The sequence below is a fragment of the Gopherus evgoodei genome, chromosome 3, assembly GCF_007399415.2.
Source record: "Gopherus evgoodei ecotype Sinaloan lineage chromosome 3, rGopEvg1_v1.p, whole genome shotgun sequence".
Classification (NCBI taxonomy): Eukaryota; Metazoa; Chordata; order Testudines; family Testudinidae; genus Gopherus; species Gopherus evgoodei.
Window position 1 is genome coordinate 150115891 of NC_044324.1, and position 288358 is coordinate 150404248.

Genomic DNA, 288358 nt, shown 5'->3' on the forward strand with positions numbered 1-288358 from the left:
TGGCCATACTAGATCTAGAAGGCAGTATTCCACTGATCCTCTTTCTGACTTGCATGAGGTTGTTCCCCTGCCCCTTCCCCCAAATAGGTCCAATGTGGTGAATATACAGGCAGCCCCATTGCGGTCCAGCAGCTCAGGAATCAGGAGTAGTGGGTAATGATTCCTGATAGTTTTCTAATTCAATGTGTGGTAATGCATTCAGAGTTGGAGACTGCCATCCTTCTTTTTGACAAACAGGACTGGTGTGCCCGCTGCTGAGGTTGACTTGCGGATAAATCCTCAGACCAGATTCTCCTGGAGGTGTTCTCTGAGTGCTGCCATATAAGGTTCTGACATGATATAAATTCGTCCAAATGGTATTTTGGATCTTAGCTGCAGCTCTGTTGGGCAGTCATAGTTCTGGTGCAGAAGTAAGGTTTCCACAGTCTTCTTTTAAAAAACACGGGCATAACGTTGATACTTCAAAGGGAGCTCAGATGTAGCTGCAATGGAAGGGTCTACTTAGATGGTCACCTCCATCTGAATCCCTTGAGGTTTGGATGCAAGCACAGGATCTGCTGATCTCCTGCAGTGCTGCCACCAAAACTCTGGTGGAAAACAAATTTCCTACGCTTATCATCAAATTGGTGGGTTGTGGAGGGCTAGCTGGGAGATACTGAAGACCAGGGGCAAGTGTGAATGGATCAGACCAAATTGTAACACTTCTTGGTGCCACTGAATCACAGCCTCAAGGGGAATTGTTTCCTCTGCATCTGGACCAGACAATAAAAAGGAAATGTCAATAGTCTCTACAAGGTCAGGGTGGCCTTGCATTGAAGGGGGATCTGCAGGAGCTGGGCCGCCCCTGTGTTTATCAAGAAGTCAGCTGCACCTGAGTCAAGGAGGGCCAGTAGGATAGAATTTTGTACGGGTGCCCCAGGTCTGTGAAACTGGACCAGCACCTTCAAGTGGGGAGCTTTTGGGAGGGGCTCTGGACACGTTCCAGTCAAGACCAGAGTGCGTGGGAGCTCTTTTCCAGGCTTTCTTGGAGTTCATATGGGGCAGGCAAAGATGCAGTGACCTGACTCACTGCAGTAGATGCAGAGATAGTGCTGACGACATAGTTCCTTTTCTAAATGGGTGAGCTGTCAATGGCCCACATCCACCAGAATTGGCTTGGTGAAAGGGTCATAGTACCTGGACTGGAGAATTGCCAGACTTCTGCTTTGCCCTTTCAGTTCCTGTAACCAGTTTTCTATATAGATGGTAAGGTCCATGAGAGTATCCAGGTTTGTGGGAGTGTCTACCCAATCTAGTTTATCTTTGCTTTGATCTTCGAGGCCACACTGAAACTGGTATATCTGTGCCGTTTCCTGTGATGGAGTGGGAATTATTTATAATGTTTGTTGGGCTGTTGTTTGCCTGTTTCGTCTATGTGGTGCATGATTAACTAGGTGGTGGGGAAAGAGTGTTTACTCTTTGGAGATGCCCAAAGATACAGGTATGACTGATGCCTAGCTGCCTGGAGCCTGGGGGCCCCTGCCCTTGGAGAGTCCCAGAAGACAATGGCCACTCCAGTTGGCAGGACACTTGGCACCTAGCAACAAATGACCATGGATAGCCCACCCTCTTTGGCGGCCAGTGTGGTGTGACCAGCTGGAGGACAAAGGATTGGGGAGGGGCCAGGTGGGGTTGTTAAATATGAGCTTCTGGAAGCAGAACAAGCCTCTGGGCTGGGACTAAAGAAGGTGAGGGGGCCCTGGGCTCTGGACTGACCCAGATGGACTATGGTGCTCCACACTGTGGCCTCCCTCATGTGTTATCACTAGGAGTCCCAGTATCCAAAGTTCATCTTTCAAAGTAAAATGCTGCTCTGATCAAGATGCCCCACTGCATACATGGACCTGCAGTCTATGCACGCTGTACCTTCTGTATTAAAGAAGTGTCTGCTGTAATCTGCTCCACTTTACATAAATTAGGTGCTGTCATTGGGCTCCTAACACAGCATGGGCACCTCTTTGCTATCTGGCTTCAGACTATCCATTTGCAGACAAAACAGCGTGAAGGCAATTTTCAAAACCAAGAGGGACAACACTGCAAGAACGTAACTTCTGCAAAATGTAGCAAAGTCCGCAGAAAACTAAAATCATCATCTCTATTCAGCCTTCTTATAAAAATCAGCTGCTCCTGTAGTAAAATACCATCATGAATGACTCTGGAAAAGCTATAATTTCCCGGGTGTTTGTCTGGATTCAAATGGTGCCATCACAGGATGAAACCTTGTCATGACAAAGTGAGTCTTCCTATCATAACTGATGTGTCCCTAAATGCCTCCCAGTCAAAGAGCAAGAGAACTTGACTTATTGTTCTATCCAAGTGAATGGACATGACTTCAAGGAAATGTGTATTCAGTGTACTGCTGACAGTCCTGTTAATCATGAATATTACCACAGCACTGAGGAGCCCTGGTGTTTGTACAGCATCCCCATTGTACAAACTCAGAACAAAAAGAGCCTCTTCCCCAGGTAGCTTACAGTCCAAGTTCATTATAGCTCTCTGTGTGAGCACCAAAATATGTGCCATTTGGGATTTTCTGTTTATCAAGGGTATTGTTCTTTTCTAAAGAAGTCGTGGTTGGTTGAAAGACTGAGAAATAGATAAATGCTAGAGGCCTTTACTAAGACAATTCATGCCTCATACTTTAAATCTGAAAGATCGTCAGGGAAAATGATAGACACACAAACAACTACAAAGTGACCGTTACCATCCTATCCCAGATTTTTCCATACTTTGGGCATATTTTTGTGTGTTTGAAGCATTTATGTGCCCCTCTGTAGCGGGTTATGGACAAGTTAATAGAAAAAGGTGGCTGAAAGGTAAGACTTCTGTAGACTGTTTGGAATAGTTTGTTTTGTAATTGTTTATCCCTGGAAAATTTCTGTCTGCTTCACACAGGAACATATCCATTTCTAATCACTGATTGACCATTTCACTTTGGAAAATTAAACCATCTTTCCTCCACAGTTCATTTTAAAAAGTGAGCTCATATAACTCAGATACCCTGATTTTGATGTGTAAAATGTAGTTAGACAAAATGTCAGTTTAAAGGATTATTATTCTAGCACAAGTTACTGCAACTATTTCAATACTGTTATTGTAGCAAATGTTCCTCACTTGTGGGTACATTTTTATTGCTAGCTTTGGAATGATCGGTAAATGTCAATAAACATCAATTTCATCGTACATACACAAACCAACAACATATTTTCATCAATAATATTTGAAATGTATAGATAGGCAAAGTAAGAAAAATGTTGCTTGGGAACTTATTAGAGTTTGATTTAAGATTATTTACTTTTGTGACAAAGTTCCTCCTCTACCTTGGTGGGTCCTGTGCTTATTGGCAGATTTGCTCACATCAGTGATCTTCCCCACAGTCTGGATCAACTCCTCCTGTGTCTGATCAGGAGTTGGGAGGTTTAGAGGGAACTCAGGCCTGCTCTCTACTCCGGGTTCCAGCCCAGGGCCCTGTGGATTGCAGCTGCCTCTTATAACAGCTGCATGACAGTTACAACTCCCTGGGCTACTTCCCCATGGCCTCCTCCAAACACCTTCTTTAGCCTCACCACAGGACCTTCCTCCTGGTGCCTGATAACACTTGTACTCCGTAGTCCTCCAGCAGCACAGCCTCTCACTCTCAGCTCCTTGTACCTCTTGCTGCCAGCTCCTCACACACACTACCTCTCCTCTAGCTCCTCTCTCTCTGACTGGAGGGAGCTCCTTTTTAAACCTAGGTGCTCTGATTAGCCTGCCTTGATTGGCTGCAGGTGTTCTAATTAGCCTGTCTGCCTTAATTGGTCCTATTGGCATCCAGCGGGGGTGGGCGGGCGAAGCCCGCCCACTTCTAAAGGGCCTCCCCCCAGCCTAAGGGGAGGACCCACAGGTCTGGGACACCAAATAATTACGGGGGACAACTAATGAAAAAAACAGGATCGGGAGTGAGGTCATAGGGCTAAACGAAGGGAACCCGATGGGGACACCGAGCAGAGAACCCCGGACAACGCCCACTGCTCCTCGAAGGCGTCAAGGGAGCCAGTGGACGCCGCCCAGAGGAACTCTGCCCGGATGCGTGAGCAGACGGAGGAACGGAAATAGGCCCTACAGTCGCAGGAAATCCCGTCGGCCAACCTCCTCTCCCTGGTGTTGTAGATGGTCAGTTTGGCCAGGGCCAAGAGGAGGTTGAGAAGGAGATCCCGCGACTTCGTGGGGCCACGGATGGGGAGCGTGTAGATAAAAAGGTGAGGGGAAAAGTGCAACCAAAAACACAGGAAAATATTCAGGAGGAGCCGGAACAGGGGCTGCAACCTGGCACACTCCAAATAAACGTGTGCCAAGGTCTCCTTCTCACCACAGAAAGGGCAGGTGCTAGGGACAGATGTGAACCGCGCCAAGTACACGCCCGTGCTCACGGCTCCATGAAGGAGCCTCCAACTGATATCCCCGGCGGGCCTCGGGACCAGGGCAGAGTACAAGCTGGCCCACCGGGGCTCCTCACCCTCGAGAGGCGGCAGGAGGTCCCGCCATTTGGTATCGGGGCGGGATGTGAGGGTGAGGTAGTGAAGGGTATGGAGCACGAGCGAGTACAGATGTTTCCGTGGCGCGGTCTGGAACAAAACCGGCTGCAGATCATGCAGCCGGTAACCATGCAGGTTCATTCATCTGCACATCCACCAATGTAATATACACCATCATATGCCAGCAATGCCCCTCTGCTACATTGGCCAAACTGGACAGTCTCTACAGAAGAGGATAAATGGACACAAATCAGATATTAGGAATGGCAGTTGTGACAAAGTTCCTCCTCTACCTTGGTGGGTCCTGCACTTATTTGCAGATTTGCTCACCTCTGTGATCTTCCCCACAGTCTGGGTCAACTCCTTCTGTGTTTGATCAGGAGTTGGGAGGTCTGGGGGCAACCTGGGCCTGCCCTCTACTCTGGTTTCCAGCCCAGGGCCCTGTGGATTGCAGCTGTCTATAGTGCCTCCTGTAACAGCTGCATGACAGTTACAACTCCCTGGGCTACTTCCCCATGGCCTCCTCCAAACACTTTCTTTATCCTCACCACAGGACCTTCCTCCTGGTGTCTGATAACGCTTGTATTCCGTAGTTCTCCAGCAGCACAGCCTCTCACTCTCAGCTCCTTGTGCCTCTTGCTCCCAGCTCCTCACACACACTTCCTCTGCTCTAGCTCCTTCCTCCCTGACTGGAGGGAGCTCCTTTTTAAACCCAGGTGCCCTGATTAGCCTGCCTTGATTGGATGCAGGTGTTCTAATCAGCCTGTCTGCCTTAATTGGTTCTAGCAGGTTCCTGATTACTCCAGTGCAGCCCCTGCTCTAGTCACTCAGGGAACAGAAAACTACTCAGCCAGTGACTAGTATATTTGCCCTCTACCAGACTCCTGTATCACACTGGCCTGGGTCTGTCACACTTTGTATTTTTTGCATGTGATGTTGACAATTTCTGGCTTAATAGTTAGAAAGCTTTAACTTTTAGAATCTCCGCATCTACTGTCATTCAATGTCTGACCCCTCCTATAGCTTCCTGCAACTCTGAAAATTTAAATCAATAAAAATAAAAAAATGCTTAAAGATAAAATCAATATTATCCATGGAAATTATATATAATTATATAATATATATAATTATTATATATAACTTCCATATAATATAGTGACAAAGTTCCTCCTCTACCTTGGTGGGTCCTGACTGGCGGATTTGCTTGCCTCAGAGATCTTTGCTCGCCTCAGAGATCTTCCCCTCTGGTGGAACCCACAGTCCGGGTCAACTCCTCCTGTGTCTGATCAGGAGTTGGGAGGTTTAGGGGGAACTCGGGCCCACCCTCTACTCCAGGCCCACCCTCTACTCTACAGCCCAGGGCCCTGTGGATTGCAGTTGTCTACAGTACCTCTTGTAACAGCTGCATGACAGCTACAACTCCCTGGGCTACTTCCCCTTGGCCTCCTCCAAACACCTTCTTTATCCTAGCCACAAGACCTTCCTCCTCGTGTCTGATAATGCTTGTACTCTTCAGTCCTCCAGCAGCTCTCTCTCTCTCTCTCTCTCTCTCTCTCTCTCTCTCTCTCTCTCAGCTCCTTGCACCTCTTGATCCCAGATCCTCACACGTGCACCACAAACTGAAGTGAGCTCCTTTTTAAACCCAGGTGCCCTGATTAGCTTGCCTTAAATTAATTCTAGCAGCTTATTGATTGGCTGCAGGTGTTCTAATCAGCCTGTCTGCCTTAATTGTTTCCAGAAAGTACCTGATTGTTCTGGAACCTTTCCTGTTACCTTACCCAGGGAAAGGGGACCTACTTAAGCTGGGGCTAATATATCTGCCTTCTATCACTTTCCTGTAGCCCTCTGGCCTGACCCTGTCACTATCTATATCTATATCTATCTATCTATGTATATAAAAATTCTACAAAGCCTACTTATTGCAATCCTCTGGAAGCTACGCATGCTATTAACTTTAATAAAGTTGGTTTACACTTCATGAGTAAAATGCTCATAACTAAAGTTTTATTTAATATATTCATAGCATCTAGTATTCATGAGTTGGAGTATTTTGTTTAGCCAGAAATGCTGTGGAACAATTACTACATTGTAGTGGAACAATTACTATTTACTGAACACTTCTTGTTTTATTTATTTAAATGTCTTGGCTAAATTTTGGTCACTTGACCAAAATTTGATGTGTATTTTCTCCTGTCCACCAAAATAGTTTTTATTTCTGCTCAGGAAGTAATGTATATCAGATATTGCTACTGGTTTCCAAATTTTCAAGGAAAATTTTTGTTTCTGAACTTTTTGGGTTTTTTGACCTTCTTGTCTCCCCCCCGCTCCTCCAGTTTTTGAAAACCTGGAAAATTTAGAAACAAACTTTCAGCATTTTTAGAATGGTCGGGATTAAGGACAGAAGGGATGGCCAGATCACCTAGTCTGACCTGTATATCCTAGGCCACCAACACCACCCAGCCACCTCTACACCAAGCCTAGCAAACAGAATTAGAGCAAATATTACAGCCCTCAGAAGCCTAAGATATTGTTTTGCCACAGGCAGAGAACAGGACAGACCAAGATACACCAATGGCTAAGGACCCTGAATTGGCAGGGAATTGAGTGAGAAATTGTCTGGCTAATTACCCATGTCCAGTACTGCAAAGGAAGGTGAACAAAGAACCCCAAGGTCGCTGCCAGTCTGACCTGGGTGAAAATTCTTTCATTTCTTACCATTTTCCAACCAGCTCTGTCAGTCAATGGTCCCAACAGTGGAAGCCGATACGGGAGCCATTCCCTGCTTCAACAACAGTAGTATGTGCTTCAGTACAGGATATGAAGATGATGCATCAACACCAGTGCTTCAGACATTCAAGATATGGGTACTGCCCTAAAGATTTTACAATCTAAGTATGAGTAAGAGGGCTCAGAAATGAACATCCTGGGTTAAATTACACCCTGTGCAACCCCACTGAGAGCAGTGGAGGATGGACATTCTAATCTATCAGCCTAACATGTCCATAGTGGAGCAACTCCCTGGGCTAGTTGACAGCTGGGTGAAACTTGCAGCATATTTTTGCAGGTAGAGGGAAAAAATACCTTTTCAACTTTGTGGGCACCCCTGTCTGCAGGCCTTAATGTGTCTTGGCAAAGAAGTAACTGCAGATTGCTCCCACTCATGTGAGCACCTTCAGAGTACAACTAGTAGAGCAAACAAAATGAAAGGAGAACTTATCCTCAGACATGACAGAAGGATGCTACAGACAGGGATATCATGCGGAGAAGCCCCTTGGCCATAGATGTTACCCTGTGAGATGGGACTGGTGGAAGAGGTTCCAGTCTTTCCAGTGGGAGGGGAAAGAGGAAGAATCCTATTCAGTCTCTCTCGCACCAGGCTCCTCACTTCCCAGAACCCTAGGCCACTATCTCATGCTGCCTCCTCTACCTCTTCTGTCTGTGTTATTTGGCAGGTAATTCTGTTTGTACCCCTTGCTACAAATGCTATTGGACAAAGCAGAAGGCCAAGAGGATGAGCAGAAATGAAAAATGACTATTTTCCTCCTGGACCCAAATCCATAGGAAGACACAACTTCCCTTTAAGTGTCTCTGATGGCTGTCTAAAGTGGATGGGAATCCACTGCCAGTGGAAAGAGGAGGGTGGCCTCCGTCCTTTATGGCATTATTATACACTAGTATACCTATTAAAATGGATTACGTGTGTTTGGGGCTACATCCCAGCCCCTGGCACCATCCACTTAGCATTGTTTAAAGCAGGCAGGATTTCTGCTGAAGTAGGGCCAGCTCTGTGCAACCCTTCACCCCAATGCCAGACATGGAAGGTGTTCCTGGACTTAGTCAAGGGAGAAGGGGACAGAGATGGATCATACTGAAATCTAGTGAGCCTCGGCTGGCCTGGGAGTACTGTATGTGTGGACTGCTCTAGCTGGAGTCACTTAGACTAGTTCTTAGGCTGCTTCTAATTATGTTATGGGTGATTCTATCCTCAAACAGGTCCAGGATAAGGAGAGCAGAAAGTTGTCTTACAGATACTTTCTCACTACAGGTCCTATGCTATGTCCATATAGTGGTCTCTAAGGCTGTGCAAGGATACAAACATTTGGCATTGTTATAGCAATAGGCCAGATTTTCTCTGAAGTTCAGCTTTATTTTTCTTGGTTTGACAAAATGGTAAAGAGAAAGTCATCCAAATCACATTGAAACCTCCCAGATACAGATAAACTGTTTAGTGGAAACAATTTTCTATTGCAAGTAGGCTTCGCTGTCTGGATAAACCTATTAGCAGAACTAGCCACAAGAGGGAGCCCAAATGCAAAAAGTATACTGAAACTGATAACGTGCCTACAACAGAACAGAAAAATCACTGGATGAGTGTGATATTAAGTGGATCTGCAAATAATAACTTGTATTTTGACGTGTAGAAATAATCTTGATTTCCTCTTCAACTTCATTTCTGTATAGATTTTGTTTTCTTACTAATTCAGTAACTATATTACAGAGGTTAAAGTTGCATTCATTTCTTCTTTAGAGAGCGATAAAACACTTTAAAATTGGATATAGAGAGTTCCCTAATTCTGGTGAAATGTGCATTACTTTTCAGCATATTTTAAATTGATGTGATCTCTATTAGTTAAAAACAAAACACTGAAAATGTACACTCTTCTGAACGTTTATTTTTGACTGCTTCAGTTTCTTAGTCCTCTTTGACATAACATTGAAAATACACATTTGAAAATTCACATAATCTTGTTACTCAGATTTAAGTAGTTAGATGTAAGTACCAAGATTTAAAAATTTACAAAAACTAAAGAATGTAATCACAACATTTTTACCCTGAGGAGCTGAACAAAATTGTCCTAGTTGATCCCCTATATCCATTGTCCAAACACAAAGCAAATGAAAGGAATAACTGATCTATGCAGAATGTTTTCTCCTAATTGCCCTGGGCTAGCGGTTGGCTTATGCCTTAAGCGTTTATATCAGGTCCAAAACTCTTGTTTTGTTTTGTTTTTTTAATCATTATTATTGGCATTCTGGCTGTTCTCATTATCCATATGGATAATCTCTCAAAGTCCAACTATTTCTTGACTCTTGCTAAGCTCTTGGCATCAAAGATGTCTTGTGGCAATGAGCTCCACAAGCAAACTATGCATTGTGTGAAGTAGTTCTTACTGCTTTTAAATTTGCTGCCTTTTTATTTAATTGGGTTTGTCCAACTTTAAGCTGAAGGTGTGATTTTCAGGCCTGGTACATGTACTTGGCTTTGATCAGTTTAGTGTTCTAAAAATAGAAGTTTAACCATGGTGGCATAAGTGACAGGAGAGGTAGCTGCCCAAGTACCACGGTCCCAGGAGGGATTGTACCTGAGTGGCTAACTCATCCTGCCACCTAAACTGCCACAGATTCACTTCTGTGTTTAGTGTGCTAGCACAATCAAAGCTCGTGTGTGTACATCTACCTGAGCTGGAAATTACACCTCCAGTCTGAAGTGTAGACATACCCCCAGACTGCCCCCATCTGCTTGTATTAATAAGTGTCCAAGTGTATTCACTGTGCCTACCTTCTTTATGCCATTCATTATTTTATATAGCTTTATCCTGGTGCCCCATTCATCTCCTCTCTAATGGAAACAGTCGTCTTTTCAGAAATTCTTTTCAGTTTCTTCTACAGAGTATTTTTTATGCTCATAATCCTCTTAAACATTTTCACTGTCTTATTCTGATCCCCTTATATTTCTATTGCATCTTTTTTGAGATAGAGTGGTCAGAACTAAACACAGTATTTGAAGTGAGAGTGCACCATTGATATGTATAATGGTATTATCATTTCAGTGTTCTGTTCCATCTCTGCTGTTTATGCATCCTTAACATTTTGTTTGCTCTTTTGATGGCTGGGACACACTGGACATGGTCTCCAGTGGGCTCTCAACAGTGGTGCCTATTTCTTTTTCCTGTGTTACTGTTAACTTAGAACTGAGAAAGGTGTGCAACTTATTCAAATGATCCCTTCCAGTGTGCATTACCCTGTATTTATTAACTGAGAATTTCACTTCCGTTGTATTGCTGTTCATTGAGCTTAATTAGGTCCCTCTGAAATTCATCACTAAAAGATCCAAAATTTTCTGATGAAACTGATTTTTATGGAAAATGATTTTTTTTTAAAAAAGCATTTTTACAAAAAGTAAAATTAGACTTATTGAAAAACTGAGTATCAAAAATGTTTTTTTTTTTTTGACAAAAAATTGAAATTTTCTGTGGTAGTGGGGGAAAACTAGGGCTGTCAATCACAGTTATCTCATGTGATTAACTCAAAGTAATCATGATTAAAAAAATGATTGTAGTTTTAATTGCATTGTTAAACAGAATACCAATTGAAATGTATTAAATATTTTGGATGTTTTCCTACATTTTCAAATATTTGATTTCAATTTACAGCACAGAATACAAAGTGTATAGTGCTCACTTTATATTATTTTTATTACAGATATTTGCACTGTAAAAATGATAAAATAATATTTTTCAATTTACCTCATACAAGTATTGTAGTGCAATATCTTTATCATGAAAGTGTAACATACAAATGTAGATTTTTTTGTTACATAACTGCACTCAAAAACAAAACAACATAAAACTTCATATCCTACAAGTCCACACAGTCCTACTTCTTGTTCAGCCAATCACTAAGACAAACAAGTTTGTTTATATTTAAGGGGGATAATGCTGCCCACTTCTCATTTACAATGTCACCTGAAAATGAGAACAGGGGTTCGCATGGCACCATGGCATTGCTAGGTATTTATGTGCCAAATATGCTAAACATTCATATGCCCCTTTATGCTTTGGCCACCATTTCAGAGGACATGCTTCCATGCCGATGATGCTCGTTAAACAAATAATGCATTAACTGAATTTGTGACTGAACTCCTTGGGGGAGAATTGTATGTCTCCTGCTCTGTTTTACCTGCATTCTGCCATATATTTCATGTTATGGCAATCTCGGATGACGAACTAGCACATGTTGTTCGTTTTAAAAACACTTTCACTGCAGATTTGACAAAATGCAAAGAAGGTACCAATGTGAGATTTCTAAAAGTAGCTACAGCACTCCACCCAAGGTTTAAGAATCTGAAGTGCCTTCCAAAATCTGAGAGGGATGAGGTGTGGAGCATGTTTTCAGAAATCTTAAAAGAGCAACAGTCCGATGTGGATACTACAGAATCCGAACCACCAAAAAAGAAAATCAACCTTCTGTTGATGGTATCTGACTCAGATGATGAAAATGAACATGCATCGGTTCGCACTGCTTTGAGTCTTTATTGAGCAGAACCTGTCATCAGCATGGAAGCATGTGCTCTGAAATGGTGGTTGAAGCATGAAGGGACATATGAATCTTTAGCACATCTGGCACGTAAATATCTTGTGACGCCGGCTACAATATGTGCCATGCAAACACCTGTTCTCATTTTCAGGTGACATTGTAAACAGGAAGCAGGCAGCATTATCTCCTGCAAATGTAAACAAACTTGTTTGTCTGAGTGATTGGTTGAACAACAAGTAGGATTAAGTGAACTTGTAGGCTCTAAAGTTTTGCATTATTTTATTTCTGAGTTCAGTTCTTTTTGGTACATAACTATATTTGTCAGTTAAATTTTCATGATAAAGAGATTGCACTACAGTACTTGTATCAGGTGAATTGAAAAATAATATTTCTTTTCTTTTTTACAGTGCAAATATTTGTAATAAAAAAAGTACAAAGTGAGCACTGTACACTTTGTATTCTGTGTTCTAATTGAAATCAATATATTTGAAAATGTAGAAAACATCCAAAATATTTAAATGATATTCTATTATTGTTTAACAGAGCAATTAATCACACAGTTAATCGTGATTATTTTTTCAATCATTTGACAGCCCTAGGGAAAACCCCATGTTCTAACCAGCTCTGTTTCTCACAGTCTTCTCCATTCTTGACAAACCTGAATAACTGTCATTTGCAACTTTTGCCACTCTACAGTTCACATCTTCCTTAGACAGTAATAAATATTTTAATCAACAGAGGTCCTCCCAACAAAACCTCGTGGATCCCTGTTTTTAATCCTCTTCTATGATGAAAACTGGCCATTTATGTTTGCTGTCTCTTGGTCAGTTTTCTAGTCTGACAGTACTTTGACTCTTACTCAGTGGCTACTTAATTTCTTTACCAGCCTCTTGTTAAGGGACTTTGTCAATGGCTTTTGAAATAGTCCAGATGAACATTGTCAGCTGGTTCTCCTTTAGCTTCTGTTTCCTTGATGTGTTCAAGGAATTCTAGTAGATTAGTTAGGCACAATTTTCCTTTGCAGAAGACATGACAATTAGACCATACTATAGTTCGCCTGTATTTTTACAATTCTATTTTTATTAATTATTGCTTCAAGCAGTTCTGTCCTCCAGAATAGTCATTCTGTCAATGAGATTTCATCTTTTTATTAGCTGCTCAGGCACTTCATTCTTATCTCCTTCAGAACTCCTGGGTATATACCATCTAGCCATGGACACTTGATTCTCTTTACTTTATCCATTTATTCCTTTTCTGACACATGGTCTCTGACGGTATCCCATCTTTCTTACCTGACAAGAGTGAGTCCAGCGTAGGCATTTCTTCAACGTCTTCTGGGCTGAAAACAGATGCAAAGAAATCACTTACCTTCTCTGCAACACTCTTATCCTAGGTGATTCAGTGAACTGACCAGTTCTCTTGCAGGCTTCCTGTCTCTGATACGTTCATTAATATCTCAAACCTTTGACAATTTGCTCTTCAATAATCCTTCTCATATCTCCTAATTTCCTTCTGCTGCTTTTCAAAAAGCTCCTGAGGGAAGTAGGAGTACAATCTCACTGAAAATCAGAAGTGTGGTCCTGAATGCTTTTGAAAATGTCTCCCAGATGATCTTTTCTGTTGGCTTCACTGGGGTTGGTTTTCCAGTTTGGGAAGGATCTCTGTTTAACCTGAATAACCTCTTGCACTTAACCACTTCGCCATACTGGCCACCTCCTTGCCTCCCTGTTTTCTCTTTTCTTATTAGGGATATCCAGGACTTCCAAGACTGTTACTGTATCTTTAAGTAGACTTCATGCCAAATTGAAGAAGTCTGTCTTTATTTAGATCTTGGGGCCTTTTTGACTAGTTTTCTCTCCTTTTTTTTTAAGTGCCCCTTTCTAAAGTGGACTGTCAGCATGCTAGTTTTTGGTACTGTTCCTTCCTTTAGGATTTGAATCTGATAATACTGTGGCCACTGTTAGTGTGTCAACTACAGTTATACATATGATTAAGTTGAGACTAGAACCTCCTTTAATGTGCTCTAGAACTAGCTATTATTAAAAGTAGTCAGTTAAGGTGTCAAGAAATTCGTTCTCCAATCTTTGTCCTCCTGTAATATTTTAACTGTTTGTTTATATGTGGGTAGTTGAAAGCCTCCATCATTACTATTAGATTTTGTTGCCCCTTTTCTCTCTCTCAATATTGTGCACTCTATATCCTCTTCCTGAGCTGAAGGCTGGCGTAGTATAAGCCATGGATAACTGTACCCTTGTCATAGGGGTGCAAGGACCTTGAGAGTTCATCTAGTCCAGCCTCCTGAAGAGAGTCAGGACCAAGTATACCTCCTAGACCATCCCTGACAGGTATTTGTTTAACTTGCTTGTAAAAAACTCCAGTGATGGGGATTCTACAACTTTCCTTGGAAGCCTATTCCAGAACTTAACTATCCTTATAGTTAAGAAGTTTTTCCTAATATCTAACCTAAATTTCCCTTGCTGCAGATTTAAATTGATTACTTCTTGTCCAACCTTCAGTAGACATGGAGAACAACTGATCACAGCCCTCTTTATCACAGCCCTTAACATGTTTAAAGACTGTTACCAGGCCCCCCTCAGACTCCTTTTATCAAGGCGAAACATACCAACTTGTAAAAATCTTTCCTCATAGGACAAGTTTTCTAAACCTTTTATCATATTTGTTGCTCTCCTTTGGACCCTCTCCAGTTTGTTCACATCTTTCTTACAGTGTAGCACTCAGAATTGGACACAGTACTGTAGCTAAGACCTCATCGGTTCCAAGGAAGCAGAACAATTACCTCATGTGTCTTATATTCTTGTGAAAAGGCTAATACTCTGTGGTGTATTAACAACTGCATTACATTGTTGGCTTACCTTCAATTTGTGATCCACTATAAACCCCAGATCCTTTTCAGCAGTACTACTGCCTAGTCACTTATTCCCCATTTTATGTTTGCGTGTTTGATTTTTTCCTTCCTAACTGAAGTACTTTGTACTTGTCTGGATTGAATTTCATCATGTTGATTTCAGACCAGTTCTCCAATTTATCAAGACTGAATCCTGTCCTCCAAAGTCCTTGCAACCCTCCTCATCTTGGTGTCATCCACATATTTCATAAGCACACTCTCCATTCCATTGTCCAAATAATTAATGAAAATATTGACTAGTACCTGGACAGACCCCCAGAGGGCCCACTATTTCTGCTCCCCTCCCTCAGTTTGACAATGATTAGACTGTTCTTTCTGGATGGTTAAACATAATGCAGTGCTCCAGTAATCTCTTCAGTTAAGGCATACCAGTTGGAAACATAGGACGCTTGTAATGGCTTAGTACTTAATTGACTTATCTTTAGTAACCTTATGAGAGGAGGATTAGGCTCTGCCTTTCCTCATGAATGAAGTCCATTTCTGCATAAAGCCAAAGTAATCCAACTCTTTGTGGGAGGTGAAGTGTGAAACCCACCCCATAACCCAAGGAGTGGGGTGCAGCATAGCTCTCCTGTCCCCACAGGTTCTACCCTATAGGGTGGAGCAGAATAGTTGCCAAATCCCCTCCACACTATTTGCAGCATGTTGGAGCAGCTAGATCCTCAACACTCACCACAACCCTTCACACCTGCCTTTGTAGATCTGATTTGGGGACCACTTCCATGGCATGCTGGAGATGTGGCGGTGCCCCTGAACTGCTATACTATATCTAGTCTCCCCACAAAGCCCCAATGAGGGGGTTGTGTGGTGCAGCAGGCCTTCAGCTGATCCCCTGCACAACAAATTAATTTCACCCTCTGAATCTACTGCAACTGCCGAGCTATTAATAGATTTCTATATGCTAAATTATTACTGGTGTTTCTTTTATATTGCTATAATCCATGAAAAAAACATTTAAAATGAACTGGGCTGACAAGAGGTCATAACAGTGCTCGAGCCACTCTAGTTGAAATGTATGTCTTATTTTTAAAATTTAACATCTTAAATTGGATTATTTCTTTTTAAACACTGAATGGATTGAAAGTTCAGCTCTTCAACAGGCTTTTCTAAATAATTTCTAAATTCTATAACTTTTTTTGCTCCTTCTCCCTTTCCTGCGTTTTCTTATCTTTTTCCTCTTTTACTTTGGTTATTTTAGAAAGTTGAGGGCCTTATTCTTCCAGCTGCTAAATGCCCTTAAATCCCATTCCATTCACTCAGCACTTTGCTAGATCGGGCTCTTAGTCTCCCATAAAATGGATTAATGAGCTATGATCATCCTCAAAGTAGACTGAGGAACCATAGAAATATACGGCTGTGAGGGACTTCAAGAGGTCACCTGTAGTTAAAAATCTCCCTTGCTACAAACTAAACCAATTACTTCAGGGGACATCAGAAATGGAAGATACTAAATATGCTGCTGGTCCTTGCTCAAGATTGCCTGTTAGCATCCTTGAATTCTGTGGCTGGCTGTAATGTCTGCACAGGGCTGCCTTTAGGCCTATTCCACCAATTCCCCTGAATCGGGCCCCGCGCCCAGTGAGAATCCCTTCCCTGGCTAGAGGCACCTTTTTAATTTTTACTCACCTGGTGGTGCTTCGGGTCTTCAGTGGCACTTTGGTGGTGGGTCCTTCAGTGCCACTGAAGACATGGAGTGAGTGAAGGACCCACTGCCGAAGTGCCGCCGAAGACTCGGAACATCGCCCGGTGAGTACAAGCCCTCTGTGGTTTTTTTACGTGTTGTTTTTTTTTTTTAGGTCATCCCTGCCGGCAGGGCCAGTGCAAGGATATTTTGCGCCCTAGGCAAAACTTCCACCTTGCGCCCTCTGTCCCCACCCCTCCCCCCAGAGCATTGCTTATTATAAACTTTCAAAAATGAATACTGCATAATGTGGCATTGTTCATTAGAATTAATACATATTCGGCTTGAAAATTTATTAATTTCATTATTTAGCCTACATATTTAATGAAAATAATTGAATAACCTGACAGGGTATGGGGCTGGCTGGCTCTGGGCAGAGCAGGGCAGGGGATGCGAAGCTGGTTGGAGATGGGGTGTGGTGCTGGCTGGAGACAGGGGGTGCGGGACTGGCTGTGTGCAGGGCAGGGGTGTGGGGCTGGCTGCAGGCAGGGCAGGGGCTGCAGCAGGGGCTGGATGGAGACAGGTGGTGTGGGGCTGGCTATGGACAGGGCAAGGAGTGCAGCAGGGGCTGGCTGCATGCAGGGCAGGGAGTGAGGGGCTGGCTGTGGGCAGGGAAGGGGGTGTGGGGTGGCTGGAGACAGGAAGTGGGCAGGGCAGGAGGTGTGGGGCTGGCTGCAGGCAGGGCAGGGGGTGCAGCAGGGGCTGGCTGCGGGCAGGGCAGGGGCTGCGGGGCTGGTTGAGGCAGGGAAGGGGGTGCGGGGCTGGCTGCAGGCAGAGGGTGAGGGGCTGTCTAGAGACAGGGCAGGGGGTGTGAGACTGGCTGTGGGCAGGGCAGGGGGTGCAGCAGGGGTGGCTGCGGGTAGGGCAGGGGGTGAGGGGCTGGCTGGAGGCAGGGGAAGGGGTGTGGGGCTGACTGGAGGCAGGGCAGGGGATGAGGGGTTGGCTGCAGTCAGGACAGGGGGTTCTGTGAGGAACCGGCTCTGTCCCATGGAGAGGTACCACTGCGGGATCTGCATTTTAAATAGCAGTGGGGACACCCCTGCAGCCCCTTGCCCTCTCAGCCTCCTGGGCACTGGCTCTCTGCGGCTCACTCCCTAGGGGCTCAGCCCTGCTCCTCTTGCCCCCAGTCCCTCATTAGGCCTGGGTGCCTGTAAAGCATGCAGCATATCTTTGTACTGTGTTAATGACTCCTGAACTGGTGGGGGCTATGCCTAATTGCTGTCACTATCTCTTTCTTTGCTGGGCAATTAGATGACAATTAACTTGGAATAGCCCAGAGGGGTCAGAGTAGAGAAGGAGGGAAGAGAGACCTTTAGGTTTCAGTTCTGTGCAAAGCCGGTTAACTTTTCTTTTCAGCTGCCTATAAACAAACCTAGTAGAGAAAAGTGTTTCTTCCCCACAACCCCTCCCCAAAAAAATCAGTTATGATTTTAATGGATCCAGAAGCAAAATAATTCTGTAATCAAAAAGACAAGTTTCCTGCTTTCCCTTCCACAAAGATCTATTTCCAACCCAGGTAACTTATTATTTATTATCAGTAGTAACTATGTTCTCATGTTTGAATGATACACTGTAGTGGTGTCGGAGTTCTTTGGAAATCCCTCAGCTCTTTTGCGATGTTGGGAGTGAATGCTAGACCCTCGGTTAATTACTTTTACCTTACTTCACGTGCCCATCTTTTGGTCATTAATTTTTGAAATTAAATTAGATTTTCAAAACCCAGCTTTAAAATTATGTTCATGCCGACAATTGCAATTTAATTGTCCAAACGGGGAAATCGATGCCTTGAAATTATGGGATCTAATTTTAAAATTGTATTAAAAATGTGGCATTATAAAGGGGAAATATTTTAAAAGGTTTTATCAGCATCCCCATTACTGTTACCCAGGATTCTGCTTCAAGCAGTAACACAGGAGGGAGAGGGCAATGGACAGATTAGTGTTCAGTGGTACTTCAAACAAAAAGACATTTACTCTTAAATTATCTCCTCGATGCCTAACTGACGATCTAATAGCGTGCATCAAGTACATCAAAACTTCGCTGAATAAGCTTGTTAGCATTTGTAAGGAGGACACTGAACATTCCAAACAGTGATAAGTGGTGCCTGCGGGCGGTCCACCGGAGCCGTGCGAGCAGCCGACTGTCCGCAGGCACGACTACGGCAGTTCAGATTCCCTCTCTGTCCCAGCAGCAGCGGCTGCTCAACCATTTAAAAAAAAATTTGAGGGTGCTTTTTGGTGCCCTCAAATCTCGGCACCCTAGGCAACCGCCTAGTCTGCCTAAATGGTTGCACCGGCCATGCCTGCCGGGGCCCCATCGAAACTGTTTGAATTGGGCCTCACACTTCCTAAAGCCGGCCCTGTGTCTGCATCAAACCTGCTTTTATCAAAGAAACAAAAATAATGTTGGAGCTAAATGGTAAGGAAATGGGATAGCAATGTGCTAAACACATAAGAGCAATATACAAATCAATTTCTGGACTAGTATTTCTTTAAAATGTCCTTATGTGTAGAAATAACCAATTTCTAGTAAATTTCACTATCTGTTTTTCATTTACTATTTTATCATACTGTTATATATGGTGGCATTCATAACATATATTGTTTTGGGGTTGCAAATACTGCAGGGGGAAATTTATTTTTAAATCTTAGTAGTTCATTTATTTTTAATTTCATGATAACTCCTTACCCATGTGACCTGAGGGTTAAAATCCATGACAGTATCTCTCTGAAGAAGGTTGATTTTAAGAGAGTTCTTTATAAAACAAATCAGTAGCTTTCTGTGCAATTTCAACAGGGCAAAAGGCAAAATATTTATGTCCAAAAGCTGAAATGCTATTGTTGTCAGTTCCTCAGAAACTCTATATTTGTCCAGTAGGTGGTACTAAGATCAATTTCCTTCTCAAAAGGAGAAAATATTTGACCATAATTTAATGTACTATAAATAAGCTAAATTTAATCTTTCATAAAAGGGTCAAGATACATAAAATGCTAAAATATCAAACATACACATTCTGTGAAAGGATGGTAATTTATATGGATTTCTGGGGCATTTCTTTCTCTTTGGTAAAAACAAATGTGCATAGGTAGTGATCATTGGTGGGGGAAAAAGGGGTCCTGGACATGGAAACTGATAACTTACATTAAGGACATGTATCTGAATTCATGAAACAGCTCAAATCAATGCCTACTTGGGGAGGGAAGTAGATAAGTGTTTCACCTGTGTCCTTTCCCAGATGAACTACTGTTTGTATACTCTTGTGTGTGTTTAAAACATTGCATATAGAGTCAGATTACCAGTGCAGATGCATTAGAGGGGTGTGTGTACAAGGTACTTCATGCCACTGCACCCCTGCATAGTACAAGAAAAAAAATCTGTCTTGTGTCTGGGAGTTCAAAGACAGCTCCAAGCTAGTACCACCTGTCATTACCTTTCTGAAAGCGGAAAGGGAGGGGACTGGGTCAGTCACTTTAATGTGAGTTGAGTTCAGTCTCAGTCCAAGGATCAGGCTCCTGCTGAGAACTTTTGTTTCTGGTCCCTATTGATTTTTCTGAGAGCTTAATTCTTTCAGGCCAGATCAACTCTTGTTAGTGCAGACAGGTGTCCAGCCTGGTCCCTTTGCCCCACTGTCTGCTTTTCCTCCGGTTTCCATCAGAGTGGAGAAGCTGCAAGTTATACTTGGGGCTCCATATTGGCCTATTGGCAGCAAGTGCTGAAGGGGTGGCCTAAAACAACGCCCATCCAGGGAGTCCAGGGACCTGATTCTCTACTCCATTACACATCAGTGACATTTCATTGATTTATGTACAGTTCACTGGTGTAAAACTGATGTAGTGGAGAGGAGACTCACGTCCCATGTGTTGATTCTAGCCCAACAAACAGGAATTACTTGCCTACTGCTGAAATGCATCTACCTCTGGAGTGCAGCACTGCAACTATTTTGTGCCAGCAATAATCCCCATGACTTTTTACAAAAGTAAGTACAGAGCAACTTCTGTAACTGTTCTGCTGAGTGTATTTTAAGAAGGAAAAGTTATTACTCAGATTTGAAATTTAAGAAGCAGTTGGTTGACACCTGCTACTCTCACAAAAATATCACAGCAGATTGAATTTTCAAAAAATAGTCAGGGCCTCTGTTCCATGAAATGATAAATGTGTGTATGAGTTTGGTTTGGTTTTCAATCCCTGCTAATCTATATTTTCCTCTATTTGTTTTTTGTTTGGTTGGGTTTTTTACACTAAAGCAGGATGTAGTGGTGTGTAAAATTTCTGATACTCTCCTTTTTGTCATCTCTTTACCAGTCCCTTTATTCTCTTTCTCTAAAAATATATATTTTTATTTATCTGGAACACCTCTCAAAGTGGTTAAGGGCACCTAATGAGTAGCACCAAAACAAAAACAAAACAACTTTGACTAAACAAATTTGAAAGTCAACTTTTTTTTGTCAAGATCAGGTTTTAGTCAGCAAACCCAAGTCCTACTTCTGAAACTCCCCGTATTTCCCAGGTAAGTCTATGGTGCAAGGAACGCTGATTAATCATGTTTTAAAAAATTCAGAGTCCAGCAACATGCTGGGTACAAATGTAAGATTGCTAGATGGTTACCATGATTAAATTGTTCAGAGTTTCATTCACTGAAGTACTTCTGTATTTTGCAGCTGAAGGACAGTGCTTTCTTCATTACACTATCATCAAAGAAGATGACCAAACAGTTTAATTGGCTAAAGTCCATTCAGGTTCTGACACATGTTGTAGCTTAGTCCCTATAGTGGCTTTACTTGGATCACATTTACTTTCGTGCCAATGTGTTTGCTGCTGTTATCCATTTGCTGGGCGTCATCACCAGTGATGATAAAAATGATTGAGGAAGAGCTAAAAGTCACTTTCTTCTTTGGCCTGATCCCAGCTTTCTGGGACATAACTATTGGTCTTATTGGCTTTTCATTCCCTAAAACCGGTATTTCTTTCACGGTCCTCTGGAATCTTAGCAAGCGAAAGCACAAGAGCTGCAAAAGGCATCGTCGAAACTGCAAAGAGGGAAAATTAGACTCAAATTACACCTTTCAAAGCTCTCACTTTCAAAATGCATCCAGTGATGACAATCGTATCAAGTAGTTCTCAGTGAATTGTTATACCAGTTTCTGTAGTTGCCAACTGATTTTGAATTATCAGGAGTAATGCAATGAACTTACTGGCTCCTTACTGGATATCTTTCCTCCTTATGCACCCCACACACTCAAATGAGCGGGAGGGGACCAACTAGCTGGTTGAGATCACTGTTACTCAGTTAAATATGTTGCCAGTAGAGGGCTCCATAATCCCTAGAGAACAGGAAAAGGAGGTAACAGGGAACTGGGTTTAGGAGAGACTGGGAGCTAATTGGAGAGGTTGCATGCAAGTAAGAGCAGTAGGCCAGGCATAATAACCTAGGAGCTGGCTATGGAGAGCGGGCAAGGCAGCCTGCAATGCTTGCCTTTCAGCTCTGAGTACTCTATGGAGGTGGTGTACCACAGCACTCCCAGAGCCACCCTGTGGTGGGGTTGGTTACTGTGCATATGTTGCTGTAGAATAGTTCTAATAATTTTTTTTTCATTAACTCAATATTGCCAACTTCAAATATTCAAAAATCATGAGGTTGGCTTAATCAAGATGTTGGAGCCTCTACAGTTCATAATGTTAAGTTTTTTACCCTACAACTATTTAAAAAAAAATCTGAGTTTTTTTCCTGTGATTTGCATGGCTCCAGAAACTGGGACTTTATTAAACGCCAAATTTTATGGACTTGCAATAATATCCCAATGGTTGACAACAATGAACTAACTAATTTCCCTTTGAGTAAAAATAGTAGTGGAAAGGAAAACTATTAAATGCTTCCCTATACTAATGGATTTAGATCTGCGATGTGATCTGCATTCGTCTGTCCCATTTTAAACACAATCACTTACAAAACATGTGATCTTACTTTACAGATATGTAGTGCAAGATACTCCATGGCAACTCTCCTGATTAGATAGAATTTTAAGGCTTCCAAGAATAGAACTGTGTTAAATGGGGCAAATATGGTTTTACTTTCACCATAAATATGTGTACAGTACTTCCAAATCTTCACAAACCTGAAAAACTCTAAGTGAACTTGATCCCTGAGATAACTCATCAGTTTAACACAAGACAAATTAATTTGGCAACATCTTGAAGGGAATCTAAAGAAATCCCTGGAATTGTGGTTGGACATTACCACAAAAACCATGCTCTGAAAAAGCCCCAGCACCCCTGCTTCAATTTCAGGACTTGAATGGGAGAGTCCTTGGTGGTCGACCCCTCAGCATTTTTAGGGGCTACTCTCTGCAATCATTTCACCATCTTTGTGTCCCTGGGGAATACTGCCTGGTAGACAGCCTGCTTCCAATGATCACTAGGGCTCTGCTGACAGCTCCTGGAGACCCAGTGCCAGTCAGGGGCTGGGAAGCCAACTGCTGCAGAATGGGGTGAGCGAGCCTAACAGTACCTAGAAATGTGACTCCAGCCAGGTTCTCTGCTATGGAGCTGCTCACACTGGAACCCCAGCAGGTCTCCAATGGAAACATGCCTGTGTTCTGGCAAAAGTTGTCTAATCTGCAATAGTGTCTACCAAACATTTTGGGCTAACGAATTTGGCATTTTCCAATTAAATGTAGTTACGTCTGGTCAGAAAATTTTCCACCAGCTCTGGGTATTATGTCTGGGATGAATTAAGCCCATGTACAGGTGTCAACCCTACAGAATCTCACTCAGTTGATGGGTCCCTGTGAGCTTCAGAGGTTTAAGTGGTTGCTACTGTATTGTACTGCGAATCAGTTTGTGATCTGGGGTTTGAGTCAGAGCTGCTACATCAAAATCACTTAGTTCCAAATGTTCTTTACGTATATGACTGAAAAGCCCAAGTGAGAGATCCTGGAAAACTTCATCTCTAAAAGGTAGCCAAAAGTCAGGGAAGGCCTTTCAGAAAACATTCATATTTCTCTTTTCTTTGTCACATTATGCTACTTTGTGTATATAGAGAACTGTGTATTGAAACTCTGCTTAAAGTAAACTAGGAAGTTTATTAAGAGGGGCTGCAATGTGCAGGCTATTTCCAAATGATGCTTTGCTTCATAGTGGTATTTATCTTTATTATGATGCAAGTACTTTTTCATAGAGATGCCTAGCTTCCTCACAGGTGTCTTTATAAATAGGTTGATCTGTAAATCTCCATTTCCTTTTGTCCTGTAAAAGCTTATTCAGATAAGTTGGCTACTGCCACTATTGAAGTAGCCTAATGCTCAGAAGAAAGACTAGAAAAGAAGCCTATAAAATTAAATCTCCATAAATTTTCTCATACAAAGCAAGTGTTTTCTGTTTTGTTCCCCTGTTTCAATTCCTCCAAAATGCAATTCACTATGACTCACAAATTATTCTGACTGAACATCCTTCCATTGGAAAAATACCAAACTGGCAAAGCAAACATTTCAGAGGAACATGTCACTTTTGACAAAATTTTCATTTTGAAAATAATTGAAACTGGAATATTTTAAACATGTCAAAACATTCTGTTTCAACATTTTCAGAACAGAATGTTTTCATTTTTCATTTTGAAATTACTTTTAATTTAGAAATATTGTATTTTATTTGTAAAAAAATAAAGGTTGAAGTCAAAATGAAATGTGTTTGTTTGTTTTTTTTCAACAAAACCTCTTGATTAGCCTGAATAAACTTCTGGAATAAACTTCATGAACAAAATTCAAAACTTTTGACTCTTTGCCCCAATTTGTGACAAAACAAAATTTTAAAATCTAGAAATTTTGTTAAACCAAAAATGTTTTTTTTTCCCAGTCAGCTCTAGGGAATGTCCTTATCTTAATATTAATAGATAAACCTTTGGTTACAATAATACTTATTTTTTTTCATATAGAAATGTTAATTCAGGAGTGTGTCACATCGGTACTTTGCGTAAAACTTTCCATAGTCAAATATATGTAGTTTGTGGTTTTTGTTTTTGTTTCAAAGCATCCATACCGCTTGGATTTTATTGTAGAAGTCTTATTTAAATTCATAGTAAAACCAAGACACTGTGTTCTAGGGGATAGGACACTGGACTAAGGCTCAGAAAACATGGGTTTTATCCTGGTTCTGCCACTGACTTCCTGGGTGTCCTTGGGCAAATCACATCTCTCTGTGCCACAGTTTCTCCATCTGTAAAGTGGGATAATGATACTGACCTCCTTTGTAAAGTGCTTTGATAACTTCTGATGAAAAGTGCTATACAAGAGTTAAGTATTATTATTTCCCTAATCCAATCCAGATTCTCTCTCACACACCCTAACCTGAGCACTGCAGCAACCTGCTAAACTGTAACAGTAAAGCAGAGGATGCTAAAATCCTAGATTGCTATAGCAGTTCTAAATTAAAGATGAATGTAGAGGCTGCGCTGTAGTTCTGGGATGCTTCTGATTTGGATTGAACTTACCCTGAATCACCAAAGTTCTGGGTGCAATAAGGGTGCTATTTGGATATGTTTCCAGTCTGATCTGCCTTAAAGGACATATTGGGCTAAACACTTTCAAACTTGGACACCTAAAGTTTGGATATTTGTTTCCATATTTGGGATAGAAGCAGCAGCAAATAACAGAGGGGAATGGAAGAGTCTGGTTTTTGCTCTGTTTGCCGCTGTTGCCATGGGGAGGATGTGATGTAATAATTCCATATTTGTGTGCTTGGGTGGGTATATGGACACCTCAGTCCCAATTTCTGACCCTTTTGCTAATGAGAGTGATTAACTGCCCTTAATTTAAGTGTTCAAGTTTGAAAACTGGACTCCACATACAGTATAATCCTCACAGCTGTGTCATATGCTTTCTTTGACTGCTCAGGTAAGTAAGTTTGTGATTAACCTACCTTTCTGCTCATGAAGATGTAGATGACAGGATTATATGCAGTGCTTGATTTGGCAAAGAAAGATGGGATAATAGCCACTGTTGGAGTTACAAGGTTGCTGTAGCCAGAAGCTACTAAAAGGGAGACCACTGCATAAGGCATCCAACAGATAAGGAATGTGGAGATCATTAAAAAGCACATTTTAGCCACTTTCTTTTCATATTTTAGGAGTTTGATCACTTGAATGGTCTGAAAATCTTCAACACAGCGAAGCTGCAGGGGGGGGAAAGGGAAAAGGCTGAAAACAAATGCAACAAATAGCTTTTAATTTTTCTTAGTTTTTGTTAATTCTCAATTGCCTAGCCTATAGTTTTTTAGGAGCAGAGACTATTAATCCCATTTCAAGACTCTTTAGTTCTTTTGCAGCTGAACAGGTGTTTTCTGCTCATTTAGGATGTGTAGTAAATAAGGTGCAGATATAGTTTGAGGAGATACAGGAAAATGAATGTGCTAAAGAATGACATATCAAATGACCTCAGATTACTTTTTTTTCATTCAAATGGAAGTATTTTAGGAAACTAACATGCACCCATCCATTAATATAGAAAGTTTCTAGTCTCTGGCTGATGGTTTTTTTCCTCAAATTTTGTATGAATATGTTGGTGCTGAAAGAACAATCCTGGAGATTTATTTCTTCTATCTATATAGACTATGCATAGCATGAGAATTGCCAGTACAGTAGAACCTCAAAGATACGAACACCAGAGTCATGAACTTATGAGTCAACAGGACACTCTCCCTATGGAACTGGAAGTAAGCAATCAGGCAGCAGCGCAGACAACCCCCCTCTAGCAAATACTGTATTGCCTCCAGGCTTTAGACCTGGGGCTCTGGGCTTCAGACAAGGGGGGTTGGGACTGCACCTGTGGCCGGGGAGGAGGGAATCCCAGGCACTGGGCAGGGGTGACTCTGGATTTCTGACCTTGGGAGCACCATGACTCAGGGCTTTACACCAGGGGGGAGCACTCGGGCTCGGGGCTTCTGCCTCATGGCTCCACTCCTGGCTTCAGCTCCGCTGGGGACTCCAAGGCTCAGCACTTCAATCCTGCAGCTCTGTTGTTGGCTTCAGCCCCACATGGGGCACCAGAGCTCAGTGCTTTAGCTATGAGGGGTGTGCCAGTTTCAGCCCCAGTGCTTGCCCCATAACTAGAGCCCTGGCACCTGCTGAAGCTGTGAATGGAGTGGAGACCCTCAAGCCTCTAAAGCCTTGTGCCCTAGTACTCCCATGGGACAGAAACCCTGAACCCTTGGTTGGGAACCCTGGCACCCCAAGGATCAGAAGCCCTGACTCCCTTTTCCCCCCTCCCCTGCAGTTGCAGCCAGAACATCCCCCTCGCCCATGGCTGAAGTCCATAACTTCTTGTTCAGAATTACGGAACATTTCAGAGTTATGGACAACCTCCATTCCCAAGGTGTCTGTAATGGAGGTTCTCCTGTACAAGATTCTCCATGCTGCCCTGCCAATTGATTTATAACCCTAACATGGTGGCACCACTTCTTGAGGGGAGATGATAGTTCATTCTCTATGCCACTGCAGCTCTCAGCATTAGCTGAGTGACTTTCAGGAGATGAGAAGTATATGTGTAACACTCATACCTCCCTAATTACTATTATAGTTGTTTGATAGAGATGCTGGTCCATTGTAAACTGGACTGAGACTACCAAACTCAAACATAACAATTTCTAATTACGGCAGATTTGGACTGAATTAGAACTGATGACCTAGATGTAGAATACTATCTGGACAAACATCCCTGATAATAACTGCGTTTTACAAAGAAGAGGTGTTTGGGTTATTGCCTCAAAAGACTGCGGGCTCACAAACTAAAAGGGATGCACTGGATATAAAAACAATGCATACCTACCTCAGGTATCTAGCATTACTGGAAATCATCAAAGGGAAATTCCTATTGTTCCAATCAATGCTAGCATTAATATTTTATGTTGTTGCTTTATCAAATTTGGATAGTAGGATTCTTTTTAGAGTCTCATGAGACTTTTTTATTTCAATACTTCTGACGTGGGAGGGGAGTGTATCTTACCTTATCTCTAGGTAATTTTTCTAATAGCATTCAAAGTGAGATTCTGCTTTTCATGAAAGGGAACAGGAAAAAATGAGGCACATTAATGGAAAATAAAGATACTACATGAAATAAGGAGCACTGTACGGTAGGCTGAAATTATCAAAGTTGCCAAAGGGATTTAGATACCAAATTCCCATTAAAATGAATGGAAATTTGGCATGAAAATCCCACCCTTCATGTACATTAACTTTTCTATCAGATATCTTATCAATAAAACCTCGGACTATGTACATCTCCAAAACCAATTACTCATTTACCTTTTCATTGAAATTATTCATTGCATATGAATAATGGTTTCAACTCACCATTCGTATTGTATATAGAATATGGCCATAGCAATAGGCCATGATCCCCACAGGTGCCACTAGACAACCAAGAAAGAAAAAGAGCACAAAGGAGGCATCACGGGGGTTTTTTGACTGCCAGTCCACTGAACAACCTAGTCCATGTATCTCCAGAGTGTATCTGTTCCAGCCTAGAAGGGGTGCTCCTGTCCAAGCTAATGAGTACAACCAGATGTAGGTGATGGCCCTCCAGGACCAAGAGAAATCAATCACTTTTGCATGAACGACTCGAATGTAGCGCTCGTAGGCAAGAACAGTGAGGGTCATGATGGAAACAATTCCTGTAAGGAGAAATAAAGAAAGCTAATTGTGATCATTCAGTAGAGAGTCATGAACAACTACCCCACTAGTAGTCTGTCAGCAGGGGAAGCTTACCATCAGACAGTGCAAAACTACACATTATGGGTCCAATTCTGACATCTTTAAACCTATTGAGGGCACCTCCCTCCACAAATTATTCCACCAATTTCATAGGAACTTTTCAAAGCGAGTAAGGGTCTCAGAATCTGATTGCTGTGCAACTTCTGAACTTCACAGCCTATGCGTGGCACATGGAAGAGGAAGAAGGGTCCAAGTTAATCTGTATAGTCATAAATACAACTTGGTTAAGCAGGAGTTAATGTTGCAGGTACATTTAAGGTTAAAACCACTGTAAAAGAATGCTGTTGTAAACCACACCACCTATTAGAAACCCAGGAAATTCAGAGCGAAGACTAAATTTAAAAGCAATTAAAACATTTGAATGTTCTGAAAGGCACAGTTAAATCTCCCAAACAACATGAATGGGTAGAATTCCAACTTTTGACAGCTGAACTGCCACAGAAGCTACAGTGGAAGTTTCAATACCATATTTTTCTTTTGAACTGTTGGCACATTTCAAGCCCACACTTCTAATGAATGCAGCATGACAGGAGCCTTAGATTAAGGTCAGTACTGAACAGTGCATCCTACCAGCGCTTTTGTTGTGACGTATTCTCTTCAATGGGAGTTTTGCCTGTATTAGGACTGCAGGATTTGACTCTACGTGAGTTGTGGAAATTAATGATCAGTGTCTATTTTATTAACATAGTGCAATCTTCAGTCAACCGAAGCCCTGTGCTACCACTGTTGATTTAACAAGTGTGTCTCTCCTCTTAACAGCAAAGCCTAAGCACAAATGTATTTATTTCATAGCACTCAGTATGGTTGGATGCAAATCTCTCTAATAGAATTTGCATATGTCCTTCCTAATAGGAAGAACGGATATTTTGTCATGCACATAAAATGTTTGATTTCTGCATGGAAATTTGTATTTATCAAAATCATGCTTTTATTTTGCTGTGAGACTGTTGAACATGCAGGTTTTATTATTCCCTGAAATGGGAACATCCATTGTGCCCTAAATAAAATCTTCAAAGTTAATCATAGATGACTAAGGCTTAACCTTTTCCCAAAGTGAAAAAAAGCTTCAAGGATAACAAATATAACATATGTTAACAGTAGTCTCAGTAGGCACCATATTAAAATTAATTTTAGAGGAGCATATAAGCATGTTTGAAGATAGATGTAATTTGTTGTCTCTGCTTTCGTGTATCCTGTGTTAAAGTATCCATCAATAAAATATGTATAATATTAATTGGTTACCTCACAGCAGTACTGGGGGGCTTAATAAATGTTAGTAAGATGTTGTTTTAAGATGTCTGTAAGAAAGGTGCACAATCAATGCAGGTGGTGGTGGTGGTAGTAGTAGAATACATCCCTTAGACGTAACGAGAGGTTCATGAACTTCAACTGATTAAAGCATGGTGGAAGAAGAAAGCACCAGATATTCTGTAGCTCTACTGGATGTGAAACAATGTAGCTCTCTTTTAGTATGAGCACTTCCTTTCTATGCTGGTATCTGCAACCTAATCATTAAGGAAACGAAGATAGTAGATAGGACTAGACACCCATTTTTTTAAATGCTAGACATGGTTATGTGGCCTTGACCCTGAATCTTGCACAATTTGTTTCTTCAGTGGATTCTTTGCAAGAAGAGTAGCTTTTAGCAAAGCAGGGGAGCGAAGTGATAGTGGAAAATACAGGAGGTTCTCTGGACAACTAGGAAGAAAGCGCTTTAATGACAAGTTCTTCAGGGCAGCGTATTTAATTCGAGATCAGGAACAAATTACACTGAAGAGCATGGGCTTCAAAAGAGCTTATCAGGAATTAGAAAAGGATTGTATGCTAATATCATATGGATTTTAGTTGCTGGGTGGAGCTTTGTAACCCTAGTGGATTACCCGGACAGGCCGCGTGAGACTCGCAGGCCGCAGGTAGCCCACCACTGGTTTAAAGCGTTAGTAAGAAGCCATTGATTTGAGAGGCCCCAAAAATGACTCAAATAGAAGTTTTCTTAAAGATCTCACTTTTAATTAATTCCTGAACATATTAACAGATTTACTTGAAGATCTTTAGAAAAGTCAGTCTTAAATCAAAGATCACTTGCAGTAGGTTCTTCATACAAAGCAAAAAGAGTGAAGCCTCGTTTAAGTGTATATGGAAAGCAACCTTAACTGTGACAGCACTATCAGAATCTCCAGAATGTACATCTGCCATCAGAGTTACTTTCTGGATAACCCAGAACCCAGTGTGTATATCTATCAGCTTACCCTTGAAGCCTGGTCTGTTGAATCAAAGTAAGTTTATATATAAATTAATCCTTTCAATTTGCTATTGTCGGTGTAAACTGTGATTAACTGAAATGAAGAACTGGTTTCAAACATGCAGTTAAATATAAAAGCACATGTAACTTTCCCTCCTTTGTATTCAACTTTACAATTACATATTCATTAAATTTAGTGCTTGCTTTTCATTTAGTTTACAGATTACATCTAAATTCTCTCCTGACGTATCATCAATAGAGTTCCTGAAATAAATTGTTTCTATTTCATTGTGAAAAGTTTATGGGCCTAATCCTGTAGTCTTTACTCAGGCAAAACTCATACTGAAGTCAATGGAAGTCTTGTCTGTGTAAGGATGTGACCAGTAACTTTTTGTCTTTTAATTTACCTACAATATTTAGAATGCTTTCACTGTCAAGATTCTCCTTTTTATATTGGGCTTCAGCTCAGTTTAGTTCAACCATCCTTTTTTATCTTCAGTGGATTGTATTTTTCAAATGTTGTCATTAGACAGAGGATAGTTTAATTAATTTACATTTTAAGAATAAAGTCTCTATAGCCAATACATACTCCTGTATCTCTGCCAAATACTAAAGCTAAGTCCTTGCATCATCAGGATTGATGGAGAGAAGGCAGATCACAGGTAAGAGGCTTATATGAACGATTATGTTTTCAGCAACATAAAAATGTTGATTTGCTGGATTCATCTATGCTTCAGAGGAACTTGTACCAGTTGAGTTTCACCTTCCCATTGTTGAAAATTTATCTGAGATAGGATGCTGAACTAGATGGATCATATGACGACAGCAAATGGGACTTAATGGAACATCCACCCCAGGAGTTAAAAGTTCCCTTTTTGTCACGATACTTCTGGAAAAACCATTGAGGGCAACATAGATCCATGATCGCCCTGATGTTTGATCAGAACATAAATCTGCACCAGATTATAGTTTCATTTAGGGTGATATTTGTATCTTCAGGTTAGAGAATAATGAAGAATGTATTGTGTCTGGAAGCTGGAACAAGGCACCTAAAAGCAGCACCACCAGCCTTACCCAACTATGAATAGCTGAACTCTTATCAGCCTCTTATTGGTCAAACACTAGCCACATCTAAGCATTAATAATCTAGAATTCTTTCCTCTTCTTCCACCCACATTTGCACAGACAGGTCTAAGCAAAACAAAGAGGATTTAGTTTTGTTTACCTGACTCTCAAATAATGTTAAACCCTACAAAGTACCTAACTCCGTCATACTAAACAGATTAGAGGGGTTGGCAATTTATTCCTGATCTGGCTGGGTTATCTGCTAACAACCTGAAGTATAAGGATTGATGGCCTTTGTAATTCTGTTTCAGCTAGTGACATTCCAGGTGCTATTCTTATTCATACAAGAATAAACATTCTCATGTTTTGAAATGTATTGGTAGCCTTAGTATACTGTGGATTAGCCTCTGTATACTGTGGGAATGAATTCTTCAGGCTAAATATATTTTTGTGAAAAACTTAGTCCAATGAACTGTTTCTTTCCCACGTTTGTATGCATAGTTGTGTGTGAGTTATTTAGAGGTATGCTGGCTAGTCAGCCTATGAGTAAAAGTGCTCATAACTGTGCCAAACACCACATGCATGCATTTTTCACAGATCCTATTCCCTGTGAGATAATCTAGCCTGAGTTGTCTCTTAGATATAGTACAGAACAATTCCACACTTCAAATGCAGTTAGCATTGTTCCAATATGTACCGTGTCGGCCTCAATGCCACGCTTCCCCTTGGTGCTGAACTAGCACTTAGTACATCATCTCCTTTAAGCAGTGAGAGTTGTTATTAGACTCTCAAAGTACTGATTGGTACTGGAGAGCGAGAAGAGTGAGGAACAAGGGGAAGAATCCTAATCACAGAACTACTAAAACTAAACCAAAAAAATGACATTTTTGTGGAGGAGACAAGATTCCTCAATTTGTTTATGATTCTATTAAATTCTGTATTCAGGGCTCTCCCTGTGGTGTTCCCCTACTTCAGAGTGCTCAACTAGAAAATTGCCAAAATCCCATCACTCGGGGAAGTATGTTTCCTGTGTTTCTTTTCCCTTTCCTACTGTCTAAGAAAATATTCTTTATGATTCACACTTTTACTGAGGGTGAAGAGGTAAGCCTGCACTCTGATCACACAGATATTACAATTGCGTCCCCTGGAGAAAGCTGATGGAGTAATTAAGCAATCAGGTTGGAAAACTGGATGGGATAAGGAACCAATCCAGGCAGGAAGGAAATGGTGAGGTGGATCAGGGCTAGTGTTCCTTTTAGGTCCTGGGGAGAGGGCCAAAAAGTGCTGCTGGTGCTGTAACTAGACTGTGGCATGGGGATTGTTGGGGAAATGGGGGCAGGAACTTAAAATAAAAGGATACGGAATACAGTGACAGCACTACCTGGAGTTCATGCTGTTTCTGCAGGGGAAAATGTGGGAGGAGCCACACCCACTTGCAGACTCCACCCATTTGGAAGGCCAAACAGCCATCAAATGGTAGCAACCTCTGGTCAAAATATGAAACAACAACATGCTAATAAGATGCTTCACGTCCCACTGGCAATCCCTATCTGAGCTGGTTTAATTTAGCAAACAAATGTATGTCAGAACATTACTTGGTGATACCAACAGCGCATCACTGAGGATTTTCAGCAATATTTAGTATTAAGTTCATTTCCTTCAATCAAAGCTAAACAGGTTGAAGAATATTCAAGAAATATTAGACTAAGGCTTCAAATATATTTTGTCTAGTGGCCCATTATCAAACAATTGTAGAATTAATATCCACTGTTCACTCCTGTGAGCAATTAATTTGCTTCAGACAAACCACTAAAGCTAAGAGTATATCAGGCAAGTTCTTTGCTATCTGCAAGAAAGGACACGTCCATGAAACTGTTTGGCAGATAGCATTAGTTTCAATGGGAATACAGCTGTGAAAGCAGCATATGGTGACAGTGTGAGAGAGGTTAGTGGTGGGCAATATGCTCTCAAATTGGGTAAGGAAGGGCTTCTATTTGAATAGTTGGTAAATCTATGTCAAATGGACTTTTTCCGGCCCACGACCAGATCTCGGCTTTCAGATGAATCTCTGGCAGTTTAGATCATCTAACATTTAAAGGAAAATCTCAGCTTGTCTTAAATTTTTTAAAAAAGGAAAAATTCCTTGTGAATTTAGTACAAGACCATTTGAAGCTTTTCAGGGTTTGAATAAAGTGCGTTTCACCCTCAGCAGAGAGCCGTTTATGGCATTGTTCTCCAAGGGTATGTCTACGCTATGAAATTAGATCGATATTATAGAAGTTGATTTTTCAAAATTGATTGTATACAGTTGATTGCGTATGTCCACACTAAGCGCATTAAGTCGGCGGAGTGCATCCTCACTACCGTGAATAGCATCAACTTACGGAACGGTGCACTGTGGGTAGCTATCCCACAGTTTCCACCCATTGGAATTCTAGGTTAAGCTCCCAATGCCTGATGGAGCAAAGACATTGTCGCAGGTGGTTTGGGGTACATATCATCAGTCTCCCCTCCCTCCATAAAAGCAATGGCAGACAATCATCTCACGCCTTTTTTCCCGCACGGATGCCATACCACAGCAAGGATGCAGCCCGCTCAGCTCAGCAAAACCACCACTGTTGTGTCCTGCTGGCAGCAGACGGTGCAGTAGGACTGCTAACCGTTGTTATCCACCGCTTCCGCTGCAACTCTGCTCTCCAGCAGACGCCACACCATGGCAAGCAGGGAACCTGTTCAGCTCACAGTCACCGCTGCTGTTGTGAGCATTGTAAACCCCTCACACATTATCCTTGAGTACATGCAGAACCAGGCTAAGGGATGTCAGCATGAGGAGGATTTTGATGAGGACATGAACACAGATGTTCCTGAAAGCACAGGCTGTGGCAATTGGGACATCATGGTGGCACTGGGGCTGGCTGATTCAGTGGAATGCTGATTCTGGTCCGGGCAAACAAGCACAGACTGGTGGGACATCATAGGGTTGCAGGTATGAGATGATTCACAGTGGCTGTAAAAGTTTTGCATGCATAAAGCCACTTTCCTGGAACTCTGTGAGTTGCTTTCCTGTATCCTGGGGGCTGCTGTGATCCAAGTAGCCCGGGCAATCACTAGCCTTCTGCCAGCAAAGGTAGTGACTCTGGGAAATGTGCAGGTCATAGTGGATGGCTTTGCTGCAATGGGGCAATAGACGGAATGCATATCCCCATCTTGGCACTGGCCCACCTTGCCAACCAGTACATAAACCACAAGGGGTACTTCTCAATGGTGCTACAAGGACTGGTGGATCACAAGGGACATTTCACTGACATCTACATAGGATGGCCAGGAAAGGTGCATGACACTCTCATCTTTAGGAACTCGGGGCTGTTTGAGCAGCTGCAAGAAGAGACTTACTTCCCATACCAGAAAATTACTGTGGGGGGTGTTGAAATGCCAATAGTTATCCTTGGAGACCCAGCCCACCCCTTGCATCCATGGCTCATGACGCCTTACACAGGCAGCCTGGACAGTAGTAAGGAGCAGTTCAACTATAGGCTGAGCAAGTGCAGAATGGTGATAGAATGTACCTTTGGATGTTTAAAAGCTCGCTGGTGCTGTTTGCTGATGAGGTCAGACCTCAGCGCAACCAACATTTCCATTGTTATTGCTGCTTGTGTGCTCCATAATAGCTGTGAGAGTAAGGGGGAGATGTTTATGGCGAGGTTGAGGCAAATTGTCTGGCATCCGATTATGAGCAACAAACACCAGGGCGATTAGAAGAGCACAGCTAGGTGCACGATGCATCAGAGAGATTTTGAAAACCAGTTTAATGACTGGTCAGGCTTCGGTGTGACAGTTGTGTGTGTTTCTCCTTGATGCAAACCTGCCCCCGTTGTTTATTTTAAATGCCCTGTAAGCCAACCACCCTCCCCTCTTTGAAATAAAGTAGCTACTGTTTTGAAACCATGCATTCTTTCTTTAATAATTACAAAAAAAAATTAAGTAACAGATAAGGGAGCCTAGCTGGGGTGGAGAAGGAGGGAAGGACAAGGCCACATTGTTTATTGTAGCCACACTACACATCAAACTGCTTGAATGACAGCCTTCTGTTCTTGGGCCATCCTCTGGAGTGGAGTGGCTGGGTGCCCAGAGTCTCCCCCCCACCCCCACCCCATGTTCTTGGTCGTCTGGGTGAGGAGGCAATGGAATTTGGGGAGGAGGGTTGGCAGTTATACAGTTGATGCTGTGGAGGTCTGTGCTCTTGTTGGCTTTCCTGCAGCTCCAACACATGCTTCATCATGTCCATTTGCTCCCCCAACAGCTGCTTCAGCATGTCCGTTTCCTCCCCATTAGCCTCAGCATTGCATCTTGCCTCTGCTCTTCGCACTCACTCAATTCTTTCCTGGCCTCTGCCACTGAATGCCTCCATGCATTGAGCTGTGCCCTATCAGTGTAGGAGGACTGCATCAGCTCAGAAAACATGTCATTGCGAGTGCATTTTTTTCACCACCTAATCTGTGATAACCACAAAGATGGAGATGATTGGGGGAGTGTAGAAACATTTGCACCTGGGGAGAGATAAAAAGGCAGAGTAAAATTGGGTCGGCTTCTTATGCCTTCATAACATGTGGGAATGTTTTCAAACTGCAGCACTCCCCTTTCCCAGAGCAAGCAATGGACTGGATTTCACATTTAAAAGGAGGGGCTGCAGTATTTGGGTAGATGTGCAGCACACACCTGCCCTCACCCACTGCATGGCTATTCTCTGGGGGTGATCCCTTCCCTCCTCCCCCTGCCACGTGGCTATTCTCCGGGATGATCCCTTTTAGCCAAACGCAAACAGCCCAGCATGAACGGGGTCCTTTTACTGTTCCCTTACAAAAATTCCCCTATTTCAACCAGGTGATCATGAATACTATTGTTTTTAAACCCTGTACTGTAGTTACAAATGTGCACTCACCAGAGGTGCCTTCTGTGGCCTCAGGGTCAGGGATCCCGTCTTGGGAAGGTATTGGCTGTAGGGTGATGAAAAGTTCCTGGCTGCCAGGGAGAATGGATTCACTGCTTGCCTGCTGCTCATTCTCCTCCTCCTCATCCACAAAATCCTTCTCCCTGTTGCATAAGACTCCCCCCTTGCAGGTGTCCATGGACAGTGGTGAGATAGTGGTAGGGTCCCCACCTAGAATGCCATGAGCTGTTCATAGAAGCAGCATGTGTGGGGCTCTGACCCGGAGTGACTGTTTGCCTCCTTTGTCTTTCGGTAAGTTTGCCTGAGCCCCATAACTTTCATCCGGCACTGCTGTGTGTCCCTGGTGTAGCCTCTATCCAACATGCCCTGTGACATTTTGGCAAATATATCTGCATTTATTCTTTTGGATCAGAGTTCTGCTTGCACAGATTCTTCTGCCCATACAGCAATCAGATCCAGTGTCTCCCTTTCGGTCCATGCTGGAGCTCGTTTGCGATTCTGGGACTGCATGGTCACCTGTGCTGCTGAGTGCAGCTAAGCTCACCACGCTGATCAAACAGGAAATTAAATTCAAAAGTTCCCGCGGCTTTTCCTGTGTACCTGACTAGTGCATCAGAGTTGAAAGTGCTGTCCAGAGCAGTTACACTGGAGCACTCTGGGACAGCTCCCTGAGGCCAATACCGTAGATTTGTGTCCGCACAATCCCAAATTTGACCCAGCAAGGTCGATTTTAGAGCTACTCCCCTCACCAGGGAGGAGTACAGAAGTTGATTTTAAGAACCCTTTAGGTCAACGAAACGGGGTTGGTTGTGTGGACGCGGTCATTTTTTAAATCTACTTAACAAGGCTAAATTCGACCTAACCCCATAGTGTAGACCAGGGCCAAGGCATTCCCCAAGAGAGAAGAGGCTATAAAATTGCTGGGAAAACTTTCTAGTTTTTCTCCTCACACTAGTGGAGGAGACCATAAAGCCCTAACTTTTAATATTTACTTGGCAGTTCACCTTTATTAAACTGGTCTAGTTAGAACAGACTTCAGTTTTCAAGGAATGTCATTTGTATCTGCTGCAGCTCAGGAATTCAATTATCTGTGAAGCTAATGAGCCATAATTTAGCTGTTGCATATACTATGAACTCTCCAACGGTGTGGGAAGAATATTTTCAGTCAAATGGCTATTAAGAGCTGGATGTTTAAAATATGTTCCAATATATATCTTTACAAGAAAAATAGCATGCTGTTAGGAAGGACATGGCTTTCCATTCATAATTAGAGTACTGTTCCTACAAACTGATTACATGAAATTCCTAAAATCACTAGTATGAGACAGTGAAATCTGTGCAAGTTAACACCCTTGTCTCAAAAATACCTTTCTTAAGATCACTTCTGTATGCAACCAATTCAGCATTCTTTGAGAGCTTGCTTAAGACAGATTTCAATGCATTTGCAAATGTTTATGGGAATAGTATTTTTGATAGGTGGAATAACCCTTATCAGTGTTAGCTGAAATTGTGTATGTAGCAAGAGAACAATATGCTCCTTGGAGTCAATCAGGCATTTTTCTGAAACCTCAGGAAATATTATCACATGTACAGGACTAATCCTATGCCTGATAATAAAGCATAGCCCTCCTGCATATATTGGGATTCAAAACAGCCTGATATGCAGTTGCGAATCTGTCTGCGGGTGGGAACTACTAGCTATAGATTTTTTAGATTCATGACAAGCTACCAGATGCACATCTTATGGTTTAATTCTCTGATTCTATGGTCCTTAGGCAAAATTCCTGCTTTAGTTAATGGGAACTGAGTCTGTTTTAAAAAGGTTTGTGTTTTAGCCATCAGATATCCTCTCTAGCACGTGGATAGATAAATGCATGCTAGACAAGAAATCTTCCAGATAGATTCAGCAATATAGCTCTTGTGACTAAACATAATTAAGATGCCACCTGCTACCAAATTGGCTCCCATAGGTTGGGAGGAGGGGAAGGAGGTTCATATTCTCATAGGCAGAGGAGCTCACCAGGACAGGTATGAGCTCCTACAAAGCCATCAGAATGGAGACCTCCTTATAGCTTAAAATACACCTATTAATTGAAGTACCTATCTCTTCCCATCATATTCGAACCACTGTGGCTCCACACTTACGATTTAATGGACTAGATGGGGGCTATAGTCTGGGAAAGGTAATGTAAAAGTCACTTAAAAATTCAAGAGTAGTAATTAAATTTACCATATTATTTCCCACCCTAAGTATAAGGAATCCTGCAGATGGTGGCACAATAATGGTGTAAATGCCCGCTCTTTTCCACAGTCCCCATTGTGAATACATATACAGGGAAGTTTCATCTGACTTCAGATTCTGCTCAGAAAAAAATTAATTGGGAATGGATTATTATTCATGAAACAAGAACAAAGTTAGTCCTACATTGTGGATGATTTAAGAGTTTTTGGGGTCTATCACAGAGTACTTCCAGTCTGACCTTGACAATTCCTTTATTTTCCAAACCAATAACCATACTTACTGGTTCCAAAGATAACAGCAGACTGAGAGCCTGGTAGAATGAACAGCAGGCCCCGAGCAACCTATTACTGCCTGGGGAGTAGCCACTGCTACACGGTCTTGTCAGCTAATGAACCAAAATTAATGCAAAAGTAGGGTACTGCAAGAAACACATAAGAAATAGCATGTATATCCCTGGATCAGATTGGACCCTGAGTCAGTCAACTTTCACTGGAGTTGAGTTCCAAGCCCTGTTACTTTTCCCCTGACTGCAAAACCTTAGAATGTGGAGTTTGCTGACAACGTCTACGTTTTGGAGCTAAGACACCTGCAATCTGTCAAAACAGTTCTCAAAAAGAGAGGCTCTTTTAAACAGGAACTCTTAAAAGTGCACTGTTCCAAAATCCCAACAGAAATAAGTATCCTTATATTTGTGAAATAACCTCCCAGAAATTACATGGTAAACTAGAATATGCCATACAACATGCAGATGCTGTCTCAATGTCTTTTTTGTACCATGCCATACCTATCATATAATACTGATATGCTCCAGTTGAACACAGAAGCATTTTGATATCTATTTTCAAAGTATAACCAATAGCAGTCTTGTAAAAACAACTTTGTTTAAAATAAGACTGAAAACTAGTGATTTTGGATGCCCATCCTTAAAAGGATCTGGTTTTCAGAAACTGTCATGAACCCACTTTCAGAAAATCAGCCCCAATTTAAACTATCTTAAAATGGCTTAAATTGGCATCCAAAAGTCACTTGTCACTTTTAAAAATCTTAGCCTATAGCACTACAAAGCTGACTTGTGCAAAAGTGGTGTGTGAAGAAATAAGTACAGAATATAACTCTGATATCTAAGATTGTCTCCATCCTAGAATGTGGGCCTTTCAACTGAAGACTGTTCAAGTTTACAATGGGAAAATCTGTGAGTACAAGAGGTGAAGAATGAGAAAAGAGAATTTACATGTAACTATGTCTTAGTAGAAAGAGTGGGCTGATGTTCTCCAGACTGGTTGGTTAATATAACTCAATCCCAAATGCTTAACTCTAATATCCTATTTGTAGGTCAGCCCTAAGCTTGTGTGGTAGTTTTGTGATGGTAGTAAATTCTACTAGAGGATATAACGAGATCATTATAGTTGAAACCTGCCTTTGTAGGTGATAAGCTAATTCAATAAGCTTCTATTCTGCCAGGGAGGAATGACTAAGTCTATATTTAAGATGTGAGCACAAACAATAGTGATCACAGCTAAACGCCTTTTGGTCATTCAGTGTGAAATGAGTCAAGTTCTCAGACAGGTGTCAAAAACACAAAAACTAATTGGTACTTGCAAGGCCAAGAATTCAATATCTGTGATGACTGAACTACCTGTTCACTCTAGAAATGACCCTGTTAGGTCACTGTGCCATGGCATAATGAGAGAATGGAATGTGCAAGGCTGCACCTGGTCTATTTACAAAAGGACATGAACTTCAGAAAATTCAGAACTGTCAATTTTCAAGTTCTTTTTGAGCACTAAATTCACTTTTAGACAGATGTCATGGTGGAATGACAAAGTCAGAGTTCCACTTTAGAAGTCACTAACATGCAATGTGTAAGTGAAACTCTTCCTATTCAATAATTTTGGTAGTCTGGAATGCACCTGTTTTTAAAGTGACAGGTATTTGTAATATACAGCCTGGCTATTTTGTTCTTTTTCATGTGTGTCTAGATTATACGGTCTTCTTTCTACAGTTATTGGGAACAAAAAAAAGTATATATAGTATGTGCAAAATTCAGATTATCTGTAATACAGAGTACCTTGAGATTAAGATAGTAAGGTTTTATTTATATATACATAATAGTTAAATGATTTTGTTTTTAATGTGGAAGTTGAACAAAATGCATTAAAGTATCAGATTCCCTAAGGCAATGCAATTGGCAATTCAAGGAGGAAGAAAATTCTAGGGGAAAGTAATTATGTGCATCAGTGATTCTGTGGTGTAAACACTGGCCCAGCTTCTAGATGCAGCCTTAAAAGTTTTTCTTAATTTTTGGAACAACTCTGTGTGCGCATGTGGTTGTGTTGTTTGTGTGAATGGGGTGGGGAGGTGTTTTTGTATTTTTAAAGCGCAAACTTAGCAGTCATACTTGTATGGATATATTAAAAAAAGACAAGCCATTAACACTTCCAGAAAGGAACTGAAAATGATTTCAGCTGTATATAATAGTGCATTTACCCTGGCAATATATACGTATGGTTTTAACATGTGATATTTTTTGAAGATGATGATCTGATTATAGCTTTTTCACATCGATCTCTACAGTGTATTTTATATTTTGGATATGTATTTAAGTACAAAAATGTAAAAGGATGAGGTCACATGCAAAACAAACACTGGTAGATGCATAGAGATTTTTTTTTTTAAGTGTCTGAAATACCTGACTGACGCAGATAACATTATGCTAGCAGGGTTCTGTCCTACTATCATGGCAAGCACGAGTGGGTTTACTTTTAAGACCCCGGGAATGCGCTAAGCATCATACAAAACAAGTAAATAGTTCCTGTTCTAGTGAGTTTGCAGTCTAATTGCATCTTGCACCCACAATATCCCTTCATTGCACAAGCATTTCCACTGTTAATAGCTTTAGTGAAACCAGTCATAAGTGATCAGCTAATCCACCACCAAATAGGTTGTTTACTAGAGGTGAACTATAGCTGAAGATACAAAAATTATATTGGGACGTTTGGAAATCTTATAAGGGGTTGCTTATTGGAGGTAGACTAATGCAGGTGCATATATTTTTGTGCACACATATACCTATCTCTCTGTATTTTATAAGTGTGTCAAAGAATTTCTGATAGTCAATAACCATATTTCAAAGTTCTTTTCTAACTACTTCTGTGATTGTTTACAGCAATTGCTATATCTTTTTGCAACATAATTAATCACCAAAGAAAAAATCTTCTTTCCAGCAGCCTGCACTGATAAAACACAGGATGTATTCTATCAGACTTCCAGAAACTGTCTCTAAAAGTTACTTAACATCTTTCATATTTGACTTTGTCTTTTTAAAAATGTAAATAGTGGTTTCAGAAACACTTGTCACTACATAAAATTGTACTTTACAGTATTCAATAGTTTAGGAATGCTACAAACACCAATAATACTTGTTTCTCATGTGAATGAAGTGAACATTCAAGATAAGAGCAGCATCAAAAATTACACTTTTGTTACTAATGCTTTTTTTTTTTTGACAAATCAAGAGTACTGATGTGTCTTCAGAATTGATGCAGAGAGTGGAAAAAACAAAACATGTTCCATGTTTTGGATAACTTCCTAGACAAAGACCTAGCTGACTTCTAAATTTCCTGATAATGTGATGTGGCTCCTATGATACTCAGATTTCTCTGCTGTCTGGCTGGTCAGAGATGCCTCTGGTGTCTTATTAATTATAATTTTCCCTTCTCCATAAGGTTTTGTTTTGCCTTACAAATTTGTAGTGATGACACACACTGTTCAAATAAGTGAAAGATTTTCTTTGAAGATGTTTCTATGTTTTCAAAACAGCTTACTCAGACCCTTTTGCCAGTAGGGAGGGGATGTTGCAGCACACTTTTCTGATTCAGTTATAGCTCTCATGATTAATTTTCAAGAGTTTTCTTTCTGATAATAAAAGTTATCAAAAGGGGGTATAGGCTGTAATAACTACTCTACATAAGTAAATTTCCACGCAGAAGGTCCCAATCTTTGAACTTGCTTGGTAAATGTTATAATCACTACAAGAAACACTTTATACTTTCAAGCAGTAGCATCCTTCATCCTAAAAGCACAGTAAGCAGAGACTGTAGGTTTTCCCCCATTCCCTTTTCATGGAAACAGTCGTTTTGGCCAGGACTTCACACTAAAACTGCCTTCCTGGACATTATTGATATCTAATAAGGGAAAGAGGTGCTGGAGGAAAAAGGAAATAGTATCAATAAGAGGATGAAATTGGTGGCATACAGTAGTGGAGAGAGAAAATGGCACAGGGTCAGTAGTGATGTGGGGAAAATACATTGATGATGGTCTGAGATGGTCCCTGGGTGTGGTATAGAGACAAGGTTATGCAGAGGGGGGAGCTGGAGCTGGTGGGATGGAGATAAGGTAGAGCATGTTGTAGAAGTAGATGGTCAGGGGACCGAAATGGGGTAGGGTGGTGGTGGAAGGGGATAAAGTGGTGTGGGTGGAGTTCTGAGTTAGGAAGTGAAATGAGGGGAAAAGATGATTGCAGGTAGGTGGATGGTAGCAGGCTTGTGGGGTGAGGTGGGTGGGGAACAGGGGATGAGGCAGGTAGAGAAGGGGGGTGGGTGGAGGGCAGGGAGGTGGATGGGGAATGTGGGCTGGAGGGCGGAGGGGTGAGGTGGGAGGCAGTGATGGGGGGGGCTGGGGGCGTGCGGTCCCCCTTACCGAAGAGGCTGTTGCTGAAGCCGTCCCAGAGGCAGCCGGGCGCCTCCCAGACCCAGCGGCTGCGGAGGCAGGACACGAAGGTGAGGGTCCCCCCGCAGAGCGAGACCAGCAGGTCGCTGAGGCTGATGTTGAGCAGGAGGAGGTTGGTGGGGGTGCGCAGCCGCTGGAAGCGGTAGTACAGCACCAGCACCAGCAGGTTGTTGCACAAGCCCAGGATGCCGATGGTGGCGATGAGCAGCGCCAGGAGCTCGTAGGTGCTGGGGCTGAAGAGGGGCAGGTCCTCCCGCTGCTCCTGCTGCCCCGGACCGGGCGCCAGGCTGCTGCTGCTGCTGTTCCCGGAGTACATGGCTCCGGGGCTGGCCGCTCACAGGCGGAGGCTGCTCACGCCCAGCGCGGCCCCGGGTCCAGCAGCAGCTGCTCCCTGCTGGCCCCTCATCCCACCGCCGGCTGCTGCCGGCACCAATGAGAGCGAGAGGAGGAGCTGCCACCTCCCGCCGCCAGGCCGGTTCCTGGTGGCCCCCCAGCGGCGAGCCCGGTTCGCTGCGGGGTCAGACTGGGGAGTGCGGGCTGCGTGCCGGCTGTGTGCTAGGGCCGGGCCGGGCCGGGCAGCGGGGCTCCCTTAGCTGTAGGCACGCACAGGGCGAGGCCCCGCTGGGAGCGCTTGAAAACCCACCGGCGAGCTGCCGCCCAGACCCAGCTCCCCATTAAAACGCGGCAAAATCCGGTCTCCTGCGAAGGGTTTTACAGGTACTCAGCGGGGATGCTAATGCTTCTCGCTCGCCGGTCCTGCAAAGATCTCCCACCTGCCCAGCTTCAGGATTCATTTCACTGGGACTGGCCAGCAGGGCCGGCTTTAGGCCTATTCCACCAATTCCCCCGAATCGGGCCGCGCCTAAGAGGGCCCCGCACCCAGTGAGAATCCCTTCCCTGGCTAGAGGCACCTCTTTAATTTTTACTCACCTGGCGGCACTTCAGGCCTTCGGCGGCACTTCAGCGGCAGGTCCTTCAGTGCGGCTGAAGACCTGGAGCGAGTGAAGGACCCACCGCCGAAGACTCGAGCACCGCCTGGTAAATACAAGCCCCACGTGTTTTTTTACCTTTTTTTTTAAAGTCATCCCTGCCGGGCCCCATCGAAACTGTTCAAATTGGGCCCCGCCAGGACCGGCGTCAGGGTTTCTCGCGCCCTAGGCGCACGGCCATTTCACCGCCCTCCGTGCTGATCCCGTGGCTCCGGTGCAGCTGCCGCAGGCATTCCTGCGGAGGGTCCATTGGTCCGTGGCTCCAGTGGAGCTGCCGCAGGCATGCCTGCGGGAGGTCCACTGGAGCCGCGGGAGCAGCGACCATCCGCAGGCATGACTGCGGCAGCTCCACTGAAGCCGCGGACCAACGGACCCTCCACGGGCATGCTTGCGGCAGGTCAACCGGAGCCGCCTGCCGCCCCCCTCCCACCCCGGAAAAATGCTGCCCCTCAATAATCCTGGCACCCTAGGCGATTGCCTAGGCTGCCTAAATGGTAGCGCCGGCCCTGGGCCCCACACTTCCTGAAGCTGGCCCTGCTGGCCAAGGTGCACGCAGGACCGGGAGCTGTTTTCTAGCTGGGTCAGTGTGTCCAGTTCTCTTTGTGCCTTCCATGTGGAACACATTAACTGCTTGGAGAGAAATTCCCTCTGTCTGCTGGGGGCAGAGAAATGCTTTATGCCAGTGGCCCTGCCCTTGCCTTTGAAAATCTAGGGAGCACCTCATTTTATTTAATTGTCGTTAGAAGTGCAGACAAAAGGAAGCAATTGTTTAAGCAGTATAGATGTCAATGATGTCCTATCATAATGGAGGAAAGAAATGAGACAGAGAAAAGGAACCTCACAAATAATGTAGTGTGTAGGTATAATTCAGGCTTTAGGAGGTAGTGCAGGGTCTCATTGGCATACATCTGGTAACTCTGTTAGGCCCTGATCCTGTAAAGACTGAGGAAGGTGTTTAGGATTTTGCACTGTGAGTAGTTTGGTTGAAGTCAATAGGACTACTCAGTTCATAAAGCCAAAATGTATAAGTCTTTGCCAGTTCTGGGCCTTGTGTAGTACCTCAGTATGTCTATTTGAGTCTTCTGTAGAACTCATACTCATCCATTTAGTCTTCATATTATAGATGTGGTATATCTGTCTGACTGGGTGCTTTGTAATGGCACTGTGTTATCTGAAAGCCGCTTCCTCTCCTCATTCCTATTGATAGTATTTTATAAGAGATTTCTGCTTTTGTAGGATTTGTTTAAAAAAAAATAAAGGTAGTAACTGAAATTTCCTTTGTGAATAATCAGCTTGAGGGAACATCTGTCTAAATAAATGAGATTGGGTAGGTGAATTTCATTTTCATTATATTATCCTGCCTTTCAGTTTTCCAGTTTCACAAGCAAGAATCCAGTTTGGTCACCCCATATGTCACCCAGCTCCCTCCAAAATGTCAGATTTATTGTTTTTCACGTACAAACATTGGGGCTGATTTGTACTCTATCATGCAAAATTTCCATTGGGGGAAGGAATGTGGGATTAAGCATGTTTTCTCTGTTTTACAGTTCACAATTTTTTTCTGTCAATTTTAGAGCAGCAAACAGAGAAAATAGTAGGTGTGTGCTGTATAGAGGTAAATTGGGCTGAGCCAATCTGCCTTTCTCTAGGGTATAATTTCAAACTCATTTCTTTAACGGGGCTCTGATTCATAACTCATTTGTGGAATAGCCCTGGCTGCATGTCCTGGGAAGCAAGCCACACCTGGATTATTTTTCCATTTAAATATATGCAGCGTTATTACTGAGGGGGATAGGCTGAGAACTTGGTTCTTCAATGGACTGGCCATATTTATAAATGACATTATGTTTGTGGTGGTGGTTGCCTTAGAAATACATACAAAATAATAATGAGGATTCTTGGTTTGTCATGGCAAAGTATATGGAGCAGAAAAAACAATCATTTTAATAGTAGACAATGCTAAGAATCACAGGTCACATTATTTTAATTAAAAAAGCATACAGTTTGCAAACAAAAAGTGTTCAAAGCCCATTAAATAACATTTAGCCATTAGCTGAAAACAATTTAAAATATCAATACCAGTCCCTGCTAGCTCTGCTTTCCTGATTCAGCCTTGGCAAAGGCAGCAGCAGCAGCTGCCTTTTTAATATCAGCTATAAACACGTGCCATGATTTTTTCCTAAAAGCAGGATTCATGATCTTTCTGCTCCTCCAGTAATGGACAACTAGCCCTAATTATGAATTGTCTTGTTCTCTTTTAAACTCTGGACATTGTGCAGGGTGTAACTTGTCAGCTTTGAAAATTCTGAGTTTAAGTTACCACAGAGCATGTGTAAAAATACGACAGTATGAACTCATGGGTCTTGTGACGGCCATGTTGAAAATGCAGCCTTAATAATGGTACAAATGTTGGTGTAGCTATTAGAGAACAGATGTAAGTCAGAGAGCAAAACAGTCTATGTAATGCTGGGCACTGTCCAAGTGCTGGATTCTGGGATGCACTTAGGGGTTTCTTATCCCACTGAAGAGGTTTTTATTATCAAACACCTGGGAATGAGCAACAGGAAGCTCCCTGGGGAGGCCTTCTGGATTTCCAGAAAATGAGAGCGAGCAAGAAAACTAATAAGTGGAATGGGCCAAAATCACATCTCAACGCAAATAATTTTGCAATTCTTGCAAAATGAAATAGATCCACAGATATGCAGCTGGTCTAATGTTTGACGTGATAATGCCTAAATTATTAATCTTATCAAACAGGGAATACTTTGTAACTATTCTATAATGCTCCTTCTGTAGGTCTCCATATCATTTACAATGGAATGAAGTTATCGTCATTATCTTCATTTTGCAGATGAGGAAGACTGGGGCACAAGGAAGAGAAGTGACTTCTCCTGGTGTTACAGCATGTCTGAGAACAGAACACACACTCCTAGCTCTCAGTCCAATGCCGTATTTACTAGAGCATATAAAGCCTCTCCAGAAAGCAGATCCAATGCAATTACAATACGGATAATCTCATTAACTCTTTAGCCAATCCCATTCTCAAACTTTCAGGCTGTTGTAAAGCTACAGGAAATATATTTTAGAAGAGATACATCAATCTTCATTACACTGCTCTCTTTTCTATTAATTTATTTGTTGGCCAAACCCTGCTTGTCTTTCTTGTGAGCAAGTAAATGGGAATACAGTGGAAAGACTTCACCCTGAATGTGATAGTTGCAGGAAGGGAGAAACCACAACCCATTATGTGGAGCTCCGGAAATGAATTGGTGTGTAGTGTTATTGCAATGATTATTAATTGAATTCCACTGAAAACAGCTAGGGATTACAACATGCTGAATGTGAACTCAGAGGACAAAGATGTGCACAGTTGAGCTTTTAATCAGATGGAAACAGTTGAAGATGAGATGCAAGCTCTCTGACCCTCAATTATAAACAGGGTCCCTGAAATTCACCAGTGTTTCATGTATCATTTCTGCAGGAGCATTTTTATAGATTTGTTGTCAGTTATGCATCACTCCTATGTGTTGGCAGAATCCACTGACTATAAATTTTCAGAAAACCCAACATCTTATGTGCATGTAAAGAAAGAGTTCCAGCCAACTACCACATAAGCAACATTTAATTATTGTAATGTCAGCAGGTGATTTGAAATTTCATTAAACCCACTCCCCTTTTAATATTCCTGGTGGTTTGAAATATGTTTTGGAATCTCAAAGTGCCAGCATGTTTGATTCGGAAGCTGAGGTTACAACAGTGAAGTCACTGTATGACCTTTGGCATGCTGGGAAATATAAGCCAAGACTCCTGACTCCCAGACCTCTACTTTAGAAACAAAGCAATAATGGTAATCCTCAAAACTGAATGGGATTCTGTGATTCTCAGTTGGAGGCTGAGAGTGGAAGAGAAGCATGTTTTAAAACAGACCTCTCCATGTGTTCATTCTCCTGCACTCTACTTTCTGTCTTCCTCACCCTCTTCCCTTCCATTTCTCCTTCCCCTTCATTTTCTTCCCAACAGTCTTCTAGTTTTGCAGACTCTCACATGTCCTATCTCCCCATTTCAGAAACACTGGATAAACCAGCAGTGAGAAGAGACACAGTTAAGAGATTGCTGTCAGTGTTTCATACATTCCATTTCAGGAATCAGACAAAGCTCGTTTCTGAAGCCTGCTCTGAATTCTGAAAATCCAGGGGACTCTGGTTATAACAAAGTAGTCATAGAATTCTGTGCAGCCGGCCCACAGTACTCTTTAAAAATGATTACCCTGTCTTCAGCTTCTTAACTAGGATTGTTACAGCTGTCTCTTAGCATTTTTTTTCTTCCTTGTTCTTTTAGCCATTCTTTAGCCTGAAAGGCAGATGAAAGCTCAGTGATTATTCACTTTTTCTATATATAGCTACAACATATATCAATAGAGCAAGGGAGAAACTTAAGGACAAGGGAAACTTTTTGTCTATTCACTACCGCTGGGAAGTACAACAATGTTTTTAAGCAGCTATATACATGTTGCTAATGCATACCATTAATGTACATTTTTATAAGTAAAAGGTACAATTTCACGGCTTGCCCCTGCATAACTGTAATCCCTAATCATGTAAACAAGTCCCATTTTAAGGGTTTGCAGAATCAGGTCTTAATTTTTAAATAATAATCTGTGTAAAGTGGGCACATTTAAAGAGCATTCAGAAGTCAGGATATGCAAAACTAGAAATCCAAAATACGGTAGTGACAAGGCTGAGAAAAGAATTTGGAGCCATCCCTATTCACTTAAATGACCACATCCTTGCATAGCTGAAAGGGGCTTCTATACCCCTATGTTCAGGGTGCGTAGGTGAAGATAGGTCCTCCCTCAAATGTTGGTTTGTAAAAAACAATCCAGTGAAGTATGGCCTAGATGTTGTTACCTTGGTATTCTAAATTTCAGTTTCGATAGAAATTATTTATTTTTAAAGGAATAAAATTCCCTATCCATTTTTTCAACCCCACCACTACAGCTTCTTGCTAAAGTGACAACTAGGAAATCAAAATGATTAGAAATGGACTCGTCTATCTTCATTGCCCAAACAGAGTGAAATGCACAGTAGAAGGTAACAGCATAAATAGTGCATAAGAAACAAGTTTTTTTTTAAATTGTCCTTCAATAATTTAAGGCATCATTAGTGGCACAGGGAAGAAAATGCATTTAAAGAACAAGGAGCCCAATATTGCTGCCATAAACATACACATTGAAATCAATGGGCAGGAAAGTGAGCCTATGTGAATTTTAACTTGATAGTGTCCCCTTAAGGTTAGTGTAAAACCCTTAAGTTTGCATTTCCTAACTCTGAGTGTTTTCAAATGGTGTAGAATTTCACAGTAATGATGGAGAATCCCATTGAGAGCACCTGATTTTTGCAAATAATCCAGGCCGTAATCCTGCAATTGCATTCTTTGGGGCAAACCTCTGTACATGTACCAAGAGCCATTGACTTCTGTCCTACCCCCAGAACACACCAGATGTGACTAAATATTGAGTAGCTAAGAAGATGGTTGTCTGGAAGCTTAAAGGCAGAGGTTCCTAAAATAACATTAACTCTGCCATATTCCACATCTTGTGTATTTTATTTATTCGTTTCACAGTACAGAAAAGGGAGACATAAAAAATACTCTGCAATGTGGTCAAGTTAACATTACTGCCTTCTCAGTGTTACAGTGCTCAGACTATCAAGTTGTATGCAAACTTAGGCTATGGAACAACATATTCTTGTTTGTCTCCCCCTTTCCTTCCCTTCTATTACTTGTTCCACTTAATCATTATGTCTTGCCTTGAATTGGACTCTAAACTTCTCAGAGCTTAGGCCCTGTATCTTCCTATGTATTCGTACGGCACCTAGCACAATGGGGTCCCATCTGGGGCTTCTGAGCACTACCATAATGCTATATAGAGCTACTATATCTTACACAATAAATCCCTTCTGTTGCAGAAGGCAAGAGAATAACAAAACTTAACTCTTTTATAGAGAATTTGTCATCCAAGGCTGTTCAATTTCTTTACAAAAATGTGTAACATTTTGCGTATATTACAAATAGGGAAACAAAGGCTCAGCCCAAGGCCACACATGAGTCAGTGGCAGGACTGGAAACATAACTCAGGAGTCATGAAGCAATATACAGGGTGCACAATCCTAAAAACTACTGTAATTCAGGTACAACAGACAAGAATTCCAATGAGAAAGGGAGCGCCCAGTTTTGTCTGGTGTGGTTCCTGCCCAGAGAACTGTGTGCAATAGAATCGGGGGTACACTAACCCAGAATTGTGCCACAGCATCACAGCTGGAGAGCCATTGATGGGAATAGCAGGTATGTTTCCTGGATCACTTCTTACCTCTTGCAGGTGCTAATGTTATCTGTTCTGCCCAGTGCCAAACACTCTCTTTTCTTACATTTAACCCCCACTTCTATTTTCCATTGGCAAAGCCATCTCTAGCAATGATATTGCTCAAGTAGAGATAGCGCAAGTCAATGTCAGTTAGCTTCCGAAGTCCTTTGAGGGCTCAGGTGGGTGCTAAACTGCCAACACTATTCAATACAACTGTCCATCTTAAATATGTGATGCAGTCAACAAGTTCTGTTGATGACAAAGCCAAAAGGGACAGGCTTGTGTAGAACATTCAGAGGAAGTGTACAGGAGGGGGTTACAATAGTCAAATAATTTTTTAAAAAGTGATAGGTGACCCTCCGCGTATTTTGAGATATGTAAACTATGAAGTTGTTAACATCTACCCTTAGTAAAATCACTAGCATTTGTAGCCCATCAGTTTGACTAAGATTATTATGTGGTTTTAAAGTTATGGCAAGAATAGTGTGATAAACTCAGGACAGACAGCTGCAAGGGAGGGGTAGAAATTATTCCCAGAGGGTTAAAAGGCCCTCCTTATCAACTGGGAGCAACTACAGGTCAATCAGGTTCAACTGAGAAAGGGTTACCAAGGTAGCAATTAGAATCAGGTAGCTCCCCCTCAGCTGAGCTTAATTAGTATCAGCTGATTCCAACTTAGGGCTGCCTGAGACCTTTTTAAACCCTTCCCTAGGAGGAAGGAGGGGGCAGAGCAGAGAGAGAAGGAGCCCTGCTGCCAGGAGTGTAGGAGCAACAAGATAGCGAGCCGCACCAGGAGGAGAGGCAGTACTCTCTCCCACAAGGGAGTAAAAAATACTCCAAATAGGACCAGTGGAGATATGGGGAGCAGACTCCCCCTGTGTCCCATGGGGGGACTGCATTACCCAAGCCTGTCTCACCAGAGCTAAAAGCATCAGAGGCTGGGGAGACTGAGAAGGTGCCTTGCCACAATGGGCATTCAGATATGGTTCGATTCTGCAAAGTAATAAGTGCCTTTCAGCTTGCAGAGTATTCAGGTTGCTCAGCACCTCACAGAATCAGACCTATGACTACTAAGATTGAGAGGAATGCAATGTGATCATGGCAAGCCTGGATGCAATGTGACAGTTTACAAAGTCAGGGACAAATCCTGCTCTCCCATGTAGTTCTGATTTCAGTGAAACTGCTCATGTGAGTAAAATGAGCAGGACTGGGTCCCCAACATATTCTTTCCAATTTACCAGTTGGCTCATGCATAAGGGTGTTACCTCCATGAAATTGTGTAGTCACTTGCTTGACATTAAATTGTTTCCTTCATTGTAAGATTCAAAACTGCCACCAGGCTGATTTTTGCAAAGTGTTTTTTTTCCAAGTTAATTTAATGTTCCAGATTTATAACACTGGGGACTGAAATCTGTTATATCCTGCAGCCATAGAACAGGTAGCAACAGAATGAACTTTGCTGCCCTGTTAATCATCGTACCTCAACCCTGACCTGGAAAGACCACTTAGATGGGGCAGTGTCCATGCACATCAATCCCAGTAAAATAAACCAGTTAGCCTGAATAAATAATGGAAAAGATGATACAGGATTAAACTGATAAAGAATCAAAGGAAAGGAATATAGCTAATACCAGTCAGCATGGTTTTATAAAAAATAGGTTTTGTCAAACAAACCTGATCTCATTCTTTGAGATTGCAAGTTTGGTTGATAAAAAGTAATTATGTCAATGATTTAGACTTGTGAATGCTGTTTGATTTAATATTACATAACATTCTGACTAAAAATTAACACTATACAGTATTGGTAGAACACATGTTAAATAGATTAGGAACTGACTACTGACAGATCTGAAAGTAATTGTCATTAGGGAAAAGAAATATCAGTAAATGGGGGTGTTTCTGGTGGGGTTCCATAGGAACTGGTACTACACCCAGTGCAAGTCAGCATTTTCAACAATGATCTGGAATTAAACATAAAATCTGTGGTACTAAAATTTGAAGATGACACAAAGACTGGCATAATGGTAATTAATGATGAGGCCAAGGGCAGTCATACATAGTATCCTGGAGTGCTCTGCAAACCCACATTCAAACAAAATGCATTTTAACACAGCCAAACACAAAGTTATTAATCTAGGAACAAGGAACGTAGGGCATACCTACAAAATGGGGGTGTGTATCCTGGAAAGCACTGACTCTGAAAAGGATCTGGGGCATCATAGTGGCCAAGCAACTCAGCATAAGCTCCCAGTGTGATATTGGGGGGGATGGGGAAGGATTAATGTGATCCTTGAATGTACCAACAGGGAACTAGTGAATGGGAGTAGGGAGATGATTTTTACTTCTGTCTGTGGCATTGGTGAGACTGATAATAGAATACTGCATACAATTCTGGTGTCCACATTTTAAAAAACATGAAAAATTTGGAGAGGGTGAAGAAAAAGCCACAAGTTATTCAAGGACTAGAGAAAATGCCTTACAGTAAGAGCCTTACCTCAATCTGTTTAGATTCAATCTAAAAAAGATTGAGGGGTGACTTGGTTAGTTTCTATGCACCTTCATGGGAAGACAATACTGGGTACTAAAGGGTTCTTTAAAATAGAGGCAAAAAGTTTAACACCAACCAGTGGAAGCTGAATCCAGACAACTTCAAATTAGAAAAAAAAAGGCACATTTTTAGCAGTGAAGGTCACTAATTGTTGGAACTAACTGCCAAAGGAAGTGGTGGATTCTTCATTTCTGTGCCTTCAGATCCAGTATGGATGATCTGTTTAAGCCAAACACAAGTTATTGGGTTCAGTACATAGGCACCAACTCTGTGGGTGCTCTGGGGCTGGAGCACCCATGGAAAAACATAGTAAGTGCTCAGCACCCACTGGCAGCCAGGTCCTTGACCCATGGTGATTAGCTGTTCAGGGGCATGCAGGAGGTGCTAGGGAGGAGGGGGAGGAGCGGGGGCAGGAAGAGGTGGGGAAGGGGTCAGAATGGGGTGGGAAAAGGCAGGGCAGAGCAGGGTGAGGAAGAGGTGGAGCGGAGCTGGGGGGTTTGGGGAAGGAGTGGAGTGAGTCTGGGGCAGAGGAGGATCAAGAACACCCCCTCACCCAGGAACTCTCAAAGTCAGCACCTCTGACTCAGTACAAGTTAATTGGGTGAAATTTAATGGCTTGTGATATAGGAGGACAGACTAGATTATCTAATGAGCCCTCCGCCTAAAATCTATGAATTCATGATGCCTTTGCTATGATGGCTAACAAAGGAGTTAATTAGGACCCAAAGTGATGGTGGTTGATTTGTTTTTTGGTCGGGCTCTTCTAGCTGGGTTTTCTCGTACACAGCTTTATCATCAGATAAGACCATTACATCTGCACTGATAGTGAAATTAAAGGAATCTATGATTATCTGAATTACTAGGAAATAGATCAGTGGCCACCTGAGCTGCTAGTGAGGATATCTGTTCTAGAAGAATCCGTTGCTTTGGGATGAAAGGTGATATAATTCCCCAATCAACAGTGTTGCTAATTTATTCCCCTGCAATATTTTGGAATTTGTTGGTCCTGGGAATGTTGATATAGGATGGGACAAATATCTGCTCTCAGAGGCAATGTGGTACTTTGTCAGTGAAGCTTTCTGTTGATAAGTTAACATGTGCCTCAAAGACCAACTCTGTGTAGCTTTAAAAGTGCACAATATTGTATTACTTAATCTGCAGATACATTTTATTTTTAAACCAGAATAGAAAAAAATTACACTTAAGATATTATGGTAGTTTTGTTAATACTTTTGTGCATGGTTGTGTGTGTGTTTCCCACATAAGGCAAGGTATGTTCTGTCCTCAGCATTTGTAAAGAGTCCGTTTCAATGACGTTACATCTCTTTTGTATTATGTCTTGCTGTTCCTTAAATCTAATTTACCTAATTTATCTAATTTACTGACCGTTTGTTCTCTTGTAAAAAACTTACATATAATAAATATGCAATACAAAATGTATATAAAAAGAGATTGAATGGATTAAAGGTATCTGAAAAGCCCATTTAATGTTTGTAGAGCACCTGGAAAATGAAAAGCGCTGTAAATGCTAAATAGGATTAATACAGCAGAACCTCTGTACTATTGCACTAATGAATGATGAATCAATGCATTCCATAACTGGCAAGTAAGTCAATGAACAAATAATTTTTTAAACAAAGCTAATGCTTCACAATGTACTTTGCTATAATTGAGTTATAGTTCCGTTTTATGTATGATTTGTACTATTATATATTATGTGTATGATGAGTATAATAGTCAAGTAAATGTAAAGCAGCATTTTGTAAAAATAAATCTTAGTAACGCAAGACTTGTCAAAGATTTAGCAGCAGTGTACTGTACAGAAGTAGACAGAGACTGCTGCATTATAAAGTGCAAAGACTACTGCGTAAGGATGAATGAGGTTTTACTGTAACTGTTTCATAGGTGGGATGTTGTTCTGTTTTACAGATAAGTTTAGTAACTTGATACGTTCATACGAGAAGTAAGTGGCAGAGCCAGGAATGGACCCCATTCCCCTGACTAACCACTGGACTGTGCTGTGTCCCTTAGCACCGTTGAGAAAATGATAAGACTTTGCAATGTATAAATATGGTCAAACACTAAGTCCTTTGACTATTTCATATTAATATTGTAGTGGGGGGAAAAACAACACTTACTTTACTCTACCCCAGGGGGCTATAGAAAGGAAGATTTTTTTTTTGTTAAGTCTAGAAGGGGCTCAGAATCTATCATGGTGTGAGACCCTGAATAGAATGCAATACAGTCTAAGGCACCAAACCTGCCATGAAGTGGGGAGCCTCACTGAAGTCAGTGGGGCTCCCTGTGGGAGCAAAGTGGTGACCATATGCAACAGGTTGCAGGAAAGACCTATGGGCCCAGTCAAACTCCACTGAAGAAAATAAGAAAGGTCCCATTGACTTCAGCAGGAGTAGTACAGGATCCCGAAGGCACGAACCAGTACAATAATATAATAATACCTAGCTCTCATGTAGCAATTTGGTTTGAGATCCGCTGATGAAAATCAATTAACAAACAGAATGGCTTATGGGTGTTACCCCTTGACTATGTCCTGGAACAATAGGTGCATGTGATGGAGGTGTATAAACCCCACAATGTCAGTGATAAGGTTAAGTGGAGCTAGGTAGCCCAGTTAGCCCATTGTGAGACCTGGAAGGGAAAGAGGTAATTAAGGATTAGACCCAGGTGGGGAGAATCAGACTTGGTGGTGTCTATAGAGGAAGCACGAATATAAAGGGAAGGACTGAGAGCGGAGAGCTACAGTAAGGTACATATCTTGGGGCTGGCCCTGAGGGTGAAAAGGTTACACGAAAATGACAGCGAGGCTGGAAACTGTCAAGAAGAGGCTTCTCAGCAACAGACTGTCGAGAAGCCGCATAAGGAGTCAGCTTCCCGAGAGAGGCTTGGAAAGCATAATGCTGGGAAAGGGGCCTGTAGACAGACGTAGGAAGGAGCATGTCTTAGTTGGTTAAACACAGATTCCCAGGACTGGAACCCAGAGGAGAGAGTGGCCTGGGCTCCCCTACCATCTCCAAAAAAGGGGGATAGGAACCCTGAGAAGAGGAAGCAAACACTGTAGAGCCCAGGCTGGGGCTGACTGGTGACCTGATACGGGACCATGGGACTCTTTACTACCTTGCAAGGATTAAGATTATGAACAACCTGGCTGGAGCTGGGAGAAGAGACCAACTGTCATACTGCCAAATTGATGTCTGGGGTGGGGGGGAATTGAAGTGGAGTCACTGTAATGTCCTGTCCCGCCATGAGGGGATGCACTGGCCAATAAGTTCACTCCATGACAGTGCTGAATTAAAAATACTTTGCAGAACATGGTGGCTTGGCACACATTTGCTGGGAGTCTGTTCCCAGCATAAAGGGGTGACGCTCCTGTGGTGGGCATTAGGTAAAAGGTGTGCAGCTCAGCTCCAGGCCCATTTAATTGGCAGTTGCAGCAGAGGCCAAGAACAAGTGGGCTAGTTAAAAGGAGTGTCAGTTGCGGTATTTGAGCTCGCTGCTAATTGCACTTAGGCCTCCAAACTGCTGTCCAGTCCTGATGATGTTGGATCACTACTGACCAGATCTGGACCAGTGACCTAGAATCAAATGTATAATTGAGAAGCAGGTTCCCGGTACAGCTGGGTTTACAGATAAGGAAAGATAGTAAATACTATGACTATCGAACCTCAGAAGGAGAAGATTTACCGGGGAAGGAAATAATTAAGCACATGAAGTCTGCAGTGGCTATCACTCAGTACCATCATTTTACTATATCCCATAGAACCAGGACCAGGGGTTCTCCTCAAGTCTACAGGAATATTTAGGACAAATAAAAGGAATACTGCATCTGAACTTAGTCATGGGCAATCAGAGTTTAGTACAGCAGAGGAATTTTAAAAAGTATCTGAATAATGTAACAACAAATATCATGTGTAGGTAGGGGGAAGCTGATTGCTGTGGGTCTGGAGGGTATCTTCCCCTCATCTCCTTCCTTTCCCTGACCAATGATAGCACTGCACAAAGAATTAGGTGGATTATGGTGATGGTTAGTTTATTTTCCACATTCTGCTACATCATCTGATACATCATCTGAAAAACCAGTGGTAGAGACAGGAGAGAGAGCATGATTTCCCATTGGTCTCCTTTGAGACAGAAAATCTTGTTTTCCTGTGTATGTTTGTAACAGGGTGGTTTGCCCTGGTGCTGGCGATCCTAAGGCCAAGCCCACCCTGATTACAGAGCCCCACCTCAGGGGAATCGGGTGATTTCCTATAAAGAGCAGAAGGTGGCTGTGATAAGGGAGGGAATTAGAGGGAGAGAGGCTTCCGCAAGGAAGATCGTGAGAATTGCTCCAACTGGATAGGGCTGGGAGTAGCTTGCTAAGGCAGAAAGGACTGTGACTAGACCAGGGGATTGTGTGCTGTACCCAGCTGGAGGAAAGACTTTTGTGTTGAGTTTTGAATTTTAATAAATCAACCCCTAAGGAGGGCTTTTGTTAGTGGAGTTTAGCTGGAGACCAAGAAGGGAAACTGAAGTGAGCTGCAAGCAGGGCTGCCATGAGGCTGCCAGGGGGCACCATGAGGTAGCCACTCATCTACAATGGTATATAACAAAATAAGTGAAAAGTCATTTCAAAGAAAAATGCCCCAGTCCATTTGAAAAAAAGCCCCTCTCCCCTATGTGCCTTCTGTACTGTAGGGACTGCTGGATGGAAGAGAGCACTAATAGGGAGCTGCTGTGCATCTTTTTCTCCACCCCACCAGTGAACTGTCCTTGAATAAAACAAGGAAAGTTTTACCTCTTCTCTAAAAAATTGCATGACATTTTGGTTTTAAAAACATCCTTCCTCCTGTATTAAAGGCCACCTGCAAGTCACCCTTCCCCTCCTTTTCCCAAGTGGAGAAAGGCTCTTCCTTAGCTCAGTCACTCTGTGCTCCGCACATGAGCTTATGCAGCTGAAGTGTGAAATTAATACCCACCAGAAGGAAGAAGGAAGGGAAGTTCTGCTCACGAGGGGTGGAAGGAAACCCTAGAACCCCAAGAGGGAAAGAGGATGTGGCCAGGTAGCGAGAAGGGCAGAGAGTCCCTAGGTGCACAGGAAATGACCTCTGTCTGACATTGAGTGACTAGCAAATTCTGTCTTTACATGCTCCTTGTGTATATATATGTTTTCTGCAAAGGAGGGAAGTGGGAGAGAAACTGCCATTACCCAACTGGTCATTGACGCTGGCTCATGACTTAGGCTGGCTCAGTGATCAATAGAGACTCTGTGATGTAATGAAGGATTATGACATCAGGAGTTTGCTGATAGACTTGCCAGCAGGGAGTGCTTGTTAAGCCAATCATCACTCACTCATTTAAGTGACACCTGGAATTAGGGTCATGCAGCTGCACCTCACACACCCTTGCATGACAGTTTAAGATTTCAGGACCCAAACAAGGCTTGGGGGGCGGTGCCATGAGGAGGAGGATTCTCCAAGCTGTCCTTCCCGCATGACGCACCTCCATGCCATCAATCGAAGATGTCTGACAGGCGGGATTCAGAAAAAGAAAAACTCAGTGCTCTTTCTGATGTGGCAAAATTCAACTATGCCTTGAAGCAGTTTCAGACACTGATTGGAAAAACAGTCGCCCAGAAAAGGGAGGAAAGATTAGGGATGTACATTAAAGATGAGGGTAAGAGGCATTGTCTTTCTGATTGAAAGACCATGTAATTTTGGAATGAAGTCTGGGTAGCTAGGTGGGATGGCCCAGGATTCTACAGAAGACCCAAACTGGCATACAGGCTAGGGCTCGCCTTCCCCACTTTTAAGGGAAATATGCAGATTGCTCTAAGAAAATATTTCCCTGGTAAGCTAAAACCTACAGCAGTCTTATTATGGCCAGATTATGTTACTGAGCCTTTTACCCACAAAAACGAATTCTTCCTGGCAGAAGAATTCATCCTCTCATAGTGATTCCCTGTAATAGTACTTGATTAATCCTTACATAGTGCTTTGTGTGTTTGAATGAATGAAACACATGAACCAATTAATTGTCCAAGTCAATCCATTTATATTATCATAGGTAACTCAACCTCATGTAGGTTGTTACCAATGCAGGCCAGCAGCTTTAGGTGCACAAAAAAGTCAGCTTTATCACAGAACTCTCTTTGACCTCAGAATACTCCTGGGTGGTAGGTTAGCAGAATGCTCTTTTAACACCCCTCAGAGTAAGCCAGAATTGGGGATGGAAGGTTTCCACGCCATTTTCCTTCTCACCTTGCAGGTTTTCTAGGCTGCACTGTTTGTTTGTAAATTACTTTTAAACCCATGAGATTTTTGGAAATTAAGAAGGTTGAATTTATTTTGGCAGGGATGCTAGAATGAATTCAACAAGAAGATTGAGAACTTGAACGTTAATGATGCTGAAGGCGAAATCAAGCCAGGAACCAAATGTAGTATTGTAGAAATGTAGGGCTGGAATGGCCCTCAAGAGGTCATCCAGTCCAGTATCCTGGTATTGAGGCAGGTCCAAGTAAACCTAGACAATCCCTGACAGGTGTTTATCTAGCTTGTTCTTAAAATCTCCAGTGATGGATATGCCACAACCTTTCTTGGAAGCCTATTCCAGAGCTTAACTACCCTATAGTTAGAAAGTTTTTCATAATATGTAACCTAAATCTCTTTTGCTGCAGATTACACCCATTGCTTCTTGTCCTACTTTCAGTGGACAAGGAGAACAATTCATCACCATCCTCTTTAGAACAGCCCCTAACATATTTAAAGAGTGTTATCATGTTCCCCCCGCCCTCCTTGCCAGTCTTCTTTCCTCAAGATTGAACAAGCCCATTTGTTTTTAAACCTTTCCTCAGATGTCTGGTTTTCTAAACCTTTTATCATTTTTGTTGCTCTCTTCTCAACGCTCTCCAATTTGTCCACATCTTTCCTAATGTGTCGCACCCAAAATTGGACACAGTACTCCAGCTTAAGCCTCACCTGTGCTAAGTAAAGCTGGGAAATTGTCTCCTGCATCTTATTCAAAACATTCTTGTTAATACACCTCAGAATGATATTAGCCTTTTCACAACTGTATTACATTGTTGGCTTATCTTCAATTTGTGATCCACTATAACCCCCAGATCCTTTTCAGCAGTACTACTGTCTAGCCAGTTATTCTCCAATTTGTAGTTGTTCATTTCATTTTTCCTTTCTAAATTTAGCATTTTATGCTTGTCTTTATTGAATTCCATCTTGTTGAATTCACACCAATTTGTCAAGGTAATTTTGAATTCTAATCCTGTCTCCAAAGTGCTTATAATCCCTCCCAGTTTGGTGTCATCTGCAAATTTTATAAGCATACTCTCTACTCCATTATTCCAAATCATTAATGGAAATATTGGCTAGAACTGGACCCAGGACTGACTCCTGCAGGACCCCACTAGGTACACCCTCCCAGTTTGACAGTGAACCTTTGAGTATGATCTTCCAAGGAGTTGTGCACCCATCTTATAGTATTTTCCGCTAGACCACATTTCCCTAGTTTGCTAATGAGAAAGTCATGTGGGACTGTGTTAAAATCTTCCTAAAATCAAGATCTATCTCATCTACTGCTTTCCTCACCCCTCCAACAATCCACTGGGCCAGTAACCTGTCAAAGAAGGAAATATGAGAAGAAACAATTTGCTAGTGTTCAACTCTGATGGATTTTTTTTGTTTTTTTTTTGTTATTTGTGTTCCAATACAGATGAAATAGATTATGATAAATTTTATGAGACAGTACAAACCCTCTTTGGTCCAGAAGTGAAGGATCAAGATGTTAAGACCTTTTTCAGGAAGATTAGCAACAACCCTGATGGAAGGATAGAATGGTGTGAGGTAAGGTTTATGTATAATCTGAAATAGTGGAATGTCAGGTTAATTTATGCAAGTATGTGATCATTGACACCATGGAACGAGAATGGATTCACGGAGAATGCACATAAAGTGACATTTCCATGTCATTTATTACTGGTTCTATAAATCTTTCATCTGCTACATCCTTTAAAAAAAGGATCTGGCTTTGAGGCTAGATGGAAAATTAGCTAAAACTATTGTTCTGGTTGGTTAGAGAATAAGTGAGAGGTAAAATGTGAAGGACTGGCTTAGGCCATCTTGTCTGTAATAATATGAGCCTTTATCCAAGATGTTAACAAAACCCAATAATAAATACAATTTTGACAAGCTGAGAAAGAAAGAGGAAGCATTTATTTTTAGTTTGGTGGCGAACAGTTAAAACACATGTACAGCCAAAAATCTTAGGGACAAATTTTGCGTTTGGATGCACACATGTCTCCAGTGAGAGCATGCACATTGCAGGAGAGGGGAGATAAATTTGTCCCTTGGACTTTTTCCTCTGTACAGTCTGCTCTCACCTGGGGAGTTATTAAACATCTCAGGGTCAAATCTTCCAAAATGCTGAGACCTGCTGCAAGATAATGACCTGCTAACAGGAGGGGTCAGTGGGAGGCATCAGTGCCCTGCAAGATGTGATCCTTTTGGTGCTGTGTGTTAGGGGTACAATAATCATTGTTCAGGATAGAATTTAACCAACAAATACCATGCTCCTAGGTTCAAAAATTAGCATATAAGGCCTGGCTCTGCCCTCAGGAAACTCTTGCATTTAGGCACTTGAATGAGCATGTAGGTGCTCAGATACCTCCTGTAAAGGACTGTCTGCCTTGCGGGTGTGTTGTGAGGATTCGTTAACTCTTATAACAGGGACGAATTTGGCTCTATAATTTGGAAATGGAAAGTGTTATAGAAGTGGTGGCATTTTAACTGAAAGGTGCTTAATCATTGAATTGTCGTGGTTATGACTGAGCCTATAACAAAGAAGTATATGATTCTAAATAAAAATAGTCATGGAAAATAGCTTTACAAGCAGCCATTCTGTGTAGGAGCTGTATGCTGTAGCCAACCTACACAGAATGGCTGCTTGTAAAGCTATTTTCCATGACTATTTTTATTTAGAATCATATACTTCTTTGTTATAGGCTCAGTCATAACCATGACAATTCAATGATTAAGCACCTTTCAGTTAAAATGCCAGCTGTACCCATGACATCCTATTACCATAAGATTTTTATCTTACACTTGGACAACTACCAGAGCTGGGCACTGGGGACCTGATAACACCTACAGTGCAGTGTGGTTCCTTTCCTAGAATTGCACTGTCAGCATTGGCTATATGGGCGCAGACTTATTTGACTGCCCTTGTGGCCCAGAGGAACAGTGTTACTAACTAAACCATGTTATAAATTCAATAGGCAAACTTCCTCGTTACTCTGGAGCATCAAATGATGTTTAGTGATCTCTGAACTACCCAGCTCTTAGCCTTTGATAATCCATGCAGAACATCTTCATATAATTTTCTAGAACCACTGCAGTGGCAATGCATTTGGTCCTGGCAGTCTGGTAAAAGAGCTTCCATCCTACAGTGATTCTATCAAGTCCCCGACTTAAATATTTTCGCTTGTGATTTTGTTCTTTATGACATCACTCTACTAACAAATTATTCTCAGATCAACTGTGTGTGTCAAGACAAAAAAAATGTTTCACATTATCTGTGGGGCTTGGATGAAAGCTGTGATATGGTTGGCTGAAGTAGTTAACTTCCAGTCAATGTACATGAACCTATAGGGCCTTTTTATCAGCTAGGTCTTTAAATCATGACCAACCTTTTTGTTACAGCATTCACCTAGTGAAAGCTCAATGTAAAACTCTTCTCCCTTCATGTCCTCCCCTTACATTTCTTCCCTGTTCCTTCTTGCTTCCTCTCTTAAGATGAGACTTGAAAGGAGAAGCTGTTGCTAACCACCTCTCTCAGCTTTCCTTTGAAACTCTGCTAGCAATAGAAAAGAAGAAAATGGGCATTTTCAGTGTTACAAGGACATGGTGCACAAGAGACGGGTTCTTGAAATAGCCAGTGATGTTAAGAAATATACCAGCTACACTATAGGAGTAGCCAAATTCTAGTCCCTTCGAGAACCTCTGCATCACTTCTTCAATCTTGTAGGACCCCTTTGAATGGAGGGGGGATGCAGGCAGAGTGACTAAACAGAGGGGCTTCTGCACCTCCTGTATACTGCTGAAGCAGGCTCCACACCTATCCTAAACAGAGCAGCATGGAAAGGACCAGATGGCAGCAGACTGGGAAGGATGTACTAAATCCATGGTTTAGAAGACAGTGAGCCTTGCACAGAGAATAGCAGTGGCTATTCAGACCCAGCAGCTGATATAGTGGCTGTGTAACAGGGATTGTATTAGGGAGGAGGGTGAATTCCAGCTTCCTCAATCCTCCCAAACCTTAGCTTGATCACCACTTAGCATATTTTCCTGGGAGGGGTGAATTTTGCCCTGAGAGTTTAATTCAGCCAATAATTGGATTAAGGCTGTTGTAAAAGAGTACAGGGAAAATGAAAATGACAAAATGACAGCCAGCATTACCCATGTACATTAGGGGAAAGATTTAAAATTACTCAGAGCATCTTTATTACTTCTCTTTACAACAGCATTGAGAAAAAATGGTTTGATGTACAATTTTTTGGCACATTGTGCACAAGAGGGGAAATCACTCACCACCGTTATTAAATGTACTCACTATTAAAAGATGGGCGCAGGGGGACTAAAAGAAACAAAAGGACATAGGGATGTTGTAGAAGGCTGCTCTTCATCAGCCAAATCATGCTTCAGGTGGTAAAAAAGACCAGACCTGCTGGATGAGGTTGTGCGTTTATATGGAAGTGTGTCATTATTATTTATGAAGGGTACAGTGGAATAAATCCTCCCCCGCCCCCCAAAAAGGAATATACCATCCAGCTAGTATTTTATGTAGATCTGGTTGAAATCTGTCAAAATATTTTTTTTAAAAAAACAAATGGTTTTTCAACCAAAATGAATGTGATCAAAATTTTCTGGGTTTTGTTGTTTGTTTTGTTTTTGAAAACCAAAATTTGTTTTGGCTGTGATTGGAGGAAAAAATGGAAAAAAATAGAGAAATATTTGGGAAAAAGAGAAACATTTTCACATTTTTCTGCAAAAAATAATAATCATTTTTCAACGCGCTCTAGTTGTAAGTGCTTGGGAAAGAAACCAGGTTGAAGCTGGCTGGAGGACTCTCTTCTCACCACTAAGTATCAAAAGAGTGGAAAGGACTGGTTAGCATCTGTAAATGACCAATAACAAGGGGCAGAAACCTGGTGGCATGACATAGGTTCATAGAGTTTAAGGCCAGAAGGGACCATTATCTCATTTAGTTTGACCTCCTGTATAACTCAGGCTGTTAAATTTCCCCTAACTACCTCTGTATTGAGCTCAGTAACTTGTGGTATTGCCTTCCACAATTATGTCTTTGCTGTACACCATAGCACTTGGAACTTCCTGCTCCAGAAAGCACAGGCTCTGTACCACTCCAACTTGAGGAGAATCTCTGTAGTCTTTTGGCAGCAGAAGGTCTGTAACACAGTTGATCAGTTCTGATTCCATCCCAGTAAAGGGCAGTGTTATACATAATATTTGCCAGTTTATTACAGCATATTGGGGTTACCAAAGCAACATGAGAATGTGACAAACTTGGGAAGATACATCAAAACTGCTTCCAGCTGCAACCTGGGATAGAGGGTAGGGTACATTTTGTTGTGATTGCCTGTCATTTGTGCAGTTTACAACTGTTTACCTGATCAGGGAAACTCTTAAAGGACATCTGGCCCTCCGGCTGCTTTAGAAGCAGTAGTACAAAAACTCTTTCTGGATGAGGATTTTAAACATCTAGGCTACCCAATTAGTGTGCCTCCAGCACAAATGCTGTCTGAAGGTCCCAGGTCCCAGCCCTATAAGCATTCTTCAGGAACATAATAGTAAATGCCAGCATTTGAATTCATTGTGTTAGAGCAGAGATTGATTAAAAACTATCAATTGGGTAGCACATGAGCTGGTGAATTTTATATTTGTACGTAGGATGCTTAAGATGCCTATTAATATGGAGGAAAGTAGAGTATTGTAAAATTGAATTAACAGCTCTCTTCATAGATAGCTCTTGAAAATGGAGGTCACAAATTGTACAGGACACTGTGGGAGGGAAATTTGAGATTTTAAAACCTCTCCACTCTACAAATAAATGTTTATTTTTCCTTGCAAGAAATTATGTAATGACTAATAATACAGAATAGTTAGAAAGTCACCCCAGCAATAATTCTGAAAATGGCAATGCTTAATTATGTGATGACAAGAAATAGAAGGAATTAAAGAAATGAATGTTCTATTGAAGCTATTTCATCTAGGTTTAGCCATAACCAGCATTCTTGAAATATGACACTGCAAAGAAGAGTTGCAGAGGTTTTTTTTAGTGTAAAATCTGCTGATAATGTGAATTAGAAGCAATCTATACACCTTGGATGACCTTATAAATGACAGCACGTACCAAGACATTAATCTAGGAGATGTATCTTGTGGAGACTGGGTAATAAATGGAAATGGAAGCAAGAGCTGGAAACTGAACTACGAAAACCTGCAGAGTCCTGAAATTGTCCAGATTTTACCTATACTAGAACAGGACAACCATTGTTTTCAAGAAGGGGAGAAACAATTACACAAAATGTGGAAAAGTCAGAAGTGCTAAATGGCTTTGTTTCAGCTGTCATCAAAAAGATTAGTAGCAATTGGGATCTAACATAGTTAATGCCAGTGAAAATGAGGTAGGATCAGAGGCTAAAATAGGGAAAGAACAAGTTAAAAATTATTTAGACAAGTCAGATGTCTTCAAGTCACCAGGGCCTGATTAAATATACCTAGAATACTCAAGGAGCTGACTGAGGAGATTTGAGCCCATTAGTGATTATCTTTGAGAAGTCATGGAAGACAAGAGAGATTCCAGAGGACTGGAAAAGGGCAAATATAGTGCCCATCTATAAAAAGGGAAATAAGGACAGCATGGGGAACTATAGACCAATCAGCCTAATTTCAGTACCCAGAAAGATAATGGAGCATATAATTAAGCGATCAGTTTGCAAACACCTAGAAGATAATAAGGTAATAAGTAACAGTCAGTATGGATGTGTTGGATTTCAACAAACTGAGTTAAACCAACCTAATAGCTTTCTATTACAGGGTAACAAGCCTTGTGCATGGGGGGAAGCAGTAGACGTGATATATCTTGACTTTTGTATGTCTTTTGATACTGTCTTGCATGCCCCTCTCATAAACAAACTAGGGAAATACAACCTAGATGGAACTACTATCATGTGGGTGCATACCTGGTTGGAAAACCATTCCCAGAGAGTGGTTATCAGTGGTTCACAGTCAAGCTGGAAGGACATATCGAGTGGGATCCTGCAATGATTAATTCTGGGTCCAGTTCTGTTCAATATCTTCATCAATGATTTTGATAATGGCACAGAGAGTACACTCAAAGTTTGCAGACGATACCAGCTGGGAGGGATTGCAGGTGCTTTGGAGGATAAGATTAAAATTCATAATGATCTGGACAAACTGGAGAAATGGTCTGAAGTAAACAGGATTAAATTCAATAAGGACAAATGCAAAGTAGTCCACTTAGGAAGGAACAATCAGTTGCACACACACAAAATGGGAAATGACTGCCTAGGAAGGAGTACAGCAGAAAGGGATCTGGGGATCATAGTGGACCACAAGCTAAATACGAGTCAACAGTGTAACACTGTTGTGAAAAACTCAAACATCAATCTGGGATGTATTAGCAGGTGTGTTGTAAGCAAGACATGAGAAGTAATTCTTCCGCTCTACTTTTCACTGATTAGGCCTCAACTGGAGTGATGTGTCCAGTTCTGGGCATCACATTTCAGGAAAGGTGTGGACAAATTGGAGAAAGTCCAGAGAAGAGCAACAAAAATGATTAAGGGTCTAGAAAACATGACTTATGAGGAACGATTGAAAAAACTGGATTTGTTTAGTCTGGAAAAAAAAAGACTGAGCAGGGACATGATAACAATTTTCAAGTACGTAAAAGGTTGTTACAAGAAGGGAGAAAAAATGTTGTTCTTAACTTCTGAGGATAGGACAAGAAGCAATGGGTTTAAATTGCTGCAAGGGTGATTTAGGTTGGACATTAGGAAAAACTTCCTACTGTCAAAGTGGTTAAGCACAGAAATAAATTGCCTAGGGAGGTTGTGGAATCTCCACCATTGGAGATTTTGAAGAGAAGGTTAGACAAACACCTGTCAGGGATGACCTAGATAATACTTAATCCTGCCATGAGTGCAGGGGACTGAATTAGATGACCTCTCAAGGTCCCCTCCAGTCTTACAATTCTGTGATTTTAATGGCTTTCAGTTTATTGTCTGAGCCCCACCAACATTATGTCCACTGTCATAGGCGATGCATGGAGTGGTTTGTGGGGGGGGGGGAGCATGCAGGCTCAAGTGCACACCCCCCAGATTTCTGCTTGGCCTGCTGGGTGGGAGGGAGAGAGGATCTGTCCTTCTCCCACTGCGCCTGTCCCCCTCCCTCTGGCATGCTTGGCCCCTGTCCCTGGCAGCTGAGCCCAGGGAAGGAAGCAGAAGAGGCAGGACCAGCCGCTTCTCACACTGACCGCTCAAGGTGGCTGCTTTGTGCAGCACAGCAGCTGCCTGTGAGAGAACCTGGCTGGGGTGGTGGCAGCAGCAGGCTGCCCTTCACCCAGGTCTGGCTGCCAGGGACAGGGGCCGAGTGAGACGGAGTCCCCTCTTCCCCCTGGCACATTTCCGGCTTGCTCAGCTCCTGTCCCTAGCATCTTGGCTTGGACAGGGGGGTGGCCTGCCACTACCTCCAGAGCCAGGCTTTCTCTCAGGCAGCTGCTGTGCTGCACAGAGCAGTGACTGGGAGCGGCCAGCTTCAACTGCATGAGAAGAAGCTCCGTTCTGCTTCCTATCAGGACCTGGCTGCGAGAGAGAGCAGATGAACATGCTGGTGGGGGGAGGCACAGTGGGAAAATGACAGATCCCCCTGCACCTCCCTGCTCAGGTAACTCCATCAGGGCACAGAGAGCGCGGCAGCCCCAGGCTGGGTGTAGGGTGCTGGGGGGATCACTGGGCAAAGGAGACGTGAGGCAGTCATGTGTCCTCTCCTTTAGATTGTGACCCCCAAAGAGGCATGCCTCATCTAGGTCCACTGTAACTCATTCTTAGCTAAATTGAGTCAAACCAGCATTGTACCCAACATGGCCAAAGGGATCCACAGCCATTTTTGATCTCTCATAACCACGCATAAAATGAGAGGACCAAATCATAAACATTTGTAGGTTAAGATAAGCCGTTTAGATATGGCTCTAATAAGGTCAAATGGGTTTGACACCATTCCAAGATATTAAGGCACAGGAGGCGTTGTTTGTTTTGTTTTATTTTGGTTGATAGCAATGGTGTAGTGGTGGCTGCAAGACAGGCAATTTTGGAGACAGGCAGTGTTCTCTAGTGATTAGAGCAGGGGACTGGAAACCAGTACTCTTGGGCTCTCCTCCTAGTTCTACCACTAACTTGCTCTGTGACCTTTCACAAGCCTGGCTCCTGTTCTGTCTCCACTTTGTCCACCTCCCACGCCATTCACAGTCATCCCTCCATCCTTTTAGACTCTCCTCTTCAAGCCTCACATCCATTCCCAGTTTTCTCCTCTTCCTTCTATAGCTGCTTTGTTTTTTTCTCTCAGTGAAATATGGATGGCCCTCTGCTGCCATCCAAGGTCAGAGGGACCACTATTCTTTGCACCTTCTCTCTCAGCAGTGATCTCACACGTTCACACAGTCTCTACTATCAATGACTCTCCCGTCTGTGTCTGCACTTCTGACCTGTCTCGGACATCCCCTCCTGGTTGCATTGCCATCAACTTCAATTTTGCCTGGCCAAAACAGAGCGCCTTCCCTCCCAACTCCTTCCTTTCTCAGTCACTGACAACCTCACCTCCCTCCGTGTCACTAAAGCCCACCGTCGGAGATTCTGTCTTTCATTCCCCCACTCTCTCTCAGGTTGAGAGGCAGAACAGTTGTGAATGTGTACACTAATTGTATGTATGAGGTTTTTTCTCTTCTTGCATTCTTTGTATTTCTCTTGCATGCACTTCGGGGTGAGCACTGGGCCTTTGTCCATGTTTGGACAGCACCTTACCACAAAAGGTACGTCTACACTGCAGTCCTAAGTGTGTCTACAGCATAGGTGGACATACCCGTGCTAGCACAGATAAAAATAGCAGTGAAGGCACAGCGGCATGGGCTTCAGTGAGGGCTAGAAATGTGAATATGTAATCACTGTCCCCCGTGTGTTTGTACAGACTGAGCTGCTGCATCTACGCTAATCTATGTAACCATGCTAGCCTAGGTAAAGCTACGGTGCTGTAATCAGGCCTCGGATTGCAGTATAGACATACCTAAAAGGGGCCCCAGCCTGGATTGGGGCCTCTCGGAGCTACCACCATGTAAATATTAAATAACAATCAACACATTCAATGATAGCTCTTCAGCCGGAAACACATCTTTCAATGTTTCCTGAAAAGGTTGTATGCTAGTACTAGCAATAATCAAGGGATTTAATCAATTTTTAAAAGGGGCAAGAATCAACTATTTGCCATATTTTAGCATCATCACTTTATATAAGAATTATTGGCAATGTTAAGGTTGATTTACTTCAGAGACCAAAGGAAGAGGGTGATGCTGTGATATTGCAAAAGGAATCAGTAGGGTGTGACTGCAAAATGTCACTTAAGAAAACTGTACAGGTAAGAGGAACTCTGGAGAGACAACTGCAGAGCAGCAGTAAGAGGGGTCAGAAGGAAGAATGTAAAGGGCTGTGATTGACAGTTGACTGCAGTATCATTTAGAGTGTGAATGACTGAGGTCACATCAATGCCATGAAAGAAGAGAGCACTTAAGCTGCCCTGCAAGACTATGTTCTGTACATGGCACTAAAGGGCATAAATTGGAACTGTCAGGATGGATAATAGATGTAATAAAAGAGAAAATGACTAGGAGAGACAAATGTGCAAAGATTTGACTTGCATCCTAATACACTATTTTTAAAACTAGTGAGAGAAAAGTAAGTGAAGAGACTTTGATGGAGTATATGACCTATTTGGATCTTGGGAGGCCATGTGGCTGCTAAGGTAGAGTCAAGACTTCCAATCCCATTTTCTCCTGTCAGATTTAGAGAAGGGATTAGATGGCTGAGTAGCAGTGGCAGCTGGGTCTTCTTGACCAGGTCCCAGTGACATGCATAATGAAGAGGGGAGGAAAAAAGTGAAAAATTTTGCAACACAGTGAGATGGGAGTCACTTCATGAGGAAACATCTGCTCTGCTTTTGGACCCAGAGAATGGAGGTCTTTCCAGTTTGGAACCTCATATGCCACTGTTTTCCACATAAAGTTGTATGGGGGAAAACCTCAAAGCTTCAAAACGGTGTATGATACAAATCCAGAAGTTCAACTGTTCAGCTTTTCTCATGAGGCTACTAAGTAATATATTTCTATTGTTTCAGTATTTCTTCCAATCGTATCCTGTACCAGGAAGTGCGGAAGTGTGAAAATGTTAAGAATTTAAGACTTTTGAATGTAAAATATCAACTAGAGTACTGCACTAATAGTTTTTTTTGCATTTTATTAGAATTATTATTTGCATTAGCACCCACTAAGTGCTCTGCGTTTTGCTAACACTTCAGAAGAGCACAGAATCTAAGAACAAACAAGTAGACAGTGGTCAGGGGAAGCGGAATAACAGTAGGTGATATATAAAATTGTATAGATAGGTGATTATTTAAAGAAAAGATGTTAAATAATACTGAGCAGAGTCAGTTGAATGTTTATCTTTATGCATATATTCATGGTTTTTAGAACTTTTTTCTTATGGGTTTTCCTCAGATCTTTGGCTATTTTATAGTAGAAGGCGATGCCCTCGCTGCCCAGCTAGATGAAGAAAACATGGTTTTCCTGGTGTCCCGAAGACAGCAGATTACAAAAGCAGGTGCCATCTTTTAATATTCATTCCAAAATCTACTTTAGTGTACACATTTTTTTAGGATAAAATTGTGAGGTCACATGTCTGTGGATTATGCACACTTCTTGTTCTACCATGTTTATAATATACCCCCTTTTTTAATCTGAGGCCCTATCCTGTTTATACCTGATGATTTCTCACCCAACACATTGAGCACACAGGCCTTGCCTATTCACCCACTTTCTTAAATTCTTTCTCTTTTCTTCTTTTCTTATTTTTAAATGACTAGATCACCTGACCCAAACTACCTCTTAAGAAACTCTTTCTGCTCCCCCCCACCCATCTCCACATTCCTCTGCAGCTTGCTGTATGAGACCACCCCCATCCTCAAGATTTTAATATTTGAAAATTCGGTATGATTATTTAAAGCCAGTATAGAATAGCCTGCATGCTCATCTATTACATCTCTGAACTCAGTCCCTGTACATTTGGGAGTGAGAGAAGTGCTCCTATCACCTTGTTCTTAGTTATGTATTTTGCCTAGTCTCCTTAGCTGTTTATACTTGTGAGATGAAAAAATGTTATTTCACTGGCAGGTGTCAAGAGACGAGATGTGATTAAGTGTATAGCAAAGGTGCCACAATTGGATTTCATGGTAACAGCATCTCAGAAAGGAATGTTAACCATTTTTAACAGTCAGGTAATTCTGATTCATGCTAGATTTTTTTTTAGCCCATTGGTTAGTATATTATGAACTGAAGAAATATGAAACAGAAGTGCACTCTTATATGTAAAAGCTTATATGTAAAAGCTACATGTCTTTTTAACAAGGTTAATTTTGCTACAATGTTAAGTACTAAGGGTAATATTCACTGGATTTATTTTTAGTGAATCTTGCCCTCTTTCAAGCTTGCAACAGTTGTCTGAAAGTGCAGACACTTAAAATTTCAAAAGGTGGTCCCTCAGGAACTGTCCAGCTTTTTCTAAAAACTCATTGTGACTGTTTTGGGGGGTGAGGGGGAATTTATTTTTATTGTAATTTTTTTGAGACTGGATATTGGACTAGCTGGGTCCTCGAGTCCTCCAAAAATTCACTCAAGCACCAGCTGGTTCTATGATACCATATCTGCCACGGACTGGCTTTACTTCTTAGCACTTTCTCTATTATCATCATGAAATTATGCCTCTGTTGTGTACTAAAACAGAAAAAATGTAGCTGTCACAGAATATTTCTGTCACTGAGCAACTTAACTTATACTGATGTCTAAATGCGTTCATGGAAGTAACCTCTTGACTGCATGTTTGAAGAGTCACTTATCAGAGGTGAACTCACATGCTGAAACTCAGATAAATGGGCTTTGTTCAGAACTCCACTGCGACCTGCTCACAGACCACAGGCCTGCGTCACAGCTGCTTCAAAGCCACTTCTCTAGACTGTGGGTTACAAGAACAGCTGCAGCCCCTCCTTACCCCTTTATGCAGGCATTCTGTGTTTGTGCATTGGTATAAGCAGTCCTCTCTTCAGGGCAATGGGGAGCCCACTTCTGCGATGTCTGAGGGCACCTGATGCAGTTGCATCACCTCCTCACCCCCCAGCACAGGTAACACGGGGTCGATTATGAAATTCTCCCAGATGTGCAGTATTTGATCCTTTTAAAGTCTTGGGGCCAAATTCAGCCTTGATGTAAAAAGACACAGCTCCTCTCAAGTTAACGGCATTGTGTCAGGGAGGAATTTCCACCTTTTGAGGAATTTCTGATGTAAAAGGCCTATGAATCTTGAAGGGTTAGAACAGTGTGTTCGCTTAGTACTCTCCAATAACCAGCTTAATAGCAGTTCAGATTCCAAATATTATTAAAGCAACATTTGTTAAGGAGTCTAAGATACTCTATGAATGGTTAAAGAAATATACTCTAGCCGGGCTACAAAATGCAGTGGATGTAAATCACACATCTATGCAGATTGTCACTTCTGTGATCAGAATGCAGCTTGTCTATCACAATATTGTAAAAATGCAGTTAGGTTTTAAAGCAGCAATAGCATAGTCCAGGTATTTCAACTAATTAGGACATAATGCTCATGGAAGGAGTGAACTAGGCAACCAAAGATTCATGTGGGTAATTAAATGCCAAAGCAAAACTGAGGCATTTGGTAACTACTGAAATAATTTATATGAAAACCCAGGCCTCTGTCTTCAGGAACATTATCCCTCTCACACACCAAGGAAAAAGAATTCCACGCAGCACAGCAATAAAAAATAATTTTTTCCCTGTGCTATTTAGAAAGTTCTGTGCTGCTGCCTCCTCCAAGTTTCCATTGACGTCACTTTGACATAAGTGTCTCTATTTCATTTCCAGAGTTTAAATGATTTTACATCTTGCTCTTTGAAGCTATGCATGGAGATTTTGAGTCATGCTGGTATAACTATGCATGCTGTTTGGAAAATGATGAAGGCATTACAAAGTGTGTCACACTCTGATTTCACTTACCATGAATTTAAACAGGTTTAATACCATTGGCTTCATTGGAATAGCTCTGAGTTTACACCAGAACCAGTATAGGTCTACCCTGCTGTCGAAGATGTAATTGCAGCACAGGTACACATACACATGATAGCTTTAATGTAGCTAGTGAGAGAACCAATAGCTGTGAAACCACAACAGCAGGGGCTTCAGCATAGACTGTACAAGCCCACTTGAGACCCTGAGTACTTACTCACATGACTAGGCTGCATTGGAGCTCATGCTGCCGTGGCTTCACCGCATGATATCAGTATGCACACTAGCTAGATCAAAGCTAGCCCCGGTATGTCTGTGTGTGCTGAAATCATACTTCCAATTGCAATGTAGACAGAACCCAAGTGAGAGCAGAATTTGTCTCTTTAGCTGTGAAATCAGTTGGTCTGATTCCAGTTACCAGCAGAAGAGCCTATATCAAAGCCGACAACAGTGTTAGCACCTTTTTCAGCAGCCTTCGTCCAGAGACCAAGATTCAAAAGGAACAGACCCTCCTGTCTCATCTTTAGTGGTATTTCCTCCAGGTCAGCTCTTCAGCATATTGGCAGGGTCATATGATATGAGGAAGCTTGCCTTGCAACTAAACTTATGGGTCTTGCAGTGTGCATATAAAGGCCATTTGTCTCCTGGGTTGTCAGTTCACGAGCACTCCCTTTTATGAATAGACTCAGGTTTTATTTATTTTAAGGTTCTGATTGTACTTGATTAGATATTTAAATGGGTGCTGGGTTTTGGATGTACATATTTCCCACTCCAGTCAGTGGCAGCCATGTCCATGAATCCATGGACAATGCCTGGTCTGATGTGAGTAGTGAATTTCTGGATCTTTATCATGCCACTTTTGGATGCCCATCTAAGCGGAAACATTCTGGTATAATAGACTTAAGGACAAATTCTGCACTCTATACTGGTGTAAATCCAACATGCCTCCATCAGAGTCAATACACTGGTGTGCACAAGCAACATATAGTTTGATTTAGTATTCTCCTGGCACCACTAACCTTACACAAAGTAGCTTTCAGGAGTCAAATTTGACTAAGCAATTGTATGGGACCCTGTAGCCCTTCCAGGTCAATTCCTTCAAAAAGTGTGTTCTCCTCATGTGGAGATTTTGGGACACGGAGGGAGGGAAGGGCTGGAATTGAGAATAATTGGAAGCCGGGGAGGTCAAAATAGCAAGGAAGAAAAATTGTTTTATAAATGAAAATAGAAACAGTAAAAAGGATTCTAGTCATCCCACAGTGTATCTGTTTGCCTCATTCTACACTAATAAAAGAGTGGAAAATAAATGATTTCCAGCAAATTATTGCTTTGACAGCTGCATGTGTTATTTACATTCCACAATTCTCCAAATGATTGATTCAGATTGGATGGGTTAGGACAGCTTTCAACATCAACACTTAACTTATCAAGTGACACACTTCCATCATCCAAGTGTGCTGTGTAAATTGTTCAAATGTAATTATCTTCCAATGTAAATACAGCATAGAGGCTTTTCTAGACTGAGTGCTGTAATGTAAATCCTGCACATGCTCTCACATGTCTGCAGCTATTAAAGCTTAAATTAGAGACAAAGGAAAAATAATTATTATTTTCTAACCCAGTAAATTCCTCTTTGAGGCAAAATTCTACCTTCTTTCTAAAATGTATGTGGCTATCACAGACTGGCAGCGTTTGCCTATAGCACTCTAGATTGACAGCAAATGTTGAGCCCACTGGGAAGGGGTTAAATTTAAGGCCAATATCTCATTACCCATCTCATCAGGTATAAGGAGGGGCTTTCTAGAGAGGGAGGATCTAGGGTGTGGTCTGATGAAGAGCGGTAGGAGCAGCCAGGCCTGGGCAGAATCCTGGAGGTGAAATCTTTTTTTAATGTCTTTGTCAATAAAGCCAAATCTCAGGAAGTCAGTGGATTGTTAACTCTACACAGCATGTAGAGTTTGTTTTAGGGAAGACTTGAAAAGGCAGCTTCCTGCTCAGTCTCCCACTGCAGCCAATGAGTGTTCCCTACTTGCATCTCCAAAGGCAGAATTTGATCCTAGATTTTCTATGTATGATTGAAGCTGCTAGCAGAGGGTTTTGGGCACTTCTGAGAGGAACCAGTGGCAAAAGGATGATGGTGAGATCCTGGTAGGAGGAGGTGGCTGGCTGCCTTTGGGGATGCAGGAAAGAAAAGGTTGGTCCAGGATTCTCACTCTTGCAAGTATAAACAAAGAAACTAACTGATCTTCTTGGGAGTAAGGAGCCTTGCATCAGGACAGGACTTGCGATGAATGTCATTATAAAAATGGACATATTGCACTTCTCCCTTTCCCTCAAGGATCTGAAATTGCAGATAGATGGCAGTTATTGATTCCCATTTTACGGATACTGCAGCTCTCTCTTTGTTGCTCTAAGTCACTGGCAGGACTTTAGTAACTCCGACAGGGGGTATGGGCCTATTATAGGAGTAGGTGGGTGAAGTTCTATGGCCTGACACGTGCAGGATGTCAGACTAGATGATCATGATGGTCTCTTCTGGTCTACGAGACATGGTTGGTTATTCCATTTGGTTCCAGATCCTAGAAAAAGCACAGTGACTAACTCTCTGTCTGTGGTGATTGTTGAACTGACTGTGCTCATATTTTTAATTCCATTGCCAGCTACTGATTATCTTTTTCTGTTTTTGTTTTGTTTTCAGATGAGGGTTCTGACAAGCACAAACATTGCAGTAAGTTTGTTTTTTTCCTCCTTATAATTAGATAGAATAATATTTACTTTCTAATTATTTCACTTCACTAACTGTTGATTTTTAATTGAAAATTCTAACATATTTTTTCTCCTTGAGTCTCTTGCATAATTGTGCATAGTGCTGCACATCAGGACATTCTGGTTCAATTCTTTCCTCTCAATTACAGAGAAGTTTCGGTATTTGTTTCCTAGGGTGGAAGGATGCTTCAGATAAGTACTTCCACCAAATGCCTCTTCCCTCCCACCTCCCCGCACCCAGCCCCAACCCCCTTGTATATCTTTCCAACATCTTTTCTGGAGCTGTAGGGTAAGAGGTGACATTCAGCTGACACTACAATTTTAGTAAGAAAAACTGTCATGCTGAGTAGGGAAATACAGTTCTATAGATTGCTAATTGCATCGAATGATTGATTGACTGACATACATGAATACACTCTGAAGGCTAAATTCTACCCTGAAAATAGCACTGCAGGTCTTAGGAAAGCACATTACCTCGCAGGATTTGAGGACCAAAGTCTGTCATCAATCCAAACAGCTGATGTGACCCCTTGCTACAGTCAATGCAGATACCCTGTCCCTCAAGGCCAGTGCATTTATGCTGATGGATCCACCAAAGCGGTTGTCGCTAAAGAGGAAATAAAGGTATTTTAGGCCAGCCACCCAACTTCTCCAACTACTACACACTGAAAAAAGCAGCTCAATAGCCAGTTTGCGTCTCAAAACTTATAACTGATGTTGCAAGGACTAATTTGACCTTTGTAGTCACTACAGGAATGTATTTTTAAAATAGACACACATGATTCTGAAGAGATAGCAGAAACACCCTACCATGCACAAGTAGGTGTGTATTATTTTGGTCAGGCTATGGACAGGGCCGCCCAGGGGGGGGGAAAGTGGGGCAATTTTCCTCTGGTCCCGGGCCCTGCAGGGGCCCCGCAAGCCTCTCTGGGTTTTTGGCGGCACTTTGGCGCAGGCCCTTCACTCTCTCTGGATCTCCGATGACGGGTTCTTCAGTGCAGCGGAAAACTTGGAGCGAGTGAAGGACCCGCTGCTGAAGTGCTGCCAAAGCCTTGGAGTGCTGCCCAGTGAGTACAAGCAGCAGAAAAAAAAAAAAAAAGCCACAATCGGCTGCACTTACGCTGCTCTACCGCCGTTGCTTCATCCTTCGGCGGCAATTTGGTGGTGGGTCCTTCCCTCCAAGAGGGACTCACTGCTGAATTGCCGCCGAAGATCCGGCCCTGCAGGCTCCCTGAATCTTCTGGGCAGCCCTGGCTATGGAAGCTAGCTATGGCTTGTGTTATCTGCTACTGTTTGAGCATTGGCACCTTCCTAACTTAATAGATCTCTGTGTTAATATCCTTATATCAGATCACCCATAACATTCTGCGTTTTTTATAGATGTTGTCAGGAGTGGTTAAAACAGTCTGTGGTATGCATGTCAATGAAGTGGAAATTGCACCAAATGTCTGGCTGTGCCAACCCACAAGCTAGTATTAAGGCGTCACAACCAAACACAGGGGTTAAATGCCTTGCATAAATCCTATGCTTGTCTGACATGGGCCTCAAAATTTTGTAGTCCAGTGCTTTGCTGAAGGATTCATCCTATGAATGTAAATATGATTTCAAGGAAGGTCCAACAGGAGCCAGGTGTTCTTTGACTCTTTTTAAATGTAACAATTCTGGAAAATATTGTTTAGGAAAGGGGATACTGTTGCATCATAGCACAGCTTTTTTGTTGTTGTTTTCGTTGCTTGTTTGGTTTTTTGCGGGTTTGTTTTTTTTAGTAGTGACCCTGTTGCCTGCTGTTTGGAGAATATACCATTGGGTATTTTGCAGTGATGATGAGTTACCTTGTTGCGTAGATCTGGTGTTAGTGTTAACCCTTTGTTTTGGTTTAAAGTTGTGCTGGCATAGCTATCTCAGGCATGTGAAAAACATCACTTTCCTCATTGATGTAGTCAGGCTGGCAAAAGCCTCCATGTAGACACATTTTATACAGGCAAAATTTTCCTTTTACCAGCACAGGTTATGCCATTTGAGGAGGTGGTTTAACCTGTGTAAGTGGTGTCCCCATTAGTAGCCTTTGTCAGTATAGCTATGCTAGCAAAGTCTTTGTAGTGTAGATTAGCCCTAATCTTGGATCTCTGGGATTAGCTATTGGTCACTGCCTTTTGAATACAAATATTAACAATAACTTTTAACAACTTTTGTTTATTTTGGGTCCAATAAATCAAGAATATTTAAGGGGCTAAAGCTAAGGGGTAAACCCCCTTAAGCTTCCTCCTCCCTCCTCTACTTCCATATGAGCAGCAGGCTGGTAGCTGAGGCTACAACCTGGCTGAGCAATGGCTGTGTAGCCTTCGCCCTCCACTTGAGGAATGCCTCATGCTGCTCCATGTATCAGGTGTGGAGGCACATTTGTGCTTACACCTCTCTTTTGTTGCCCATTCCCACAGCACCCCACTGCAAGCCTACACAGCTCCTCCCTCTGCCATCCCACAGAGGGGAGGGCTGCTTGGTAGCCTGCTCCCTCGTGGTTTGCAGGTGCAGACATGTTTAGTCCCGCTCTGCAAGGACAAGACCAAGGTTAGGTGTTAGGGAATGCACCTGGGGATGTCAGAGAGCGGGGTCTGGGAAATGAAGCCACTGTTGCATTGGACAATAGGTAACTGTTGCCTCCAGGATAGGGCCCTTGGTGTAGTCCCCAACACCTCTGGGTGTCTCCTCCAGAGATGGCATACCAGGGTACTGATCTTGGACTGCCTCCTCTGGGGATAAGGAACCACCCTTCGCCGGGGTGGCAACCAGCCACCAAGACATGCTCTCAGATGTTGGAGCACCTCCTTGACCAGTAAGGAGTCCCTTCCTTCTACCCCTCATCTCCCATCCTAGAGACAATACATTTTTATTTATCTGTGTTTGTACGACAGACAGTGCCCCCCTACTACTCAGCTAGCCCTGCTCTTGCCCTTCTCCTGACTCACCGATGCACTGCAAATTGAAATCAAAATGGCCACTACTGGACTTCCTGTTCTGGGTTAGAAAAGGTCAAAATGATTTAATTTCAGTAATGTTGAAACTAGTGTTTTGATATGTCAGGAATGAACTGTTGCTGAATAGTTCATTTTGCAAAAGACTTCAAGATTTTGACTTTTCGTCCTGAATCAGGATGAAAGAAAATTTCAGAATATTTTTCATGGGACAGAAACTCCATTTTCCAGCCAGCTCGAATATGTGCTGTGATAAATTTAGTCATTCTGGAACTCCTTGGGAACCAAAGATATGTTTTAAAAAATAAAGAGTGCATATTAAAATTGTAGTTTTCCTTTCAGTTGTCTATCTCTGAACTCTTAGTAAAATTTCAGGGACAGCTACTCAGCTGATATAAATCTCTGCATCTCCAATAACTTTAGGAGTGCTGTGTCAAATTACACAAGCTGAGGCCATAGCCCCAGCAGCTAAATTAGTGTTAGAATGAAGATCTGTGTATAATGTGTTGCCATATCTTCTGATTAATTTCTGGATAGCTGGACATCTTTGCCTTGCAGGACTTATATTTCTGTTCCCAGATCTTCAAAAACATGGTAGAATTAACAATTTGTTCTTCTCTGTCTGAAATTAAGACATTTTCATCTGATTTAATACGGTCTGTGATGCCACTTTTAGATCATCTATCAATCTGTATCTTTTATGAAAATGGAGTGAGGCTGGATGCCAAGTTAAGTGAGAAAAACTCTCTGAACTCTCCATCTGCTGACAGATAATTCTCAGAGCAGTGCTCTTGCTATTGTATTGCAGAATAACACCTTATGCTCCTTCCAGTCTAAGTTCTCATAGCATTTTAAAAAACTCAGATTCACGAAATCATGATAGGAAAGGAATGGTCCCATTTTAAAAGACAGGAAATTCAAGGCACAGGGAGGGTGTGAGTCTGAACAATATAACACAGCAACTGTGTGGCAGATCCAGGACTAAAAGCCAAGTCTCCTGGAATACTTGTACAATCTGAACCTTTCCAAATACCAAATAAGAAGAACCTGAGTTGTCAATAGATCCTTTCCTATTTTGCTTTATGGTTTTATGGACAACCAAACATGATTTCATTCTTTGAGGAGATTACAGGCTTGGTTGCTAAAGATAACTACATACATGTAATATATCTTGACTTGTGTATGGCATTTGACTTAGTACATCTCCACCCTGATATAATGCGGTCCTCAGGAGCCAAAAATCCCTACTGCGTTATTGGTGAAACCCCATTATATTGGGCTAGCGGTGGCAGGGCTCCAGTGGTGATTTAAAGAGCCCAAAGTTCCGGCTGTGGGGAGACCTGGGCCCTTTAAATCTCCACCCGAGCCGCACTTCCGGAGCCCCAGGGTAGCGGTGTCAGGGCTCCAGCAGTGATTTAAAGGGCCCGGGGCTCCCCGCAGCTGCCGGAGCCCCAGGCCCTTTAAATCGCCTCCCGAGCCTTGCTGCCGGAGACCTGGGGTTACCGCACTATATGCGAACCTGTGTTATATCGAGTCGCATTATATTGGGGTAGAGGTTTACAGCCCAGCATGCTGGTTTAAACATTAGCACTGTATAACAGCAATAAAATGCATGTTAAATGGCTTAGGGCCTGGCTAACTGACATGTCTCAAAGTAATTGTAAATTGGAATCATCAGTGAATGGGGGTGTTTCTAGTGGGAATCCACAGGGATCTTTACTATGCCTGATGATATTCAACTTTTTCATCAATAATCCTGAAGCAGATACAAATTCACTGGTGATAAAAGCTGTGGATGACACAAAGATTGGTGGAGTGGTAAATAATGATGAGGACAGGGCATTTGTACAGAGGTCTCTGGGTTGCTTGGTAGGCTGGGCCCATTCAAACAAAATGCATTTTAATATAGCCAAATGCAAAGTTATACGTCTAGTCCCAAAGGCTGCAGACCACACCAACAGAAGGGGAGACTGCATCCTGGAAAGCAGTGACTCTGAAAAGGAGTTAGGGGTCATAGTGAACAAGCAACTGAACATGAGCTCCCAGTGTGATGCTGTGGCAAAAAGGGCTAATGTGATCCTGAGATGCGTGAACGGGGGGGCGGTGAGTAGGAGTAGGGAGATGAATTTATTTCTGTGTACAGTGTTGGTAAGCCTAGTACTAGAATACTGCATGCTGGTCTGGTGTTCATATTTTTAAAAAGATGTTGAAAAATTGAAGAGGGCACAGAAAAGAGCCACAAAGTATTTAAGAACTAGAGATAACGCCTTATAGTGAAAGACCAAGAGAAAGAAATATGTTCAGCTTCCTAAAACAAAGATTAAGATGTGACTTGATTGCAGTGAATATGTACCACCCTAGGAGAAAATACTGCTTACTAAAGGCCTCTAATCTAGCAGAGAAAGGCATAAGAAGAAGAATGGTTGGAAGCTGAAGCCAGACAAATTGAAATTAGAAACAAGGCACAGATTTTTAACAGTGAAGTTGATGAAGAGTTGTGAAGATTTGCTCTGTCATGGTATGGCTGGGAGTGAAGACAGTTTGCGGTGGTCTTCTCTTGGTCCTTAAGATATCAACAAACTGGGCCAACAAAACCAAAGCAAAAAACATTCTCTGGGACAGATAAAGTAGTGCCATGCTCTTGTTTGCTGTCTTTACATTTCCAGAGCAGTAAAATAATGCCTTTTTTGCCAGTCGGAGAGGATTGACTCTGTTCTCCCCCTGTAATATTGAACAGGATCTACAGCCACAAAAGAATAGCTGATTCAACACTTTTTAACAATTCTGCAGGAAGTTCTCAGATTTCTGCCACATAGCTATAGATAATCTCTGCTGCCAAGAGGTTTACTTGCATGACACTTGTCAGTATGTAAGGCTAATCTGTTAACATGCTGAAGCCTTCTTCAGGGCTTGGTACTGCTAGTTTTTGAGCATTCACAAATCCTAGGCCTGTATTATGTTTCATGTGTCAGGGGCTTTCATTTTGGGTCTTATCACCTTTCCAAGTGTACCGCACTGGATGTTCCTGTTTACCTTTACTGTCAATGCTGATGCTTTTTTGTTCTTGCATATCCCTCCGTAAGGTTGGCCGTGGCTATTCCATGGAAGGAACCCATCTCTCTCTCTCTCTCTCTCTCTCTCTCTCTCTCTGGCTTTCCACCTAGAGTATAATGGTCCTCTCCTTAATAGTCATGATCCCCGGCAGTAATTTCAGTGGTGTTATGAAAGATGAATTTGGCAAAGACCATTTTAAAATGTGAATCCTCAACTCGTATGTGTTAAAAAAAGAAAAAGTAAAATTGTTCTTTCACTGCTCTTTCCAGTGCCCACTTGCTCCTGTTTATTTCTCCATGCTGAATTTTTTCCTGACTGAAAATTTTTAATAAATGGATGCAGCACACATCTTTGTATCCATTTTTTGCTGTTGCATTATGCAAAAATAAATCTGCATATAAATAACATTTTAAGGCAATAAGGGACATATCTGGAGTTCAGATTATTTTGTTAACACTTGCAATCTGCTGGTATATACACAAATAACAGGTGGTGTGTGTTATGATTGAATTTTTCTGATACTTTTTTTTAGACTTGTCAGTCAATGATGGCTTATCTCTTCAAAACAGGGAAATCTTAAAGAAGAAACTATGTCTTGGCTGGTGTCCTAGGTCAAAATTCCCCTCTGTTGTAGTGGGGACTGTGCACCAGTTTTCTCCCTATCTGCCTTCTTCTTCCCACCTAGAGCTGGTTGCATTGCAGTGGACCATTAAATGATTCTTGGAGATGTGCACAGGCTGTTTTGTGTGAATGTATGTTTAGATATAATGTATGTTTAGTTCTTGTGATGCTCATTGGAGTCTTCAGGAATGACCGGTGCTTCATCAATATAGATCATTATAGTTCATTAGGAATAATCATGATGAGCTTTTAGTATAACAACTTTTTACTAAAGGATAAATGTATACTCCTGTGTGTGTGTGTTTGCTTGCTTGCTCGCTCAAACAAGACTATTAATTCCAATTCCTTTTCCTCTTGTGAAGGATATGGCCTATGTATTACTCTGTGTCACAAACTTTCATATTTCCTCAACCCTTCAAAAAATACCATCATACACACACACACATTTAACCTTCAAACCTAGTGTTTTTAAAAGCCTCTTAAATTTATCAGCTGTGCAAGTGTCTTTCTCCTTATTAACGAAAATGCCATCTAAGTAATGCTCAGTCCTCTGATAAACATCTTGGCTTATATAATAAAATGGCTGGACTGTTGCCCACATTGTACTGTATCCAAGGGAGCCCTGTCTGTATTACTTAGTTTCGATTCCTTGCAGGCCTTCCCCCGTACTGTATAATTACAGCGACTGAAGTCTGGTTGCAAATAGTTTTGTTCTCTGCCTAACTTGAGGAATAGGATCCTGGGGCCTTAGAACTGGGTCCTGTTTCACTGCTAGTCCTTGAGGGGATTAATAGTCATAGCCCTTGTGACGCAAAAGGGTTTCACTGAGGTGCTGCAGAGCATTAAGCTAAGTCTACATAGCAATGCATGGATGCATTTTCCTTATAGCATTTGCGTAGGGACTAATTGCTGCCAAGTTCTATTTTGAGAGTATCTAGTTTGCTGGTGAGTTTAGTGCTGAAACCTACATTCCATGCTATTTGGTGGTTCTGCAGCTTAGATAGGAGGAAAAAATTGAGAGAGTTACACTGAGAGATTGGAATAGTCTAATGAAAATGGAGCTAAACTTTTCCTTCCTTACTCTAGTGGGAAGAATAAAATGTTAAGTGTTGGAAAATTCACACAGTTTAAGTCAATACTCAGGATGCAGTTTGAAAGTCTAACTACTCCTAAATTCAGTGTGAGGTGTTGGTAGTTTAAATGAGTATTTCCAGATTTTCTGACAGTACAAGTTCTAAATTCTGCTTATTTGTGCCAGTGTAGGTCTGAAATAACTCTACAGACCATAGGTCTTCACAAGTTTAAATTGGAGCAGAATTCATCTGTAAGATTTTTAGAACAAGACTTCCAGTTCCTGTTTCTGGAAGATTTTTTTTTTAATGATAGATTTTAATTTTCCTGGCTTTCTAACTTCTTTATATTATAGTAGTAAGATATTTGTTTTAAATGATCTACTTACAAACTTTAAGACGACGTTGCAATAGAATTGGCTTGTAATGGTGTATATGTAGTGCAACTTTTCAGATTTCTGCAACTCCATAGGGTTTTGCACATACACTATTTAGTTGTAAGTATTATGTTTTAAGTAGGAATTAACAAGCTATATAACTTTCATTTATCTTTTCTCTGCTTTAAAACAGAAGAGAAGGAGGGAAGAAAGCTATCTAATCAGATTGGGTTTAAACTGTCCACTGCCTTTGCATAAACCATTTTCCTCTCTCCCCACCATGAACACTACTGAAACCTAGAGAAAAGTGAATCTAATACTGCTCTCTGGTTCTGTAGTATCAACTCTTCTCTGCCTTCTGAGTTAGATGCGAAAGTGGTAGGTGCCTTCTAAAAACGATAGCGAGAGGGGACAACCTCAGAATGTGCTACCTCTATACTTGGGGAAGAAAATCTTCAAGGAAAACATGAAATTCTTTTATTTATGGTCTGGATTTTGAGTGTGCAGGAGCTGACTGTGATAGTTCCTATTTAATCCAAATCTCTCACCCTCCCCCACATGCACCCACACCGTAGCTGCACATATCATTACTTTCCCTTACTGACAGGGACAGCTCCAGGCCCCAGCACGCCAAGCGCGTGCTTGGGGCGGTAAGCCGTGGGGGGTGCTCTGCCGGCGCCAGGGGGGCAGCAGGTAGGGTGCCTTCGGTGGCTTGCCTGCGGGAGGTCCGCTGGTCCCACAGCTTCTAGACCTCCCACAGGCAAGCTGCCAAACTCAGCCTGCCTGCCGTGCTTGGGATGGAGAAATGCCTAGAGTTGCCCATGCTTACTGAATAGCACTGTAGATGATTCTCTTCCCTTGCAATTATTTTAACTGCTTGTCCACCACCTGACTCCACAAAACATAGATTTTTGCCTTGCAAAATTGTAGTGGTCTCCCTTCTGGAAATGACAGGGTTGTTTTGCTTCATTAGAATGGTCCCCTGTTCTTTCCAACAGAGAAGCAAACAACACACTGAGTTTACACCTGACGGTAGGACTGCATTCCAACTTTTCAGCTCTATTAGTCACTTCCCAAATCAAGAGGGTCTGACCCATCAGATAGAAGTAAACAGAAGGCAGTCTGTCACCCAAGGTTCATGCACCTCTTCTAGAGTAACTGTACCACTATCCATTTACTAGAAGCAGAGTACTCTCCATGGGAAATATTGCTTCCTATGTATGGTGTTGCTCATAAAGCATTAGCTGCACCACTCAACATGCCTCTCCATTATACACTCAGCTATTCTGTATTTCTAAGCTTAATCCTTTGATTCTTTCCACCTACATAATCATGCAGAACCTCTAAACGCCCTCTCAGCATGGGTTTCAACCCTAAACCCTAAACAGCAAACCAGACACTCACATGTGGCTGCCCTGCTTTAGAGATACAAGGTGGGTGAGGTAATATCTTTTATTGGACCAACTTCTGTTGGTGAGACAGACAAGAAGAGTTATGTGTAAGTTCAAAAACTCGCCTCTAACCAACAGAAGTTGGTCCAATAACAAATGTTATCTCCTCCATCTTGTCTCTCTAATATAGTGGGACCAATACGGCTACAACAACATTGACCTGCTTTTGTAAGTCTGTACAATTAGGGGTCCCAGCTAATTTATGTAACCCCAAGTTTATGGGCCAGTTGTTTCTTCTGTTCTTGAGCAAAAAGCACTTAATCCCAGCTGTCACATCTGTCAGTTTTGGTCTAGTTATTAACCATGGACCCTGTATCTGCCTATTACACAAATCATGCTTTTGGCCTTAGGTGTAGTATGTTACAGACAATTCTGCAAAATAACCACTGTCTTGGCTGAAACCATGGCTACCTTCTGACATACTCCAGGGACAAAAAGATTTGTTCCCTTGATACGACCTGCACAACTTGCACAATGCTTGAAATATCCAATGAATTGTTGTTTGGCCGTTGTCACAAGAGAGTCCCTTCCTCTAGCATCTTCCCAATTCTCATCCTTCTCAAACTGGCCTCTGTAGAATCAGATCATTAGACTTCCTCCATGGCTTTAGCTTAGCTGAGCTCCCCACATAACTAGCTGCCACTGACTTGCCTCAGTTTAAGGCAGGAGCTGCAGGCAACAACAGCAGCTAAGTCAGCCTTTCTTTTAGACAAAGACAAAGGCCCTGGATAAATTTTTCAAGCAGTCAATGAAATCTGAAACTGATGCTTTGCCTTTTTTGCGTCTGAGAAGCAGACACACAACTTTGCAGCAGTTTACACTTCTCAGATTTGGAATGCATTTGAAACGTCTAATAGCTGCTGGCGTAATTCAGGGTGACAAATCATTTTATAAGGGAAAACTCTTCTTGCCTTCCAAGTGCAGGAGCACCATCCTCTGCTTCTTGTCTGATTGCACTGCCTTTGCAATCAGATTACTTGATCCTTGTTCAGATCGAACACATGCTTTTCAACCTTTTGAAATGGTGAGGCTGGGTACCTCCATATGCAACAAAAAAGAGGGCTGGATATGTGTGATTGAGAGGTCTGGTCAAGAGAGAATATCTGTTTGTCACTGTCATCTCTATCCTTTCTTTTATTTACAATGACATATGGATACAAGCTGCTGCTTGCTGGGCATAACCCTCTCGCTGCCCATATTGCCCTGGAAGCTTAGTGTATGTCTATACTCAATAAAAGACCCATGGCATGACATAGGTGTGACTGGTCCAGGTCAGCTGACTTGAGATTGCAGGCCTTTGGTACTTGGGCTATAAAATTGCAGTTTAGATGTTTGTACTCGGGCTGGAGCCAGGACTCGGAGACTCTGCAAGGGGGGTTGGATCTCAGAGCCTGAGCTCAAGTCCAAGCTCAAATGTCTACACTTCACTTTTATAGCCCCCAGTGCAAGTTTGAGTCGGCTGATCCAGATCCTGAGAATTGGTGCCAGGGTTTTTATTATGGTGTAGATATACCCTTCGTGTCTACACAGACAGACAGCACTTTGTTTTTTAAGGTCTTTTCTAAGTGACACTCAAGCAGTAAGTTTTATCTGCCTCATCAGGCAGCAGGGCAGTGGAGGAGGAATTAGAAGACCTGTGTTCTGTCTCCAGCTCTGCTACTTGCTGTGTGAACCTGGGAAAATCATATAAGCTCTCTGTGCCTATACCATCTGTAAAATGGTGTTATATTAGTGATACTCACCTTTGTAAGGAACTGAGATCTGCAAATAAAAAATGCAAAGCAGTATCATCTTTTTGAAGTTCCCATGTGCAAGTCTGAGTAACATAATTTCCTTTTAAATTGCACAAAATATGTGGGAAGAGAATTATATCTCTTCTGATTTACCAAAGACTTTTTAAATTTGTGAATTCCAACATAAAGTGAGCAGTGATTTAACAAAAGTGAAGGCATTCATAACCTCTGGCTCTTGCTTTTACCAGCAGACAAAGGGTGCATAGATTATATGCTTTGTAAAGAAAACCTCCACATTACATAAAAACACAAAAATCCACAGAAAATTCCCACACAACATCACCTCTCTTTTTTCTTAATAAACGGTCTAATTCTGAATGTTAAAGACAGCCATGATTACATTCAGTCAGAAGTAAAAATGAAAACGTAGATCTAAGAGGATACTAACAATTCCTATTTCAACTCCACTGAATACAAATCACTCATAATTTATTATATTTCTCATTCTTACTCTACATAAGGTGCACGCCCCAGCTGCTTGTGATTGTAAAACAAATACAAAATTGTATTATGAGCTACCTGACATCAGCAAGTGGAAAGGAGTCTGAAATTCATATGAATGCACTATAGAGTGGGAACCAGAGCCAAAAATATTTTTCTCTTGGGTACTGGAGTGAGTAATATCTGATAAAACTCAAACTTCATGCTCTGGAAAATTAACTTCCACACTTTGTGTCAGTCTAAATATCCATTTTTGAGCCAGTGGTATAGAGATTTGTACATGCTTTTTTATCTTTTTGTGTCACCAAAGATGTAATAGTTTTTCCATAAAAAGAGGAGGCAGGGAGAGAGTTTCAATTGTATATAAAAGATTTTAGCTACAGGAGGTGATGACTTCTGACTGCCAAAAAAACTTACCATTCTAATTTAAGTGATTTAGGAGCACACATTCCATTAATTTTGGAGCTTGTGCACCTAAGTCACTTATGCTTTTGAAAATTCCACTGCAGAATTAATTATCCCCAACAAGGATGTGTAACTACATGGAGGAGAAAACATTTGTTTCCACCTCTTTTGTCTCTAGTATTATAAGATTTCTCCTTCCACAGGGCCGTGGAATGCGGTGATTTATGTTCTGAAACACCAGGTTTCTCCTCCCCTGGTTGAATTAGGAAGGTCCATCCCCTGACTGAGTTAGGAAAGTCCAATCACCTAGAGATTGAATGTCCCAAGAGGATGTAAATGTAATTGGTACACAACTCTTTTGTTTGGGGAGGCTTACACAAGCGCTGGAAGCTCTCTAGAAAGGGGGCCCAGCAGTGGCTGGACCATAGCCCAGCCCCCTGAAGTCCCACTCTCACACCTCCACTTCGCCTCTTCCCTCAAGGCCCTGCCCCATCCACTGCCAGGGGTGGCTCCAGGCACCAGCACACCAAGCGCGTGCCTGGGGTGGCAAGCCACAGGGGTGCTCTGTCGGTTGCCGCGAGGGCGGCAGGCAGGCTGCCTTTGGCAGCATGCCTGTGGACGGTCCGCTGCTCCCGTGGCTTTGGCGGACCTCCTGCAGGCTGCCGCACAAATTCACGGGACTGGGAACCTCCCGCAGGCAAGCCTCCAAAAGCAGTCTGCCTGCCGTGCTTTGGGCGGTAAATATCTAGAGCCGCCCCTGTCCACTGCTCGCTCCTTTCTGCCACTGGGGTGAAGAGGCCGAGCAGGAGTGGGACCTCAGGGCAGAGCACAGGCTGAGCGTGTGCAGCGTCACAGGGTCACTGGTGCTGGTGCCCCCCTACATTTCTAAGTAGCTTCTGGTGGCAGTGCTCCAAACGCTGTGGGCTGGCACACCTCCAAAGGGAGATGAGCCAGCATTTTTCCCCTTGCAGGGCCACTGTTTTTGGGGGATGCTAAACCTCCCCAACCCTCTTATACACACTGCCCATGGGTGTAAATGAAAAGAATTTCTCACAGGAGAGAGAGAATTGACTAGAAGTAATCCAGTAATGCCTAGTTGGAGCTATTCAAATCATGAGCATTCTCCTGTCGACCTAGCTACCACCTCTCAGAGAGGTGGATTACCAACACCAACTGGAGAATCCCCTCCTGTATGCACGGGTAGTGTCTTAACTTAAGTGCAACAGCAACACAGGTGCATGTCTGCAGTGTTTTAGGTGTAGACAAGCCTGTAGTTATGAGAATGTTCTTTCTTTTACTTTTCTTAGGCATGCTAAAATGCAACTGTAAGCTAGTCAGCATTTTCACTAGCCAGGGAAGGGAAATAAAGCTTCAGGCATTAGTCTTTCAAGGTCCTTTCTTTGGGACTTTTTTTATTGCCCGCACAACAGTTGCAGTACGAAAAGAAATCAACTGAAAAATACTGGTCAATAATTCCCAGAGACTTTTCTTACTCTAACCAGCCATGAGGGGAATTTTCTTCTTAGTTCTTCTTTGGTTCAGCTTTCCCTTCCTTTTATACTCTGCCTTGAGCAGGCATCTGACAGCCTGTTAACCCTTTACCTTGTCACAGCAGTCCAGGCTCGTACTATAAATATTGAATAACAAACCTAACCATAAAGTAGACCCTTTCCTTACTGATTAACATATTAGCAACCTAGGGCACTGGACGAAGATGCAGAAGATTTGAGTTCTATTCCCAGCTCTGCCACTGGTCTGCTGCATGACCTTAGGCAAGTCACTTCTCTTCCTGCTGCCTCCGTTTCCTCATCTATAAAATGGGGATGATATCTCCTTGGTAAAGTGCTTTGATATCTGCTGATGAAAAGAGCTGTATATGAGTTGTTATTATTTATTACAAATGCCTAAAATGACCCCACATACACATACTATTCTCAGGTAACAAGACCTTCTGTGAAAATTATCAAACAATAATTAAAACCTGTGAAACACCAACATTTCCCAGCTACCTACAATAGAGTACACCATCAGTAATGCTCAGAAATGGGTACACACACACACACACACAGATAGCTGATATTTGGTAGGCAGGTTGAAGGAAAAATATTCCCCATCCCCAAAGTCTTAAGGTTGAATCAGAAGCAGCAGCTCTCACAGCACTCTTGGGCTGATCTTATGCATCTTCCTGGGTAGGGACAGTTTCCTCAACATAAGTCCCAGCAGTACCAGCAGCTGCCTATCAAACACTTCTAATGCAATTAACATTTTCTAGAGGTTGTCCCAAATCCATGTTATAGGTCAGGTTCTCAGCTAGCATAAATCAGCAGAGCTCCCTTTAAAGCCAGGGGGGACTATCCTGAATAACATCAGCCAAGAATCTGACCTGATGTTTTTCAAGTGCTGTTGTTTGCACTGGGACCTATACAATAGTAGTCTTGCCTGGCGTGTTGATGGAGATGGAAAGATATAATGTATATCCATCTAGCTACTGGATTCACATATTAGGAGGCTTCTGTGTATTTATATATATTTCATGCAAGAGGTGAAACATCTTTTATACACTAAAAGCCATGCTAGTACAACAGAAATTTATGGTACTTTGAGCTAACAGTAGCTCTTCTTCTTGGGCCAAACTGACACTTCCTTTGGGAATCTCATTTGCTTAAACAGGTGGGATGGATCTCTCCTAATGCACTAACAGGAATTTAGAAGAACTCAGCAGACTAATATTTCTGCTCTGTAGCAGTGAAAGTTATTCATTTCTGTCACTCATCTGAGGTCTTGCCTGTAGATAGAATGGGATGATTTAACCCTGAAAATATGTCAATTTGGGGCATGTAGAGGTCAAAGTTGCATAGTAGGTTGAAGGATTAGTGACCTATCCTTTTACCTCCAGAAACCTAAGTTCAAATCCTACATGTAGTCTGAGGTGGGCATCTCCCACACAAGCCTGTGGGACAGCTCTGGAAGTGTTCCATTAAAACTGCTTTAGCTCAGTTTTCAAAGTAACCCTTTGCCCTTGTAATGTGGCCCCCTTGTGTGGCCTAACATACCCATAGATCACCCTCACTGGCACCCTCTGTGCTATTATGCAAGGAGTCCCTGCACATCTAGGATCCACAACACTTAAGGGGTGCACATCCCCATCTTTCCTCTCCTACTGCAAAATAGAATTGCACTGCTTCCACCACCAGTGGGACCTCTGCAGCGCCAGAAGGTGAGGCTGGCTTTGCCCCCAGATAAAAACAAACGTGATTGTATTAACCTAGTCCATAGTGGTCACTGGCTCTCATCACCAAACCATGGCAAAATCTACAATTTCTAGCCCAGAACTGTAACAATAGGTCAAACAGAAGTGCATTGGCAAAACTACATTACACAGTGTCTACTGACACTGTCTCTGGTTTCATCAAATTTATAAGTTGTATATTCGTCCTTTCATGAAATCAAATGTACAAGAAACTTAAAATAAAAGATCTATATCCTATGATTATTTGTATTATCCTAGCACCTAGGAGACCTACTCATGAACTAAATCTTTCAACCATCCCTTTTCTTTCATCAGGATAGTTCCTGGGTTACTGGATGTGATTATCTTACTCAGCTCAAACGGGTTGTTGCTGTAACTGAAAGGACTGTTGTCGTCTGGGATTATAAATCACAAGGCAGCTGCCAGGTATTGTTTTGGATCATGCAAATGTTAAAGAAAACCTAACACACTAAAGAATCCTCTGTGTTCATATCATATAGCCCTGTTCCAACTGTCCGGTATGGTGAATTCTATTGAGTGACAATGAGTTCCTACAGAAGAATTAGCAAATAAATGAATAAAATGGCCTTCCCTCTGCAACAAGTGAAATGTTTGAGGCTTCAGGACTAGTGTACATGTCTTCAAAAGAAGTTTAATTCAGCCTTCTTTTGGAGTAGCTTAATTGTGTGATGGATCTATTAAGCAGGGGACTACAACTTCTATCAGTCTCCCCACTACCCATCCTCTTCCTCATGGTCTGTAGTCAGTCTGTATCTGATACAGAATCCTGACCTGCTAGTTGCAGCCCTGAAACCTGCTATGTACAAGAAGTACATGATATGGTTTCAGCAGTGTGATTAGTGCTAGGGGAGAACAAGAAACAGAAGGAAAACAGCAACAAAAGTTGCAAAAAAAAGGAAGGAACAACAAAGATTGCAGACAGAAGGAATAGCAACAAAAGTTGCAAACAGAAAGAAAAAGCAATAAAGGCTGCAGGATCTCATGAACATGCCACTTTTCAATGCCCCCAGAAAACTTCAGCTTTGACAAACCTTCACAATGGACACAAAGAAAGCAGTATTTTGCAAGATTTTGAATTGCTACAAAGTTCCATAGGAAACTGGGAGTTTCAGGTATCTTCTTTAATTTATGCTATGGGGAAGAAGGAGGAGTATTTCTTTAAATCCTTTGACTTTATTGAAGACCATCACAAAGATGATTATGAAAGAGTTCTGGATATGTTTGATGGACACTTTATACCTCAGAGAAATGTGGTTTATGAAAGAGCATGTTTTCACCAGAGAATCCAAGAACCAGGGAGCTGTGTTGAATGTTTTATAAATGTTCAGTATCCATTGGCTGACAACTGTGATCTTGGATTTGCAAAACATGAAAATATCAGAAACAGGCTGGTTATTGGGCAAAAAGATAAAAATCTTTAACAGCAGCTACCATTAAAAACAGACCAAACCCTGTCCACAGTTGTACAGATAGTAAAGCAGTCTGAACTGGTCAAACAGCAGAACAAAAGGCAGGAGCAACTTGAAAAACCAGAAACTCCCAGCCTAAGAGGGTAAAATTCCAGTCAAACTCCAAAGCCTGTCAGTCTGCTTGCACAAGATGTGGAAAAATTCATAACCCAACAAATGTATGTTTCACTGGAGGTGCAAGGTATAATAAATGGACAAAATATGGTCATTTTGCAGTTTGCTTCATCAGAGCAGTCAGGGAGTTGACTCATATAACAGACAAGTAAGAGCCATTGTTTATGGATCTATCACATGTGATGACACAAAGCCTGACTGGAAAGTGAAACTGAATATTCATGGAAAGCTTATAGACTTTAAAATTGACTCAGAAGCAAACATCACAGTCATCTCAGAAGGGACTTAAAGTCATCTTCAACCTCTCCTAGAGCTGAAGTCACCTGACACAGCTCTGACTAGTTCTGGAGGTATTCTGAACTGCATGGGCCAGTTCATCACAGAAACAACCTACAAAGACAACAACTTTGCATTCAGAGTGTATGTTATCAAAGGATCACACACTAATAGCTTTCATTATTGTTTATGAAAACTACAACTCCATTTGTGTCCCTTTCCAGTTTTCCCATGTGTCTTTGGAAAAATCTGTAGCTGTAATGAACAATATTTTGATATATGGGTCTTTGATGGAAGAACACAACAGAGCCCTCAATTCAGTTCTAACCTAATCAATCAGTTCAGACTGAAGCTAAATAAGGAAAAGTGTGTTTTCTGCCTACCCCAAATCAAGTTTTTGGGACAGAGAATAAACAAAGATGGAATGAGTCCTAGCTCTGAGAAAGTAAAAGAAGTTTGAGAATTGAATGCACCAACTAATGTATTAGAACTCAGATACTTAGTTGGTGTTGGTCCTGCTTTGAGCAGGGGATTGGACTAGATGACCTCCTGAGGTCTCCTCCAACCCTAATATTCTATGATTCTATGATGCAAATTACCTTGGTCAATATCTGCAAGACCTTTCTATAGTGACAAAACCATGGAATGAACTATTAAAGTCCTACACATCTTGAGTGTAGGTGTCAAATCAAGAAATTGCCTTCAAAAAGGTAAAAGAAATTATCTCAAAAGTATCAGTTCTTAAATACTATGATGTGAACAAACCCACAATGTCAGTGTGGATGCAAGCAGTTATGTCCTAAGTGTTGTATTGTTTTAACAACATAACTCTGAATGGAAGCCAGCTGCATTTTGCTCTCTCACACTCACAGAAGGTAGGCATGGCAAGTACATTTTCTATTGAATACAAAAGGAAGTGAGGCGATAAAGTCAATGAACAGTAGAATCCAGATGATTCAAAATCCCACTATAGAATCTGCTCCAAGTCTAACAAGCTGCCAGCATATCTCCCACTTCTGTTGGTCCCTGCCACTTGACTTCTAATACTGTACCAGTCCACATTTTTCCTCACAAAGAAACACGTTTTTAAACAAACAAGATCCTAATTCACAATATATTGGCACACCATTTAGCATGATGAATTCTCCTGTTATATTTATTGTTAATATTTCCTAATCCAAACACAACAAAATATCTTTAATACTGAGGGTGAAATCCAAGCTCCAGTGAAGTCCATAGCAAAACTCCCATTGATTTACCAGCTGCATGAGTATCTGGTATCACAAAACAGTTGGAATGGCAAGATTTTGAAAACCCTGAGACAAGAATTAGACGTTGATATAAATGGATGAGCATCATAGAGACTTTGCTCAGTTGCTTTAGGGCTCATGTGCAGTATCAAATAAACTCTTTACTGTATTTCACAGGATAATTGCTTTATCATCAAACCAATGGAACATTGTCTGCTCTGTGTTTGTACGGTGAATTTAGGAGATCAGCTAGCTAAGGATGACATCCTAATGGGAGATGATGGGGGTCATGTCAACCTTTTTACAGTGACCAGCGATGACTTTGGACTAAAGCAATCCAAAGCCAAAAAGAAATCACAATTGCAGATCCTGGACTCCAGGAAATTCAAGAAGTAAGTTGTTTGTAGTAAAATACTATCACTTTAGCAGTTTTCATCAAATAATTAAACTCTGGTTCTCTATGATCTGTGCTTCTAAAAGTGCTTAAAAATGGACCTTGCCTAACATAAGAATGAAAATAGCTTTTAAAAGAGTGAGCCTGATTTTCTAGCTGTTGTGTGACGGCAACCCCTTTGTTTTCAATGGGAGATCTGCACACAGAGCTGCTACAGAGTAAGAACCAATGGGCCCAGTTCACCACTGCTTTAGTCCAGTTTTACTCTGGTGTAACTCTATTGTCCTCTATTAGATGGAATCAGAACTGCTTAGTTGTGTGCCACAGGCCCTACTCTGTCTCTATATTAAAGAAATGCGTCATTATGTCCAGTATTAGATGCCTATGGCTTTGGAGCTGGTGGATCTAAGGCAGTGGTGGGCAACCTGCAGCCCATCAGGGTAATCTGCTGGTGGGCCCTACAGCCCGCGCCGCTTCTCGCAGCTCCCATTGACTGGGAATGGCAAACTGCAGCCACTGGGAACTGCGGGCAGCCATGCCAATGTAAACAATGTCTCATAGCCAGCCAGCAGATTACCCTGACGGGCCATGTGCGCCCATGGGCTACAGGTTGCCCACCACTGATCTAAGGTATCTCACCTCTCTTTCTGTAAATTGCAAGTGTTAATTGTGTGCACTTTTAATGTCAACCTGGAAGTCCTCATTATTATCACACACACACATATATTATACAATAACCACCTAATTTTTCTCCCCAGTATTAAACGAAAACTCCATGATGACTGGGTTGTGAAGGTTAAGTTTATCTCTGCCCTGAATTGTTTTGGATCCTGCTCCTTAGACAGTGTTCATTCGTTCGTTTTGGATGACTTAAAGAGACTAGAGGACAACCTGTAAGTAGAGCCATGAATGTCATAGTGGAACACAAACTCTTCACTGAAAGAGCCATATGGGAGATTAGTACATTTCAGAATTCTATAATTACAGTAGCTATGTCTTTTGTAAAAGATGGCTAATTAAAACTAAGACATAATTGGAATTAGTCATGCAAAGCTCTACAGAATGAGCCCTCATAAAAGTATATTGGTTTTTGCTCATTAACTTTTAAATGCCAAGGACTGTCCATGTTATTTTCTTTCACATAACCTTTAAAAATAAATTTTGTTTTCAAGGTCTGTCTGCTTTGGGTTTTCATCAGGAGGCAAATTTACCAAGCAAACAAAACAACTGGATGATTTTACCTGAAATGCTGTAATAACTTATTTTGAAAAATAATACACATTGCTTTCCTACTTTTCTACATAAATTCAAATATATTGCACATGAATTCATTTGCTCATGATGAAAATGCATATATGAATATATGAAAAATAGATAAGGAATTAAATATTTTTGGTGGTGGTATTTAACGTGTAGTTGAACTTATTAAAGAACGTCACTAATGACGCAATAAAAGCCATGGTTAAATTGGCTCTGCTACGTAGATTTATACCAGACTGTGATTTTGGGGAAAGTGAGTTATGACAAAATTAAGAAATGAAATAATATGGACATACTAAATTTAACATGAGTAGAAACTATAAATAATGCTTTTCATTCAAGGATCTATAAACATTAGATCCACTCACAGCCTCTTTGTCACGTAGAATTTTAAGGGCAGAAGCAACAATTATGATCCTATAGTTTCATCCATTGCATAACACAGGCCATATATTCCCAGTAAGTCCTGCATCAAGCCCATAACTTCTGGTTTTATGGGTATTCGGTGTATTTTTTTAGATGAGAGAAAGTAAAATGGTCAAATTGAGCAAGATCACTCACTGGGTCACTAGCAGAGCCTGGAAATGCTATTTGAATGTGTTCAGAGGTTTAGAAAGTTGAAAACACCCCAAGAAAGATGAGGAGGGGAGAGAGAGAAAGTGTCAAAAATATAGTCAGAGGTGTATGCACCACCACTGTATACTGTATTATATATCATTTAAATGCAAAGGTTCCTTTAGGGTTTTTTTGAATTAAACATTTATTGTATATGTGTCTCCAGTTGTTGGAAGAAGTACATTTCCCGAAGGAGCTTCAGACAGGAGCTGGATGAAATTATATTTAGACATTTGCAGAATACACAAATGTTAAAATGAAATTTGTAACCCTAAAAATAGAAATATATTAAATGACCATTCTGTATAAGTAATTGTGTCTCAAACATTTAATTACATGATGCAAACAAAATGACTATCCCAATTAACTACGGAACCACTGTTTGTTTCGAGAAGAAAGCTTGGTGATCAGTGTACTTTTAGTTATCTTAATCCTTACGGAACTGTGCAGTTTCTAGGTGGCTAATGCCTGGAAAGGGATTGTCTTCTTTCTTTACAAAGAGGCTAAGAAGGGGAATGTGTGGCAGGAATCAGAGCGGGTGCCTGGTTGCAAGGATGTGGGATAGGTCTGGACTCATATCTGGAGTGAATGTCACCCGCCTTCCCGTTGCAGGCCATCCTCATTCCTGTAGGAGAAGGTTAGAATCACTCCTTGAAGAATCAAGTAAGGATTATATAAAAAGAACTCTCCATTTTAAGAATTAAAATAGAAATAGATGGCAAAATCCTAAAATAAACCAGTTGGAGCTCACATAAGGAGTTGTTTGCTATTTTACTTCATAACCATGCATTCAGATTCTTTTAATCCTGTAGTGAGTTCCACACACTCACATGGGATCTGACTGCTCAGAGTTTACTGAAGCATTAGGGATTTAGAGTTTATGTTTGCTCATGTGTTATCAGTGACACTACCTAAACTGTACTGAAAAAAGACTCTCTTGGCTGTTTGGCGTAACCATTTTAATAGGAATTTGCCTCACCCAAAGAATTAAATTCTTCCTTTCTATTACCAAAAATCAAACCAGTCACACAAAATATTTCTCCCAAAACATCTCATGCTGCACACAGAACTTATCTTTTAATACAAAAATTCCCTACATTCTTTACTTTAGACAATCACAAGAGCAGTGTCTAAAACAAAATGGATACCCAGTTACTAAACTATATTTCCCAGAAGGCCCAAGGTCTTCAGTTCAAAACTCACACTTCCCTTCTAGGTATAAAAGCCTCCCTTCTTTCTTTGTCTTCTTGGAGTCCAGGACTCCTTGTTAGGAGGGAGTAAGGTAAGTAGCCATTGTCCAACATCAGGGGATCTTACTGTTGATGTCTAAGGCTATGTCTACACTACAGGATAAATTCAAATTAGCTTAAACCGATTTTATAAAACAGATATTATAAAGTCGATTGTGCGCGTCCACACTAGGCACATTAATTCGGTGGTGTGCGTCCCTGGTCCGAGGCTAGCGTCGATTTCTGGATGGGTGCACTGTGGGTAGCTACTGTAAAATAATGAGGCCAATAACGTCGATTTGCGTCCACACTAACCGTAATCCGATATAGTAATATCGATTTTAGCATTACTCCTCTCGTTTTGTAGGAGTACAGAAATCGATTTAAAGAGCCCTTTAAATCGATATAAAGAGCAGTGTAGTGTGGACAGGTGCAGCATTAAATCGATTTAAAGCTGTTAAAATCGGTTTAACAGCGTAGTGTAGACCAGGCCTAAGCAAACTGATAATTTACAAACAGCTGGTATTAAGGCAGGGGTCGGCAGCCTTTGGCATGTGGCTTACCGAGGTAAGCACCCTGGTAAGACGGGCCGGTTTGTTTACCTGCCGTGTCCACAGGGTTTGACTGATCGTGGCTCCCATTGGCCGCGGTTCACCGTCCCAGGCAAATGGGGGTGGCGGGAGGTGGCGGCCAGCACATCCCTTGGCCTGTGCTGCTTCCCGCATTATACATATTCTGTCTGGGTTGCATAACAAAATTAATTTTATAGTCACCCTCATATCTATTCCTGCCCAGAAAGTACAAACTATTTCTTTTGAATTCAAAAGTTATCTTAAAGGGTCAGAATCTTTAAATATATCTTTTTAAAATTTACCCCTGGTCCAAGTTAATGTTTTCATGGTCCATGGTTATTTTGAGCCACTCCAAAATGAATGGAAAAGTCTGCTAGCCGGAATACAAAGGAAAAATAGACATTCACACACATCGATATGGCCCTACCAAATTCACAGTTCATTTTGGTCAATTTCATGGTCATAGGATTTTAAAAATCATAAATTTCATTATTCAGCTATTTAAATCTCAAACTTCATGGTTTTGTAATTGTAGGAGTCCTGACTCAAAAAGGAGTTGTGGGGCAGAGGGGTCACAAGGTTATCATAGGGGAGTTCGCAGTATTGCTACCCTTATTTCTGTGCTGCTGCTGGCGGCAGAGCTGCCTTCAGAGCTGGGCAGCTGGAAAGCAGTGAATGCTGGCCAGGAGCCCCGCTCTGAAGGCACAGCCACTGCCAGCAGCAGTGCAGAAGTTGTGGTATGATATTGTCTCCCTTCTTCTGTGCTGCTGCCAGCAGAGCTGGCCCACTCTCTGGCTGCCCAGAAGTAAGCAGCCTCACTTCTGTGCTGATGATGGGAGGCGCTGCCGTCAGAGCTGGGTGCCTGGCCAACAGCTGCTGCTCTTCAGCTGCCTACATCTGAAGGCAGTGCAGAATACCACGACTCCCTAAAATAATCTTGTAACTCCTGGCAACTCCCTTTTGAGTCCAATTTGAAAAAAACTGGTCTCCCCCATGAAATCTGGATTGTATAGGGGAAAACCACACAAAAGACCAGATGTCATGGGGGGAGAATGGGGGAAGACTAAATTTCATGGTCCATGATGCGTTTTTCATGGCCATGAATTTGGTAGGGCCCTACACATTGACCTATGTACACGCTGGGCATACTGGCAATAACAAGTATTTCCTGTCATGCATTTCCACACCTTAAATAGGTATTTGTTGGATTCAGGTTTTTAAGAAAACATTCAGACGGTAGCAATCTGCATGGAAATTGGAGGGAGGAGTTTGGAGGAGACACAGTGAAGTCAGTCTGTGTGTACATGGCTGGAATACTAACTAAAGTTGCATTACCTCTAAAAAGTTCTCTTAATAAAGAGCTAGTTTAGTTTTGGAATCTTTGCATGTTATTACCAAGCATGTAATACAAGTAACATAATCCTTGTATCAAAGCAGCACAAGAGAGGCTGTACTTGATTTGTATAAAATTGAGGCTGTCACTGCCATCCTAGTTTCTAATATAGAAAGAGCCACTAATTGTAGAATTCAGTACTCCATCTTGAATTTGACTGGAATATTCCTGGATCAAGATGAAGCATTGTTTCCTGGGACCTATAGTCTCCAATGGTTTTACAAGTATATAAAAAATTAGTTTGACCTTGGCTGCAATTTAGGGTGCTATTGCAGGGGAATGGGGTACCTTTGCTATAGGCTTATATTGCTTCAGCTGTTCAAGATAAGAAACCATGCTATTTAAACTGAAAAGCTAACCTGAAAAGTTTTATTGCTAATGCTAGTTACTGAATTTAAACAACTGTATGAATCAATTTCCTTTTAATAAGGTACTGTCTATGTTATATATAGAAATACTTTAATATTGTGAAAATAACCAGTTAAACATGGTAGAATACTATCTGTCTGTTTTGTCCAAGAGTGTCCAGCACAGACAGTCTCTCCTTCCAGTCCATACTGATTTTTGTGCCATCAGTTCAAATTGTGTGTCTGGATAAAATAGTCCTTGCCAACCCCCACACATTATGAAGTCTTCAGAAAAACAGACTGGAATTGCTATAGATTCTACTTTGACCAAAATTTCCCACCTGATCAAAAGACTTGTTAATCATTACAGACCTGTCAGGGAGTTTTCTGTCCCAAGAGGAGTTAATGCCTTCACATACTGTGGAAAAGCAAATATCATTGTTACTGGGGGTAAGTAAAATGTTTGTATTATATATGAAGACCTAGTAATGTTTGTCAGTGTTTTCTGCCAAATAGATTCATTGGTTGTATTTTTTCACTAAATAAACTCCAATAATCATAATTTAAAACGTTGGTAATTATAATAAGTACTTAAATTGTAAACTCCTGCAGACAAGGGCTTTGTTATATGTGTGTACAGTGCCTAGTGCAATGTGGCCATCGTCCCTGATTGGCAAAGTGGTGAGTGCTCAGTCTGGATTTGATTCACACATTGCTTCCTATGTCTTTAATAAAAGAGGAGAGACCAGGTTTGGGAATACATAAAATGACCCCGCCACCTCTCCTAACTGCAACACTTATTTCCTTACCTTCTCCCACCCACAGTCCCTTATGAGTTATGACCTCAGGATTGCATCTTCACCCTTCCACAGTGACTCCTCTCCTGTTGACCTGAGAAATGCTCCCTGACCTGTTCTGAACCGTTCCCTGTTACCATCCTTTCTGACCCAAGAACCATTGGCATCAATCAGTGGTGTGACTCCACCCATTTCTTACTAGTCTCCATGTTCCTTAAAGAAGGCTGCAGGACTGATGCACTGTCCAGTCCATTTCTTCCCCAGTGCTCAACCATATTTTACAATGCTGTTTCACTGCCTAGAACTACTTCTCCCACCGTGCTCTGTCTGCCATTCCTCCCTCCAGACCCCATCTGTTTCATCCCACTGTGGCTCCCTATCTCTCTCCTATCTGGCTTTCTCAGTTTTAAGGTTAAGCTCCATAGGGTGTGCCTATATGATGAAAAAGGTGTTTTTTTCAATCAGTTTAGCTTAATCAAGTTAGTTAAACACAATTGGAAACACCTCCGCAACACCTGTGTAGACACAGTTTGACACCTTTACAATCATGTTAGCTGGTTGTTTTCTAGCATTAATACTCAAACCTATGTTAGTGTTAAAGGGCATTTGCAATTGTGTTAAGATAACTTCAGTGGAGGAGGGGGGAAACATCCTTCCTTTCATGTGGACAGGGCCTAAGGTCTAGTCTACACTTCAAGAGTTGTACTGGTATAACTATTTTGGTTAGCAGTGTGACTTTTTTTTGTTAATTATCAAAATATTTGTATTGGTGACTTAAACCAGGTACAAAGATGACTTAAACCAGTATAGTTATTTCCCTTCTCATAGGTGAATAGCTCTTTCTACCAATATAACTGGATTCACACTAGAGGGGACTGTATCCGTTTAACTGTATTGGTATTGTTAAAGAAGTACAGTGTTCTAATGTAGACAAGGCCTAGGTGCTTGTAGGATCAGAGCCTACATACTTTTCACATTTACAGATACTATTTGATTAATTATGCTGATAGTTGATCAGAAATTGTATTTAATGATGTGTCTTATTCAATTGTTATGGTTTAGTTGGATTTTTGTTACAATATTGTGAGTTATAACTGATCATTTTAAACTGGTAATTGCTTTATTTATATGAGATGAATAATGGATATCATCTGATGTTACAGATTGCACAATGGTTGGCTTTTGTCCAAGTTCTGAAACTTTGGTATCAATGAGGCTCTTCCTCCTCAAAGGAAGGGACACTTTTTAGGCTCTAATGAAGACTCTGTGTTGAAACATTAGCCACAGTTGACTGATTAAATAGTTACTGTTTCATTCACAAAGAGTGAAGGGGAATGGGAATCTAAGTTGAACAAGTGGAACTTTATTAAACTCTGCAAACTGCTCTGGCCATGTGACATAACTGCTTCAGGCTAACTTCCCTATTCCTATTGGTGTCCTGTCAATAACTGTCCCTCTCAGGAACACTGGTACCCTCCCTCACCTTCCAATGATCATGATACAGTTAAATAATACAAATATTTTATCATTTTGATTTTGCATCTTCATTTCCTAGATAGAAGAGCTTATTTTTGTACAAAAAGGTACAGAAAACATGGAAGGCACAACAAAAGGATTATTCTTTTTATGTGTCCCCCAAACACTCTAGAATCATGGCTTTAGAGAAATATAAAACTTCTGTTTTTCAAATTTAGTTTGGGTAACTTTCCAGTGCTATATGCCCTTGGATCTACACAGACTGGCTTCCAGATGGACATAGTACCATAGCAACTTCCTTCCCCAGCTAGCTCTTTGACGTCCAAATCTTGAACAATGCAGTATTAAAATACTGTACCTAACTTATTACATTGAGTTAAATGTCTGACCCTTCAGCCTTTGAGGGATCCTTCTTCAAATAAGTGTATCAAGATACAGGTATGTGCCTCGTGCTAGTGGGACACACCTACCACTTAAAAAGTTTAACCCTAGAATTCACAGCTCTTTAGGATAGTACAGTGAGCACAATAGGCATAACATGTGCTAGGATTGCCATACAGTATGACTGGCATTGTATCTTATGGCTAGTCTACACTAGAAGCATTACATTGGCACAGCTGTAGCAATGCAATCTCAAAGCATTGTACAGACATTTTAAATCGCTTAAGGCAGACACCTTTTGAGAGAAGAGTAGCAGCAGAAGGATAAACGATGCAATGCAAACTGAACAAGTGTAGGGGAGGGAGACATTTTGGCTTAGGACACTGGGCCAAACTCAGGCTATGTCTACACTACACCACTTTTAGCAGCATGGGCATGTTGCCACTAAAAGTCGCGTCGTGTAGCCGCTGTTTGTCGCTCTCCAGCTGCCAAAAAACTTCCACCCCCAATGAGTGGTGTTTGCGTTGTCGGCAGGAGAGCACTCCTGCCAACAACGCGCTGTTCACACTGGCACTTGTCGCAGCAAAGCTTTTGTTTATTGAGAGGAGCAGTGGTTAACACTTCTGAAAGACAAAAGTTTTGTCGTTCAATTTCCAGTCTAGACATAGTTTAAAAGTATTTGGGGATCTTGAAGATCCCCCTGGAGCAGACAGCTGTTTTTAAGGTCTCATCAATGAAAGCCACACACTCTTTTATTTCATTTATCTTGGAAGTGTGAAGAGTTGAACTGAACCTACTGGGATACAAACCATTGGTTCCATGGAGTCAAGGTATAGCCATGTTAATGTTTGGCTATCTGATCCAGCCCCTCTCAGCTCATGTTTTCTTATGAATGAGCTTAATCCCCGTGCATTTCATGTCAGAGTATTTGATCCTAGAAGCATAATTGGACCTCTGAGAGACCTAATTGTTCTTCCCAGTGTCCTGATGAGCTTCTGTAACTCTGCTGTAGCAGCAGGGTTAGGAACTATCTCTTCAGTGCCAGGGATCAGTAGAGCAGTAGGTCATGAACAACCTAAAAATCAATTTAAAAAAATCAATCTTATTATTTAACACAAGCAATAAAAAAGAACTAAAACTAATTGATCAGCTGAAAATAGCAATAAACAAAACCCCTTGCACTTAAGCAAACACAACAAAATTGAATGGATTTTATTGATAGGCTTTTCTGTGGCACCTGCTCTTCATGGTAATACTGGAGTACATAATAGACATTAATGATTTTAGCCTCATGCAACTCTCTGTGTTAGGGGCCCTGGATACACACAGCACTTTTTTCTCCCTGCCCTTCATCTGCTGCCACTGTCAGAGCACAAAGAGCAGAGGTGTTAGAAAACCCCACTCCTGTTCATCTTCAGAAATGTAATGGGAGGGACACTCTTTCTGCTCAGAGACAGTCTGCTGTCCCCCATCCACTGTTATTTAAAGCATTATTTTTTTCATTATTTAACTCCTAAGGTAGACACAATTGGGGTGCTCTTTGCTCCTTCTGTGACACCTGATCTACTGTCCCGCTCAATGAAGGCTGCTATCAGCTAGAGTCCCTCCCTCCTGAACTCCTCCTGCAATCTGCAGGCTGAGTGCTCTGCTCCTGAACACATTATAAACAAGACCTCTTGTTACTCTATGGCAAGATGGACCGAAAACCTACAACAAAGTCCCTGGTGCTACAGCCAGCTGGGACTTCAGGTGCAGAACTCATTAGACTCAAAAATGGAAATTTTAAGGAACTCAAATACAAGCAGTTGACTCTCTAGGGAAGGCTGGTCTTCTAGGTAGGTACTGGTTCAGTACTTGGGAACAGTGGGTTCAAATCCTATCTCTGCTACTGACTGTCTGTATGACCTGGGGTCTAAAAAGGGATGTATTTTTCAAAAGAACTATTACATTAACTAAAAAGATGTCTTGGATAATTCCTCTGATGAAGCTTGGCAGAAGGGAGCATTCTAAAGGCACAAATGGCAACTATTGGCCTAACTCCCATTGGCCATCAGTGGCCTTCTAACAGCCATTTGTGCTTTTGAAAATCTCCTCAAATGTTGTTAGTTTTTTGCTAATTCCCACTGAGAACAATGAGCGCTTCTGGGCACTACATATCCATAATGGGAGATGAGCTTTCTTTAAAATCTGGCACCAGCTGCAGATGCTGAGCACTTTAATTTGACCTTTAGTCTCTCTCTGCCTCTGTTTTCCATCTGTAAAATGGGCAGCACATTTATTTCTCCAACCCATTGTCTGTCTTGTCTATTTAGATTGTGAGCACTTTGGAGTAGGAACTTATCTGTGCGTGGCCAAAACCTAATATGATGGGACCCTAGTCTAGGTTGGGGCTTCTAGGCACTACCATAATACAAGTAATTTGTGGTATTCTGATATTCAGATCTATTTATTTTATAGTGCTCTCAGATTCCCAATATACTGCAAATGTTGGTATTGCAGTCACATCGCTCCATCAGAGATGTCACCCCAGAAAGGAATCTGGGGTTTTTGGCAGATGTTTGGGAAATAGGTGCAGATGTTCAAAAGCATGAAGAGGGTGACATTAGTACTAGAGAGCAGTGGCATCTCCTCTTTCCCTTCCCATTGGACAGGGTGGGGGGGGGGTGAAGAGACCAGTTTAAATTCAGTGGTGAGGATTGACTTCCTCCTCAGCAAACCTTGAAAACAACTAGCTGCCCCACTGCACCCTGTATCAATGTGTCGCTGCATCAACAATAATGGATAAACCCAATAGTTTGATGTTTCTGATAACACAACTAGTAGTGAAATAGCTAACATGGACTTGTGAATGGTTGTCTTTAGGCTTCAGAGCTATCCCATTGAGATTAATGGGATCAGTTCCTTCTGCTCTGACAGCTTTTGTTTCAGGCTATTTGCACTCTGAGTCAGACATCCCTGCATCGGCTTACTCTTGGTTCACATTTTGTGCCTAAAGACGAGAGACTTCTCAAAAATGAAATCCTAGATTGTGGAGCAGAGTTATGTGGTGACTCAGGCCAGGTCCACACTACAGCGTTAAATCGATTTAAACAGCGTTAAATCGATTTAACGCTGTAACCGTCCACACTACAAGGCACTTAAAATCGATTTTAAAGGGTCTTAAAATCGATTTCTGTACTCCAGCTAAACGAAAGGAGTAACCCTAAAATCAATATTACTAAATCGATTTAGGGTTAGTGTGGACGGATATCGAAGTTATTGGTCCTATTCTTTTACTGAGCTACCCAGAGTGCACCGCTCCGGAAATCGATGGTACCCTGGGACCATGGACGCACACCACCGAAGTAATGTGCCCTAGTGTGGACGCGTAAAATCGATTTTATAAAACCTGTTTTATAAAATCGATTTTACTAATATCGATTTAAAGCTGTAGTGTGGACATAGGCTCACAGGGAAAGGAGCAATTACAGTCATTTGTGTGATCGCATCATTGCATTATATACCAGTGGTTAGTAATACTGACAGCTAAGATCTGACGGTTCCCTGATGAACCAGAAAAATGAACAGACTTATCCCTTCATGTGTCTCCTAACTGGACCTATGAATGTAAAGATAAATACTGCTTTCCACATGCACAGTGCCTTTTATCTGAAAATCAGTTACAAACTTACATTATCTTCTTCATTTTAACAGGTGCCTTTCTTTGGCCTTGTTTTCCTTACCCAAAATTACACACTAACAAGTCAAGAACTGATCCCTGGTCTCCTCTCTACTAGTCCCCGCTCTATCTAAAAGGCAGCGAAAGACTGGAGAAAGGACCAGTATGATGTAACAAACCCACACTGGCCTAATTTAAGCTCTGAAAAGCCACAGTTGAAACACAGCTGATTCATTACCACGTGATGGATTTTTTTTCCCTTTTGATTTCTTATGGGCCAGAATATCTGTCTTCTGTGATTTGCATGTTATTGGGTTCCATCTGCTAGGAGACATATATATTTCCCCCAAAACTTTAAACCATCTTAACTTTAAAACTGTGTTTCTTCTCATCCAGATTGCTTTGTATAATTTAGCAATTTGGTGAATTATTTCAAACAGTGCCAAAATGAATGCACTGGAATACTCCAATAGACCAATTACTGTATTTTTATAGGCTGACAGTGCTTGCCACCTGGTTAAGCTGTGAAAGGTTTACATGCATTCTGTTGACTCACTGAGGCAGATGACTTATTGCCCTGCCTATGTATAAAAGCGGAATGGAGTGGCTCTCTGAGGAGAGAATGAAGTGGTCCTCAGGGAAGAACCCTGAGACAATTTGAGCTGACTTATGTCTTTTTTTTTCTTTGTTAATAGAACTAAATCCAGGCAGAGGGTGAGTTTGGGTCGTTGTTCAGAACAGAATGTTTGTATAGCAGGTTGGGAGAGGCACTAGTTTATACGCTGAATGGCCCAGGTCTAGAGGACAATGCCTCTACGCAGTCTCTTCCTAAAAAGCTTTAAGATTATACTTCTTCTCAAAGTAAATAACAAATAAAGCTGTGTGAACGTTGGCTGACTTGGTTCTGAGGGTTGTGTGAATGTCCTGCAGTTTTGATCCATGTGTTCTTACTCTCTCAGTTCTGCTTCAAGTTTGGAGAGACTCAAAGTAAAACTTAGTGATAACTATCGAGTTGTAACTGGTTTTGTGTCTTACGCTATTCAGGAGGGGCTAAGTTAATTTGTATATGGCGCTAAAGGCTTCTCAGTATTTAACTGTTAATAAAGCCATAAATCTGGCATGATTTTGATGCCACACCATAAATATATTAATGTCTGTTTGAAATTGGGCCCAGGTTCTCTTTAGAGGCTTGTGAAAAATAGCAAACTTCCCAATGTAGTTGGTTTTAAACATTAGGGTTTGTATCGGAGCCAAAATCCAGGTGTGCTGGTGTTGCTCTGGGTTTTGCTGAAAATATTTGAAATAATTAGCAGCAAAAAAACTACTATATAATAAAAGGACCAAATTTCAAAAGTGGCTTCCTAAATTGTGTGCAAACATCACATTTGCACAGATGGGTACAAAAGGCTTGATTTTATTTACACCTTTACACCACTTTGGCAACATTAAAAGGCCTTAAAGAGTGAGTTACGTATGCTTTAAGCAGTGTGAAGGTGTCTAGAGGTAACTGAGCATCAAGACCTTGGTATGAAAAATACAAAGATTTAATCAGGATTTATGTCTGCAGTCCTGGCAGCCATTTTTTTTTAAACTAAGCTGTCTAGAATCTATTTTGCGATAGTTTGCATGTTAGAGACACAGAACGGGTCATGGATATTTTCTGTTCACAGGTGATGATAAAGTTCTCCGCTTATGGCATCCCAATATAAACACCAAACCAGTGGGCAAGTTGTTGGGACACTTATTTAGTGTCATGGAGATTGTCACAAATGAAAAAGATCAGCACATTATTAGCCTTTCCACTGCAAAGGTAAAGTACTGTCCCTTAACTTCATGAGAAGCAGTGTTGTGGTATAGTTACTTGTATAGTTAGTTACACTTTGTTACCTCTGCTGATGGTATTAGGTTTTAATTATCACATTTTTATTAGAGTATTTCACACTGTACACAATATACTAAACTCTATACATTGTTCATAAAGGATTTTCCTGCAATGAAATAAGTACTTGATTTTTTAAAAATATTCAAATTATTTTATACTATTTACAAGGCTGCAGAAGTCCCAATTCCTCCTGTGGGACTCTGGGAAATATTCTCTGAGAATTTAACATGCTTAATTAACTTAAAGAACAGAATTAACAGTTATCAGACACAGATGAACATGATGGGAAGAGTCAACCTGGTTTTTATAAAGGGAAATCATGCCTCATGAATCTATTAGAATTATTTGAGGGGAGTCAACAAAAATGGGGACAAGGGGGATCCAGTGGATATAGTGTACTTTGATTTTTCTGAAAGCCTTTGACAAGGTCCCTCACCAAAGGCTCTTAAGCAAAGGAAGGAGTCATGGGATAAAACGGAAGGTCCTCCCGTGGATCAGTAACTGGTTAAAAGATAGGAAACAAAAGGAATAAATGCATGCAGATCTGGTCACCCCATCTCAAAAGATATATTGGAATTGGAAAAGATACAGATAAGGCAAAAAAAATGATTAGGGGTACGGAACAACTTCCATGTGGGGAGAGGTTTAAAAGGCTGGGACTTTTCAGCTTAGGAAAGAGATGATTAAGGGGGGGAATATGATATAGGTCTATAAAATCAGTACTGGTGTGGAGAAGTAAATAAGGAAGTGCTATTTACACCTTCTCATAATACAAGAACTAGGGGTCACCAAATGAAATGAATAGTCAGCAGTCTTAAAACAAACAAAAGGAAGTAAGCTGAACTTTTTTTTAGTAAAAAAGGGAAGCATCAGAGTAGGGGGTCGGCTTATGAATGGGTATGGAGATGGTGGGGGGGTAGAAACCATGTCCCACCTCTCTCCAACAGAGGGGACAAGGAGAGACAGCACAGACAGCAAAGCCAGAAGGGAAGAGGTGGGGCCAAAGTCTTTCCTCTTCTGGCCACACTGTTCTCCCCTCAGTGTCCGAAGCAGCTGCAGCTCTGGGGCTGGCCTGCTGTGGCATCACTGAGCCCACTGGAGCAGTTCTGGCCAGGCCAGAGACATCCTTCCCTGGCCTGTCCCAGCTAAGGTGGGAAGGGATGGGGAGAGTTTAGGGGGTCCCAGGCTAGGGGTGGGGAAGGAAGGGGTTACATGGGGAGGGGCCATGTGGGGAGGTCCCAGGTTAGGGGTGGGGTCATGTGGGGGGTGGTCACAGGGGTGACTCCTGACCCCCAGTTTCTTCCCCCCCCCGCAAAAAAAATTTCTGCATCAGTTACTGTCCCAGCCCGTCAGGGCAAGCCACTGGCAGGCCGGGACTCTTTGTTTACTTAGGTTTACCTCTATGCCTGCAGATGCTCAAGGTAAACAAACCTTCTTTGGCCTGGAAACCAAAGTTTGCCAACTCCTGAATTATAGGGTCAGCTTATGAATGGGTCATAAAAAATTTGCCATTTTTACTTATCCATCTTGGGGGGGCAGCGGGGGAGGTGGTCGGTTTATAAACTAACCAGCTTATGATTGAGTACACTTCACACAACGCACAGTCAACCTGTGGAACTCTTTGCCAGAGGATGTTGTGAAAGCCAAGACTGTAACAGGGTTCACAAAAGAACTAGATACGTTCATGGAGGATAGATTCATCAATGGCTATTAGACAGGATAGACAGGGATGCAAAACCATGCTCTGAAATGTCCTTGGTCTCTGTTTGCCAGAGGCTGGGCATGGGTGATATGGGATAGATCACTTGATGATTACCTGTTCTGTTCATTCCCCCTGTGAAGCACCTGCCATTGGCACTGTCAGAAGACAGGATACTGGGCTAGATGGACCTTTGGTCTGACCCAGTATGGCTGTTTATGTTCTACTCATGCTCGGTAGTCCCACTGAAGTCAGCAGGACTGCTCGCACCATGAAATTAAGCACATGCTTGAATCTTTGCAAACCCAGGTCACTAGACAACATTATAAACCACACATGTGAGATTTAGAAACAAACCTTTTTTCCATTTTACACTTGGTGAATTGGAGACAGAGGCAATCAGATTTGTCCAAGGCTATAGAGCAGAAGCAGCATTAGAGGTAGAATTAGCACTCAGGAATTTCTAGCTCCCAGTCCTGTCCTCAGACCTTTTGGATTATGCCTTGCTGGGTTGGCAGCCTAAAATATTCATAGTAGAGTTGAGTGAAATTCAGAAATTCCATCCTCTGGGAAATTATGATATTTCAACATTTGCTTTTGAGGTGAAAAGTTGAGACCAAACGTTTTCACACAATAAAATAGTCTGAAAAACTTCAATTTGGAAATGTGAAAAAGTTTTTCTCCATTTTTAATCAACACAAAACATTTTGATCTTCTGAATCAAAATATTTTCATTTTGGTTTGTTGAATTGACCTGGAATGCTTTGTTTTGAGTCAACATTAAACAGGCAGCCCAGATGTGCCTATCTTTAAGATGTAATACAGGCACAATACAGAGTTTGTTTTGTTGGGGGGGGGTGTTCTGCTGCTTGCCTGATTGGTTACTTTTATTTTCTCTTGGTGTCCAGTTGACGGGTCACTCTGTCACTCCGATGCTCATATCTTTGAGGTTCTAATGTACAAGTGACTCCTGGAAGTTCAGGTTGCCTGGGGCCCCCATTATCTCCTATGGGCCAGCCTCCCTGGTTGGACTATGTCTCCTATGATGCGCCTACATCTACATGACTTCCATGATGTACCACACAGCTTGGTCAGAGGAGAGTTCATATTACATCATGGGAGCTGTAGTATTTCCAGGAGCACAGTCCATAGGAGGGAATGGGGGTTCCAACTATGATTCCCATGGGGCAATGTGGCACAATAGGGAAATGCAATTTAATGTTGAACTGACTCAGAATTAAAAGTTTCAGGTCCATTCAACAAACCAAGGTATTCCAGTTTGGGTTGAACTCCCCTGAAATCTTTAGTTTCAGTTTTTCCAATGGAAAATCAACATTTTGGCAAAACTGAAGTTCTCCCATGAAAGGTTTTTGAGTTTGTGGAAACTACATTTTCTTTCAGAAAATAATTCTGATGGAAAATTCCCAACTAGCTCTAATTCCTAGCCTCTATGTATTGATCTGTTAATTAGCAGTGTAATGAGAGGAAAATAAAGAATACATCATGAGTCTCCACTGGGTATGAAGTCCTTCACAAAAAGTGGACCTTGTAATGGCAAGATCTAAAGAAAATTACTTGAAAGGGATTAATGGAGCAAAGTATCGATTTAAGTGAAAAACAGACCTTCTCTTTGATATCAAACATTACATGCTGGTGATACAAGTTGGAACTCTCACAGGAAAAGCTATCAAAATGTTAGGTTTGTTCCTGCTCTCATTGTACTAAATGGGAGTTCACTGATTGACTTTAAAGGGAGCAGGATTGGGCCTTTTCAGGATAATTCTTGGAGATTTAGTAAGATGAACCCTATTGTTTCTGATTTTGATTCAATGTTGTATCTTCATCTGAGCCAAACAAGCATCTCTTCTGTAAACCTTAAGTTGTGCTAACACTAAATCTTAACATCAGACTCAGCCCATTACTTTCCTTCACTGACAGCAAATGATACTGGCTGGAAACAAGACAGTTGCATATATTCTAAAAAGCACAAGTTTGTTCTTTAAAGGGGATTAATTTTCTTTTCTGGGCTTGTTTCCCTGGATGTTTTTCCTTTAAAAATAAATAACACCTTGTCTGCGGACCTCCATTTATGAGATAGCTCAAACAAAAGCGAGCCACAAGAGGCACCTTAGAATCCCTCATAAATTGACTCCCCCATTTTAAAGACTTCTTTCAATATAGAAAGGAGAATCAGTCTCCTTCTGAAGAGATTACAGCTGGGAAGATGAAGTTCATCTGCCTCTTCGCATAGACTAACACTCAATTACAATTTTCCAGATAATATTCAGAAAGTCTAACAAGGGGGAAGCTAGTGAAATCTGTAAGTATTAGGCAACCCTGACTTTACTCCTCGCTAATATAAAGAAAGGTGAGAGAGATCACAATTCACATAGGAGGCACTAGGTCTCTTCTTAAAAAAAATAAATAGTACTATTCAAAAATACAGTACTGTTTATCTTCCCTTTAGGTTATGTTGCTTTCATTTTTTGTGAAACCCCACCCTGAATGGTTAGTGTCTCAGCCTGCCAAAATTGCCTAGACTTTGGTCACACTGAGCAGACTGCACAGCCTCTTGTTTTTGGTGCAACAAGGTATTGTCTTTGAGCACTTCTATAATGACATTAGTGCCTGCCTCCTCCAGTTATAAATCTTTCTCTTCCCCGCACCCCAACTTAATACATTGCCTTTTGATTAATAGCATTTTGTTATTTCTAAATCACCTGGGTGAAATTCTAGCACCACTGAAGTTGATGGGAATTTTGCCATTGGCTTTAATGTGACCAGACTGCCACCTCTGCAGATGACAAATACCAAATTTTGTCTGGAGTTTCATACACATTTGATTTTTCCCCACTCTACAAGTTGAGCTAAACTGAATTCACTACTATCTAAAGCTGCATAGGAAGGAAGAGCCTTCAAACATGGTGCTGTTGAGAAATTCAAAACTTGGTTAAAAATATTTCCCTTTTTGGACCCAATTCTGTACTTTCAGGCTGCAGTGCTGCATGCCCAATAATCAAACGTTCATTGTAATATGGACTTTAACAGGGTTTTGGCTTAAATTTAGTTTGAGGAATATCAGGAGAAAGCATTCATTTTCATCACTATTTCCCTTTTACTCATGGGTGAGTTTGCAGGATTGAGGCCTTGCACAATAGGTAAAGTTCCCACCTAATAAATGATATTGAAAAGGAGACGTTTTCAAGGCAGGAATGCCAAGTTATTAACAACTGTATTGAATGACTAAGTAATTCATAGGTGGCCAAAATGAGACTGATGGATCAAAGCTAGCCTGAATTTGTATAAAGTGGTCTGTGTCCATCCATGTTCAGTACAGAGTTGCAGTCCATCTACAAATCCCAGCATGCAATGCTCCAGTGCCCTGGTTTTAGTTCTGTAGTCTCTATGCAATGTAATTCTGTATTAAAGATGAGTGGTTACAATCTGCTGTTAAGTGAAAGTTGAGTGCTTGGATTCCAAATATTGTCAGTGTAATCCTCATTTGGGCAATATTTGGGTACCTTAGGGATAGTTATAACAAATACAATTATTAGCAGACATCTGTCTTAAGAAAAATTGAATGAAAATAAATCAACAGCAGGCAAGTTTATTTTTTTTCTTTTTAAAGCTACATATCCAGTTCTGCCAAAAGCTTGAGGGCTTGCTGGTAGTAAATTATTTCTGATACAAGATTTGGGAGGTTGCTGCATCCTGCTGATGAAATGAACTGTTTTCTAGTGTTGAAATTGTACCTGATAATGTGAGACTTTTTTTTTCCTTCCTGACTTTTCCCAAAGGCTGTTTTCTTGGATTTGTGTCATATGTATAACCTTGCCATCCACCGATTACTAATTCACTTGCGTATTTTATTATCCCGTGATCTCTGTACCTTAAGAAAAATCAACTGAGGGATTTTTGTGTGTAACAGTGAGATAAATAATATTAAATATGATTGCTTTTTGTCTGCTAATTGGTGACTCACATTCTGGGAATAGTTTATCCAGTAGCATAATTAAAATGGTGTTAAATTTCACTTTAAGTTCATTTTTAGTTACATTTTGAAAAGATGTGAGGTTTGTGAGGTAGGAGTTTGAGAGAGACACTTAGGGAGAATCCCAATATATTTAGTTCTGTACAAAAATTACAAATATTGTAAGGATGTGGCTAGTCTACTTTAACAGTCCAACTGAATGCCAAGCTGTCGCTCTTGTTGTTCATTGGCCTGTGAATACAAATAAGAATTAGCCATGGGGGTGGGGTGTGTGACAATATAAATATATTCTAGAAAATCTTCATAAGCAAAATGTGAGAGAAATACAAATTAATACAATGTATATAACTCACTAATGGATTTTGCTCAAGCGAGAGAGGCTCAGGCTTTTAGTACTAAAAGTACGAGGTTCAACCCTTGCTGTTGGACCAAGTGGGGTCACTTATATAGACAGAAACTATTAGTTGTGTATATAGAAATGTCTTCAGATAAATATATTAAAGAGCTTTATTTCTTTCATGGCCTTCTCTTGAACAGGACATAGGAAACGCCATTAGATTCCATTCAGTATCTTTTGTCAGGGGATGGGGATTTCCTCCTCTTCCCACAGAAGAAACAGGAGTTTTGTTCTAATAAACCAGTGGATCCCTAAGACACACCAAGGCTCTGTCCCTTCACACTGGTTCCATTTGGTTCCCTGACAGTGCTGCCCAAGGCTGCCCTCTACCCCTGTCATCTGCTCAGATGTTAGTGGGAAGATTGGGTGCAGGTTGGTGGGGGAGGGGCTACAGGGCATGGAATGAGGGATGAGAGAATTAAAACGACAGTAAGCTTTTGGACGGAGTGATGCTGTAAATGACAGTTGTCCCCCCAACCTATCTCCAGCATCACACAGCTTTAGATGCATGGAAGGACTTTGTGATGTTGCTCAAATGGGAGGTGGAGGGACTGAGAAGGAGGAACATTGCTATGAAGATAGCATTCCCCTCCTCATGCTGTGCTTCCCTCCATCCAGGGATATGATATGTTACTGTCATAATAATCTCCACAATTGTAATGCATTCACAGCTTTGCACACTTCTCTGTAAAAGGGGAATGTCCAATGTAAGCATGTAGCAGCAGATCCATTACCCCTGCTCCTTCTCCTGTGCTTCACCAAATCCACTATGCTTAATAACAAACTAGACTACAACAAGGAAAGTTAGTTAGGGCCCCCATGACTGGACAGCTGAGATGAGGGTGGGTCAGAGCTCTTCTTTTTACCCTGTGCTAGAATAGGTGATTGATTTTCAGACAGAGAAGATTAGGAAGCAGATCCCAGAAAGTTTTTTATCTTCTCATAAGTAACACCACCTTTCTGGTAAGAAGTTCAAGAGCCAGTTCTGACTTTTCCCTCCTTCAGCCCAGAGCCAAGGCATTTGGGGACCTCTTGTCCAAAAGGATTATGAGAGCATATGCTGGGCAACAAAATAAGTTGAGAAGGAGAGCAGAAATACAAAAGAATTCCCTTTTCTCCAGTAAGAGACCCAAGAAGAGGCAAGATCTATTGAGGACCTGTCTAAGTAAAGTGAATGGGAGCTGCTGACTGGTCTCTCCAAGCAAAGGGGAATTTTTGCAAGGCAGGTATATAGAATAAGAGTCTGAAGAAAAGACTCTTTTTCAGCGTGCTTTCTGAAAAGTTCCTCACTGAAGGAAATGTTAAAGACCCAGAATTCTTGTTTTCAAACTAGCCCTACTTTAGCCTGGCCCTCTCCAGCCTATTCCTGTTGTAGTGCAATCTGAGAATTCCAGTGCTGCTGGAATTTAATCTAATGCATGAGTTGTTAGTGTAGCAGAAACTGCTGGAAATCTGGTAATAGAGCATTAATCTTGTACTTGTGTGCACACTTGGCTTTACTTCTCCCAAGACACTGCAGATATAGACTGAATAAACACTGGCTATTAGAGTTCATTTAAACTTAGCCACCAAGGAAATGCTTCCATATTTAGTACAAAGAAGGAAAGATGTTGACAGCTTGAAATTCTGAAAGTATTTTCAGCAGTTTACTTAAAAGGATCAAATGGAAACTAAACTGTCCCAAAATTAGCAGTTCCAGTCATTGTATAAACACAGGGCACATAGGTAGCTCCTGCCCCAAAGATCTTACAATGGAATTCATTTTAATTTAAATTCCTACACAGCTGGTCATTGTCACATCTGTTTATACACAGAATGTGTAATGCTTGGCGCCAGATTCATTTTATATATCTTATGTGGCAAACAGAAATAAAAGAATCCATGCACAGTTTGGCACAGCTTTGCTTGAAAGGCAGCTGCTGCTCAAGAGAGCTTCAGGACTAGAATATCTGTGGGGATCAGGATAGAGAAGAGGTTGAGTGGCAGAACTGGCTTGGGGAAGCTTGCATAGCAGCTGCAGGCATCATGTCAGGCTCTCAGTAGTGCTGTAATAAGCTCTCACTTTCATGAGCAATAACTTGGCCCACAAAATTCAAATACAAAACTAATAAATGGACTTATTATTAAAAATACATTTCTTCCTGCTGTGTCTTGCATTCAATATGACTGCAGGAAATATGAAAATGCTTCTGTAAAAAGTCTGACACAGCCTTTGTAGCAATTCTGTCTTCTTTGGGGCAGACATAAGTCATCCTTCAACATGAGGCACAGATGGATAATAAGCTACATGTAAAAGCTACGTTATGGATAACACAGATGCAGGGCCGGCTCCAGCTTTTTTGCCACCCCAAGCGGGAAAGGGGAAAAAAAAAAAAAGAAAAACCCAACTGAGCTGCTGTTAAAGTGCCGCCAAAGAAGAAAGGGAGTAAAGGACCCGCTCCTGAAGACCCAGACAAGCCGCCCCATTAACGGATGGAGTGCCGCCCCTTTCTATTGGCCGCCCCAGGCACCTGCTTCCTTCGCTGGTGCCTAGAACCGGCCCTGCACAGAGGTGACTGAGATGTCATGCTGTTTCAAGGCTATACTGCTGTACATCTTACATTCTGGGGATAGGCTCCGAATCACGTTTGAGTATCCAAAAATTTGCTGGTTTTTTTTTTTTAATCTCAGGAATGAGAGATATTTACTGAATATGGGAGAGAACATTTGTCATAGTTCCAAGTTGGTTGCTTCATTTATAGCAATAGTTATTGTGGAAAAATTAAAATCAAAATATTGCACCATCACACTCCAGGAAGAATTAGTGACTATAACTGATTGCACCCCTGTATTCACAGCCGACACATTATTGTAATTATCTTGGCAAAAAATATGCCTCATGAGGCATCATTTGAAAACTAATAACTCACTGGTCAATAGTATCCTGGTGAAATGTGTGTAGCAACATTATATGTAAAGTTATGAATATAAGCCGAAATCATGACTGAAGTGTTTGCCAGACAAGTCTGGGGAGGGGGAAAACCTGTTTCTCAGAGACTAAGGACAAGCTGACACCTCTAGCCAAGTGTCTTCAAAGTTGACTGGCAATCACTGGTCAAGTGGTCATTCTTTGGCAGCAAAGGAGGGGCAGGAGCACATCGATCTACATTTTAGCAAACAACAACATGGAACTTCTTTCGTCATGAGACTACACGTTTCCATCCTCACAGCTGTAGGTAACTTTGTCTAGGGGAAACCTCAGGAAAATGCATTTCCCAGGGGGACTGCACTACAAAAGGGTGGGGTAAAAACACCCCAGGTGGTCTCTGTCATCTTAAGTGAAAGAGAGAAAAAGGAACCAGCTCTTTGGACTCTGGGGGCAGATCCTGACTTGAGATTTGATCAGCAATGTTGCTGGGAACATGTGGTAAGGATTATACCTTGAACCAAGTCTAGTTTCAGTTTTAGCTACTAGGAAGCATTTTATCTTTATTTCTCATGTAACCATTTTGACTCTTATACCTTGCACTTGTGCTCATTTAAAATCTCTCTCTGTAAATAAACGTGTTATTCTTTAACCAAAACTAATCTTGTGTTTGCTTAAATTGAATTGTTTGGTAACTCCAGTTAAACTAGCAGGCTGTTGTATATTGACCCCTTATGGGATGATGGCCCTTTTAATATATGAACTGTCAATAATACACGTTTTAGGGAAAATTCAGGACTGGGAGTGTATGGGGGGTCACCCTACAAGTGGTGACCCAGGCAGGTGGAAGCCAGAGTGTGACTGGAGTGTTGCTGACAGGCTGCTGGGGTCAGAGTTGCTGGACCAGGCTGTAGCTATACACAGATACTCAGGGTGTGACCTGCATGTGGTTTCCAGGTTTTTCAGGGGCCCCAGTTGGGAGCTACAGCAGCAAAGCATGGATGAAGCATCCAAGGTTGCAGGGCAGGTAGTGACACAACACCTGACTAGTCTGGATCACACCCAAAATCTGACAGTGACCAGTGGGGATTTGTGCTAGAAGGGAAAAGCCATCTTAGAAGATCATTAACCGTAATAGCCTTAATCTCTTATTACTTGGACATTAAACTAGTGTAGCCAGGTGAGTGTAGGGGGGCATCACTGTTTGGGAATTGAAAGACCTAGTCGTATATTAAAAGCGAAACCGTAGATATGTCTACACCCCTAGCTCAAAGTGTAATTCCCATCTCGAGGAGACATACTCACACTAGCTCTGAGCAAGCCAGCATGCTAAAAATAGAATGTAGCCATGGCAGTATGAGGAGCTAGCCACTCTGACTGTGTGCCAGTCAGTTGCCGTAGGTAGGTGTAACTCCATCCTCTGTTGGTGTAGATGGGGGCAGGGGCTTAACTCTGTTGACTTCAAATGGGCACAAGCAAAACCATGCAAATCAAAGTTCAACTGCTTTTTTTTTTGTGAGCTGTTGCCTGTACATACATATGTATTTGTATTTGTGCATATGGCTTGCCAGTTCTGATACTTAGTTGCAGATGTGCATTGCAGTTGCAGTTTAGACCTGTTGCTTGCTAACATTGGGGTGAGGGGAGACCTGGGTTTCTGAACATGAAGACCTGACTCTCTTAAGAGGGACAGCAATATAAGTTTTCTACCCAACAGCGAGTGCCATTTAAAGTGCAGGGGTCCATGTTGGAGCCAGGGTTGGGATCTGCCCTGGGGATGGAAGGCCTGGGGTCGGGTGAAGAGCTTACTCAGCTCTGTGCCTCCTGTCCTGCGAGATTGGCCTGGCTCCCTGCTCCAGCCTGTTGGAACTCACCATAGCATGCAGGCTGGATCTTCCCTTGTGATGGCCCACCCCCTTCCGGGCCCTAGTGCAGCTAGATTGCCTACCTAACTGGGCAATGGGGGGAAAGAAGTTGTTGGGTCATGGCCTGGGTGCCCTGCTCCCCTATTCCGCTCTGTGTCCTGTGCCCAATGTAATTTGCAATTATTATTTTTAAATGACAATCTTAATATGCACTTGGCATGAAAATCTTTACCCATCTGGTAACTCATTCTACAGGAAGCTTCCTCTATGCAGAGACCCATTTCTTAATTGTTGTGTATATTCTATCCAGTTTAGGGTGACTAGATGTCCCGATTTTATAGGGACAGTCCCAATTTTGGGGTCTTTTTCTTATTTAGGCTCCTATTACCCCTCACCCCCGTCCAGATGTTTCACACTTGCTGTCTGGTCACCCTAGTCCAGCTTGATATAAGAGGTGGCCTGAGATTCAACAGAGTGAGCACAAGCCAGGGGCACCTGAGTTCTAGTCCTGATTATTGATCTTTAAACCTCTGTGTTCTTAGGCAAGAATCTCATCCTCCCTGCTTCAGTTTCCTATTTTGAAAGATGGGGATAAAAAAAGGAATGGGTGTTTACATGCAAATCACTCAAGCTGTATGGCCTTACACTAATTTTTATAGCATTTTTCAACTTTATCATTGTTGCTTAGTTTTAATTACTTTAATGGTAACAACATAGACTTCAGTCTTCATAAAACAGGATCAACTTATTTCTTCAGCTGCATATTTTTTCTGTTTATTTGAAAGCCCAGATTTGCCTGCTTTTGGTGTGTTGCTGATCTCAGTGGATTTAAAGTGACCTCTTCTCACACCAACTAGCTCTGTTCACATGACTTGACTGTGCATTAGACAGATGGTTCCAATAGCACAGATTACTCAGCAGGTCACTTGTGTCCGAAGAGAAGTTCTTTGTGGGGAGGGAGCAGAAAAGGGAAGGGGGAATGTGAATCAAGGACGATACTGCTTGTCAATAAACATAAGTCTCCAGTATAAGGAGGCTTACGGAATATGACAGTCTTTAAACAGGCTATCTCTCCAGGTGGCAGAATGACCTCTATTTACAGTGGAACCTCCCTAAATCATGCTAACTGGGACACAATTTGCAAGCACCACATTTTGCACATAAAACATCATGGATGCTGCATCACATAATACACTTGTATTCTGACAAGTGTAGTTAAAAACATAGTTCAGCTTAAATATATGATGTTGCTCCATACTGTACTAGTGAATTCTCTGAAGTATAGTTTGTAAGTCATAACACAAGCCTTTGTAACACCATATATTGTCATTGCTTTGCTAAGAAGTGATGTGAGAGAAGAGTGTGTGAGAGAGACAAAGGAGTTCTGTTCTAATTAAGTGCTTAAACACTACACCTGTTCTGATAGCTGAGCACCTTTTGATGGGAGTTATTGAGTCTGCACATTAGCAAAATGAGAAATAGCAATATTCTCCTTTATTTGCTGACACTTAAATAATAATTGTGCAAACTGTGTTCTGGTTGTGGTGGAAGATTGTTCTAACAGGCTAGGTATGCTCGCTTTCCAAATAAACTACCATTTCCTCCGGCAGTTCCCTCACTTGCACTGTACCTAAAAGTTGCTCAGTGGAAGGTATTACTTATTTCCCTCCTGTTGTAAACTAATTTAAGAAACAGAAAAATAACTTTAGTGTATAAATACTAACTGGAGCAGGTTGTTTGGAATGTCTAATTGCCAAGAACTGCACTTCCTGAAGTGCACAGGCAGGGTTAATGTGAGACTTAATCCTTCTTAAATAGACATGCAACCTGATACCGAGGCAGAATAGGTGTGTTTTTTAAGCACTTCTTCAAAAGATGCACCACTCTAAAGATCCTAGTGTCAAAGTCTGGAAAGAAGGGACATAGCTTCTAAGTAAGCTGAAGGTGGAAGACATTTCTCTTTGCTATTGCTGCCTGAGCATTGAGAATTAGTGATGAGCCAAGGAAGATGTGGGTACTAATCAGATGGAAAAATTATTACCATTAATGTTGGGGAGGTTTCTTTCTTTCATGGGGGGGCAGCACTGTCTTGGGCTAGAGCCTCAATGTGTTTCCTTATTCCTCTCAGCATCCCTTCAGTGCCAGTTTGAGCCAGCTGCCTTCCAGACTGGGGCTGAGCTGTTGCAGGCATCTTGGCTTCGTTATCATTGGGACTGTGTTTATCTGCAGAGGGAGATCTACATCTAGGTTCACCAGATATTGCTGGCAATACAAGCTGTTAAGGTTCCTTCCCCATTCTGAACTTTAGGGTACAGATGTGGGGGACCTGCATGAGAAGCTCTACGCTCAATTAACAGCTTAGATCTGGTCTGGCTACCACCACCCCCAAGTACTCCCTTCCCTGGGTAGCCTTCAGAGACTTCACCAATTTCCTGGTGAACACAGATCCAAACCCCTTGGATCTTAAAACAAGGAGAAATTAGACATCCCCCCTCCTTTGTCCCACCAACTCCTGGTGGATCCAGATCCAACCCCCTTGGATCTAAAAAACAAGGAAAAATCAATCAGGTTATTTTTTTTTTAAAAAAGGCTTTAATTAAAGAAAAGAAAGGTAAAAGAAAACCCTCTGGGAGAGATTAGCATACCAGCTACTCTCACAGACAACAGATTCAAAACACAGAGGATGTTCCCCTGGACAAAAACTTAATTACACCAATGAAAATACCCAAATACCCAGTTTGATTCTTCCTCTAACTGCACAGGACAAGTTACAAAGGAAATAAACATAAACCTATTTATCCCTGTCTAAAACTTACTACTCTGATAAGAAGCTGGTTCCTTGATCTTTTTCACTACGGCTGAAACTGAAAACACTAAGCAAAGGAAACTTCCCTCCTTCCTTTTGAAACATCCTGTTCCCCCATTGGTTCCTCTGATCAGTTGTCAGCTATGGTAGGTGAACTTCTTAACCCTTTTACAGGTAAAAGAGGCATTAACCCTTAACTATCTGTTTATGACACAAGCCCAAGGCATTCTGTATTAAAATCAAGTTTATTTAAATAGTTTTCAATGGATTTCTTTAGATCCAATAGGGAGTCTCAGCCAATGTGCAATAAGATGAATAAACCATACCAAGTGGTGCCCATACAAATAGTAAAACTGCACTGTTTTAGGACATGCTTTTTTATGCTCAAACTCAAGTGATAGTTCAGTCTAAAACTATGGAAGATTTCACCAATCAGCCCATAATATGCATAACTTGTTGTTGTTTAAACACTCTTTTTTTTGTGATAAGCTCCCACAATATGTTGAAATCCAACAATCTGACAATTCAGGGTATAAAAAAAGATTTCTTGAATGAAAAATTACAACTGTCAATCTCAAGCAAACTGCTATTCAAAATAATGTGCATATTGAAGTCTCTTAGCACAAAAATTAGACAGGTTTTCTGTCTTGTTTAACCAAATGTTTTCTATAAATTCAACAGATTCCTAGATTTGTAAATAATTGATATAGGTGCCCTTTGTCACACTAGTTGGCATTTCCATGGCAGCGGTACTGGAAAGGCCACAGAACTTGGTGCAGTATAAACTTTCATTTGAAGCTTTTTTTTTCCTCAGCTCACGTGATTGTGAAGACTTTGTAGGAAATTGTGTAAAGTGATTCAATGATGGCTGCAGACAGGTGGAGTAGGGTAAATTGCCTCTCTTTAGCTCAGTGGTTTTAATGGGAAACCTAATGGTGGCCATTGAAATGCCAACTCATGTGACAAAAGGCACTTACACCAATGTGGTCTTGGCTTTATTATTACAGGCAGAGCAGCCCCAGTCAAGGACTAGGACCTTACTGGGCTGGGCACCGTACACACATAGAAGAAAAACATGGTCACTGTCCCAAAGATTACGATCTAAGGCTAGACACTTCTTACAGTGTGTGGAGTACAGACAGCCACTACACATGTAGCTACACACTGCTGTGAAAGGCAGGCTGTGTTCACACTTGTCACTGTACTGTGTAGTACAGGGGTGGGCAAACTTTGTGGCCCGAGGGCCACATCTGGATGGGGAAATTGCATGCAGGGCCAGGAATATAGGGCTAGGGCAGGGGGTTGGGGTTCAGGAGGGAATGCAGGGTGCGGGGGAGCGGTGTGCAGGAAGGAGCTCAGAGCAAGGGGTTGGGGTGGAGAAGAGGTGTGGATTGTACCTCCCCTGAAGCTCCTATTGGCCATGGTTCCCCATTCCCGGCCAATGGGAGCTACAGGGGGCAGTGCCTGCAGGCAAGGGCAGCGTGCAGAGCTCTCTGCCCCCCACCTCCAGGGGCCACAGGGACGTGGTGCTAGCCACTTCTGGGAGTGGCACAGGGCCCGCAGTGAACTGACTTCTGCTCCCCCTACTCACAATTTATCACCATGTCCCCAACTCTTCCAAATCCTAGAACAATTCCCATATCATGCCCTGCCTGTACTATGTGACTGGTACCCTTACTGCTGCACCTTCCCACTGCCCAGGGCCACCCAGAGTGGGGGGCAAGTGGGGCAACTTGCCCCACAGGAGCCCCCATACTATAGTATTCTATAGTATTGCAACTTTTTTTAAGGAAGGGGTCCTCAAAATTGCTTTGCCCCAGGCCCCCTGAATCCTCTGGGTGGCCCTGCCACTGCCAACCCCACCCCTACACCTCAGCTGCCTTACCTGCCTGCACTGCACTCCCTGCCCCCACACAGAGCCCAAGCTATGTCAAGACTCTTGTGCAATCACACTTTAAAAAAATGTAACTGGCTAAAGGGAGGCAGCATAGTCCAGTAGATAGTACTCCATGACTCCCAGTCCAGTGCACTTGGTTTTGTTCCTGGCCCTGCCACTGACCTGCTGTGTGATCTTGGTCAAGTCACTTCTCTCTGTCTCAGTTTCCCCATCTGGGAAAATGGGATAGTGCATTCCCATGTTGTAACTTGTTTTGACATCTATATGAGGCTGTATGTTTGCAGCTAATAGGGCTCTGCACAGGCTCATAGGGTACCCTGCAGAATCAAGGCCTAAGTAGTAATTATGTTAATGATGGGAGTGATAAAGTAAAATTACAGAAGAAAGAAAAGGCCCTTGGAATCTTAGGGGTGCAGACAGTGTGGTGATGAGGTTGGAATAGCTGGTGAGAGAAGCAGGCATCCAACCTAGAGAGAACAGTATTGAGTAAGGATTTCTCTCTTCTTTGATATTTTCCTTCCTTCCCAACTTGACACCCAAACTCTGCATGGACTCTCCCTCAATATGGAGATTTTACCCATTATGTTTTTCTTCTGACATCTTGAAGCTAGAACAAATAACAAAATGTTGTTTTTTGCATTACAAAATCTCTAGAATGCTCAGTCGGCTCATGACCAAACCACCCACAACAAAGATGGCCCCTGTGATATACTGGAAACTGGTTTAAAAAAATGACAAGCTATCACTTTCAGTGTGAGGGACTCCTGCCTTACTTGCCCCGAGATGATTTGGGTTTCTGAGTCAGCCAATAGACTGCCTGTTTGAAATGGGACAGCTTTACTTAAGGGCAGGGGGCAGGAATAGCTCACTGCCTCACGGAGCAGCCTGTTTCTTCTCTTTCTGGTTTTGGTTCTTATGTGTTTACTTCTTAAAATTCAGAATAATAAATTAAGTTGCATTTCAGTGTACCAGCAAGAATATTTATGGCTTTATCCAAGTTCTCTGTTTATAGACTGTAAACAGAACAGCCACCAATGTTGCACTGAGACTACTAGATTAGGAACCATTGAATTAAAGCATGTGGTGGAGGGATGATATGAAAGGTGATCTTTCACTGAGCGCCCTGTGAAAACAAGCACAGTAAAATCAGTGAGTGTGCTTGGACATGGTGGCCCTTTTACTGAAAACTACTTAGGAGACAACAGCTCCATTCTTTCTTTTACTCGTGGGGTTCAGGGAATATACATACTTGGCTGATTTTGTGTGCTTTAATTTTAAACGTCAGGCTGCTTAAAAACTAAGGGCTAAAACCTTCTCCTGCCCACCTCAGTAATCTATTGAACTCAACAGGTCAATATTCTTCCCGTACGTAACACCATTGGCTCTAGTGGGCTTACACCAGGGAAGGGGCCCACTGGGGCTACTTGGGTGACTGAGGTGAGCAGAATTTGGCTCTAGCCAAATTCAGTCATGGGTGTCTAACTGCCATGTAGACATTCCCTAATAGACTGTGGGTGGGTGTGGTGCAGAGGAGAGGAGGAGGAAGGGTGTTGATCTCTTGCATATCTGCTTTGGGGCACGGTAAAATCTGACTCCCAATACACATTGTCCTTTATTCAATCTACACCACACAGCTTCTCATTTAGGCACAAAATCAAATATATTGTTAAAAAAAACCCATGGAAAGCAGAGTCCATCACGCATATTTTGTTTTAATTATCACTAACCACTTTATGCAGAACCCTAGGTGTTCCCCTTCTGAGGGGGAAGAATAGGAAGCAGTGTACTTCATTAACTTGATTAACATTAGTATGGCATGGCTTTGGTCTGGTACACTCAAACCTCTGACGAAGTGGGTATTCACCCACGAAAGCTCATGCTCCAAAACGTCTGTTAGTCTGTAAGGTGCCACAGGATTCTTTGTTGCTTTTTCAAACCTTAATGTTATTGAAATCCAGTCTCCTCTATCTAACTGCCTTTAATGCCAAGCTTGTTTGAGATGTCACAGTGCATGCCATGTGAGGTTGTCACACATGCCTCCTGTCTTCTGAAAAGCTGGATGGAGCTGTGTGCATCCCTGACTTAGAGGATTAGTGTTGCCACTTACTGTAACCTACTTTGAATTCAAATGTCATTTTTAAGGATATATTCATAATGTGGTCATTGGATCTTCCCAAAATATGAGGGAAGCTGAGCTGTAAGCATGATGTTACATTAGCTAAAAATCTAATCCAGGATTGTTACTGAAGTGTACTGTATATCAATATCATTAAATGTAATCAAGATAATTGGAACAAAGACATTTTGGGACAACTGATCCAGTCATCCATTTATTATAGTCCTTTCATGGAAATTATGTAACTCCATATTTATCTGATGTATTTTATCATATACTGCTTAGAGAATAAAAAAAAATCCTTCCCTTGCTGATGTAGCTTTCATAACAATTATTTATAGCTATTTGTTTTCCTTAGAGATTTAGGAGCTTTCTTAACACTTCTGGATTTTTTAGTGCTTCAAGAATGCTGAATATTTGTTCTTAGTAAGTTAGATCAAAAGCTCAGTTTTCCTGCTTTTAGTTTCCTCTCCTTTTTCTAATATGCACGTTATCCAGCCTCTTGGTTAGTTTGCCATTGGAAGGTGCAAAGCCCACAAAGGAACTGGAGTTAATTGAAAAGTATATATTTTGGCACATGTATCTGCTTTACGTCTCTCTTATTTATATAACATATACTTGAAATGCAGGCCTAGAGCCAGTGTGAGACCGCAGGGCTTGAGGGAAATCTGAGTACTAGCTGGTATGTTAAACATTTTAACAGGTACCTTCAAAAATGTAGTTTTTCCTCTTGTGGGCTCTGATAGTGGTGATCCAGCAGATATTCAGATTCTGACAGGCATGTGATGATTAAGAGATTAAGTATACAAATATGAAATAGATGAGAATTTATCTAGCTTCCTGTTCAAATTCTTGGGGTTTCCAAAACTCTGCTGCAACAGAATTGAACTCCAGAATCTCAGCTTGTTCAAAAAAAAAACAAAAAACACCTTTCTAGAATCTATGGTTATGTGATTTGAAAGGGAGAGGGAGCCTTCCAAATGTGAATACGGTGTTGTCTTCCTGAATCTGCAAACAGCCTCAAACAGTAGGTCCAAGCTGTGAACTCTTCACACTTGCCTAATGAGAAATTGATGGCAATTCTTAGGCATCTTGTTACCCAGCCTTCCCTCCCCAGTAATTTTTCAGCCTGCTGCTTTCTGCTCCAACACAAGACTTGAGTCTGCTAAACCTGATCTCCTCAAACATCAGGATATTGCTTTTCCTGTCCACCATGGATTATGAAGCCCTATACTGACAATACTCAGAACTGTGTAATCCAGTGCCCCCACTGGCTAGATCCTTTCCCTCCAGCTCAATTGGAGTAGAGGTCCAGTACCCACTAATAAGACAGAAGGTTCTATTAGATTCACATTGCCTATGTCCCTGCTCAATTTCTCTCCAGCATAACTCCATAATCCAGAGATGGGAATCCATTTATACTGGTGCCTGTGAAGCAGGTTGTGGCAATACTCCTGTGTTCACACCCTACACACTCTTGTAGTAATTTTGTGCAGGTCAAGTCTAGTAAGGTATTATTTGAAAACTCATAATTTGCTGGTCAGCATTGTACTGATAAAATGTATGGCAACATTGTATGTGAAGTTATAAGATTTCCCTGTATGGCATTATTAACACGTTCCAAACCCCACAATTCTGCCCAAACTGAGGTTGGCAAATAGGTTTGTCCTAAACAAAGGAGTGTGTGTTCTGCCTACTTTTCATTTTAAGCAGTAAATTGTCATCAGGCAGGAAGGGACACAAAGAAGCTCGAGCAGGTGAGAAGCCAGCACTGGACAATCCTTCCACAGAGACGTTGTCTCCTAGTGCCCAGCTGAAAATGTTTTTCAAGAGAGGGACTGAAACTATAAAAAGGAGGAAAAAACAGCCCAAGGCACCCCCCTCTCTTGCCCTGCCTATCACATTCACCACACCTGAAGCGACAATAGAAGCATTCATTGGACTCTGGGGGAGGGGTCCTGACCTACAGGGTTTGGTCAGTAAAACTGCTGAAAGCATACAGTGAGAAACTTTTGCTTAAATCTGATATAGTTTGTTAGGTATTAGTAAATGTCCTATCTTTTTCTTGTAACAATTGCTGACTTTTATGCCTCATTACACACAACACACAGTCAACCTGTGGAACTTCTTGTCAGGGAATGTTGTGATGCCCAAAACTATAACAGGGTTCAAAAAATAATTAGTTAAATTTATGGAGTAGGTCTATCAGTGGTTCATGGAGTTAGACCCAAGTGGTCAGAGGTTCAACCCCTTGCTCTGAGTGTCCCTAGCCTCTGATTGCCAGAAGCTGGGAGCAGAGGATTGGGATGGATCACTCAGTGATTACCTGTTCTGTTCATTCCCTTTGAAGCACCTGGCATTCGCCAGCATCAGAAAACAGAATACTGGGCTAGATCACCATTGCTCTGACCCAGTATGGCCGTTCTTATATTATTTACTCATAGACTCATTAATTTCTCTTCCTAGTTAATAAACATGTTTTACTGTTTTATCTAATCCAGTGTGTTTAAAGTGAAGGGTCAAAATTATTATTTGAGATCATAAACTGGCAGATTATTCTCTTTAAGGAATAACAGACTCAATAAATTTTTGTACTATCCAGGAAAGGGCTGGGCAGTACATAACATACGTTTCTGGGGGGAAATCTGGGACTCAGGGGCGGAAGGGTGTTGGGGTCATGCTACAGTATAACTGAAGCTGATGAGAGCCGGAGTGTAGCTGGCAGGCTGCAGTTACACACAGACACTCAAGGTGTGGTTTGCACACTGGAAAGCTGTTGGTGATCGGCCCAGGTGGGAGCTACTTCAGCAAGGCATTGTAAGGAACCCAAGGTTGCAGGGCAGAGGTGACAGGTGCTCATTAGTCTGGGTTGTACCCTGGTATGATACTATTACTAGTTGGGTATTTGATTCTGAAATGTAATAGGCAATCTTGAACTTCACCAAATTATCTATCTCATAAGGCACTAGTTGCTCAGCCAACTGCTGCATAGCATTGAATGAATATACTAGGGCTATATCCTCCTTGCCTTAGCCTCCTGAGTAATCCCACTGGTAACAATTTGCTCCTACATCTTCCAGTAATTAACTAAAGATGCAATACCTGGCTAGACAACTACATTCTCTCCAGATAACTTACTCTGTTAAACAACATGATAAGCAGAACTGCAGCTTTATCTTGGCTGTATGCATAGTGACCTTGTCTGCCCTTTGAGTTCTCTGATACTGGTCACACATTTCATGCACACTCCTCACACAGCTCCCTTCTTTGTGAACCTCACATCACTATGTCTCTATAGCCTCTGAGGAACACTTTCAAACAATGGAGCCATGCAATAACTGGGGGTGGGGGAAATCAACACTTCAGCCTAAAAGCAGCTTTTATTCTTCTCATCTCCTGGTCCTGCCTCTGTGCACGGGACTAGACTAGATGAGCTCGCGAGATCCCTTTCAGCCCTGCATTTCAGCGGTTCTGTGTTGATCATGTGTAGTATGGTGACTGGGGAAGAATGACTACTTCGTGCTGCCCCAGAGAGGGCTGGATTTTGGTGAGCTTCATTTGTGTAGCTGATGAAATCCTGTAGCATCATTCTTCTCTAAAGATCCTGACAAGATTAGTTTAGAGTAACTCTAATGTCGCTTAATTAAAATCACTTGATTTCCTAAACTTATAAAACACATCAACCAGGATGATGGGAATTTTAAAGCATAAAAAGGAACTTTGTCAAGTACTCTTTAGGGGGGTTCTTAGGGTGGTTCTCTAGGATCCCTGAAATTTCACGTCATCTCCCCTTAAAAATACAGTGGATTAATAACCTTTTATTTGATCAGCAAATGCTGGCCACATCTGAGGATGATGCAAGATGGTCTTGCCTCTCTCTTTTCCTCACAAGCTACCACCATTGCCAATACTTGTCAAGGAGATGAGCCAGGGTCTGGGATACACACAGGAGCCATAGCACTGTGGTGCTCTTTTAGGCACATCGGAAAGAGTGTATCAGTTTCAGTGCTTAGATGACCAGCCCTGTTGACATGCAGACACAGACAACACTTTCTCCTTAGCTTAAGCAAATGTTCTAGAGACGTTTAAAATAAAGAGAGACAGGCCCTGCAAGTTTAGTGGAAACAGCTCGAAGTAGAAAGTTAACTAATTTCAGGTACATTTGGGTTGAAACAGTCGCCCTTCTCCTTCCTCCCACTCCTCCCCAGTGTTTCTTAATATTTTTTTTGTGCATTTTCACAGGGCAGAGCCTACTGGCATTTTCTCATGAGGGATGCATTCACATAATTTGCAGGGGTAGCTGGAGCATGTCAGTTTGTCAGGAGAAGTTCTTTAATATATAACCAGAACAGCAAAGTTACTATGAATAACTGTCTGTAAGGCAATTACCAGTAGTCATCTCCTAAATTCCATAGTAAATGTGCTTGTGTTTACCTGCTGTCAATGCTTGTCGTGTATGAGTTCATGCACAGTCGTGCGTGTATGTAAATACACAGCAGTGGCACTACTCCTCTAGACAGTGCTTGTGGCACACTGTGTTCAGGTTACTAATGTGAAACAGTTGCTTGCGTAATCGCCCCTGCTCACTGCCACAGGATGGAGAAAGAATCAAGGTGAAGCAGGGGGAGGGAGGCAAGAAAGATTTCTGAATGCTGTTCTGCTGTGGTCTGAGCGTCTGCTGTCTAATTTAAATCACTGTACTCCCTCCACATGATATGGAGATTGGAGCAGAGCAAACAAGGAGCCAGCACAAAAGTATTTGATTTTCATTCATTCCTATTACTAAATCATTACTGTAAAGTGCTTTGTGAAGGATGTGATGTAAAACTAAATTCTCTTCCATGGGCAGTATTCGGACTTGTAAAGCAACAGACTCTAAGAGGAGATGCAGAACTGACTTGATTCAGGTCCTGGAGGCATTTTGTGAACGTGGGTACACACAGTGCCTCCTGGAGCTCTAGGGGAGGGGACGAGCAGCACCCATTTATAGTCAGGGTTGTGTGCCAGTGGGTTGCCCACCATGCCTAGCCACGTCCTCTCTGGGGTACGTAGCGCTGTTGATGGCACACCCACACCTTGTTAAGCTCCGGTCTAGCAAAACACTTAATGTCATCAAGGCTTTGCTGGAATGGGGCTGTGGAGCCGAAGCACCAGGGTTCTGGCTGCCCTGTGTAAATGCTCAGGGTTGAGAAGCATTACTTTTCAATGGCCTTTGTGCTGCACTAGTGAAGATATGTGCTCCTTCATGGGCATACGCATTGTAACCAATGGTCACTTCCTTTCCAAATGAGTCCCTAAACCTCTCCAACAGTGCGCCTTGCTGTGCTTTCTGGCTTTCGCTAGATCTGATTTGTTCACTGGTTTTAAATTTTGTCTTTGTCTAGAGGTTTCCAACCCATGCTGGTTTTTAAGCTGTGTGCTGTGCTCCTTTTCCCTCTGGTATAAAGGTATAAAGCTTGTCTTCCCTTCATCCAGAGGAGTCAGAGGTTTTGTTTGCTTGCTTGCTTTTTAAGACCAGAAAGGATCATTAGTTTATCTAGTCTGACCTCTTGTATAAAACAGGATGGAAATTGCACCTTCATTAGAAGCTTCCCAGTACTCCCACTTATGGTTTAATTTGAGGAGTTCATGGGAATTCCAAACCCTCCTGTTTTCAGTTTGATTTTATCTATTCTACAGCCTTTGGAACAGACATACATGAAACTGCAGTTTCTGAAAAGGTTGTATACCTTTTTCTCTTTATTATCTGCAGCAGATTTCTTTTCAAGTCTCTGCTGTGATTCCCTAACTACCTGCTCTTGGATTATTAGGTTCTTCAGTTCTTCCAGTTGTTTCTTGTGGTATTCCACTACTTTTACACACAATGCTGGGAATTCTTCCTGCAAAATTGCCTTAACCTCTAGCACTTTCATTCCCATTTTTGCTGATCCAATTGAGTCAGCTTCATAATTTTTTCCACTCACACAAATTTCCTGTCGCAAGTCTTCTCTCTGCCTTGCTATTTTGCCTCCAATGCTCCTCCTCAAAGCTTTTGAAGTTGCATGTGTTTACCAAAATCCCAAGTAGATAATCTGAAATGTTTGACTGGGCTTCATCTAACTTTCCAATTTCTGTGGTCTTCCTGAGGGGAGAGTTAAACAAATACAATTGACATGGTTCCTCTGGCCTCTATGCTATCTTGGAGAAACACGTCTGAATGGAAAATTCTTTACATCAACACATTCTTCATCAAAACAAATTAAATGTACAATAGACATTTCCTTTATATGTGCATTTCCCAAGTAGTCTTCTGTATAAATATTCATGATGTCCAATGTAACCACCACAATTTTAATACACAGCCAGGTTCTGACCCCCCAGTCCCACCCCCATTCTATAATTGTTCCAGAAACCTTGGAATTCCATAAGAATTGGTTTAGGTTTGTTTTTTCTTCAGGCACCAATTAGATTGTTTAGTGAGGAAGGAAATTTCCAACCACCTTCAGGTCCATCACCAGGACAAGAGAATTCCATTCTACCTTCTGATCTTGTAAAACCTTGAATATTTTCAGTCTCAGGATATATTACTGTCTACCTTTATTTTACTATCAAATACACTGGGTTCTAAATTCCAGCTGCCTTTTCTTCTTAGCAATGTTTTCCAAACCAAGAGACCTTCTAAATTTTAAAAATAAAATAAACTCCCTTAATACTTTTATATGTTAAAAATACTCAATAGTTCTTAACTGAATGTATAAGCAGTTAGTTTTTGAAGAAATGCTTACTGTCCCTTGTGAGGCACTTCTTTTTAGATGCTGAGCTTATCATGGGTGAAGACTGTTTCTAACTGAATCAGGGTTCTCTTTAAGTATAGAGCTGCTGCCTACACATTGTACTCAGCAAACACCACATGGTGCCAAAACATTTAAAAACAAACTTTCAAAAGAAGCAAGTAGTACGATATGGTGCTTGGAACGGAGTGTGTTGAGACTCATGGATTCTATATCAGACTCTAACTCCAACATGCTATGTAGCCTTGAGGAAGTCACTTAAATTCTCTGGCCCAGATCCTCAAAGGTACTTAGGCTCATAACTTCTACTGAAATACGTTTCTGAGGTAGGCGTCTCTGTGCTGAAGTTTACCAAGCTGCAAAATGGAAAGAATACCTCCTGTGCTTACCTCACAGAGGTGTTGAGAGGCTTAAATTGTTGTGAAGTACTCAGTTTTAGAGACTGAAGGTGCTCCAGTGCAGAATCTAGGGACATTTTAAACTTGATTGAATAAGTTTTTTTGCAAAAATAGCATTTCCAACAACTGTCTTAAGTCTTCAAAGGGCATCGTATTTAGAGAAGGTTTAATATAAGGGGCTAATTCTTCTGAGTCATCCGTAATAAATTTGATCCTAACTGCTTTTCCTTATGAAGTTGACAGATGTCATGTTTTTGTTTTATCTAAATGTTCTTCCTGTCAGATTTACTTTCTTGACACTAGGACAGATGAACTAAAGAGCAATTATTTTAGAGCTCAAACTGACTTTAATGAAAGTTTAATCTGCTCTTTCCCTACACATCATAGAAGTTTCTGAATCAATAGTATCCTGGGGATGGTGAATTTGAATTTCACATAAAATAATGGTTTGGGTCACTTCTGAGGTAATACTAGCTACAAGTAATTTCCTCATAATTCATTGGTGAACTCAGTATATAGCATGTCATTAAAAGCTTTACGAAATTATATCCCTACAGTGAGCAGAAAGAGATCAAGAAAAATGTTTTATCCATCTAATCTGTTGTAGGTATTTATAGGGTGCCTATCCGTAGTATCTAATAGAATAGTCAAAAAAGCATTTGGAAATGAGCTCAACTCTTATTGTTGTCTTAGATATTTGTGCTTTTAACTCTGTTGGTTTCTTTTTCTCTTGGTGTGTCCATTCCTATCATGAGCTGATGCTTATGGGTGGCTTCCACAAGGCTCATGGCACTGTCCTTTTGCAATAGTCAAGTCAGTGTGCGAACAGTGAGTTTTAGGTCCCTCTTTCCTGTTGTGGAGATAAGTTCCCTTAGGGTTGCATGTATATAATGCAGAAATGCCCTTAATCTAGCTACTAAATGCATCTTTGTTTTGAATCCCTCTCACCCACCCTCCCAGAAATGTGCAGCTCTATTCTGGAGATCCACTGAAGAATCTTAGCTTGAATGGGAGTTCCCAAAAGTTGCATTTTTTTTCTCACCATATGTCACAGAGTGACTGGACCCAACCCCACCTGTGACTGATCAGTTACCTCCAAGCTGAGGTTGTGAGGTTAGGGATCAGGTGACAGTCTGACAAAGGGGTCTTATAAAGCCAGCAATAGCTCTGCTGACCTGGAGAGTTGTATAGAAGCTCTGGCGTGCTGGAACTAGGGTGCTGGAAGTGCTGCCACACCCCTTGGCTTGAAGTACTAACAACAAACACATTATTTCCATCATCAGCACGCCCACTATAAAAATTGTTCCAGCACGCTTGCTTGCCTGAGTTCTTGGATTAGGGCAAGGACCCATAGAGGCTGAGAGAGAAGAAAAAGCCTCTGTGAGTTGTAGCCCCGGGGGCAGAGGAAATAATTTTGCCTAAGATTTGGTCCAATCAATAAATTATGCCCTAAGGTAAGGACACGTAAACAGACCATATGGCACAGAATTTCTCCCTTCTGGACTGGTGCAGCAGCCCCATGGTTTACACTATATCTATGCCTGAAGCTACTCATGGCTCTGTTGCAGAAGCGGCAGATAGCTTAACTCTGTATGTTTGTTTCTATAGCTCTGGATGTGGCTGCTCTATTTTTCAAGGTGTCTTACATTATCATGTACATTGATACAAGATTTAAGGAGCCATTTAAGCATGTACTGTATAGCATGAGTGTAAAGCATTTTAATATACAAAATAAACATGGACCTGCTGAGGTGCTCCCTTTTGGGGAAAGACTAAATGAAACCTGTCTCAGGCATATTTATTTGGAGGATTTTCATGCTCTTCACCCAAAGCCTCTGAGTTCCTCAGAAATCATTGATTTAGTCTCAGTATTTCTGTGATGTAGGAAAGTATCATTATCCTCACTTTACAGACCAAGGCGCAGAGGTGAAGTGAGTTGCCTAAGGTCACACAGGAAATTTGTGGGAGAGCTGAAAAACGAACCCACTTTTCCCAAGTCCCAGTCCAGAGTTTTAGCCACAAGATCACATTCTTTCTCATGTGATAGATGTAACTGCTCCTAGCAAATTAGGACAATGCTGTGTGTCCCTGTCCTCAGAATGGTTTTGTTTTGCATGCATTACATCACCTTCCTCCTGTGTTTCTTTGTAAATTGTGGGAGTTTTGTGTGAGTGAGCAAGGAAGATAAGACACAGACACTTCTATAACTTGAAACACTTTAAGAGAGTTGAGGAAGGGGCTGCCCAGCACTGACCACAGTGTTGCAAACCCCAGAATAGAGATGGCAGCATGGCTATGGTCTTTCTCTCCCCTATGTACAGACTGGTTAGTGGACGCAGGGCAGCACACCAACAGTACAGATGTAGCAACGGTGAGTATATGCACTCTCCCCTCATGCTTCTGGGGTATTATGCCTGCCCCTGCACTGTGCAGTTATAATGCCCTCAGCACCCCGAGGCAGATAGGGCTGCTCCTTCCTTCCCCACTCCAAGCATGAGGCATAAATTCACATATTTCAAGGCTAGAATGGACCCATATGATCACCTGACCTCCTGAATAATACAGGACACAAACTTTCACCCAGTGTAGTATTTAAAAATCATGAGTCACACCCTCCCCCACCCAATAATATTGGCTTAAAGTTCATGAGGCATGCTTTTTTATTTTTTGTTTTTTTTTTTCAAATAAAACAAATCTGAGGTTCTCTTTGTCAGCCTGCTAGAGTCGTTGAGCCTTTAGGGTGCACAGCTTCACATTTTCAAACTTTTCTTTGTAAACGTGAAGGCTAGAAACTTTTTTTAAAATGAAAGTTTTAAATGCAGGCCCTTGACTCTAGCAGACAGGGCTTTAAGAAAGCTGCCAAATACTGAGACACACTCAATAAAATTGTGAGCATCAGCAGAACTACAGTGATTTCATGGTTCTGGCTCGTAGACCAATCTATGTGTGGTAGTGTCCTTAGGCCCAAGAATATGGATTATTTCACTCAATATTCTCTGCATAAATGAACTATTGATCATTGATGGAGTGGGGCCACAACTGAAGACCTTTCAGGTGAGATGTGTTTGTTGTATAAAATAGATGCATTGGACGTAGCTTCAACTATCCAGTTAAAAAAAAAAACAACTTTGAATAGCTGGAATTTGAAGTGTGTTTTCTGAAGGTGAGGTGCTGTTTCCTTTGCTGACTGGGCTCTGATAATCTGATCTTTGATAATCTGAATTCCTCTGGTCCCATGGGATTCTGTATAGGGTGGGATATCAAGCAGTCACAGGTATTGTGCAATGCATGTGATATTAAACGACCTCAAAAAGGCATTAGGCAGCCATATGGCTCACAACATACAGCAGGAGCTCCAGGATCCTAATCAGATTTCTATTTTTGGGACAAGCAGAGTCCCCTGGAATTTCTGGGACTCAATAAATGGAAAAGACAAAAAGTAATATTTACTTCTAACTTCCCCCTCTGGTGCCAGTGAGATTTTACAAATACAAGGTATTTAACATGAAGGTTTAAAAAAATCTGTTAACTGCTGAATAATTAGTGTGCTTTTTACTGGTGTATTAAAAGGACTGATAATTACAGAGTATTTCATTCAAAAATCCTAAATCTCTAGTCACACTACAGAACCATCCCAACTTTCCAGTGAAAAGATAAGGGTTAACGCATCTAGACACATCACCCTGCCATGAATCAAAGGTCAAAGCTGGGTAGCCAGTACAATCTAATGGTGCATTTTAATTACTCCAAGTAACTTGCACATACATGAAACAATCAGTTTGGCTGTTGAATGAGACTAGACATAAAAGTGGCTAAAGTTGCTAGTGATGGTAGAATAACTTTTAGTGGTATAATATGTCTATTTTATTGGGAAATCCATTGTGCTAAAATGTGGAATTATGGTATAAAGTGGTAGTGCTGACAGCAGTGTGTCTGTGTGTCTGTGTCTGTGTGTGAACAGCAGAGGGCTGGCTGGTCATGATTAGGATCTCTGGGGGCTACTGCAGTGAGGGATGTGTAGGCGGGCAGGATGTATTTAAGTGCCCTGACTTCATTCATTTTTGTTCATTCTTTTTGTGTTAGATTCATTTATGGAAATAAATATTACTGACTGTAGTTAAAGTACTCTATACTTGGTGGCCAGGTTCTCCAGTGACAGACAATGTTGAAAATACTGTCATCTAGTATCCATTTGTTTTTTATCATACGAGAAGTGTAAAGTAGGGTAAAGGCCAAGGAATCTTGTTGAGGCAGCAGACTAAGACTCGGGAGTAGGACACATTGAGAATTTTCGTTAAAAAACACATATTCATTGAAACTGAAACTGTTCATGAAACCAGCTCAGTTCTGATGAATCTCCCAACTCAATTTTCCCCACCAAAAAAAATCAATATTTTTAGTTTCAAGACTTTCAAACAAAAAAAAACTGGTTTCCCAGTTCAAAATCACTTTGTTTCAAAATGTACACTAATTAGACTAAAACATTAATAAAAAAGAGGTCAGCATCACAAGACACTTCAAAAGTACCAAAATGAAACATTTAGATTGATCCAAACTGAAACAAAAAACATTGTGTTTTTTGGTTCATGAAAATTTTTGAGATTTCAATTTTTTGTACCAAATTGCACCAGAAAAGTTTGAACTCAAACATTTTTTGTGGGATGGGAAAGCTATTTCCCATCCAGAGCTTATCATGAGATTAAGATCCTAGTTCTGTCACAGACTGCTTCTGAGACATTGGGCAATTCCATCTCTGTGCTCAATTTACCCTCTACAAAATGGGATATCACTACTTTCTTTGTCTGTCTTGTCTATTTAGATTGTAAGTTCTTCAGGACAGGAACTGTTTACTATGTGTTTGCGCATTACCTAATTCAATGGGGCCCTGACCTTTGTTAGGGCTGCTAATTGCTACAGTAATACAAATTGTTAATAGTTGGAAACATAATAGTGACACACCATGCATCTTTTTTTCCTCCAGGTTTTTAGAGTGTGGGATATACAGACCCTTTCGCTGCTGCAGGTCTTCCACGATAGTCAGGGGAAGGCTGGAGAAATGCAGATCTATGCCATGATATTTGACAATAACCATGGCACGCTTATTACAGGTATGTAGACATAATTAGTGAATGAGAAACATATTCCCCCTCATTTTAATTTTTGATATTCCATATTATGAAACATGCCTGCAGAAGATGATGACAGCATGGCCTGGCAGTGGAGAAAGTTAGATACAGGGGATGTGCAGAAATCTAGGACATGACAGCAATTTTCCACACTTGGTTAATGAGACATTTACAGATGAAGGCTATTTGGCATCCCTCCATTTGATGTGGTGAAGGAGGTTTCATTTTATATATAAAATCTGGTGTCAATTTGGAATATGTATGAGAGGCTTAAGGTGACAGTCACAGAAGATAATCTCTCTCAAGCCAAGTTTCCCAAATTTTTGAAAGGTGGAAAATGAAACCAGTTGCACCTGCTTTCAGCCCTGCCATCTGTTTATTTAAATCCCTTGAAAGGGATCTCTCCCCATGTCACTGTTCTTCAGAGAATGTTACAACCAGTCAGTTCCCAAGACACTCGAGTTTAGAGTGTCTTTTCCTCCAGGCTTCTGGGTTAAGAGCTCTGTGGGCAGGATCCTGTCAGTCTGGGTGCCAGGAAAAGTGTATTTTTGCATGAGAGCAAGAGTGTCTCCCATGGCCTACATGCTTCCTTTTAAAGGCTCCTGGCTGACACAATGTGGTCCAGCTGCCAGCCCCTCCCTCCTGGCCTGGCAGTTCAAACACACTCTTTGTTATGTGACAGGTTCTCTTCCCACATTCCAGGGAAGCTCCCTGCTTTTGCTGAGGGAAGGATGTGAACAACTTATCTTAGAAGCAAGGAGGAATGGAAGGCTGCCCATTTCAACATGTTAAACATATTCATAAATTATCTGGAAAAAGTGATACGCAGTGAGGTGCCCAAGTTTGCAGATGATACAAAAATTACTCAAGATAGTTAAATCCTAAGCAGACTGCAAAGAGTTACGAAGGGATCTCACAAAACTGGGTGACTGGGCAACAAAATGGCAGATGAAATTCAGTGTTCGTAAATGCAAAGTAATGCACACTGGAAAACATAATCCCAGTTATGCTTACAAAATGATTGGGTCTAAATTAGCAGTTGCAACTCAAGAAAGACATCTTCGATTCATTGTAGATAGTTCCCTGAAAACATCCACTCACTGTGCAGCAGTAGTCAAAAATGCTAACAATGTTAGGAACTGTTAGGTAAGGGATAGATAATATGGTAAATATCATAATGCCACTATATAAATGTATGCTAAATCCATACTTTGAGCATTGTGTGCAGTTCTGATGGCCCATCTCAAAAAAGATATGTTAGAAATGGAGAAGGGCAACAAAAATAATTAAGGGTATGGAACAAGTTCTAGATGAGGAGAGATTAAAAAGAGTGGCAGTGTTCTGATTAGAAGAGAGACGGCTAAGGGGGAGGATATGACAGAGATCTATAAAATCATGATTGGTGTGGAGAAAGGAATAGGGAAGTATTACTTACCCCTTCTCATAAAACAAGAACCTGGGGTCACCCAATGAAATTAATGGGCAGCAGGTTTAAAACAAAAGTATTTCTTCACAAAATGCACAGTCAATCTGTGGAACTTGATTTCAAAGGGTGTTGTGAAGGCCAAAACTATAACTGGATTAAAAAAAGAACTAGATAATTTCATGGAGGATAGGTCCATCAATGGCTATTAGCCAAGATGGTCAGGGATGCAACCCCATGCTCTGGGTGTCTTTAGCCTGTGACTGCCAAATGCTGGGTCTAGATGACAGGGGATGGATCACTTGATTGCCCTGGTCTATTCATTCCCTTTGAAGCATCTGGCATTGGCCACTGTCAGAAGATAGGATACTGGTCTGACCCACTGTGGCCATTCTTATGTTCTTATTTAAATACTTGGTTCATTATATCTTGAAGTTTGTTCTGACTGAAAAAAGGCATGTTCTTATCTCCTGTCTGCTAACATGGTAACTAAGACAAGGTAAAATCCCAGTGAGGACATGTCAATTTTAACATGTAGTTTTAACACTTTAGCAGGTTCAAGTAAACCCTAGATTCCTGTATAATCTTTACCTCAACCTGCTAACATGTAAAAACTACAAACTGCCATTTCTTCACTAAGATTTTACCTTGCCTTAGTTAACATGAGGTAGGAACATACACTTTTTTTTCTGTTAGAAAAGACAAAGCCTTGGTGGTGACAGTTTCTCACTAACTCTATATATCTGAAAATTTTGGTTGTGTTTTGTTTTGTTTTTTTAAAGAAGACAATTGTATTAGAAACAGAACAGTGACCATGAAATCAACACTATTTTCTGGGCACTCCACTGTCTCTTGGAGAGAAGAAACTTATTTCATATTTCTGCAACTTTGAAGTGACAGAGGACAGTGGAGATTCCAGTAATCTTAGTGCTTCTGCAGAGCTGGAAATTCATTGCTTATATCTTCTGGACATATTCTGAACATGTTAGCTCAGGACCCGACAGAATGTTTGCCTCCCATTTTGCACCCAAACAACAATATTCTTAATCCACTATTGATCACTGTAATGGAGACCTATTTTCAGTTTTGTATATAGAAGAAAATAAATAGTTATGTCCCTTTGTTAAAAGGCTTCAACTGAGTGATAACAAAATTTGGACTTTAATAAAGATGCCCAAATTCAGTTCTGTTATATGAATATAATTCTAGAGTAATTCCAATGAAATCACTGGGAGTTACACAGTATAAATCATAGATGAGTGGCATTTGGCCCAGTGTCTTCCTCCCAGCATGTACCCCATGTAGCTGAGTTGGGTGCAGGTATGTGAGGATTCCTCCCTTTCCCAGGCTGTGGAGTGTTATCCGGCCTGATCTATGGTTGCTGCTCAAGTCTCAGCATTAGCAATAGTTTGAATGCTGTGGCTGAGGTGAAAGTAGGCATATTGGCCCCAGGGAAGAACCTCAATTTGCTGCAGCCCAGTGTTCCATGTGTTGTTTTTTTCTGTAAACTTCTACCAAAAGAAGTGTTGTTCATATGGGGGGGGGGAGGGAGAGAGAAGACTTAGTTTTCATCTTAAACTTGTGCAGAATTTGAGATGTAGAAAATTATTAAATGTCCATCTAGTCTATTGATTCCCATATTTTACATATATTTGGATCTCATAGTACTTGTCACTTGCACAAGGTTGCATAGTTAATTGGTGGCAGAATTAGGGAATAGAACCTCAAACTACTGACTCTAAACCCAGAGTTTTGACCACAAGACCATGTTGCCAAATTAAACACCTGTTGTGAAAGGGCTGACCCCATTTAGAGTGCACAGACTCTTCCTGCAGTTTGGCTTAGCTAGTAAATCAAACAATGACTCAGTAACATAAAGTGCAGCTGAGCTTCCTCCTAGGTTTGGCTATTTGTAGGGTTTCCCTCCAAAAGGGAGGATACCACCACTTGTATCTCAACATTTGAGATAACTGGACCCACCTACCAGCCTGATTTGTCAATTACTTTGAACCTTCTTGAAGGGGGCTTACCACAGGTGCCTAGGGTGATTCAGCAGAAGAACCCTACATTCTTGTAAAAGATGTTAGTCTGCCTGACCTTTCTGTTTAGTCTGGCATTTGGTTGAGTTTCTTAAAGTTTGTGTCATCTTATTCTAAAGGCCAGTGAAACAGTTCTATGTGAAAAGGGTCATTTAAAGTTTTAAATCCTATGGGATTAGCAGATACATAGCTGGATATTTCCTCAGCTGAGGATTTAGTGTGAAATGAATTGTCTCAGCTCAGTCTTCCCAAACTGTTCTACAATCCAAACAAGGATGATTATGACTAGACACTAGGCCCTGCTAGCGATTCTGTAAAAGATAAAATGAATTCCTCCTCACTGCCAGAGAGGGCAAGAGATCCACGTTCTGCCTAGGAGAACTAATCCTCATTGCCATCTACCTGACATGTATTTACATAGAAGCTTCAGATTTTAATCCTCCGATGTCCATACATGGTTACAGATACAGATGTTTATGGATGAGTCCTGCTCTCTATCATGCTCCATTTGCATATTTTGACAGAATCACAGTGGTGCTTTCTCCAATTTGTTCCATATGTCTGGAATCATACCCTGTGCCTTGCAGACACCACCTCCTACACATCCACTGCTGAACTTAAGTCTTGTACCAGTTCAATTGTGTTGCAACAAATAAAATGGGAACTTTTTATTGTTGTGTACATTGCACAAATAGGTGTGTGAGCTTATGCAGTTGAAAATTTTGACCATTATTCAACCTTCTCTCATATCGCTAGGCCATGGTTCATTTTGACTGTAAATATTCTGATCAAGGAGATGTAGGTTTTATTTGTCTGCAAAGTGCCATGTGCACCTACAGTGCTGCATAAACCAAGGTATTGAAAAGACAGCATAGCTTACAGATAGATTTGCTTTGTTCAATAGGAAGTGACTTCTGGGATTGCTTTACTCGGTGAGATTGCTATCAGTCAGGATGACATTTATTTGTTCCTTCCTACACTGGCCCACTCTGGAACCGTAAATCCCCTAGTTCCTATTGATCTTGGGGCTAGGGTTGCCTCTTCCATAAAAATTAGATAGTTGATTGTCTAAGGCAGCAAAATATGATAAATATTCCTATTTAGTGATTGTTTATTGTGGTTGGGAGAGGTGACTATTTTCTACTTTTTTTCAGACAGCAGAAATTCTCTAGAACTGGCCGGAAGAGTCTCTTTATATTCTTTTGCTGAATTCAAATAAAACACAATGGTTTATATAGAGTTGATCCATTTCCTCGAATGGCAGTTTGCACAGTCACATAAATGTTATTTATTAGTACCTCTTTTGCCATGTACAGGGTCATCAGTCATTGATATTTATCCTCTAACCCGGATGATACAAGACACCAAACAGGTTCCACAAACGCATGAAAGAAACATCAACGTACTGGCTTACAACAGGGCTTTTCACCAAGTTCTCACTATCTGTGCTGAATCTATTGTGAAGGTGAGCATAAACTTGCACCCTTTAAACTGGTAGGAAAAAAAGAATGTTGCAGTTGCTTTTATCACAGATAAATTGTTGAGCAATTAGGCAAGAGTTAACCGTGTTTGTTATGCAAGCCATCATCTTTGTAGCTATTTTTATGCTGTAACTCTCTAGGGACATGGTAATCCATGATAAATAAGTCATTTAACATCACAGCAGCATTATTTCGATCAGGTGACCCTTTCAGCTGAACTGCAGAATCAATGTGATTAGTCCCCTCTTTCACATTAGGCACCAGAAGGATGGGTGGGGAGGAGGAGGAGGATATAGTCTTGATGTGGAACTCCTTTCCCTTCACTTGGGTTTTGTTCCACACTACAGCTACAGAAGGCCGGCTTTAACAAGTGTGGGGCCCAATTTGTACTCACCCAGCAGCACTCCAGGTCTTCGGCGGCACTTCGGCAGCGGGTCCTTCACTCACTCCGGGTCTTCCATGGCACTCAAGGGCCCGCTACCAAAATGCCGCTGAAGACCCCCAGAGTGCTGCAGGTGAGTAAAAATTTAAAAGGTACTGGCGTGGGGCCCAATTCGGGGGAATTGGGTGAATTGGCCTAAAGCTGGCCCTGACTACAGGAATGGATCTTTGTATATAAATTGAATTCAGCCTATGAAACAGTGATCATTGGTTATTAAGTGGCTACAAAAAGCTATTTAATAGCTGTGATTGATATAAGAATGCTCTGGATGAGCAATTTAAGCATGTATACATAGTCCTCGATTCAGGAGCACATCCCTATTCAGGACACCACTTATGCATCTGTTTAAAGGTAAGCATGTGGTCATGGCCTATTGCAGCTCAAGGACTTTCTGAATTGGGACTTAAACCATGAAAAATTACTTTGGAAACTATGTAGAATCTGGAAAAACTGCAACACTAGAAGAAGATTCTGTATCAAAGGTTAAGCATTCTTCCCGTTTGCTCTATCCAAGGGTAACAGGCTGACTTGCCCTGAAGGATAGAAGGCCTGGGGCCAGCCAACTCTGCTTACTAAGGAGCCACCCCTGAGAGGAGTCAGCTGATTGTCATTGCACAGTAAAGAGCAGTGGGAGGCTGAAGTAAAAGTAGGAGCTCAGAAAGCTGTGGTAGAAACTGAGGAAAGGCTCCTGCAGGGAAGACCCTGACATGAGGGGAGCTGCCCCAGATAGGATAATTGGGAGTAGCTTGCTAAAGCAGGAATAAGACCTTGACACCAGGGGAATTAGGAAGGCAGACCCTGAAAGTTGAGCTCTACCTGGGTAAAGCCTAGGAGTGGTGATTGAACTGGAATCCGCTTCTGAGAAGGTGGGCTGGGGATTCCCTATGTAAGGGGAGAAAGACATTGAATTGTAGCATTGGGGTCTTGTGGGCCAAACTGTCAAAGGACTAAATAAATTGGACCCCAGGAGGGGAATGTTTTAAATTTAGCTTTGGACTATCAGGGTGCAGTTGCTGAGGGCCCTGAGAAGGTGGAGGAAACAGGGCAGGGTGCAGCAGAGTGACCTCTGTCCACAAGACGGCGGTCCAGAGGCAGCTGCCCTGTTACAACCAGCTACAAGACTTAACTGCCACCTTCCTATTATCCTTTCCCTACTCTCTTCTCTGAACCTTCTTTGATGTGGCTGATAGGCCTGGATCCAGCTTGCTGGCTTTGTCTGCCATATCCATACCCTCTCCTCTTTCAGATCACTTGTGTTGTAGCCACGTTGGTCCCAGGATATGAGACAGACAAGGTGGGTGAGGTAATATCTTTTATTGGACTGACTTCTGCTGGTGAAAGAGACAAGCTCTGTGGAGCTCAAAAGCTTGTCTCTTTCACCAACAGAAGTTGGTCCAATTACAACAACTAATTTTTAATTTTTTTTTATTGGACTAGTTATTGAAGAGCCTATAGGCTTTATCTAGTCCTTCCCTTAGAAAAAGTGTTAACAAACTAGACAAATATAAAAAACTGGGTCTCTCTTTTTTAAATTCATCCCCCTTCTTCAATCTGAGTTGCCTGTTTTGAATGTGAGCTTTTGGGCAGGGACCTTGGGTAAAATGTTTAAAAGCACCTACGTCTCAGTGCCATTTGGGAGCGGTGAGTCCTCCGTGGTGGCAGCCCGGGGGAGCCACACACCCGCCGTCCTTAGAATCCTATGTCCTATTGACTTTCAATGAGGTTTAGAATCTCATGTAACTTAGGACCACACATTAGAATGTATTCATCTGCCTAAAAAATGCAAATAGGCAGCTAGTGGGATTTTCAAAGCACCTAGATACCAAGCTCCTATTGATTTCAGTGGGACTTAGGCATCTAAATACCTTTTTAAAATCTGGTTCTTAGGCACTTTTGAACATTGTCTTAAAGTCTTTAGAAAACTGGCTAATTCTCAAATGCTGAGTATCTAGGAGCTGGCTTATTTCTTGAAAAGGGAGACACTTTCCCTGGAGTGAACCCCCAACATGCCCTTCCTCAGTCTATTACCAACATGATCAGTTCCCCCTACTGCCAGTTTCCATCTCTATCTTCAGGCCAAGGAACCAAAAGTGGGTATATAAGCCACATGTGAAGGTCAGGAAGCCAACCAGGAAGACTCACTGTGGACTTGCCAGCAGTGGAAGAGCAATAGGGAGGCAATACTCCTGGCGCTAAGAGGCACATAGAATAGAAGGACATTAACCTTCCTGGAGAAGCTTTATAGAATTTAATAAATAGCCTTTCTGTGGGTGTTATAAGCCATTCTGTAGACTTCAATAGCGAATTTTATCCTTCCTCTAAAATTGCATAGAATGTCTCAGAAAAAAAAATCTATAAAATGGATCACATCCTCTTCTATTCTACAGGCTTTAGCATTAATTTAACTACATCAGAATCCAATTCTGAATTGGATTGAATAGTGTCACAATAGCCCTGAATAATGGGAAATTGGTTTCTCTTTCCCACCATCTCTATTTGTTGTAGAGGCATAAAAAAGGGACTAATTTTGTCAATAAATGCAATGATTTAAAAATGAACCAACTAAAACTACTTGCTATAAAAATGTCAGAAAAACTACAGGCAAAATTGGCCATTAATTTTAGGTGCCCTGCAACTGACTCCTACATCCTGATGATCAGAGGTACTGAGCACCCACAGTTCTTGTTGACTTCAGATGGAGTTATGGGTGGAGCTGAGCAAAATTTTTCAGACCAACAGTTTATTTGCTGAAACATGGCGTTTCAGGCTATGTGAAACTATGTGCAAATTTTACCTACTTTCAGCCAAGATAAATTTTTTCAAGGCTTAGCCTCAGGAAACTTGTGTGTCCATGTTCCTGTCCTCTTCTAACACTTAGCCCGTGGTTAGAACACTTTTCTGAATGTGGAAGACCCAAGTTTGAATCCCCACACTGCTTCAGGACTTGATCTCCTAGTTGAGTATTTCAACCATCAGGCTCTAGATTAGTCTAGGGTGGGTTAGTCTCAACCTCTCCTGTTTAAGCTATTCCACTTTGTATAAACACTTAAACATTCATTGGGGAAGGGACTTGAATTCTGAAAAACTCTGAACATTTTCAGAATCAAAGCAAATATTTTTTCTATTATTTGTTTGTTTGTTTGTTTGTTTGTTTGTTTGTTTGTTTGTTTGCCAAAATGAAAAATCAATTGTTAACCTAGGTCTAGGTATGGATGTTCAACATTACTGAAAATTGGGCCCAACTGGGGCACCCAAATTTAGTGGCCACTTCTGAAAGGCAAGTTATACTCTGAGAAATGAGGCTATTTGCGTCACAGTCACACCCAGAGGCCTTGCTCAGGATTAGGACCTCATGCTAGTTGCTGTACAAACACATAGTAAGGGAGAGTCCCTGTCCTGAAAGGCTTATGTACTATCATATAGCATTATTGCTTCACTTAAGGATCAAATCCTTAAAAGACACATGTTGGAGTATCCAACATAATTGATTCATCCCTTCTTTGTAGCCAGGGTCGGATTTAAGGTCAGGCGATGCAAGTGACCATCTGGGGTGCCGAGCTTGGAGGGCGCCAGGATCAGCCTGGGGTGCTGTTTTTGTAGTTAGTGACAAAAAGGAAAATAGAATGTTTGAAGTAAAATGTTTCAGGCATTTTGTATGTGGATTCATTTTTTACTGAGTTCCTAAAATTTTCATGAAAAATTTCAGACTTTCTGAGAACTACATTTTCCTCAAATCTCTTAGAATGTTGTCAGCCATGCCCTTGTGGAGATATAAGAGGTGATGTGTTGCCAGTCAGTCAGTGAGATATAAGAACAAACTAAAGTGACAGCCAAGCTGTGATATTGTGAACCTTGTTTTATTGTGTAATTGTGAAAATGTGTTGGTGTTTTAAGACTTGAAGAGTGTAAGTAGAGACAAATAAAGGACATATTTAATGAGATGCCAGAGATATATGTTGAACTCCTATCTACGCAACAATATAAAAGTTTCTATAAGAGTAAAGGAAATAAAATTTTATTTGCTTACATATAGCATGAATAAATACAGATTTAAGGATCCTAATGTGCAAATTTATAGTCTTGTATGACTGAGATAAATCATGCATGCAAATCGTGCATCAAAGTCATGAAATGGACTACAAAATAAGGTATTCAAAAGTTTAACAAATGGAGGGGGGCACCGAAGACGATCCTTGCATGAGGCACCATTTGGTCAAGGGCTGGCCCTGTTTGTAGCTAACTTTCCTTGTTTTCTGTATAGTAAAAACTCATTATAGTTAACCATTTTTATCTCTAACTTAAAAAGAATCTATTTCATGTGACTAGTGAAAATAGGCTATCCTTGCTAGAATAGCTTCCTTAGGGTGCCAAAGATTTTTTGAGTTGTAGAGAGTAATTGTGAATATTGTGCTGTTGAGTCTGCTATACTATCGGGAAGCATATTTTTATGGGATATACAAGAGTCATCTATTCAGCATGTTAATCTTTTGGCAGCCAGCTTATAACACATGGTGTGGGGATTTTTGTAGGATGGACTGCAAATAATTTTAATTTTGTTTCTAGGTCTGGGAGCTAGAATCTGGGCACCAAATCTACCAGATTGAAGATGCCCATGGGCCTAATATTGAATTGACCTGTGCAGCAATTGATAAAAATGGGTTTCACCTTGCTACAGGAGCCTGTGATGGTAAACAGTTTAATTATCACTACTATTCTGTTATCTCTCTTTAGAATGAGATACTATATTGTGACCAAGGCTGTGAGAACAGTTTGCTTGGAACCCACCTGAAACCATGTTGGATTGGGGTCCAATTTCAAAAAGCTTCTGCAAAACTGGACTGGTGCTGTTTTGCACCAGTCCAACCACCCCTTTATATGAAATGCCTCAATGAACAGCAATAAAATTGAGACATAGTATAACTTTTTAAAGAAATACCACAAACTAAGCTTCCCCATGCAATTTGACTTAACTGCGTAGTACATCCTACCTCTGGAGCTCGCAAACACATCCCTGGACTAGCTGTGATCGAGCTAGTGTATTAAAAATTGAGTATAGCCAAGCTGCACAAGAGGTGAAACAGGCTATCTTCCCCAAGTACATGCATAGTGTATTGGACAGGGTGGTTCTTGAGGCAGCTAGCCTCTCCTGCCATTGGCACTGCCGCAGTGCCGATCGATTTTTAGCATGCTAGTTTGACCCGAGCTAGTCCAAGTATGTCTCCTCAAGCTGGAATTTACACCTTCAGCTCAAAGTGTGGACGTGCCTCTTGTGTACCAGGGTATGTATACAGGGACGGCTCTATGGTTTTTGCCGCCCTAAGCACGGCAGTCAGGTGACTTTCAGCGGCACGCCTGCAGGCAGTCTGCTGGTCATGCAGATTCGGCGGCATGCCTGCGGGAGGTCCACCATGCCACGCCTTCAGCATCCCCACTGCCGAATTGCCGCCGAAGCCGCGGGACCAGCGGACCTCCCGCAGGCATGCCGCCGAAGGTGGCCTGACGGCCCCCCTTGCAAGGACCGGCAGGCTGCCCCCCGCAGCTTGCCGCCCCAGACACGCACTTGGTGCCCTGGTGCCTGGATCAATCCGTGTGTATATACCCGGCCTCCAGTCAGAGAGGGGAGAGGTTAGTAAGCGTCCCTGCAGGACAAAAAAAATACCTGCCTGGCCTGAAAGGAGTATGAAAGCTGTCAAGCCTGAAAGGAGAATTACAGCTGGATCTAATTTGGGAATCAGGCCTTTGAAAGGCAATGTTAGGCTTTATAAGAAATGGCCTTTGGCTCTGTCTGCCTGGCTTCTAGTCCAAGAAGATCTTTCCCTCAGGGCTTAGGAGCTAGACCTGAATGGCATGAAGGATGAGAGACTGTAGTAATCTGCACTGGACTCCAGGGATTGTTGCTCCATGATGTAATACTTCTCTGGGGAGTCTGAAATAAGCACCCTGTGAATACCTAAAAGTGTCATGTTTTGCTGCATAAAGCCTGTAGCAGTCTGGAACCAGTCAGCCCTGGTTTACGTTATCTAGAATGAACTGTATTCGAATAAGGATTACATTGAAACAGACACCTGAAGAAAATTCATCATACATGCAGTATGGCAGTAACTGCGGTGTTAGAAACCTTGATATCTTCTTGGACTTCCATGACTTTTATGTGCTTGAATTCTCAATGTTAACACTGTTTTGATGACAGGTTTTTACTTTCAATTTCCCTTGCTACTCTTATTGTAAGAAATGGGAGAAAAGATGAAACTGAGGTGCCCTTTACTCAGGAGGACTAAATTAGCTCAACAGGCCATCTTTCACTCAGATGTCCATAACATTCTCAACCCTGTGACTCAGGAAGGCTGCATTAAAACATGGCAGCACTGGTGCTGGAACAATTTGTATAAAGGGGGTGCTGAGAGCCTGTCATGGTACAATTCCCCACTCTGAACCTTAGCGTCCAAAAGATGAGGTACCAGCATGAATTCCTCTAAGCTCAATTACCAGCTTAGAACCTGTACTGCTGCCACCAACCAGGAATTCCAGTGCCTGGTACACTCTGGTCCCCCCCAAAAACTTTGCCCAGGGACCCCCAAGACCCAGTCCCTCTGGATCTTAACACAAGGAAAGTAAACCCTTTCCGTCACAGTTGCCTCTCCCAGGCTTCCCCTCCCTGGGTTACCCTGAAAGATCACTGTGTGATTCAAACTCCTTGAATCACAAAACAGAGAGAACAATTCACCTTCCTCCCTCCTTCTCTTTCCCTCTCCCAGACTCTTCCTGAGAGAAAGTAATCCTGGCACAGAGAGAAATCAGCCTCTCTCTCCCTCTTCCCTCCTTTCTCCCCACCAATTCCCTGGTGAATCCAGACTCAGTCCCCTGGGGTCTCACCAGAATAAAAAAACAATTAGGTTCTTAAACAAGAAAAGCTTTTAATTAAATAAAGAAAAAACAGTAAAAATTATCTATGTAAATTTTAAAATAATGGAATAGATACAGGGTCTTTCAGCTATAGACACTGGGAACACCCTCCCACCTAAGTATACAAGTACAAATTAAAATCTTTTCAGCAAAATACCAATTTGAACTCCTTTCAGCCAAATACACATTTGAACTTCTTCCAACCAAATACACATTTGCAAATAAAGAAAACAACCACAAGCCTAACTCACTTTATCTACCTAATACTCACTAGTCTGAACTTATAAGAGCCTGTATCGGAGAGATTGGAGAGAAACCTGGTTGCACGTCTGTTCCCTCTGAGCCCCTAGAGTGAACAACCACCAAAAACTAACAGCACACACAAAAACTTCCCTCCCTCAAGATTTGAAAGTATCCTGTCCCCTGATTGGTCCTCTGGTCAGGTGACAGCCAGGCTCACTGTTCTTGTTAACCCTTTCCAGGCAAAGAGATATGAAGCACTTCTGTTCTATTAACTCTTACTTATCTGTTTATGACACGCCCTCCAAATCGCTGACAGTGTGGAACCACACTGGCAGTGATTTCTCCCTAGAACTTTAGAATAAACAGATTAATAAACACATGTATCCTTACATATGCCACTAATTATGTAAAACTACAAGATTCTTCACATTGCAAGGACAATTTTTAACCAGTTGATGTTAGGGAACTTTCACGGGAGAGTGCATCAACTTCTTGATCTGTTGCTGCTGCAAACATTTCCGGATTGTGGAGAGGGTTACCTCTCCCATGCCACCGTTACTTTTCCCTTTGTCGTAGACACTTTCAGGCCACTCAGCATCATCTCCTCCCTGGGCTGTGAACTGACAAACCTGTAAGTCTCTGTAATAAAAGGGCTTGAGAGAATTAACATGGTACACTGGGGGCTTTAGGGAGGAATTGGGAAATGCTATGAGGTAGTTAACAGCTCCCAGGCGCTCTTGGACCGTGAATGGCCCTTCCCATGATGCTTCCATTTTATGGGCCTGTTGCGCCTTTAAGACCATAACCTGGTCTCCTACCTTGAAGGAACGCACTCTGGTATGTTTATCATACCAGGCCTTTTGCTCCTTTTGAGCATCCTTTAGGTTTTCTTTAGCAAGGGCTAAAGAGTGTCAGAGGGTGCTTTGTAGGTTGCTTACAAAGTCCAGAATATTAGTCCCTGGAGAAGGCATAAACCCCTCCCATTGCTGCTTCACCAACTGTAATGGCCCCTTAACCTCGTGGCCATACACAAGCTCAAACGGTGAGAACCCTAAACTGGGATGTGGTACAGCCCTGTAAGCAAAGAGCAACTGCTGCAACACTAGATCCCAGTCATTGGAATGTTCATTCACGAATTTACATATCATGGCCCCCAAAGTTCCATTAAACCTTTCCACCAGGCCACTGGTTTGATGGTGGTACGGGGTGGCAACTAAGTGATTCACCCCATGAGTTTACCACAGTTCTTTCATGGTCCCTGCCAGAAAATTAGTTCCTGAATCCGTAAGGATATCGGAGGGCCAACCTACCCTGGCAAAAATGTCTATTAGAGCCTGGCACACAGTTTTAGCCCTAATGTTGCCTAGAGCTACTGCTTCCGGCCATCGAGTAGCAAAGTCCACGAAAGTTAATATGTACTGCTTTCCTCTGGGGGTCTTTTTTGGGAAAGGACACAGAATATCCACAGCTACTTGCTGAAATGGGACCTCAATTATGGGAAGTGGCTTGAGAGGGGCCTTGACCTAGCCCTGGGGCTTTCCCACTTTTTGGCACACCTCACAAGACCGGACATACTTGGCAACATCCTTGTCCCAGTGGAAGGACTTCCCCAACCTGTCTTTGGTTCTGTTCACCCCATGATGACCACTGGGATGATCATGGGCTAAGCTTAAGAGCTTCCCCTGGTACTTAGTTGGAACCACCAACTGTTTTTGTGGATGCAAGTCTTCCTGGTGTCCACCAGAAAGAGTCTCCCTATATAAAAGTCCTTGTTCTATAACAAACCGAGATCTGTTAGAAGAACTGAGAGGTGGTGAGGTGCTCCATGCCGCCGCCCAAGCTTTCTGAAGGCTGTCATCTGCTTCCTGCTCAGTCTGGAACTGTTTCCTGGAGGTTGGAGACACCAGTTCCTCCTCAGACTGTGGACTTCAGCTTGGTCCTTCGGGAAGCGATGTAGGTGATGGGGTTGTTTTCATGGCTGGTGAACCACTGTCCGCTGGTGCACCAGGTGGTATTTCAGGCTCTGGCTGAGCCTCTTGGGTCTGGTTGTTTGCTGCTTTTGCCAGTTCAGACTCACTGGCGCCCTCTGGTGTTGGGGTTGAAGATGTGTTTGCAAGCGCTAGCGTCAGTGCTGGCAATAGTTCTGGTGCTGGTTGCGTTTCCAGGTCCGGGTCTGTGACTGGAAGTACTGTGGCTGTTGCAGTGGTTGGCAGGGAATCCGGGTCCACTACCTTTGTCTGGGTCTCTGCCAACACAGACGGGGCCTCTGTGGACGGTTCAGGAACAGGGATGTGTCTGGAGGCTTGCCTGGCTTGGCTGCGTGTAACCATTCCCACCATCTTGGCCCACTTTACCTGGTTGGCCAAGTCTTCCCCCAGTAGCATGGGGATGTGATAATTGTTATAGACTGCAAAAGTCCACATTCCTGACCAGCCTTTGTACTGGACAGGCAGTTTAGCTGTAGGCAAGTTTACAGCTTGTGCCATGAAGGGGTAAATTGTCACTTGAGCCTTTGAGTTGATGAATTTGGGGTCCACTAAGGATTGGTGGATAGCTGACACTTGTGCCCCCGTGTCTCCACGCAATAACCTTCTTTCCGCCCACTCTCAAAATTTCACTTCGCTCCGAGGGTATTTGAGAGGCATCTGGGTCTGGGGATCTTTGGAGTGATGGAGATAAAATGAACTGCACTCGGTTGGGGTTCTTGGAGCAGTTGGCCTTTATATGTCCCAGTTCATTACACTTGAAGCATCGCCCAGCTGACTGGTCACTGGGCCGAGGTGGGTTACTGGAGATTGGTGAGGTGAGAGAATAGGGAGTCGACAGCTTTTCTTGGGTTGTAGGTGGGGTCTTGGTTTGCCCTCGGGTATAGGGTTTATTGTCAGGGTGGCCTCTGTGATATTCGTTCCCCTTGATAGTAGCTCTTTTCTTTTCTGCCACTTCCACCCATCTGGCTCCAATCTCCCCCGCCTCAGTTACAGTTTTGGGCTTCCCATCTAGGATGTACCTTTCGATTTCCTCCGGAACACCCTCTAAGAACTGCTCCAATTGTATTAGGAGATGCATGTCGTCCAGAGATTTAACATTAGCTCTTGAGATCCAGGCTTCATAATTCTTTGCAATGTGGTAGGCGTGTCGGGGAAATGTCAGGTTTAGGGCTCTGAACCGCCGACAGGCCTGTTCAGGTGTTATCCCCATTCTGTATCTGGCCTTGGTTTGAAAAAGTTTATAGTCGTTCATGTTCTCCTTAGCCATTTCAGCCGCCACTTCTGCTAAGGGTCCACTGAGCTGTGGCCTCAGTTCTATCATGTACTAGTCTTCAGGGATGTTGTACCCAAGGCAGGCTCTTTCAAAATTCTCTAAGAAGGCTTCAGTGTCATCACCTGCCTTGTAGGTGGGAAATCTCTTGGGATGTGGAACAATAACTGGCAAAGGGTTGTTAGGGTTGGCTGGAGCATGCTGCCTAGCCTGCGCTAATTCCAGGGCCTGTCGGTGGGCCTCCCTCTGGAGTTCCAACTCTTTCTCTTTTATCTCCAGCTCTCTCCTGTGGGCGGCCTCTCTTTCTCTTTCTCTCGGCTCCATCTCTTGTAGTTTTTTTTCCGTGTCTCGCCTCTGGTCTGCATCTTTGATTTGTTCCTCTGCCTCTAATCTCGCTCGTTCTTGTTTCAGGGCATCCTTGGTAGTCATGGTTTCTGTTTTCTTGTATTGGGGCTCCCTCTGCTGTTTACTGCCTGAAATGCTGCTTCTCTGTTGCCTCCTTAGGGTTGCTTAGCAACAGAGTCTTTTTTAAACTCCTTCTATCTAGCTATTCCCGACAGAGTTAGAAAGAAAAAAAACCATTCATTTGCAAATGTGTTTTGCTGGTATATGGTGACTCACAACTGGAGTCCCTTTGTTTAAAAAAGATCCTTGTTAAACCCCAGTGCCTCTGCCTTCAGAGTACTCAGAAGGGAGAGACCAAAAACACTTGCAGACCTTTGCTTTTAACACAATCTCCTCTAGCCTGCTTTACACACAGCTAGCAGGGGAAGAGAAAGAAAAAATCCTACCGACTTTTGCTTTTAAACCCAAACCTCTCAGTCTGCCTGCAGATAGCTAGCAGGGAGAGAAATAAAAACCTCACTGGCTTTTGGATTCTATCTTATCCCAGACGCTGCCTACCATGTCATGGTACAATTCCCCACTCTGAACCTTAGCGTCCAAAAGATGGGGTACCAGCATGAATTCCTCTAAGCTCAATTACCAGCTTAGAACCTTTAGTGCTGCCACCAACCAGGAATTCCAGTGCCTGGTACACTCTGATACCCCCCAAAACTTTGCCCGGGGACCCCCAAGACCCAGTCCTTCTGGATCTTAACACAAGGAAAGTAAACCCTTTCCCTCACCGTTGCCTCTCCCAGGCTTCCCCTCCCTGGGTTACCCTGGAAGATCACTGTGTGATTCAAACTCCTTGAATCACAAAACAGAGAGGACAATTCACCTTCCTCCCTCCTTCTCTTTCCCTCTCCCAGACTCTTCCTGAGAGAAAGTAATCCTGGCACAGAGAGAAATCAGCCTCTCTCTCCTTTCTCCCCACCAATTCCCTGGTGAATCCAGACCCAGTCCCCTGGGGTCTCACCAGAATAAAAAAACAATTAGGTTCTTAAACAAGAAAAGCTTTTAATTAAATAAAGAAAAAACAGTAAAAATTATCTATGTAAATTTTAAAATAATGGAATAGATACAGGGTCTTTCAGCTATAGACACTGGGAACACCCTCCCAGCCTAAATATACAAGTACAAATTAAAATCTTTTCAGCAAAATACCAATTTGAACTCCTTTCAGCCAAATACACATTTGAACTTCTTCCAACCTGTCATAAACAGATAGCTAAGGGTTAATGTCTCTTTCACCTGAAGCACCTGACCAGAGGACCAATCAGGAAACCGGATTTTTTCAACTTTGGGTGGAGGGAATTTTGTGTCCGAGGTCTTTGTTTTCTGGCTGCCTGCTTTCTCTGAGCTTTGGAGGAGTAGTTTCTACTTTCTAGTCTTCTGTTTCTAAGTGTAAGGACAAAGAGATCAGATAGTAAGTTATATGGTTTCTTTTCTTTGGTATTTGCATGAATATAAGTGCTGGAGTGCTTTGATTTGTATTCTTTTTTAATAAGGCTGTTTATTCAATATTCTTTTAAGCAATCGACCCTGTGTTGTGTCACCTTAATACAGAGAGAACATTTGTATGTATTTTTTCTTTCTTTTTATATAAAGCTTTCTTTTAAGACCTGTTGGAGTTTTTCTTTACTTCAGGGAAATTGAGTCTGTACTCACCAGGGAATTGGTGGGAGGAAGAAATCAGGGGAGATCTGTGTGTGTTGAATTGGCTAGCCTGATTTTGCATTCCCTCTGGGGGAATAGGAAAGTTCTTTTGTTTCCAGGATTGGGAACAGAGAGGGGGAGTCCCTCTGTGTAGTTTCACAGAGCTTGTGTCTGGGTATCTCTCCAGGAGCACCTGGAGGGGGGGAAGGGAAAAAGGATTATTTCCCTTTGTTGTGAGACTCAAGGGATTTGGGTCTTGGGGTCCCCAGGGAAGGTTTTTCAGGGGGACCAGAGTGCCCCAAAACACTCTAATTTTTTGGGTGGTGGCAGCAAGTACCAGGTCCAAGCTGGTAACTAAGCTTGGAGGTTTTCATGCTAACCCCCATATTTTGGACGCTAAGGTCCAGATCTGGGACTAAGGTTATAACACAACCAAATACACATTTGCAAATAAAGAAAACAACCACAAGCCTAACTCGCTTTATCTACCTAGTACTCACCAGTCTGAACTTATAAGAGCCTGTATCGGAGAGATTGGAGAGAAACCTGGTTGCACGTCTGATCCCTCTGAGCCCCCAGAGTGAACAACCACCAAAAACTAACAGCACAGCACAAAAACTTCCCTCCCTCAAGATTTGAAAGTATCCTGTCCTCTGATTGGTCCTCTGGTCAGGTGACAGCCAGGCTCACTGTTCTTGTTAACCCTTTCCAGGCAAAGAGATATGAAGCACTTCTGTTCTATTAACTCTTACTTATCTGTTTATGACAGAGCCATTGAACCAAACTGTAAACCCTGTATAGGATGGAAACCACTTCAAACCAGAGGGTGCTGCAGCACCTCCTGCACCTCTAGTTCCAGCACCTATGCATGGCAGCATGTGTGCACACTCCAAATTTAAATGTTCACCACTTCAAAAATACTGAATGGCCCCGCTTCAAGCGGGATATGCATTTCACGCCTCAAAGAAAGCTCTAAAAAAAGGCATGGTTTGAGTTTCTATCTTAAGTGTTATTGATACGCAAGAACAAAGCTTATGATAGGAACATGTGGGCTAAGTGCATTTTTTCCATCTTGTATCATTCAAAAATAGCAAAACCAATTTCGCTCTAACTTTCAAAAAAAATTGAATTATTGTGGGCTAAGCCCAAGCATGAATATCTTCAGCCCAGAAAGCATTTTATGAGAAAACTGAGCAACTAGAGTAAAGTAGTTAAATTGAAATGGGAGAACTCAGTTTCATAGGATTTGCTGACTCTGAACATGATACATAGTTAGTGTATTTTCCAATACGCAACACGTCATGTAATGTATGGCATGTTTGTTTGAGATTGTATGGCAAGGACTCTCCATTTATTTACCAGACCTGCACTGAATTCTTCAGTAAATTTTAATGACCGATTAATCAATTAGCATGGTTGCATAATTCTGAAACTTCAGGGTTTATTGAAATGTTAAGAAATGCAGCACCAAGTAAATTTTGGGATACTCCAGAAATATACAGGGTGCCTCATGAAGAAGACATGGCCTCTGCCACAAAGCATGCAGACCAGATTAATTCCACTTGAGCATACTGCCCTTTATTTGCATCATTTAGCTGAGATACTTTGCCCACAGGTCTTAGAGGCTACTCAGAAATGGAAAGCTGTTGTCAGGTCAGTAGCTCCACATGACAAGGGTGGATCCCAGTTGGTAGATGCTCCTTCAGAGAGTGCTTCAGCCTCTCTTTTCCACCCCCTCATTTTGAGAGAAGGTCTGGTAGTGAGCCATGTCACTCTCAACCTTGTCACTCTCTCAGATTGGAAGATCTCTGCCTTGCTGGCTCCCTTTCTGCCCTTTTGTGGACTTGGCACAAAAGCAGGAAGTACAAAACAGGCATGGAGAAGGACAGAATGGTGGTCTGTTGGCAATGTCAATGTCTGATAACCCTATATAACTGTGCTCACTGAGGGAGAGGTGAGGGACTAGAAAATTTATTCCATTGTTCTCCCATTTAGGCAAAAATGCTTTTGCATGCCCACAGTCAAGGAAGGAGGCAACATTGCTTGGCAATCAAACTTAACACCCTCACTGACATCAATAGGTTTTGGATGAGGCCCTAAATGTGCATCACTGCAAATGTGTGTTTTCCTGAAATCAGTTAAGTTTATTGCACAAAAAGCACAGGATTGAATTTACATTATTTGAAGTGTGACTAGACACTGTAGGCAGACTGCTGTGCTGCACCGGGGATGTTTCTGAAAAATTTCTGGTGGTTGATGCTTTTACAAAGGCCTTAGTGCTGGTCAGGGGCCCATTGTACAAACAGAAGTAAATAAAGTCCCTGCCTTAAAGAGCTTACATTTGACTTTTAAATAACTCCGCCAACACATGTGAGAAATTGAAGGAAGGGATTTTTGAGCCCCAAGATAAGTTATCTCTAGCAGGGAAGATTTTAGCAGTATCTAGAAAGGAAGAGGGTCCATCTGAGGCAGGGAAATCACCCAATATTCCTTGTAATTGCGTGATTGAATATTTGTAAGGGATCCCCACATACATACTTCCTGCCAAGTCCTCACAACAGATAGACTAATTCACAAATACCATGTGCCCCAACCACATGCTTCTGTGAAACAGTATTAAAATACCAAACATCAGACCTGTAGAAATGGGAAATGTGATGCAGCTGATTTTTCTTTCTTTTTGCTATTTGGAACTTGTCAGGTTTCTGAGTTGAAAATACATGTTTTGTGTTTAACACTTTTTTCTCCTTGTGTTTCTTGTTCTCGCTTCTTGTTCAGGAACATTGAAAATCTGGGATTTTGGAAGTGGGCAGGAAATTAAAGTTTTGTCTGTGGCAAATGACAGCAATGATGAGCAGTGGCTGTTGCAGCTAGTTTATCTGAAGGCTAGTGAGAGTCGGCATGTGATCCTTGCTTTGGAGCACAGTGGGAAGATCAAAATCATTCAGGTTTTTGATACCTTACATATGATGTATTTCATTTGTAGCTGCCAACTTAAACAGACAACTTTCATAGATCAGTAGGCCAACCCTATACAACTGTCATTGTAAAGTCATTTTTCAGCATGTCACCAAAAGTAACTCTTTAATATTTAAAATGTCAGTGTGTTCTGTGTTTCATGGCTAGATGTTCAGCATTCTGCTCACCTCTTTCCATGAACCCACTACACTGAAGCTATTAATATTTTTCTCATAGCAGTTAGGCTTTGGTGGAAAGTAAAATTCCCTATCCCTCAGTCATTTTGCTCACTGAATAAGAGCCAGAGCCTGCCCTTAATCTGCCGGATGTGCATAACTTTACTCATTGAAATAAATGGCAATAGTCCAGTGAGTAAAGTTATTCACACATGCAAGTGCTAGGAGGATCAGGCCCCAAGACTAAAGAACTATTTCCCTTCCCCTCTCCTTCAGAAGTGAAAATCAGAGGCCCATGCACTCCTCTTTGATTACATGATATGAGGGAACAGCGTGATCTGAATCCTGCATAGAAAGGTTGCAAAGGGATATGAAAAAGAGCCTCTCACTCTGTGGTTCCATCCTTCCTCTTGAGTTGCTGCAGTGCAGCTCTCTAGCCCTATTAGCAATCAGCTTAAATTGCTTACAGACGAACAAGAAAAGAGCTAGAAGCAAATCTGAGGCTACTTTTGTTCTTGCATATTTCTATTTATAGTGATCCCTTTGCCCAACACCTACACAGGAGAGAGTACTACACACTAGGTAGTTGGTGAGACAGACCTTGGTCCAATAAAAGACATTACCTCACCCAACTTGTCTCTCTCTCTCTGTTCATAATTTGACACAGTCATAGCCCAGTCTGCCACAAAGCACTCATACAGTCAAGTTACATAATCATAATCCCACTACATACAACAATAGGATTGCATACACAACATAAACTCTTAGGCATAGCAAGGTCGTGGACAAAGAGCAGTTTTCTGACTGCATCTGGATGAAATTTCTGTAACAAAAACGTATACATTGTGGTTATGAGCATGAAAATAAGCATTTATGCAGCCTTCTTTATCTCTCTGAATGTTGCTATGGAGGAGAATAGCTACAGTGTATGGAGCTGCCTTATAAATTAACGTACTATAAAGCTTGAAATAGTCAGTTTATTGAATTGGCTGTTTATGGTTAATTAAAAAAACCTCTAAATTTAATTTAATAACATCTTAGCTAAATGTAGCCACATGAGCCATTCCTCCCAAACAGTACAGTGAACCAAATTTAAATCTGAAAGGTGGTAAATAACACTGCACAGAAGATATGTTTTACAGTAATTTTTTTTCCAAATTGTTCTTGTTCAATATATTGAAATGGTTTAAAAAAACCACCTCTTTTCAGCATTGATTTATTTTAGCATGTAATGCCTCTATAAAAAGAGTATTAAACGCTAGCTACATTTTAAATAACATTGAGTCTGTCCTAAAGCCAAAAAGTAGGAACACTGACGTTAAAGCAGCAAGCTAGGTACTGGAGTTTGTTTTATACGTGGAGAACCTGTTAAGAGAACCCCCATTAGCAACTAGACACAATGGGCAAGAATCAAAGACTCAGTTTCAGTCTTAATTCTAAATTTCCTTAGGTTGAACCAAAATGCTTGTTGTTTTCATGCAAGTGTGATGGCCGCCATCTTTGTTATCACACTACAGATTGAACTTGGGACCTCTAAAGCTAAATGTATGAGCTGCTAGAACTTGAGCTAAAGAGGTTGTAGCATGGAGTGTACAAGATTCATATCCTCTGTGAATCAGCATTGAGGGGGACCTGTAATGCACTTTGACCAGTGGGGTACATATGTGAATTGATAATATGTTGTGACTGGGGTCCCAGGGGAGCCAACTGAGGTCATTCAATTAGAGTGAACTGCAACAATGGAGCAGACAATCCCCAAAGCTGGTGGATATTCCAATATTTAGATTTACCAAACCAGCACAAAACAGCTTCTATAATACCTCACTCATTACCCAGAAGCCAACAACACAGTTTCCTTAAAGTAACCCAGCCTTGGGCCTCCACCCAGACACCCAAGATAAATATGATGAGGATTACTGAAAATCTATTCATCATATAAAAAAGTTCTACCAATCCCAAAGGATCAGACACATTACCTCCCAGGTTAATGAGTATTCCAGATCTTACCCAAATACACGCTTACAGCCAATTCTTATTAACTAAACTAAAATTTATTTTAAAAGAAAAGAGCAGGAATATTGGTTAAAAGATCACTATACATACAGACATGAGTACAATCTTGAGATTCAGATTCATAGCAGAGATGGTGAGCTTTGTAGTTGCAAAGATTTTTTTCAGAAATATTTCATAGGTTATAGTCCAATGTTTATATTCAGGGTGGCCCAGTCAGGACTGGGATCTCAGTCCTTATGGCTTAGGCTTCCCCTGCATGAAGCCTCAAGCAGACCTGAGATAAAAAGGATTGGGACTCAAGGGTTTTTTATACAGTTTTCTAGCAGCCATTTGACAATACAGTCCTGGGTGAACAATAGGCTTTTGATGTAACCTTCTGTTTCCCAAACCTCACTGGTAATTTACTACATGGATTAACATAAGATAATTTATCCATTAGGCACTCTATCACAAACTTTAAAGAGACAGACAGACAATGACATTATTGCATTCAAGATTCATCTAAATATTAATATTCCCTTTTGATCTCTGAATCAATAGCTATAGTGACAGAGAGGAACAGTCTGTTTACATGGCTAATTATTAAACAAGCTATAAGTAAACACACAATTAGTATTACCTCTAATTCTCTAACAATACAGGTTTTCACTTCAAAGTTCTAGCCTATCTAGCAAGGAGTAGCCCTAATTACCATTTTCATACTTTCCTAACATGACTTTAAAGCAGAGGTTAGCAACCTTTCAGAAGTGGTGTGCCGAGTCTTCATTTATTCACTCTAATTTAAGGTCTCGCGTGCCAATAATACATTTTAATATTTTTTAGAAGGTCTCTCTCTATAAGTCTATATGTTATATAACTAAACTAGTGTTGTATTGTAAAATAAATGAGGTTTTCAAAATGTTTAAGAAGCTTCATTTAAAATTAAATTAAAATGTTGATCTTATGCTGCCGGCCCGCTCAGCCCACTGCTGGTCTGGGGTTCTGTTCACCTAGGGTGGCTGCGGGCTGAGCAGGGCCTGCGGCCGGGACCCCAGCTGGCAAGTGTCCGGCAGCCAGAACCCCAGACCGGCAGTGGGCTGTGCGGGGCCGGCTGCTGGGACCCCAGACCAGCAGTAGGCTGAGCGGCTCAGCCCACTGCTGCTCAGGGGTTCCACCCGCCGGCTGCTGCCAGCTGGGATCCTGATTGCCAGATCCACTCAGCTCGCTGCCAGTCTGGGGTCCCGGCCCTGCCCACATACAGTGGGTACCTACCTTCTCCCTGGTTCTGGCCCATTCTCCTCCTCTCTCTGCACTGAGCTGAGGGTGGGAGTGCACTGAGCACAGGGCTGGGGGTGAAGGGTCTGGCCAGGAGCTAAAATGAGGGAGGAGGCTCAGAGTTGGGGCAGGAGGTTTGAGTGTGAGACACTTACCTGGGCAGCTCCCATATGATGCAAGGGGTTCAGGTGGGAATGTGGGTGGGGGATGCAGGAGTTCCTGTTTGGTGCTCGGGGTGAGGGTGGGGTGTGGGGGGTGCATGGGAGGCTGGGGATGTGTGGAAGTGCAAGAGTCGGGGCAAAGGGCTGAGGGCACGTGAGGGGGGTGCAAGTATCAGGGCAGAGGAGGGGCTGGGTATGTGTAGGGGGTGCCAGAGTCAGGGCTGGGGTCATGGGGGGGTGAAGAAGTAAAGCAGAGGTCTGGGTGTGTATGAGAGAGATACAGGTCCTAGAGCAGGGGCCTGGGGTGTGTGTGTGGGGGGTCAGGGCTCAGGGCAGAGGGCTGGGTGACTGCCCCCCTCAGAACCCCCAACCCCCTCGCTCCTTGTCCCCTGACTACTCCCTCCTGGGACCCCATCCCCTATCTAAGCATCCCTGTTCCTTGTCCCCTGACTGCCCCCCTAGGATCCTACCCCCTACCTGTCCTCTGGCTGCCCAAACCCTTATGCACACCCCCACCCCCAGACAGACTCTCAGGACTCCCATGCCCCATCCAACTGCTCTCCGCCCCCTGACAGGACCCCCAGAACTCCCTCTGCTCCCTGCCTGCCACAACCCCTCTCCACATCCCTGCCTCCTGATAGCCCGCCCACCCCGAACTTCTGATTCCTCCAACCCCCGCAGGTCCTTGCACCCTGACCACCCCCTCCAGAACTCCCCCCCCACCCTAACTGCCCCCCCAGGACCCGCCTTGCTCCCTGACCCCTGACTGCCTTGCCCCCTAACAGACCCCAGAACTCCCATGCCTCATCCATCCCCCCACTCCCTGACTTCCCCCCTCCAGAGACCCCTCGCCCCTAGCCACCCCCTATCCAACCCACCCTGCTCCCTGTCCCCTGACTGCCCCCACCCCTTATCCAGCCCCCCAGCCCGAAACCCGTTACCTTGAGGCTCCAAGCAGAGCCAGATACAGTACCCCACACAGCCCCGCCCCTCAGAGCGCTGTGCATGCGGCGGCAGGGCTCCAGAGGGAAGAAGATGGGAGAGGGACCGGCAGCTTGGTGCACTCGGCCCGGTGCTCCAGCCCAGGACCGCGGACCCCATGGCTTGCCACGCTGGGCAGGATTTTTAATGGCATGCGGAGTCCCAGCAGACAGCCACGTGCCATTAAAAATTGGCTTGTGTGCTGTCTTTGGCACAGCCATAGATTGCCAACCCCTGCTTTAAAGTGTGGCTCTGGGTCATTTAGCATGCAAGCTACTTAACCCTTTCTGGCCATATGTCATACTTTGTATAAGATCCATTGCAATTATACAACAGTAGTATCAACAGTGGTTTGCATGGTCATATTTTAATCAGATAACATCGCATGTATTTTTGTCTTTTGTTTAAATGGATCCTTTTACTAGGGCAATGAAGGTGAACCTCATCTGACTGTTACATGGGAGCTTCCTGAGACTGTGTTACTTATTCTGCAAGAGAATCCAGTCATGTCTCTATGGCTGAAACCCAATGCCAGGAAAACAAATGGATTTTTTCCAGATGTTCAGCTGTTGTCTGACGCAGGTCCTAAGAGAAATGATGAAACCCAAGTGAGAACACTTCTTAAATTTCTGCATTGTTTACCTAAGATCAGCTAGTGAGTAAGAGATTTAGATGCAGTATGAGAGGCAAAATGATCCCAACTTTTCACTGCATTGAAATCCAGAAATTTTTTTTTCAGGGGGTGATTATTTCTATGAGATTCAGTTGCATGACACCCATTGATATTAATCATTATTATGATTAAATATATAAGCATTGCTATGACAATAGGCCCCTGGTTAGTATTGTACATGTTGAAAATAGTAAACTGAGATTTTTGGATGGACAGGTCTGTAGCAATGAAAAGGACTTCATAAATCTTAATGAATTAGTCCTCTCAACAACAAAGAAAGGAAGACTTTAATGTATTTTGGCTATCTTAGATGTGGAGAACCTGAGACTCATCCAAGATCAAACAGCAAGTCTGTGACAGACCTAAGGCTAGAAACCAGATCTCTTGCTTGCCAGCCCTGTGATCTAGCCACAGACACTGCCTCCCATTCTAAATGACATGGCCATGGTGACATGAGTTACCTGTATACTTCTCATGAAATGAGGCACATTTAACACAGGCTTGCCAAATCCCTCTCGCTAGGGCAAATAGTTTCCCAGGTGATTGTGACCCATGTTACTGACCTCTGCAGGATCAGCTTTCACTATTTTTTTAAAGTATGTTTCTAGCCCTGATGGCCATGAAGAAAAATGTAGCGAGTCACCTGTAGCTACTGCTGCTGGGTGGTGAGAACAACTGCTTCTCAGATGCGTTCAGGCCTGACTCTCTGTGAGCTCTACTAATTCTACCTCAGTTCAGAGTGTGAAGGAGCCGCTGCAGTGGGATCAACTGAATACTTTAGGCGCTGCTCTTCCTTGCCATGGGCCAAAGGGGAAAAGGGTGAAGATCACCATTTCCCACTTCTCCTTGCTGCCAGTAACCTGAGGCCAGTTCCAGAGGAGTCCTGCTGTGCCATTCGCAATGTCCGTATGTGTCTGGGTTCCTCCTCATTTTATTTTTTTTGCCTCCTGCCTCCCATCAGGTTTGGTGGAACAGAAGATATCCCTCTCCATCTTAGAGGGGCCATGCATGCCAGCAGCTCTAGGGCTCCATCCCCTGAGCAAATGGCTGAATATCTGCCAGAATGGTGCTTTAACTACTGTATATTCCATTCTAATTTCACAAGAACAAGGGGATGCTCAGTGAAACAGAAAGGCGGCAAGTTCAAGACTGAAAAAAGGAAATACTCTTTCACACAATGTGTGGCTAGACTGTGGAATTTATTGTCACAGAAAGTTGTTGAGGCCAAGAATTTAGCAAGATTCTAAAAGGGATTGGATGTCTCTATGAATAACAAGAATCCTCTGAGTTAAAATAGTTGATGCCAACAGAAAAGATCACTGAAAGGAATATAAAATTTCCTGCTTCAGGGGTTAAACCAATCTCAAAATATATGGGGTTAGGATGAGATTTTTTTGTGAGAGTAGATTATGCCACAGCTGCCTAGTTTGATTTTTCACCTTCCTCTGAATCATTTGGTGCTGGCCAGTTTTGGACACAGGATTGTGGACTGTGGATCCAGTAGCTCAATTCCTGCAATGCAATGCGCTGTGCGGTTGCTCTTGCTGTTAATTTCATTTGGATGTTTGTGATGTGTTAATGTACTAAGCATTATTAACAACTTACACCAAACCATTTAAAACAGTATAATGCTTACTACATACAGAGTGTCTCAGTTCAAGTATGTTTGTGCTGGTATTAATGTATGGTGCAAACAGTGCAATACAAAGGGGAAGAAGAATGATCCTGTGTGTAAAGCATAGAGTTGAGAGCCTGGCTGTTCTTCCAGGTCTTCCCAAGGACTTCCTATGTGATGTTGAATAAAAATCCCCCTCCATAAAATGGGCATAAGAATACTTAGAGTGGTTGTCACCTAAAAAGTCAGCATTCGCCAGGATTTATCACGAGTGTTCCCTCCCACTTCATCCTCGGTCTCTAAAACAGGAAACTACTCTGAGGTCTCAGGTACCCTTGTATAGTTAATGCACACTTTAATTGTGAACATAGGTCTTACCTCAGAGGGATGCTGAGGTCTTTGGATGGAAGGCACCATAAGAATGGAAAATGTTATATTGTATAACTTCAATAAAATGTCCATCGTTGTAAACTCAATACAATGTCATTTTCTGTACATAACACATCTGTTAAAAACATTTCACTATCAAATGTCATGTCTTTCTTAGGCCTAGTCTACACTAGTGGGGGGTGTTGATGCAAGATATGCAACTTCAGCTACAAGAATACCGTAGCTGAAGTCGAAGTATCTTATTCCAACTTACCTCCCGTCCTCACGGCGTGGGATCGACGTCTGCGGCTCCCCCGTCAACTCCGATACCGCCACTCACTCCGGTGGAGTTCTGGAGTCGACGGGGAGTGCATTCAGGGATCAATATATCGCATAGATGAGACACAATATATCGATCCCCGATAAATTGATTGCTACCCACCGATACGGCGGGTAGTCTGGACGTACCCTTAGTAAAAGTCTTCTTTATGCTTCCTTTAGAATTTACCACTGGGTGAAGAAATGAAGTGCTTTGATGTGTTAAAAGTAGAAGGATACAGCTTGATAGCTACTGGAAATGCACATGGTGCAATAATCTTGTGGGATTTTGAATCTGCCACTGTCAGATACTTGTAAGTAATACTTTGGTAACATATGGCAATATCGTGGACAATTCCTATGGAATTAAGTTAAACCTTATTGAATTAAGTTTAAGTGTTTTGGGGGTACATTGTATTGAAAATACAAATGTTAATGTACTATTGTATTGTATGGAACTTCTTTTGAGGAAGAACAAGATTAATGCAATCTCTGGAAAATATTAGGACTTCAAAGGACTTCTATGGATAATGCATTTGAAATTGGGGTGAGGGAAATGCAAATATTAAGCCTGGAATCCATCCTTTTGAAGCTGTACTTTGAGCAGAGACCTATTGGCTGGCTGATTTATCTATTCACAGCAGGAGCCATGGAAGCACCATAAAAGTGTGTATGGGGGGGAAGGGCAGAAGTGCCCTAACTGTGGCCCTGCTCCTGCACTGTCTCTCCCCACGAGGCCCTGCCCCCCATTTCATCCTTTCCTCCTTGCCCGTACAGGCTGGCCAGTAAAAAGTGAGAGGGCCATGGTTGCCTGCCCCACCCCCCATTCCAGCGCCCCGATTCACTGTCTCCTTAAAGAACCAAACTGGATATGTGAGTGACTCACAAAATCATGGGTTGTTCTCATTCTGAACAGAGTGTGGTGAATTTGAAACCACAGGGAAATCCCTGGTTGGGTTTTGAAGGACTACTTCTGCCAGAGCCCATGTTAGAGGGAGTGATCTCTGTAAGGAGGCAAGACAATGATTAAGTGAATTTACCTACTGTAAAATGGCAAGGGCATAAGTATATTTAATCATGTATTTAATGGCTCATATCATACATATACTTGCATATTAGCTAGAAATATAGATAAGCAAGTGCATAGTCAATATAAATGTAGGGTTAGTTTTGTCTAGAACTTTGATCTTTTTTATGAAAGACTGCACAACCATGTTCTTGGCTTACTAAGTGTCCTGTTATTTCACTTCTTGGGATATCTCTGATATGGATGTGAGGCTCCAAGGATGACTTGACAGTGAGAGGTTACGATGACCCAGCCAAATATAATCAGGGTAAACAAAGTCCCAAAAATTCCTATCAAATATTAAGATTGACAGTTTTCTTGTTTCAAATAAGTAAATAAACAAGTTATTTAATTTAGGCTATAAATGTGGAATCTTATATTTGGTCATAGAACTTTATTTATTATTATGTAATGAATCAGAGGAGAGGGATGTGGATAAAGGTATGGTAGCATCTTGGGTATAAAAGAGCGCATGGAGACTAAGTTTTTGCCTTGTTTATGTACACATTGTCTGTACATGCAGCCAAATCATTGGCCTGACGCACCTCAACTGATCACTGGGTTGTGGCACTTTGTACCTGTGCTGAAATAAACCTGTTCCTTGCATCTGAACTCTGGAGTTAGTAGTGGTTTTGTCTGCTACACTAGTTAATCTGGTACAGTTGTCTGCTTTGTTAGGTTTGTAAGGTAATCTATGTGTCTGGTTGGTGGTCCTGAAAACATCGTTACAATCTCTGGAAGCTTTTTAGTATGTGTGTAGATTCTTTTATTGTTTTTCATATATTTTGTCAGTCATGCTTTTATCTGAATAAAATGTACTTGCTTAGAGTAAATGGGTAGCAATTACATTGTGTACCATCTCTGAGGAGAGAAGTGAATCAGGTCTGCTTAGGCAGACTATCTTTTGCTGAAATAACATAGTGAAGGCATTGAATTGGTCAGCCTGGAAATACACAGTTAGGTCAGAGAGAGATGCGGGTCCCCATGCAAGAAAGGCAACAGCAAGGAACCTGGAAGTCTGACAGTGAACCACTGCTGAACCACTAAGGGAGAGATACAGGTGTAGCTGCCCTGAACTGTGACACTGTTCATGGAGATATTTTGATTTACAGTGCACCCACACAGCCCTAACAAGAATGACATTTTTGATGAACACGACCTTTTATCCTACTATCAGTGGATTGATTGAGAAAGATTTAAAGTAGCAACATATTTAGCAACACAAATACTTAGCATTTCCTCCAGCCCACTCCAAAATAATCTGGTCAGGTAATCCTGCCGCAGCAGGGGGGGATTAATTGACAGATTATTTAGGAGTGGACTGGAGGAGGTATTTCTAAGCAAGTGATGTAATCAGAAATTAGCATTAACATCACTGAGCAGTGGTGGTAAGGGAAATTCTACCACTGTAAATTATTCAGTCCTTTGCCATTAGCCTTTGGCATTGTAACTAGCCTGTTTAAAGTGGTGAGAGTTACAGAACTATCCCAATTTTGGAAGTGTTCAGCATTGTGTGGGCATCTGGAAGGAGCTGACACTACTGCTGCCATTGTGAGATCCTATTATTGCTCTTTTATTGTACATTTTCTAGGGCTGTTGTAGTGGAGATTCTGCCCCTTGCTTTGTCTTCTGTAGGATGGATAGGGGGATTCAGAGTTTGTTTGGTTCAGATAAGCATCCAAAATTATTCAAGTTATCCAAACTTTGGGACACTGCCCCCACAACCATGTGAAATGGTTTAACAACATCAAGCAAGAGATGGGCAAGCACATGCTCTTAGATGATGCTTCCAACAGGTCTGAGCACCTCTCTCTCAGCTTGTGTTATCTTTGCCACAATCCCTCTTCCACCCTCCAAAAAAATCAAGCTGAGGTAGCATCTTTTGTGGGTGGAGAGGCAAACTGCCCATCCATTTTTCAATAATGGGACCCTAAGTATTCATGAGACCATGCTGGGGTTGCTGCTCCTGGCCCAAGGATGGGGATTTCCATAAAATATGGTGCACTCTGCTACATCCTCACCACTGGACACCTTACATGGTTAAAGGTCCAGGGAGCAGTGGCTATGGCATGATTTGTTGGATCATTTCCTTATCCCGTTGAAGAAGGGTGGAGCGGCTGGCTGTCCATCCCCCAGAAGATCCCTTAGTCCTGAATTTTGGAGAGATAGTGGTATTGACAACTGCTGTGTGAGGGAGTTCACTCATCATTGGTGCCCCCTTATGGCTGGGCATGGGCGTAGAGTCTCCTCTTTTCCTGGTATATCCTGCCAACAGCTGCTCTAACCCAGTGATAACCTGCGCTACATAAAAAGTCCAGCAATAGAGAGCCCTATAGTCAGGCAAGGGGTTCCATGCCCCCTCTGCATCAAGGTCTAGTAATCTTGAGCCTTCTGACTTCAGGGCTTCTCTCATCTAGAGTCCCCATATGAGGGGTAAGCTTTCTGCCTCCTGCCCTGCCTAGGAGTTGTTAGGGAAACCTGGGCCCACCCTCTTCACCAGTTCCCAATGCAGAGCCCAGCAAGCTGATAGCTAAGTTCTGCACCGAGAAGTGCAATGCTTCTGTTTCTCTGGGTCATTCCTACCAGTCCCCTCTTCCACAGCACATACAAACAAGGCATTAAACAACTGAAATCAAAGGTAAAGCCTCAGACCTGAGTGCCATGAGCCTCTTCTCTGTGGGTTTGGTGAAGCCACCAGAGGCCTCAGGCAATAGGACATCCTGTAGGGCTGCTTCCCAGGACCTGAGAATGTACATCAATTCACTTCCACTGTTTATCCTCTTACTGACCTGGTCTGTTCTCCTTTTGAGCTCCTCCTCCAAGCCATGCATGCTTTGCACCTTCTCAACCCCTTCCTTACTGGTGTGGTGTTTGTATATGCCATCACACCATGCAAATAAGTAAAGAGATAGCAGGCTAGCTTTTCATGAGCTGGGACTCATGAGCTGGCTGCCCTTTGAAGATGACAGAAGTAGAGCAGTAGAAAGCTCCCTCATCTCCAGATGACATGGTAAAGGAAGACCACACCTTTTTGCATGAAGGTGCCAAGTGTGGATGGACGTGAGTGGGCAGATGGTGGGAATGGTTGGAACTCCCTCCATTTCTTCTGGAGGAGACTCCTTTACTGAATTCCTCCAGACATCAGTGGTTTGGCTTTGAAAAAGAGAAGTTTGGAGACATTTGCTACAGTATTGATGATCACTACTTTGCCAATATCTAACTGTATTAGGAGAGCTCTTCTCCCTTTCATGTGAGTGGCTGCTGGTCTGCTCTCTGACCTTCCTGCTGGTTCCCAGAGCTACGAATATGGTGCTTGTTTAGATTCCGTATTTGTTTTCCCTTCACCTGTCTTTTGGTGGTGCTTCTCTCCGGAAGGCTTGTATCTTGCTACAAGTATCAGAGGGGTGGCTATGTTAGTCTGGATCTGTAAAAGCAGCAAAGAATCCTGTGGCACCTTACAGACTAACAGACGTTTTGGAGCATGAGCTTTCGTGGGTGAATACCCACTTCTTCAGATGCATGTAGTGGAAATTTCCAGGGGCAGGTAGGTATATGCAAGCAAGCGAGAGATAATGAGGTTAGTTCAATCAGGGAGGATGAGGCTCTGTTCTAGCAGTTGAAGTGTGAAAACTAAGGGAGGAGAAACCTCAACTGCTAGAACAGGGCCTCATCCTCCCTGATTGAACTAACCTCATTATCTCTCGCTTGCTTGCATATATATATACCTGCCCCTGGAAATTTCCACTACATGCATCTGACGAAGTGGGTATTCACCCACGAAAGCTCATGCTCCAAAACGTCTGTTAGTCTATAAGGTGCCACAGGATTCTTTGCTGCTTATCTTGCTACAGTGGCAGACGACACACTCCTAAGGATCTGGGATTTGGAGCTAAGAACTCCAGTGGCATTTGCACTTATAACCAATGGCCTGTGCTGTGTCTACTTCCCACATGGCGAATTTATTGCCACAGGGACGAGAGATGACCACATCCAGTTCTAGAGTGCCCCCAAGGTCCTCTCATCACTTAAGCACTTGTACCGTAAAGCTCTCCGCACCTTCCTAACAACGTACCGGGTCCTAGCACCACCCATTCCCTGCAGGACCCTTTTAAACCCTGTGTAGTACATGGAGTCTAAAGAAACCTGGAGCTGCCTGGCTTCCTTCCTTCCTTCCGAACTTTGTTCTGGAATGGAGGAGCAGCTGGGGTTATAAAATGGTCACAAAGACCCATTATGCTCTATGGTTCTAGTACAGGAAGGATTTCTGTTCCTCTGTTTGGGCTGTATCTTTGACCATGTAGGTTATTCTAAGACCATTTTATAACCCCAGCTGTATTTTGGTGGTGCTTCTCTTGATCCTCACAGTTTATCTTTTAAATATTTCTCATTTTTTGTGCCCAAATTTGACAAAGAGAAATCCCTTCAAAACACCTTGTTCCCTAATTAACTGCTCCAAAAAGCTGTCATTAAAAATACCATTATTATCACCCCTAAAGCCTCCAGAAGCTCTGAAGTGATGGGGGTGGGGGAAACACAAAGACCCTGAGAGTTCCCTCAATCAATGTTGTTCTACACCTTCCCATATCTTGCCTATCAGGGATTGGTAGGATGGTCTAGTGATCTCTGTATGGTCCCAACTTTCTAGCAGCACAAATCTAATCTCCCCTAAGAATTACCACATGCCACTGAACAGTTTTGTCTACCTCTAGTGAACTCATTTAATAAGCTTGTCAGTTATTACCTTAAAAACTACACCCCTGGCTTAGAAGAAGCTATTAGAACTGGGCACATTTATTAATGTGAAAAACATTCTAAATAAAAAAATGAGATTTTGGTGATATTTTTCATCTCCATCAGTTTCTCTTTTGGACAAAATATCAACACTGAAACTTCAATAAAATTTTATAGTTAAAAAAAAAAAGTTTTGAAATTGTGGGTGAAATTCCACTTTTTCCTCCCTTCACTTTTTCCGCAAATAGGAGTGAGGGAGAAATGAAAGAGGAATAAACAATTTAACTACAACTCTGCTTCTCCCTCCCCTTGCAGGGGGAGAGCTGTTAGTATAGCCACATGGAAGAGAGAGGAAGGGGAAATGTTGGAAGAAAATAGGACATTGTACCCATGATTCACATGACTGGACTGAATGCCAAGTAGCAATGATGGCAATTTTCTGGTTAAGTTAACGTATTTTTCTTCTTTGTCTTAAATGCTGAGTCTTGGGGGACTGAAAGATTATCATTTCCCCCACTGCACCATTCCATCAGCTTCTAGACTCTTAGTTCAGTTCCTGGTGGGGATGCTTACAATGGCACAGCATATGCTAATCCTGCTCTGTGGGTTTAAAAAAAAAAAGTGCAGTCGTTTCTAAAGATGTCAAGCCAGAATAATTCATGAACAATAAACTGACTTTGCAAAATTATAAGTAGCTACTTACATGTCGCATAAGCCCCAGGAAACAAAAATTGTTTAATTCTTAAGAGTTTATGTATTTGTCTATAACTTTACCTAACAATCACTGTAATAAACATAAGAAGTGTTGAAGTGTGTGACAAATCCTGTACAAACCTCATTATTTGCAGGGATAAAACTTATCAGGCTGGTCAAAATGCTATCGCTCAAGTGTCTGGAGTCAATGCTGTGCTATTCCTTTTCCGGAGTGCTTTCTCTTTCAGGTAACTGAATTGCATGCACTGCATTATGAATTTTACTCTGTTAAATTGGCATAATTTTCCCACCACTCTTTTACCCCAGGATAACCTAGAGCTGAATTGAGCTGGATTAATTGGATTTGATTAATTTGAAAAATTGCTCCCTCTTCTGATTCCCTCTCTCCTCCCTCCCGGTGTCTCTTCCTTTCTTTTAAGCTGTCTTGTAGACTGCAAGCTCTTTGGAGCAGAGACTGTTTTTTATTGTTGTGATTTGTACAAACCTCAAGTCCTTAGTCAGGTTTTAACAAACAACACTAGTGGCAGGGCAGTATTCCTCAAAAATTTGTTATTGTTAATAATTAATTAATTAATGTATGCAGGACAGATGCTCGGTCACAAAGCCCATTTGTCTAGAGCAGAGGGCTGAGCATGTGTGCGTTTTCACAAGCGCGCATTTTCCAATGTACATTCATAGACACCTAGCAGCCTTAAGGACTTAATTTGAATTAAATACTTATGCAGTATTAAGGATTTAAGCAATTAAGCAGCTTTATGCCCCCTTGAATCTGTAGAATGATTTGTGGTCTTGTGTCATTTTAAATCCTTAAAGCATCTTGCACACTTACTACACCTAAATGTGCCATAACCATTTAATAAATGTTAATCAGACTTTCAGTCTTAAACAATAACATGTGGCTCTTTCTTTTCAAAGAGACCCAGGTAAATTAAATTAAACGCAGTGATTAGTTTCATAGTTTGCATTTTTTATGTCAGGAAATATTCTTACTATAGAAAGGTGAGGCTCTTGCAATGACATTGAATCATACGTGTTTTGCATAGGTTGTATTTTCTATTACTGTTTCTGATTAAATGGAAGCTTATTATTATTATACACACACACACACACACACACAAAATACATTAAAATAACATTTGCTAAGCTTGCAAAGTGAAGCACTCAAAGGCTAGGAAATGCCAGAATTAAGGAGGCACCTTTGTGCATATTATGATCGTCTTTAATTACATGATCACATACCACTTGTTCCACGGGATCCCTGCCTCATTCAGTGCACAGGATGGATGGAAGGATTCACTATTTTGTTGTATCCCCATTGTTCAAAGTGTGGCCCGAGCCTTATTTATTGCACACTATCAAACCCTGCTCTGAAGACAAGAATATTCATTTCCTCATGGATTTTTCTGTAGTGCTCATGAGTATTTCACAGACACAATTATTTTCATAACATCTTTGTGAAATGACAGGGTATTATTATTTTTATTTTCTGGATGATAATTGATATACAGAAATATTAAGGTCAAAAGTATCCACTAATTTTGGGTGTTCAATTTGAGACAACTAGCATCTGATTTTTCAGAGTCCTTAGCATTGTTATGTGTTCAAAGGACAGCTCCCATATTAATTTCAACTGCAACTGTGAGTGCTCAGCACTTCTGCAAATGAGACCCAACAGTCTCAAATTGGGCATCCAGAAAATTAGGAACGCACAATTAGTGACCACCTGTGAAATGTTCAATTCAAGTGACTTTCCCAGCATTATACAGGAACTCTATGGCACAGACAGGGATAGAATCCAATTCTCTGGGGCAGCATTTAACTGCCTTAACCGTAAGACCCTCCTTTCTCTTTCTTGCAGTTCCCTGCTCACATGCTTAGGTTACTTTCTAACATTTTTGAAAACTTAATCCACCTAATGGAGATACTGCTTCCTCCGTCTCTTCCCCCCTCCCCATAGCACTGGCTTAATATTAACTATAGATCTCTAATATAATCTCTGATAATGTCAGTAGTCACCCATATTTCATTATGTGCCATCAGCCATATCTCTGGATTTTTTCCCTTAGTCTCTCCTCCTCCACCACTTCATCCCTTGCAAGTGATATGATGGCCACACAGGGTGTAGAAGGAAGCCACTTGAGTCTAAACAAGGTATGTTGGATGCTTTGGTTTCCACTTCACCCAAGCTAAATTTCTATGTAGCAGCTAAAAACAACCAGAGAATCCAGTGGTTTGAGAAGCTCAATGTTCTGCCATGCAGAGGCCCCATGCTCCACAGATGTCTGATTCATTTTGCTTCCCAGACTAGAAGGCAAGCACAGCACAAAGATGGAAATGAAGATGGGATTTGGGAGTGTGCGTCATTCAGCAGCTTGCTGCTGGTACATGGAGTGACTAATATCAAAGGTTTTGTATGATGCATATCACCAGCATTTCCTGCTTTGATGGGGAACGGTACAGGGCACAAAATGGGAACATTGGGATTCTCTAGAATGAAATGTGAACACTGAAGCCACATCTGTATGGTAGGAAAACTAACAAGGGTGCCATGAATAACTCTGGGATATTTAAAGTACTTCCTTGTAAGGGCATATTTTTGAAATCTACTAGGTAGATTTCAATATATAGATAAGAGTATTTTCATTAGAGCTAACTTGGTGATTTTGTGGTACTTTTGCCCTGCCTTTTCCTGCCAGAGGAATAGTGCCAGAGCTGCAGAGCCTGGAATGAAAAGGTGCAATGTGGAAGAAAGTGGGGACAAATTCTCAGATCAGGACTCAGGAGTTTTAAAAAAATTGCTACAGTCTCATAATTTTTCTCAGGCTCTGTTTTTCTCAACTCCGTACATACGTTTTTAAATTTCCAAATAGGCATATGCATAATTTTGATCCGCACACTTGAGTGAAGCCATTGAGGTACTAAAAGTAGAGAAATAACAGGTTGTGGTTGTCAAATGTGTCCCAAGGAGCTAGCATGTGAAGATACACAGGCCAGTACATATTTACTAGACTGAGGAGGCTGGTCCTCTTCATCTATAACCTCTGAAGCATCCTGTGCTTCTTAGTCTCCCTCCTGACTTATTGAAATCTTCCACTCCCTCCTACAGATCCTGCCTAACAAGTGGGCCCACCCCACCATAGCCCTTGGAGACCCTTCAGTGAGTTCACATCTCTGTACAGTAGGACCTCAGAATTACAAACACTTTTTGGAAATGGCGGTGGTTCGTAACTCTGAAATGTTTGTAACTGAACAAAATGTTATGCTTGCTCTTTCAAAAGTTTACAACTGAACACTGACTTAATACAGCTTTGAAATTTTACTATGAAGAAGAAAAATGTTGCTTTCCCTTTATTTTATTTTTTTAGTAGTTTACATTTAACACAGTACTGTACTGCATTTACCTTTTTTGTCTCCGCTGCTGCGTAATTGCGCACTTCCAGTTCCAAATGAGGTGTATGGTCAGTTTGTAACTCTGATGTTCATAACTCTGAGGTTCTACTGTAGTTTACAGAGTGACCCATACAGATGGACACAGAATGAAGATTGGAGGCAACCCACTTGTCCAGCACCTCCAACCATGTGGTTGAGGCCATGTGAAAGTACTGATTTTAGAGTGAAAAGCCACACACATAATTCCAACAGGACTTTGTGTTAGGAGTGAGGTTAAGATACAGTTGAAAGCAGTGCTTGAGAGCAGTAGCAGACAGAATTTGGCTGAAGTCTTCAAAAAGAGGCGTTTGTTTGCTGAAATGGGGCTACACGTGGGTAAGCTTTGCAACTTTGCTATTTTACCCATTTTTGCTCAAGGCAATGACAAGAGCTAGTGAGTAGGTCTGCAAAGGCCCCTAACTCCCATTCATCTGTGCTTTTGGAAAATCTCCCTCATGCAGGGCCGGCTCCAGGACCCAGCGTGCCAAGCGCGTGCTTGGGGAGGCATGCCGCATGGGGCACTCTGCCGGTTGCCGAGAGGGCGGCAGGCGGCTCCAGTGGACCGGGCCACGTCTGTGGGAGATCTACCGGAGCCACAGGACCGGCAAGCAGCAGAGTGCCCCCCATGGCATGCCGCCATGCTTGGGGCGGCAGAATGGCTAGGGCCAGCCCTGCCCCCATGGATTTATATTCTGTGTGTTTGTCCATTCATTATCCAAGAAAGGAATTAACTTAGTGTAGACCCTTCTTAGAAGCTGGGACAATATAAGTGAGAAGTTCCACATAAGCCTCTGAGGGAATTAGTTCATTCCTTAAATAATGACAGTCTAGAGAACTGTTTCTCCGGTCATGTCAAGGTCCAGTACTATGTATATGCTCTTCTGCTTTCAATTTTCTGGCTCAATTTCTGTTTTATAAATCTTGGTTTTTTAGGAAGATGTAAACAATGGAGAGTCTTCAGCAACAGTAGGTATGGAATGTGTTGCTCTTTATACTAGAAGATTTCTTGGATGGTTGGGGAGGACAGGATATTTAAACCTGGGGAAAGAAAAACCCATTTTTCATACAGTCTGCCTGTTGTCAGAGAAGCTTTAAGGAGATGTTTCAAGGTATCAGCTAAAGCAAATAAAAATCCCAGCTGCTCATCCACTTGGAAGGCAGCTGGGGCAGATAATGAGAGACTGAGGGACGGAAATATAATCAGCATGCAGATGACACAGCTAGGAGTCTTTTCTTGAATCTGGACAGCAAATTGTGATCCCTAGTGGCAGGCCAAGCATGGGATTGAAGCAGCATCCAAACAGAATGGAATTGACGCTGAAACCAGAATTTGACTAGAGTCATTATTGATGGTCCTGTTAGGCAGGTGTCCCTGTCAACAGAATGGACACTGAGTTATTTCACGTAGACCACTGGTGACACTCAGTACCCACATGCGTCAGGTTTGAGCTAGTGACCTAGAGGTAAAAGCAAATGGACCCTTAAAATAAAGCTCTTGGTTCATGCACATATCTTTAGAAATAGAGAACAAAGGGGGAAATATAGAATGCCAAAATGTCAAATGCTTAGGAGACAGATGGGCTTTGCACAGGGATTGTTGGTATTTTTAAGAAGGATGGAATTCTCTCCCTGAGTCTGCAGAATATCAGCAGCACCACTCCCTGGGCTATATCTGCAGCCTCATGGCTGAGCTAGTGGCCAATGCCACAATCCTACACTTCTACTCCCTGGAAGACTCTGATCAGTGAATCTGCACTTTTGCAGGTCCCCTGGTCATATCCCTTCCCTGCCCTGCCCCGACAGTTAGAGATGCAGCAGAACACTTCCGGGAGGCACACAAGGGGAGCACAGGCCCTCTATGCAGCCTCTCTGAAATCTGCCCCCCATGCTGTGAAAAGGCCTCTTCGCACCTGTGCAGAAATGATGCAGTTTGGCACAGGAAGTGTCACGAGAATACTTCCTAAGCAATGCGTCTCCAAGTTCTCCCAATGGCTCCTTGCTAGTATTTATGAAATATTTTCGAAGGGGCCTTGAAGTTTTCTTTTGTCAAAGTTAATGATTTTCTTAGCATTGTGCCATTGCTTTGTGTTCAAAGAAAGAACTGTAAGAACTATGGCAAGAAGATAATAGGGTCAATTATGTTCCAGAAAGGGAAGAGACAACCAACGAGAAGGATGTGCAACCCTCTGACACCAAAAAATCAGCCTCTGGCTTCTCCAGAAACATAGCTGGACATATATGCTCACCAATACTGGCATCTGCTCATGAAAATGGCTGTGTCTATCTATGGACTATTGAGGTAATGTATTTGATTGCATTTTTGGAGGGGGTGGGGTTGAAAGAAGAAAATGCTCCACATCTTCAGCATCCTGCTCTCTCCTAATATATGAAGTTATAGGAGTTTTTTTTTTCACTGATCATTATTTCTATGAACACAATTTAGTGCTGCTTTAACAGCTGTAGCAAAGGGAAAGGCAGAGGGGAAAAGGAGGAAAATCATGGCTTAGAATGATTGTAGTGACAACTGTCTGAAAAGGTATGTAACTCCCTTGGGGTCTATCCTTTACCCACCTCCTCTGCCTTTTGAGACAGTGTGGTGGGCAAGGCAGAGTCTGCGGCTCCAATTATAAGAGGAAATCTGCCCTGTCAACTGACTCTTTCTTTGAAAAATAATGTAGCAATAATGGGCGGTGCAACTGTATAAATGAGTAGAGGGTCAGGTATGACTTGCATGTTGTGCAATCTGGTTAATGTCAATATGAGTTACAAGACCAGGAATAGTTTGCTTCTAGGTGGTTAAATTAAGACATATTATCAAAAGGTTTTAGGGACTTCAGTGGTTTTAATTAAGTGTGATACTGAACCCTCCAGGTATAACAAAGCAGCTCAATGTGTTATTGGTATAAAATCTGACTAATATGGTTTGTTATTTACTTAATGCATGAAAAATCAAAGCAACAGAAAACATTGCATCATGTTAACATGATAAAATTTCTGTTGCTTTGATTTTTGTGTGGATAAAGTGTAGAGGAAAGCCGACCTTATTTGTTTTAGGGAGATTTACTCAGACAAGTTTTGCCCTTCACAAAGCACCCTGCAATTCCTCTGACTGCTCTGTGCACTGATATCTCTGCTAAAATGCTTTTAGCAGCCACCAAGGGTAAGTGACCGCTTCTCAATCACAGTTCTCCTGTCTCTTCGTAGCGGTTGAAAAAGATTATCATGAAAACATGCTGGGAATGTGGCAATGAAAGGCCAAAACAAAACTGCATTAAAAATCAAGGAAAGGGGATCTACGGGAGTAAGGAATGCAGGTTAAAGCCAGAAGCTAACAACACTTTCAGTACGGAGGCTACTTTCAAGAGCCATATTTCCTTTACACAAAGAATTCCCATATATTTACCATCTAAATTCCCTCATTTTAAACTAAGGGCAAAGATTAACAATAAGAATAAGCAAAAGTCCCACATTCTCCATAACCAATGGTGGCTCCAGGCACCAGCACTCCAAGCGCGTGCCTGGGGAGGCAAGCCGCAGAGGGTGCCCTGTCAGTCCCTGTGAGGGCAGCAGTCAGGCAGCCTTTGGCGGCATGCCTGAGGGAGGTCTGCTGGTCCCATGGATTTGGCAGCAACTCGGTGGCGGGGACGCCGAAGCCACGGGACCAAAGGACCTCCTGCAGGTGAGCCGCTGAAGGCTGCCTCACTGCCGTGCTTGGGGTGGCAAAAAAGCTAGAGCCGCCCCTGTCCATAACCGGCCGCTGCAACTAAAAGCAAATTGGCTGCTGTTGTTGCACACAGACAGAGGTAGTTCATGGACAGTGAAAAGTTCAGTATACAACAATGACCTCTCTTTCATAAATACACAGCAGAATGAGGGGAAAAAGCATTACTGATGCCTCTGCTGGCAGTCCTTTCTCTGATCATTAATTTAATGTTTAGTGAACCTCAAAAGGTTGAAGGTGGCTTTCATTTGGCAAAACATGCAAAAGTTTGGTTGCTTATCTGAAGCTTATCTAAACCTCTTCAAACTTTGTGACTCTTTGTGTCTTCAAACTTGGCCTGAAAATCTTCTTTGTCTCCATCTGTCTTATGAGACATCAGGTACTTATATTTCTGTTTCTGCTGGAAATCCCATGAGAACAGAGTTTCTCACAGTAATTCCACACTTCCTGTCTGTGCTGGGCAGAAGTGAGATGGAAAAAGCTTTTCCAGGCCTTTCAGAATGTAACAATGGTTTGAGGTTGACACCAAGGGTGCATTGCATTGCATTGCAACAGGGTATGGGGTAGTTTGTGTGGACATGGCCACCCTAGTTGTACTCTAGCTAGCTTGCTAAAAATAGACGTGAAGACTCCATGGACTTCAGCACTAGCCATGCAAACAAATGTGCACCCAGGGAGGTCAGGTGGGTTTGTGCAACTCATGTTGAAGTCCACACCTGTAGCATCCTCACTTCTATTTTTGCTGAGCCAGCTAGAGTACAGCAGGCATGGGTATGTCTACATGAGCTTCAAATCATACCCCTGGTTGCAATGTAGACATACCCAAAAATGGACAGTGGTTCAAGGGAAAGCTTTCTCTCTAATCAACTATCCCATATTGCACAGGACAGCAAGGAGTTTTTTGACTATTCATGGAGGAATATTCCGTGCTACTGTCATACCACCTTTCTCCTGCATTTGATGCTTTCCCCTTTTGTCCACCTGCTTGCATGTTACTGGCTGCAGATTCTAAGTGGCTGCATGAGGTTTTCCTACCGGTTCTGCTCAGTGTGAGTCCTGCACTCCCCTCCCTTCTCCCCAGTGCTGACACCCATTGCTATATTGCCCGGACAGCTTCTGTTAGCCCACCTGCTGCTATCTCCTCCCCTTTCATCCTTCCCCACTAGAGCTGCCCATATTTCTCTCTGCCCAAGTGTACAGTTCTAGAGACTAGGTCTGCCACGGGTGGTGGTTGTGACTACCCAGAAGCCTCCTAGTGGGAGTGCAACAAAGGGGAGTTTTCAATGGTGATGGAGGAACTGGAACATGGGAGGAAAACTGGAGCAAGGAGCAGTGGAAGGACACTATACCAAGGTAAATGTTCCCATTTCAGTGGTCAGTCTCCCTCATCTTGAACTGTGTATCCCACATGAGTGCACTAGAAACGCATGAGATATTTTCTTTTTCATTATGCATATGATTAATCAAACTCTACCCAGTTTGTCATTTTAAAATGAAAAATGTCACCCCTATGAAACTCCCTCATATTTGGTCTATGCTGTAGCTAACTCTGCTTAGTAGGTGACCATCTTTGTGTGTTTGTAATTATTTAAAATTCTTAGATGCTTTTAACAAACAGTTACATGTATGCTGTTAATGTGACATTCTTCATAAATAGGCTGGAGATCAGTATTCCATCGTAACATGTGGACTAACATTTTCTCCTTTGTTTGCTAATGAAATAGTTAAATGACATTTACATTATCCTAAAAACTAACTTTCAGTGCCCAGACCATTGGCTTCCTTCTGCCTTGTCCTTACCCAGAACACTTGGTAGCATATCTAGCAACAGAGGACACCTATAAAGAGGTTTGAACCTCTTTTGAAATGATTCTGTTTTGTTTTTTTTTAAACACAGAAGGGCATATTATGCGCTGGAATACTGGCTCATTCCTGGAAGATCCACAAGATGAAAATAAGGTGAGAATGAAAAATCATTGTTCCACCTGAATAACTTGCCATTCACATATGACAGGTAGAGAAAAATGGAATCGTACGTCACCATCCTGAGACAAGTTCAGTCCACCATCTACAAAGAGTAAGCCTGTACTTTTGGTCTGAATTGTCTATTTCAGACTGAGAACAACATTAAGAACAAAAGTAAAATGTCCCTGGCATAACTCCATTGTGTTCAGTGGAGTTACACTAGGGATGAATTTAGCCTAGTGTCTTCATGCACACTGCCTTCAGCTTGTTCTATCATAACCTTACAGAGGTGGAAGTAAGCCGGAACGCCATGCCGGACCTGACCGGCTTCCCCAGGCTGGCGATTTAAAAGTTCCATGGCTCCCCGCACCGGCCAGAGCCCCTGGCCCTTTAAATCCCCTTGGGAGCCCTGCTGCCACTACCCCGGGGCTCCGGCACCTGGGCTCGGGCGGCGCTTTAAAGGACCAGGGGTCCAGCTGTTGCGGGGAGCCCCGGGCCTTTTAAATCATCGCCAGAGCCCTGGTGCTGCTACCCTTTAAATCTCCTCTGAGTTCTGGTGCTCCCAGCCACCTCTGCAACTGGTAGCTCCAGGGGTGATTTAAAGGCCCTGGGTCTCCCAGCCACAGCCTCGGGGCTTTAAATCTTGATTTAAAGGCCCCGCCTCTTCTGGTTGAGGCTCCGCCCCTGCCCAGGACTCAAGCATACAGATATGTCCTTTAACTTCCTTTCACCCCTGTAACCTCACTTCTTTAGAGTCTGAATATAGCCTGCTTCATAAGGACGCTGTGGTGGTAATAATGTTAGAGTACATAGTGGACTGAAATGTGGTCAGCGATGGTTTTTGTTTGGTTGGTTTTTTGCTTTCCTCCTCTTAGCAAATAAAGCAGCAGCTCTGCTGGCGAGCTCATTCCACCAAAGTGGTCAGCCTATTCTACGAGGAGGAGAAAAACTTGGTAGTGACAGCCTCTGTGGATGGTTCTGTCAGGTACAGACATGGCTAATGTTTGTTATTGATTTAGCTTATGGATTCTCTTTTCCCAGATCTCCCCTTTTTGCCTGACTTTTGTCTAGCTGAGAACTGAAATAACTTTAGATATCTGTTTTGGTGAGGAAAAAATCAGTTCTGCATGTGCACAGCTTAGCTTTAGACATAATGCATCCACTCTTCCCCCCACCACCAAAGCTCTCAGATACTTTTATTTGTATTTATTTAGTTTGAACCCCACCAGTCTCACAAAACGTGCAGAGATGGACAGCCAAGTTTTTCTTCAAGTGTGTGAAATTGAGCACATAAAGAAAGGCCCTATTGTTCTGGAAATGAGCTCCTTTTTGGATCCAATTTTAACTTTGTGCAGGTGCTTGTCAAATTAATATGCCAGGTTATTTTGCCCTATATGTGATATCTTGCAGATTAAACCATTGCAATTTCCTGGATAAAGAACAATGTTTTATAGCCCCTTATGCAGTTTGCTCTTAACAAAAAAGTAAACTTCAAGTTTCTGAAACAAATCAACAAATCTAGGAAATTTGACTTCTAAAAATCTGTTTGGTGGTGGCGGCATCTCTCTACAGAGACAGTTGAGGTTGTTTGAAGTGCGTTAACTCTTCATACTTTCACATTTTTAAATTTAATTTTAGCCTTGGCACTGAATGTCTTGGTTTTTAAGTATTATTTTTTATAATTAAAACATTCTTCTAAGGTTTTTCTACCCTTAATTTACTTAATTTGCTATGTACTCTCAACCTTAACTCTGATATTGTCTTACAACTAGTCTACTACAGTAGTCAGGGGTTATTGAATTACATAATATTGTTCTAAAGGCATTTCACTTTCTTTCAGTTTCTAAATTTACCCACTTTTCCCATCTCTCCTTCTGCACCTCTAGGCTCTGGCATGCACCAACCGGACACTATGTTGGTTACTTTGGACAGCGCAGGGTGTTTGAATTATCAGAATCCAGTGATTTGATTTTGCCCTGTGATGTTAATGAATTTCCCATTATAATCAAAGAAGACAGCAAGTACATGGAAAAGAAGCAGAAGTTTGAATATCCTCTAATACTGGACAGGAAGAAGTAAGCTCATAAACACTTATTTACATGTGCATTGGGGACTATTAACAAACACATCACACTTTTAGAAATTTTTTCTTCTGAGGATGTGTACTCTGCAAACAAGTTTTACAATACTCCATGAGTTAGACTATATCCCCATTTTACAGAGGAGTAAACTAAGGCACAGTGGTTAAGTGACTTACTCAAAGTCATATAGCAAGTGGCAGAGCCAGGACTGGAGCCCTGGAATTCTAACTACTAATTCTCTGCTGTGATAATTAGATAATCACTAAAGTTAATCAGAATGTATGTATTTAATGTACACTCTTGTCAAGTTTGGGAAATTGTTTCCCTCTTACTGACTGAACCTTCTAAAAAACAGTTTCAAGATAAAACTTTTTCTTACCTGATCTCAACACAAAGATGAAGCCTTCTAAAAGTTAAAGCAAAACCAGCTTAATTGTTGAGGAATGGAGATGTAGAATAAAAATGCATTTTTCCTGTATTTCTGGTGTGTGTGCTCATAATTCAAAGCTGGGAGCTTCAAAGTGGGCATGAATGTTATGGTTTCAGAGTAGCAGCGGTGTTAGTCTGTATCCACAAAAAGAACAGGAGTACTTGTGGCACCTTAGAGACTAACAAAGTTATTTCAGCATAAACTTTCGTGGGCTATAGCCCACTTCTTCAGACGCATAGGTTAGCTGCAGGGTTAAAAATAGCACTGCAGACATTCAGACTTAGACCCAACACCTTCCCCTCACTGGGTTTCAGAATCCGGGTTCCAGCCTGAACCCAAAATGTCTAAACTATTTGTAGCCCCACAAGCTCAAGTCAATTGACCCAAGCTCTAAAACTTGGCGCTGCAGGTTTTTGTTTGCAGTGTAGACCTGTAGTACTAGATGAGGTTAGAGTGGCCAGTTGATATAACACCATGTAGACAGAGTACACTGCAGTAATTAGATTGATGTGAATTAACTACTGCAAGTAAATTATTACATGGCTAGCCTATTTTTGTTTGCAAATATTTCTCCAAAGACTTTATTTTTGGCATATTTTTCCCTATTTGTAATAGCTGAAATAGCTTATGCATGGAAATTAAAGCATTTTGTGTCTTGTCGGTCACTTAATCCATATGTATTATTTCTGCTTCCTTATTGTATAATTACTCTTCCTCATTTATTATGCTAATGTTTTAAAAGTTTCAAATAGTGAATTGAGATAACGATATCCAAACAAGGAATAGATGTTTCTCAAATGTTCATACACATAAAAAGGGTCCAAACATGATTGAACCGAACAGATGTTCAGAATTCAAATAAACATTTGCGAACACTGGCCCAGATTCCCAGCTGGTGTAAGTAGCCAGGGCTCCATTGACGTACTGAAGAATTTCAGTGAGTAGCATTCTGTGTAAATTTGCTTCAACTCTTCTCAACAGTGGAACAACAGGATGTAGATCCTTAGCTGGTATAAATCAACATGGCTGCATTAATTGTAAATGAGGCTAAGTTGATACACTAGTTGAGGATCTAGCCCTACTTGTTTTCACCTTATAACTTGGGTTGAGGCCCACCTAGTCTGGCAACCAGTTGAATCATCAAAAAAAAGCTCTGCATTGCCATGCTGTGATGGGATGTACAAACCCCATACTGAACAACAAGGAGTTAAGGGATTATTTTAGGCTCAGCCAGGCCCTGCCCTGCCACACCTGCAGCAAATGCTCCATCTGATGGAGAAATTAAAAGGAAGGGAACTAGCTCATTTGGGTAGCAGGAGTTCAGGTGAGCAGACCCACAGCCCCAGCTGAGCTGAGGAAGGGCGGACCCACCCCAGAGATAACCAGAGAGGGAAGTATCCTGTGGACCTCGGACTTTGGGAACCTCCTTTACTTATTGTGGTTTGGGTTCCCCCCCAGGGGAAAGTCTTGGACTAAGCTGACCCCAGGAAGTGGACAACAGGAAGAGGCCCAAGGAGAAGAGTCTTAAGCAGCCTTGGTTGCCAGATTACTGGTAGCTCAAAGGGCCCTGGGTCAGAGCCCAGAGAAGTGGGAGAGCCTGGGGCTCCCCTCCCCACAATCCCCTTGGCAGTCAGGAGTTGCAGCCATAACCACTAGACCAGGGGTCAGCAATTTATGGCATGCGTGCCAAAGACGGCATGCGAGCCAATTTTTAATGGCACACTGGAACCTGCCGGGACTCCAGCATGCCATTAAAAATCCTGCCCAGCCCGGCCCGCTCTCCTCTGCCCGCCTCTGTGGGGCAGGGAGCAGAAGCATAGCTGTGCACACGGGGTGGGCAAATAGTCCCACTCTCCCAGCACGGCAAGCTGCGGGGTCCACACTCCCAGGCTGGAGCGCCAGGCGGAGCACAGCAAGCTTCCGGCCCCTCCCCTACCTTCTCCCCTCCCCTGGAGCCCTGCCGCCGCGGGGCAGCGTTTCTGGCTATGTGTGGAGCCTCAAGATAAAGGGCACAGGGCTGGGGGGGTTGGATAAGGGGGTGGGGGCCATCAGGGGACAGAGAGCAAGGTGGGTTGGATGAGGGGGTGGGATCCGGGGGGGATGGCTAGGGATGCGGGTCTCTGGAGGGGGCGGTCAGGGAGCAGGGGGGGTTGGATAAGGGGTGGGGACAGTCAAGGGACAGGGAGCAGGATGGGTTGGATGGGGGGGATCCTGGGGGGCAGTTGGGGTGGGGGAATTGGATGGGGCATGGGAGTCCCAGAGTTTGTGAGGGGGAAGGGGGTGAATAGGAGTCAGGGGATCGGGAGCAAGGAAGGTCCTGGGGTGGCAGTTGGGTGGGGGGGTCTCTGGAGGGGGTGGTCAGGGGACAAGGAGCTGGGGAGGTTGTATGAGTTGGGAGTTCTGGGGGTCCTGTCAGGAGGCAGTGGTGTGGAGATGGGTTGGGGCAAGCAGGGAGTGGGGGAGGGTTGGATGGGTTAGGAGTTCTGGGGGTTCTGTCAGGGGGCGGGGAGCAGTTGGATGGGGCATAGGAGTCCTGGGGGTCTGTCTGGGGATGGGGGTGTGGATAAGGGTCAGGGCAGGTAAGGGGACAGGTAGGGGGTAGGGTCCAGTCCAGGGACAAGGAACAGAGAGACTTAGATAGAGGGTGGGGTCCTGGGGGGCAGTTGGGGGCAGGGGTCCCAGGAGGGATAGTCAGGGGACAAGGAGCAGCGAGGCTGGGAGTTCTTAGGGGGATAGTCACCCAACCCTCTCCCCTGAGACCTGCCCCCTGGGCACCTCCCCACACCACGCCCTCTGTCCTGAGCCCCGCACACCCCCCAGGCCCCTGCCCTCAGCCCTGTACCTCCCTCATACATACCAGCCCTCTGTTTGACTCCTTCATCCCCCTCCCACAACCCTAGCCTTGACTCCGGCACCCCCAGTCATACCTGGCCCTCCCTCTGCCCTGACACCTCCAGCCCCCAGCCCTGACTCCACCCCTCTGTCCCCAGCCCTCTGAGTCCTGGCTGCCAGCCCCGCACAGCCTGCTGCTGGTCTGGGGTTCTGGCTGCTGGACCCTTGCCAGCTGGGGTCCCAGCCGCAGGCCTCGCTCAGCCTGCTGCCAGCCTAGGTGAACAGAACCCCAGACCAGCAGCGGGCTGAGCAGGCCAGCAGCATAAGATCAACATTTTAATTTCATTTTAAATGAAGCTTCTTAAACATTTTGAAAACCTTGTTTATTTTACAATACAACACTAGTTTAGTAATATAATATATAGACTTAGAGAGAGAGACTTTCTGAAAAACATTAAAATGTATTACTGGCATGCGAGACCTTAAATTAGAGTGAATAAATGAAGTCTCGGCACACCACTTCTGAAAGGTTGCCGACCCTTGCGCTAGACCATGATCCTGCAAGAGAGGACCATTACCCATGCTTAGAACCTGGCATATTGTCACTATGTTCTAGATGGAAAGTAATGTTGAGTCATTATGACACAATGAATTGGAGTTTAGTCCTGATAATTACTGATCCATAGATAAACATACCAGCCTGAAGATGGCAAATACATAGTGAAAGAAAATTAATCCCACCTAGATTGGTGAAGTGTTAACTAAGTAACATCTTGTGACATTTATCAAGCACCTACATTAAATTTTATTCTGCCAAGATACATAATGAAATTCAAAGTAATTGTATTTCTATGCTAATTGTGTGATACTACATGTTGCCCTCTGTTTATAGACATCAGGTTTTTTCCTTCCTATCTCTTGCGAACAGGTGGAAGTCATTGACCAAATCATCCTTACTTTTAAAAAAGCCTAGACCCTTTGAAGTGGATCAGGATTTCAAGTTTTTCAAAGCTCTAGCTTCTCCTAAGGTAGGTGAAGAAACTTGGTCAGTTTGTATTTCTTTTATGCAATATTCTGGTAGATGTTTACATTTGGAAAATAGTCCAAAACAAATATCAGAGGCCTGTTCTGTAGAAAAGAATAGAAATAATCAAAGGGGTTTGTGCAAACTGTTGGGTTTCAATTCACACAGTTTCACATTTCCAAGTGATCCAATCTGAGAGATACTAGGTTGAACTTTCCTAGTTTGTATCAAAACCATATAAAACATGGTTCCAGTGCAAACCCTGTGAAATTTGAAGTTTTGTAGGGCTTTGATACAAACTAAGGAAGTTCAACTGAGTGCAAACCCTGGGGCACGTGGATCCATGTTCACATCGCACTTCCCATCAGTACCCGGGGACACTAATGATCCAACCAGTGGCCCAAATTTGGTGATAAATCTTGGTCACGTGTCACATGAGGCACGTTGCGCGTATGCTAAGAAGAAGTTCAACCCTAAATATCACAGATTTGCTTGAAAGGTAGATGAGAGTGCTGGCAAATCTCTTTGTATGTCTGGTCTTTGTTTCAAGGTTTTAATTAACTCTAAAATCTGGAGAGTTTGTGTCAGTTTAAATTTCACTGTGAACATTTTGCACAACTCTAGCTGAGTGGGAGTGCAATATACTTGCTCCTCTATCTGGCTTGGTACATGGCACCTTTGGGTCAGATTTTCTCCTCTCCCTGCAAGGTGTATTGGAAAGGCAAAAACCAAAAACCAAAAAGAGCCTGTCCAGTGAGAACAAGTGGCCTTTTTCTATGTGAGCTCCCCTCTACTCCTCCATGAAGTGGCATTCCTGTCCTCCAGTGACAGAATGGCTGAGAGAAGCAAGCTGGAGTGTGGACTTCCTGATATCCTCCTGAAATTCCTGATATTGTGTCCCCATCTGTACAGTCAGCCATTATCTTAATGTGGTCAACAGAACTGATATAATTATCTACCAGAGCTGCCTCTGGCAGACCAAAAATCTTTCTGGCAACTACGGCAGCAGAATGTGAGAGTCTCATGCCCCCAAGGCAGATTGTCTGGGACAAGACAGCACTATTGTTCATGGTCAGCTACTCCACTCTTCCTGCCCCTTGTGTAATAAGGATGGGGTGAAGATGATATGCTCCTCTTTGATGCATGTCCCCCTACATTGACAGCCAGCATCTCCTTTCTCCTGATCCTTGTTCACTGAGATTCTAAAAGTGGCATGGTTGGGTCTTACTCCTCCTGGCCTCATAACATGAGTGTGTGGCTTACTTCAGGGTATGACAACCATGTGGTTGAGGTATTCTGCCATTTAACCCCAAAGGCTGCCAAATATTCTTCCCCTTAAGCTAAGTTGGTCATGGACTCCAGATACCATTTTTCTCTATTGCCTGCTATTACATCAAAGGGAACAGATGTGGCTTTTGTGGGACAGTTCAATGCTCCCTACAAAGCGAGGAACTATTGGTGATTAGAACCTAAATCTATTGTACAGCAGCTTTAGGTGCAGTAGAGGGGGAGAGCAAAGTGAAAAGAATATACTGGATAATACTGAGGGCATATAACATTAAAATATACTGTATTACTGAAGTGAACTCAATGGCTGAATAGAATGTGGGACAACTCAACAGGTGTGTGCTCTGCTGACTTCTGATTTGCATTTTAGCTTGTGACTTGTACTACTTAACTTGGTAATATTGAAAAAGATGATTGGGCTGAGAGGCCATATCATCATGTAAGAGGAGACTGCTCTTGTCTTCAGTTACTTTTTTTAATTCATGGATACCTCTGAAAGTGTTGACATGATCTTGCTTATTCTATAGGGGACCATGTAAATACATCTCACCATATTTGCATATTCTTCAAGGTGTGTGTGAGTTCCTAGAGGTCTGCAAAGGCACTTTCAGATCACATGTATGCACCTTAATGAATTAACATTAATTCTGTGATGCTATAAGTGCTGAAGCTAAGAAGTCTAGAAGTCAAACCTGAGATATATGGGAAGAAATTAATGAGAGGTTTTTTTTAATTCTGAGGATGTGAATTCTCTTAAACTATAACAATTGCATGTGCACTTACATTATCTACCAGAGGATGCTATAAAAAAGGGTTACTATAAAATTTAATTAGGGACGTCCTTTAAAATGCAATTTGATTTTGCAGAAAACTCATATTTCAGCATTTTATGAAACCTGACAGTTATTTCATTTTTAGATATATTTTTCCCTATTGCATGATCATAAATTGTGTTCCTAGTGGGAAATCAGTACTATATCATGTAAGGCTATTGACCTCCACTGTCAAATACATGGACTCTAATAACCTAGGTAGGTTTTGCAGTCATATTTTTGCATGGATGAATTATCAAAGTACATCCAACATTTGCACAAATTTGGCCTTTCCATCAACATACAGCATAAATGTCATTTTGTTCCATCTATTTTTTTTTCTGCTAGGCAGCTGAAGAGTGAAGTGTTGTATGCTCAAAGAGAGAGTTCCCACCTGACTCCTCTGAAATGGAACTGTCAGTTGGGAGTGGAGTCCCCAGGGAGTTCCCATGGTGACTGGGGTTAGAACTCAGCCCTCCTTTAGCAACATCCCCCAAGCAACACATACTCTTAAAACTGACTTTAAAATATTTTTTTACATTGAGATTATACCCTCTTTAGAATATTTATGTTTGTATAAAGAATGCCTGAAGGGTTTTGAAAAATCAGTTTTAAAAAAAACTTTTGCAATATCCGGAATGGCATGTCTGTTTTTCTCAAGTTCCAGGTGTTCATGAGGCATTGGAGTTAAGTACAGAATCACAGAATCATAGACTTTAAGGTCAGAAGGGACCAGTATGATCATCTAGTCTGACCTCCTGCACAATGCAGGCCACAGAATCTCACCCACCCACTCCTATATCAAACCTGTCTGAGCCATTGAAGTCCTCAAATCATGGTTTAAAGACTTCAAGCTGCAGAGAATCTTCCAGCAAATGACCCATGCCCTACGCTGCAAAGGAAGCGGAAAAACCGCCAGGGCCTCTGCCAACCTGCCCTGGAGGAAAATTCCTTCCTGACCCCAAATATGGCAATCTGCTAACCCCTGAGCATGTGGGCAAGACTCACCAGCCAGACACCCAGGAACAAATTCTCTGTAGTAACTCAGATCCCACCCCATCTAACATCCTATCACAGGCCATTGGGCATATTTACTACTAATGGTCAAAGACCAATTAATTGCCAAAATTGGGCTATCCTATTATACCATCCCCTCCCATAAACTTATCAAGCTTAGTCTTGAAGCCAGATATGTCTTTTGCCTCCACTACTTCCCTTGGAAGGCTGTTCCAGAACTTCACTCCTCTGATGGTTAGAAACCTTCATCTAATTTCAAGTCTAAATTTCCTGATGGCCAGTTTATATCCATTTGTTCTTGTGTCCACATTGGTACTGAGCTTAAATAATTCCTCTCCTTCCCTGGTATTTATTCCCGATATATTTATAGAGAGAAATCATAGCTCCCCTAAGTCTTCTTTCGGTTAGGCTAAACAAGCCAAGCTCTTTGAGTCTCCTTTCATAAGACAGGTTTTCCATTCCTCGGATCATCCCAGTAGCCCTTCTCTGTACCTGTTCCAGTTTGGAATTCATCCTTCTTAAACATGGGAGACCAGAACTGCACACAGTATTCCAGATGAGGTCTCACCAGTGCCTTATATAACAGTACTAACACCTCCTTATCTCTACTGGAAATACCTCGCCTGATGCATCCCAAGACCACAATAACTTTTTTCATGGCCATATCACATAGGTGGCTCATAGTCACCCTGTGATCAATCAGTACTCCAAGGTTCTTCTCCTCTTCTGTTACTTCCAACTGATGCATCCCCAGTTTATAACAATAATTCATGTTATTAATCTCTAAATGCATGACCTTACACTTTTCACTATTAAATTTCATCCTATTACTATTACTCCAGTTTACAAGGTCATCCAGATCTTCTTGTATGATATCCCGGTTCTTCTCTGTATTGGCAATACCTCCCAGCTTTGTATCATCCGCAAACTTTATTAGCACATTCCCACTTTTTGGGCCAAGGTCAGTAATAAAAAGATTAAATAAGATTGGTCCCCAAACCAGTCCCTGAGGAACTCCACTAATAAACTCCTGACAGTTCACCTTTCAATACAACCCGTTGTAGTCTCCCCTTTAACCAGTTCCCTATCCACCTTTTCAATTTTCATATTGATCCCCATCTTTTCAAATTTAGCTAATAATTCCCCATGTGGAACCATATCAAATGCCTTACTGAAATCGAGGTACACTGCATTTCCTTTGTCTAAAAAATGTGTTACCTTCTCAAAGAAGGAGATTAGGTTGATTTGGCACGATCTACCTTTTGTAAAACCATGTTGTATTTTGGCCCAATTACCATTGACCTCAATGTTCTTAACTACTTTTGCTTTCAGAAATTTTGCCAAGACCTTGCATACTACAGATGTCAAACTAGCAGGCCTGTAATTGCCCGGATCACCTTTTTTCCCCCTTTCTTAAAGATAGGAACTATGTTAGCAATTCTCCAGTCATATGGTACAACCCCTGAGTTTACAGATTCATTAAAAATTCTTGCTAATGGGCTTGCAATTTCATGTGCCAGTTCCTTTAATATTCTTGGATGAAGATTATATGGGCCCCCCAATTTAGTCCCATTAAGCTGTTCAAGTTTGGCTTCTACCTTGGATGTGGTAATAGCTACCTCCATATCCTCATTCCTATTTGTCATCCTATCATTATCCCTAAGCTCCTCATTAAAGACTGAGGCAAAGTATTTGTTTAGATATTGGGCCATGCCTAGATTATCCTTAACCTGCATTCCATCCTCAGTGTTTAGTGGTCCCACTTCTTCTTTCTTGGTTTTCTTCTTATTTACATGGTATAGAACTTTTTACTATTGGTATTAATTCCCTTTGCAAAGTCCAACTCTACATGGCTTTTGGCCTTTCTCACTTTATCCCTACATAGTCTGACCTCAGTAAGGTAGCTTTCCTTGCTGATCACTCCCATCTTCTATTCCTTGTAGGCTTTCTGCTTTTTTTTAATCACCTCTCTGAGATGCTTTGTCTACAACTCCTGCCTATGAATTTTTTCCCCTTTCTTGGGATGCAGGCTTCTGATAGTATCTGCAACTTTGACTTGAAGTAATGCCAGGCCTCCTCCACCTTTAGATCCCCGAGTTCTTTAGTCCAATCTACTAACAAATTTCCTTAATTTTTTTAAGTTAGTCCTTTTGAAATCAAAAACCCTAGTCACAGAGCTATTTTTGTTTATCCCTCCATTTAGTTTAAACTGAATTAGCTCATGATCGCTCAAACCCAGGTTGTCCCCTACAACCATTTCTTCTATGAGGTCCTCACTGCTCACCAAAACCAAATATAAAATGGCATCCCCTCTTGTTGGTTCAGCAACTACTTGGTGAAGGAATCCATCAGCTATTGCATCTAGGAAAATCTGACACCTATTACTATTACTAGCACTTGTCCTCCAGTCTCTATTTGGGAAGTTAAAGTCTCCCATGATCACACAATTCCCATTAGTATTTACTTCATTAAAAAGGTCTCTATCCATATCCAAATCAGATCCCGGCGGTCTTTAGCACTCCCCAACCACTATCTCAGGGGAGACTCTAGTAGCTTTCTTCCCCAATGTGATTTTTGTCCAGACAGACTCTGTCTTATCCATTCCATCTCTTCTTACTTCTTTACCGTTAACCTCATCGATACACAATGTTATTCCACCACCTCTGCCTTTATTTCTGTCTTTCCTAAACAGCACATAGCCTTCAATACCTGTACTCCAGTCATGACTACTATTCCACTCTGTTTCTGTTATCCCTATAATATCCAGTTTCACTTCCTGCACCAGTAACTCTAGTTCCTCCATTTTGTAACCTAGGCTCCTCGCATTGGTGTACAAACATCTTAATTCTTGCTGTTTGGTCTCACTCACATTCTTTACCCAATTAGGCATAGACTTTCTACTGCCAGTATCACCTATTAGAATTGTATCTACAGTACCCTTCCTCCGTATGTCCATTCTCCTACCCACGGCTGTATCCTTTCTTACTTTGTTTTCTTCCCTCTCAATGTTAAAATCTGGCATGGAGATCACCTGGACATCTCCCAACCATCTCCCCTCAATTCCTAGTTTAAAGCTCTCTTGATCAGTTGTGCCACCCTCCATCCTAGACGTCTATTTTCCTTCCTACTCAGGTGAAGTCCATCCTGAGAGAACAGTCCTCTGTCCATGAATGCCTCCTAGTGGCCATACATCCCAAAGCCCTCCTTATAGCACCACTAACTGAGCCATCTGTTGATCACCATAATCTTGTTACACCTTTTTGTTGTCCTTCTCTAGGAACAGGCAGAATCCCACTGAAGATCACCTGAGCCTCGATTTCCTTAAGTGTTTTCCCCAGCCTGCCAAAGTCTCCCTTGACACGTTCCAGCAAGAATCTAGCCATATCATTCATTCCTACATGAAGGACAATCAGCGGATTCTTTCCCGCTCCCATTAGGATCCTCTTCAGCCTCAGATTCACATCCCATATCTTAGCACCGGGCAGACAGCACACCCTTCTGTTCTCTGGATCAGCTCTAGTTACAGGCCTGTCTATTCTTCTCACTAAGGAGTCCCCAATCATGTAGATCTGCCTAAAAGTTCTCTCTCCCTCACCCCTGGGCCCCCCCCCCTCATTGGCTCAGCTCAGCTCTCGACCCAGTTAGGTCAACTCTCCATTCGCTATAAAACAAGCAGAACCCCATCCCCCAATTTTTGGACAAAAACCTCCCAGGCCATTTTTATATATGGAAAAGAAACAAAACTGGACACAAAACCAACTTGTAGATGTGATTTTTTTTTCTTTAATAATATGGAGTGAATGTTATCTATGCAGATTTATGGAAACTCCAATAGATGCTATCTCTACTATCTTACTGTTGCCTGTAACTGGAAATATGTTGACTCTGTTTTCTATTTTTAAGGTTAATAGACAACCTTTGGAAAGTTTCAAGTCAGGAAACAAAGAGGCTGGTGTTGTGTTTGGGTCTATACCTATATACAGGGTAAGTTCAAGTTAATCTGCTTTTATACCTCAAGCATTGTCATTGATATAGCAAAAATTGTTAAAAATAGAAAACTTTTAAAATCACAAACCCCCTGCCTTACTCTTATAAACTGTCTGCTTCTCAATTTAATTTCTTTTGACTTCGCTTGAATTACTCCCTATCCATCTCCATTCAACGGTAGTTAGCATGATAACAGGGCGCCTCCTGTGAAGACTGATCAAAAGACCATTCTGCAAGGTGAGTCTTTCAGCCTTGTACTTCTCTTATCAAAGCTCATGACCTTAAATTTATGCTTAATCTCTTTTCTTTCAACAAGCCCAAAGATCATTGTTTCTATTTGCACAAGGCATTGGGCAATATATGCTAATACCATGTCCCACTGAGCATACAAATGCTAAGCCTGCATGGGACTTTTCATTCCAGTTTAATTGGCTTACTAATTTATATAAACAACTGCATTAGCGATACAGGTCCAAATACTAATCAGTCACATAGCTGTACATCTGCCCCCAACTGATGGGAGGGCATTCAGAGAGCTGGTGAAGAGCATTCAGCTGACCTGGCACACATGATGATTTTCCACATCCAGCTAATGTGCTTTGGAAATTTGCACCCTGCTTTCTCAGAGAAAGAAAAAATAATACCAGGGGGGACTGATTCTGAACTCCTTTTCAATGAATTGGGAGAAATTGAGCTGAAGTCAAGAGATATCCATTGGATTTTTATGACAGTGTGAGATCAGAATCAGATGTTATTGGTTCAGTGAGCTAAGAGTCTCAGAAACACTTTAGTGGCTGTTAGTTATCAATACAAACTGGTGTGCTCATAGGAGGCTATTCTGTAACATCACTGCTCTAAATTACTTTTCAAAGGTTCTCAGTATAACAAGTCACAAACCTCTTCACCAGTTGGGGTCAAAAGAGAAGCAAGACTCAGTTGACACTATCTTCAAAAGGATTAAACATCATACACTTTATGAGGTAAGTAGATTAGCAATTTCTTCACTTTAGCCCCAGAATGTTTGCCCATCCTTATTGTTACATAAATTTCTTTCCTCCTTCCATTCAATTGATGTGAATACACAGAGATCAATTTTTTGCTACCTGAAATTAGAAATAGGTCTGACCATGACTGATACAAGCTTGTCCAAAGTGTAAGGGCATTTAGATCTGGGGATTTGTGTTAGGCACATTTATCCCAGAAATATTTAATGTAACATCCCATCATCTCCAGTTGTGTTCCATAATGCCATGTCAGGCTGCACCCTTTCTGATATATCAGCTCCATATGAAACAATCAGATTACCTAACAAAGCAAAAAATGAATGGGTGGGAGTAGAAGAGAGAAAAGCTTTAAGAGTTAAAGATAAATAATTTACCATACATACTGCAAATCAAACCCAATAAAGCCAATCAGTTGTTGCTGGGGATACCATGTATACCTGCTGGACAACAGGTATTTCTCCTTCTGTTTAGAGAGAAGCCCAAACCAGAACCCTAAAATCTGCACTCTCAAGTGGTTCATATTCAAACACATGGATCCAAATCCATCCTTATGGTTTCAGATCTGCACTGGAACCCAAACTGATCAAGAAGGGCAAGTTTTCATTTGCTGTTTGAAATGCTACTCAAAGTGGCAGAAATCATGGGATCACCCAATCTCTCTTATATCTTTATATTTGGAGAGAAGTAAACATTAACATCACTAAACAGTTTATCTAAAAACTACTTTTTTTCTCAGAAATGATCCATACCTGGAACAACAACTTCTTCCCCCTCCTCCATGAGCTAACATACTAAAAATGAAAGTGTAGACACAGCAGGGAGAGCAATTGGAGGGGTTAGATACCCTGAGTACATATCTAGTGTTTCAGATGGGATTGTACTTGGGTGACTAGCCTATCCTGCTGCTTGTGCCGCTGTAGCTACACTTCTATTTTTAACATGTTCGTTCAATCAGAGGTAGCACTGGCATGTCTACCCGAACTGGCAATTACACCACCAGCTCAGACATACCCTATGATTGGCAGGACTTGGCCTTTCCCACTCTGACTCCTAAAGCCCCCTCTTCCTAGAGCAGACAACTTCTGAAATTGCAGGCGTTTAATCCCCATGAGCTCGTGGCCCTTTCTAGGTTTCCACTTTGAATGAGGTAATCGGGGGTCCACACTCAGCACCTGGAACTCCTGTTGAAATCATTGGAAGTTCTGCATGTGAGAATTGGCACATAATGTATTTATTTATCAGCAAGCTTTTGGGACCAGTTCTAATGACGTTCAAGTCAATGGCAATACTTTCTTTAAGTTAAACGGGAGCAGGATCCAGGACTATTATCATGGCTGTGATTAAAGATGCATGTGTTAAAATTTGGGCTGAACTTGTTGGTGACACCCAGGAGATGTCACAGAATGTAGTTTATAATATGCAAATAGCACAGAAAATTAAGTTGAACAGGTATTGAAATAAACATCATGATATGTCCTAGAAAAAACAGTGGAACAAATATTCAAAAGGAAATCTAACTCTTATTTTGTTTCCTCCTAAGTCAGAGTGGAGAACTTCCAAAAAGTCATTTTAAAATTTAGTTTTTCTACCATGTCTGATTAATATTTTCTCAATAAGAAATATTTCCAGTAGAGTGTAGAGCTGTACAGAGCTCACTCAGCACATACACTAGCAAGGGTTAACATGTGCAGCTAAATGCTCTGCTTTGTCTTACAGCCATCACGTTTATCCAAGAGAAGAAGTGCAAAAAATAGCCAGGTTCCGGCAGCAAATTTGGTCCAGTCCTTTGTCCCCTCCATTTCCTTCCAAGGTGTCAAACTCTAAAAACTGCCACTGCTGTTATCAAAAATAAACCTTGATATCACTGCAAATCATATGTAGTCAAACAAATGGTTACTGGTAAGCAGACAAGCACAGACTCTGTGTCCAACTTCTTTATTTCCAGTGCTCCAGCAATATTGTGTTAATTTATGTATCAGTAGCTCCTGTTGTCACATCATGCCCCATATTCTTCATAGAAATATGCTTATTATATGAATTTGACATAACTAAAATGTATTTTATGCAAAATGGGTCATGTAAGTTACCATTGGAAAGGTTATGATTTACTGAATATGATTATCCTATTTGTATGCATGTATCATTTCTGTATCTGAAGTTAGGAATATTAGTTCTGTATCAATTGCAAAAGTGTTTGCATCTGGGGGACATGCACCAGACAGTAGGCAATCAGCCTGAATGGGCCATTGGGAGAACAAGAAGATTTTTGAGGATACTAATCTCCCTCTCTCCTGAGAGGTTTCCTGGGTTGCTGCTTTGACATCGCAGAGTCATGTGATCATATCATCTAATACTGGATTCCATCTTGGACTACTGGTATTTTCCACTAGGATGGGGTGGGGGTTGGACTGGGAAACAAAAGATTCCCGCCATATGTAAATCCTGTTTAAGGCTGGGAAGTGAGTCAATCAAGATTGCTGGTTCTTCACTGAATCCCTGCCCAGGATGAGTGCTGGAAACACCTAAGACTGACCTAGGGAGCAGGAATGGGACCTAGGCTAAGAAAGGGTCTGGCCTGTGAAAAGGAATACCTCAAACTCTAAACTGCAAGCAGTGCACCTTACCTTCAAGAAACTCCGCAACCTGCATAAAACAACATTTCGGGTGAGAAATTACTATTTGCAGCCAATTTCTTTAATGTATTAACCCAGTTAGCATGTTTTGTTTTATTTGCTCAGTAATCTGCTTTGTTCTGTTTGCTATCCCTTATCACATAAAATTTACCTTTTGTAGTTAATAAACTTGTTTGTTTTTGTTTTTTTAATTCTAAAACCCCGTTTGGATACTTCAGAACTGGGGGTGCAAAAGGCTGTGCATATCTTCATCCACAGTGAGGGAGGGGGGCAAATTTCATAAGCTTACACTGTATAGATCCCTCTACCATGCAAGACAATACAATTTTGGGTTTACACTCCAGAGGGTGTGTGCACCAGAGTGCCTGGCAATTTCCCAATCTGTCTTCCCGCACAGAGCTGATGGGAGGGAGGGAACAAGAGCAAGCAAGCAAGCAGGACCGGGTGAGGGAGCCCAGGATGGTGGACCAGGCAGGCTCAGTGGGACTCCAAATACATCAGGTGGCATCTTGGAAGGGCGGTCCAACCCGTCACACCTGTATCCTGGAAATCTACTGTTTTCCAGCCTCAGATGATGTGGGGAAACATTCTTAGCATAAGCAATGCTAGCACCCTGTCATTGCATGGAGTCACCAAAAATAGTTTGTTCTCATATCAGTCACATGCAAACAGGTGAACTGATTTTATTTAAGTACATGTGGGTCTGTGTGTTCTGCATTATTATATAGTTGTATTACGATAATGGATGTGTGTGTATCATCTGAGGTTTTTTAAACCATGTACTCTTAGGAAAACTTGTTTTATTTTTATTTTAAGACCATAATCCTGTGATGTGTACTGAGGGAAAACATGCTTTAACTTCAGCAGTTTCCCCCGAGTTAGGCGTGCAGGGGTGAGAATCAAAAGTAGAATAAAATTAGGTATTACAGTAGAACCTCACTAACTTTCATTCTTTTCTTTTGCAAATCCAGTAACTGACAGACATCTATCTCTCGCACCTCTGTTTCTCAGCAAAGATTTAATGGAAACAGATGATCTAAATGCAGCACTTACTAAACTTTCTTTCCAAAATACCCTGTACTGCAGAACAATACTAGGAGTCCATCAACTATTGTCATGGTGGTTTGCAACATGCTTCTGCAATTAGTGTGGATTGCTGTAGTTCTTGTACATAAGTTAAGCATAAAAGAAAATAAAACTGGGGAAAGACAGGACAGCTGCCACAACTGAATTTTATTCATGATTGGGGTAGCAATCCTGTTGTTTGTCATGCAATTAAGCTGTGTAAAGAAATCAATTTTAGGCTTAACCGATTCCAGTACCACTGGTACTTTATCCTTTAATATTTGTATTCTGATAGTGCCCATAACACACTAGGGACTTTCCAAACATTTTTCCTCCTCCCTGACTTAATAATGAGCTTCACTCCTGGGCACGGTGTGCCAGTGCTATCCTTCGCACATTCATTCACCTTACTTCAATTCCTAACAGAACTTGGACCAACCTTGAACTGCTGCAGTGTGTGTCAGTGTAGTGTCCTGTATTTCAGAAGTTCTCTACTCTGGGAGTGCATATCGAAGGGGCTGGCCATCCTGCACACACTGACATGCACACAAGATGAGCTGGCTACTTCATGATGTTGGGGAAGAACAGAATGGGTATTGAGGGGAACACGGTGTAGGGAATGAAAGAGAAAGGGGATGAAAGGAGAAGGTTAAACAATTATTTTAAAAGATTAAGTTGAGGGCAAATAGAGACAAGAGTACCAAGGACGATAATGAATGGAGGAAGGGGAAGAGAAGAGAGGACAATGGGGGAGGTTTTTCATTGTTTCATAGAAATTTAATGCTAAAGAGTAACAATAAACAGGTGCTGGGACAATTTTTATTATGAGGGTGCTGATTATGGAAATCATGGAAATAATGTATTTGGTGGTGGTGTTACTACTTCAAGCCAGGAGATGTGACAGCACCACTGACGATAAAGCCGGTTTGATTTGTATATATTTTATATATTGTATTACCAGACTACAATATACATGGGCCCTTGCCTATGTCTATATGTTGTCATTAATTTTCCCTTGGAATATTCTATATCATTAATATGTAGTAGAATTTATATACAGGCCAAGCTATCTTAGGTACTTATATGGACCCTATCACTGTAGCATCTGAGTATTTAATGTATTTCTCCTCCCAACATCCTGGTAAGGTAGAGAAGTACTACTGTCCCCATTTTTCTGATGGGGAACTGAGGCACAGATGGCTAGACTCACAAAGGAAGTTGGGTTCGTAGAAAATGACTGGAATTCACAAAGTCTGAGTTCAGTGCCTAGATTAGATGAGCATCTCAGAATGGAATTCACAAAAGACATCATGCTAAGTGGGGTGCTGACTAAGCTAGCCCTGGTGCATTTTTATAAAGGAAACTAATGCATCACATAACTGTAACTTGCACTGTTAAACTATGGTTTCATTCCATAATGTTCCTTATATGAATATATCTGAATCTAGATAGCTTTTTCCAGTGCTGGAATAAATCTCACCATCACAATTCATCTGTAATAAAGGTAGTATCTCATCAGAATTCAAGGTATAACATATCCAGACTGACTGCCTTTTTGGATTGAATTATATTCCAAACTGCTTTCTTCTGGTTTTATTTGCTTTTCAAGGTAGAGTGCCTCCATCTACATGAGACAAATTCTGTTAAACTCTTTCTTTGTTATATATTCTTCCTTGGCAGCTGAGTTTAAACATGTTAAATATTGTCTCTGCATAAATCAAAGGTAGGGGGCTAGACATTTTATGAAATCTAAACAAAAAAATGCACGTGGTCAGTGGTTCTTCATATCAGTCAGTGTGATATGTGAAATCACAAATAGTTTTGTCCTGATTGTGTATTCTTGTCCAGAGAATCTCTCTCTCACACTATCATATATAGTGTATCTTTGAAAATGAAAATTTTTTGGAGAACTGCCTTTAAAACGGGCTGATATGTTACTCATATATTCTGCCACCTGTCAACTCTGGGAATAAGGAAACAGCCTTAGAGTGTGCTTCTATTCACTGGGTATATGGAGCTGATATGGTCACCTGCTTATTACTTCTTTGGCTTCTTTGCCCCTCTTCCAGTGGCTGCATTCCCCAAAGCGTGCCTCTATCAGATGTTGCATCTGTGCAACCTGACAGCAGTAATCTCAAAAGAGCAAGGCTGCGCACCTTCTGCCACTGAAAGCAAGGCCCAGTGCTGCTCTTCAGTGTTAGTGCTGGAAGATCAGGAATTGGGGCTGATGCTGCAGGATCCTTGTTAAAGGTGGAGTCCTTTATAGCTAGCTGTGGGGTTAATGCAAGGATTAAGGAGTGGAACTGGATTTCTGCCTCAATTCACTGTGAAGTTGTTGGAAATGCAATTGGCAAGAGAAGTGGAATGTCATCGCTAAGCCACATACTGGTGTTTATTAGCACATCATGGGGGTGTTGGCAGAGAGAGCTTGGGGATAGAAAGTTATCTGTCTCTGGCCACACAAAGAATGCTGTACAACCTGCAATCATCCGCTGAGATGCTGCCATTGATAATAAGATGTGGTGCATCCCTCACACTGTCACATTGCTCTTATGCTACTAACGAAAACAAGCGTGAGCAAATGCCAGGTTAGTGGGACAGTGCTAGGTACTCCCGTGTCTCTTCAGAGCGACCATGTCAGAGGTACAACCTATGACAGAGGTGGCCAAACTATGGCCCGCTGGCCACATCCAGGCCACGGGACCCTCCTGTGGCCCCTGAACTCCTGCCCTGGGAGGCTTGCCCCCAGCCCCTCCCCTGCAGTTCCCCCTTCCTCGCAGTCTAAGCTTGCTCTGCCGTCGGTGCAATGTCTGGGCAGCGGGACTGTGAGCTCCTAGGGCAGCGCACCTGCAGAGCCCTGCCTGTCCCAGTGCTCTGTGCTGCACGGTGGCATAGCTGGCTCCCAGCTGGGCAGCAGGGCTGCTTGTCCTGGCGATCGGGGTGGCACAGCTGTAGCACCGTCAGCCACCGGTGCTCCAGGCAGCGCGGTCAGGGAGTCGGGGATGGGGGGGGTTGGATAGAGGGCAGGGGAGTTCGGGGTGGTGGTCAGGGGTGTGGGGGTGTGGATAGGTGTTGAGGCGGTCAGAAGGCAGGGAACGGGGGGGTTGAATGGGGGCAGGGGTCTGGGGCGGGCAGTCAGGACTGAGAGCAAGGGTTGGATGGGGTGGTAGGGGGGCAGTCAGGGGTGGGGTTCTGGGGCCTGATGGGGGGGAGGCTTGGATGGGGCAGGAGTCCCGGGGGGGGGGGTGTTGGGGTGAGAAGCAGAAGGGGTCAGATAGGGGGCAGAGCTGGGCCACACCTGGCTGTTTGGGGAGGCACAGCCTCTGCTAACTGGCCCTCCATACAATTTTGGAAGCCCAATCTGAACTCAGGCCAAAAAGTTTGCCTGCCCCTGACCTATGGCTAGAGTGGCATGAGGAAGTTTGATGGGGTGGACTAGGCCCAAAGGCCCCCTGCTGGAGGCCTCAGGGTCCTGCCATGCCCATCTTAGGAAAGGAGCAGGAGAGAGGTCTTCCAAGCAGCCAATGAGTGAGGCTGCAGGGGCAGCAGCCAATCAGGGCCCAGCAGGCTCATATATAAGGTGCTGCCAGGGCAGGGTGAGTTCAGTCTGCTTGCAGGGACTGGAGGTGTAAGAGGTGTGCCTGGTTGCAGGGACTATGGCAAGTGGTTGCTGTCAGGGGAAAAGCTTCTGGATAATTGCCAGGACTCAACTAAGACAGATTACAGGGAAGTAGTCCAGGGAAAAGCAGTTACTTAAAGGGATGAGGCATGTGGCTGCAACTTAGAAGGTCCCTGGGCTGGGACCCAGAGTAGTGGGTGGGCTGGGTTCTCCCCAATAGCCATTGGAGGTAGCTGTGCTATAGGAGAAGACAGTTTAGACAGGTCCAGGGAAGGGACTGTACATGGGACTGTTGAAGGGGGCTGAACTGAGGCTGCTCCAGCTGGAGCGCTGGGGTCAGCGGACTCAAGGGCAGGTGAAGAGCCTTCAGGGAGGAAGCCCTGGGGGATGCTCCTCCACCCCTCAGCAGGCACCTTTGCACATAAATTGGCCAACTGGGGCACTGAGATAGGCCCTGTTGGTGAGACTGAGGACTGGAGCCCAGGGAGGGCTACAGAGACATTGCCAGTGGAGGAATACCATGATGGGCCCTGTTGCACTGTGAAGGGTCTGAATGCAGGGAGGGCTACAGGACATAGATCCATTTGGACAGTATACTCCAGAAGGGGTTTGTTTTGATTGCACATGGACTGTGGATGACTTGGCTGGACAGGTGAGTCACCAAAGACTGACAAGCGCAGTGGCTGACAGAACACCGTGAGCTGAGAAACTGAGAACTGCAGGCACCACACACTTGACCAGGGAGGCGCTTGTGAAAGATGGGTCTCACTCCCATTATGGGAAGCGTATATAACTTCTGTACTTGTTCTACAGCCAATGAGAGGATTTTGCTATTGCAGGCTGCCAATCCAGCACTTCCAATGAAAACTAAATTCTCATTTTAACAGTATCAATACATACTTCAAATCAGGAGATTTTTAGCAGTGGCTCCTGTTGAAATACAACTTCTGTTACCAGAGGTCTGAGCCAAACTCAGCTCTTGCTTAAGGCATAGCTCCCATTGACCTCAATATGAATTGCACTTGTGTGGTTGAATGTGGTCTTCTGAGGTCTAGGAAGACAAGCTTCAGGTCAAATCTATTTTAGCTTCAGATAAGTGCAGATTTTAAAGGAAAAGTTGTCTTCTTGCTCTTTCTGTAGTGATTACTGATCCTATTAAACCTAACTTAGATATTTCAAATCACTGTATGACTTTGGGCAATGATGCTCCACAAACTTGTCTGTAATTCAAGCCAATCAAATCAGAAACTTTTCATGCAGAAAAACTGATTAGCGCATGAATCAACTGCCAGATTCAACAGCAGACATAAGCGGCTAGAGGAAAGATGATAAATAGGCTAAGATAATGTGAAATGGGTTGATCAGAAGCTATCTGGGTTTATAAGGTCAGGACATGATGGAGCATCTGTTCTTCCTTTGGCTCCCTCTTTATGACTAATCTTAATGGCCTGACATTTTCTAGTCATAATTAGTCATAATTTTCAGCTGACCCAGAAATAGCAATCTGTGTATATGTTAATTAGAGATATTAAAAAAGAAAATCCTAAGGATTTGTTTGTTAATGCTATCTGGCTCATCCCCCAGGCTGCTGACCAATAACTGAAATAACCCAATAATACCAAAAAATCTCTTTGGTCAGGATAACACTATTACCAGACCTATCGACAGACTAAAATTCCTCAGTGCCCCCAAAGAGTTCCTCTTTAGAAGATCAGACTCCTACTAGTATGTCCCACTAAATAAATCACCCTACTACTTACGTAGGCTTTGCTATATAAGCATGGGAGTAGTGTTGCGGGAAAGCTTTGATCAGGTCTCTGCGCTTTACTTCCCTTGCAGTCAGATTTACAGGATAGATGCTGACCTTAATTACATTGTGAATCTATGACATTACTCTGGATTTACATCAGTGTAATAGAGATTGGTATTTGACCCCTAATTGCTTTTTATTTGCTTTACTGTATATATTGCAAGCCATCTCTACAGAATCTTAGGCATGTTTAAAGAAAGGTTAATGGAGATTTCAAGTTGTGTACATGCCCCACTGAGTTACAGTCCTTCTTTCTGCTCCACACCCATCTTTTCTATTTATGCCTCTCACTGTTCCATCAATTTTAAATTGTAAGCTCAACAGGGCTTGTTTTGTGAGGTGCATCATATACTTTTGTGTTATCAAAACTAGTGTTTATGCCCTTGCATGTGGCTGTTTGTTTGAAACCAATGTGATGACAGATTAGAGAGCAACTCTATTAAACAATCTGTAGTTGATTGTGTTAATTAAATCTTACACACTCCATTGCAGGATGAGCGTAAACCTACCAAATAGCTTTCCTGTCCTCAGATGATTGTACCCTGACAGCAAGTGCTAAAATTAATAACCCAATGAATAGTGTTGAGAGTTAAACTATTAAACTAGATACTGTTTTAAAATCAAAATTCCAGCCTCCATTACTTTCCTGTGGCACAGCTATATTAAAATGTTTTACAGTAAAATCATTTTTCTTGTGTAGTATCCTTTTTCTATCTAAAAAGCAAGCCCAGCCCTTTTCTGGCACCAGAAATAATATCTAACATTAATATAGCACCTTTCATCCTAAAGTGTTTTGAGCTGTGCAGCGTTCACTACCTTTGGCATGAAATACAGCACCTGTTTAATAACACTATAGAATAGCAAGGACTGTATTGTCTGGATTAATCTCCACTGAAATCAGTGGGGAGTTCTGCTTAAAACATCATGATGCAATATGGGCCATAAATAACTTTTACCAGATCTAAAGACACTGTAGGGCAAATTAGAACTGCTCAAAAATAAATATGGTCCAGGATCCCACATTAAACATCATTTCCTCAGAAACATGCCGTAGGAACTTAATCAAAAATGGACAAGACACCAAGTTTTATTTTATACCTCAACCAAAAAGATTAATAGATTAAGGCCAAACGGGACCATTATGATCCTTTAGTTTGACCTTCTGCATGACCCAGACCAAATAATATAATCCAGTAATACCTGTTTGAGCTACAAACTATCTGTTAGAAAGACATCCAGTCTTGTTTATAGACTTCAAGTGATGGAGAATCCACGATGTTCTCATGGTTAATTACTCTCTGTTAAAAAAATATTTGCCTACCTTCAGCTTCTTATGCCTTTTCCTGCTAGACTCGAGGGATCTGCTATCAGAAATCTCTTAGCCATGGAGATCCTTGTACAGTGTGATCAAAACACCTCTCATTATAAGGCATGTTTACCAGACCTTTCATCATTTTATAGCACAGCCTCATTAATGCTGCATGCAGAAGTAACACCATGTCCCTACTCCTGCTTGGTATTCTCCTGTGTAAACATCTGTGGATGGCGTTCACTCATGTTGAAGTGGTTGTCTACCATGATGACCCCCTAAGGCCTCTTCAGTTTCACTGCATTCCAGAACAGTCCTCCATCTTAGAAGCGTGAGCTCCATTCTTTGTCTCTAGATGTATGACCTTTCATTTGGCTGTGCTAAAATGCATATAGTTCAAATAGGCCTACCTTACCAAGTTACCCAGGCTGGTCCTTGTCCAGCAAGGTTTTTATATTTTCTTCCAGATCATTGGTAAAGATATTGACTAACACTGGGCTGGGAACAGATCCCTGCAGGACCACACTAGGAGCACTCCCATTGGAGGGCAAGTCACAATCTCCAATTACTTTTTGTGATCTATCAGTTTTTAATCCATTTAATGTGGGCTGCATTGATTTTGTATAGTGTTAGTTTTCTGATCAGAATGTCATGCAAGATTAAGTCAAATGCCTTACAGAACTCTTATGTCAACAGTTACCTTTATCAACCAAACTTGCCAACTCATCAAAAAACAGTATGAAGGTTGTTTGGGACCTATGTCACACCATGTTGATTGGCATTAAATATGCTGCCAGCTAATTTTTTACTAATTGCATCACATCTCAGCCCTTTCATGATTTTTGCCCAGAAGTGATGTCCAGTTCACCAGCCTATCGTTACCTGGGTCAATTACATTTTTAAGATATTGGCAAATTAGTATATTCCTAGTCCTCTAAAACTTTCCCCCATGTTCTAAGATGTGCTAAAAATTAACACTCATGGTTCAGAGACTTCTTTGGCCAATTCTTTTGGTACTTCTGTGTGCAAGTTCTCCAGCCCTATCTACTGAACAGTGTTTAATAACTATTTTATCATCCTCAGTTACTGATGGAATATTGTTGTAAAATATGACTACATCATCCTGCTTCTTTCCAACTACAGAATGGAAATATTTACTGAATATATGTGTCTTATGATTGGCGATTTTACTATCTTTATCTAGTATCAGACCTGCACCCTACTAGAATTTCATTTGTTCCTGAATTAAGGAATTTCTTGTTAGTGCCCATTTATTCTTACTGCCCACAGACTTTTTTAGCTTACCTTATTGTCTGCTATCAGCTTCACCATTGTTCCATTTGTTGATGATGTTCCCAGCAGCACAGTGGCCATGCCCTAACAATGCTATATGCAGTACTGACTGATGGATCAATCCAGTGCTGAATGAAGTTAATGGAATGATTTCCACTGACTTCAGTCAGCAATGGTCCAGGCTCTGAGAGGGAAGAATGCTATGTACAGAATCTCCCTGGCTATTTCCTGCAGCACATGTGCTTTCTTTGGAAATCTTCCATCCAAGTACTAATCCCAGCCCAGAGCTGCTTAGATTTAACAGTACCATTGCATAGTTTGGGTAAGGCTCAAGAATCTTTTTCTTTGAAAAATGTAAAACCTGCAGTGGATTAAGCCAAGTAAGTGCAGTTATTTCTATTACAACAGCACCTAAGAGCCCCACTCATGGACCAGGACCCCACTCTGCCAGGCACTGGACAACTAAATAAAAAGATGATCCCAGTCCCAGAGAGCCTACATGAACTTTATATTATCAAAATTAGGCATTATCTGACAAGGTCCTATCTATTTTAAAATACCCCTAATAAGAGACAGATACGTCATTTCAATAAGAAGACCATTTAAGCATTTTATCTGTGCACTGCACAATGCAGATAGAATAATTCTTTATTAGGAATATTGTAGTTCATTGTATTGTAGACCCTCCTCTCTACAGATCGGAAAGGAGAAAATTGCTTCTCTCTCTGTTCCACCATCATGACAGTAGGCATTGAATTCTTAGCCCATGTACCAAAAAGCTTGATCCTGTACCCTTTGAAGCCAGAGGGAACTTCCACCAGGGTTTTCAATGAGCTCAGGATTCTGCTTACACTCCACTCAGGTAGAACAGTCGTATGCACCAGTCTCAGGAAGGGTCCATGTCATTTGGAGGAATGGTACCAAAATTGCAGAATCTAAAAATATTTTCTCAGCAAGAAAAAGTAGTGATGTAGTAGGTAGGTGAAATACAGCTACCCTCACTCAGTTTGGCCTGGGCACCACTGAAGTTACCAATCTTTTTTATGAGGTCTACTAATGAGCATTGGTTTAGTAATTTGTTTGTTGCTATTAGTTATAGGTTTTCAGTACGGATAACTGTCCTTTTATCATTGGAATTGCATTTGTTTGCATTCTAGATCTTTTCCTTCACTGCCTCATTGCTTTATTCCTAGAGAAGTCCAAGCATGTTAAAGCCAAATGGAAATCCATATTCCTGTGCATCAGACCAACTGTTCTACTCTGCAAAGTAGCCATGCTAACACACATCTGTTTCCTTTAGCTTCCTAGAAGCTTATGGTTTCTCTGGCTGCAGAGATTTACTGCCAGAAATTTTTTATAGCCCTTGCTAATGCTTTACAAAACTTGGGATACTCTTTAATATTCCTCACCCATTGGGACAGCTCAATATGAATAGCATTGACCATGCCAGTATACCTAGACCCAAAAGTCTTCGTGACAATAGCCTCCATTATAATTCCCAGTTTTTGGCTTGGGGTTTGTTGGAGAAGGAACACAAAGGTACTGGTTGTTGTCCTGGTCATCAATAAATTTACTCAAGCTTCTGGATCCTCTGAGCAAAGTCTCAAAAGAAACACTGTGCGCCTGGTTTGCAAGATAGCGAATAGAAGAGCCTGATGCAGAAAACTTCCCTGAGTTGAGTGATACTTTTAAAAGGGTGAAACCTAGTTCTATCCATTGCTCAGGGTGCATTTGTCCATGGATATCTACAATAAGGCCTCCTATTATCTGTGATTTTACTGATCTCAAACTTTATAAAGTCTTCCCAGGCTTTTTCTGCTTGGGGAATTCCAAAGGCTGCCTCTTCCTTTTCCCTGTTGGCATCCATCTTAATCCTCTGGAGATGATTTATAAAAAGATATGGGGAGAAACTATCATTAAGGCTTCTAATTTCTTTAGCAAGAGTCTGAACAATCAATCTCTATTCCTGTCCTGATTTGTATCCACCTTGCATTTCTGAAAGTCTTGAATGTTTCCTGGAGAACAATTCTGAGAGAAAATACAAGATAATGTGTTTGAATCCCAGCAACCAGCATCTCAGTCAGGAATGTCTTCAGGTTTCACTGTTTCATCATGAGGGATAGAAATAATCAGGCTCATATTGCCCACTTCATATTCAGTGTAATGGCTGTGTCCAAAGATGATCTCCCTGGTTCCAACAGGCTTCAGGGTCAAATACCAAATGCAAACACACTATCATCACATTTTTTCAGCTGAGGCCTGACTTTGGTAACATGTAATGTATCAGCACCTAAAGAAAACAACCAAACACATTTTGTAAGAGGTTTTACAATGGGGCTGAAAAAAAAATCTCTGGTGCTCTATCTTGAGTCAGTTTTCAGCTGCTGTTAGAATAACTGTAGCTGAAGATTAGCTAGTTTTGGTTTAACCCCCTTCAGAGCAAAGTAGTGGGAGGAATCCATCTATGGGAGAGACTGATAGATGCACTCCTTTAGTGTGACTGGACAGAACTGATATAGCCTCATATTTCATTAATTTTCATGGATGTTCAGTAAGGGGATGGCTCTGTCACAGACTTCCTGGATGGTGGCAGGCTGATCGGTCTTCGACCCAGAAAACACAAAAGCAAAAGGGGGAAAGAGGTCCCAAAGGCTCAGGGTTGGATGAAATAGTCACAGGCAACATTTTTGACTAAAAACTTTTACTATTTTCAAGTCTGAAACTTCAATGACATTGAAACAACTTTTTAAATCTTCAAAGTCTTTCAATAAAATTGAGCAAAGATTTTTTTTCAATCTTGAAAAATTGAGAGCTACTCCTCAACAATTCACAAACTTGTGAATTTTAGAAAAACTGCTAGCAGAGCCCTCCCCCTCAAAAAGCTACAGGCTTTGGTTAGAGGACTAAGACCAGGGCTGGGAGCTAGGATGTGCTGGGTCTTGGTCCTACCTCTGCTGCAAACTAGTCTTAATAATTTGTATTTATGCCATATTAGACAATATCATGATTTGGCACAGGTAGTGGCAGTGTAAGCTGCTCTATGTCAGTGTATTGTTATCCCTGCCCACGTAAGCACTGAGTCTCACTGGCCCTAGTTAGTAGTACCCATTAAGGACCCTAGTCAGGGTCATGAGAAAAGGCCAGTGATGGACCCAGCAGACAAGGGCCAACTTTCCCAATGGTGGGAAAGCCACGACTGTGGATTCATGGACCACGTAGGGCAGAAGAGCTAGACTTTTGTAACAGGTTTATGATCATGATGGTCCCTTCTGATCTTAGTCTATCATTGTATGGAACATGTTCAAGACAGCTCTTCTCAAAGAACCCATCCATTATAAGATTGTAATTGCTGGCGTCACAGAGGCCTGTCTGCCACACAACAATTAAGTTACTGGGGAAGAAGCAACATTCCTCCACCCTGGTGGCCCACACAGAACTCAGTGTATGGCACTACTCACTAGACAACCTCTAGCACAGACTTTAGCCCTGTCTCTCCATGCTTACTCTGCGTTGGGCTCCAAAATCATCACGGATACTTACCTGTCAATGTGACCTACATGCCAACCAAAGACTCATCACTTGTGGAAAAGGACTCATTCTACCAGCAGCTAACAACAAAAATCTAGTGAACTCCAGCACATGATACCCTGGTAATGCCTGAAGTGTCTCATGCCATGACTGGCTGCGATCAAACTGGGTATGACACAGTGATAGGTCCCTTTGGTTCAGGTTCTCCAAATGACTCCCCCCCTACTACCCACTCTTGACTTTGTGTGCTGCTAAGGGCTCTTCTGTTATGGGCTCCCAGTTTAGGTATCTTAAAAGGTTGTTGGACTTGGATTTCAAACAAATAATGCTGGTCTGGGCACTCATTACACTTAGTGATTCCGCAGCTTCTTTATGGGTTCAGTTAACGGTAGGTTCCCATTGGTGACCTCTGTTTAATATACCCTGCTTCAGGGCTCATTGGCAAGGGCAGCCTTCTGATTTCTATTGTCTATTTGCCAAATTGCTCTCCACTTTCTCTGCTGCTTCTGTTGATATCCAGTAGATGGCATCAGTGTATAATATTTCTCCAATGCTTCCTTTAGTTGGAGGGATTTATTTATTTAATTTCATGGGTGGATTTCATAATTTGCCCTGACAATTTGGGATTCCTGCTTTTAAGCAATTTCTTTTAGTATCACCAACCAGGGTATCACTTTCAACATTGTTTTTCCTTCTAGTGCCATACAATTATTATTACTTATTATTGCTACAATAATTTTCCAAGAAATGGAACAAAATCCCTTAGTCTTCTAAATCTAGTGAACACAATGAATACATGTTTTGATTAGATTCAATACTTGTCTTATCACATCTTTCAAGGCTTATAGAATGAGGGATGTTACATTAGGAACAAGACAGATCATTTACGTAAAGATGTATATCTGATTTATAAGGCAAATCTACAGTTTCTAAGTTGGGGTGAATATATATTATATGTATATATTAAGGCTTCTTGAGGTATCAGGAAGTTTGACCTCTGGAATGTTTTTTGGGTCACCAGCCAAGCTATTTCTAATTGGTTTAACTCTGTGTTTTGTTTTTCTCGTCTCTGATTCTTAATGAACATATGGGGCACTCTGCATAGGAAAAGGGGGTAGTCTGTCACCTAGCACAGGTTCTCCTCAGCTATACTATGAGATGGAAGTCTGCCCCATAAGTAAGTTATGGAAGTCTTTAGTTTGAGAAACTAACACTGGTTGGAAAATTCCTTATAAAGCATTAGAGCTTTCCTTTCCTGGGAATTGTGTTAGCTTAATTAATGCTCCCCAGACAAGATGTCTCATCTATTGGGACAGGCCTATTGACTTCGGCTCCAAAAGATAGTTAGCGTTTGCAATGTGCATTAAGATGACTGCCACCAGACAATTAAAAAGAAGTTAGCATATTTTCAAGGCATATTTTAATGCCTGTACATCTTACAATGTGCACACAATGCCCTAACCTTCAACAGATCTTCCAAGACAGGGGCATGGCCCCATCACTTTTTACCACCCGTAAGGGCAAGCAACAGAGGAAGAGGGCAGAGAGGGGCAAGCAGGGCCTCAGGAAGAAGGGGCAGTGTAGGGGTGGAGCCTCGGTTAGGACGCCAGTGGCCACACCCACCCACTTTTAACGAGCTTCCACCGCTCCTGCTCCAAGATCTTCTCAGTTCTTGTGAAGAATGAACATCTGCCATTTCATGACAGGGACGCCTCCCCAGCAGAACAAAATCCAAACTCTTGCTTGCATGTAACAGTGACCCACCTCAAGCAAAATCTGGCTCAGTGCCATGTGAAATACATCAGCAGCAACAAGAAGTCTCAGTTTGTCTAAAACTAAACTGTATCTTTATTAAGAGAGCTGTTTACAAAAGTACAGTAACTCCTCACTTAATGTTGTAGTTATGTTCCTGAAAACATGTGACTAAGTGAAATGATGTTAAGTGAATCCAATTTCCCCAAAAGAATTAATGTAGATGGGGGGGGGGTTAGGTTCCAGGGGAAAAAAATTCACCAGACAGAAGACTATATATTATACTCTGTGTGTGTGTGTCTATACAAACAAACAATTTAATACTGCACACAGCAATGATGATTGTGAAGCTTGGCTGAGGTGGTGAAGTTAGAGAGTGGAAGGGGGTGGAATATTTCGCAGGGAATGTCTTGCTCCTAAATGATGAACTAGCACTCAGCTGAGCCCTCAAGGGTTAACACGTTGTTAATGTAGCCTCACACTCTACAAGGCAGCAAAAATGGAGGGAGGGGAGACAGCATGGCAGGCAGAGACGGAGACACACACAGTGTGTGTGAGAGAGATGTGCATTGACCCTTAAGTACACTGACCCCACTCTAAGTACATTGCCCTTTTAAGTAGAACAGCAAGTTGAGACAGCAGCTGCTGCTAGCAAGCCCTCCGTCCTGAGCCCTGTCATGTCCCCACCCCTCGCTCTATGGAGATGGGGTAAGTGGGGTGCAGGAGCAGGGGGAAAGGGGACACCTTGACATTAGCACCCTTCTTCCCTCCCTAACCCCGCACAGAAAGCAGGAGGCTTCTGGGAGCAGCTCCAAGGCAGAGGGCAGGAGGAGCACATGGCAGTGGAGAGAGGAACAGCTGAACTGCCCGCAATTGTTAGGTTGCTGAGCAGCTGCTGCACAGAGAACTTAAGGAAGAGGGGAGCTGATAGGGGGCTGCCAGTCCACCTTATTTCCAAGCTCCCACCAGATAGCTCTGGGGCTACTTTTTCTGCAAGCGGTAGACAAAGCAGGCGGCTGCCAAACAATGTTAGAAGGGAGCATTGCACAACTTTAAACAGGCACGTTCTCTAATCGATCAGCAACGTAACAACAAAACAACGTTAACCAGAACGACTAAGTGAGGAGTTACTGTACTACAATTGAAGTTAGCAGTCCCGCCATGCACACAGATTGACTTCCTTGTGCCTCTTTCAAATTCTTCCTTCCCACAAGCTGTGTTCCTCCCTCCCAAGTTCCATGCAGGTTGTTCCACTCAAATATTATTTTTAATCTCATGATTTTAAAACAAATGTGTGTGATTTGGGTGGGGACAGCTAACTTGTAAGTTTTTGAATGCTTAGGCTTGGCAATACTGAAATTTTCTTTTTGTCCTTTGAAGGAAACTAATGGGTCTTCCATGCATTACAGGTTCAGGCTCATGGAGTTAGGGTTTGCAAAATGGCAGAAAGGGAATATTTTAGCTGGCAACCCTGTCAGGTCTGGGCCTCATGTTAGCTTTTGGGTAGTCTGAAAATGGAACCAGGGCTGAATTAAGGAAATCCAAGGTAAACCGTGACATGGGGCCTCTGTGGTTCCATCATCTACACCATGTCCCCATTTGTGTGCCACAGCTGCTACTCTTCACTGGGAATGGAGGAGGCACGGGCCCCCCTCCTCCCTCAGAGCCTGAGGCAGTGATATGGGAACCGGTTCTCCCCATCAGGAATTGCAGCAGGTGTCCCCTTCTCTTCAGGAGCAGCACTGGGGAAGGTGGTTCCAGTACTTACCCTAGGAGCTATATCCCAGCTACAGGACAAGTGGGCAAGGCCTGCTGCACTCTTCTCATCCTGTCACACAGTCCTCCGCTGGATTGGTGTTAGCAGAGCCACACAGGGCAGTGGCTCTTGGCGTTAACACTGAGTTGAATGGTACAGTTCATCCCTCTTAGTGGTGGTGTTTCAGGCTGTCTGCAGACTCAGGCAGACATTGCTGCATCAGTTACCTTGGGTTCATGTCTCTAAGCTTTTCTTCACTACTATTAGGACAAGAAACATCGTTTTTAAAATGAAAGTTAAGATTTTGATGTAATCCCATGATACCCAAAGCCGGGGCCCTAAATCAAGAGATGATCATGTCTAAGCCTTAACCTACCATGGAGGAGAATTGTGCCAAACCTGTCAGTTTCCCATAAACTCCTGGGAACCTTTCTAGTGGGTTTGGTTTGCAAGGAATCCTGATCCTTTCCCTTCACTTTGCATTTTGGCACTCAGACACCCAATGCAGAACTCAGACTGGTGAGTCTCATCACATCCATCACAAAACCAGCAAGTTGTGCTGGGTTTCTTTGAGGCTGGAAAGTTTTGTCCTTTTTCTAACAAAATCCTAACACTGCTGACATGCTCGAGTGAAAAGTTCACATGCTCTCTCTTTTGCCCTCACTGGAACCCATTCAAGGAAAGATTTAGGCAAACTTTTAAACAAATCCTAGTGCATTTTGGGCTCATAATGAAATCTGAAACCAGATGAAATTCACCTGATATGGGATTTCACTGGAATTGTGTACTTCGCACATCTCTAGTAGACAGGTATTTTTAAGGGCCTCTGTTCTCAGATTAGATTCATATTTGGGCCCAAATATGACTCTGACCTGGTATCTGGTTCCCAAAGATATGGAGGGGAGACAATTATTCATAGTTTTCTTATTCTGACCAATATATAAAGCAAATTATGGGCCAAATACTATCCTGTGAAACCCCACTGACTGTATGGGATTTCAGTGAGGGCAAAATTTGATCCCCTATTCCATGTATTATGTTGCTGCAAGAACTTGAAGTAGCTGTTTGAAATTCAAACTAATATGAGGATAGAGCCTGGATGTGAAATAAATAAATTATTCTCTTATTTTACATTAAGAAGTCCAGTACCATCTGCTATAGGAGCCAAAAATAAAAGGAACAGCAGAAACACACTGAGCAGACTGAGAATAAGAGGAACAAGATTTAGAAATCAAGCAAAAAAATTGTTTTTCACACTAAAAATATAGATGGAAGGCAGTAATCCTACACTACAAGGCTGATTTTGTTACACTCTCATTTACCACTGACTCAAAGTTGCTCTCTCACTTTCTACTGCTAATTTTAGATCAGAAATTATTAATCTTGAAAGTGGATGCTTGGGAATATTGATTGTGCTAGAGAGATCAAGTCCACGATTTTAACTCTTACAGCACTGAGGATAAATGTAACAGACTACTCCTCACTGTAACTGGGGGACCCGTTAGTGTGGGGTGTGGAGGAGGAGTTGAAAACACACTGTCTGCTTTGACACAGGGTTGGACATGCACAAGGGGCTTCCTGCCTTTAGAATATAGAGTTGGAAGGGCCAAGTTGTATATCTAGCTTTATGTGGTTGGAAGCTCTGGGAATCTGCTTTAGGAGTAGGATTAGGAAGCAAAGTTGTCTCAGTCTTTGGAAGGGCGTTACACTTCACAGCAGATTTACAAGCAGATGGTTGCTGATATCCAGGTTTCGGGTTAGTTTACTGGGGGCTACTTTGGAGTTAGGACTGGAAGCATAGGGATCCTGGATCTCATGAAGGGACAAAAGTGTGGAATTACCAAATTCAACCTTAGGGCAGGATTAGAGTGTTGGGCTGCTAGGCCCAGTTTTTGGGAATGGGATTGGAAGGACTAGTGTACAGGCTGTCAAACAGAGATAGAAGCAATGGGTTACTGGGTCCCCTAGGGAGCAGTATTGGAAGTCTCTTGCTTTAGTATAGATTTGACAGTCTAAAGTTGCTGGACCAGAGAGGGCTGGGCTCAGGAAGGCAAGCCGATATGTAGAATACTATAGTACAGATGGGAAACCAGCAGACAGGAGAGGTCATGCCTGGTACTCTGAGTGAGGTGTGGGAGGAAACGAAAATGGGAACCAGAAATATCTCCACGATTCACCACAGTACATGGAGCGCTGCCCCATGACGCCGGGATGGCCACTGACAATATGAACAGAAACATAATAGTTTGGATTATATATGGTGTTGGGTCACGTTTGTGCAGTGCTTGAGAATGACAAGTGCTATTTATATAAGGGATTTATTATTATTTGTCTTTAAAGATGGCCCAAACATCCAAACAAACTCTTTTACATTTCAGAGGCAAGGGATTTGAATCACCCACCACCAATGTAGCTGCTATGATTTTGGCTCCAGATGAATCTAAACATAAGGAAGAGCCTATTTTGCACTTCCTCTTGACTTATAATCAATGCACACTCAATCAGGATTCAAACACACACTTCTCTGTTTCTAATGGTAGCTGAATAAACTGATTTAAAATAAATGATCGTTACTTTTTTGTTTCATTTTGAAAAAAAAAAAGACAAAGAAACAAACAACTGTGATTCTAAGTTGGTGATAACAGGCAGGGGTGGCTTCGGTGAGCCACCGGACCAGCGGACCCTCCGAAGGCACGCCTGTGGGAGGTCCACCGGAGCCATGGGACCGGCGACCGACAGAGCGCACTCTGTGGCATGCCGCCGTGCTGGGGGTGGCGAAATGTCTAGAGCCGCTCCTGTTATTAACAGGTATTAGGTTTCAAGGTTGCCGTCACTGGCTGCTGGAAACACATGCACCCTGGTATCTATTCCAGTGATACTGGAGGATCAGATCCAGGAATGGAGAGGCTGTGGGGATTTTTGTGGGAGTGCCGTGAAATTTACATTGTCTGACCACATGTGCACATAGGTGACATACCTGCTCTCCTTTCTCCAAATTTGCTAGGCTAGAGCGCTGCCTTTATCAAAGAATTGCATACATAACTCCTCAGGATAGGAAAAAATTAGGACTAAGGTAAATTAGTATCTCTTATAGGTTTCATTACAGGTAGTGCTGGTGGGCAACAATTAGAGTGTGCAATGTAATAACTCCCCTGCTGTCCTAGTCTATGGTACTTCTGCAGTAGTTTGCCATAAAATAATACCTGACTGTATATTTTATCCGTTAAATAGAAAAGAAGAATAAATATCACTTCAGATGGATAGGAGCAGATAGCTAACTTAGTGTCCTGGTCCAGCATATGAGGGCACAGATATTTTAGACTAACAAGCCCAATATGTGGATTACTGCAATAAAAAAATCTCACTCGAGTGCATTTTTTACATTGTGGTTTGACTTAAACAAATCTTATTACTACACTGTTTTGACATCAGTAGGAGCTACGACTGGTCAGCACTTTGGAAAATCAAGCCAATTACTTAGGAGCCTACATATGGATTTAGAAGCCTAAATTTTGCCACCCATTTTTAAATATCTTAGCCTAGAATTGCACTGGTGTAAATGCAAGCACCTGTCCTTTGGCATTTCAGTCAGTCAGTGTCTAATTCTCTCCACTCCTTCCTTAAAAAGCAGTACATGTTTTCCCTGGGTAGAGTGCAGGGCTGAGTTCTGGGTCTGCATCCTGCCAATCCTCTGTGATGCTTTTTGAGTCACATGTGTTATAACCTTTAAAACTGTGTTGTTAGGTGTTGTGTCATGTACAATCTGCCTTCAGCAGGAGGTCACAGTTACATAAGATGCCTTCTTACAATTAAATCCTTTGTCTTACCTGAACTGGTTTGCTCTCTAGAGTTACGAGTTTGAAAAAAGTTGCCACTAAATATCCACCCTGTTTGTGTTTGGGGGTTACTTGCTGCGTGCTGAGCTTGTGTTTGTCAGTCTGTTTGGTTTGTTTGTTTGAAGGACCGTGTGCTGTAGCTGGCAGTTGGAGGCGGAGCAACCAGGAAGGTTTGAAAGCTAGAAGCCTCTGGTAATTCGCTGAGCCTTAATCAGTGGGCGGGGCATTCACTCAGGCCAGGGCTTTATAAAGCTGTGCACAAGTGACCAGGGAGCTTAGCGAACAGGAGCTGCTAACAGGGAGTTTTGCAAGGGAGTTTGGAAGGGGAGTAAGAAGGGAGTGGGGGTCCCTTGTCGGTCTTATCTGTGACCCATTGGTCCCCTGAACCTAGAAACTGAGCCACATCCAAAACCTTTCTGTTTACAGCAGAGCGGACAGGGATCTGCAGACGGGAATTTGAGAGAGTTTGACAGAGGGAGGCTTACAATGGTGAGGAGGACCCGCAACACCTGTGCCAGCACTGCTTCTGTCTCCTCCACCTGCGCCTGTAGCCAGACAGAGCACCAAAGCATGGATGCTTTTACCCAGATTCTGGTGTGGGCTTGCAAAGACTGTAATTTGCAATTTCCACTTCCTGATATCCAGGCTGGGGGTGGCATCCAATGTGAAAGGTGCCTACTGGTGGAATCTCTCAGGCAGCAGGTGGGAGAGCTACAGGAGGAGGTGGCTAGGCTGAGGAACATCCATATCCATGAGCAATTCTTGGACAGTATCCATGTGGAGACAGGTGAGGTAGCTATTCCAGTTGACGGGACTACTGACACACCAGTGGAGGAGGAGATGCCTCAGGGTGTATCGGACACACCAGTGGAGGAGGAGGTTCAGGGTGGACACAGCCAGCTGGTTACTTCTAGCAGCAGGCAGTGCTCCACCCCTGCTGCAAACCCTCCTGCTGTGGTAAAAGATAACTGTTATACTCTTCTTGATACAGGAGAGAAGGAATCACCCTCAACAGTTAAGGAGGCGAAGCCTCATACCCCTAAGGCTGGGAGGTCTGCTGCCACCACTGATAAGAAACGTAGGGCAGTGGTGGTTGGAGACTCTCTGCTGAGGGGGACGGAGACACCCATCTGTCGCCCTGACTGTTCATCCCAGGAGGTATGCTGCCTGCCAGGGGCCCGTATCCGAGATGTTACAGAGGCATTGTCGAGGATTATCCGGCCTTCTGACTACTAACCCATGCTACTCATCCATGTGAGCACAAATGATACTGCGGGTGTGACACTGAGCAGATCAAGAGTGACTACAGGGCTCTGGGAGTACGGGTTAAGGAGTTTGGAGCGCAGGTGGTATTCTCTTCGATTCTTCCTGTTGAAGGTAGGGGCCCGGGCAGAGACAGATGCATTGTGGAGGTGAATGCCTGGCTGCGAAGATGGTGTCACCAGGAGGGCTTTGGCTTCCTCGACCATGGGATGCTATTCGAGGAAGGACTGCTAGGCACAGATGGCGTTCACCTTTCGAAGAGGGGGAAAGGCCTTATTTGCGCACAGACTGGCTAACCTAGTAAGGAGGGCTTTAAACTAGGTTCGATGGGGACAGGTGAGCAAACACCACAGGTAAGTGGGGAACAAGACCTGGGAGATGGGTTGGAAACAGGAGGGAGTACAGGCTATAATGGCAGTGAGGAAGGAGGGTCAGGGCAAACCTGGGAGGCAAGATCAAACCAGTATCTTAGATGCCTATATACAAATGCAAGAAGTATGGGTAATAAGCAGGAAGAACTGGAAGTGCTAATAAATAAATACAACTATGACATTGTTGGCATTACTGAAACTTGGTGGGATAATACAAACGACTGGAATGTTGGTGTGGATGGGTATAGTTTGCTCAGGAAGGATAGACAGGGGAAAAAGGGAGGAGGTGTTGCCTTATATATTAAAAATGCACACACTTGAATTGAGGTGGAGATGGACATAGGAGACGGAAGTGTTGAGAGTCTCTGGGTTAGGCTAAAAGGGATAAAAAACACGGGTGATGTCGTGCTGGGAGTCTACTACAGGCCACCTAATCAGGTGGAAGAGGTGGATGAGGCTTTTTTCAAACAACTAACAAAATCATCCAAAGCCCAAGATTTGGTGGTGATGGGGGACTTCAACTATCCAGATATATGTTGGGAAAATAACACTGCGGGGCACAGACTCTCCAATAAGTTCCTGGACTGCATTGCAGACAACTTTTTATTTCAGAAAGTTGAAAAAGCTACTGGGGGGAAGCTGTTCTAGACTTGATTTTAACAAATAGGGAGGAACTTGTTGAGAATTTGAAAATAGAAGGAAGCTTGGGTGAAAGTGATCATGAAATCATAGAGTTTGCAATTCTAAGGAAGGGTAGAAGGGAGTACAGCAGAATAGAGACAATGGATTTCAGGAAAAGGCGGATTTTGGTAAGCTCAGAGAGCTGATAGGTAAGGTCCCATGGGAATCAAAACTGAGGGGAAAAACAACTGAGGAGAGTTGGCAGTTTTTCAAAGGGACACTATTAAGGGCCCAAAAGCAAACTATTCCGATGGTTAGGAAAGATAGAAAATGTGGCAAAAGACCACCTTGGCTTAACCACGAGATCTTGCGTGACCTACAAAATAAAAAGGTGTCATATAAAAAATGGAAACTAGTTCAGATTACAAAGGATGAATATAGGCAAATAACACAGGAATGCAGAGGCAAGATTAGAAAGGCAAAGGCACAAAATGAATTCAAACTAGCTATGGGAATAAAGGGAAACAAGAAGACATTTTATCAATACATTAGAAGCAAGAGGAAGACCAAGGACAGGGTAGGCCCACTGCTCAGTGAGGAGGGGGAAACAGTAACGGGAGACTTGGAAATGGCAGAGATGCTTAATGACTTCTTTGTTTCAGTCTTCACTGAGAAGTCTGAAGGAATGTCTAATATAGTGAATGCTTATGGGAAGAGGGTAGGTTTAGAAGATAAAATAAAAAAAGAGCAAGTAAAAAATCACTTAGAAAAGTTAGATGCCTGCAAGTCACCAGGGCCTGATGAAATGCATCCTAGAATACTCAAGGAGTTAATAGAAGAGGTATCTGAGCCTCTAGCTATTATCTTTGGGAAATCATGGGACACGGGGGATATTCCAGAAGACTGGAAGGGGGCAAATATAGTGCCCATCTATAAAAAGGGAAATAAAAACAACCCAGGAAACTACAGACCAGTTAGTTTATCTTCTGTGCCAGGGAAGATAATGGAGCAGGTAATTAAAGAAATCATCTGCAAATACTTGGAAGGTGGTAAGGTGATAGGGAATAGCCAGCATGGATTTGTAAAGAACAAATCATGTCAAACTAATCTGATAGCGTTCTTTGATAGGATAACAACCCTTGTGGATAAGGGAGAAGCAGTGGATGTGATATACCTAGACTTTAATAAGGCATTTGATACGGTCTCGCATGATATTCTTATAGATAAACTAGGAAAGTACAATTTAGATGGGGCTACTATAAGATGGGTGCATAACTGGCTGGATAACCGTACTCAGAGAGTAGTTGTTAATGGCTCCCAATCCTGCTGGAAAGGTATAACAAGTGGGGTTCCGCAGGGGTCTGTTTTGGGACTGGTTCTGTTCAATATCTTTAGATGTTGGCATAGAAAGTACGCTTATTAAGTTTGCAGACGATACCAAACTGGGAGGGATTGCAACTGCTTTGGAGGACAGGGTCAAAATTCAAAATGATCTGGACAAATTGGAGAAATGGTCTGAGGTAAACAGGATGAAATTCAATAAAGATAAATGCAAAGTGCTCCACTTAGGAAGGAACAATCAGTTTCACACATACAGAATGGGAAGAGACTGTCTAGGAAGGAGTATGGCAGAAAGAGATCTAGGGGTCATAGTAGACCACAAGCTTAATATGAGTCAACAGTGTGATACTGTTGCAAAAAAAGCAAACGTGATTCTGGGATGCATTAACAGGTGTGTTGTAAACAAGACACGAGAAGTCATTCTTCCGCTTTACTCTGCGCTGGTCAGGCCTCAGCTGGAGTATTGTGTCCAGTTCTGGGCACCGCATTTCAAGAAAGATGTGGAGAAATTGGAGAGGGTCCAGAGAAGAGCAACAAGAATGATTAAAGGTCTTGAGAACATGACCTATGAAGGAAGGCTGAAGGAATTGGGTTTGTTTAGTTTGGAAAAGAGAATACTGAGAGGGGACATGATAGCAGTTTTCAGGTATCTAAAAGAGTGTCATCAGGAGGAGGTAGAAAACTTGTTCACCTTAGCCTCCAATGATAGAACAAGAAGCAATGGGCTTAAACTGCAGCAAGGGAGATTTAGGTTGGACATTAGGAAAAAGTTTCTAACTGTCAGGGTAGTTAAACACTGGAATAGATTGCCTATGGAAGTTGTGGAATCTCCATCTCTGGAGATATTTAAGAGTAGGTTAGATAAATGTCTATTAGGGATGGTCTAGACAATATTTGGTCCTGCCATGAGGGCAGGGGACTGGACTCAACCTCTCGAGGTCCCTTCCAGTCCTAGAGTCTATGAATCTATGACATTGTATTGTAATTATTTTTAAAAATTTTAATAATCTGTAAATACCAAAAACTGACAGCTGGTGTGTTCAAATTCATGATTCATATCTTTAAAAAAGATTTGCATAACTTTCATTCACTACTCTTTAGCCTCTTAACATTTCAGTTACCGTAAAAAAGTAACAGATGTGAATATATTTTTGATCCTACAGTGGTTTTAATTCACACCTACCAGAAAAACTTCTGCTTTTGTATACCAGAATACACAGATGTGCTCTGGTATCAAAGGAAAACAAATAACTAAAAATAGAAACTAAACACAGAAAGTACACAATCTTTCCTGCATGCTGACGCTGAATTCGATTAAGGAAAAACTAAAGACTGGTAGTTACACAAAACCTGTATTAAGTGGTCCTGACAACCATAAGCCTTCAAAAATCATGACTCAGGTCCCACAAATCATGATTTTTCAAGGCAATACAGTCTGTATTCTTCTTATTTGCTTTCTGGGTTTTGGCCATTTAGGGCAACCTCAGTTCATGTTTTCAGACTCCTCTCTGTACTCATGAGGGCTAGACATTTAATATTTTAAAAAATGAAAGCTGGGATTCTCATGTAATAGCTTGCCTCCAGGAGCTCTGGAACACACCAAATATCAAGTGAGTTGGCAACACTGCATCATGCACATGCATTAATTGATATGACCACAGAAAATACAAGTTCTGTTTTTCAGTGGTCAAAACCCCCTCGCTTCATCCCCAATTGTCTGTGCAAAAGCCACACACAAACCTGCACCTTATCCCTACTTCTGGGTATTTCCCAAAGAGAGGGCAACTGTTTCCTTGCTTTAAAAAATAAAAGCATTTATTTGTACTCCGATAACACCAAAAGTGATGAAATGGGAGAGTTTCAAACTTGCATGTGATCCTATCCAACTTTAAAGAAAAACATATTAAATATGTAGTCATTAAATTACTTCTTTGAACTTTAATCCACAAAACCATTTCAGAATGAGCAATGAGTATATGCAAGAAACTTTTACTGAAATACCAAACCTTTTCTATCTTCTTGGGAAGGATACATCATGCCAAAGAGTCTATAATAAGTTACATACTGCAATCACAATCAGTAATTTATTCCAATGGACCACGGCTACCAGAACTCTTTCTCCCAGCTCTGACAAAGAAGCAAGGTCATTGGCCTGATGAGCTTTCAATTGACATAGATCAGACAAAAACTAATACCCTGCAGCATAAGTGAAACACCACGGTTACATATCTTAATCTACAATTTAAAAAATATTTCTTTCAAACCATCCCCGCATTCTGTCCCTATGTCCAGATGCCTCAGTTAACATAGTCCACCATCATGGACCTAATGCTTCTTTTCTATCCTGGGGCAACACTAAAATAGATTCTGGGTGAGAAACAAGTAGAGAGGACATCTAATCAGATGCTGCCTAAATTACTTAAATTATCTAAAAGCCTTATAATAGCCTCTCTTGGGCCCCCCCCCCGCAGTCTTTGCACAGGGGGTGGGGGAAATTTCTACTTCTGCACTCTGGGTTGGGAGTAAGCTTGGCAGGGCCTCTTCTGTCCCCTTTGTAGGTACTAGATGAATGTCCACATATGATAATTATTTCTACGTTGTTCTCTCCTATTTTTATTTACTTAAATTCTTTCCCTCCTGGAAAATTCCAAAAAATCTTACATGGTGGCTCAGAATAAATTAACTGTAGAAGTCAAGATTCAAAACAAATTCAGAAACAAGATCATAATATAACTAAAAAGTTAATTCCTTAATATTTCATCTTTAAACATTTCCAAGCATTATATGCTAGCAACAAGTGGACATCTGGCTAGGGGAAACATCTCCCCATCACTGTCAATAGTGCATGTTTCTGCTCCTCAGGATTGCAAGTTTGTGCACATTACTCTGCAGCCCCAAAAGCTGATAGACAAAAAGCAAACTTACCCTTTTTGTAAATGTCCTTACTATCCTCCGGGCAGGGACTGTCTGGGGCTCTGATCCTGCAACACAATCTGTGCAGTGTGCAGCCAGACATCTGCTGCCAGAGGGAGCTCCAGTGTGGTCCATGTGGATCTGATGACAGGAACGGGCCAGATTTTGTGCTGGTCCTGGGAGGAGCACAAGAGCTAGTCAAAATAAGAGGGAAAAGTCCAACTTTTTATAAACGATCCCCTTCCATTTTTATTTTTATTTTTTTTAAATTCCTTGTTTCCCCCCAGCTTTTGAAAAACATTGCCCACCTCCCCCAGGTCCTGTACTGGGTGGTCTTTGTGAGTGCGCGCCTGGGGAGAGCTAAGGGGTGGGATGGTGCAATCAATTAACCCAATGCCCTGAGACTCGGTCTAGGTCTATACTGCATACCCGTGGTAGCAGCACTTGCAAGGTACCTGTAGCTACACGCCGCAGAGACAAGCAGACTGCCCCCAGCCTGCAGTAGGTATCTAAATGTGCCAGGGAAAGGCTCTGGCCAGGCAGGGGAGCGACGCTGCTGCTGCTGCTGCTGCGGGCGGGCGGGGGGAGCTTGGGGTGCAGGAAGCTGCGTGGGGCACATTTACACCCTAAGCCCCTGCCGCTCCGCGCTCCGCTCTGCACCCGGGCTAGCCTGGGCCCGTGCGGTGCGGGCCAGACGTTCCCCGTGGGGCGGGCGCCTTACAATGCGGGCCCAGCTAATGCCCTTCTCTGAGCACCTGTGCCCAGCACCCACAGCCCGCTGGAGCTGCCGCCCACTGCGGACTACATATCCCAGCCTGCAACGCTCCGCCGCGCGCCCGGCCGGCACCGCACGGCATGCTGGGAGGGGCAGTCTGTCACCAGCCCGCGCTCTAGTGGCTCCGCGGGCGGGGGGCGGAGTCTCCAGGCTAGGAACGCGCGCTGCTTGAAAGTGCTGCAGGCTCCGGCGCGCCCCGCGGCTGAGCGGACGGAAGCAGGGACCGTCTCGCGGCTCCGCCGAACGCCCCCAGGTGCCGAGGACGGGGCGGGACAAGGTGCCCCCAGGGCTGGTGAAGGGGATCACACGAGGGCCAACGGGGCCTCGCGCGGGCAGGGCCGGGATCGAGGCAGGGCCTGGGGCCCCGGCTCCCCACGGGCGCCGGCCTCCGCGGCGGGGCTGTTGTTCCCGGCCCTGCGTGCGCAGGGTCAGGGGGCCGATCTCGGCCCTGCAAAGGCAGCGCGGCCGCCTCGGGTGGCCGAAGCTCGGATCTCCCCGTGCCCCGGGCTCTGTTGCTAGTGGCAGAGCGTCGCAGGCTGCACTGGTCCTAGGGGCTTTTCTTTCCCTGGCTCGCCTGCCTGCCCTCTCGTGCGATCGGCCTTGTGCAAAGATTAAAACCTAGGGCGAGCAAACGTGTTTTGTGTCACATTTTCCCTCTTTCCTGATTCCAGTTTAAGTAACACCATGGGAATCCACGGCCTGCTCCAGTTTATCAAGGAGGCAGCTGAACCCGCTCACGTGAAGAAATACAAAGGGCAAGTGGTAGCTGTGGATACTTACTGCTGGCTGCACAAAGGAGCCTATGCTTGTGCTGAAAAACTAGCCAAAGGAGAACCTACTGACCAGTAAGCTTGCACTAACTTCCCCCTCCCCCTCCCCACCGAGTTTCTCAGCCTTTTAACAAAGTAAGGGTACTCTTCCAACTTGAAACTGCTTTTAACTCTCTGATTTTTTTAAAGACTGATAGGGTTTCATTTTTGTGGCTTTATAACCATGCACAAATGGAGAAAGAGCAAAACTGAGTCTATATATACAAATTGCTGTCAAATACACAAACATTGAAAATAAGAACCCCCCCATACACACATTCTCTTTGGTATTGCTTATATTAAGAGTAAGTTTAAAAAAATCAGACAACACACGGTTTTTTTCAGGGAGCCTTTTATGAATAACATCTATAAGGTACTGTATGAAAATGAAAAGTATCCTAGCTATAATACAACTTGTGCCACTGGCAGTATGCCATCTGATAAAAAAATGACAGCACATAAACAATCTTATGTGACAGAATGACATAACAATGTTCAGTAAGTCTGGCACCCCATATTGTGAATGAGATCAGTCTCTTCCTGCACAAAAGTACCCTGCACAACATATATTTATTATTCTATATTGTTTGTTGTTCATAATGAAACCCAAAAAATATGCCTGCTTTTGAATTTGTTTACAAGATTCACAAACCTTCTGGGAGAGTTGGAGGCAAGCTTTTGTTTTAAGTTGAAATACCTATTAAAGTAAGTGATTTTTGACTGGAAATGAGTCAAAACTAGGCAGTTTGGGCTAAGCTTGATTTATTTTGGGTGTTAGTCAAAACCTCTGTCATGCTCTGATGTGGCTCGCCCCTCTGTCATAGATGGTGTATATTATAGCGTTCCTTTTGGTCTAGGTTTTGATGATTGTTACTCCAGTATCTATCTCATCAGAAGAAGCGTTTCTAGCTATTTCGCTGTAAAAGCTCTCGCTACTTCCCATATTATGAGTTAGAGAAAACTATGTGATCAGTTAAGACTTAAAAATATTATATGACTGTCAAAAATGCTGTAATGCACTTTTAATAATATAGCCTTCAGTGCTGTATAAAGGCTGCTGCTTTTCAGCCACAGGCAACTACATCTGTAAGAGTGAAATAATCCCTGTATACACATACTGGACCAAATTGTACAGTTCCATAGAAATACCAATGAGATCAGGGAACTGAAGAAACATGGGAAGGTTAAGCTTGGAATCTCTTAGAAATCTTTTTCTTCAGAAAAGATGGGCTTGGTGCCAGTGAAGGTGGGTTGTCCCTTCTGGGCTGCTGCATTGTCCTCCTGTTATAACCTTATTCCCAGATTTGGACCTTAGTGTCCAAAATATGGGGGTTAGCATGAAAGCCTCCAAGCTTAGTTACCAGCTTGGACCTGGTACTTGCTGCCACCACCCAAAAAATTAGAGTGTTTTGGGGCACTCTGGTCCCCCTGAAACACCTTCCCTGGGGACCCCAAGACCCAAATCCCTTGAGTCTCACAACAAAGGGAAATAATCCTGTTTCCCTTCCCCCTCCAGGTGCTCCTGGAGAGATACACAGACACAAGCTCTGTGAAACTACACAGAGTGATTCCCCCTCTCCGTTCCCCAGTCCTGGGAACAAAAAGGACTTTCCTATTCCCCAGAGGGAATGCAAAATCAGGCTAGCCAATTCAACACACACAGACCTCCCCTGATTTCTTCCTCCCACCAATTCCCTGGTGAGTACAGACTCAATTTCCCTGAAGTAAAGAAAAACTCCAACAGGTCTTAAAAGAAAGCTTTATATAAAAAAGAAAGAAAAAATACAAATGTTCTCTCTGTATTAAGATGATACAACACAGGGTCAATTGCTTAAAAGAATATTGAATAAACAGCCTTATTCAAAAGAATACAAATCAAAGCACTCCAGCACTTATATTCATGCAAATACCAAAGAAAAGAAACCATATAACTTACTATCTGATCTCTTTGTCCTTACACTTAGAAACAGAAGATTAGAAAACAGAGCTACTTCTCCAAAGCTCAGAGACAGCAGGCAGACACACACAAAAGACTCAGACACACAATTCCCTCCACCCAAAGTTGAAAAAATCCGGTTTCCTGATTGGTTCTCTGGTCAGGTGTTTCAGGTGAAAGAGACATTAACCCTTAGCTATCTGTTTATGACACGCCCCCCAAATTGCAGACAGTGGGGAAGCTCACTGGCGGCAATTTCCTTCTAGAACTTGAAAATAACCAGGGTAATACAACACATGCACCTTTACATATACCACTAAGTATATAACTAACAGACTTTTACATTTTAAGAACACTTTTTAACTACTGGATTCTGGGAAACTCTCACGGGAGAGTGCATCAGCAACTTTGTTAGAAGCTCCTGTGATGTGTTGAATTTCAAAATCAAAATCTTGGAGAGCTAAACTCCAACGAAGAAGTTTCTTGTTGTTCCCCTTGGCAGTATGAAGCCACTTTAGTGCAGCATGGTCAGTTTGTAGTTGGAACCGCCGTCCCCAAACATATGGGCGTAGCTTTTCCAGGGCGTACACAATGGCATAGCATTCCTTTTCACTGACTGACCAGTGACTTTCCCTCTCAGACAGTTTCTTGCTGAGGAACACGACAGGATGGAAGTTGTGATCTGTTGCTTCCTGCATGAGCACTGCTCCTATACCACGCTCAGATGCATCCGTGGTTACTAGGAATGGCTTGTCAAAGTCCGGGGCCCTGAGCACAGGGTCAGACATGAGCATCGCCTTAAGTTGGGTAAAGGCCTTTTGACACTCATCAGTCCACTTAACTGCATTTGGCTGGGTCTTTTTGGTCAGGTCGGTCAATGGGACAGCGATTTGGCTGTAGTGTGGTACAAATCGCCTGTAGTATCCGGCCAAGCCTAAGAAGGATTGGACTTGCTTTTTGGACCGTGGGACAGGCCACTTTTGGATAGCATCCACCTTGGCCTGTAGAGGGTTTATGGTTCCTCGACCCACCTGGTGCCCCAGGTAAGTCACTCTGTTTTGGCCTATTTGACACTTTTTGGCCTTAACAGTTAGTCCTGCCTGCCTGATGCGCTCAAAGACCTTTTCCAGGTGGAGTACGTGTTCGGGCCAGGAGTCTGAAAAAATGGCCACATCATCGAGGTAGGCAACTGCAAATTCTCCCAGTCCAGCTAGTAGACCATCTACCAGCCTCTGGAAGGTGGCGGGTGCATTTCGAAGGCCGAAAGGAAGGACATTGAATTCATACACCCCCGCATGGGTGACAAATGCTGACCTCTCCTTGGCGGGTTCATCTAGCGGTACTTGCCAGTACCCCTTGGTTAAGTCTATTGTAGAGATGAACTGGGCACGTCCCAACTTCTCCAATAGCTCATCAGTGCGTGGCATTGGATAGTTGTCCGGACGAGTTACTGCATTTAGCTTACGGTAGTCCACGCAAAAGCGTATTTCCCCATCTGGTTTGGGTACTAGAACCACTGGAGATGCCCATGCACTGGTAGATGAGCGGATTATACCCATCTGTATCATGTTCTGGATCTCCCGTTCTATAGCAGCTTGGGCATGAGGAGACACTCGGTAGGGTGGGGTTCTGATTGGGTGAGCATTACCTGTATCAATGGAGTGGTATGCCCGTTCAGTCCGTCCTGGGGTGGCTGAGAACAATGGGGCGAAGCTAGTGCACAGCTCCTTGATTTGTTGCCGCTGCAGACGTTCCAGGGTGGTTGAGAGGTTCACCTCTTCCACGCCACCGTCTTTTTTCCCGTCGTAGTAGACACCGTCAGGCCACTCAGCATCATCTCCCTGGACTGTAAACTGACAAACCTGTAAGTCTCTGGAATGGAAAGGCTTGAGAGAATTAACATGGTACACTTTAGGCTTTAGTGAGGAATTGGGAAATGCTATGAGATAGTTTACAGTTCCCAGGCGCTCTTGGACCGTGAATGGCCCTTCCCATGATGCTTCCATCTTATGGGCCTGTTGCGCCTTCAAGACCATAACCTGGTCTCCTACCTTGAAGGAACGTTCTCTGGCATGTCTGTCATACCAGGCCTTTTGCTCTTTCTGAGCATCCTTTAGGTTCTCTCTAGCAAGGGCTAAAGAGTGTCGGAGGGTGCTTTGTAGGTTGCTTACAAAGTCCAGAATGTTAGTTCCTGGAGAAGGCGTAAACCCCTCCCATTGCTGCTTCACCAACTGTAATGGTCCCTTAACCTCGTGACCATACACAAGTTCAAATGGTGAAAACCCTAAACTGGGATGTGGTACAGCCCTGTAAGCAAACAGCAACTGCTGCAACACTAGGTCCCAATTATTGGAGAATTCGTTGATGAATTTTCGTATCATGGCTCCCAAAGTTCCATTGAACCTTTCCACCAGGCCATTGGTTTGATGGCGGTACGGGGTGGCAACCAAGTGATTCACCCCATGAGTTTCCCACAGTTTTTCCATGGTCCCTGCCAGGAAATTAGACCCTGAATCTGTAAGGATGTCAGAGGGCCAACCTACCCTGGCAAAGATGTCTGTTAGGGCCAGGCACACAGTGTTAGCCCTGGTGTTGCCTAGAGCTACTGCTTCTGGCCATCGGGTAGCAAAGTCCACTAAAGTCAGTACGTACTGTTTTCCTCTGGGCGTCTTTTTTGGAAAAGGGCCCAGAATATCCACAGCTACTCGCTGAAAGGGGACCTCAATTATGGGGAGTGGCTGGAGAGGGGCCTTGACCTGATCTTGAGGCTTACCCACTCTTTGGCATACCTCACAAGACCGGACATACTTGGCAACATCCTTGCCCATCCCCTCCCAGTGGAAGGACTTCCCCAGCCGGTCCTTGGTTCTGTTCACCCCAGCATGGCCACTGGGATGATCATGGGCTAAGCTTAAGAGCTTCCCCCGGTACTTAGTTGGAACCACCAACTGTTTTTGCGGCTGCCATTCTTCCCGGTGTCCACCAGAAAGAATTTCCTTGTATAAAAGTCCTTGGTCTATAACAAACCGGGATCGATTAGAAGAGCTGAGAGGCGGTGGGGTGCTCCGTGCCGCCACCCAAGCTTTCTGAAGGCTGTCATCTTCCTGCTCAGCCTGGAACTGTTCCCTTGAGGCTGGGGTCACCAGTTCTTCCTCAGACTGTGGACTTGGGCTTGGTCCCTCTGGAAGCGATGTAGGTGATGGGGTTGTTTCCGTTGCTGGTGAACCGCTCTCCGCTGGTGCACCTGAGGGTATTTCAGGCTCTGGCTGAGCCTTTTGGGTATGGCTGTCGTGTGCTTCTGCCAGTTCTGGCTCGCTGGCGCCCTCTGGCGTTGAGTTTGAAGATGTGGTTGCACTTGCTGGTGCTGGTTGCTGTTCCAGTTCCGGGCCTGGGACTGGAGATGCTGTGGCTGTTTCAGTGGTAGGCATGGAATCCGGGTCCACTACCTCTGTCTGGGTCTCTGGTAACACAGACGGGGCCTCTGTGGACGGCTCAGGAACAGGAATGGGTCTGGAAGCTTGCCTGGTTTGGCCACGGGTAACCATTCCCACTCTCTTGGCCCGCCTCACCTGGTTGGCCAAGTCTTCCCCCAGTAGCATGGGGATAGGATAATTGTCATAGACTGCAAAAGTCCACATTCCTGACCAGCCTTTGTACTGGACAGGCAGTTGAGCTGTAGGCAAGTCTACAGCTTGTGACATGAAGGGGTAAATTGTAACTTTGGCCTTTGGGTTGATGAATTTGGGGTCAACGAAGGATTGGTGGATAGCTGACACTTGTGCCCCCGTGTCTCTCCACGCAGTAACCTTCTTTCTGCCCACTCTCAAATTTTCCCTTCGCTCCAAGGGTATTTGAGAGGCATCTGGGCCTGGGGATCTTTGGTGTGATGGTGGTGTAATGAATTGCACTCGCATGGTGTTCTTTGGACAGTTGGCCTTGATATGTCCCAGTTCATTACACTTAAAGCATCTTCCATCTGATGGGTCACTGGGCCGAGGTGAGTTACTGGAGACTGGTGAGTTTGAAGGGTAGGGTATCTGTGGCTTTACTTGGGTGGTATGTGGGGTCTTTGGCTGTCCTCGGTTGTAGGGTTTATGGTCTGTGTGCCCCCTGGGGTAATCGTTCCCCTTGACAGTAGCTTTCTTGCTTTCTGCCAGTTCCATCCATTTGGCTCCAATCTCCCCCGCCTCAGCGATATCTTTGGGATTTCTATCTTGTATGTACCGTGTGATGTCTTCAGGAACACCATCCAAGAACTGCTCCATTTGTATGAGGAGGTTCAGTTCTTCCAAGGTTTGAATGTTGTTTCCTGTTAGCCAGGCCTCATAGTTTTTTGCAATGTAGTAGGCGTGTTTGGGAAATGACACCTCTGGTTTCCATTTTTGGGTTCTGAAGCGCCGACGGGCATGATCTGGGGTTATCCCCATCCTGTATCTGGCCTTGGTTTGAAAAAGTTTATAGTCGTTCATTTGCAGCTTAGGCATTTCAGCTGCCACCTCTGCTAAAGGTCCACTGAGTTGTGGCCTTAATTCTACCATGTACTGGTCTTCGGGGATGCTGTACCCAAGACAAGCTCTTTCAAAATTTTCCAAGAAGGCCTCGGTGTCATCACCTGCCTTGTAGGTGGGAAATTTCCTGTGCTGTGGAGCAATAATTGGCGCCGGGTTGTTAGGGTTGGCTGGCACATGCAGCCCAGCTTTTGCCAAATCCAGTTCATGTTTTCTCTGTTTTTCCTTCTCTTCATTTTCTTTTTCCATTTGTTTTTGTTGTTTTTCCATGTCTCGGCGGTGGGCCGCCTCTTCTTCTTCTTGCTTCCTTCTGTGGGCCAACTCATCTTCTGCTTGTTTCCTTCGGTAGGCTACCTCTTCTTCTTCTAGTTTGCTTTTGTGTGCTGCCTCTTGGGCTGCCTGTTCTCTTTGGAAGGCTGCCTGTTCTCTTTGGTAGGCGGCCTCTCTGATCTGTTCTTCTCTTTCTTTCATTTCCATTTGTCGCCTGTGTTCAGCGTCTTTGAATTGCTCTTCGCCCTCAATTTTTGCCTTAGAAGTCATGATTCCTGTTTTCTTGTGTTGGGGTGCCCTCCGGTGTTTCTCTTCTGAACTGCAGGCTCTCTGTTGCCTCCTGAAGTCTGCCTAGCAACAGTGCTTTTTTCCTTTTCTCTCTCTAGCTAATGTTCAATGAAGGGAAACCAGAAAAACCACTTTATTTGCATGCATATAAGTGCTGGTACTTGCCTCCTAATGGGAGGGCTATTGCATGACAAAAGACCCTTAACAGTTTGGTAATGGCTTCTTGCTTATTATGCAAGCCACAAACTGCCAGATAGAGCAGAAAAAAAAATTCTCTCTGGTTCCCTTTTAAAACCAATTGTTTCTCTCTGCTAAAAAGCCCTTAGCAGAGAAAAGAAAAATATAATATTCCTACTGGCTTCTGGATTCTGTCTATCTCCCAACCGCTGCCACTCATGTTATAACCTTATTCCCAGATTTGGACCTTAGCGTCCAAAATATGGGGGTTAGCATGAAAGCCTCCAAGCTTAGTTACCAGCTTGGACCTGGTACTTGCTGCCACCACCCAAAAAATTAGAGTGTTTTGGGGCACTCTGGTCCCCCTGAAACACCTTCCCTGGGGACCCCAAGACCCAAATCCCTTGAGTCTCACAACAAAGGGAAATAATCCTGTTTCCCTTCCCCCTCCAGGTGCTCCTGGAGAGATACACAGACACAAGCTCTGTGAAACTACACAGAGTGATTCCCCCTCTCCGTTCCCCAGTCCTGGGAACAAAAAGGACTTTCCTATTCCCCAGAGGGAATGCAAAATCAGGCTAGCCAATTCAACACACACAGACCTCCCCTGATTTCTTCCTCCCACCAATTCCCTGGTGAGTACAGACTCAATTTCCCTGAAGTAAAGAAAAACTCCAACAGGTCTTAAAAGAAAGCTTTATATAAAAAAGAAAGAAAAAATACAAATGTTCTCTCTGTATTAAGATGATACAACACAGGGTCAATTGCTTAAAAGAATATTGAATAAACAGCCTTATTCAAAAAGAATACAAATCAAAGCACTCCAGCACTTATATTCATGCAAATACCAAAGAAAAGAAACCATATAACTTACTATCTGATCTCTTTGTCCTTACACTTAGAAACAGAAGATTAGAAAACAGAGCTACTTCTCCAAAGCTCAGAGACAGCAGGCAGACAGACACAAAAGACTCAGACACACAATTCCCTCCACCCAAAGTTGAAAAAATCCGGTTTCCTGATTGGTTCTCTGGTCAGGTGTTTCAGGTGAAAGAGACATTAACCCTTAGCTATCTGTTTATGACACCTCCCTTTCATCTAAGGGTTGTTCACAGTTCTGCTCTATAGCAAGGTCTATACCCTGCTCTTGATCATAATAATCTCTCCTTTCTCTGGGAGGGGGTGGATATAGGCACAGATCCCAATTCCCAAGTTGAATGCTGCTTCATGTAGTTTTAGCACAGGCATTTATCCACCATCTGGAGTGATAGGTGGATAGTGACAAACATAGATGGTAAGCTTCCATCACTCAGTACTCACCATAAAGCTCCACCAGAAGCTCATTTGCTGAGTTTTAGGAAAGGATAATGGAATATGCATCCCCTTTCCATTTGGGCATCATGTGCTCAGCTCACAGGCATTGGGGAGATAATCTGTGCTATAGTTTACAAAATGCTGTACAATTTGGCACTGCAGTGAAGTCTAACTTATTCTTCAGAAGCACACTTATTTGTATAGAAGAATAAGCAGCATAACAGACAATAATGTTCATAGTGGACTGATCTTCACTGGAGACAGGAGATAAGGACTCCTTCGTAGTAAAAATATGTGTATGTTCTGTTCTGCTCTTTTTAAAAAAAAAAAAAAAGTTTATAACCCACTGACTGCCTTGAATGCTAATTATCATCAACTTTTTTTGTTTTTCCTGCAAGTTAGAAATATGTGGTGGTCTTAAAGTTTAAGCTTCATTGTCAAACAATGGATGTTTTCACAGTCTGTAAAATAAATATATATATTCTTACAGATATGTAGTCTTCTGCATGAAACTTATTGATATGCTCTTGTCATTTGGGATCAAGCCAATTCTGGTATTTGATGGATGTACCCTGCCTTCTAAAAAGGAAGTGGAAAAAGCTCGAAGAGAGTAAGTTATGATCAATTTGCAAACAAATTATACCAGTTGTGTGCTTATGCTTCATATTTTTTAACTGGTAATTTGACTTATCAAAGTTTACTTTAGTTTCTACACTTCTTGCAGTGTAATGCAGGGGTTCTCAAACTGGGGGTTGGGACCCCTTGGGGGTTACGAGGCTATTACATCGGGGGTTGTAATAGCCCCACACCACCCCAAACCCTGCTTTGGCTCCAGCATTTATAATAGTGTTGTATATAAAAAAGTGTTTTTAATTTATAAATTGGATCACGCTCAGAGGCTTGGTATGTGAAAGGGGTCACCAGTACAAAAGGTTGAGAACCATTGGTGTAATGTAATGATTATTTCAACACTGAGCCCCAAAATCCTGTTGAGAATTTTTTTTTAATAGAACTGCTCTTTAAAAACTGAAATCTTTTCTAAATGTGGGGAGGGCAGAGAATCAGATCTTACACTCATAGGTCAGAAGGGACCAATCTGATCATCTAGTCTGACCTCCTGCACAAGGCAGGCCACAGAACCCCACCCATCCAATTTTATAACAACCCCTAACCCAGGACAGAGTTATTGAAATCCTCAAAATTGGTTTGAAGACCTCAAGCTGCAGAGAAACCACCAGCAAGCGACCCGTGCCCCACGCTGCAGGGGAAGGCGAAAAACCTCCAGGGCCCCTGCCAATCCGCCCTGGAGGAAAATTCCTTCCCGACCCCAAATATGGCGATCAGCTAAACCCTGAGCTTGTGGGCAAGAGTCATCAGCCAGCACCCAAGAAGGAATTCTCTGCAGTAACTCAGTTCCCATTCCATCCAACATCTCCCCGCAGACCACTGAGCAGACCTATCTGGTGGTAATCCAAGATCAATTGCCCAAATTAACAATCCTATCATAACATCCCCTCCATATACTTATCAAGCTTTGTCTTAAAGCCAGGAAAGTCTTTTGCCCCCACTACTTCCCTCGGAAGGCTGTTCCAGAACTTCACTCCCCTAATGGTTAGAAACCTTCGTCTAATTTCAAGTCTAAACTTCCTAATATCCAGTTTATACCCATTCGTCCTCATGCCTACATTAGTACTAAACTTAAATAATTCCTCTCCCTCCCTAACGTTAACCCCCCTGATATATTTATATAGAGCAAGCATATCCCCCCGCAGCCTTCTTTTGGCCAGGCTAAACAAGCCAAGCTCTTTGAGTCTCCTTTCATAAGGCAGTTTTTCCATTCCTCGGATCATCCTTGTAGCCCGTCTCTGAACCTGTTCCAGTTTGAATTCATCCTTCTTGAACATGGGACACCAGAACTGCACACAGTATTCCAGATGGGGTCTCACCAACGCCTTGTATAATGGTACTAACACTTCCTTATCCTTGCAGGAAATACCCCGCCTGATGCATCCCAAAATCGCATTTGCTTTTTTAACAGCCGTATCACATTGGCGACTCATAGTCATCCTGCTATCAACCAGTACCCCAAGGTCCTTCTCCTCCTCCGTCGCTTCCAACTGATGCGCCCCCAACATATATCCAAAATTCTTATTATTAATTCCTAAATGCATAACCTTGCACTTTTCACTATTGTATTTCATCCTATTTCTATTACTCCAGTTTACAAGGTGGTTCAGATCTTCCTGAATAGTATCCCTGTCCTTCTCCGTGTTAGCAATACCCCCCAGCTTCGTGTCATCTGCAAACTTTATTAGCACATTCCCGCTCTTTGTGCCAAGGTCAGTAATAAAAAGGTTAAATAAGATCGGTCCCAAAACCGATCCTTGAGGGACTCCACTAGTGACCTCCTTCCAGCCTGACAATTCACCTTTCAATACGACCCTCTGGAGTCTCCCCTTTAACCAGTTCCTTATCCAACTTACAACTTTCATATTCATTCCCATCTTTTCCAATTTGACTAACAGTTCCCCGTGCGGAACCGTGTTGAACGCCTTACTGAAATCTAGGTAAATTATATCTACCGCATTTCCTTTATCTAAGTAATCCGTCTCCTTCTCAAAGAAGGAGATCAGATTGGTTTGACACGATCTACCTTTACTAAATCCATGTTGCAATTCGTCCCAATTACCATTGACCTCTATGTCCTTAACTACTTTCTCCCTTAAAATTTTTTCCAAGACCTTGCATACTACAGACGTCAAGCGAACAGGCCTATAGTTACCCGGATCACTTTTATTCCCTTTCTTAAAAATAGGAACTACATTAGCAATCCTCCAGTCATACGGCACAACCCCCGAGTTTATCGATTGCTTAAAAATTCTCGCTAACGGGCTCGCAATTTCACGCGCCAGTTCCTTTAATATCCTCGGATGGAGATTGTCCGGGCCCTCCGACTTCATCCCATCGAGCTGTTCAAGTACGGCCTCTACCTCAGTTGCGGTAATATCCACTTCCGTATCCACATTCCCATTTATCATCCCTCCATCATCGCAAGGTTCCTCACTAGTCTTATTAAAAACTGAAGCAAAGTACTTGTTTAGATGTTGGGCCATGCCTAGGTTATCCTTAACCTCCATTCCATCCTCAGTGTATAGCGGCCCCACTTCTTCTTTCTTTGTTTTCTTCTTATTTATGTGGCTGTAGAACCTTTTACTATTGGTTTTGATTCCCTTTGCAAGGTCCAGTTCAATGCGGCTTTTAGCCTTCCTCACTTTATCCCTACATGTTCTGACCTCACCAAGGTAGCTTTCCTTACTGATCCTGCCTTTCTTCCACTCCCTGTAAGCTTTCTGCTTTTGTCTAATCCCCTCTCTGAGTTGCTTGCTCATCCAGTTTGGCCTACAACTCCTGCCCATGGTTTTTTTCCCCTTTCTCGGGATGCAGGCTTCCGACAGTCTCCGCAGCTGCGACTTAAAGTAATTCCAGGCCTCCTCCGCATTTAAATCCACTAATTCCTCCGTCCAATCCACTTCCCTAACTAATTTCCTTAACTCTTTAAAATTAGCCCTCGAGAAGTCAAAAACCCTAATCCCAGATCTACATTTGTTTATCCTTCCGTCTAGTTTGAACTGAATCAGCTCATGATCACTCGAACCAAGGTTGTCCCCTACCACCATTTCTTCTACGAGGTCCTCACTGCTCACCCACACCAAATCTAAAATGGCATCTCCTCTCGTAGGTACTTCAACTACTTGATGAAGAAATCCATCCGCTATCACATCCAGAAAAATCTGACCCCTATTATTCTTGCAAGTACTCGTCTTCCAGTCTATATCCGGGAAGTTGAAGTCCCCCATAATCACACATTTCCCCTTTGTGTTTACTTCATTAAAGACATTAAAGAGGTCTCTATCCATATCCCAATCAGATCCCGGCGGTCTGTAGCACATGCCAAGCACTATCTCAGGGGAAGCTCTAGTTGCTTTTTTATCCAGTGTGATTTTCGCCCAGACAGACTCTGTCTTATCCATTCCATCGCTTCTTATTTCGCTACAGTTAATTTCATCATTGATGTACAAGGCTACTCCACCACCTTTGCCTTTCTTCCTGTCTTTTCTAAACAGCACATAGCCTTCAATACCCGTGCTCCGGTCATGAGTACTATTCCACCAGGTTTCAGTTATCCCTATAATATCCGGTTTCACTTCCTGCACCAGTAACTCCAGTTCCTCCATCTTGTTACCTAGACTCCTCGCATTAGTGTACAGACCTTTTAATTTTCGGCGTTTGGCGTTAGTGACATTCTTTCCCCCATCGTGCAGAGACCTTTTACCACCAGCATCACCCGTTACTCTGGTTTCTCCACTATTCCTCCTTGGATCAATTCTTGGGACCGCAAGGGTATCCCCTCTCACTTTGTTTACTTTCCTCTCCAGGTTATATTCCGGCGTGGAGATCTCCCGAATATCTCCCAACCATCTCCCCCAACTTCCTAGTTTAAAGCTCTCTTGATGAGGTCGGCGAGCCTCCATCCTAGAATTCTATTTCCCTCCTTGCTTAGATGAAGTCCATCCTGAGCGAACAGTCGTCTATCCGTAAACGCTTCCCAGTGACCGTACATCCCAAAGCCCTCCTTATAACACCACTCCCTAAGCCTTCTGTTGATCGCCATAATCTTGTCACTCCTTCGTCGCCCCGCTCTAGGAACCGGCAGAATCCCACTGAAGATCACCTGAGCCTCGATGTCTTTGAGCCTCTTCCCCAGTCTGGCATAGTCCTCCTTGATACAGTCCAGCGAGTAACTAGCCGTATCATTCGTTCCCACATGAAGCACAATCAACGGATTCTTTCCCGCTCCGCTAAGATCGTATTCAGCCTCAGGTCCACATCCTGTATCTTAGCCCCTGGCAGACAGCACACCCTTCTGTTCTCCCGATCAGGTCTAGTTACAGGCCTATCTACTCTTCTCAGTAAAGAGTCTCCAATCACGTAGACTTGCCTTTTCCTGGCGACAGTGCGATTCTGCGGTCTATCCCCCACAGCAGGTGGTCGCAATTCCTTTCGATTTGTATTCGCCCTTACAGTCCTCCTAGGGCTCATACTTGGTGTCGCCTCCATCGACTCCTCCCCTCCTTCTGCAGGACTAGCTGCTCGCCTCTTCTTCCTCGCCCTTTGTCCTTCAGCAGCCTGCTGTGCTCCATCTTCATTTCCCAACTCAGCAAACCTGTTCCTGAGTTCTATTTCTCCATCGCTGGCCCGTCTTTTCCTCTGCCTGGTTCTCCTAGTCACATGCTTCCACCGTCCACTTTCCTCACCCAGCAGCCCCTCCTCAGAGTCCTTTGGTCCTGCTTCTATCCGCTCGTCTGAGCTTGTCCCCTGTGCCTCATCATGTCTGTGTTCCATCAACTGCTCGAATCCCCTTCTAAACTCAGCCAGAGTTTCCACTTGCATCTCCAGTCCCCTTACCTTTCCTTCAGCAGCTCTATCAGGCGGCACTTCATGCAGATGAAACTCCTTTCAGGTGCTCCCTCTAGGACCATGTACATGCCGCAGCTACCGCATCCGGTCATCCTCAGTGTGTCTGCACCTGCTACTCTGCCTCCATCGTAGCGCTCCAACTCTGTGCCTGGCAATCCACGCCTCACACCACACCGCAGGCCACCAACAAGCGCTGGGCTGCTGGCAGACCCCTGCCTCTTCCCTGGTCTGCCTTCCTGGTTCCTCTGCCTTGGTCTCCCCTGTAACCTCCCCCTGGAAACTCCCACTGAAACTCCCCTGTTAGCCGCTCTGTTCGCCGCAATATCTTCTCAGTAACTTGTAATATGAAACATCTTCTGTAGTTGTACCTCTGGTTTGTCCAATGACATCAGAACTGTAGAATTAGTTTGTTGCCAGTGCAGGTACTTGATTATTAGTAAGGCTCTGTGTTTGTCACAGAAGTCACAGATTCCGTGACTTTCCATGACCTCCATGATTTCTGCAGCAGCCTCGTGTGGCTGCCCCAGTAGCCACCTGAGCAGCTCGGGCAGCCCCTGGGTCAGTTGCACTGGCTGTTGCTGTGGCAGTCTCGGGGACCCAGCAGCAGGAGTTTGGTGTTGGGGGGCTTGGGGTTGGGGCTGCTCTTAGCTAGGCAGGGCTCAGCTCCCCTAGCTCCACATGGTGCCTCTGCCAGCAGCCAGGCATCGCTCCCACAGTTCCCATTTGCTGTGGTTCCCAGCGAATGGGAGCTGCAGAACCGGGGCTTGGGGCGGAGTAGAGACAGCACATGGAGCTAGGGCCACCACTTCTCAGGACTGGTTAGGGAGCCTGCCCCAGCCCCACCAACCCCAGCACCTGTTCTTCCCTCTCCCCCTTCCCCCCGCCCCGGATTGCAATTCCCACCCAGCACCTGGGCCCCCCACTCACCCCCTACATAGCTTCCCTGGGCTGCACCCCTTCCCATCACCCTCAACGCTCCCTGGGCCATGACTCACACCTCCGCACCTGCGCCTCCATCCCCAGCACCCGTAGCGCATCCCCAGGCTGCACCCTCCTTCCCCAGTACCTGCTGCGTCCCCCCCAATTCCCTCCCACCCCACCCCAGTGTTAGTCAGGGGTATTTTTAGTAAAAATCATGGACCTGTGAATTTTTGTTTACTGCCCATGACCTGTCCATGACTTTTACTAAAAATACCTGTGACTGAAACTTTGCCTTAATTATTAGTGATGGTTCAACAGGCCATTATTCAATCTGCATTACATTAAGATTTGATTCAGGCCTAGGTTTTGGGTTCCAGATTCTGATTTGATAATGCTAGTATCTTGTGAGCTGATGTCATTACGTTTTGTCCTAAATTTTTGCAAATATTGCTAGGTTAGCTATTCTCATTATTGATTAGCACTCTGGTAGTGTATAGGAGCTGTAGTCATGGACCAGAACTCCATTGTGCTAGGCCAGAGGTGGGCAAACTACAGCCTGCGGGGCCACATCTGGCCTGTAGGACTGTCCTGCCCGGCTCTTGAGCTCCCGGCTGGGAAGACTAGCCCCTGGCCCTTACCCCGCAGCCTCAGCTCGCTGTGCTGCCAGCGCTCTGGGCGGCGGGGCTGAGAGCTGACGGGCAGCATGGCTGCAAGAGCTGTCAGGTGTAGTGTATTAAATTGCTCCCCATAGGAATGTGCTACCATCGGAGCACCAGGACTGGCAGCCGTAAGTACACCTTAAGTAGCACATTGCTACAAGGAGCAATTTAATACACTACACTGGCCCTCCATACACTTTTGGAACCCTGACGTGGCCCTCAGGCCAAAAAGTGTGCCCATCCCTGTGCTAGGCGCTGTTCAAATGCAGAACAAACAGATGGTCTTGGCCCCAAAGAGTTTTAAATCTCATGAGGTTTTTGCCTCCTCAATCTGGAAAATAGTCGATTTGTGGTATTGGACTCAGTCTGGGAGGAAAGGCAACTCTCTCAAGTATCAGGGGTAGCCGTGTTAGTCTGTATCCACAAAAATAAGGACTCTCTCCCAAACCTCTTGTGTCAAACATTTTCATTCTCCTTTGAAACCATCTTCAAAACCCACTTCTTCTGTTCATCTCAACTCCTGTGCTGCTTGCTTCTTCCTCAATCTCTGCATCAATGTATTACTATTTATAAGCATTCCTACAAAATGACTTGTCATTATTTGTATCTGCCTGCACCTCTTTTTCCTATGCCCTTTCATAGCTTCACGTTCTTCATTTGTGTAACATAGTTTATGACCTTTTTGGAGAAGAAACCATGTCCCTCTTAATCCTTCATGAAGTGTCATGCAAACTATGGTACTATGTAAATGTGGAACAATAATATATTGAGAGGGAGGTGGGGGTTTTTTGTTACCTGCAGGAAACGACAGGCTAATCTTCTGAAGGGGAAACAATTACTTCGTGAGGGGAAGTTATCAGAAGCCAGAGACTGTTTTGGGCGCAGTGTTAATGTTACCCATGCTATGGCTCATCAAGTTATCAAAGTAAGTAATTATTTTATATTGTTAATTATTTCTATTGTAGGTTTACAAACGACATCGACAGTCTTTGTTGGCAGCTTCTCTACTATGTTTATATCTTGCTCATTGCTTTTCCTTGCCCATATTTACATGAAACTTGTCTCTCAACATATAATCGTACAAGATGTCCTGATATATGTGCTAGGCACATTTTTGGCTGTTCAGCACAGCAGACAGATAAATCTACCATATTCAACTCTGCTTTTCATTATGCCAGACTTCTTTTAATTGGCACGTGACAGTCATTCACAGATATCTTTGCAATTTTAACTAAACCATTGAATATCCTCTCTCATCTGACATTTAGCATAAATCAGTGATACTCAAACCTCAGTGCTTCGGGAACCAAATTCGCAATCAGTATTACCCAAAATAGCCTCCGTCATGTGAATTCATTGTTTCATTTACTATAGTACTAATTCATATCTAAACAATATGACATGGGAAATCTTATTATTCTCACAGCAAAATGACTAAGTATTATTTTATCAACTACAATTGGTTAATAACATAGTAAAAGCATCCTGATTGGTTAATAACTTAGACTGGTTAATAATTAAATCATACTGTGTTTTAATATCATGTGCTGCAAAAAGCAGCAGGAGACTCATTAAAGAGCCACTTGTGGCTCAGGAGTCTCAGTCTGAGTATCACTGGTATTAATAAATGACAGGGAGGAAATAGTACAATTTTGTATTTTTAATAGTTAGCAGACAACTATATATAGGAAAATTATGATCACTTAAAAAATGGCCCAGGAAATAATCTTTGAAATTCTCAGTCACAGAAGAGTTTCGTCAGTCTTATATTTGTCCAGATGTTCTTTCTTTGAGCAGAAAATATGGTTGGACTGGAAGCATAAACAGTTGTGGTCAGATCCAATGAGTGTGGATAGTGTTGGAGGCCAACGTAGGAAATGTTATTTATAAACAAATGTTTGTTTTTAAATTGAAATCATTTATTTTAAAAATGTTATGGCTAGATCCTTCAAATGGCATGTAGGCCCATTGATTTCAATGGGAAGTGTCCCAACACAGTGATTTGCAAGATTGGGGTTTCAGACTGGAAGGTTTGTTTGTTTGTTTGTTTGTAGTATTGACTGTTGTTACTATATGCTTACAGAGGGTAAAATTTTCAAAACCGCTTAACTTCCATTTTCAAAAGTGACTTAGGAGCCTAATTGTCATTGACAGTCAATGAGACTTAGCTCCTAAGTACTTAAGTCATTTTTGAAAATGCAGAATGTTAAGAAGACACTGAAGCACTTTTGAAAATTGTATTCCTAATGCCTAGCAAAATAAGACCTAATCTGACTGAAGCCTAGATGCTGCTGCAGTTCAATAATAATAGAATTGAGTTCTTACATTGTTCTCTTTACATTATTGTTTGTGTACAGGCTGCCCATGCCCAGGGAGTTGATTGTGTTGTTGCTCCATATGAAGCTGATGCTCAGTTGGCCTATCTTAATAAGACTGGCATAGTACAAGCTATAATTACAGAGGACTCAGATCTTCTGGCCTTTGGGTGTAAAAAGGTAATGAAAAATATAAATAGCCCTTACATCTCACTTTGCATCTTCAAAGCATTGTACAAACTAATTGTCCATACACACTTGTGAAGTACGTAAGTACAGTTATTGTTTTGTCACAGATAGGGAAACTGAAACACAGAAATTAAGGATCAAATTCAATCTTGTTGATTCTCCATTAAGTGCCACAAACTAATAAATATTTATTTTAGTAGTGCCCACAATGTAGTACATGATTTCCAAGCAGATAAAGCAAAACACCTGCACCAAAGGTGCTCATATTCTGGAATATGAACTGAAACAAACAAAAAACACAAACCCCCAATAATTACAGTATTAATACGTGTCCATATTCTAGAAGCAGGAATCTGCAAATAGATGTATGCTCAGACGCTACTGCTGGATTAGGAAGCCTACACACAACTTTTTGACCACAACACTGACTCTTACAACCCATCCTAGAATATCCTATCCATAGCTTTTTTTGAAGAAGACCTGTGTAGCAGACTGTCTTTTGTTCCTTGGCTCCTTTCAAAACACACACTAACGCATACTTCCTCTACTGGCTGTGGAGTTTCTAGCAGGCAACACTGTGCCTTCTAGAATTTAGTCTTCTGAAAGCAAGTGCAATAGGCAAGGCAAACATCACACACTAATAATGGAATAAATGTTTGAGAGGGGAAAACAATCTAGTTCACCAATGTGCATAAAATACAGTGAGATGAGAATTAATGTTACTACTTACTCTCTCTTATTTCAAGGTGTTTCTGAAAATTGACAAGTTTGGAAATGGACTCGAGATCGATCAGGCTCGACTAGGAAAGTGTAAACAGCTTGGGGATGTATTTACTGAAGAGAAATTCCGTTACATGTGCATTCTTTCTGGTTGTGACTACCTTCCATCACTTCATGGAATTGGGTTAGCTAAGGCATGCAAGCTATTAAAACTAGCCAGTAATCCTGATATTATTAAGGTAATGTATGCTCAGATTTGTATTTTAGGATTTCTAAAGCCTTTATATATGACTGACATTTTATTGAAAAATCTGAGGGGTTAGATGTTATGAAGGGTGTTCTCCTTAACTACCTGCATTTTGATGAAACTATCAAAGGAAATATTTCACTGATGTTGGAGAATGGTGTGTTTCATTAATAAAACAGTGTAACGGCTTAAGCATTGGAGCACTGTGTCTCAATACCTAAATAAAACGAATGCTGACTTATTCTGATTCTTCAAGAATATATAGTGCATGTGGACAGATTTTTCAAAACCTAAAGGACTGTCCTTCATGCTATCATTTATTTACTCCTTGTGTCACATTCCCAGAAAACAAGCCCACAACTTTTAAATTGGTTTCAGACTGTGCCAGATTGAACTACCTAAAATGTGGTTCTTCTGTGGAAGAAGTGGCACCTTCTTATTCTGCTCCCTACGTGTATTCAAAGTCATATCTGCTTATTTTTTCATCATTATCATGGGCAAACATTGTATTTGACAGAACAAGATATAAAAAATGAAGACCGTTCTTTCCCCACAGAGCTTATACCTAAAGCAAACCTGGCACACTGAGAGATCCAGAGAATAGATTTAGCTTGGAATTGTATTTTCTTCATATTTATATATTAATTTCTTATGGGCAATATGGAAGAAGAGAATTCTTAAGGAATGATAAACATGGAACCTCACTAATGTTATTTTGAAGGCAAAGTAGTCCTATTTTAGCAAACCAAAGTTCTGTTAACTTCAGCTGAACTACTCATTTGCTTAAAGTTAAGCATTTGCTTAAGTGCTCTGCTTGATGTGAATCTTGGAGGTTTTAAGAAGTGCTATTTTTCTCTATTTCACAAATTTATTGGTAGCACATGTTTGACTTGCTCATCAAGCTTTCTTAATACCAGAAGGAAATCTTGTAGATTTTCCATTGTTTAATCAGTTTCCACTGTTTAGGCAAATCAGTATTTAAAAAAACAAACAAAACTAAGTATACCTAGCTTAATTAAATAGTGAAATTTGCACCTGAAAATATTAGTTGTTTGCTAATATCTCATTTCAGCTGTAAATATCACAAGCCAGTGACTGAGCAATAAGCATACTGATCCAACTCAGTATGAAACAGCATTCAGATTTCTCATTGCAGTGAGTTATCGTGAAAGTAATTGGAACGAATGCAGAAAACCTGCTTCCAAAATATGTTCACTGCCTTACCTGTTTGTTTGGTGTTCTAAACTGAAAAACATGAGGGTTTTTTGAGGGTAAATTTTGCCCATATACTGCAATGCATCCTTCTCAAGAAACTTGTCTCAAAACTTAACTACCAATGAGTGACTTCACAGGAACCACCAAAAAAGTACCTAAATCATTATATTTATATATATATATATATATATATATATAAAATAGCTTAAGAGCCTGCCTTTTGTCGTATTTAATATTTTTAGTTTTGTGTATTGGAAGGTGGAAGAGAGGAGGGTGAACCAGAATAAAGGATAAATTTAGCTATACCTCAGCTTCATCAGACTCGCACTCTAATGCAAAACCTTAATGAAGATGAGGTATATATTGCTAATGGTATCTGTTAGAGATGGAAATGAAAGCCTTATGGAGGGTTGAAGTGTGTTATTAATAGTGTGACAGGGAATATGAACATGGAAAGGAACGCACAAGTCCCTCTCTTTTAACTTCTTACTTCCCTGCTTTTAAGGTTTTGGATGGATAGAATGTGTCCTGCCACAGCCTTATATGTCACTAAATGTAGGTTTTTGTTTGCTAATTTAAAGCGTGTGTGTGTGTGTGTGTGTGTACACACACACAATTTGTCCATATATACATGTTTGTGTGAAGGCTGTTCTATTACATTCCTCCTCCACCCATTCCTTCTCCACTGTGCTAACAGCAGCTTTCCATGTATTGACAGAGTACTTCTAGGATATTTGGATATAAAATTATCTCTATATATGTTTCTGGAAAGGCTGTTCTACTGTGTTCCACCCACTCCTTCTGGCCTCTGCTCAAAACAACATTCCATATAGTCACAGAGTATCTCCTCAAGAATATCTGGAATACTTTTGAAGATGTGCATAGTATTGCATCTCCTTTGGCTGGAAGTGACAAGAAAGCAACATTTTTGTTGTTGTTGACAGGTTATTAAGAAAATTGGGCAGTACCTGAAGATGAATATAACTGTATCGGAAGAGTACATAGAGGGATTTATTCGAGCCAATAATACTTTCCTTTATCAATTGGTTTTTGACCCTGTCAAGAGGAAGCTTGTTCCTCTGAATGCTTATGATGACAACGTTGATCCAGAAACACTACTTTATGCAGGGAGGTATCCTTTGTGCACTGGCATATTATGGGGGAAATGGTGTGGCATAATGGGCTTCCTCTCTTCCTTTCCTTTATAATTTTCTCCATTATTGTAGAGGAGGCTTTTGTTTGATCGGTCAGCCTACCAAAAGTTAGTAAGTGTGGCTTCCTTTAACTTTTTAAAGCATTGCACTCATTAGAACGAAAAAACTTCCAGTAATTGGAAATATCATTGGGTCTAAAACCACAAATATGCTTTTTAAATAAAATGTTCCTCGGCTTAACTTTAGACTGAAGTAACTGTCTTGACTTCTTTGAAATAGTGACTACTGTGAGTGGTGTTAAGATAATGCACATTGTAACTTTCCCATCAACACAGGCAGGAGGGGTCCTAACCTGTATGGGGATTATTTACCTGTGAGAGCGGGGCATTTCCCCATCCTCTGGCTTCCTCTTAACTCCCAGCATGGTGGAATAAGAAATCAAGTATGAAGGCAAGTATGAAGGCAGGGAGTCATTAAGAACTACTTCCCAACTTTGAAACACCTGCCAAGCTGCTGTAGGGAGTGACTGACAGAGGCTTTCATTTTCTTGGGCCACCACTATTTATCCTGCCGGCTCTCCCTAGTAGTGACTGACTACTTCTTTTTTCTTTTTTTCTTTTTCCTCGACTATTTTGTGACTTACCCGTACACTCTGGGACTGCCAGGTGCTGCTACTGAATGAGGTCAGGGGAGAGCAGTGTGTGCAGCAATATATATTCTTCTTTGGACACTAACGTTTTTGATTATTCTTATAACATATTTTAATATAGAAATTAGAGTAGGAGTTGTAATTTGTCACACTATTTTATATTTATAATACAAATATTCAGATATATATCCCCTTAATTTGATTGACTTAGACATATTGGTGATGATACTGCTTTTCAAATTGCTCTTGGCAATAAAGATATCGATACAATGGAACAAATTGATGACTACAACCCTGAGGCTTCACAGGTAACACTTTTAAAACATTCAACATAGGATTTTGACACACCTTTGGAACTGCAAGGGAAAGTGTGGCTGAATGTTACCTACAGCTGTGTCAAGGAGCGTAAGCTGGTTTGGTGTTCTGACAGTTGTATATAGTATATACGGAGTCTGGAATAATAGTAAGGCTCAGTGCAAATATTTGTAATAAAAAATAATACAAACTGAGCACTGTACACTTTGTATTCTGTGTTGTAATAGAAATCAATATATTTGAAAATGTAGAAAAAACATCCAAAATATTTAATAAATTGCAATTGGTATTCTATTGTTTAACAGTGTGATTAATCACAATTATTATTATTTTTAGTTAATTGCGTATTAACTGTGATTAATCGACAGCCCTAAATAAAACTCTTTTTAAATATACCAATTCTTGTGATGGTAGCTGTTGGAAACATTTTATAATTGAAGTTATAAGGGGAAGATAGTAAGTAAATCAAGTGATGTAGTTTTAAGGTGCATTGTTTTATGCACTGCCAGAGCTCGAATCTGCTTTATAATGTTTCCAGCTTTCTATTGTGTGCATAACTGTAGTTCTTTCCTCTAATTGTTGGTGAGATAGCAAAGTCAAGCTTTTCTGGTGCTAGTCAAGACCTGAATATACCAGGAATTTCCAATTCCTTCATTAAGGTTCTTGGTTGTGGTGCAAAAATCTTGAAATGGCACTTGCACACTATAAATGCTGAAAAACGGTCCACTAACCTTGGTTTGGTCAAAGGAAACATACTTCTTCAGTTTACAAGGGATGGTAAAGGGACAAGGAAATCAATTGGTTAGAACATCCAGAACAGATAATCCTCATTGGCATCTTTTGTCATGTGACATCTTCAGCTGACATAGGATGGCCAGAATTACCTGGTCTGAGTAAATGAAGGGAAAGTCATATATTGGGCATATGAAAAATAAATCTGTGTTTATATTCTTCATTTTGATGTAGAAATATATTGCTTGTGAAAGTGAAGGACTAACAGTAGTGGAAAGAAAATTGCATTTTGGCAACTTTTCTCCAAGGTACTGCCAATGCTCTTCCTTCCTCCCCTGAGATGCCCCTTTCCCAGTCCTGGGAGACTCTTCAGCAGATATTATTGTGCCACATTTTTAGTGTTTTTTATGACTTGGCTGTATGTATTCTGAGGATTACGCTAGAATCCCTGCACTTATTTTTATCCTGTGCAAAATTTGTACCTAGGTGTTTGGAGAGGAAAGACAGCATCACTTTACTTGGAGTATTACTTAAGTCTCCATACTTCTAGTTGTCTTGCACAAACTAAAAATCTTAAACTGCTACAAACCATCAGACATTTTAATATCTATTTCCATATTGGTTCAGAAAGGATTAATTAAAGGCCTACTTATGGAAGTAACTAGTTCAAATATAATTCTAAAAATTATTGGGATTTCACATTTACTGTATTTAATTCAATAAAAATATTTCCTCAAATTAATTGTTTTTCTAACAGAAATTAAAATTTTGATTGTGCTGCTTCTTTATATCTGTCTTAGACTAGCAGTCAGTCACACCTCACTGAAGGGAAAAGGATGTGGCAACACACAAAATTAATTTTTATGGAAAGTATTTGAAAATGTGAATGAAGAGCAGATATGTCTGTCATAGCTGCTGTATAAACGTCAAATCATCCTGATACACTAAAGTGTAGGGAATCCTAGGCTGAATAATTTTCTCTCCAACGCGTTTTTTTTTCTCTTCTTTTTATTTTTTTGTAGCCTTCACGGCCAAGAAGTCGTGGCTGGAATGATAGAGCTGCTAGTCAGAAGCCAGACTGTATAAACAGCATTTGGAGCAGAAACTACAAGCCTGGTCATAATACAGACATTACCACATCTACCACGCGTGTGCTGGAGAAATCAATTACCAAAGGCATTGAGAAGATAATTAGTATCAAAGGCCTGAAACTTCCAAGCAAGGAACTCCTAGTCAAAAGATCAAGAAGTGGTATGTGTCTTTACACAAAAATTACCAGGTCAGAAAGGGAAAAAAGGAGAACCTTTTCTTTAGTTGAGTTGAAGACTTGAGGTTGAGAATTCCATCTCCAGTATATTTTTATATGAAGAATTTTAAGTGTGTGTGTGTTTAAATGTGTTGCAAGACGGATGGGACAAAATACTAAAATTAAGTAACAATTGGAGTTGTGGTTATATGCTTGTCAGTAGGTTTCATCTGATTTGCGTTTGGACTTTCAAAAGTGAAGCAATTTCATTAGAAATTTCATCCTGCCACACTTTTAATTACATTGTTTAAAATTATTTTTAAAAATCTATTTCAAATTATATGTTTTGTGTTTTGTTCATTTTATAATGGCTCATGAGGCACTAGAAAATATCCCACCAGTCACAGGGTGGGATTCATGCAGAGGAGTTCTCAAAAATATTATATATGCTACTCCTTCTTACTTTCCATCTCCAAGCTCCTTGAGCATTCTGTCTATTCCCACTGCCTCAGGAATTTTTCTCCGTCTTTCAGTTTTCCTGTTATATTCTTCAATCTGGCTTCTGCTCTCTATTCCACTGAAGCTACCCTTACCAAGGTAACTAATAAGCTATTGCTAGCTAAGTGAAAATGGCACTTCTCTGTTCTTACTCTGCGTGGTCTATCTGGTGTCTTCAGTGGAGTTGTCTCCTTGGCTGATTCCCTGCTCTGGCACTTTGAGTGCAGAAGGTGGGGGCCTGCAAAGGCTCTAAAAATTAATACTGGCCACTCCAGGCTGGTATTAAACTCCCAAGGTTACAGCTTTTCTGTGACCTTGTATTGGTAAATGCTGCCACCACCCAAGTTCAGAACCCCTTTAAGAGCCCAGGAGGGCACACTTGGGATTTCCTTCCTGTGGGGTACCCTTAAGCCCTTTCACCACCACCACTTCCCGCCTGGGAAGAGCCAAGAAAGGAAAACAAAGGAAATCAGCTGTTGCCACCAGCTAATTAAACATGTGCACAAACCTCTTAGGACACAGAAATCCAATCCTGTTCTTAAAGGCAAATTTTATTTAAAAAAAAAAAAAGTCTGAAAACTCAAGCTATTGCTAGATTTTTAAAAAAGTAACTACAAGGATTAAGCATCAAGAATAGTTTTCTTGAGGTCTAGCTTAAAGGTTGCAAATAAAACAAAAACACCTGGGATTTTTCATACCTGGCCCCAAGTTTCTTACAGCATAGCTCTGCCCTGTCTGCCTCTCCCTCTGGAGAACAACCACAGACAGACAAAAAGGGGGTCTTGTTTCAATTTTAAAATGTTCTAGCATTCCCATTGGCTCTTTTGGCGATGTGCCTACTTACTTCTTTTTATCTATGCATAGCAATGAGACTTTTTAACCTTTTAAAGGTAGAGCAACTAGAGAACAGCTACTAAGAGGGATTTTATAGTTACTGGCTGGTGGGGTGTATATAAAAAGAGGGATTTTATAGTTACTGGCTTTCACCCCCTCATTTATCACAGCTTCAGCCTCTTTCTATCCATGCCTCTGCTAAGCTTTTGTCACTTCTTGTCTTGACTACTGTGACATTCTTCTCTCTCCTCTCTGGGTTATCAAAAATTCTGCTTCCTAGGTAGATTTACTCTCCACTTCTTGCATCTTTTCACTGGCCTGTTTTTGCTTACTGTTTCAAACTCAAGATCCTTAGCCTCACTTTCAAGACCTTATATGTTTTTGCCCTGTTTAAATCTCAGCCCTCATTAGCTCCATATGCTTCTCTCAGTGCTGTCTCGGTTGATCACTTTGTCCCTTTTCCTGGTTTTAGACCCCCTGTCATGCTTGGAACAGGCTTTCAGTATTTGTTATCCAAGCACATGACCTCTTTTTCTCTTCAGTACCGTTTCTTTCAGTGATCCTTTCTACCTTGTTTTCCTCACTAATAGTTTCCTCGTGCCCTCCTTTTTCTAAACTGTTGTCCCCATCTCTCTCTGTTTATGTACTCGTGAAGCAGGCAATGCTTCTTACTCTGAGAAAATACTCTGCATTTGCAGTGTTTTTATCAATGAGGAGTAGTAGTAATTTTGGAATTTTATCCTAATATGATTTGTGAAACAGGCCACTTTGTAGTGAGTTATTTGTAAGAACATGCACTAGACAAGTATAAATTTACTGGCCAACATTTGTGTTAAAGACCATAATCTCCTAAATGTCTACACCATTCAGAAATTAACAGCATTTCAGGTTTGTTACAATGATAAATGGCGTAACGCTCAATTCAACTCATTTCTTACTAGCTGGGAGAGTTCATTCTACAGGGCATTTCTACAGTGATATTAAACTTAATGAGAACTGTATTCTTTCTATTTAGAAGAGTTGTCGGATGGAGACCTGCTGAGTCAATATTCATTTTCAAAAGCGAAAAAGCCCAAGAAAGAAAACAGTGGAGATGGCGAGCCACAGAAGTCTCTCTCTGCAGTGTCATTGATTCATGCTTCGGGGGACTCTTTCAATAAAGAGAGCTCAAACATCCAACCTAAAGTCAGGAACAAATTTGCTTCCTTTCTTCAGAGGAAAAATGAAGAGAGCGGTGCTATTGTTGTTCCAGGGACTAGAAGCAGGCATGTTTAAATCAACGTTTTAATGAGTAATATAATATTAAAATGTCAAGATTAAATTCTTATGGAATACTAAGAATTTAACACTGCAATTTTCATATTTTTACTATTCATTATGTGTGTTACAATAGTGCTTCAAGACTCCCAATGGAGATCAGAGACCCCTTATGTTAGGCATGGTACAAACACATAGCGAGAGATGGTTCTCACACCCAAAGAACTTACAACGTCAATAGATGTACAAAAGGTGGGAGCAGAAACCATTGAACAAAAGGTGAACTGACTTCCCCAAGGTCAAACAGCAGATGAGGAGTGAAACCAGGAGTAGAACCCAGGTCTCCTGACACTTAATCCAGTGTCCTATTTACTGAACCCTGCGGCCTCCTTAAGCACGGGACTTAGTGTGAAGACTGTGATGTGTATTAACTGCACTTAGTGCTGCAATGTTATTTGAATATGTTTCCGCTCTGTTTTTATGAATTGATTGATTGGTCTGTGAGATTCTGTAGAAGAGTGGAAAATCCCAGTTGGTTTTGGTTTTGTATTGTTTAAATTCCTTCATTTTAAGACTGTTTTTATAGATGAAGTTAACAGAATATTGATACCAATCCAATTTCCACTCTTGTCTTCCATCGGCTTGTAGTCTGCTGAGTAGTTTAGGAGGACATAAAGTGGGATAACACAAGGATTCTAAAGTCTCCCAACCAAGTCCAGAGCCTCGTCAGTCTGACTTTGAGGCTTGTTTGTATCTGCTTGCATGCATTTCTTAAAGTAGACAATGTGTGGCTGCAGTGAACTGGCATTGCACATCTGATTCTGGGCTTTCTGGCTTTATTTGTATGGTTATTGCTTCCTGTTAATCCTGGAAAAGAAGGAAGTCAGCCTAATTTACTAGGGGCGTATAGTTAAGTGTCTAGTTTTGACTGTAACTGCAGAGTACAACAAGGCTGCTGTAAAACAAAATTATTTTTCCTTTATCAGTCTTCCATGCTATAATACACTATAGATATAAAAGTTGATTAGAAATTGATGGTATTTAATTTCCAGATTATGCAACAGCAATTCTAAAAATAGCTGAAGTGTTATACCGGGGATAGAAAAAATTCATCCTGGAAGAGCATATTCACAATCTACTTTATTCTGAGCTTTGCAAAAAGTCTTCTCATTTTCTGCGCCTCTGTTATGCGTAATTGATATCAAAGCAAACCATTTTAACTTATAAATTTTATTACTGCACTTAAATGTTGGCGAGCATGTTTTAGAAAAAGTTCCTAATGAATATATCCCTGAGGTCCTGTGGTTCTACTAGGCTGTAAAAGAGCTAGAATTGCATAGCATCCAGCTTTGACATCTCACCCCAGAAACCAGGGTTTGCCAGTTGTTTTCCCCCAAGGTGGAGCTCGGTGTCAGAGAGAGCTTAAATGAGGCTGTGGCAGCAGTCCCTAGTAGTAACTGCCAAAGTTGAAAGGGCTGGATGAATTCTAGCTCACTCCTGTAGTAATCTCCTACAAAATTATCCATCCAGTTAAGTATGTATATGGCTCCTATTACCAAACTGTCTGAGCTACTTACATTCATTAATGATATCCTCATATCTCACAGGGCATTAGAGAAGTATTATTCTCATTTTACAAGTAGAGAAGTGTAGCATAGAAAGATTAAGGCCGTACTCCTGAGAGCATTTACGCATGTGCATAACTTTAAGCATGAGTAGTTCCAGTGAAGTCAATGGGTCTATTCACATCTTCAAAGTTAAGCATGTACATAAATATTTGCAGGGTTGAGGTCCTAGTGACGTAGCCACACAAGTCTGTGACAAAGTTGGGAATCGAACCAAAGTCTCAGCCTCGTGTTTTAACCACAAAAGCAGTTAGTCTGCCCATCCCCACTATCTCTGCAGCACAAGGGTGACAGGTCCAGCTAAGAATGGGGGTGGCTGTCAGTAGCTCCATCTTACAGCTTACCCAATATTGTTGGGGCCAGGGCATGAGCAAAGAGGTAGACCTGCTAGTCTGAGAGGAGTGTGATGCTGCAGTGGCCTTACTTGTTTGCAGACCTCAGTGGGGCTTCTCAAAATGCAGATTCATGTAGTTCCAATAGGATGACTGAAAGAGTAAACAGTGACTGGTATTGCTGCTGCTTCTTATTGAGCTAGAACCTATAAAGCTGTAAATAGTACTTCCAAAACGAAATTGCTGTGATTGTGAAAATGACATTTTTCATTTGCAAAATTTGATTTTTTTTCCACACCTCCTTATCCCTTGTACCTTTCATTTTATGTGTGTTAGGTTCTTCTGCCATGCCACAAATATGATTGATTGTACAACAAAGAATGAAACAATCCAACCATCACAGGATGTTGAGTTGGATCGTCAAGCCCAGGAAACTAAAATTATAACAGAAGATCCTGTTCCTCAGTGTTTAGAGACTGGGAAATTTACAAGAACTATCTCATCATCCCCTGTGGAAACACAGAGAAGTTGTTTTGGTTGGTCTGGAAGCCTTGGAGAGAGTCCTGGGACACCTAGCCCATCTTCTGGCGTGCTGCTGTTACAGCAGTTTCACCGACAGAGAAACAATCAATTGGCGTCCCAGGGTTGTGAGATATCTAGACTACATACTGTCAGCAATGCAGCAGGTGATGAGTCAGATGAAGAGTCCTCCCCCTTACTGGAAATTGAGTGTTCTTCGCAGTCTCAAGGGTCTAGTGAGCTATCCGAAAGTAGCTTGGACTTCTCAAGAATATCGCAGGTGTCTAACAAAGACTCAGATTCAGAAGTAAGAAAATTAGCTTTGTTTCAATTCAGCTGTACTGGTAATGTGGGTTAATTCATCAGGGTTTAGGGTAATATTTTCAGTACTGTCTGAGGCGTTTGCAAACAAGTCACTTTAATTACAATATTTATCCATCTGACTCTCCTCTTCAAAATAATACCCTATGAATACGTTAATTTCTAATGACAAAAGTTACTTGTCTGTATGGGGGAAGTGTCTGTGCAGCATGGACTGGCATATTAGTTTGACATTTGGCTCTTTGAATCAGTCCTTTTATTTTCATAGATTCTCAGATTCTAAGCCAGGAGGGACCATTGTGATCTAGTCTGACTTCTATTACACAGGCTATAAAACTTCCCAAAAATAATTCCTAGTTTTAGTTTATAGTTTCAGTTTTTCCATTGCTGCTTATGAAAAGAGTAAAATTAAGATGACTAATGCCTTTAGATTTCTGAATCTGCTTTTACCAGTCACTGATGAAGTCCCTTTCAATATGCATGTTTACACAGTATTGCTCAGTGAAAACAAGCAGAGGCTTTCAGGGAAGCTTTTAAGATGTTGTAAACTGAGTGTGTGTGTGTACGCGCGCGCGCATACACACACACACACACACTAATTATATATATAAAATATGTAAATTATTTTGTTATGAAAAATCCAGTTTTAAAATCTAAGTGATGTAAAATATTTTTTTGTCCCAAAGGAATCTGACTGCAGACTAAAGCAAGGTGGTGATCCAAGTCCTCAGAGCTCTCCGTCGTTTTCCACCGTGTGCACTGAAAGAGAACCTACACTGCTAAAGAGCAAGGTACAACATTTCTTTAATTTTAATGTATGAGCCATTGAATTTTGAAGATTGACGTCTTGGGTAAACCACTACACTCACTCATTGTAAGACTTTAGTCGGGTTGGGTTTCAGGCACCAGTATGTGCTAACCAGAGAAGGCATGACAGCACTTCTCTAATTTGTCATTCCTGGTGCTCATTCACACTATAAATACAACTGAAACGGGACCTGGTTATAAACCCTGGTTAGAACCGTTAACATGTCCATGGTTTGCTGTGGGATTTTAACCACATTTCTTTTAACCATGTTCCTTCACTAAAGTCCAGGACACTTCTAAGATTTTAACTGGTTTAAAAAAACATTACATTCCTGTGCATATTACAAATTACAGCTGTATTATAAATGAATAGACAAGCAACAGATCTTTGCCTGGTTTTACTGAGAAGTATGTTTTTCTTCCCTTGCACACACCCCACCCTAGCCAGAAAAGTACTCACAAGGTATCTTCAGCTAGAATAGGCATAGCCTTAGTTTTCACTAATTTTTAGCAAGTAACTGTTTTATAAATATAAAAAAATCACAAGTATCTGTGCACCACAGCAGTGCTGAATGCACTCATTGTAATAATAGTGACACCTTGTGGTTATTGGGTTGCTTTCCATGTAAATACATTTTAACTTTTTCTTTCCTTCTGAATTATTCCCTAGTCTATTTCTTGCTTTTTTTCCAGAATGTTGATGTGTACTTTTCATTAGAATGACATATGGCTCTTTAAGGAGAGGGTGGATTGTGGAATGGTTAGGACACTAGCTTGGGAGTTGGAAGATCTGGGTTCAACTCCTTTCTTCCAGTAGTTACTTGGGCAAGTCACTTAATCTCTATGTGCCTCAGTTCCCTATCTGTACAACAGGGGCAGTAATAGGCCTGGTCTACACTAGGCGTTTAAACCGAATTTAGCAGCATTAAACTGATTTAACCCTGCACCCGTCCACACAACGAGGCCCTTAATATCGATATAAAGGGCTCTTTAAGCCGGTTTCTGTACTCCTCCCCGACAAGAGGAGTAGCGCTGAAATCGGTATTACCGTATCGGATTAGGGTTAGTGTGGCCGCAAATCGACGGTATTGGCCTCCGGGCGGTATTCCACAGTGCACCATTGTGACCACTATGGAAAGTAATCTAAACTCGGATGCACTGGCCAGGTAGACAGGAAAAGCCCCGCGAACTTTTGAATTGCATTTCCTGTTTGCCCAGCGTGGAGCTCTGATCAGGTGGAAATGCAGTCCCAAATCCAAAAAGAGCTCCAGCATGGACCGTACGGGAGATACTGGATCTGATCGCTGTATGAGGAGACAAATCTGTTCTATCAGAGCTCCGTTACAGAAGTTGAAATGCCAAAGCATTTGAAAAAAAATCTCCAGGCTATGATAGAGTCCACAGCACAGTGCTGTGTGACAAGCGTAACGGAAAGCCAAAGAATCAAATGGACTCTCATGGAGGGAGGGAGGAGGGGACTGAGGACTCCAGCTATCCCACAGTCCCCAAAAAGTATTTGCATTCTTGGCTGAGCTCCCAATGCCTGTAGGGTCAAACACATTGTCCGGGATGGTTCAGGGTATATCTCATCAATTTACCCCACCTCGCCCCCCTCCGTGAAAGAAAAGGGAAAAAAATCGTTTCTTGACCTTTTTCAGTGTCACTGTATGTCTACTGCATGCTGCTGGTAGACGCGGTGCTGCGGCACTGAACAACAGCATCCTTTCCCCTCCCCTCCCCGGTGGCAGACGGTACAGTACAAAAGGACTGATAGCTGTCCTCGTTGTCATCCCGTGAGTGCTCCTGGCTGGCCTTAGGTGAGGTTGGCCGGGGGGCACCTGGGTAAAAGTAGGAATGACTCCCGGTCATTCCCGGCAGATGGTACAGAACGGCTGGTAACCGTCGTCATAGCAACTGGGGGCTGAGCTCCATCAGCGCCCCCCCCCCCCCATGTCTAACGAAAAGATTCTGTACTGCCTGGACTATCACAGCAGCTGGAGGCTGCCTCCCCCTCATTTTATCTCACTAAAAACTCAGTGTTTCTTATTCCTGCATTCTTTATTACTTCATCACACAAATGGGGGGACACTGCCACGGTAGCCCAGCAGGGTTGGGAAGAAGGGAAGCAACGGGTGGGGTTGTTGCAGGAGCACCCCCTAGAATGGCATGCAGCTCATCATTTCTGCGGGATCTGACACGGAGCAGCTGTGCTCTCTGATACACTGGCTCTCTAGTACACTTGCCCCATATTCTAGGCAGGAGTGACTCTATTTTTAGATAAAACATAAAGGAGGGAATGACCTGGGGAGTCATTCCTATTTTTATCTTTGCGCCCCCAGCTGACCTCAGTGAAGGCCAGCCAGGAGCACCCATGACAGCAGCAGACGGTACAGAACGACTGATAACCGTCATCTCATCACCAATTTACAATGGCACAGCAGACGGTACAGAATGACTGGTAACCGTCTCTGCTGCCTTGCAAAGGCAAATGAATGCTGCTGTGTAGCACTGTGGTACCGCCTCTGTCAGCAGCATCCAGTACACATACGGTGACAGCGACAAAAGGCACAACAGGCTCCATGACTGCCATGCTATGGCGTCTGCCAGGGCAATCCAGGGAAAAAGGGCGCAAAATTGCTTTCACGGAGGAAGGAATGAGTGACGACATTTACCCAAAATCACCCGCGACACTATTTTTGCACCATCATGCATTGGGATCTCAACCCAGAATTCCAATGGGCGGGGGCGACTGCGGGAACTCTGGGATAGCTACAGGATAGCTACCCACAGTGCAACGCTCCAGAAACCTACGCTAGCCTCAGTACATGGACGCACACCGCCAAATTATTGTGCTTTGTGTGGCCGCGTGCACTTAACTTTATACAATCTGTTTTACAAAACCGGTTTATGTAAAATCGGAATAATCCTGTAGTGTAGATGTACCCATACTTCCTTGTATCTCAGAGCTGTTGTGAGGATAAATGCATTAAAGATTGTGCAGAAGCCTTATAATAAGTACCTTTGATTTAACATATCCAAAAGTTTCAGGAAACTCAGGGTCCCTTGGTATTGGTGCAGTAATGCTTTACTGATCAGTGAACAGAGACAAAGCCTAATTAATGAGGATGAATCTTGTATAAAACTCTTTCATAAATTCAGGATCAGTCCCATTATGAGGTTAAGATATTACCATTATTCTGCTGCGATTGGGCTGAAAGTAAAGTTTCTATAACACCATTGTTATACTTTTCAAAGCAATTTTGCATCCTTGTTGTTTAAAAACAATTTTTATTGATTTTTTTTTTTTTGGGAGGGGGCGCAGAGGTAATCTTCCAGGTGGGCAAACCGAGAATCCCTGATACCTTCCAGTTCCACAATGTATATGTTCTGGCTTGGTGATTCTAATTTCAGATTTAATCCATGCATCGTCATTATGGATATATATATATATATATATATATATCCTAGAGAGCCAGTTAATCCATGCATCGTCATTATATATATATATATATATATATATATATAATATCCTAGAGAGCCAGTTAATTCATATATATATTCATATATATATATGAATTAACTGGCTCTCTAGGATCTTGGAGCTCTTTCTACAATGGCATTACCACTTTTTGCTATTGCTGATGGAGCTGAACTAGCGGTAGCAACAATGGAAATTTTTAGATTAAAAAAGGCTAATCTAGACCCAGCAAAAGGAGTAAAATATGCTTTACTTTGAGGTGTGTGTGTCTTCACAATGACTTCCAAATTCTTTAGAAAGAAGCAGATCCAGGGAATTTACGTAGTAGCCTTGAGGAGCGGGTGAGCTGCTAGAAACCCCTGTATTTAGGTTGTCTGACCCTATTTATTCTTGCACCCTTCTTCTAATACCTTTGTTTGCCACATGACTTTGCAACATGAATAACTTTAATAGAGTTTGTTTATGTGTAATTACATATATGTAATCCTGAATACCAGTCTCTTGAACAGTTTACATATTCCTCCCTTGTGAATACTAAATTATCATTGTACAGGACTCATCAGATTTGTGTAGTTTTTGATAGAGAACTTAAACGAAAGTGAAAGAATTGGGGACAAAAGAAAGTTGTTATAGAAGAATTCCTAAAATCCTTGTGCTCAAAGGTTTAAATTATTTTCATTGCTTTGTCACAAGCATAACATTCAGTAATTCATTTTTCTGACACTAATAGAACATCATTAGTTTCTAAAAATAGGTGGTTTAAACACACAAGGTATTTCCCTCAGTTTGAGATAACTACTTTGGACATCATTATGATGGATAAAGATGAATCAATCACTGGACTGGAAGTGAGTGGTTGTGTAGGGACCAGTGATCATGCCCTAATTATATTCAAAATAGGCAGAGGACAGTTCCACCCAAAAATAAATAAATATATATAAATATATGTAATTACTTGCTGCTTCAAAAGAGCTAATATCCCAAAGCTGAGGAAAATTTATTAGGAGAAAATTGAGAGTTCTTTACGAAGAGTTTTTTATTAGATGATTGAAAGGTATGATTCACAATGGAGAAAGGAGGAAACTTTGGCTAAAAGTCTATCATGGTTCTGTAGCAAGATAAGGCAGCAATTAGAAACAAAATATATGTATAACAAATGAGATATTAGGCAGAAATTTTTAACGGGGAAGGGGTGGATTCTCCATATCTTGATGTCCTCAAAGCAAGTTGAGTGCCTTTCTGTATACACAAGCAAACACTACTTACGTTCTCCAGCAAAACAATTTTATTTATTTTAACCCTTGTGTAAAATAAATAAAGCCCATAGTGTTTTCTCATGATCATTTCTGCCAGAGCTTTATAATGATTTAGTATTTATACCTACAGGTTCCTGGTTTGCATAGATCCAAATTTGTAAAGTCACATGTTGTGACAAAACTCAAGCCACTGATGCCAGCTAAAGTCAGTGGGTTAAGCAAGAAACTACTAAGTGCACAGAAGAAAAATCATCACAATGCTGAAAATAATCCAGGACTGCAGGTAACAATCAGTGATCTCTGGAAAAACTTCCAATTTAGAAGGTGAGTTGCTTTAACTCTTTACTAGAACAAGTGATTCCTTTCCCCCTGCCCCCGGCCCTGGTTTTCTCCTTAGCAGCTTTGGAATTCTGAGGACAAATAACAGTATTTCTGTACTCCCAATATACCCAGAAGGTGTAAGAAGAAAGTTGTGGGGGGTTTTTTTGATCACTGTGTGTGCAGGCACACAGTGGAAAAACATTCCCACTTCTCTACGGACATGAGACATTGCCTCTTTTCTCCCAGTGTCAATGTAGAGCCCGCTGGTGTGCACACAGAGCTCCTTAGTGTGCTTTCATATAATGCAGTACTACAGGGGTTGGCAGCCTTTGGGACGCCGCCCATCAAGGTAATCTGCTGGTGGGCTGTGAGACATTTTGTTTACATTCACCATCCTCAGGCACAGCTTGCCCGCAGGTCCTAGTGGCCACGGTTCTTATCAAAAGTAGTTATGGACTTCTATTTAAACCATCTGCCAATATTCCTCCCTAAACCACATTCTAATAAACGAGAGACTAGGCTTTGTAATTGTAGGGCACATTCGTAGGGCCCTATCCTTTAATTTGCAGAGGCCCAAATCCTTTTGATCATCCCCTAAGTTATTTGTAGCATTGGCCGACAGAATGAGGGGTCAGACATCAGCACGGAGACTATCCAAGTGGTTTTGAGTTCTGTTACAAATTAGTTAGTTTAGCTCCCCCAGCTCAGATAAGGGCTCACTCCATTAGGGCTCTGGCACTTTCTGCAGCCTCCTTGCAAAGCATACCCTCGTCAGACATCTGCTAAGCAACGACTCAAGGTTCAATCCCTACTGTTAATAAACACTACTCCTTGGTAGATGTGGTGAGGGTCTGATGCTTCCATTCACAATCTTTTTGTGGTGGTGAAGTAGATTCTGAATATACACCACTTTCATACCAAATCACCGCTGGTAAATCCCCAAGTGTGTAATACATTTGGATAAGCACTCAAAGGAAGAATAGCTACTTGCATTACAGTAAATGGAGTTATTTGACATATGTTGTCTATATGTATTCCATGATCCTCCCTCCTCCTCCACTAGTATGGAGTCCATCTGGATTCTGTTGTGGTGAAGGAAACTGAGTTGCAATTGGACTAGCTCCATCCTTTATGCCCTCAGTACTGGAGCACAAGGACAATTTAGGTGGATGCATGAACCCAAGAGACACTGTGGGCCAAAAGACTTTGATCTGAAGCGCACAGGTCCATGGACACAAAGAGGGGAATATATATGGACAACACATTCCCAAGAACTCTAGTTACTGTAGGATAAGTAACGTTTCTTTTTCCTCCGAGGACAGCTGGAGCAGAGAGTTGAAGTAACTTGCCCAGTGTATTCAGCAAATCAGTGGCAAAACTGGGATTAAAACTCTGGGTTTCCTTAATTCCAGCCTTGTGCTCATTTCTCTATTCTTCATACTTGCATACATATTATAGTTCTGTGATTAGAAAATGCAACGTGCATAATTGTACATGGTTGCTTGTTTTCTTTTTTGCAGAGACTCTGAAAAGCTCCCGTCTTGTAAAAAGTTATCAGACCCATTATCTCCAATCAAAGATAATATCCAGCTCACTCCAGAAACAGAAGAGGAAATCTTCAATCAACTTGAGTATAGTCATGTTCAGAGAGCAATATTCCAATGAACTGATGTCATTTGCTTAGGCAGCTCTCTGTTGCCTGGTGGGATACATTTTAATCATTGCACATATTGTTGGGGGACAGAGTAAGATTAATTGTTTCTGGATATCATATACTAATATAAAAAGACTATATTTTGGGTGTGAGCTGTATATTTATCTGAATATAGATTTTTTGTCATCTTTTATATAAAGTGAAATGAAAGGTACAGTTTTATACTGACTAGAATAAAACCTTTTCAATATTAAATGTGATTTTTTTCTCACTTAAACACCAATAGGAAATTCTGTTCAAACTAATTTTTAAAAACTGTCCTTAAGCATTTTATTTTAAAGTTGCATGTACAACTTTATTCTAGCTCTTAACCTCCCCAAGCCTCTCTGCAAATACCAGAGCCAGTTCAGATTTGTCCCAAGGCTCCAGAGTTAGTGCCGTTCCTTCTGCCCACCTATCCGGTCTTCTGCTCCAGCAATGCCAAGCAGAGTAGAAATTCAGTGCTCCCAACTTACATCACTATTTTTTCAACTAATAGCAATTTTCAGGCAGTAGCAACCAAAATAGTTCCCTCCTGACTGGGACCATCTCTCAGCTGTTACCTGTCCTCCACTCAAGAGAAAAGAGCAGGGAATGCAAGAATAGTATTCTAAGATGAAGGCTGTTCTATCTGTGGGGAACTCTCAGGAACTGCAGAAACATCACAACTGCTCTCAGCCCACAGACCCTTACACTGACAAGGGAAAGAAGGGTCTATGATGGACAGATATGGTTTTCATATGGAGAAGGGGGGGTTTCTGAATTTTTTGGATTGTAAATTTCAGATCCTGACTCTTCTTATTGCTGGGGTGGCTTTTGAAGAACTGAGCCATGTGGATTCTCCATCATAGTTAATTTCACTCTGTATGACATACCTATAAGTTCCACAATGTGTGTTCATTTTATTGGACACCTTCTATGCATTGTACTAATTAAACACCAAAAACACACTCGTAAATGAATTTGTAAAAAAAGACTTTGGGTGAAGAGCTAAACTCTAAGGTAGGCAGATGAAATACCTCAAGGGATGGAGGGAAATCAAATGCAAAAATGGGAGCAGACTCTGTTTTGTTCAGTATAGGTTCTTGTACCACACTTAACAAGGTAGTGTATGAGTATCTTCCAGTAGTTCATTAAGCCATGTAACAACACATCTGTCATGTGTTTGTTCTCTCATTCTCTTCTTGAAGGGAGAAACATGCAGCGGAGTGTTTTGCTTTGGTAGTGTTTTAGGGAGGAGGGGCTGGGGGGGGAAGGGGAGTTGAGTATATATGGTTTTATGTTGGGCAGAGGTTCTCAAACTTTTCTTATTGCATACCCCCTTCCAGATTTACCAGCTGCCCATGTGCTCTTACCCTTCTCATCACTGATCCTTTGTATGTTCTTAATACTATCTGTCTTTAGCCGTCTGTCCATATTTCACTCTTACGTACAGATACAGCTATATTGCAACAGATACAGTTGTGGGGAAAAAACCCTAAGTTCTTTGAGTGGTTGCTCATGTTCATTCCATATTAGGTGTGTATGCTCGCCACATACACTGGTGCTGGAAGTTTTTCCCTCAGCAGTATCCATAGGGGACCGGCTCTGGCGCCCTCTGGAGTTTAGTTCATCTCTGTAATTAATAGTTTTCAGTTAAAGCACCTTCCCTCTGGGGATTTCCAAGTGCTTTCCCAAGGTGAATAGTATTACTCCTGTGATTAAATGAAGGTGGTGAGGGGCATCTCCCTCTTATGGACAGCCAGCGGCTATAAAATCCCTCTTAGTAGCTGTTCTCTAATTGCTCTACCTGTAAAGGGTTTAAAAAGTCTCACTATGCATAGGTAAAAGGAAGTAAGTGGGCACCTGGTCACAAAAACCAATGGGAAGGCTAGAACTTTTTAATGTTGAAACACGACTCCCCTTTTGTCTGTGATTGTTCTCTGGGAAGCGGCAGATAGGGTTGCAACTGTACTGTAAGAAGCTTGGGGCCAGTTATGAAAAATTGGTATCGTACCTAGAAACTACTCATTTGAAACCCCAGATATGTAAGTAAATCAGGAAATGTCTAGAAAGACGCAATTGGGTTTTTCTTATTTCTTTATGGCTTGTGGACTCCTCTATGCAAACCCCAGCTGCTTCTGTTTGCTTGTAACCTTTACGCTGGACCTCAAAAAAGCTATTCTTGATGCTTAATTCTTGTAGTTTTTTTTTTAAATCTAGCAAAAACCTAAATTCCCAGATATATTTTCTTTTTAAAATTAATAAAATGTACCTTTTTTAAGAACAGAATTGGATTTTTGTGTGTTAAGAGGTTTGTGTCCATGTTTAATTAACTGGTGGCAACAGCTGATTTCCTTTCCCCCTCCTCTCAGCCCTTCCTCCTGGGGAGGGGGCAAGAGGGCAGGGATGGTGAAAGGGTTTGAGGGTACCCCATGAGAAGGAATTCCCAAGTGCGCCTTCCTGGGTTCTCAGAGGGGTTTTGCACTTGGGTGGTGGCAGCATCTACCGATCCAGGGTCACAGAAAAGCTGTGACCTTGGGAGTTTAATACAAGCCTGGAGTGGCCAGTATTAATTTTTAGAGCCCTTGCAAGCCCCCACCTTCTGTACTCAAATGTCAGAGTGGGGAATCAGCCTTGACAACTCCATTTGTAAAAAGGGTGTCTGGTGTAGAGAGGCTGAAGCCTAAATTTTGAAAAATGTCCAATAATTCTGGCCTAGTCTACACCTAAATTAAGCCAACCTAAGCCTAGACTAGACAGAGCTGTGCTGACAGAAGAACTCCTCTGTCAACCTAGCTACTGCCACTCAGAGAAGCAGATTTACTACAGTGAAGAACCCCTTTTGTCACTGTAGTGAGTGTCTACACTAGACCTATCCTGTAACTCCATTTCTGACTGCCCAACCTGAGTGCTAAACAAGCCACACCACCAGAGAAGGTGAAAGAAATAGGAACTGCAGGTGTGCAGTGTCTTTGTAAATCAGATGTTAGAGATCAGAGGGTAGCCGTGTTAGTCTGGATCTGTAAAAGCAGCAAAGAATCCTGTGGCACCTTATAGACTAACAGACGTTTTGGAGCATGAGCTTTCGTGGGTGAATACCCACTTCCTCAGATGCATGTAATGGAAATATCCAGGATATTTCCATTACATGCATCTGAGGAAGTGGGTATTCACCCACGAAAGCTCATGCTCCAAAACGTCTGTTAGTCTATAAGGTGCCACAGGATTCTTTGCTGCTTTTACAGATGTTAGAGGTGTCAATTTGGGCAATCAGAGATTTAGGCAGCCAAAATTAGTTGGTGTTTTTGACAGGGCCGGCTCCAGGGGTTTTGCTGCCCCAAGCGCGCACGTACACACACACACACAAAAAGCTGCAATTGCGATCTGCAGCAATTCAGCGGGAGGTCCTTCGCTCCAAGCAGGAGTGAGGGACCCTCTGCCGAATTGCCAAATACCTGAAAGTGCCGCCCCACTCCGGAGTTGCCGCCCCAAGCACCTGCTTGATAAGCTGGTGCCTGGAGCCGGCCCTGGTTTTTGAAAGCAAAACTTGGGTCTGACTTGTCCAAGAGCAAGTAAGTAGCAAAGAAATAGCACCCAGGACCCTTTCAGCAAGCTTGTCTTTGTTCTAATTATAATCATTATGCATGTGTCCTTCCTCTTATGATGCAATGTAGTGGTTGAAATTACTTTTATAGTACAGTGGAGAGTTCCTTTAAGAACCCCTTAACCTAAGCAAGTAATACTTATGCACCAACTCATTACTGCACTTAATTTAGGTTTTAAAACACTTTCTAGAAAAGTGTGTGTATTTTTCATATCTAATATTTTTCATAATTCTAGGAGAGAATAAAAACTCATAATTTCTATTGTTAGACTGTGGTGTATAAATTCATAATCCGCATTTCACATTTTCCTCCTTCCACTGACCCACAAGCTCAGCTGATTTTTCATAGTAATGAATGAACCAGTTACTGTGTTTGCTGATACCTGTTTGCACGCAGTGGTGGTTCAACCAATTCCTTTTTCATTACATAGTATCCTCAATGTATATATTTTTTTTCTTTTCTGTTTGTTTCTGCTTTTAAAAAACAATAAAAACTCTTCTACTGGGCCTTCAGGCACGATCGTGATAGAAATAATAGTTTTAGTAGTTGTGCAGGGGGAAACCTTTTGACCACCAGAGGTCACTTTATACTGATCATAGGGCTGAATCTGACTGTAATATTCTGATGAATGAGTTTAGTTGCTATCCTGTGGTGTTTCTGTGTTACCACATACCTCTGACTCTGGCAGTGAACTGGTGGGGTATCTGAATGCGTGCCTTGTAATACAGAATCTAGACAGAACAGTTCAAAGAGCAGACTTCAGAAGAGGTTTGAGGTGGTAGAAAAAAATCAAGAATTAAAACAGGTCCAGAACTTTGTATAATCCCTGGGTAGGTGGTTGGGGGCTCACAGGGCTCTACCAGTCCAGTATAGTGCTTTGATATAATTAAAGACAAGATCCCTTAAGAAATAAGCAGAATAAAAAAAATAGGTCCCAATCCTGGGAAAACTGCATTTGCCTGAGAGAGTGGGATTGGGCCTGCAACAGTAAAAGAAACAATATAAAAGCACTGAAAGTGAGAAGGACTATGGACAGCAAACCTCTGTCTATCTCCCATTGTTCTCAGTGAGGCTAAAGCCAAGTAGATTTTCATGGGTTTGGGATGCCTTAGCAGCTGAATGGATTGGAGGTGCTTGTCCTGGGAACTTGCCTTGTATGAATAGCTCTTCTCTGTCCTCCTGGGCAAGTGGGTAGTGCTCTCATTATCTCCTCTAACTTGAATGCTTCAGAGCACAAGTTCAGTTTCAACAGATTCCAAGAGGTCAGGGCTCTGCACACTGGATATATGGCTAGCTGTGGTCCTGGTTATAAAGGACTCTTTAACATCTCATTCTTCACTAGTGTTTAGTGTTACAAATAGAATACCAAAAATGTAACCCCCTCCCTAAAGAGTTAAGCGATATAAATCCAATTAAAGGCGTAAGGGTATGTGGAGCTCAGGAGCTTCAGACTCATACATAGATTTTTAAGGCCAGAAATGATCTCTGTAATATAGCCCATAAAACTTCCCTGGATTAATTCAAATCCTATAGCTGTGGTTGAACTAGACCCTATCATTTAGAAAAAAATCTAGTCTTCGTTTACAATTTCCCACGTTGGTGAATTATCCACCACAACCCTTGATAAAATGTTCCAATGGTGAATTACTATCACAGTCAAAAAAATTACTCTTTTTTTTTTCCAGTCTGAATTTATCTAGTCTCAACTTCCAGCCACTGGATCTTTGTCTGCTAGAATGAAGCGCCCTCTATTATCAAATATCAACCTCATAAAAAAAAATCCAGTTTGAAGCTCTATTTTCTATAAACCCATCTTGATGTATATTAGTTAGATTATTAACTTCTTTGAAGAGCTGAGCATCTTTCACTCTCACCAACTCCAGTCAGTGCTGAGCCACATTGGACCCTTGGTGAGGCAGATTCCAGGCAATTACAATATTTTACCCCTTTTGAAGGCAAATTAATTTTGCAGTGGCCCTTTACAGCCAGAAATGGATCTGAGACTCCATTTTCACCACTGCAGATAATTCTTAGAAGGTGTCAGGATCTTGTTAGCACAGACGGAAAGAAAAGCTAGCAGGCTTTGGCTTAATCTTAGATGCTATAATAATTCAAAATCTATGTAGACTTTTTTTTTTAAGACTGTAGCTTGCCCCCCCCCCCAGCTTTTTCTGATTCTGAGTTGGATATGGATTAGCAGAAATTGGGGTTAGTTAACAAGGAGAAAAAAAGGATGAAAGTAATTGCATCATTTATTGGCAATTAATATTTTGACCAGTTCTAATGAAAGGTTTGAAACTGCTGTTCTATGGACTCCATTGCTGAATGAGAAGTAAATGCTACTTGATTAGTGCCCCCAACTAATTGTCTTGTTTGGGAGAAAATGGAAACAGAATATTAATTCACTGTATGCTATGTTTAATATTTACAAATTACTTTTTATTAGCAATATACAGTGTGCTTTAGTCTTCATTTGAATTACAATGGTCACACTTAAAACTTAATTGCTTTGCTTTATGTAACTAAATAGCATAACCTCAGTAGTGGCAGATTTCTAAGGAATTCCTATAATAAACATAGGGAATACTGCAAGTACTGAGGTAATGCAATTGAATTTGCTGCAGCAAACCTGGCAAGGTTTTTAAGAGTGACTGCTTTAAGGAGTGGTTCTCCTGCTCTGGGGTTGCTAAGCAGTCCAGAGATTGGTGAATGGTCTAGAAACTTAATCAAATCTCAGCTGGATTGCCTTGCTCTAATATCATGTGACCGTTGAGAGACTTAAAAAAATAAACTAATATTTGTGTTGGACTGGGAAGCCAGTTCTTGGAGGTAAGTCCCAGTGAGTACATCCATATTTTTTCACCAAACTATAAAAATGATATAATTTCAGAGGTTTCAGTGGTTTGTCTCTTATTTTCTTTTGGTTTCCTGTGTCTGATACACACATTCTGCCAATTGCAGGGTCCTGCCAGCATGAAAATGATACTATTCATAATTTACCAGTGGTAGACTTGTGCTTACAGTGAGCTGAATTCTGCTTTGTTACCCCCTTATAACCACACTGAGTGCAGTGAGTTTGCCTGGATGTAAATGACAGCAGAATTTGGCTCCTATGTGATAATTGCCACTTCAGGTTAATATAGATAGAAACCAGAATTGAAATTCTGCACTGCAGTTTGAATTCCAATATTTCTCTTTCAGAAATGTAAGAGCTGGTCAGGTACAATTTGTGATCTAAGTGATTTTTCTTGGGTTCATGGATTTATGGCTCTTGGCTTGCAGTTAAGAACATTTATATCTGGTTTACATAAATATGAAGCATGATTAGAGTAAGGGTTGGTGTTTTCTACGTCTGACCATCATAAGGAGCTAGTGGGACTGCAGTCTGCTTTGTTGAGATGGAAAGCATGACTGGATTTTTTATTTGGCACAGACCATTGCAATACCCAGGTTCTAGGCAAAGAATGTGCCTTTTAAAAATGCGCATTGTGCTTTAAAGTCTCAGTTGAAGAATAAGATGGTTGAGATCAGTTTGAACTTCCTGTTAATGTTGACTGTTGTCTTCAAACTTTCTACTCCAGCTACTTATCCCATCACTCCTCTCCTACTTCCAGTGACTCATTAGACATTTTTTTTTCAGCTGGAATTTTTTATTTTTAAGATGTTCTACAATGCCAAGAAACAAGGAGAAAGAGCAGGTAGGGGATACCCTCATTGGATCAGATCAAGGAATTGCTGCCCTGGCTTGAAGGACACTTTCTTCAAGGCTGCCTGACCAAATTACAACTACCAAAGCCCAGTTAAAGATTTACCCCCTTCTGGGAAAGGTGGTGTGGTATTTGTACAGGTGTGAGGGGAAAGTCAATGGCAGCACCCACTCTAAGGAAGCTATTCTGCAAGGGGAGAAGAAGAGATTTTTCCAGGGATCTGACTACAGTTTTTTCATGGGAATCCATGCGATCCACAGTGTTTGGAGGCCATGTCTCCTTTCTTCTCCAAGGCTATCCCAACCCTCTACCCTGAGGAGAGCATTCCAAGAAAATGCTGTGATCAAACTATTTCAGATGGTAGCCCATGACTATCTTGATGTTTTTTTTTCTTTTTTTCTTTTCTTTTTTTAAAAAACTCCATTACTTCATCTTTCAGATTTCTGATGTCACAGCCACGGAGAACATCCTAGCGGGATCTCCCTAATTTCTGGATGATGGTAGAATATGTAATCTAATGATCAGATCCCACCTTAGATTCATGTATGAATTGCTATTGTCATCTCTGGGAGTTCTGAATACTGATCAAGCACCACATGTGGCTCTATCTGTCAGCTCCTCAAATGACTAACTCCTGTCCCACATTTCACAGATAGGCAACAGGACTCTGTGGGCAGATCTGGGTTCCAGAGGTTTCATTTGGAATAGTCTAAAACTCAGATACTTCCCTCTTCTGTTGTGCTGCTGTGTGGTAGTATTTTCCATGAAAAACAAAAGGTGAATTATACAAATCCTGAGATAGAAAAAATATATTTAACTTTTCTTGTGAGCATTTCTTGTGGATTTTGTGACATTAGTTCAAAGCAGCTTTGGATTCTAGATGCAATGGTTGTATCTGTCTAAGTGAATTGTTTCTGATCCAGAAGGTTTTGTGTTGAAATTCCAGAGGCTACTAATTGGTCAAAACAACTTCTCATGGCAGAACAATGTCTTTTTATTTTGTATATTATGGGGCACTTTGGCCCTGAGTAGGTGCCTTCTTCTATGGTGCAAAGTTTAGTGTAGCGCCCCAGATGATGTAAACCAAAGTGGGGAAAGAGCTGTGATAAAAGGGTTGAACCTGCAACCTTCTTTCCACTGGGGAGAGCAAGTGGCAAGGAGATCGACTTACTGTGCACATTCCCTAGGAAGCATAGTGATGATTAAAGCTGCCCTTCCTCAGCTGAAGGCCAGGGATGGGCAAGTGGCACTACATTAATAGATTTTAGGCTAGAAGGGATCATGATGACCATCTAGTTTGACCTGCATAATGCAGGCCATGGGATTTCACCAAGTGATTCCTGTCTCAAGCCCATATTATCTGGTCAAGTTGGAGCTTGTCTTCTAGAAAGGTATCTGCTTTTGATGTAGAGACTTCAGGTTATGGAGAATCCACCAAATCCCTAGGTCAGTTCTTCCAATGGTGAACTACCCTCTCTGTTAAAAATGTGTGCCCTAGCTGCAGTAAGCTAGGCTGGCTCAGGGAAATGCAAACTGTATCTCCATGCAACAGGAAGGGGGCATTTAGCCCTATGACTGCAGAATATTTTTAATATACACATTTAATATTTGAATTTGCTGATGTGTTATGTCTACAATGAATTATTCACTAGTGTCAATTAAGAGCATTAAATGATACTGTAATAAGGAAGCACTTACATTTAAATGCAAAAGGACAGCAATCCAAATTAAGGCCTGGATCTTGTTAATGGATTTGTAGGAACAAACCCTTGCTTCACTCGGGCTCTAAAATGGTCATTAGCTTTGGAGTACTGGGCCTCCTGCCCTGATCCTTCGAAGTCTTCCTCATGTGAGTAGTCACACTGAATTTAATGGGACTATTTGCATGAGTAACGTTACTTAAGTGTGTGGGTCTTTGGAGGATTGGGGCCTGTGGTTGCACATTTCAAGTGAAACAAATTGGACAACTGAAAAGTTAAGGTTTTCATAGCTGTGTTAACTGTCCCACAACTGAAGTATTACACTGGCCAAATGTGATGTAGGCTAGCTACAATTGCTGTAATTCTTTTTACTGGGATAGCATTGGAATGCCACAGCGCAATAGGCACTGTGCAGCCATATAATAGAAACACAGTTCCGGCATCTTTAAGTGAATACTTAACTTTAAGGAGCTGAATAGTCCCATTCAAGTCAATTGCAAGAGACTTGCTCCTGCTCAGGTTCTCTCAGACTGTGTGCCTGATGCCGGTCTGTGGTTAAGACTGTGACTGAAGGGCTAATTCTGTCCTCCGTTCTAGCAATGTAATTCTGGATTAAGTCTGTTGACTCCAGTGGAATTACTTCAGATTTACACAAGCATAACTAACAGCTGAATTTGTCCACAATTTTAAAGGAAATGATGGACAAATGAAAACAGGAATTCTAATAAAAGCTGAGCTGCAACATCGTGTTCACTTCCATGAAAGTAAGTGAAGGAAGCCAATGGAATTGCTTCACCTTTTAAACTGTGTAACTGACATCAGTATTTAGCCCTTGGAAATTACAGCAGTCTACAATAATCCATTTCACAGATGTACTGAATAATCATTCATTTGACATTGGAGTTGCTCTTACAGTTTACCATTACTTTTTCAAAAGAATGTGTAAAACTCTTTCAATCCGCCTGTCACTGTTGGCTTACAATGCAAACATGAACCAAAGGAAGTTTTATTGTTTTACCATATTTTTAAAAAATGAAGAAAAAAACTGTAGCAGCTCTCAAAGCTACCCCATCAAAGGAAATAGCAGAATGGCTGCCATTTCATAAAATACTGCATCTGTGCATGTTTTAAAACTTTGGCAGCCACAAATAACTTATGATCCTGCCTTTTAATTTTTTTAATGTATTTTAAACAACTGCTTTGCTTCTGCTTTCAAAAAGGTAAGCGTGCATGTGAGTATCCAAGATTTGTGCCTATGCCCCTGACTTGAAAATGTACCCCCTCCGCCCCCCCCGCCAAAAAAAGTGTTCTTGCTTGTGAGTGACTCAGGCCTTGTGCATGCACAAAAGTTCCGTAGGTTTAAATAAATCTTTTTCAAACTGATTTAGCTAAAGTCCCTAATGTGGACACTCTTAAATCAACTTCCACCGGGTTAATTAAACTGATTTAGTTAAAGTTGTGCAACTTTTATGTGCAGAGAAGGCCTCAGGGTACTGGAAGTTGAAAGTGTCATATATGGTAGTAGCTGGTCCAAAGGCAATGTTTAACATTCCCGTTTGATCAGAGGGTCGCCAATAAGGCATTAGTTTCTTTACTCAGATATTTTTCAAGAGAGTTGTCTGACTGTAAAGCTAAAATAGTGGCTCACATTCAGGGGTGAAAGTAGGTTGCTATGTGCCAGTACAGCATCCCGGGAAGAAGGCGGTACTAGCCTGTACACAGCCGATGTTAAAGCGCTGCCAAGCACTTTAAGGAGGGTCCTTAAAGAACTGCCACGGCAAAGAACCCTCCTTAAAGCACTGCCGAGACAGCACTTTAAAGTCGCTGCCCCTTTTGCCCCCCCATCGGTCGCCCTGCCATTGACAGGGGGCGGGTGACAAAAGGGGCAGCTGCCCTGAGGCCCGTGATTTAAAAGGGCTTGGGGCTCCTGACCGCTGCTGCTGCTACCAGCAGTGGCCGGAGCCCCGGGCCCTTTTAAATCGCCACTGGAGCCCAGGGTGGTGCAGGCTGGCTGCGCGGATAGGCTGGCTTGGGGAGACTGACCCCCAGCCTGCTCCTTCAGCCAGAGGCCCTGCCCCTTCCAGAGGCCTGGAGCCAGCCCCTGTACTGGTAAGAGATTAATATTACTTTCACATTGTTTAAAAAAGTCTTTGTGAAATAATATTTATGCAAAGCTTTATTCCAGCTTTACACTGCTAGAATATCTACAGTACTCTACAGAAATGGGCCCAAACATAATATGGGTCACCTTGTCTAGTACAGAGGATGGCAACCTTTCAGAAGTGCTGTGCCGAATCTTCATTTATTCACTCTAATTCAAGGTTTCACGTGCCAGTAATACATGTTAACATTTTTAGAAGGTCTCTTTCTATAAGTCTATAATATATAACTAAACTATTGTTGTATGTAAAGTAAATAAGGCTTTAAAAATGTTTAAGAAGCTTCATTTAAAATTAAATTAAAATGCAGAGCCCCCCTGGACTGGTGGTCAGGACCCAGGCAGTGTGAGTGCCACTGAAAATCAGCTCGTGTATCTCCTTCGGCACCCGTGCCGTAGGTTGCCTACCCCTGGTCTAGTAAGTAGACCATGGACTGGGGAGCATAAGACGAGGATTTTACTCTGTTTTATTCAGATTTTCTTACCACCCCCATCACCATGGTATCTGAACACTTTCCACTTCTGCAGTAAGTAGCATGAGTCATGTCTATTATGAATTATTCTGCTTTCTTTCGCTCTTCCTTTTTGGTCTGTGTTTTAATATGAGCTTTGGGTGATATATCCATGTCCGTGAAAAACAGTTTTATTTCACAGAGAGAACCAAGATGCATGTTTATTCTGTAAAGTGATAAATTAATGGACAACATCCAAGAATGCATCAATCCAATGAATTATTTGTCTAAGTGTACACTGTCTGGAGTATAACTAACTAAACTGCTTCTGGACTTGAGGAACGTACCTAAGGAGGTCCTAATATGGATATTGTTTAAGTGGTTTGAACATTCTTTAGTTGTGGATGTAGCAGAATGAGCACAAAAAGGTCAGTTGTCTAAATTTGTATCTATGTTGTGAAATGTTGGAGCAGCTAGAAATCAGAGTTAATTTCTCTCTTTACAAAATGCCAATATGCAAAATCTGTAGCTGTTCAGGCCTGACCCATAGCTGACAGTTTATAAATAGAGTATAAATGTGTGTGTTTTTAAAAATATCCTGCAGATGTCCTGCTAAATAAATAAGAATGGCCAATCTGGGTCAGACCAATGGTCCATCTAGACCAATATCCTGTCTTCTGACAGTGGCCAGTGCCATATGCTTCAAAAGGAATGAACAGGAAGCATAGGACAAACAGGACAATTTTTTGAGTGACCCATCTCTTGTTTTCTAGGCCCAGCTTCTAACAGTCAGAGGTTTAGGGACACCCAAAGCCTGAGTTTTGTCCCTGACCATCTTGACTAATAGCCGTTGATGGAACTATCCACCATGAACTTATCTAATTCTTTTTTTAACCCAGTTATACTTCTGGCCTTCACAACATCTCCTGGCAGTGATTTCCAGAGTTGACTGTTCACTGTGTGAAGAAGTACTTCCTTATGTTTGTTTTAAACCTACTGCCTTTTAATTTCTTCAGGTGACCTCTGGTTCTTGTGTTATGTGAAGAGGCAAATAACACTTTCCTGTTCACTCTCTTCATACCATTCATGATTTTATAGACTTCTATTATATCCACCCTTAGTTGTCTCTTTTTCAGATGAACAGTCACAATCTTCTTAATCTTTCCTCAGGTGGAAGATGTTCCATACCCCTAATGATTTTTGTTGCCCTTTGCTGTACTTTTTCCAGTTCTAATATATGTTTTTGAGATGGGATGATCAGAACAGCATGCAGTATTCAAGATGTGGGCGTACAATGGATTTATAGAGTGACACTATATTTTCTGTCTTATCTAGACCTTTCCTAATGGTTCCTAACATTCTGTTCCCTTTTTTGACTGCTGTTGCACACTGAGCAGATGTTTTCAGAGAACTATTCACAATGACTCCAACATCTTTTTCTTGAGTGGTAACAGCTAAAATAGACCCCATCATTTTGTATGTATAGCTGGGGTTATGTTTTCTAATATGCGTTACTTTCTATTTAACAACATTGAATTTCATCTGACTTTTTGTTTCCCAGTCACCCAATTTTGGGAGATCCCTTTGTAACTCTTCGTAGTCAGTGTTGGGCTTAACTATCTTGAGTAATTTTGTATGATTTGCAAACTTTGCCACCTCACTATTTATTCCTTTCTCCAGATCATTTATGAATATGTTGAACAGCACTGGTTGCAATATAGATACTTCAGGAACCCCACTATTTACCTATCTGCATTGTGAAAACAGACCATTTATTCCTACTCTGTTTCCTGTCTTTTAACCAGCTACTGACCTTCTTTCTTATCCCATGACTGCTTATTTGCTTAAGAGCCCTTTGGTGAGGGACCTTGTCAAAAGCTTTCTTAAAGTCCAAGTACACTATATTCACTGGAGCACCCTAGTCCACGTGTTTGTTGATTCTGTCGAAAAATTCTAATAGATTTGTGAAGCATGATTTCCCTTTACAAAAGTCATGTTGAGTTTTCCTCAACCTACAGTGTTCATCTATATGTCTGATAATTCCATTTTTTAGTATAGTTTCAACCAGTTTGCCTGGTATTGAAGTTAGGCTTACAGGTCTGTAATTGCCAGGATTGCCTCTGGAGTCTTTTTTTAAAATTGGCACTACATTAGCTGTCCTCCAGTCATCTGGTACAGAAGCTGATTTAAGCGATAGGTTACATACTACATTTAGTAGTTCTGCAGTTCTGAACTCTTGGGTGAATGCCATCTGGTCCTGGGTGACCTATCACTCTTTAATTTATCAATTTGTTCCAAAACCTACTCTAATGACATCTGAGTCTGGGACAGTTCCTCAGACTTGTCACCTAAAAATAATGTCTTTTGTGTGGGAATCTTCCTCATACCCTGTGCACTGAAGACTGAACTAAAGAATTCACTTAGCTTCTCTGCAATGGCCCTGTCTTCCTTGAGTGGTCCTTTTAATTTCCATTTAACTAGCTTTGTCATTTTTGTGCAGTTCCACTTTTTGAGGTTAAATGCTACTGTGATGGGTTTCCTTGGTATTCCCCCCCCTCATAAGGATGTTACATTTAATTACATGATGGTCACTATTACTTAGCAGTTCAGCTATATTCACCTCCTGGACGAGATACTGTGCTCCATTTAGGATTAAATATTTATAGTAAATTATGACCCGAGTGCTAAATGTGTACCTTTCCAATTAGCTCTTCCAGTGACACATCTCTTTGGTATACACAGGCCACATATACTGAGGCAGTTCCATTGATTCCCGTATTGTCACTGAACTTCCACCACGCAGTATAACTTTCAGTAAGTATGTAAAATACTATCTTGAAGTCCATGCAAGGACAATTACTCCAACTCATGTATAAATAAAATAAAGATTTTTTTCCTGAAGTGATGGTAAAGGAGCAAATTTTGATGTATATGATAAATTATAAAAATGGCTAGATGGCTCTGTTATGTAGCTTTTCCAAAAAGTGATGCAGCTTTAGGCAAACAGGTGATCGTCTAAGAAAGACACTTCGGTTTTTCAAGATAGGTAAAATTTTAAGGCTCCAGATCTATGGGCAGCTAGATAAAAGTTAGATCAACCTTTGGCTGCTCTGCTTTACTCCAGGGACAGGACTGGACCCTGAGGAGCTGCCCTATCTGGGGACTGCATAGGTGATGTAAAGCTGTCCTCCAGACAGTGTGCACTTAGGCAATCTATAGTGTATAAGCCGTTACATTTTAAAAGCACTATATCTAGCTATCATTTACATTGGGGTAAGCAAACTTTTTGACCTGAGGGCCACATCTGGGTAGGGAAATTGCATGCAGGGCCATGAATGTAGGGCTGGGGCAGAGGGTTGGGATGCAGGAGGGAGTGTGGAGTGTGGGGGGAGGGGGTGCAGTGTCCAGGAAGGGGCTCAGGGCAAGTGGTTGGGGTGCAGGAGGGGTCCAGGGTGTATGAGGGGGCTCAGGGCAGGGGGTTGGTGTGCAGAGTGTGGCAGGGGGCTCAGGGCACGGGGTTGGGGGCTCAGGGCAGGGTGTTGAGGTGCAGGAGGGGTGCAGCAGGGGCTCAGAGCAGGGAGTTGGGGTGCGGCAGGAGCATCAGGTCAGGGGATTGGGGTATGGGGTCCAGGAGGGGTGCATCAGGGGGCTCAGGGCAGGGGGTTGGGGTGTAGGAGGGGTGCGGGGTGTGGGCTCCGGCCTGGTGCCACTTACCTTGAGTGCCTCCAGGGTGGCAGCAGCATGCAGCAGGGCTAAGGCAGGCTCCCTGCCTGCCCTGGCCCTGCACCACTCCCAGAAGCAGTCGGCCCCTGGGGGAGGAGAGAGGGGGAGGCAGAGGGTTCTGCGTGCTGCCCTCGTCTGTGGGTACCTCCCCTGAACCTCCCCGTTCCCCGTTCCTGGCCAGTGGGAGCTGCGGGGGGGGAGGGGGACAGTGCCTGCAGGTGAAGGCAGTGCACGGAGCCTTTTGCCCCTGCCTGGGGCCGCAGGGACGTGATGCCGGCCATTTCCGGGAGCGGCATGGGGCCAGAGTAGGCAGGGAGCCTGCCTTAACCCCGTTGCGCCACCGGGATGGCAATCCCGTGGGCTGGATCCAAAGCCCTGATGGGCCAGATCCGGCCCACGGGTCATAGTTTGCCCACCCCTGATCTACGTGTTTATATCTACTTATTATTTCAAAAGGGATGCATATGACAATTAGTGATAAATAAATATATTGATTATCAAATGCATACAATCCCCTTTGAGATACCAAGTAGATATATACATGTCACCCTCAAGGTCCCATCAGATGACTTAGAGCGAGATAAGTATTCATCTTCACTTGGGAAACAAGTTAGAGTTTTAATCATTTTTCTCCAAAATACCCCTGTAACAATGGTGCTGTAATAATGAATGAGATGCCACTAGGTTAAACTATTATTGAAACCTGTAAATAGCAACACAGGTGTGCACAGCACTTGCTCTTCTAATAGATACATACAAAATCAGTCTACTATTCAGTATAATATTTAAAGACATTTGTTTCCAATCGCTCAAGCTGGGCTGTGAATGCTCATTCCAAATCATTTAGTAATTGTTTTTAGGTGAGGCTCTTTTTCTATCATACTCAACATACTACTGGCATATTTGATTTTATTTATGCTATGTAACTAAGCTGATACTCTTACTACCCTATTGTATATCCCCCCATGGCACCTTTACAGAAGAGATGATTCAGCTCAACAGGTTTGCCTAGTGAAACATTTTAGATAACTAAATATGAAACATATCGTTCCAAGATAGGAGACATCATTAGAGTGTACTAAAGCCAGGAATAGCAGCTGTCACTAATACAGTACAGTGAGATATGATGTCCCAAAAAGGCAGAACAAAAATATACTGTAATCTCCAAGAATTTTTGTGACTATGGAATATGATTTGAAAATAGAGCCACACTGAGCATTTAATTACTTTTAGACTAAACTAAATTGCCTTTTCTGCCATGGTGCCCAGAAAACATGGTAACTTTTCAATAATATTCATTAAGTAGCACAAAGTTTCACTCTATGGACTGTCAAAGACATTTGAAGTTATCTGGAGGTTTCAGCAGGGAGGAAAGCTGGCTGTAGGGAGTAGGAAGGTGTGGCAGTGTATCAGATTTTAGTACTGTGGAGGGAAGGGTGGAGCTATTCTTATGATGACTTGTGGCTGGTCTATGCTGGAATCCAGACCAGGTGAGACTCATTAGCTCCACTCAGTGGGAAAAAAGGATTTGTGCACCCTTACTTAGTTTCTGGGAGCAGGGAGAATGTGCATCTGTGAGCAGAAAGGCTGGGAGCTTTTCAGAGAGGGAAGTATGTAGAGGGCAACAAGAAGGATGTTTGAGTGGGAAACCTAGAGGTGGAAATGGGGAGGTAGTGGGGCTGTCAGGGAAGGATGCCTTACAGTTGAGGAGGGAAGGTTATAGCTGAGAGGGGAGGGAGTGCAGAGCTTCTTAGGAGGATTTGTTGGGAATGGGAAATATTTTTCTTGATTGTCTTGTTTAAGTTGAACAAAATTCTCCATGCTGATTCTCCCTATGCAATGCTTAGTGTGATTGCACCTATGATCTAGCCACTTAGAGTTAGCACATTCGCTGAATGGTCATGTGGTTAAGGTACTGTATGAGGACTTGGGAGAACTGGGTTTCCTTCACAGACTTCCTGTGTGACCTTGTCCAAGTCCCATAACCTCTGTCTTCCTTTGCTTTCTTTCTGTAATATGATGGGTCTAATGCCTCCCAAACTCACAGGGTTGTTGTGAGGCTTAATTCATTACTGTTCATGAAATGTTCTGATACTGTGCTAATAAGACCCAAATAAATATGTAAGCTGATCTGGTGCGGAGTGGTAACACAATGGTCAGTCTAGTGTATGTTGCCATGATTCTGAATGGGTTTGTACATGTAAAATATGGAGAAGCCCACCTGTTTTTCAGCTAGGGAACAGCATTGTGTCAGGATCCTCACAAAGGAAAGAGAGAGCCTGTGTTTTCTCTCTCTCTCTCTTTCTCTCCTTAAGACTATAGGTATTTGTTCTTTGTTGTTCTCAGTCTAAAGAAGAAGTCACTTCACACTGAAAGTGTATGTTTTGCTTTTTGTGCCAGGAAATCCTTAGTTAACAATTTTGACATTTTCTTGACCATAGTTAGCCAGCATTGTTAACAGTCCATCTCCTCTGTCTCTCTGATTCCAGCCTGCTTATCTTTTCAGATAGGAGGCGTAGAAAGATTTGTAGAAGAACACAACAGGGAGAACTTACTTGCTTAGAATTCACGGCTGTTTCATGCTGGTGAATTCTCCTGTCCCAGGCACAGGGCTGGTCTAGAGATCAGTGGTTCACAACTGCAAGTCGTTTGCAGCCCAATCAGCACACAGCTGCAGCCCATGTGACATCCTCAGGGCCATACAGGTTTATATATATTGTGTGGAGGTGGCCCATGTAACACATAGTGAGCTACCTATGTAACACACAATGGTAAATAGGTTGAGAACCACAGGACTAGATAATACTTAGTCCTGCCTTGAATGCAGGGGACTGGACTAGAAGACCTCTTGGGGTCCCTTTCAGTCCTATGATTCTATAAGTCAGCAATGTAATGCTGTTGCAAAAAAAGCACATGCAAATTAAAGATGCATTAACAGAGGCATAGAATGCAAATCACGGGTGGTGATAGTACCACTCTACTCGGGGCTGGTTAGGCCTCAGCTGGAGTACTGTGTCCAGTTTTAATCACTAACGTATAGAAAGGTTGTAGAGAAACTGGAAAGGATCCAGAGGTGAATGACAAAGATGATCAAAGGGATGGAATGCAAGACATATGAGAAAAGGCTGAAGGAACTGGGTATGTTTAGTTTGGAAAAGAGGAGATTAAGGGGGGGATGATATGGTCTTCAGATACTTAAAAAGCTGCCAGAAAAAAGGATGGAGAAAAGTTGTTCTCTCCTGCCACAGAGGAAAGGACAAGAGGCAATGGGTTCAAACTACAGCATAGCAGATTTAGATTAAATCTCAGAACAGTAGGATAGTGGAGCAGACTGCCAAGGGAGGTTGTGGAAGCTCCTTCATTGGAGGTTTTCAAAAGGAGGCTGTATAGGTTAGCCACAACAAATCCTGCATCTTGGCAGGGAGTTAGACCAGATGACCCTTGTGGTCCCTTCTAACCCTATGGTTCTAATACTATATCTCATTGAAACTACAGGGGGTAAAGTGAGTGAGTATCTTGTCAGCACGTGCAATTCAGGACTATGGATAAATACAATGGAATTGTGTGCTCATTTTCTTGATTTTCTTCCCTTATATTTCTTTCCCTCTCACTTTTCCCACTCCACCTCCCATTCTCTTCTTTCTGTCTCCATACCATTTGTTGTACAGGCACAGTGGCCTACTAGAGTAAACACAGCCCTAGAAAACATGGGGCTATACACAATGTCGACTGTCATGTAATCACTTGGTTCCAGGACCCAAGGCTTTAAGAAAAATACTAACTATTGTGATGCCCACAATAAAATCATGAGAGTTGGCTGCACTGCAAAACACACAACCAAGGTAAATCATAACAGAAATGGAAACATTTAATGAATAATCATGCATGTTCCCTTTGAGGTCTCTCTGCCTCTGAGGCGCTGGATGTTGCCACTGGCCCTTCCAGCCTATTCTAGCTACTGGCCTGTTCAGTTGATGGAGATGCACGAATGCAAGGAAATAAACTAAACCGATTTGTGGTGGCTCTGCTTCATAATCAGTAATATAAGAGGGAAAATTATTACTTTGAGGAGAAATGGAAAAGGGAAAAAAATAGAAAAGTAGATGTTTTTCTCAAGCTGCTTATAGGCTGTTATAAACCACAGAATAGTATTAGTCAATTGAAAATGATGGAATAGTACTAGACAGGCTTTAACAGAAGCAGCTGAAAACAGATTAGATATCTTGTTACTCGTGAACCTGTTACCCTTGTCTGTTGTCACGTAGAATATTAGCAGCTTGGTACATCTCAGCAGAAGTTATTTTGCTCATTGTTTTTGTTTCTTTTAAACTCTTTAAGAATCCAGATAACTGGGTTCTAGGACACCAGAGACTATCAAATGGTTCATGCTGTGGGAAAAATGAGTAGTAAGCCTCAGGTTCAGTAAGTGTGAACTCTTCCCTATTTTCATTCCTCTCTAAAGTAGTTTCTGCATTCTGGGGGATACAATAGCTGAGCATGACAAAAAGAACTGAGTTTCTGATGCCAGTCAAGAGGGAAGGATATCTCTCCAGGACAAACTCTGGTGTGACAGGATTATTTAGTCTCAGGCTTTATCTACACTAGGAGCACTTTACCAGTATAGATATACCTGTATACTATATTGGCAAAACGCTGCTGGTGTTGATGCAGCTATGCCAATAAAGAATTGCTTTTACCAGCATAGTAAAACCACACACCATGAGCAAAACAAGAGACATCAGTAAAAGTACAGCTTTGCCAGTATAGGTGTGTCTATCCTAGGGGCTTCTGCTGGCACAACCATGTCTGTCAGGGATCGCACTTCTTCACATCCAAAACTGATGTAGCTATACCAGCAGAAGTCTGGAGTGTGATCATAGCCTTGTTTAGGCCTTGTTTACAGAATGAAGAAGGGTGGATTTTAAAAAACACATTAGCTAATGCATTTTGATTGCATACGGTGTAAAAATGGCTTTAGTGCTTAATGTAGACGGGGGTTTAACACTTTTCAAAATTGAATCGGCTGGTTGTAGTCTACACATAGCTCCTCCCAGGGCTGAACACAACCAGATGATATGTTTTTAAAGGTGTTGGCACCTAGATATACAGGACTTAAGGTTGTGTTAGCTAACACAGTGAACATGTTTTTAAACATTTTTTTAAAACACTGTCACAGGATGGCTGGCCCTTTTAAGGAAAGTCAGGGCCCAGTCTACTTGTGATAGGCTATCGGATGACCAAGATGGGTTTGTTATGAGTAGTCTGGGCCCTGACTCCTTTTAAAGGGGCCAACCACCCTATGATATACACCTTTTTTTGCAACCTAGACCAGGCCTGAGGGTGGTACAAACACACTAGATGCAGTAGGGTTATCCCTGGACGTGAGCTCCTGAACTACCAAGCCTCATAGGCTTACAACACTCAAAAATGACTCTTCGATCTCCCAGGAAGAAAGAAAAAAATGCTGAGTGATCAATAGTAAGAATGTCAACAGGAGCTTTGTGTGCCTTATCAAAAAATTCACAACGGGTGGAGGTCAGTTATTGCATGGAATTCTTTAGCCTTTGGATTTAACTCTGCTTTCTGTTGTTTTTTTTTCTTATGTGACCATTGCCTCTGTTAGCAAATAGCTCCTATATGGGCAAAGAGCTTAGAGAAGAAACTCCTTAATTTGTGTACTAACCTCTGCAAAAACTGATTTATTTAACCAGAGATTAAATCCAGATGTGAAGCAAACAACATGAGGAAGAATAAGGCAGCACTTGACACCGGTTACTCCTTTGTAAAATTCCATGACGCCAATGGAATGTTGATAAGGGGGGTGATCACAGCCCTTCAGGAGCTACCTTGTGCCACTGTAGCAATCAGAGTTATAAAATGATGCAATCAAAATTTCTGATGTGATGTAATTAAGGATCTTAGAAGAAAACTGAGGGACAATGCTTTTTAAAATCCAACATTGCTGAAAACCCCAAACATTTCTTTGCAAACTGCAGACCAGCACTGAGTTCTTTCATTGCTTCATAAATACAACAAATAGTATTTATTATTTACTGAGCACAGTACACATATCCAGGAATATGCAGACCCATCCCAAAGATCTTAAGGTCTAAAGGTCTGATGCTGGAAGCAATGATTTATTACTAAATGTCATGCCATGGAAGTCAGTGGATATGTCTACACTGCAGTTGGGTGTGTGATGTCAGTATGTATAGACTTATCCACCCTACCTTTAACCTAGCTATCTTGGGTACAGTAAATGGCAGCAGGCAGTACAAGCCCACCCAGGACCCTATTCAGGCCCATCCTAACTTGTGGTGTGTGGCTATGAGTACCTGAACTAGCTAGATTAAAGCTAGTGTAGATATGTTTACACCTACTGCAATCAAACACCACAATTCCTGTGCAGACTTACCCAGTGGATTTGGTAGCAAGGTTTTGCAAGATTAGACCCTTATTAAGGGCTGCAAGGAGATTTTTTGGGAGTCTGGGGTATATGTAAAACTGAGGCTCCAGAAGGTGGGAGTTGGAGAGTGAACTTGCCCTGTATTCACCCCTCAGTGGTGATGCCTATTCTGCGGTGCTGAGCCTGGCTTCCTGCTCCAGGCAATGCAACCCAGTCATGCATGAGGTTGCAGCACTGTTCAGGTTTGTCTTGAACACTCCCTAAGCCTGAATGTCCCTGTGACCCCATATGCCAGGTTTCAATGCCATTCACTCTAATTCCATGGGTTTGGGGCTCTCTTGAACAGGGGCCCTGAGGCAGACTTCCCTTTTGTTCCCACCCCACTCCCAGTGACCCTGCCCTTAATCAGAAGTAGACAAGACAATGCAATTCACACATACGGCATCAAATGGAGGTGCAATGTCAAGGGGGTTCAATCTTTTTAAAAATTCCTTTGCCTTTGAGAACTTCCAGAGTGGTTTATTAACAGTAGTTGATACAGGCCTCAAAGCCACTCTGCAGGCTAGGTAAATATTACTCTACCCATCTCTTCGTTTTGCAGATATCCTGAGGCATAGAGAGGTGAACAGCCTCTCGATGACCTCAGTATAATTCTACTGAGGCCCAGAAGTACTACAGTGATGGGCACACAGTACAAGAACCTAGACCAGCAGTTGTCCAAGCACTGGTTATTTGTTGGCCTGCACAGCATTGACTGATCACATAGTGTTTTCTCTTGCCCTTATTTTCAGCTATGAAAGTGCATTGTAAGAAACTAAGAATACATCTATGCCTTTCCTAATAGTGCAGTTTAAGCAATTGTCCTTGTTACATAGAGGATGTTGGGTGGCAGTTGGTTCCTGCAATTGTGAATGGGTGGGAGGAGGCCCAGGAAGTTTGTTCTCCACTGAGGTGTGGTATGCAAATGAAAACCGCAGACCTAGACAGAGGAGACTTGAGTTTAGAGGCATTCATTCTGATTTCTAGTGGGGTGAAAAGCAGAATCAGGCACCAAGTCTCGCGGTAATTTATAGTGAGAGTAAACATGTAGACAAACAATTCTACGAGGT

The 288358-nt window shown here is 42.3% G+C and overlaps 3 protein-coding genes and 1 long non-coding RNA gene across 4 annotated transcripts; 2 read left to right on the plus strand and 2 right to left on the minus strand.

Moving 5' to 3' along the window:
- Positions 1-19456: 19456 nt before the first annotated feature.
- OPN3 (opsin 3) lies at positions 19457-43776 on the minus strand. The gene is made up of 4 exons (XM_030556985.1): positions 43431-43776; positions 27816-28135; positions 25388-25639; positions 19457-21504 (listed from the first exon to the last, which is right to left on the minus strand). The coding sequence occupies exons 1-4, from the start codon at positions 43774-43776 to the stop codon at positions 21241-21243; spliced, it is 1182 nt and encodes a 393-aa protein (XP_030412845.1). The 3' UTR covers positions 19457-21240.
- Positions 43777-58877: 15101 nt separating this feature from the next.
- Positions 58878-199372, plus strand: WDR64 (WD repeat domain 64). The gene is made up of 29 exons (XM_030558349.1): positions 58878-59031; positions 61081-61211; positions 71224-71326; positions 71896-71999; positions 76496-76525; positions 92313-92423; positions 95305-95519; positions 96280-96414; positions 101308-101387; positions 108920-109059; positions 138957-139083; positions 143880-144028; positions 149050-149173; positions 159709-159878; positions 164899-165081; positions 167632-167762; positions 174094-174186; positions 174955-174963; positions 176026-176110; positions 178322-178358; positions 179536-179687; positions 180443-180548; positions 183007-183068; positions 183950-184059; positions 184961-185149; positions 189346-189445; positions 196461-196541; positions 197417-197524; positions 199265-199372. The coding sequence occupies exons 1-29, from the start codon at positions 58878-58880 to the stop codon at positions 199370-199372; spliced, it is 3327 nt and encodes a 1108-aa protein (XP_030414209.1).
- Positions 199373-209921: 10549 nt separating this feature from the next.
- On the minus strand, positions 209922-226759 carry LOC115648819. The gene is made up of 3 exons (XR_003999670.1): positions 226671-226759; positions 216326-216573; positions 209922-211567 (listed from the first exon to the last, which is right to left on the minus strand). It is a non-coding gene; the product is annotated as an uncharacterized LOC115648819 (long non-coding RNA).
- Positions 226760-227591: 832 nt separating this feature from the next.
- Positions 227592-265706, plus strand: EXO1 (exonuclease 1). The gene is made up of 14 exons (XM_030556986.1): positions 227592-227686; positions 228105-228278; positions 237226-237345; positions 244595-244718; positions 246151-246288; positions 247044-247256; positions 249424-249611; positions 250494-250590; positions 252352-252580; positions 254923-255172; positions 257458-257947; positions 258648-258752; positions 263633-263826; positions 265344-265706. The coding sequence occupies exons 2-14, from the start codon at positions 228118-228120 to the stop codon at positions 265486-265488; spliced, it is 2454 nt and encodes an 817-aa protein (XP_030412846.1). The 5' UTR covers positions 227592-227686; positions 228105-228117; the 3' UTR covers positions 265489-265706.
- Positions 265707-288358: the final 22652 nt, after the last annotated feature.

Coding starts and splice junctions, on each gene's coding strand:
- OPN3 (XM_030556985.1), bottom strand. CDS start 43,776: ATGTACTCCGGGAACAGCAGCAGCAGCAGCCTGGCGCCCGGTCCGGGG. Junction 28,136..43,430: donor CTTCAGCAACAGCCTCTTCG/GTAAGGGGGACC, acceptor TTCTCCTTACAG/GAATTGTTTCCATCATGACC. Junction 25,640..27,815: donor TTCTATATACAATACGAATG/GTGAGTTGAAAC, acceptor CCCCCCCTGCAG/CTTCGCTGTGTTGAAGATTT.
- WDR64 (XM_030558349.1), top strand. CDS start 58,878: ATGTCTGACAGGCGGGATTCAGAAAAAGAAAAACTCAGTGCTCTTTCT. Junction 101,388..108,919: donor AAATATCATTGTTACTGGGG/GTAAGTAAAATG, acceptor TTCTGTTCACAG/GTGATGATAAAGTTCTCCGC. Junction 197,525..199,264: donor AACATCATACACTTTATGAG/GTAAGTAGATTA, acceptor TTTGTCTTACAG/CCATCACGTTTATCCAAGAG.
- EXO1 (XM_030556986.1), top strand. CDS start 228,118: ATGGGAATCCACGGCCTGCTCCAGTTTATCAAGGAGGCAGCTGAACCC. Junction 257,948..258,647: donor ACAAAGACTCAGATTCAGAA/GTAAGAAAATTA, acceptor TTTGTCCCAAAG/GAATCTGACTGCAGACTAAA. Junction 258,753..263,632: donor CTACACTGCTAAAGAGCAAG/GTACAACATTTC, acceptor TTATACCTACAG/GTTCCTGGTTTGCATAGATC.